Source organism: Chiroxiphia lanceolata, chromosome 3 (genome assembly GCF_009829145.1).
Source record: "Chiroxiphia lanceolata isolate bChiLan1 chromosome 3, bChiLan1.pri, whole genome shotgun sequence".
In the NCBI taxonomy this organism is placed as follows: Eukaryota; Metazoa; Chordata; class Aves; order Passeriformes; family Pipridae; genus Chiroxiphia; species Chiroxiphia lanceolata.
In genome coordinates this window covers 43,765,613-44,053,970 of record NC_045639.1, presented here as the reverse complement: position 1 = coordinate 44,053,970, position 288,358 = coordinate 43,765,613, and the positions used below count along the sequence as shown (strand labels likewise).

General features: G+C 38.2%; 3 protein-coding genes across 7 annotated transcripts; all 3 read left to right on the top strand.

Annotated features, from left to right (window-relative positions):
- Positions 1–30,332: 30,332 nt before the first annotated feature.
- On the top strand, positions 30,333–39,118 carry LOC116784641 (sulfotransferase 6B1-like). The gene is made up of 7 exons (XM_032683436.1): positions 30,333–30,602; positions 31,762–31,898; positions 32,569–32,658; positions 33,295–33,421; positions 34,211–34,305; positions 34,814–34,970; positions 35,877–39,118. The coding sequence occupies exons 1-7, from the start codon at positions 30,401–30,403 to the stop codon at positions 36,005–36,007; spliced, it is 939 nt and encodes a 312-aa protein (XP_032539327.1). The 5' UTR covers positions 30,333–30,400; the 3' UTR covers positions 36,008–39,118.
- A 2,394-nt stretch (positions 39,119–41,512) lies between these two features.
- Positions 41,513–49,080, top strand: LOC116784640 (sulfotransferase 6B1-like). The gene is made up of 7 exons (XM_032683435.1): positions 41,513–41,800; positions 43,020–43,159; positions 43,606–43,695; positions 46,418–46,544; positions 46,970–47,064; positions 47,488–47,644; positions 48,728–49,080. Exons 1-7 carry the CDS (start codon positions 41,599–41,601, stop codon positions 48,856–48,858), a joined length of 942 nt encoding a protein of 313 aa, XP_032539326.1. The 5' UTR covers positions 41,513–41,598; the 3' UTR covers positions 48,859–49,080.
- A 38,056-nt stretch (positions 49,081–87,136) lies between these two features.
- SMOC2 (SPARC related modular calcium binding 2) lies at positions 87,137–224,813 on the top strand. 5 transcript variants are annotated; one of them, XM_032684178.1, is made up of 14 exons: positions 87,137–87,153; positions 87,856–87,960; positions 130,367–130,538; positions 143,169–143,275; positions 144,359–144,458; positions 151,861–151,908; positions 155,907–155,990; positions 156,776–156,850; positions 180,885–181,071; positions 188,200–188,282; positions 217,032–217,134; positions 218,030–218,304; positions 220,426–220,469; positions 223,195–224,813. In XM_032684178.1, the coding sequence occupies exons 2-14, from the start codon at positions 87,883–87,885 to the stop codon at positions 223,216–223,218; spliced, it is 1,380 nt and encodes a 459-aa protein (XP_032540069.1). In that variant the 5' UTR covers positions 87,137–87,153; positions 87,856–87,882; the 3' UTR covers positions 223,219–224,813. The 5 variants fall into 5 exon arrangements, with proteins under 5 accessions (XP_032540069.1, XP_032540071.1, XP_032540072.1 ...); XM_032684180.1 differs by lacking the exon at positions 87,137–87,153 and having other exon boundaries at positions 87,320–87,960; positions 218,030–218,277; XM_032684181.1 differs by lacking the exon at positions 87,137–87,153 and having other exon boundaries at positions 87,324–87,960; positions 218,030–218,277; positions 223,198–224,813.
- The last annotated feature ends 63,545 nt before the right edge of the window (positions 224,814–288,358 follow it).

Here is a 288,358-nt window from a genome sequence, read left to right as displayed (position 1 = left end):
GCACTGCTAGAAAATTTCATGTGGTAACGACTCTACTCCCTACATATAAATTATCTGTCTACTAAAGTTATTGAGACAGGTCCTCTTTGAGCATACCTGAATCCAGCTTGAAAAATTAAGTTTGGTCTGAGCTTGACCTACTGGATGTAAAACAGTCTCCTGATGTGCTGGTTTGACCCTGTCTGGGTGCCACGTGCCCACCAAAGCCCTTCTTAAATATGTTATTACAGAGGTGTTAACTACAATCTCTAATTTACTCAGCCTTCAGCAACGGTGTGTCTGTCTTAGAGGTTGGCATTGGCTGTGTCAAATATAGGGGAATCATAGAATCCGAGTTGGAAAAGACCTCCAAGATCATCAAGTCCAACCCTTGATCCAACACCGCCATGGTTAATAGACAGTGGCAGTAAGTGCCACATCCAGCCTCATCTTAAAAACCTCCAGGGATGGTGAATCCACCACCTCCCTGGGCAGCCCATTCCAATGTCTGATTACTCTCTCTGTAAAAAATTTCTTCCTGATGTCCAACCTAAACCTCCGCTGGCAGAGCTTAAGACCATGCCCTCTTGTCCTACTGCTGATTGCCTGGGAGCTTCAAGCTTCTCAGAGAAGCCACCCTATAGGCCCCCCAGCCTCCAAAAGGTTGCCACATAAACCCAAACCCCTGATAATAGGTTTTCTGGTCAACAGACGTGCTGCCATTGGGAGTGGGTGCAGCACAACTGTGGGAATTGCTGCTTCTCTTGTTCCACTGGCTGTGGTAATTGTGCTTTGGTGTTGTGGGCATGTGTTCTCTCAAGTACCAGTGGCAAAGGAATTTCAGAGGAGCATTTACTCCTCCCATAGGGGCTTTTGTGATTGTTACATTTATAAAACACTGTAGGCCATGATGTGCTGGTACACAGTTACTGCCAAATGTATTGATGTGAGAACCACTACCACAATTATGACTTTTAGGTCAGCGAGGGACAGGCATTTCTAGATCTCAGTCAAAACTTTGCCTGACTGTCTGCCCCACTATATAAATTTAACCTGGAGCTTGGAGAAGGAGTTTGAAGTTACAGTGTCTCTTTGAAAGTATTTCCACAGCTAGATATTTAAGAACAATTATTGAAAAAAAAATCAGTAACACTATCAGGAATCCAGAACGACCTGGAGAGAAACAGAAGAGATTAAGTGAAGAGATTAAGTGAACTGAAGAGATTAAGTGAACCTCCAAAAATTATTCAGCTCAAGTTTGGATTTGGTAATTTGTCCTTCTCCTATCTGCACATTTATTCTTCATCTCTCAGATCTGAGATTCCTCACTCTCAGGAGAGACTACTGTATTTCTGTTCTCACTAACCATGGAAGCACTGCTGTTTTGGAGATCTGGAGCCAGCTGCTACATTAGCGCAGTATGTGTCTACAGATACCTTTTCAGGTCCTAGCAGGACTGTGTGAGTTTTCTTTGTGTTGGAGTCCCTGAGCTCCTTTGTGCCCTAGCACTGCTCTGGCACAGCCAGTTTGTAGTTGCAGTGCTAGCTCATGGCCCCATGCCACGGCTTGAGCGTCCCCCGAGAGCATTGTGCAACCCTGCCCGAGAGACGCCATAGTTCTCTCACATCCATGCCTTCTGAAGCAGCTTGAGTAAAGCAGAATCAGTATGGACTCTTTTCTTCCCTTTCACTGAGCTGAAATTATCCATGAGATTGTTTCCATTCCTGCTTCCCAGGTTCCTCTTCCCTTCTGTATGTAGTTTTTCATTAGCTATTTCTTAATAGAGTAGATACACGGCAGAAATCCTTACCCAGAATTTGCTTTGCAAAGGTGGAGAAGTTAGTGCCCAGACCCACGTTAGCAGCAAGGTAGATACTTTTTTCCATCTTCTTCTGACCTTAAGTGAGATACTAGTGTTTTTTTTTTAAACTTGGAAGGTATGCCAGAAGCCCTAAGATCAACTCTCTCCAAACACTAGGGTGGATCAAGTTCTTCATTCTCTCTTCCAAAACAGAGGCAGCTGCTATCCTCATTGCTACCATGAAGAACATCTGCTATCTGTTATCAAGAGTGTGAAACCTTAACTAACAACTACCCTGCTGAATGTTTTTAAAGCTGTAAAATAACACTGATGCACCAGCTGGAGTAGAATTTAAGGACAAACACAGAAGCACTTGCAAGAAACCAAAGCATCTCCACATGTGTGGACACCCAAAGAAATATTTCATCTTCATGGAACAGGATGTTTTAAATTAGATGCTCAAATATCTTTTCCTGCAAGCAAATTCTTGTGAAAATACTGTAAAGCTGTTCCTAGAGAAAATTCAGAAAGCAAGATTTTGTATTTGCTAATTTGCATATTTTGTTGCAGATGTATCCTGGCTAGAAGACAGTAATCCAACCCTCTCAGGACATCAAAATAAGATAGCAAAAGGAAGTCTTTGTCTTTTTAGTCTTCTGGAGGCAATGTTGAAATGAACAGCATTGTCTCTTCTCTCCACCATATAAGGTGAAATGCAGAGGAGATGGCAAGCTTTACTATCTACTGCTTTACTATCCTATGATGGAGATTCGGGATATGTTTCTGTTTGTCCCTTGATGAATGTGGAAAAATGAGAAAAGTTGAGACTAAGGAGGGTGTAATCAGGGAGAAAATGCTCACTTTCTTTCCTCATGATGCTGAAGGGAATGAGGGTGAGACAAAAGATGTGCTTGCTGTCTTGCAGGCTGAGAAGCAACTGTCTCAGACAAACCGTCAGAGCCTTCAAGAACACCATGGGAATCCTGCAGGAGGTTTTCAGGAGAACAATTGTGTTGTAAAATTAGCAATTCTTTTTTCCAGAATTCAGAGCAGCAGCTTGCCCCTTGTAATGGTGAAGGTGATGGTGACAGTCAAAAGTTGAAAGGTTTTGGTTTCCTGCCACTTCAGTTTGAAATGCCTCAGTTTGAAATGCTTTACTCCTACCTAAAGAACACTCCTCACCTGATGCTGATATCAGGTCAACATTTACACACCAGGCTGGACTTGGAACACTGGTAATTTTTGCAGCACTCTTGCATCCTTGGTGTTTGTGCTCAGGCTTGTCACTTTGTCTGTCTTAGTCATACTGGGAACCCTCTAAAACAGCATAGCCATGTGATATGACCTCATCTCTGGAGGAGGAATAAGAATTGTTGGTTTCTGGGCTAAGTTCTCCAATGAAGGCTGTAATTTCTGATGTATGAGCTCTCAGTCTGACAGTCCTGTGCTTCTCACTTGATTCAAAGTGAATTTTGCATACATGGCTGTCAGAACTTATATCCACAACCCCTGTTCTTTTGGCTTTCCGCTGGTGTGTGTGTATGCAGCATGGTTTCTAGGACAGTATAATGCTTCTGCCATTGGAAAGCAGAACCTTTAATAACCTGTGGGGTTTTATAATCCTTTCTTTAATTTCCTTTTAAATTAATCCAGCCCTGTCTTGCTGTGACATATGAGGTGCTCTGCTTAAAAAGACATAAATATGATTAGATTACAAGGTACTTCAAAGATGCCCCACCTTTGGCTGTTTATGAGCTGCTTAGAATTAGTGGAATGATGTGGCAATGGGCAAAAGTCTTGTCCCAAGCAGTACTTTTGCCTTTGGCTGAAATTCCAGGATGCACCCAAAACTCCACAGCTGTTGTCAGCAATACAGTCATGTCAACAGGAACTCTGGGGACTTTTAAAATTTGTCCTGTTTTGACATGGCAGCTCTGCTCCTTGCAGTTTATGTATAAAATGCAAGGAGCAGAGCTGTTTGTTACATTCCCAACCTCCCATACCCTAGCCTGGGAGGTTGGGAATGTAAAAAACACCATAAGTGCAGTTAGACTGTGATCCTGCTGCTACAAGAAGTCAATATGTAGGGGTTTTTTCCCCTCAGGATTTCAGCATCTGCAGAATCCACCTGACAAATGTAGGAGTGCCTTGCCACTGCTATTGCTTCCCCAGAGATTAAAGTTACTATCAGTCACCCCTGAGGGAGCTGCAACAAACTGATGAAATTCTTCACTGAGAACAACTCAGTCAGGATAAAACTGCAAACTAACCAAGCAACCAAGCAACCAACCCACTCACCAACCAACCAACCAAAAAGACTAAAGGAAGTAGAGCCCGTAAGAAACAGTGCAGCAATAGAGTGGTTAGTCAGTTGGCTTCAGGTCCAACCCACCAGATATCTCATTTTTACTACCTTACTTAAGCTCAGACAGCATACTCATCATTGCCCTTTGGCCCTCTCAGAGGCACTGCACAGCTGTGCTTCTTCATGGTTCTGCGGACCTTGGAAATTGTTCCTTCCTGAAATGAAAGGAGGATGAGACTGAGTTTTTGCTCTATGGTGCCTGACTTGCTTTCCAGTGTGTGCTGTTGTGTCAGCACAGCCAGCAGCCACAGAGGAACGTAGTGGTGGAGGCCAGGGTGTACATACTGGAGAGGGCAGATGGGTAAGATGCAGTCTTGGAAGAGGTATCTCCTTGTTTTGAAACTGGGGTTATTGTTTGCAGATGGGAAGATGCTAGTTCATGCTTTGATCTTCTTTTGTATGGTCCAGAGTGACATCTAATGGCACAGCACCAGACTGCACCATGTCTGGGGAGTGCTAAGTGGACAAAAAGCTGGAGTTGCCAACCATTTATCAAGTGACAGGACAAGGTAAATTCTGTCAGGAGTGAAAAACCAAATAGACTGTATTAAACTAAACTACAACACCATCTATAGCCATAATTTGATATATATTACCTGAATAAAGCTGGAAAATTAAACAGTCTAAAGGTAGGTAGTGGTAGAGTTAAGCTTCTTCTTAAAATGTAAAATATTTCACATGATATGTTAGGTTATGTTAGGTTAATCAGTAAGTTTAAATGATATTAAAGGAGGAAGTCAGAACAATATTCCAAAAAGGATTCAATCCCAAATATTCTATTTTGAGTTTAATGTGATGTGCATCTTTCATATATAACTGCTTTTATTAAAAAATTACAGTATCCTACAAGACTGTTTTGCCAGAAATAGCATACTCTAATAAAATATGTTCCATCAAATATTTTCCACCACTAGTGTGTTAGGACATTATTTTTTTGAACTGTGCAAATTGTAGATCAGAAATCTGTCCAGTCTCTTTTAGGCACCAGTAAAGGCAATTTTGCACCATTAGTTAATGTTGCAAAAAAATACTTTCTGTGTTGTGTTCAAGTGTAAGACACCAGCATTTAAAATATGTAATCCCAAATAATGGATAAAAATAGCAAGAAAAACTTTGGAGTTATTCAAGACAACTTTTTAGGAAAATAGCAGTTTCCCTGTTTACCTTAAGTTGATTGACTTTCATTTGTAGTAATGGACATTGAATGTTCTTCCATTTAAATTAATTTCAGAATTTCCAAATTAAAAGGAAAAAATGTAACTGTTATAATTGTATGCATATATGTGTGTGTGTTGGTGTATAAAATGCAGTTAGTAGGTTGTGCATAGTACACTTAAAGAGTGCCAATGTCTAAAATGCATTAGAGCACATACAATTTTAAGGTAAGGTTTTCATCTCTGCTGTGAATTCATAAAATGAACCCACATCTACTTGCACTTAAGACATGTGAATTGGTTCTCACCTTGAGGCTGAGCAGCATGTGGTGAACGCAGGGAGAAAGGGACTTTGTTGTGTTTTATGTCTATTCAGTCATGACCTCCTGATACCGTGTTCCTCCTGTGATCCTTTAGATTTGCAAATTCATGATAAATATAATTTATGAGGGAAAATGGAATGAGTTTTTCCCTTTTAAAAAAGAGGTTTCTAAAAGGCATATATACTATTTTTAAAGGTTTATTTTCTTTATGGTTTTACATTAAGAAATTGAGTTTCTAGTTACCTTTTGCCTCAAAGTCTTTATAGGATGATAACGTTATGATTATAGGGGGAAATATCATGCTTGTGATAGGGCAGAAGCAGTACAAGAAAAATCCTTTTTGCACCACACTAAGTTCAGTTGAGGAAGTTATTGCTACAGGATGCTGTGGAGACTAAAGTTCACATAGCTAGACAAAAGAAGATTAGGAAAAATCATGAAGGATTGGTCCACTGGTGGCTGTTAAATGTATTTGGAGTACGTCCATCAGCTCAGGAACTCACAGCTGCTGATTGTTGAAGAATGGGTGGATAAACAGGGGAAACGAATACTCTCTGACTCTGCCCCATTACATATATTATTTCTCTTAGCATCCAGTATTAGTTACTGTCAGAAATGTATTTCAGCTAGCTGCACTTTTGGTCTCTCCCCTATGGCTGTGCTAATGGCTGATTTTCGTTACATGAAACTCCAGTAACAGCTTTCTCTTTTTTTTTTCCTCTTCCATCAGAAGCAACAAGCTGAACATAAGCTAGTGGTTTTTTTGTTGTATTGACTATATGAATTCAGATTGGAAAAGCTTTTGCTTATCTTGATAAGTGGGCTGTATTTTAAAGGTAAATTTGTTACTGTTGTGGCCATGTCATCTTAACCTAATATCCAATATCTTAGATAGTTATTAAGCTGGCATATCTGGAAAAGGAATGGTTTTGGTAACCTAAAGCTTCCTTTTGCTGATTATTGATTGTGCTCAGAAGAAGCTTTCAGCTGAACATCTCCAGCCTTCAGGCAAAGAACCTTTCTCTCACAAAGTATTTGGTATCCAGCAGCTGGAGGTGACATTTTTAGACACTGGTCCTTTCTTTGGCTCTGAGGAAGGTGTTTAGTTATATATTGTTTCACATCCAGGAAGTAGCCTGGGAATGCATGAACTATTCTGTAAGCTCTCTTTGTGTAAAGACAAAGAATGTTATGTTTTCATTGTGCTGGCTTCTTAAAAGACTCCTTTCCATCTCAGAGGAAAAACCATACCTTATTTGGGGATAAAAGTTATTAGAAACAGGGCATCTTTTTGAAGCTGAGGTAATTAAGTATTGGAACATTTTAAAACCAAAAGAAGATGACTTATTAAAGGGTTGGAAATAGTTTGGAGAAATCCTGAATAGACTGTGACCTGTTGGAGGTCAGTCTGACTGTGATAATAGGAAAAAGGTGAGTTGGGATTCTGAGCAAATATCATCTCCAAGGGACAAGACAATACAATTATAATCAGTGTTTCTATAAAAACATCTAATCAGTACTCTGTGTGATTAAAAAAAAGTGTGATTTGACTACTAAGATCTGTGGAAGACAGTAGATGGCGCAAAGATGTCAGGCAACCTCCTGGCTTTTCAGGTTCGGGTTAGTGATCAGATTCCAGAAGGTTTTAGGGTAAGTGTGCCAAGAGGAATAGTATCTGAATGTGTGGGAGGAAATTAAAGAATGCAGTCTATATGGGTGCCACATATAGCAGCTTTAAAGTGAATTGTCTGCAAATGCTACTGCTAAAATTTTTCAATTACAGTGTTTTACAAACATTACACCCCCACCTACACCTTTGTAGCTTTTCCCAATGTGTTTATTTTTAGCTGTTGTGTCCTTCAAATCTGAACCTTTCCACTCCACCTTGAGAGAAAACAAAGCCCTCAGAGCTTTCCAAAATAATTAATACATTGCCATGCAGTGCTCCCTCACACCTAGATTATAGGAGAGGCATGTTAAACTCCTTTCTTTCTGATCTCCCTGATATCCTTATTCCAGGCTCTATACCTTGGCTAGTTATATTCTGTTTAGGGTGGGATAGTCTCTTTCTTCCCATTAAAAGTTTCATTCTGAAGCTGGGAAACTTTACCCAAAAAAAATTATGTGTGGATATTTTGGTCGAGGAAGTGAATTCTCATGAAAAGTGATGATGATGCAACATTTCCTGACAAAACCTCCCCTACAGCTTTCAGAGCACTGTGGTATTCCCCTACTTTTGTGGGACATAGGAGTCAACACTCCAGCCCTGCTCCTATTATGATTGTGGAACTGGGGGTAAGCAGAAGTCACACAGGGTCTACTCATGTCTCAAGTACATGGAGCTGGTGAGTTTGCCAGCTATTATTAGCATCTCTGTACCTCTCCATACAGCTGTTGCCATCTCACAGCCTTACACATGTCAGTCTGAAGGATTCACCAGCCTCCCCAAATGATCTCTCACCACTGTGTACCTGGGAGAAGAAAACAGCTCAAATGAAGGGTATTAAAAATTTTCTGCTCTAGGTCAAAACACAGTCCCCAAATTTATCCTAGCTCTTCTTAATTCTCTGAAATCACTTAGCATCCTCTACTGTGTTTGAGGGGTTGGCAACAGCTCTGAGGTAGGAGACTTGCAGTGAAGTGCAAGGGAATAGCAGGTGTACTATGTAAAGGGCTTTTCTGGAGTGCAGGAAGGAAGGTAGGAATGGGCAGATATGGCGATAGTGACTGGTGGAAATCAGGAACAAAGCCGTATCTATATATAAGGCTAGCTTGACGGGACAAGGAGGAGAGAAAAACTTTGGTAAATTGCCTACTTTAGAAAGTCAAGAGTAGGCATTGCCTCTGGGATAGATAGAAGTGCTTCCAGAAAAGGCAACTGCAGAGATTGTGGAGCGCTCAAAATGGAGCCAAAGTAGGGATCAGTTGTAAATATGGTTGTAAAGAACTGAAGAGGCATGTTTCCTGCAGAGGAAGATGGGATCTTGGCAGTTAATAGTAGTTACGGAAGGATGACTAGGCATGCTAGGGATGTTGCTTGCACACAGAACAGTGGGTACCTTTTAAGGTGGTGGCACCTTAAGAAGAGAGGTCAGGCATTACAAAGACTCTAGCTGGGAGTAAGAAAATCAGCTTTGAGGATATCAAATACCCTGGGCTGCAGACAGGCATGGAAAGGAGAGGGGCTTGAAGAAGCAGGTATCTGGGCAGTACTTTGACAGAGGAGCTGGTAACTGTCAAGCAATCAGAGAATGTTTGTTGAAACAAATTTAATTTAAAAACCAACCACTTTTCCAATAGAAACGTTTTCTGGTAATGTGTTAGTTTCAACAAGCTTCTGGTAAGATGCAGGTAGTTTCTTTTTAGCCCACCTGGAGGAAAACTTATGGCTGTTGGACAGCTCTGCTATCCATATGTTTCCAGAGCTTTTAGGCTTCTTGTTATATTCATAATATGCCATAGTTTGATTCCAGCCTCATTTACATTGAGCAAAGGAGATCTGTGGAAAGAAACTGCAAGTAGTTCTAACCCAAGCTAGGGCATCCATCTGATGGTGTGGTGTTGTGCAGAGACAACAGACTGTGGCCCAAGGCATTAGTACAGGGTCATATCTGAGGTGATAAATTTACCCTTTGGTTCTCCTGGTTGCACAACTGGTTGGGAAGTCACTGCACCATTAAGTGGGATAGATATCTTCCTCAGCATTTGCTGACACCTCCTTGCATGGCCACATGCAAACAGTGCAATGGTACAATGTGCCATTGCCAACACTTCTGATACAGGGGTAAAAATCACATTAATTTGTTGCACGTCATCATTTTATTAATTAGTGTTATCTTTATAAACATGTAATACAAGCTTTCTATGTAATTACTGAGAAACAAATAACCTAACTGCCTCCTTATATCTCTGCTTGCACAGATTTACGTAGCCATAGGAAAAAAAAAAGGCCAACAAGAAGTTCAGTGGTCAAGGTTATAACTTTCCCTGCTAATCTGTCCCCAGAGAAGCTGATGTTCTCCTTTCAGAGAGTTTTGTACCCTGCTGTGATAAGCAGCCAGAAATTTTTAAAGCTCTTAAATCCTTTGAAGTCAGGAATGATGATGAGTTATTAGCAGAATATCCTAAATCTGGTGAATAATTTTTCTCAACTTCAAGTGAAAGTATTATAAGATGATCAGGAAGTATTTTAAATGAATTTGAATGGAAAGGAGTGAAATAAAAATGAAATTAAATGAAATTAAAAAAAAATCTTAATCTGCTGCTAAGTGACCACTAATAAGAAGTAAGTGCATTGAACTTGTGTATGTGTGTTTGGATAATATATTTTCTTTAATTCATAATTAAGATATTGGAAATTAAAAAATAAACAATAGAAAGTTACTGTGCCCAAAGCAGTCTTAGCAGACCTAGTATGCCCTAAGCATACTTAGTCATAGTATGGGTGGTACTCAGTAACTTCTTCAAAAGTTAGTATGGCCCAAATCCACCTCCAGTGAAAGGGAAGAGCTTTGGAGTTGGAAGGGGTATGGGAAGCATGACCATCGAGGAGCTCAATTCTTCTTTTCCACTACACCCATCACGCGCCAGGGCTATGTCAGGAAGAGTTTTCACTGACTGCTGAACCTGTTCATCTTTCCTTCATGTCAGATTCCTGGGCAGGGAGAGCTGGAACAGTGACGGACTGGGTCAAGTAACATTGTTGTGGGCTGCAAATGGAAGACACTGAGATGTCGTCACTATTCTTGAAACAGTTATTTCCCCATGGTTTGTGTGAGAGATCTGTACTGAGATTTTGTTATTAATTAGTGGTTGGGGTGAATAAGTTTATCTACAAAATGTAGATCCAAATGAGAAATATAGAAGCTTCTTCAGCACATTTCTTTCAATAAAGGATTTTACTTTCAGTTGTAATATTTTTCATTGCAATTGCATGGTTTTGTTTTAAACAGAACTTGCACTTTGTTTTTCTGAAGCATTTAGAAGGAAATGTGAATAATGTAGCTGCTTATAATCAATAGTTTTCTATATGCTATACTTGAAAACTGAGAAGCAGGAAGAATTACATGCACTTTAATTGCAAGTACATCCATCCTCAGGTAATGTTAATGCTACCTCTCAAGCACTGGTACAGAACTGCCAAATAAGGGAGGAGAGTAACTAAAGTCCAGTGCAGTGAAGTCCAGAAATAGATCTTGAAAACTGAACTTTGGTGAAATTAAGTTAAAAGAAGGCAACCACTGCTGGTAGTTCAGTTCAAAGTGAATTGTCTTAACACAGGAAACTGGAAAATGTCACATTCTCCCAGTGTGGTCAAACCAGATAATTAATTGTTCCTTTTGGACTTAAATCTGTATTTTGGGTACCGATGGAACTAGATTAATTGTGGAAATGCTTTCTGCAGAAGATGGGTAGGTAGCAGGGAGTCTTCACACAAATAAATAGACTTACTAGGAACAAGGGACAATAAAGCATACCCAAAACAGTGGAAAGTTTGAGATGAAACTGAGGGCAAGGCAGTGCTAAATGCAGGCAGGGAGATGATTTTCATTGAATGGCAGAGTTATCCTGCCTATGTACCCTTGCTTGCAGACCTACACGCTACTGAATTTAGTACTATGGACTTAAAAGCTTAATCTCCATGGATGTGGGGTCGTCTGCCCTGTCCTTCATTGCACCCCTTGATCTACTGCATATGTATGCTTGAAGAATTTCCTAGCATTTCTCTCCTCAGTGATCACTGCTGCTGGTTGAAAAAAGGTGTTGATTAAGAACTTTTTTTGCTCATTTGTTGAATACAATTCAGTAGTAATTAGGAATGAGAGGCCAGAATTCTCCCCCTTAAAAGCAGTTGTTAGGACAAGTGCACAGAAATGTAGAAGACTGCAATTTGGTTTCAGAATGGTTGTGTGACTGAAGAGCATTCTTCACACCTTGAAATACTTGTAGAAATGGAGTCTTGAGATTTCATGAAACAAAGGCAAGTTTTCAAATATTACTGCTTGCTTAATGCAAATTTAAAATCAATATTAAACACTAACTTGCACAGATTTTTAGGTAACAGCACAAACATTAATGATCCTCTTTCTCCTTAAGAAAACAAAATCAAGATGTCAGGTGTTAACAATTGTCAAAATATGGATTATCCAGTGTGACATAAAACTGAAAGAGCAGTGAGTTCTAAAACAAAACACAGAGAAAGGTAGTATAATGCTGTGATTAGGAACCTGTACGCCTAAGAGGTTTAAGAAAAGAACAGACGAATCCAGTATGAAAAATAATATAAAGTGACTCTCATTATACAACATTTGCACAAGTAGTGAAAATTATATCGTCCGTAAAACGGGAGATACACTTTTCTTGGATTTATTTTACAGGAGTTTTTCACTGTCTTTCTTTGGGCTTTTCAAAAATATTTCTTTTGGGGTTTGACATCTAAAAACTTAAGTTGTCAGCAGGAGAAGGGCTGTTCTTTGGGTCTCATGCTATGCTTCTTGGCATGATAGCTGAGTGTCTTTCAAAATGAGCAGTAAATGAGGTAACTAATAACAGTTGGTTTAGGGTTTTTCACATTACCATATGGAGAGGAAATGTTTGGGTGTGTGCTGATTATAAAGAAAATCTGTCTGCTAAACAGCACAATGCACATCTGAACATCAAAATAACAGCCCCCAGATATTTGGCTGGTGTCCATATGTGAAATTAAAAAAGCAAAATAAAACCTATCTTTGTATTCCAGGCTTAAATACAATGAGAGCTCCAAAATATGAAGGATGGAAATGGGGGGTTGATGCAATTGTAATAGTCAGCCCTAGAGCTGTCTGTTTTGTGTGACACCATGGGAAAGTGAACATGTCGCTGTGTTAATTTTTGGTTTGATTGTTTTTGAAAATAATTATTCTTGCATTTGAAGGTCCTGCTCATCAGGAGTTTCAAAACATTGCATCTGAACCTGCTTAAAGGTTAAGCAAGACTTGTCCTGAGGGGGAAAAACCAGAAACAGTTCTTCACTGGAGGCAGCAGCAGCAGATACAGAAATGTAATGTTAGCCAGAGCACTGTGTCATCGTGGTGCAAGAAATTCAGAAAAATGGAGGACACTAAATAGAAATAATAATGCAAAAATTGGTAACTTTAATGGATGACATTGTCCTTGAAGGCATTCTACATTTGACAAAAGAGCCAGCTTATATTTGAAATAGTCTGCAGAGTCATGTCCTCCTTTATTACATAGAGCCATCACTGTCAATAATGCAAAATTCAGCCTCCCTCTGTGCTTAGTACAGTGTGAAAAGTTCACTCATAGGAAGTTCATTAATTCCAAAGAAAGGCAAGTGCTCTCGTGAGCTTACTTACTACAGTTCTGCACAGCAGGAAGAGACCTCTTCTCAGCAGATGAAAGCATTATTGCAAAGACTCAAAATCTGTTCCAGTGTTGTCCACATTTGTTTTTCCTTCTTTTGTTGTTTTCTCCTAATTCATCAATCTTTCAAACTTTGCAACTACTTTTGAGACAGATGAGATTATACTCTCCAGGTAGCAACAGCCAAGATTATTCTTCTTTCCACCATTTTTATACTTCTTTCATAGTTTCTCATTTTTTTTATAATGCATTTATATAGAAAAATTGACAGATATTTTTCTCTTTCCTGTGGAGACTGTTTAAAAAGTTTAGCACAAGGTGATGCAGTTGCTCAATGGTGTTTTTCTAAAGCCGTTTCTTACCTATTTCATTGCACATTCCAAATATTGTGGGATATACCTGCAACAGATGCAAAGAAAAACAAAGAGGTGGCAGGTGAAAAATGAAATATGATGAAGAAAAAATGGATTATTCATATCTTGAACTGGGAAACTCAGGTAAGTCCCACATTATTACAAGCATTCTGCCTTTCTTTGAACCTCCTCACCCACTATACCACCAAGAACAAGAGCTGCTTCAGCACTCCTTGAGCACAAATGAAAGCAACTGTGCCCCTTTGCCAGCCCTGAGACAGGCTGGTAGTGGTGGCTGAAAGCTCTTCAACTGGAGAGATGCTCTTGAGTGGGTAATGGCTATTCTGTTCCATAAGTGTGCCAAGAGACATTGGTACTTCAGGGAGGCAATTCATGACTCATTTTAGTTATCTGTTTAGGATGAGAAGAATGATGCCCTGACAGGGATTACATCTCTTCACTGACTGTAATGGAGTCCGTGGGGAACTAACTCACATACAGAGCTGTGGCTGTGCTGCAGCTATTCATAAAGACATCAGCTGAAATGCCTTGCTTTTTAAAGCTGGAATAAATAGCAACTTATACAGTACAGAGAAAGCCTCAAGTTTCATGGGTCCAACTTACTATGGAGGGAAAACTTGCGCTTTTGTGGCAGCTCTGGCCATTTATTCATAGACTACCAGACACAACAGTATTAACGAATTGATAATTCCCACAGATCAACATAGCCATTTTTGCTGATAGCAAAATCTTTATTAAGAAGTTGTTTCACTGCTCCTGTTCCATTTCTTCCTTCCTGCAGTCACCAGTCTCGGTGTTTGTTCTGTAGTATCTGTGGTTTCCCAAACTGATCTTGAAAGCTCACCATCTCTGTCTCCATTACTACTCTCAGCTATTCTCTTCCTTGCTTCAGTTCTTGAGTTCGGTTTCACAGATGCAGTTATTCTCTGCACCCTCTTAACTCTCAAGACAAATCCAGGCTGCTACAGAGGGATTATCTTTTCCACTTCCAACTTAGATGACACCAGAAAATTAAAAAAAAACAAGGCAGCCATTCATTTAATTATTGGAAGAAAGAGGAGACTGAAGTTTCTCTGGATGTCCAAAACCCTTGGTTTTTTTCCTGAAGAAGTTGGGTTAAAATGGAATAAGCTTTGAAAGTTCCTGAAAGACACATGAGAAATTTCATGAGAAAAGAGGAGACTGAAGTTTCTCTGGATGTCCAAAACCCTTGTTTTTTTTTTCCTGAAGAAGTTGGGTTAAAATGGGATAAGCTTTGAAAGTTCCTGAAAGACACATGAGAAATTTCATGAGAACTGTGCTGGCACTCTGTGATTTCCAGTGAGCAAACAAACACTCTGAGAGCTCCACAGTTCTGAGCTGCAGTCTGGTTAATATCTTGGAGCTTCTGTTTGCACAGTTAGGAAAGCAGGGAGTAAAATAAGAACATTCAAACTACTGGAAAATGTTTTGGGAAGTCTAACTGAACTTCCCATAACTCTGTTAAATATATTTCCAGCATCAAGCCTGTCCAAAGACCAAGAAAAAATATGTTCAATGCCAGTAACTTGCAGTGTATCACCTATTATTTTTCAGAACCAGATTCTGGGCATAAAAAAAATTACTTTTTTTTTTTTTCTAGATCTAAGTAACAGGAAAGGGTGTTCAAACAATTGTTGAAAATAGTAAATTCTGGTCTTGGGAAAAAATGCCAAGAAAAGTCATGGAGAATGAGAATGTTCTCTCTTCTGCAAAGACATGTTACCAAAAATACAAAGGACAGCAGGTAGATTTGCCTGTCAGAATACAAGATTCATGTAAAGTGTTATCCGTAATCTGCTTTTCCCTTTTAGGTATCAGCAGTACAGCTGATGAGAACTTTTCTCATGAAACAAAGTTTGATCAGAAAATATTCTGAAAGGCTCTGGAGCAGTTTTATAAGAATACTATTTCCTTTATCTTTACATACAAATTCACCAATACCATGTCATTAGTTTTATTCCGAATTCTTTCTGTTTTCCAAACTGGATTCTCAGAAGTTATATGTATATACATTCTATATTGTCTATAAATATTAAGTAATTCTTCAGTGCCCCATGCCAGTAAGACTACATAAGCATCAAGGTAGTGTTCATCCTGTGATATTTCAAGTATGCTTTATATGTATCAAATAGTGAAGATCTGATCTGGGAAATCTCTGTCCTTGGCGATATTCGAAAGCCATCTGTGCACAATCTGGCTCAACCTGGTGCCAAAGTCACCAAATGTAACTGCTTTGGCAGTGGAATTGGACTAAATGATCTCCATGGGCCTTCTCCAATCTCAGGCATGCTGTGTTTGTGTGATACGATGTGGGCAAAGCTGGCTAAACAAAATCTCTATTGAATGGGCTCAAATATCTGTCATAAAAAAAACCAGGCTGGATCACTGCTTCCAAATTGCTGCTACTTGGCTATTTCAGCAGCTGAACTGTTGAAAAAATGTTTCCTTTTTGATGCTAAGAACCAAGGATGTGACAAGAGGTTTTACTTCTGATTGGATTGCAACTCTGCCCAACATTATCAGGAGACGGGACTCAGCTCTTCTGTGCCTTACTGCTCTCATGATCTGGGCTTTTATGCAGGGCCCTGTGTTGAATGACAAGTATCAAAGTCAAATTTCTGCTCCTTACCCTCAGCTACCTATTTAAATAAGGCAACAGTGGGCTGGTGGTAGCTGTAGTTTCCATTCTGCTAAATTTGTGTCCTTTATATAATAATTAATGATAACATTTTATGTAGAGGAAAATATTTATGTTATTTTACTGTTAAGCATGGAGAAGAAAATAAAACTGGATAAAATTCACATGATTTATACTATGCTTATTAAAGCTCTAACTAGGGTAAGGCTTGAAAATTTTTGTTATCTTAATCTTTTGAACATGCAGAAGAAAACAAACTGGATAAAACTCATATGAATTATACCATGCCTATTAAAATTCTAACTAAGGCAAGGCTTCAGTCATGATTTCAGTAATTAAGTACTACTCATAGTAGCCATAAAAAGAAGAAAACCATTTTTTCACATACTTAAAAATGGCAAGATCATTTTTGCTCAAATTCTCATAAAAATATAGCCTTTGGCAAAAAGTCAAGTTCTTGGTCTTAAAGGCTTTGGAATGATTGACAGAATTGACATGATCCATTCTTCATAAAATAATATGAAACAGTACTCACAGACCCTACAAGTACATCCACCTAGAGCAGGCTAAACCCCTCTATTTTTAAGTATAATTGTCAGCTAAGCAAACAGAACAGTGAAATAAAATCCTGAAAACCGATCCTTTCACCAACTGTAATCTGAGAATGAGATTAATTGTGTACTTTAAACAAACATTGCATAATATAACATATTGAAGCTCAAGCCATATTTTAGATCAGATATTTTATTTATGCATTACAGGATAAATATTGATTCTGGCTAGACTCCTGTGACATGAGGCCAAGTTAAAATGAGTCTTTAAGGAATATGGGACCCTAATATCAGTCATAGAATGGAGTAAAGTAGCATTTAGCCATGTGTCCTAGGTACAAGTGTGGACAACAGAATATCCAGCCTATAATAATAATTCCTCAGAATTGCTTCCCAGTCTCCAACAATGTGTCACCTAAAGACAGTTTAAATCTTGAAGTCCTTGTATTTAACAACCCTCTGAGAATTTCTCTTCCATAAGGTTGTTGCTGCCCTTTGAAATCTTCTTGGCTTTCAGTAACACAGTGTCCTGCGGCAGGGTTTTCTTTAATTGGTTGCATACTTCTATGATGAATCGAGCTATGGCTACTCTTACTTCTAGCATGGAAGCTCTTCATTTATGTAATACTTGAAATTATAAAATTCTAGTCTAGATTGTAGCTCACCATTTAAAACACATATGGACCATTGGTTACAGAACATAAACATCTTAGTTTACCTTTTAGAATAAAATATTGCTGATACACTTACCCCATCCTTGTGTATCAGACCTGCTATCACCTTTCTATTGCCTAAAATGACAATAAAATAACGACTGGTTCTTAGGATGGTTTGGGTTAGAAGGGACCATTAAAGATCATCTAGTTCAACTCCCACGTTCTTCAAGCTGATCATACTTTTTAGGGAAAGGCAGATGCCTGAAAAAGCACAGTGAACACTTTTCTTAGAACCTGTTGCTCTGCTGCCTTTATCACACTGAGCCCATTGATCTGACCCTCAGTGACACTGCAATGAGTGTCCAGTCTGTCAGCCATCAAATCTCTTTTCAGGGCCCTGTCATCATGCTGATATTCCTGCTGGCTTCCCCCTTCTTCTGGACCCTCTATACCTTGATCTACATACCCAGGTCAAAGCTCTGGTGTTACTGAAGTAAACTGAAAATGGACCATCACAGATAGTCTTGCATTGTTTCCAAATTTGTGTGTTCTAAATCTCCTCCCTCAGAATATTTGAAAAACAAACAAAACAAAACCACATTCTTCTGTGAATGTTGTCGTATTCATTTATAGGCCAAGTATAAAGCCTAATTTCTCTTAATTATCTCATGTCCAATGAAAATATGCCAGAGGCCAGGTTAACAATGATGAAATTGGAATAAATACCTGATGATATATGTTGCATGTTAGCTGTCCTTTGAGTCATCATTAAAAACAGATAGATTCCTTTATATTTCCTGTGGAGTCTATGGATTTCTCAGTGAGGTCAGTGAGACAGTTTTGAGTGACTGAGCTGCAGCTCATTTGGATCTTTTTCTCTGTGAAGGGCTGTAAAGGGCTGTTCTTTACCTTACCTGGGAAGGCCCTTTTAATTAGGAAGCGCTCACGGATACAAATAATCCATAAATAAGTAACCTGTGTCTTCCTCTGCTGCCCATGATTGTTACACATCAACATGGAATTTTGGAAAGCAAAAGAGAAGAGAAAGGAATAGAGAAGTCTAAACCTGACTAAGCTGATGTGTTGGAAAAATCAGTGATTGCTGCTGACAGACTGGAACATAAAGACCTGTTTTTTACTTACAAGGAGACTGCCTACCCCACTACTCCTTGCACTCTTGAAGTATTTAAAGCTATGATGTCCTCTGAAGCCAGAAGAGATGATGTTATTCTAGCAAGCTTTCCTAAATCAGGTATGTTTTTCTCGCTGCACAAAGAGGGTTGCCATAATAATGCTGATAATCAGAACATATATATCTATAGCAAATAATGACAGTAACAATAACAATAATAATAGTAATTACTACTACTAATGTCATTATGATGTTGCATTTGCAACTATGAAGTATTTATTTCAGGTTTTATTTGAGATGAGTGAGAAAGGACAATGGCCTTCTAATTTGAAAATTAAAAAAGATCCCACCATAAACTTTGTCATAAAGCTGTCTAATTTCTTTTCATGTGTAATACTGTATGTTGTAGACTTCTCCCTTCCAATAAACTATATCCTATGTAGAGGGATGTGAGTAATGTTTCCTGAGAAAGTAAAAAAAAAATTCTTTGCATTAATCTTACAGTGTCAATAAGGGTTCTTTTTAAGTGATGTTAGCTATTGGAGGAAGCTTTTTGAGGGAAAGCATAGTTTGGAAATGGAGAAAGTGTGTAAGGAATGGTTAATAGCAAGTACTCCACATTAAAATATAATGTGTGTTGCAAATCCTGAGAGATAAAAGAGAGCTGTTAAAGCAATCATTTCCTGAACTCTAATCATGAATGCAGTTGCACAATACGCAGGACAAAAGTCGATGCTCCAGATAGGTGTTGTAATATTTGGACTACAGCTGCCTGTTTAGTGGCTGCAGTGTATGTCAGGTGTTAATGCTAAATGTAAGACCTTCGATATACTGAGTAGTTGTTAATTTACTGAACAGTATTATAATTGATCACATACAGAGGAATCTAATAGCTGTGCTTCATGCTATGCCTTCTTAATGGAAGAATATATTTTCTGTTTTATTATTGAAATCCTCAGTCTTTTTAGAGTAGTGAAGTGTATTATATACCTAGAGACCTTTCTAAAGACTAAATTCAGGTAACTTCTTGGCTTACTGGCAAAAAGTTTCTGCCACAGTTAGGCTTTCATCCAGTTGTATTTCAAATAAATGGAAATTTTTCATTGACTTAATTGAAATCTGAATTAAATCTGCATTAAACATTACTAAGAAAGAAGATCATTACACATTAGTAGCTCAATCTGTTTCAAGTATAGTTATCTTTTTGAAGACAGAATATCAACATCTGTCTCCATAGCTTTGGGTAATGCTGATGCATATCTACTTACAAAGGTTGCTTTGTTAATTCTCTGCCAGGCTTTATGCTTCTTTGCAAGTCTGCATCAACCAAAATCTGAATCATATAAAGATGTATCATGGCTGCTTGAGCCTCCTGATTTATTATTTTAGCCTAATAAAAATGGTTGTCATAAGGCAAACAGATGATGTTTATATGTGTCATTCCTAGATGCTGCTTTTGTTGTTGGTTTCATCACTATACAGTAAAGCTACAGTTTAGAGCTGCCTTTGCCTTTGTTTCATGGATTTCTAACACGCCCCCCGACCTGTCTTGCTCTGAGATTCATTCCTGCTCACAGAAGCAGGAGGTGGACCCTTAACCATAATTTCACTGTTGACATCACTCAGTGGTGTCATTTAGTCACCTACAGGTAACATCTTTTTTGATGGGAATATTTGGGATCATCAGTGGTGGCTCTATGCGTTAAGACAGTACTGCAAGGAACAGACATTTACCTGACTGGCATGAATGTGGAAAAGTGATGGGTAGATGTTCCTGCCCTGAACTTGAGTCTTGGCTACTTTTTCCCTCCCCTCAGGTCTGCTCTGAAGTCAAAAGTGAAGCACTAGTCCCAAACTTTGAGACTTTCCCCTGAATGCTGATGGAGCTCAAGGCAACTCACTATGCTGTGTGTATGGTAGATATTTTCTGTGGGAGGGATATGTCTTTTCTCTGACTATGAAAGTCTACTGAGGTCTGCTCAGGGCCTTAGCCTCTTGGGCTTTTATAGAAGCTCAGAAGAAACTTCCCAGCTAACCTTTAGCTACTCTTTCACAAGCACGCCCTGCCTGACCACAAAAGGACTTGTAACAGCCGCTTGTACCATGAGGTCAGTGTGCTGACATAAAGGACACCTCTGTCTTCACCAGAGTCTGTGTGCATGCCTTCCCTGGGGAGTGAAGGACCATCTCTGCAGCCTTATACACCTGGCAGAACTCAGCATGTACAAAGCTCGTGCAGTGACCGAGCAGCAACATTTCCCTCCTTTTTGTTGTCTTGTTGCACTGCCTTCTAGATCCTGGCAACTAGATCCTGGCAATTCTGATAAAGTCAGCAGTTGCAGCTGTTATAAAATTGCTGTATAAAATGGGAAACATAGGTTTCAAGCCATATGGTGAGACAGATTTGAAACTGGACTGGCCTCAGGTGTCTGTGCTGTCTTACCATCATGGAGGACTCCTCCATCACTGGCTGGAGGAGAAAGGCCTGGTGGACTGAACTTCAAAAGCAGTTCCTGAATGGTATCCCTGGTACATCAAGGAAAATGAACATCAGTTTAAGAATACTTTAAAATGGAATGGTAAAAGCTGAGGGTATTTAGGACTTTTGTCATTAACTATCTGTATTTACTCTTCAAAGGCAGCAGCTGTGGAGTTACTGTGATGCAGAACAGCCATAACTATTGGCAGAGAATTACTTAAATGAGATAAATTGCTCACTTACAGTAAAAGGAGACAGAAATTTTACCTTTTCTGAATGATATGTGGAAATATATTTCACGAACAGATTAGTCAGTCTGGTGACCTGTGCTACTGCCGACTATTATAACCTTACCCAGTGAAGCAAATCTTAATACAGGGAATGGACTCGACCTAGGCAATGTGTAAAGAAAGATGAAAGCTGAAAGATCATATTAGGATCAAAAAGGGGAATGGTGAAGATGAGGGAGTCTTGAGACTAAGAAAGAAGTAGGGTAAAATAGAAAGAGGGAGAAGCTTTCATGTTTTTGTATCTCTGTTTTTCCTGACATCAAAGGATACTTGGTATTTTGATTAAGTCTAAGCTATAAAAGTTCCTCTGAAGATTTGAAGAGACAGTTGTCCAGTATCAGGTACATCAAGTAGAATATGAATTCCCCTTTCCCCTCTAGGAATGAATTTGGAGGCATTGAATGGAATCTAATTAGGGAAGATGAGAGCCATGCAGTCCTGATTGAGCTCAAAATAATTAATTTATGAAATGAATCAAACCTGCTGACCATATAAAAGAAGAGAAAATCATGAGAGGATAAAAAAAGTGGGTTTTTAATTAAAGAAAAACAAACCTTTTGATGGACCAGGAGAGTAAGAAAATGGTAGAACATATAAAAAGGACGATGAGGAGGAACTTTATGGTGAGCACTTGACATTTGGGTCATGGTGAATTCACTTGAGTAGAGTCTCTCGGTAGAAAGCAGAGCACTCATGGGAAGCAGGCCAAGAGCTAAGCAGGCACACAAATGTACTCACTGCCTTGTCTCTGGGGTTTACTTCTGTTTATGAAGAATGCATTCTTCAGGAATGCATTCCCCTGGGCATTGCAGGGGAATTTCAGATAGTCTGACATATATCTTTGCAGAAATAATCTTCTGAATTCATTAGCAATGGGTTTCCTCAGGAAGAAAATGCAGCGCAGGAATTTTGTAATTTGTTAATGATGACATGCTGCATGAAGCAGGGAAAGACAGATGGGCAATTTGAGATACCTGTGTTCAGACTTGGGAAGTCTGATTATATGACTACCAGAAGACCTGCTGGGAAGCCAAATACTGTGGCTTTGTTAGCCTGTGTCTTGCAGGGTTTGAATTGCCTGTTTGGCATCAGCTTTGTCCCTGTGGAAGTGTAGATGTCTTTGCATTGGGCTTTCCATGTGCTGCTTCTAGGAAAAATTGTTTGCTAAGGCTCAGTGCTGTGCAAACACTGGAGCAAGGTTGGATACAGCACTCACCCAGAGCACTAGGAAATGCAGTACAGACATCTGGAGAAGCTTTGCATGGAACTATGTCTTGTTTCTCAGGGTTTATTAGAAGCAATGCTACCAAAAAGAGCTATGCTGCGAAGTTTACCCTGGAAGCAGCAGAAAAGCACTTATCACAGAGTTCTGTCTGAACTTTTGACTCTTGTTCCTCTGCTAGCTGTTAATCTTCAGTTTGGCTAAACTGCCCATAGAGAGTGGTGAACTGGGTATTTCAAGGGAAGAGATGCTCAGAGTATTGTTTCCTTCTCTATTTGTTTACATCAACTCATGTTGCTATTCCCTCATCTCCATACCCTATGAGGGTAGGAGGGAATGGACACGAAGCTCTATGTCCTCCCATGTCCCACCTTTGCTTCCAGCCCTTTTCTTTCTCCACAATACACCATGTGGAACTCAGTTAGCTCCCTTGGTCCTTCAGAGGGCAGCAGGAGCTGAAAGAATTACGGGGTCATGGGCAAAGATCATTGGGTGTTATTGATGGTGCCCATCTTGGCCTGGTAGCCAGGTAATCAGCATCTGAATTAGCCCACAGGCCATTAGCCGTCAGTTCTTCTTTGAACTTCCTAAAGGATTAATTTACAGTCATGGACTGGGACTCAACAAAATCCACAGAGAAACACTTTGAAATAAATTAAAGAAAAACACCCTGTAGTTCTTTTGCATGACTTTCTGCTCTTAATACCATGATATTTGAACAAAACTAAATGTCTTTGATAAATTAAATGGAAAAAACCCCAGTTCAAATACGGGTTTCAGAAAAAGAATTAAATTAAATACACAATTTTTACTTCGTGCTTAAGACCAGAGCTGCACACTTCCAGCTCCTGTACCACTATATCCACTGATGTCTCATATACTCTACTGAGCTAGTCACACTGATAATACTGATTTGTGCATTCAAATTCCTATACTGAAAATTAAAATGGCATTTTTTTTTTTTGCATGGAATGCAAAAATGTGACACAACTAATTTTTTAATGCACCTTTCAATTTTCAAATGCCTCTTTAATCAGCTTTATTTAGCATATTTTACATTTGCATTTTATATTCAGCCTCATTTGTATTGCACTCTGTATGACATAATAACTTCTCTCCTAAAGGCTCCAGGGCTTTGATTATTTCAGGGGCATAGACCAGAAGGAGATTAATGACAGGTTTGGAGGAAATAGGACATTTAGTGCATTAGCAAGAATCAGAAAGTCCTCCAAAACACCAGTGAGTGTTTTCTGACATTCTTTGCTCCTTCCTTCCTGTTTCTTCCTCTTCCTCTTCCTCTTTTAATGTCAAGTTGTGTAGATGCACAATGAGGCAACAGAAGACTTCTTGAGGTCACTGGCCTGGCTCCTGACATTTATATAGTAATAAAGTTCTAGTCAGAGAATGTCAACTTTTTACAGTAATTTGACCAGTATAGTTGGGAGACATCACATAAAACAAACAAGCAAGGAAATTTGTTTTGGTGTATTGTGATTTAACCCTAGCCAGCAATTAAGTACCACACAACTACTCTCTCACTTCCCCACCGTCCACTGCCCCTGGTGGGATAGGGAGGACAATCAGAAAGAGATAAAACCTGAGGAACCTGAGGATTGAGAAAAGAACAATTTAATAACAGAAATAAATTATAATAACAGTAACTGTAATAATAATTAATAATAACTAATAATTATTCAAAAAGGAAAAAGAGAATTAAAGCCAGGACCAACAAGTGATGCACAGTACAATTGCTCACCATCTGCTGACCAATGCAACAGCCCATGCCTGAGCAGTGGATGACCCCTCTAGGCTAACTCCTCCCCATTTATATACTAAGCACGATGTTCTGTGGTATGGAATATCCCTTTGACCAGTTTGGATCAGCTGTCCTGGCCATGCTCTCTCCTAACTTCTTGTGCGCCTACCGCCTGGCAGAGCATGGGAAACTGAAAAGTCCCTGACATGGGATAAGCACTAATAGCAACAAGCAAAACAACAGTGTGTTATCAAAATTATTTTCATTCCGAATCAAAAACATAGCTCTGTACCAGCTGCTGGGAAGAAAATTAACTCCATACCCTCTGAAACCAGATGGTTGGGCAGTCTGTTAACACACATCTGACATCTTCAAGTTAGTGTAAGAAGATTATTTCTCCATCATTGTGTGCCGTAACATTCTCTGTGTTTAATGGCTTGTTCTTTCATATTATCTAGTGGAGTATTAACAGGAGGGAGAGGGTAGGTAACCATTGCAACTTTGGGAACTAGCCAGTACATTAATAAAGATGATGAAAGCCGTGGAAAATTGCTTATTTCTTACTTTGTTCCAGAGTGGGGATTACAAGAATGGAAACTCTCCAGAGATAGCAAAGCTGAGGCTGAAAAAAAGCTGTGAGAAGAAAGTTTAGAAGAGATGTGGAAAGTTTTGGGTAGCAGAAAGACCGAGAAGGGTATACTTCTGTAGACAAGGGATAGTGGTCTAATCTGATGTTGTCATGAGCTTCATCCTGGTTAGAGAAGGTGACCATCATGAAAAAGGCTGTGCATTTCAAGAGGGGAAAAAAAAGGAGAATCCAAGAAAATTTTACGACAGATTAGTCTGCAGCCCAAACAGTATTTTAGAGTAGTCAAGAAAATGAACCCTCATGTACTGAGGATTAGTTATATTTTCTCTATTTCAGTACTTCCTATATTGTAAATGCTAATAGTGTCATGCAAGCTGGTAAATAATTTGTTTGCTGGTAGTTGTCTCATACCTGTCATGTAATCCTTACATAGTAAGTCATGTGCAATCATGAAAGGCTCTTACCTGGCATTCTTTCATGTGCCTATACCCTGAGACAGCAGTCTCTGCCAGTCTTCAAAATATTCTCAAGCACTGATCATTTTGATGGGTCACCTTCACACCAGTATGATGGGGCTAAAGCTTACCTGGGATGTAGAAGGGACCTGGACAAGGTGTCCCTTTGTAAAAGTCCTTAACTTGGTCTCTGGCCTACCTGAGCTCCTCTGAGGTTGTGTAGACAGGCCTTTGATGAGCCAATGGCATGGGAGTATCTGGTCAGGGTATTATTTGGGCTCCCTCTCCATTGTTTTGCTGTGCTTCCTTGTGGATGTGCAGACAAGCTTTTATCACATAACCTAAGACACCCTACTACCCTGGGCTCTGTTTGGAGGCTTTGACTCCACTCTGATCGGCCACATACTAAATTATTCAAAGGAGAAAATGCCACATATGGTATTTTCATTATAGAGCCAATTCTGCTTCAAGCCCTACTTTTCATGGGCTCATTCGTAGAAGCCCAGAGAATGTCCTTACTCCTTCAAGCTTTTCTGTTTTTGCAGATGAATGATCAGGGAAGTTTTAAAGTACCTTCTTGAATGGATCAATCTTAATGGATCCATCTTAAAACTTATTAGATTATTTTAGAGGAATAATTTATGGAAGACCCCTCCAGAGTTTTACTGAGATTAATGCACATCATAGGAATCATTATAAAACCCCATCTCTCCTCATTTACCACATGAAAGCACAAGTTTTGAGACTATGCTTTGTTGTTTCATTTAACAGGGAATGGATCTGCATAAGCAGATCAGTCCACTACTCAAGGGCCAGATGGCAGTGTCCTGTAGCTATCACAGAAAAGTCACCATCCTCCTTCTGTAAAGCTCCACAGTCTGGAAAGACCAGGTCTGGTAAGCATGGTGTGGTGGTTTGGAAAAACCTTTCCCCCCTGGGGCTGGTGATAGTCTGCCCTAGGGGGTAGTATTTTTGATACTGGACCAATTAAAATTTGATGCACCCTGCGGAAATTACATACAAAACTGGAAGAGAAGGCATTAATTTTAACTGTGTAGCTGGAAGCAGAAGCAGCCATGCCTTGAAACTCCACGTGTTAGAGGGGGGCCGGGGGACCAGGAGCAGCACAGCCACTGAGTGAAGCCCCCCCTGAAGCTGGTAATCGAGGGGGACCCTGAAAGATCGGGAAGACCCCCTGGGTTGCATCTTCTTCCCCCCCTTGCAGTGTGGGGGAGAGAAAAGCAGCGGCAAAAGCAGCACAACAGAGAGCTGTGGCCGTGAGCCAAGACAGGCTTCTGGCCAAAAGACTGTGCAAAGGAACTCTAGGAGCAAGAGAAAATAGCAGACGAGCAGCAAATATGGCATGGACCAGACTGAGAGACGCAGAGACATCCAACAGAAAGAGAGAGAGAGAGAGAGAGAGAGAGAGAGAGAGTGAGTTGGTTGGAATCAGTTCTAGGGTAAGGACTAAACTAAAAGCCCTTAGAACTCTTTGACTCCAGGGAGAAGGGGTGGAAATCCCCAAAGAAGTCTCCCGAGAGCTCGTCCCCAGGGACCATAACCTTCACGGAGCAAGAGCAGGGGATAAAGACTTTAAACTTCAACTCCTTGCACTTCGTGCTGCAGACGTGGTGACATGGGTGTTCCCCTGAAATCCATGGTAACACCCTTGGACGAGGTGGCCGAGGAGCGAGAAGTAGGGACAGACCCCCCACACCCCTTAGAAGAAAGAAGAATTCTAGCTATGACAAATTGAAACTGCTGCCTTAAAGATAAGAGACTTCCAAGTGCCACAGAAATTAATTTGGAAGAGCTGTGGCCTGAAAGTGAAAAGAAGACTTCTTCTTCTTTCTTTCTGGACTTTTTTTTGAAGGAAAGGAGAGATGGTCTATGTATATATATTGTTTCACCATAGAAGAGATAGTTAAAATTGTTATATATATGTATATATATGTATTATAGTATTTATTGTGTAAGTAATAACTTGTAATATAATTCCCTTCCCCCATACTGAGTTGTGCCTGTCTGAAAACTTCTCTACACACATTAGAACAAATTGTAGAAAACCTTTTGAAATTAGCTTTTTAGAATTGTTTTTCCAAACCTCCACACATGGGAAGCCAGAAACCTTTAGAGGAACTGTGGTGGCTTGAACAACAAATACCATTAATCTGGAGATTATAAAATCTTTTAATCTGTTTTTAATCTCTGTGTTTTTTAAGCTGCTTCTTAGAAACTTTAAATCAACTGATACTTTCCGTCAGTCTCTTGGTTCAATATTAGACAGGATCAGAGAGTCTTGTGTAATGCATACGGGGTGAGGTACACTGCTCCCATCTCCCAGCTCAGCTGTCATGGCAGGTACCTGTATCAAAGGCTCATATTTGTAAATCTTGGTGCTGCTACTTTTTTTGCCAAGAAATTTAACTCTTCTCAATATCACTCCTCATGACTTATGTCTTCTAATTGTTTTTTTCTCCATTAATACATTTCTTGGGTTTTTTTGGTCTTTTGGTTGGTTGGTTGGGTTTTTTTTTGTTTGTCTGTTTGTTTTTGGTTTTGGGTTTTTTTTGTTTGTTTCTTTTTTTTGTTTTGTTTTGGTTTTGGTTTTGGTTTTTTTTGGTTCCTAGGGATAAAACGTGCCTCCAGGGAATAATTGGCCTGACTACCTTCTCTTGCAAAAAGACACAGGAAACCCTCTGCATTTTTGCTATCAAAATTTCGTTAGATTATTCTGTGATAAGTGAAGTTTAGGATTGAAATGAGCTGTCTTTCTGTTATGGAAATCCTACTCCAACGCTATGCTACTGCATGAGATACATTAATAATTTACATACCATTTTCTCTCTTTTTCCATCCTGAGGGAGGACTGTCCCAGCTAATTTTTTTTTTTTTGCTAGCAGGTAAAAATACCAATTAAACACATTTTCTTAGTTTCAGTCCACAACAGTTTAATGCCAAGGGAATGTAAGGCAAAAAAATAAGCAAGCTGTTTTTTGTTTTGCTAGAGTGGCTGGTTATACCTCAAGAATCGCAAAGGTGCTATTTCGTGGTTCAGCAATTCTTAGCTACCATCAGTGCAGTGATGCAGGTGGGGCCAACTGGCTGCCCTTTGGCCCAGATCTCGTTCAGCAGATGGATCCAGGAAGAGCCATGTGTTATCCACTTGTTTCAGATCATACCTGTACATAGGTAGTCTATGTTGATACAGCCGTACAGAGAATAGGAGATGAAGGGAAAAGCAAAAGATTTTGTATGGATTGAACAAAATTGAAGTAAAAATGTAGGGCTACGTCATCCCATGCCTCAGGTGTGAATCCCTCAGAGAGAGCAAATGGCAAAAGTACACAGGTAGGTAGTTGCTGGTCCTCGTGCTTCAAGTGCCTAACAACCAGCATTCAAAAGCTGGAGTTAAGAAAGCATGCTATTTTAGTGCTTGGCATAAATTTTTTGGAGGAGCTATTTTCTTGTTCCTTGTGACCCATCCATCCTTTTGACAGAGACTTGAGTATTAAAACCTAACACCAGTTTTTCTACTGAGGTCAGTGCACTCAGAAGCTCATCACCTTAAGTACATTATAAATGCTAATCATTGTAGCTGAGGTTATATTATTACCAACTGAGGAATGACTGATCAATTGTTAAACAATGATCGAGCTCATTAAGGAAGTGTATAAATAAGTTATTTCCGTGTAACCACCAGAAAAATAGAACTCTGTACCACAGTCTGACCAGTGGCCAAGGACTGCATGTGCCCCTGTGCCCTCCTGGGCACCAGCTGGAGGGAGCAGTCTGCCACCCTCACAGGACTGCCCACAGCTCAGTCTCTAGCACACTGAACATTTCCTCTCCCAGTCTCAACAAGTTTGATCTAACTTTGTTGAGATAATAAAAAAAAAAGAAAATCCCAGCAGACTGAGTACTGGAAAGAGATTAATTGCCTTTAGGATTTTGATTTTGACGTTTAAGTTCCAGTCTGCAATTCATGTAATTCTATTTTGTTATATTTTTTTTACAAACTCTGTGTTGTAATCACGGATTTTTGTTGGAAGTATAAGGTGATAGGTAAGGCCACACAAAAGAAGAAAAAGGCTCCTGATGGTTTCCTGGAAAAACCCATCACCAGGGGAGACATTCCCAGGAACTGATAAAAGGGTTAAAATCAAGAAAGGAGTGATATGGAGATAACACGGCCTTTCTTCCTGAACATCCTGGCCCCCAAACTTGGGAAGTGGACCCTTGGGCCTATTTCATCTGTCTATCACCCCAAAAATTAGTTTATTGAGTATAGCCACTCAAACTGCCTAAAGAAAAACGTATAAAGAGATATTGGACATAAGCAAAAATCAGGGAGAAGTTCCATCAATGCCGCGGAGGTAACCGAAGGGCTACCTTTCCTCCCTCCACCTTCTTGGAATGCTGTGAGGTTAGCGATTGCTTTATACATATGCACTAATTTTACTTTTGTTCCATTCAACTTTAAAATTTTTACTTATTACTTCATTGTAAGTTGCTTTTGCTTCAGCGTGTGGGCCTATGCTTTGTATTATTGTTATTACTAGATACTATGCTTTTTTTGCAGTTGGACCCTATTCCAGGCACAGCAAACCCCATATATCACAGATATGTATTAATAAACATGTTATTTTGTGAACTGTTGGAGTGAGTTCATTTTCAGGTGCCGACAGTTTTGTCGACAGTGAAATAACTCATAGGAGAAACCTGCTGAGGAGTTTTTCTACCGCTATTAAGTGCAGTCCCCATATAAAAGGTATCAAATGTCCTATCCATCTTGGTGAATCTGTTAAGCCAAGGGTCTCATTAGATGAGACGCTAAAAGACTGTTTTGGACGTTAAAAGGCTGTGATCTCCTGGGGGACAGTGATAGCCAAAAAAATAAATTAGTACAGGTTGGACAGAAAATGCTTCTTTTCTGCCCCTTTTCATGTGACAGGCATGGTATTTTGAAATTATCTAAGCCCTTTTTCCTAGAATGCAATTGCATTTGGTTGTTTATCTTGTTTGTTTATGTTCAACTTTTATTGATTTCAAAAGGTTCAAATTACTCTTTGGAGTGGCACATTTCAGAAAGAGTAGTAAATTATTATCATAGGGTCCAAAAAACCTCCAAACAAACAAAGCTCAAAAAAACCCCAACAAAACAAGCACCTATAAAAAGGTAACTTGTGGGTTTCTTTTTCTACATAGCATTTCACACTGTGTCAGAGCCTGTGTGTGTGAGAGGGAAGTAGAATGGATAAGTCAAGGAAACATTTTACTGATCTTATAGATAAAGGAATAGCGGCTGCCAGTTTACTGCCTCGTGATGAACTGCTGTTTTCTTACAATGGAACTCTCTACCCTGTCACTATTTGTAGTCCTGAAACATTCAGAGCCTTGGAGTCCTTTGAATCCAGAAGTGATGATGTAATTTTGGCAGGATACCTTAAATCTGGTGAATATATTTTGCTTTTTTGTTAAATAAGGTCATATAATTGCAAATAGGTGGATTTGTATTAATATATGCAATATATATGATATAATATATATTATATTAAATAATTGTATTTAAAATGTTCACAAAATTTTGTGAAATGTATTTTGTTCTGAAAAAGCACAAGATAGTTAATTATGAGGATTTTATGTAGGAAATTTTCCAAAAGACTGAGAAAAACAATCTGATTTCTTTTCTATAACATGTAAAGGTTTTTGTTATCTGTACTTTTCATAGTTATGAAGTTAAATGCATGAATTGGAGAGAATTAAAATACACTGATTTACACCACACATAATGAGATCTCTTGATATTACAGGATCTGCTGTCACATTTATCTTTGTAAAGTTAACAGCTTTGTAGTTTTACACAGAATTGAGCTTTCCGTACCTTCCCATGCCATGCTGCATTTTCTTTAGTTTGTTTCATATAGATGTCAGGAAATAGCTATCAGAAATATTTTTTAGCACTTGAAATGATCACATTGTTCAATACTTATTAGGAAATCAGGAGGGGATCTTTGCTAGGAATGTAAGTTTACAACCTTTGCTCCTTTGCTCCTTTCTGCCTGAGAGCACCCTGTGCTGCCCCTTATCAGAGCCACAGGTTTGGGTCAAATGTGTCTCATATTCATTTTAATCTAGTAGTTTCTCTCCTCCAGCTGGGTTCGCACTGTCTTAGAACTGAAAGGATTGCAAGATTTTTGATTTTTTATCATATTTTCTTTTTGAAGAAATGCTTGCACCAGACTGCAGTTGTTAAGACTGTAGTGAGAAAGATGTAGGAACCCAGTATCCAGAAGTCAGGAAATGGTAGACTAAAGATGGGAGTTCGCTACAGACTCTTTGGTATGTTTTGAGAAAAATATAATAAGTGTATAGGAAATGTCACTTCAGAGAATTTTTTTCTTATTGGCAAAGCAAATGAGTACATACAGCACAGAGGACTAAAAGTAGGACCCTGACAGGTGATTGTTCAGATAGTCAGCTGTGATTGTATCACATGAGAGGAGACCAGGTAACTCACCTAGTAGTACTACCTTCCTCCTGGCTTTCCTGGAAAATCCATTTCTGTTACTTCTAAAACTTTTACAAGAAATTCTGTATTTTTCCTCTTTCAGGCACAAACTGGCTAAGTCAAATCTTAACTGACCTGATAAACATATCTGAAAAGAAAACACAGAATAGAGAAAGTGGTGTGAATGATGAAGAACTAGAATTCCCCTACCTTGAAGTTGGAGATGCCGAGAAATATGAGGTGGGAACAGAATATGTATAAAATTATTGAAATTATGTGCTTCAAATACTGAATATATGGAGTGTGAAATATTCCACTGTTTGAAAAGAACTCTCCTGCTTTTCTGTATATGGCATCTGGTCAGGATGAATCTTGTCTAGATTGCCAAATGGTGAGGAATAAATGAACACTTCAGTGAGAGTGACAGGAGCACTTACCCATTAGATGCACAAGAACTGGAGAAATTCAACATAGCATCTTCTGTGTTTAAGAAGAGCTTCAAGAAATATCAAATAATGAAATACTAGCTTTTGTGTCTTTTACTAGCTCTTCCTCCTCAACCCTGCATCCTTGAGATCCTTCAGCTTTCACATATACCCAGTTAGAGTCTGTATCTTACCTTCAGATTTGATCCCTCGTCTAACAGAACATGTCAAATTCATTATCACTAAAGAGAATTAACAATGGATAATCTTTCTCTAGTCACTCATTCTCAGAGGTTTTTGAAGATTAGAGCTACTCACAGCAGCCCACTAATATCGCAGGGTAAAACATACAAACACAGAAAAGTACTTTTATTGGCCAATAACTTGATAAGTTTAGCAAGGCAACATTTTAGAATAGGCTGTTGGAAAGAATATTTGTACTAATTGTAGTGAACTGTCCACTCTCCTCCTTCCAATTCCTAAAGCGAATGACCAAATTACCTTCTCCAAGATTTATGGTTACTCATCTCCGTCCTGAAAACCTTCCCAAGTCTATCTTCAAAAATAAAGTCAAGGTGAGTGCTGATTTTAATGTCTTGAAAGCAAACGCTTCAACAGCTTTTTTTTTTTTTTTATACCAACGAAGTACTTTTCTGCCAATTTTCAGAATCACTCTTATACTTAAGTGTTTAGCCTGGCCATTGCTACATGCCTGTTTAAGTACTGCCATTCATCTCACTTCACCTCTGTTCGTCTTTATGGGCACCTTTGTGACAGTCTCCATAAGGGAATTGCAGGGCTTGAACAAATCCTCCAGAGGCAAAATGCATTTTGACACAGTTTCCCATGGGAGACATTTTGTGGTGTTGTCACAAGTGAGGGCTTCAGAGAGAATTTGTATTTTTGTGATTTTTTCTCTGCTACCTAAATGATGAATTATGCTTGTATTGAGCAAAACATATTTAGATTCTGCATAATTAATTTGGTTAATCTGTATAAAGTACTTTAATAATTAAAGGCAATCATCTTCACATGGTTCCAAAGCAAAGTTAAATACTTCATCTTCTTAATTTGGAATGAAATTGCTATGTCTGCAAGTAGCATACAAGATATTAGAAATTCCCCAACTGCAATTATAAAGTATATTATTATTGTTTTCATGCTATAGCTTGTTACATCTTTCTGTACAAATAATTAATTTTTTTTTCTAGATATTGTTATTGATTCGTAACCCAAAAGATGTAGCTACATCTTTTTACCATTTTTCCAAAGGCCTGGCTATTCTTCCCTCCTATGAGACCTGGGATGATTTCTTCACAGATTTCATGACAAAGAAAGGTACAGTATATTATTCTGGCTGTGTCAATTATTCAAGGCTTTGTCTTTGTCTAAAAAAGCTTTACTTCATTAAATCAGCTTCACTAGGAATTTTTGGTTTACAGTACAAAAGCAGAGATTAAAGAAAGAAAGACATTTGCACTAAAGTTTACCATACTTGTCTTACTGCTTGAGGATAAGTCCCTGTCAAAACTGCAGTTCCACAAGCTGCTTTAACTTGTCTAAACTGATATTTTTTCTGGAAGAAGTAGTTCTTCCTTATCTCTGTCTTGGATCCCCTTCACCCCTCCTCTCCAGTGTCCATCATCTTGTGTCCGTACAGGCATATAAACACCTACATGCTAAATAGGATGAAAGGAATTATTTGGACTAAGTCTAATGCATTAAAAAGGAGAGAAAATAGTAACACTAGTTTAAATTGCATAAGTTTAGCATAGCATACAGCCAGCTGAAGGGAGGATTACACAAGGTTTCAAAGTGGATTAAGGGAGTCTGCAAGATGGTTTGAGTACTGATAGCTCTTTGGTGCAGAGTCCCATCTGCCCTGAGATACAAGTTTTACTGTTCCAACTTACGAATTGTATCATATCCTTGAGACTTGTGCATATGCCAGAACAGCCTGGAGCAAAACCTATAATTTCCACAGAAGGGTGTAAACTCTGCCATAGACATGATTAATATTGCCCGTGGCTGAGAGATCAACTTAATGAATAAAATTTAGTTTATTTTTTAAGGAGCTTGTCTAATGTTCATTTATGACATATCTTAGGATTCTTTTGTTCTATTTAGTGGCCTGGGGATCCTACCTCGAATACCTTTCCAAATGGAACAAATATGCTGATGAAGAAAATGTTATGACAATAACTTATGAAGAGCTAAAAGAGGTGAGGATATCAATAATTACAAATATTTTATACTTCAAAGAGCATTTTTTCCTAAACCAAGTCACCATTATATTCATGTAGGGTATGCAAACTGTGTGGGATAGATTCTTGTTTTACGTAAAGAAAAGGTAAAATGCAAACTCAAAAACCTTTTAAAATTTCGCTTGAGAAAATTATTATTGTTTTTTATTTAGCTGTGCTATAAGCCCAAATAATTGTAAATCAAAATTCCCAATAATTTTCTGGGAGGAGCTTTTATATATTCAACAGTGTAGATTTTCTTCAGCTGTAAATCGTGCACAATCTTTTGTAATCTATAGGGAAACAGCTCATATCTCCTCTAAAATAATTATGGAGAAGAGAAACACTATGCATTACTCTAGTCCTACTGAACTCTATGAATATTCCATATATGTAGCTAGCAGAGAGATGTAGGGAATTGTAAACGCCTTGGAAAGCAGTGTAATTTGCTTGAATGTCATGTGGTATGTTACCTTCCTCTTTCCAGAATCCTGTCGTGGGTGTGAAAAACATAGCTGCTTTCTTAGGGATTTCAGTGACTGAGGAGGAGCTTCAGTTTGTGGTAGAGAGGAGCAGCTTTCAGTCAATGAAGAAGAACTCACAGAAGACCCATGGGGCATTAGGCAACATTCTCTTTCGCAAAGGTAGGAAGCTCCAAGTGGTTCAGAGGTAGAAATGTCACATTCTCAAGAACTTGGGCCATTCTTTGCTTCTTTTTTTTGCACACATATTAGCATTGCAAGTTAGTATCAAGCAGGTTATCACTATTTCACTTGAGAAAGCTATTCAAGGAGCACTGGTGAGAAAGATACCCAGCAAGGCTTTGGCAACAGAGCAAATTTTATAGGCTGTCAGATGGCTGTCAGGAAGGAGGAACTGTCATGTGTCTGAACTCCTCTTCACCTCTGTGCCTATGTCACTGATTGTTCAACCATTAGAGGCTTATCCGAGCAGGCAGCACTGGGCCAAACTCAACCCGAGTGGCACGATCACACTTTTTAGGAGGGCCACTGCCAAACCCCTGTTCACTCTTACAGGTTAGGAGGAAGTCAAGCATGCAAGAATCAGGTACACGGAGGAGGGGCAACAAAAGGGAACTATTTTTGCAGCATAGTGTAGGGGACACAGAAATGGGAAGGCCAACTGGCTGTCAATCTATTTATGCACTTTACGTTAAAGAAGTCATTAGATAAAAACTCTATCTGCCAAAGGAGCAGAAACCCAGCTCTGCCTCCTGCGAGGTAATTCTTAACCAATTCTTCATGGTCTTTCGCTTTGTCAGTCATAACTGACTGGAGTAGAGAGCTGTAGGGGACCAGGATTTTGGCTGCCTTTTTGAACACAATCATTGGAAGAGAAGTATTCTCTTTTGCATTACAGCAGTTTCGCAGATATGCAGCTCCATTGATTTCACAAAATTATATTGGTGCAGAAATGAGTAAAGTTTTATCTGGAAAAATAGATCAACAGTATTTAGTGCACAATGGAATAAGAATGGCAGATGTATAGAAAATTTTTCTTGATTTTCAAGTTTCTTTACTTCTCTGAAGGTGCTGTAAGTGACTGGAAGAATCTTTTCAGTGAAGATCAGAATGAGAAAATGGACAAAGCATTTGAAGAATATGTAGGAGGAACTAAACTCGGAACAAAGTTAAAGTATGAAGTGTACTGTAAAGCCTGAAGAGTAATAAAATGTGGTCAGAACAAGAACTTCACAAGGCACACGCTGATAATCTGAATACTATATACTGGAAAATTAGATCAAATTATCAAAGCACCTTAGAATTACTGTAATAAACAGACTGCAGCAGCCTTTATAGTGACAATGATGAATAGTAGGCATTTGTTTTATGGTGAGATCTTTGGCTTGCTTTGACTACACCCATTTGCTGAAAGACATGTCAACTAATCATATTCACAAAAATTCAACAGCCCTGTTCCAGTAGCTGGCACCTGGAAGGAAATGCCCCTTTTCTTTCTAGCCAAACCCCATCTTTCTAGACTATTTTGTAGTTATTTACTATGCAGATAATTTTTTCTTCAAAAACATTTCAAATCAAGCAACATCTTCACAGAAAAGATTACTAGCAAAAATATGGATCTGACACAAACCTAATGACAAAGGATGTCTTCCATGACTTCAGCACAAACCGAATCAGAGCTAGAGAGAGAAGAAAGAAAGGGAATGAGGATCTGCATTCTTAAGGATTTTAATCTCACTGAATGCAAAGTGTCAGGATGGATTTCAGATTATAGGCTGGTGTCAACCAGAAAAATTCACTCAGAGGCACTGCTTTTATAGGAACATAGAACAGCCCAGGATGGAAGAGATCTTGAAAAATGATACAATCCAACCTTTCATGAGAAATGGAGTCTAGATGAAATTATTGCATCTTGAAGACCTCCAGTGATGGAGGACAGACTTTACCACATTTCTGGAGAGGTTGTTCCAGTGAATGATTGTTCTCACTGTAAAAAATTTTTTCTTATATTAAGATGAAACCCCTCCTCACGTGAACCCACTGCCTGTTACCTTCTCCATATGGCTCCTTGTGAATAGAGAACCTCTGTCCTCTTTGTTGCTGCCCTTTAACTACTGAAATACTGTGATGAGGTTGTCCCTGAGCCTTCTCATCTTTGTGGTCCTCCTTTGGAACCCCTCCAGTTTGACAGTGTCTTGAAAATGGTTCTGTTGAGAGAGTGGGAGTGCCAAGAGTGATGGTGTGAGATATTACTATACTCAGCTATATTGTACTGCCATTGCTATTTGGCACTGTGGACACAGTATTTCAGACCTGTCCGGGGACTAATTGCACTTCAGCCACCTGTTCTGGGAAAAGAAGCAAAATTAAGTTCTTTAAGTACAGTTGAATTAAAAACAGGAAAAAGCACACCCAATTTATAGATTCACCACTAAGCAGATAAGAAATAAAAATAAAATATACGCTAGGGAATAATAAAGTATTCTTTGTCTTTATGCTTCACTCTTTTAAAGCTTGTTGGTTCTGCCTGGACATATGTAGACATGTAGAGTTTTGCAAAGAAATAGGAATGCTTAATATTTAGAAAAAATGAATTCAAAAGCAGAGCAGCTGAAAATCCTGATGCAAGTCATCTTTGAACAACTACAAATTATCGGTAAGAACCCAGAAATGTACCAGATGCCTTGGAGAACATATGTAATAGCTGTGTTAAAAACTTGAGAAAGAATCAAAATAGAGCAGTCACCTTAACTTGATACCTGGAAATGCACTAGCAAAAATGACCAAGCAGCCCCCCATGAAACATTTTGAGGATAATAAGGTAGTAAGTATAAATCATGTCAAAGCTGTTTGTGTTCCTCCTTTAAAAGATAACTCACATCTTGAATAAGCCATAGACAAAAGATACAATAGGTGACAGCATCAGAAAGGGTCTGAAATTATATGACAGAAGAGACACAATGTAAATCCAGAAATGTATGGCCTTGTATGTGGAGATGGCAATGTGCAAATGTCGTTATAGAAATGAAACTGAAGTACTGAAAGTAGATTTGTGTTCCAATCAATTCATACAACAGCTGCAAAAGGCATTCAGAAGCAGGGTCACCAGCAGCAATACCTTCAGGAATATCCACTTGTTTACATGGATGTTATGAACTCGGTTGCATGCTCGTGGTCCAACTGCATATACTGGATGACAGCAAAACTGGGAGGTCAATTAAAGCAGTATCCCCTAGTGGTGAGTCCTGGTCATATTCAACATTGTTCTTAGCGCTACTGGACAAACTAATATCACATACTGTGTCATAAATGGTTGACTTTTAAGTCTGGAGATCAGAATAGATGGCTGAAAGTACTTGAGAAAATGGGGAAACAATTTGAAACAACATAGCAAATTGAAAAGACTAGCAAACACAAAGATCAGTAAAAGTAAGTGTAAAACACTACATTTAGAAAAGAGAAAGCAAAGGCACAAGTACTCAATGGGGGAAACCAGTGATGCAGCAGTTGTCATGAAAAGACCTGAGGAATCACACTCAGCAGGAACTAACATGGTGACAGTGCTGGAAAAAAATGGCCAAATCTTATTCAGGTCTACTGTAACAGGAGTACCATACCTAAAACACAGGCAATAATTATTACAACCTCTGTTTGCAGGTCTTAACTGGAGAATGATGCTCTGCACAGACTGCAAAGAAATTTCATCTGTCAGGGAAAAGATAATCATGCTTGATACTTTAGCAGTACAAGGTGAGGACTAGAAATTCACATAAAGTCCCTTCTAGATCTATACTTGTAGGCAATGTGTAATATAGCAGACCAGCTTTCTCTGTTCTTACTGATCCCCTACCTGTGCCCCTTCTTGCATGAATTATATTTTCACCAAACACCTCAGTTTATGGAACAGGCAAAAGTCTATCAAGTCTGACTTCTTATGTGATAATTTCCCCCCGATTAGATCCACACCAGATTTTAGAGTTGCATTCTGGGTTCTCACTGGCTGAATCCCATTGCAGCTTCATGGAAGCTTTTGGGTTTTCAGACACTGATACCACACAAGAGCCTTCCCTTGCAGTGAGGCTTTCCAGGCACAATGGACTTTGAGAAGTAAATCTGCGTATTGCATTTATTTTAGTTAAGAAGGTGAAATCATTAATCTTAAAAAACTGTTACCTTTGTAGCATTTTTGGGTGAGAGATTATGTAGGTAGTTGTTACTGAGTCTGGAAACAATCTTTGCAAACACCGGATGCTACACGGCTTCCAGGGGAAAGACAAGCTCTCTGGGTAATTCCTCAAATAATAATACATCACCATTACTCTACTGAACTAGATTAAAATTAGTTGGACAACACCTAAAATAAAATAAAACATAGACATGTCCTCACTGATCTGGCAGAAAACCAGACCATGACCTGTTTCTGCAGTTTATCCTCTCCTGTGTCATCCCAAGGCTTGGGTTTAGTCTCTTTGTGCCCTTACAGTCTCACTCTGAAGGACTGAGCTATTCAAGCAGTAAGACCTCACGTGCTTTTGGCCTGTTGAAGATGCACTGCATTTAGTGGAGTAAGGAGGTGGGAGAGGGGAGGATAGAGAAGGCAAGCTGCCATGTTAGAAAATTAATGTAGGCAAGGAAACTTGATGGATGACTAACATTATGAGAGAGTGAAACGTCAGCAGAGGTGAAGTCAGTGAGTGTGAGAATCAATTCAGAAAAATTTGGGAATCTCTTTTCAAGGTAAGATATAATTGTCTAACACAATAGGAGTGGCTTTCAAATGTTATTACTGCTAGATCCTTACCAATCTTCAAAATAAAAAAAAAAAAAAATCTTTCTTTTTGGTCTAGTCTTTTTTGTTACTTATGATTCCTGAAATGATATATTTCTACTGAAGGGGATGCTTACATTGTATTTTTTGCTGTTTGCTTTAAGGAGATGAACGAACCAGAAAAATTATATTAACCCATCTCCTACTTCATGTCTTTTCCCCAATCCATTTTTCAAAACAAGGCTAAGGTAAATCTTTGGCTAAGGTGAATTTTCTCTTTATGTTGTACTGCAAATGCTTCTGATACCAGCATTTCTATCCAAGGCAGATTTTCCTGTAGGTAACTGAGCAATTCAGAGTTTTGCCTGGTGACCATATGAGCTGTGCCATATGAGTCAGTCACCTGCTTACCCTGAGACGCTGGCTGTCGGACAGACAGCGCTGGGACTGGGACTCCTGGCATCCTCAGGGCACCTGGTTACCACTAGTCTCTCCAGAGAGACAGGGCTGCTCTGAGCCCTCACCTCTGCAGCTCCAGAGCAGACTGACAGGTGACTGTGACAGCATCGAGCACCCTGCTGATAAGCAGAGATCAGAGTCTAAGGGTTAAAGGGTCTGGAGGCACCTCTGTCCCCAGTAGCTCAGGTTGTTAAATTTCGTGTCGAGGTCTTATCTGGCTCCCTCAGGATTCAGGTGGCTGGCTCCAAAGACAGGAGAAAAAAAGTTTTAATTTCTTGATGCTCTTTAGTATTGGCAAGGGGAAGGAAATTTTCCTTTGCAACTCAGAGTAAACACATGGACAGAAAACTGAAAACAATAACAAAAACAAAGCTGGCAGAGAATATAATGTATGAACACTGTCCCAAACTTTTATGAGTAAAATAGCACTGCTAGAGAAAATATTTCCAATAAAATGGTCCGTTTTGATGGTTCTGCATTTTGAGAGAAAAATAATTTTAAATTATTGTTTGTAAGTGACTTTTATCAATCTTCCAAGTCTTACAGTTATGCTTTTGATTTAACACCTCCTCATGCTTAATTAAGCTTGTGTTTAGATTTACTAAGTGTCTAACAGCCATTTATGACGAAAGAGACGAGTATGTGATGCAAGGGTTTGATATATGGATAGTGAACAGGACTCATACTATATTCAAGGGCATGAAAAGAAGAGTGAAAGGCCCTCCACAGGAGAATTAAGCTTTTCTATATTGTCTGTCTGTTTGGCTGATCTGTGGAGATATCTATTTTTGCACCTCAATACTATTTATCTTCTGAAAAGGTATCAGCTAGAATACAAATAACAGCCACATAAAGAACAATTTCACCCAAAGATTAAATTATGGATGTTAGGAGAGAGAAATGGAACTGAAGTAATACAGGTGGAATTTGATTCACATTAATGCAGAACCTAAGTATTGATCTTCACATGAAAGTGACCCTCCTGTAGGATTCGGTGACGTAAAAGTCTCAAATGTGAGTATTTCATCATGAGAATTCTGGCTTAAATGGTACTTGTCCTTAGCTCTGGAGATACTACCTGAAGTGATGATGTTACAGGGACTGGCTTCAGGACAGAGCCACCATCTGTAAGGAAGCCGTGGTGGATGTGTATCCACCAATGTAGTCAATAAGCCAGGTTGAGATTCACTGTCCACATGTGCACTACATGCCACTTATCCAGTTTGAAAATTGCATTGCAGTGCTCAACAGTTAAAAATATTTCAGGGAATACCTTTTATAGGTCTTTCTTTTGTTTCATTTAACATTTTGAATGTTATTAGTTGTTGCCCCAGTATATCCCCTTCCTAGTATCGGCTGCAGCAAAGGCCCTATGCCTCCATTGTCAGTCTGCAGTCCTGTAATGTACAAAGAGGTTAACAGGGTACAGAGTTAATCAGTGACTTGTACCTTCAACCCTGAGTGAACACCCGGTCTGATTTGCTAAGGTGTTGCATAAAGCTTTCCTGCATTGTGGAAAGACAGTCTGTATTTGTTTTGGAAGAGTTACAGAAGGATACAAACATGACCAGAAATACTGAAAGAAACATTGAATTAATGGAAAAATATTTTTCAGAGGGTGAAAAGATTGCCCCAGAGGACATGCTGTTTTCCTACAGAGATATTTTATTCCCTGCTTCAGTTAGTAGCCCAGAGACTTTGGAAGCTCTGAAATCCTTTGAAGCCAGGAGCGATGATGTGATTCTAGTAGGCTATCCTAAATCAGGTGAGTCTTGTTTTTTTTATCAGTAGTCAAATACAAAGTGCTGCAATCTAGAAGTTTGAACCATCATTTAGCACAGTAGTAATTCCCAAGAAAAGCTTATGGTAACATCAGAGTTCACAGGATCATGAATTGAAGTTGTAAGGCATATCTGGAGGTCAAATAATACAACCTCCTGTTCAAAGCCAGGGAAAGAGCTAACCTTCAAAGTTAGTTTTGGTTGTTCAAGACCTTGTCCAGAAGAGTTTTGAAACATTTGAGGGTGGAGATTCACCACCCGCTGAAATATTTTACAGTGCTTTCCTATGACAGTGGGTTTTTGGGGGGGGAGTGGGGGGTTGGGATTTAGTTTGTTTGCTTGTTTTTACATCAATGCATTCATACATCCTTTTGTTGTGAAAAAGGCACTGTCTTCATTATAAGAGCAATGGAGGTGTACTTCTGCTTCTACTGAGGGATAGGATGTGTTTCTGAAGCAAGCAGGGTGGCACTTCACGGTATCTGCTTGACAGCTCTGTCCCTGTTGGCTTTTGTCATACCCTTGTTGATTATTGCCCAGTGTCGTAATTTAACCTCAGCTGGCAACTCAGCCGCACGGGGGCCACTCACTCATTCACTCCTGACGGGATGGGGGAGAGAAACAGAATGGTAAAAGTGAGAGAAGTCATGAGTTGAAATACAGGCAGTTTAACAGGTCAAACAAGAGCTGTGTGTGCAAGCAAAGCAAAATAAGGAATTATCTCTTAGTGGCAGACAGATGTTCAGCCATCTCCAGGGCTCCATCACATGTGACGGTGACTTGGTAAGACAAGTACCATGACTCTCAACATACCTCTTTGGGGAATATTCTTTAGGTCAGTTGGGGTCAGCTGTCCCAGCAGTGTCCTCTTTTAATTTCTTGTGCACCTTCAAGCTACTCTCTAGTGGCTCATTGTGAGAAGGTCTTGGTGCTGTGTAAGCACTCCCTGGCATAACTAAAATGTCTCTGTGTTATCAACACTGTTTTCAGCACAAATCCAAAACATAGCCCCATACCAGCTACTATGGGAAAAATTAATTCCGTTGTAGCCAAAACCAGCACACATACTTGTTGAAAGGCTAAAGTACAATATAGAACAAAACTGGTTCACATGGAACCAGATTGAAAATATATCCTGTCAGCCAGGTTTACATGGAAAAGTGGAGTTGAATGAATGCACTTCTGGTGTCCCTATCCTTTCAGGAACCAACTGGCTTGAACAAATGGTGCAGGAGTTAGCAGATGTCAAATATACAGAAGAGGAAAGAAAAGAGAGAATAAATACTGAAAAGAAGCTAGAGACATTTCAGCGTCTAGAATTTGGAGATCCTGGAATATATGAGGTAAGCAGGAAATGAAAATATTGGCACTGCTCTACTTACAAGTAGTAATAGCTGAAAGACAATGGCTGATCTCAGAAGTAATGAAGAGCCTAGAGCCTTAACAACAGCTATGTTCTACACAAGTAGCATGTGCTATTGCCCTTGGTGTCTCAATACAAAGGCATTCAGAGGGCACACAGGGTTGAGAAGCCACAGGGTGCTCCTGCCCTGGAACCAGTGGATTTGATAAGTAAGACCTTTCTTTTGAGTGTCCTGTCCTCAGGCCTGTCTCGTGCGAAATGATGTTTGGTGGCAGAGGCTGGCAGAAGCCTACACCACCAGTGCATGCATTCCTGTGAGTTTTCCAAGGGATAAGATCCTTATTCTCTGGACCCACAGTTCCTGAAAAGGCACATCACTGAATAAGCTACTTCTGTCTTGTCACATTTCTCCCTACTTTCTTTAAGAGGATGAAGAAACTGCCTTCCAGAAGAATTATAGTAACCCATCTGACACCTCAGCTCTTGCCTCCATCCATTTTCCAAAACAAGGCCAAGGTGAGTCTTCTCTTTTGCAGCACACTGCAAAAGCTTTTTCACCTCAAATTAACTTCCCTCTGTGTGAGATGGGTTTTCTGTTTTTTCACCTGAGCTGGTCAATACGCAGGTAGATTTCCAAGGTTGGAGGGACAGCTCTGTGAGCTAAGGCTGTGAAAAAACATCCTCTCCCAGCAGCAGCTTTGCTGACTATTATGGCTTGACCCTGGCCAGATACCAGGGGCCTATTAAAACCACTCCACTACCCTTCCTCCTCTCCCTGCAGCTGGACAAGGAGAGAGGAAGAAAAAAACAGCAAAGGAATTTCATGAGTAGAGATAAGGATTGAGAGAAGGCAGTGTTAACAGGCAAAACAAACTCAGAGTGAGGATAAAACTTAAATTTTTTACTAACAGAATAAGAGCTAAAGAGTAAGAAATAAAACAGTCTTAAACACACTTTGCAGCCACCTCTCCTTCCTTCCATGTTCTCCCTCCTCCCCCTGCATCAGTGCAGGAAGAGAAGTCTACCTATATGGCAACAGGTCTTCCAAGTCTGCTGCACCTGTGGGTCACCCTTCCGTGGGCTGCAGGGAGCAGCCTGCTCCACCATGGTCTTCACCACGGACTACGAGGGGGTTAAAGCTCTGAGTCCTTCCCCTGTCCCGTGGGGTCCTTCCCACGAGAGACAGTCCTTGATGAACCTCTCCAGCGTGAGTCCATCCACCCCTCGGGCAACAGTTCTTTACAATCTGTTGTCCTGTGGACTACTTCCCCAAGGGAGTGCAGTTCTTCATGGGTTGAGCTGTACCGACGTGGGTCTCCCATGGGGGCCACAAGTCCTACCCAGAAAAAACTGCTCTGGCGTGGGCTTCCCTCTCCATGGGCCACAGATCTTCAGCAGGACCTTGCTCCATTTTGGGCCTCCCACAGGGGGTCAGAGCCTCCTTCATGTATCTTCCTGCTCCAGCATGGACTCCTCCATAGGCTGCAGGAGGGTTTCTGCACTCCAATGGTTCTTTATGGGCTGCAGGGCCTTCAGCTCTAAGTCTTTGCCCTGCTTCTTGTGGAGGGGGGGGAGACCTCCCCTTCTGGCTGCACTGACCTTGGTGACTGCTCATTCTCCCACACTGGAACTTCTTCTACCCAAGAACCTTTTCCTCCCCGATTCTTAAATATGTTATCACAGAAGTGCATCTCATTGACTCAGCCTTGGCCAGCAGCAGGAAATCCCTCCCAGAACTGACTACCATTGGCTTTTCATAGGACACTGAAAACTTCTAGTAGCTTCTAACAGAAGCCACCCTATACCTCTCCCGCTACTAAAACCCAGCCACAGGTTAAACCTATGACACTGGCTTGAGAGGTTGCTGTTGGTGGGTTTGTCTCTGGGTTAACTGTCCCTTCAAATCTCCTTCAGAAAGGTACTTCCAGGTTTGTGTCAGACAACTGAGCAAGGTGAGGAGTTACTCTGTTTGTTTTAACTTGCTTCCAAGACCAGGGTACTTGTGGAAAAGCCACCACAGGCTGGGACTAAGATAATCTTAAATGGGAGTTGTTGCAGAGTGAAGCCAGGGAACTTCTACAGCCTACTCGTGGCTCTCTTGTTCAGTAGCCCATGAGCTCGTTTTTCTGGAGTGGAACTAGGTCAGAACTGTCTCAAGGGAATCACTGGAAAGCTTCGTTTTCAACCTGAAGCTCACATTAGTGGCAAGTAACCTGCCAAAGCTCTGATTTCTTCTCAAGAAAATGAAATTAGACCAGTATTATATGGTCTGGTGGGCAAGTAAATTTGCAGACGACAGCAATTTGGGTGGGAGTGTTGTTTTACTGGTGGGTAGCAAGTCTCTGTAGAGGGATTTGGACAGATAATGGGCAGAAGCCAATTTCATGGGGTTCATTATGTTAAGTATTGGGTCCTACCCCATAACAACCCCATGAAGCACTACAGGCTTGGTGAAGAGTGGCTAGAAAGTTGCCTGGTGAAAAAGGACCTGGGGGAGCTTGCTGACAGCCAGCTGAACATGAGCCAGCAGTGTGCCCAGGTGGCTAGGAGAGCGAATGGCATCCTGGCTTTTATCAGAAATAGTGTAGCCAACAGGACAAGAGAAGTGATTATCCCTCTGTATTTGGCACTGGTGAGGCTGCACCTTGAATACTGTGTTCAGTTTTGGGCCTCTCACTATCCTATAAGAAGGATATTGAGGCGCTGGAGTGTGTCCAAAGAAGGCAACGGAGCTGGTTAAGGGTCTGGAGCACAAAGCTTATGAGGAGCAGCTGAGGGAGCTGGGTTTGTTTAGCCCGGAGAAAAGGAGTGTCAGGGAAGACCTTATTGCTTTCTACAACTGCCTGAAAGGAGGTTGCAGCCAGGTGTGGGTTAGTCTCTTACAAGTAACAAGTGACAGGACAAAAGGAAATGGTCTCAAGTTGCACCAGGGGAGGATTAGATTGGATATTAGAAAAAATTTATTCATGGAAGGTTGTCGAGCATTGGAACTGGCTGCCAGGGAAGTGCTTGAGTCACCATCCCTGGAGGTATGTAAAAGATGTGTAGATATGGTGCTTAGGGACATGGTTTAGTGGTGAACTTGGCAGTGCTTAGTTAATGGTTGGATTCAATGATCTTAGAGGTCTTTTCCAACCTAAATGATTCTGTGATACTATGACTCTATTTGATGTGTTGAGAAGATGGTGTTTTGGTCAGCCATCAAATCATAACCACATTATGTGTTTTCTTCCTCTAGATCCTTGTGTTAGTTCGGAACCCCAAGGACTCAGCAGTCTCCTATTACCACTTCTACAACAACCTGCCACTTCTGCCATCCTTTGCCTCCTGGGATGAATACTTTCCAGACTTCATGAATGGGAAATGTACTTTGCCCTGCATCCTCTGGCATTCCTCCTTACATGAGGGACATACACAGAGACCTGTGCATGGAAATCCTACTCTAACATACCTTGCCAAGGCACTCCCAGAACAGACAGACAGGCCCATATTATAGCAGAAACAGGGAGTACGAGAGAATCAGAGTTTTGCCTTCAACTCAGAACAGAGATCATGAGAAAGTTTTAACTTAACTTTTCCATTCCCACAACAGAGCTTGTGGTTTGGTGCTACCGAATGGCCATAGGTGGGGCATTCTGCACTGACCTTAGGAGAAAGAACAGACATGTTGAGCTGGTCACTACTTCACCATCCCAGTGCCATGCTTAGAGAGCTGTCTTGACTGACTGATTTGATTTAGGGCCTGTTTTGGGGAGTACTCCACACAGCTATACCTCTTCTTTCTCTGCAGTGGCCTGGGGATCCTACTTTGACCACCTAGTGGAATGGAACAAATACATCGACAATGAGAGGATCATGACAATAAGCTACGAGGAACTCAAAGAGGTGTGACATTTCATCCAACTCTTCCTTGATGAGTGTACTATGCAACCCTTCTGGTATATATGTGTGTGGGGAAGTAGAAACTCTTGAGTCGAGCCTGTCAGCCCGTTTGGAAGGGTGTGCCTTTCTGAGCTACTCTTTTATGTTTGGGGGAGGCCTATGTGGGTTAAAAGGAGGATATTCTTGCCTGTTTGTGAAAGGAGTCATATCTACCAGAGGCACAGCTGCTTTGAGGAAAGAAGAAAAAGCCTTGAAGCTGAGGGCAGTATGTGTGGATTTCCTCTCTGTTAGAGCTCTTAGAATTCCTTGGTGACTTATGTGGGAGACAGCCTCCTCTGCTGCACTTCCCACTGGATTCTGGCTCCATGCCACAGCCACACTGTCAAATCTTTTGTTTTCAACTCTGTGTTATGTGCCTTTGGGCAGGACCAGGTACAGGGGATGAAAAAGATTGCTGCCTTCTTTGGATTCTCTCTCTGTGAGGAAGATTTTTTGAGAATTGCCGAGAAGACCAGTTTCAAAGCTATGAAAGAGAAATCCAGTGAAACTCATGGAAAGTTTGGGGATGCCCTCTTCAGGAAAGGTAAGTCTCTACAAATGGAGAATCTACCTTCTGAAGTATAACTCTAGAAGGAGTTTTGAATATGTTTCCTCACTTAGCCATGAACTCACTGGACTGTGTAAATTCTCTCCTGTGGCATCCTGTACAAGTTTCTACCAGTGATGGGATTTGGGGGCTGTTTGTGAGAAATTTATCAGAGTGCCAGGCTTAGTGTTCTCAATCATTGCTTCCATGTTGCTCTTTTTTTGTGTAGCCCTGGTTAGTTAGGCAAGTGAGGTGCGAAGGTGCAGGTCAACGCTGGTGAGGTTATGCCAACAACTATGCACCAAGTCTGCCTGGGCTCTATGGTTACTCTGTGCAGAGGGGTTGTGATGCGGCCTTTGCCTGTTGATCAGGTGATAAGGCTGCACATGTCACTTCATAGAAGTCCCCTTCGGGAAGAGGTGTGCTAATGGGCCAAGAGTCTCTTGAACCTCAAGGGAATGCATTGCTTACTGCTCTGCTGGCCTCATAGGCATCTTGTTGTTACCTATTCAGTGAGAGCTTAATGTCTCCTCTCAATGGATGTGTCAGTGGTGACCCCAGAGATGGTCCCTCACAGACCTGGGGCCAGTGTCGGAGCTCTGGCAGCCCACCTGCTCCCCATGGCATCAGGAGTCTTTGGCTTCTGAATACTCTGGGTATGGGCTTGCTTTAATCCCTTTCCTTCACCCCTCCTTGGAGGAAGAGGGATTTAGCCACTCTCCTCTCTACCACCTACCACATGAAACTTCCCTCTTCAGAGGAAGCCATTGATGAATGAGCTTTCTGTTGTGACGAAAGCAGATTCTCCTCTCTTCTGTGAAAAGATTCATGAAGCCATCATGGAAACCCCTCTGGAGGGGGAGGGTTGGCATGCAGGCAGCCCACCAGCAGTGCTCCCTGTGATCTGGCTGTAGCCTTTCATTCTGATCTTTGCTACCTTGCTTCTCCCAGGCAATCAGACTTCTCAGGGGAATAAATCAGATCCTGCCTTGTGTAGGTAATGACTCTGTCCTGTTGCTGTGTAGGTATTATCTTCTCTCAGGAGCATCTTCCTTCAGTTTTTGTACTTGTTTTACACAGGGGTTGTTGGGAGCTGGAAAGATCTCTTCTCTAAGGCTCAGAATGAAGAAATGTACCGGAAATTTGAAGATACCCTAGGAGGAACAAAGATGGCAGCAAAGATAAAATATGATGTGTACTGCAAGGCCTGAAAATAAGCAGATGAGTAGCATGACAGCAAGTCATGTTCCAAAGATGTTCCTCCAAACGTGGATAGTCCCCATTTTTCCTTCCCATGAGAGAACAGAAAAACCCCTTTAAGGACTATCTGGTATCTCCAAGAATTTGAGTGGTGATTCTTAGGTGAGTCCTAGCTCTAGGGCATGTGCTTTGCTTGATGCAACCAAATAAAATGTGTGTATACCTTGAGTGAATGCCTGGTGTTCTTCCAGGAGGGATATGGTGCACAAACATCATAGCACCAGTCTAGTGGCCTCCCTGTGTCTGCTTCATGGCCTGAAATGGTTAATAAGGCCCCTGCAGTGCTCAGTGGTGAGGCAGAGGGACCAACACAGAGTCTCTCCTTCTGACACACAGTGGACTTTACATGGATATAAGGTGTGGATCTAAACCCACAAATGTCTGTGTACAGGAGAACATGATAGTCTGGTTTTAGATCTGACATGGCTACTATGGTGTTGACAGGTCAGAAAAGCCTTTGGCACTTTGGCAAACTCCACACATTGATGAAGGGTGGGACTTCTTGAGCTCTTACAGTCACGAACTCTTAAGCAACAAACAGCTGTATGTTTTCTGAAGTGTTTTACTTCCATTGGCCTCTCTGGGAAAGTAAGTGGCAAGCAGGAAGGACCATGACATTCAAATGAGAGGATCAGGAGAAAGAAGCCCCTTGATGATCCTGTAACTAAATTAGCGCGAAGTGGCTTTATTCAACAATAAATACATTTATACTACATAGTTATGTTTTCCACACCCTCCTTGCTCATGTCAGTGTCCTTGCTTACATCTATGAAAAACTTGCTGGATGACCTCTTGTCACAACCATTCTTTTGGGAAACCAGAAAAACTAAGGAAATGTCTGTCTGGCAAAGGGAATTCAGTTCCTTGGAAGAGGGATTTCTCTGACATATTCCCAGACAGATCTATCTGTCAGACACTTACACTGAACTAAGATTAAAAACAGAGCAATCAGCAACCAAAAATATAATTAAAAAAATTGGAAAATTGTTAAGTCCCCGTCCAAGTGGTCCTCAGGACTGCCCCCACCGTGCCCATGACCCAGGATCCCATATCAGCCCCTGGGGCTGCCATCCCCTGCTCCAGTGATGCCTCAGCAGAATCGGACTTCAGCTCCTCACGGTCTATGCTGTCTGGCCACCAGCCCTGCCAAGCTGAACCCATCCACAGACCCATATGCCAGCCAATCCTCAGTCCATCACTTTTTCCCAGGAAAGTGTTCGATGCCTGTGGCTGAGGCTTGCTGCCCTGGTGCTCCCGGCTGCCCTGCACCCAGCTGGAGGATGGGATGGGCACTAAGTGCTGGGCCCTGCCTCATGCCTCCCTGGCAGGAATAATGAGAAGTGCTGTAGATTCATCTTTGATGGGCCACTCACAACCTGCTTCGCAGTCAGATTTTCTAAATGTCTGTGCAAGAGCTGCCCATTTGAAATTGCTTTGCTTGGAGAGGTATGTTTGAACTTGATGATTCTGGGTTTGTAGGTTTTCATTTCCAGAAGAGAAGGAATTCATCTTACTCTGGGCTTCCGTGGATAAAAAGAGACAAGCCACCATGACCCATAATTTTGGAATTAATAACATTTTGACCTAATACTTAGTACATGTCCTTTGCTATTTACTATATGGTGATATCAAGAGCTATCTAGATAACAAAAAGCAGTGTGCAATCTCAATGTCTTCAAGGAGTTGGACAAGGAGTCAAACAAAGGGAAAAGACTGACAAAAAATGGGAAACCATCACTGAAATATTCAAAAGGCTTTTACTAAAATGAAAAGGGGACATCTCGAGATCTATTGGGTTTTTTCCCTGCAAAGACATTTTGCAGCCTGAGGGGCCTTAGCAGCCCAGAAACTTTGGAAGCTCTGAAATGCTTTTAAACCAGGAGTGATGATGTGATTCTCACCAGCTTTCCTAAAATAAATCTTTCTTACTTGATGAAGTGTCCACTGCTGCAGTCCAGAAGTGTGTAACTGCACATGACAGAACAATAATGCCCATGACAGGTTAATGATGACTTCAGGCTGCTGCGAAGGCACAGGATCAGGAGTTGTTCCATGAAGGAGGGCAGAAGGACTTGTGTTTCCCTAGACTTCCTCTTGCAGGATGTAGGTCTTTCCTGGGTGCTGGCTGGAGGTACAGGCACACCTGCCACCCAGACTCTTGGACCCTTTTCCTCTCATTTCCGATGCCTTTCAATCCCAACATTTGGGATTACTGGTTACCTTCATGTTTTCTCCCAGTCACTTAGAGGAAAAACTTAACAGGTCATTTGAAGAAAAAATAAAAAAGAGGAGTTTATGTTTGATCTGCATTGCATCCACTTGATGCTCAACTTGAAATTTTTTTCTCACACAGGAAAGGTATAAAATTGTGAGGTCTTATGTAAATATCAAAAGTGTTTTAAAGATAATTTGATCTCTGAGTTGTAACATCTCAAAGTTTCAACCAATCTTAAAAGAACTGTGTTAGAAAATGCTTTATGTGACTCATTTTAAATGTAACATGGCCAGCATTCAACTCACTTAATTAGATGATGTGATGGTGAATGATGACTAAGCTTAGAGAGATGCAGCCTAACTTTTAGCTCAACAGAGGGAAAGGACTTCTGGCTTCTAAAACAACATTTTTCACAGAAATTATTGCAATATGACTTGGAGAGATGAGGTCAGACTCTCCTGATTGTTAAAAGGCCAGAACTGGTTTTGGTTATTAGGAGATAATGTTTGCACAGAAATACCTCTGAAAAGCAGTAAAAGCTTTGGATGGGACTTGAATTATTTAACCTGTGAAGACTGTCACTTTTAACTGATTCCTCCAATTTTTAAAATATTTTCTTTTCAGAAACTGATAAATTATACTTTCTTTTGACTAAGTTGTCATTCCAGGCTACTATCCATTTGTTTCTAGGCATATAGTAATCAGTCTTTTCTGATTTGTGAGATCTTCTAGTTTCTCAGCTGATGTTACCCGACCCTACTTAAAGGATTTCCTTCTTCTGACCTCTCAGCCTATTTGTGCTTCTGGGTGTACATGCTGGAAACCTTGACTATAATAAAAGTCCCTTCCTGAGACACACAATTCTTAATATTTTTCCTTGCTTGGTTTTTTTAATTTCATTTATAGTTCATGGAACTATCTGTTTCTAGTAAAATGTTTATTTTGTATTTGCTTCCAATCCCATTAAAGAAAAGGAAAAAATTATCTTCCAGAAGATTGATATCAACCTCATGTCCTGCCCCATTTGTACCTTTTCAAACCTAGGCTAAGGGGAAAACTTTTTACTTTAATCTGAAACTAGTTATTTATAGCATTTTCATACAGATTAGTTTTCAGTTTCCTGTGTGTCTTTTCTGAGTCTGTATGTAGGCTTTAGAGTGGTAATTATACATTTCTGAATGTGAAGTGATAATTGCTGTTTATAAGGATTAGGGACGCACATTCTCTTTAGGCACCATAGGTTATTGTTGCCTTCACTCATCTCTACCAAAGACAAATGTTCCCTTAAATTTCCTTGGGGAGCTGCTCCCTGGCCTTTTTCATCCCAAATAATCCAGACTAGGATATCTTTAAGATAACTGTGAAAGGATCTTGAGTTGTTCATAGCTTAGAGGCAAGCCTAACTAGACTGTTTCTTTACAGCTTACGCACCATAATCGCCTAGAGGGCTATAAACTTCTAAAGGCTACATTTACCTTTAGCTAAACTAGGGCAATCAATATTTAAGATACAGAAACTCAGTTTCAACTGAGTGAGAACATAATAATATAACAGACCTTTCTACTCACAGTTCTTTGTCTCAGTCCAGCAACATTTTGTGGCAGTTTGGGTTGCATCAGGCCCCACACAGGCTGAATATTCCTGAAAAATTTGAGCTCATGGCTGCTCCAAAGGCTAGGCTTACTTCCCTTTTCTGACTGCAGTTGTCTGCTCTTTCTTTTGCATGAGCTCTTGTGTTTGTCTGACCCCCCCAGCTTTTTGAAGCAGCACAAAATACACACTTTCAGTGGCAGCAAGCTGTCAGATTGTCCCAGATGTCTTGCACAACCTCACCCTTGGTGTCTCTGAGTCACTAAGAAAGAAATTTTTCTATTACCTCAGAGACTTGGATCTGTCATTTTCTGCTTCTTTCAGGCATCTCCTAATATCTGCCCTCGCCGCAGGCTTCCTCCCCATGCGGTCATGCCCGCATGCTCCAGAAAATTCAGAAGACTTTCCCAGCTCAGGGCTCTCTTTCACCCAGAGCAGGGCAGGCACAGCAAGGCAAACAGGCAACCCCCTGGCTGGCCACTGAAAGGGAACAGGGTAGACACAGCACTCTGTGCATGCACTGACATACAACCTCCCTCTCCCTCATGCCTGGACAGGGGCAGCAGTGGTTGTAGATATCCTGGAAGTCGTAGTATTTTGGCTAGAAGGGAAACTGGACTTGTTTCTCTAAGAGGAACTTTGGACCTAAAATCCAATGGTGATCATTTCATGTTTATTGCATTCCCTTTGTTTTTTTAGCAAGAAACATATTCAATAATTGAAAAATATAGAATTTGTATCTTTGCTGTCATGAAACAGCTTACTAGCAAAGGTGTACATTAATTATTTTTCAAAACAGTATTGACAATTTAAAAAAAATGTTAAAAATATATATTTTCTGAGTATTTAACATATTTTTTCTAGCCACTGAGTTGCATAATTAAGTTTTGTTTTCACATCCAGAACATCAAAGATAAAGCCATTTTTACATCTGCTTTTACTTGTGCTGCTAGGATGAGTACTTCACATCCTTATGTGAGAAGGTACTTCGTGGGAGGGGTACTTTCCATTGTCTGGAAAGATATTCTGATTATTAGTGTGTACAGGTAAAAATTGTTGTAGCTAAAGTGAGCCTAGTTTTTTTTGGCAATTAACAGAAAATTAGGATTTGACCTTCTGTTTGGCAGAAACTCTGTTTTTTGACATGGTGTTATTTATGTCTTTCCAATAGAAAAGTGTGCAAATACTTCATGTATTATTTTTAAGACTCCAAAGGCAGAGAGGTGATGAGGTTCTGCAGCGAACCTCTCCTAGCAAGTGACTGAGCCAGTGTTTAATGACAGGGGCTAGTTTTGTGCATTTGGCTTCTTCACTTCCACTAATGCAGTACATGTTGGCTGCTGCACCTGGAAGCTGATGAAGGGAATTGTGGAGGGAGGCCATGTACCCTCTTCAGTGATTCCTCTGTGCCTCACTACCTCTGTCCAACATTCTGATGGCTGATAAGAAGCAAATCTGGGCTGCCTGAGCAATGTTCATTTATCAGAGAACTGCTCTGCCTGGGACCCAAGGGAAAAGGGAAGGATAGACTGAAACAGGTTGGATGTAGTCCTCAGACTTCTTGTTGGACAGTTGATGAGTAGGACTTATTTTTTGCAGACATGTAACTGTTTACAACCTGTGCAAAGCACAACATCACAGCAATCAGACTGGTGTAATTGCCTGGACATTTGCTTATATTAATAGAAACAAAAACAAACAAACCAACCCCATAAAAAAAATGTTAGTTATGTATGATTCAGTAAAAGTTTATTAAAGTCTTGGGTTCTTAAGAAAAATTTTCACAAGCTAAGACTGGTTTGTGGTATGGACAGTTTCATTCATTCATTTTCATTGCTTGTAATAAAATATCAATTACCTATTTTTGGGGCTTTGTTGTTACTATCTGTAAAAATTCCACGGACAAGACATGTTGAGTACTATAACCTGCATAAAATGGAGCAGTAAAATTCTTGAGTGGCAATTTTTTTAAGAGGAATAAAGTGTAACATGACAGTGAGAAAGACTGTTATCAGGAAAAAACTCGCGCTACATTCAAATATATAGAGATGGAAGGTTCTGAGAGAAAATGTTCTTACAGGTACAGATGATGTTAATTATTTCACAGACATACATGCTAAAATATTTGAAGTATGCTTTTGGAAGGTTCTTCCTGAATTGAAATCTAATAAAGCACCTCCTGAGTATCCTTCTGCTGGAGGAGGAGAAGAAAAAGAAGGAGAAGGAGAAGGAGAAGGAGAAGGAGAAGGAGAAGGAGAAGGAGAAGGAGAAGGAGAAGAGGAAGAAGATTGAACCTTTTCTTTACATAATGCATCTATGCTTTCACTGTTGCTTAATACTTTTTTCTCTTCTACAGTGGCTGTGGATTTGATTTCACTGTGCAATTGAGTGAAACAGTCATTTCAGTAATAAATATCTAAAGTCAATAAGCTATGAGGAATCAAATGTAGTGGGGTTAATTATTTGAACTAAAACATATTTCAAATTTTAATCAGAGTATTACTAAAATCATGTACTGCAGGGTCATAATGACCCATTAAGATCAGTTCAATGATGCTGCAAAATAGAAATAGTCAGGAAATTGTTGTTCCTGCAAGTGACATTAAAAGAATGTATATTTATGCAATATACATGTATACTTATGCTGGCTTTTATTGAAACTTGAAATAATTTGAAATAACAAATTTTGGGGAAAAAAATGAAAAACTTTGCATAAAATTTCTATTCAGTCAAAAAGCCTTTTTCTTCTTGGAAAACATTTTGGCAGGAGCTCTTACCATATACATTGAAATGCATTTTGAAACACTAAAAATTAGGTTTGGATATGACATAATTCTAATGAAATCCTTTGGAAAAAGAGGAATTTTGCCAACAAAAATGTAATAAAGAAGTTAGGCTTTACAAACAAAAGCACTTTATATTACAAGCCATATGTCCAGTGCCCTCTCTGATGATTCTTGGCATCCAAAGTATGCATACCTACACATAGATGTAAATCCCCAGTCTTTTGACAGAATCAGAACAACACTTAGAGGTTCACTTTTATTCCTAAATTGTCTGGAATAGGTTGACCATGTATGAATACAGTCAGTGACCTCATTTTAAAAATTACAGAGCATTTATTTTCCATGGGTATCAGTAGATGGTGATAGCACAGAATAGCTCTTAAAATCACACCCAATAACATCATCATAAAGATACATAAAGATACTTTGGACAGAAATTTTGCCCAGTACAGTGTTATTTTTTTTAAAGTTCCAGTATGTTGTCATGGAATTTAAATTACAGGACTGAATTGAAGAGTTAACTATAAAATACATATCCTATAGATGGAGTTGAAAACTGCATTGCAGTAGCATGAAATATTATACATTTGGCAAAAGTGCTTAGCTACTGCTTGCATGTGTCCTCTCCTATTGGTCTTACTCCAGATGAAAAATGTCTTCTAAGTATTTCTTCAAGAAGTCTGAAATAGATAGACATATAGGGGATGCTACCCTGCCATCAGATAGCCTGCTTCCTGAGAAGTGTGCTTTCAGCTCATACCCTATATCATCCTAGAAAACTCATTGTTACAAAAATGGAGTCATAAGCTGTGTCAATGAGTCTACCAGTTCCCTGGAAGTTAGTAGTAGTACAGTGTTTCCCACTTGCATCATTTTGTATGGACAATATAGCCTTGCATGAGGGGAAACGTCTGCCCACTGCTTCCCTCTATATTTTGCCTCTTAGATTTCCTCAGTGGAGCTGAGAGACCCAAAACCTGTTCACAGCAAGCCCAGGGAAAACTGTGAAGCCTACAGTAACACTGCTGGAACTCTGCCAAATGTAGAGCTAAAATATAATTCTGTATAAATTCTGTATCAGAATAAAATGCTGGGAATCAGAAGGGTAGCTAAATTCCCCGTTTTCCTTGACTAGTGGAGATTGAAGCAGCTGCAAAGAAGATCAATTTCAAAGCTATAAAAGAGAAACCCTCAGAAACCCAAAAAGCATTTGGGAATATTTTTTTTTCAGAAAAGGTGAGCTCACAATTCTTTGTAGGCAGCTGTTCTATTTCTTAGTACTAATATATCTCACAATTGTGTTTATATAACTCATGTTACACAGAAAAATATGTGTATTCATTTACAAAATTATACCAAGTACCATTGAGGTTACCTAGGTTCAGCTACTTAAAAGTTAGATATCTATGCTACTTATTTATGTGTCTTCCTAATGGAAAGAGGGAAATGCTTGCAGCAGAAAGTTCATTACTCTATTGTTAGACATCAGTGTTGGGGTATTGCCTCATGGAGGCACCCACTCTTCCCTGAGACTGTTTTGGTCTCTGAGGAAGTCTCATCCAAAATTACAATAATTTCTGTATCACTTATTTAAGAGCAATCTATTGAAGGATTATGTTATGGAAAAATAGGCCATATTTAAAAATAAAAAGTCAGCTGAGCAATACAGATCAGTTACTGCAGATTCCTAGTGATATTAATTCTAGGTTTTCCTCACCAAGGCTAAGCACCACCTGCTCTATTTGACCTTGGTGCAACAAGCTGGAATCTTACCATTTTGTCTACTGGTAAATATGACATAAAGTTTCTGTGAACTAGAAGAAAAATCACTTGGATTTTTATATCCTGTTGAGAAATTCCATTTACTCCATGAACATTATGTTTACTTTTAGATGAAGCTCAGACACATGGTGTGACTATTGGGGATGGTCCTATGCAGGGCTAAGGGCTGGACTCAATGATCCTTGTGGGTCCTTTCCGACTCAGCATATTCTGTGATTCTGTATGTGCCTTATTGGATGAGAAGAAGTATTTATTATCTTGAATGGAGTCTAAGCAAGAATTAAAGTACACAAGTGTAATATTTTTCATCCTGTAAACCACAGCTCAGGTGCTGCCTAACCCCAGAGGTGATACAACTCCATTTTTGTCTTAAAGGTCTCTAGACACCCAAACTCTTCTTCAAGATGTGCCCCAGAACTCTTCTGTCTTAACAGGCTCTGAGCCCTGGGGTTTCTTGAAATCATATACAACTCATTTGAACTTCACAGTTAGATCTCATCTTTCCCTTATACTCAGCACTTTTGAAATATGAGTGCTCTTTATGAGTCTCCATCTGGACCTCTCCAGATGGAAACAGTTGAAAACGCTAACCATTTTTACAAACCTTTTGCAAAGCATGTAGTGTTGATTCTCCAGAACAGCGTTCAATACAATAAAATGCTTGCTAATTCTAGTCTGCCTACACAAGCCCAGAAGAACAATCTTTATTTTGCTAAAATTGTATATTTAGCCTGTCACTTTTCAAATGCTTTCTTCACCTCGGGATTACTTGGAGGCTGAAAGGCCTCCAACAGCTCTTCTAGTAATTGCAACCTGGCTCAAAGTCCTTGGCACTGGGCTGAGGAGAAATGTGCCAACCTGGGAAGCAGGGTCTTCTGGTGGCCTGAAGGGAAACATTGGGAGAAGGCTAAGGCACTATGGGGAAAACATTTGAAAGCTGATGGCATATGAAACAGTGCTTTATGTGTTGGTTAATATAGCACAGCATAATTTCAGTTTTCTCTGCAAAAATATTCAAGGGGAAAAAAAAAGAAATTCCCATTTTCTTCCCTGAACTTAAGTTTACAGACTTCCCACAGAAACTTAATTTAAAGGCCAGTTATGAAAGCCAGCCTATGTTTTCCACAAAGTTGTGTCTGAGTACAATTTTTCAGCTGCTGCTTGTCTGGCATGCTGAGAAGAGCTGGGCAGTTCTAGACAGGAGTTGCAGTTTCATCTCATTTAAAGATTGTTTGAGTAACATGCACTTGGGGCAGCATCTTAAGCCCTCTCTATAGGTACTGTAAAGCAGTAAATCCCATTGAGTCGCAAAGGGTGAGTCTGAATTTAGAAGCATCGAATCAACTTCTGGCCTCCACTGGCACTACAGCAACTATGTTTCTACTTGACATCCTGCAGATGCAGATGAAGATGGAAATGAATTCTGCCAACTGTGCCCAGTACCAGCACTGGGCTCACCATATCATCATACCACTAGGATTCTGAAGTGAGTGGGTTTAAACTACTGGGATGAAAGGGAAAGCAGTCAGGCTCCACATGTATGAGAAGGCAGATCATTAGGAATTTTGTTGTCAGGAGACCAGAAGTCCAAAGTGTTTCTAGCTGTAAAGGCTACACCCCCTAATACATTTTTTTTCCCATCTTCCTGTGTGCCTTTTAATGCCACTTATCTCCAAAAACACATTGCTTAGAGTAAATCTTATCATTAATTTGCTTATTTTCAACTTTCTGGGCAGTATGGACCTTTCTCCATTAGCACAGACTCACTCTTTCACCAAGATATTTTCAGCTTACCATTAGAAATGTTATTGCCTAGTTTTCTGCTAGTTTGGAAGGAAGAAAGGAGCAGGTGAAACATCCTTCAGGCTTCAGTAGATGGTCAACAATGGCTTCCAGCTGCATGAGGAGTCACAGTTTAACCTGTGTGATATACATATACACAAATGTGGAGTAAAAAGACTGTCAGACAAGTAAACTCAGCCGAAGAATCAGCTGGAACATATTACTTGAAGACTTTTCTTTTGAAATGCACAGGTTTTGCACCACTGCAAAACCATCCCAGTAAATCATCTTTGAAAACACAGAGGGTATATCCAGATGTGTGTACATTGTCAGATTTTGCAGTTTGTTTGTGCTTCATTCTACTTTAGGGGCATTTAATCTGTACATTCTCTGAAAGTCTTCTTGTTGTGCATGCCCACACCTCTAGCTAACAGGGGGCATGAGGACCTTAGAGGCAGTGTATTCTGAGAGGATGACTTGCTCCTTGTCTTAGACACAGAAAATATATGCTGCTATAGCATCACTATGCCATGGGCAAGATAACTTACCCCAGGATGTAGATCTCCCTGGATATCACTGAACAATATTTGACAAGTTGAATTGTGCTGGGGTTTATGCTGGAAGCAGTTTGGTAACTTAATTTTGTGCAGCTGAAGACATCACTTGAGACTCCTAGTGGGAATCAAAAGCTTGGGAAGGGTCTCCTAGCCCCACATGACTGTTTTAACCTGTTCTAGAATCCCACACAAGCAAAGATAGGATAATGGTACTACATAGTCTCTATCCAAAAGGACTGTGATATTAACATTTGCAAACTAGTTTTAAAAATATCTTTGATACCATATCTTTTACATTTTTATGTGGGGGGTTTTTTTTTGTTGGTGCTATAACTAAATTTATCAGATGGGAGTTTTCATGGTATTAATAAATCCATTTTATTAGCAAATATTGATAGAATATTTAGGCAATGCAGCTTTCATTTTATCCCAGTTTTAAAAGATGATAGTATTCACTGAATATGGAAAGTGTTCCTAGAATTTTATAGAGATGAAAATAAAAGAGTTCCATAAAGTAAACAGGAGAGTCATATGAGTTATTGTAAAAACAGAGGGAAATGTATCCTCTCCAGAGTCTTTGACTGTTTTTTAAAAAGTCAGCCCTGTTGAGTTCTGTAATGAGAACAGATATTTCTTGTTAAATATTTGCAGAAAAAAAATATGTAGAACACAGAAAATTAGAAGAATTTTCAGCTGTGCTGTGAATACACAACTTCCACCAGCACTGATGGTAATGAGGGCACTAGCACACTGGGGAAGCAAGCCACTGAAATAGCTAGCCAAGCTCCCAGTCAGGCAATAGCGAATCTAGTGGGTAATGCTCTTGTTTCTACTCTACCAATAGGCAACACCCGTTTGTGTCTCAGGGATCTGCATTAGTTTCAAAAGGGAGAGGCAGAGGCCTTTAGTGTCACTTCCATATCCTTTGATAACCTGCTGGCATTTTGATTTCAATAAAGGCTTGTCTTCTCTGTGCTCTAGCAGTAGCAAAATAACCTGCACATTTGTCAATGCTTTTAAGAGATATCCTGTGCTCCTAAATTGTTCCCTGCGATGTCTCAAAAGGGACACCAGAGGGCAGAAATGATTGACTGCTTTCCAGAGCCAGACTGGCAGGGATGCGGAGCCCAGCGTGCCCCTTTGTCGAGGCGTGAGCTATGTTTGGATGAGGCTGATGTGGCCAGTGGGGTGACTCTGCACGGACAGACCTCTTCCAGGCTGGTACACTGAGCTGCTTCTCTACCGTTGCACTGGAGACAGGTCCTCCCTCACCTCCTCGTGACTAAACTCAAACCAGATGTTACCTCCCAAACTGAACAGACACTTCTTTCTTCATTTAGTGCAAGAGTAATAGATACAAAATCTTAAAACTACAAAATACAACAAGTGGTATGATAAATGTTGTTCTGTGTCAAAGAGTCACTCAAGTATGAAAAGAATTGTTAGATACATCTTGATAAACAATCAGGTAGCTTTAAATAGCCTTACAAGGAAAAAAGAAATTAGTACATTTTCCCTTTGAAGTTTTGACAAGGGTAGCAATCACAGATTGTACTATTTTTACTAACCTCACTAAGTATTTACATGCCTTTTTTCCAAATGTTTACTTTTTTTTTTTCTTTATCCAAGACAGCTATGAGCAGACACTTAGTTACTCGCACTTTTGGGTACTCTGCAAAAAGAGATGTTGGAGAGCCTTTTGGGTATATTCTTGCATTGTCTTCTGCGTCACAGTGCAACATGTGGGCGGGATTTGCTGTGCCAAAAGGACCAAGAAGATTCTTCTGTGCTATTATTGTCACCAAGAATAACTGATTCTGTTGGCAAAGGAAAATGTAGAATTTCAGCCACGATAGGTCTGATTTTTTTAATCTCATATGTACAAGTATGGATGTATGGAGGGTACATGTGAGGAAAAATTGTAGCCACATCTGATTATCTTATGTACCATTAGATAACAGAAAATACAGTGCTTTATAAATCCAAAATACCTAAACCAGAGTTTTTGTAGGGCAAAATGAGTTTTCTCCAAGCCAGACTTGTACCATTGGCAGCTGGTGGCTCTCACTCCGTAGATGAAGCCTGCCATTTGTACAGCCTGTTCAGCCAAGAGCTGAGAAAGTATATCATGGATGTTGTTTCATCTCCAGTTGTTCTGTGTGACAAGTCCTTGCCACAGCTCAGCTGAAACCCTTTGAGGTCAAAGCAAGACAATCTAAAAGAGTGCTGCCAGTTGTATGAAAAATGCTCGACGTATTTTACATAAATTTGAACATCTGTGATGCTCAGGGAAGATTTCATGGAGTTCTGTAAATCATAGAATTGTAAAATCATTTAGGCTGGAACATATAATTAGCTTCACAACATTATTGCATTTTTATCCACGGTTTAAATCTAAGGAGGTTGGCACAGGAAAGATAAGCAATTAGCCCTTGGGAAAAAAATATTTTATGCCCAAGAGGGAAGCAGAACCCAAGCAAGTCAAGCAGTAAACCTGCCTGTATCTTATTTTCTGTAACATCATTTTGTGGAATTACTGTTTCCAATTTTGAAAATTTGCCAACAGTAGTTGGCAAACAACAGTTCAGGGTTACAGAGGTGTTGTGCTTTACAGCAGTAAAATGAGAAGGGAAATACATTTCTTCTCAGATCTCCTTCTTATAGGTGTCTAATAGCAATTGACAATTCCAATAACACAAAGCATAATTTCATGAAATTCATTTTTCAGGCTTCAAAAAGAAGGAGATTGTTTTAAAGACTGTGTTCTTCTTTTTAAAAGGGTATTTACATCTTTCAATTTTTGATCCTGTATGATACACTTAAAACATACTTTTAGCTTTTCTCCACAACCACTAGAATTAGAAGCATCGCTATTGTTGAGAATGAGAGCTGAAATCCCTTTCAGAAAGGAAGTAGGGTTTTCTGGAAAAGGCAATTTCTATGAGGATTGTCACAGCCACCTGGCTCAGTATCATTTTTACTTCCCTAGATTAGTGGAATAAAGTTTTAAAATGTCCCCATCTCTTCATGGGCAACACGGAAACTAAACAGGATCTTCCTGCTGCTTTCAGATCACATAGCTTCTAGCTTGGATGTTCAGTGCAGGTGTCTGGGTTCTAGCTGGATGACTGACCGGGTTGGAGACATCTTCCATATACACGGCAGTCCCTCCTGGCCCTGGCAGACACTGCAATGCTCAGGGGCAGTGGCAACTGGAAGAAAAGCATCCCTCTGATATGGCTTGAGGATCCCATTCAGGATGTCCTAAGTTTTGTAGTACCACAATTTAGGTGTCGTTTACATGACTTTGGTGAAGCAATTGGTGCTGCTCCTTATTAGAAGTTGTGCCTTATCACACCTGTTTCAATCTTTGCTGTTGCCTGGAAATGCACAGAAGCAACTGGGCTCTGAGCAGTAGAGGTTAACACAAAAGCAGCAAGTACCCTGCCAAACATTAAGACAGTTGTCCCAAGCTCAGGGGAATGTGGCTTTGTTTCCAGATCCTAGGCTGAGCTTTGAGGCTGTTAACAAGAAACAGATTTTTTACAAGTGTCGTAATAGTAAAAAGGCTTTCAAATTTGTTTTGAAACTTTTGACACCCACCTGAAACAGCATAAACCACCTAAGAACAGATGTGTAAGTCTTCCTGCGTTAGAAGAAGTGGTCCCAATGAGATGGTTTATCAGTTGAAGGTGAAAGATGTCTGGATTAGCTGTCTGCTTCACACAGCTGTACTCAATTTTACCCTTGCTGCAAGGATGAAAAGTGGTGAGGCAGAGCAGTGGGTATTTCTGTCTGAATTCAGATGCTTCTACACACTTGTGTGGTAGGGGAATGGGTAGTGTGGGTGAGAGGTCCTACAGACAGGACCAGGAGTATCATGATAGTGGTGGATGGGCTCCAGGGCCCTTCTGAGACTCCAGAATTGCCATGATGGGCCAACAGCCCCACACATCATTCTCACTCTCACCAATGGCAAATGGCACCATCTCAACCTAGCTGAAAGAAGGTGATTACAAACTCAGACTAACTTTCTGGAGCCAGTGGTCAAGGAGTGTGGGACAAAAGCCCTCTTGGAAGGTTGAGTCCCATTTTGGATGTGAGGTAGTGTGTACCCTTCTCAGACTGTTTGGGATGTGAGCTAACGATCTGAGCACAGGTGAGTTTTACAAAAAATGTCAGGCAACAGACAAGCATGGTTGCTTCTGTGAAGTTTGTGCAGGTAATGCAAGAGCCCATACTAGGTTCACAATCAATTCACAGTCTATTTGAAAGCATACTACCCAGTTTCAATAGTTGATAACTACTCTGTTATCAAAAATTACTAATGAACTAACAATACTTTGGGGGAATTTTGCGGGAAGGGAGTGATTGTAATTCAAAAAATCCAAAAGAATCAGAAGAAATGGCACCTAACGATTGGAGATAACGTTGCACTGAGATTTTGTTTCTATGGAAGGGAGAGAAGCAGAGCTTAGTGAGGTAAATGCATGCAGTCTCACCAAGAGTTCCTCTGCAGGGTGACTTTCCAGCTCTGTCAGATAGAAGATGCTTTCTATGGGATATCTGTAGTTATATGGTTTTTTTATACAGGATACACTTCTGCCTTCCTCATCTTTAAGATACCAGCCACCTATTAATAGCAGGAAACAGAGGTGAAAAGGTAGAAGTCCTGATTTTGTTTGTGATGTTTTTTTGGAAGAAGAGTAGAAGCCCTGCTGTTTTTTACCTGCTCTGGGCAGATTCCTGGTAACTTACACACCACTGCATGATGGAGATAGACAGAAAAGAAATTGCGGAAATGTATGCACTGGTCTGGAGAGGTGAAAACGTTGGTTTTACAGCACTGAGGACAGTGGTTGCAAACATACAGAGATGCAAGCTAGAAGAGACCAGCTGGTTAGTGGTGTCCTGCTTTTTCTGAGGCTCATTCTGACTAGCTGGTGTCCAATATACACAGTGGCAGCAAAGTCATGACCAAGAACATAATGAATTCCACTGGAGCTACTACTTTGTAGACTACATGATAAATTGAATTAGAGATACTCCAAAATTTTCATTTTTTGTTATTAAAGATTGGATACTCCTTGAGATGTGGCAGCCTTTGGACGTTATAAGCCCTGCATTCAGGGCTTAATTCATAGCCATTTGGAAGGCCAGACCTTGGCAATGCTGTTTGAAAAGCCTCCCTAAGCCAGGAACCCAAGTGTTGCTTTCACGTTCAGATGAGATGTGGGCAAATCCCATCTGCGTGACAAAGATGCTGTTGCCCCTGTCCTTTCTTTGGCCAGTACTGCCTCAACAGAGACTATCATACAAATGTTCACATTAGAGGAACTTCCCAACCCCCCGCAGACCTAAACCACTGTAAGTAAAGTGGTGTGACTGTATTAACGATTTTGACACTGTTGTTTGGCAGTGTGTAATAACGAGAAAACATTTGAAACCTGACAAGCCAAAAGCACAGAATGTTCTTGCCTTAAGGGTGTAAGCGCTAGGTGTCACTGCAGCCCAAGGAAAAGGCAGCATCTCAAGGGTCCCAGAAACTGCCAGGAAAGAAGTAGTTTTTTTACATTTCAGAAAAAGTTGATTTTGATGATGGCAAAGAAATAAAAGAAAAAGAAGACCATGTTATAAATACTAATTTAAGTATAAATATATGATTTTTATGTGAATAGCATCTTTTATTCAGAAGAGAAACAGATGATTTATATAGTAAATTGCTGTCTATTCTGTGATCGTATTTTTTAGCATACAGTGATAGACCCCTCATCTCGTTTCAGCTGAAGACTCCCATCTTGAAAAGGTCTGCTGTACTGAAACTGGTCAGTATTATTTCCCTAATTAGCAGCAATTTTGGATAACTAATATAACACAACTGATACAACTTAAGACAAGTGGAGCACAAATTAAGGAACACCATTATGTAAGTACAGAGCATACTAAACCATAAACAAACCTAAGGGAAAACAGCCATACAACTCCAACACCTCAAATTTCCTTGTTCACTCATATTTCTTAAACTTTTTAACCTTTTTCCCCCTATTACTTTCCCTCTACATCCTAAATATCCTTATTTCTTCTACTGTCACAATCTAAATGTGTTCTGAAATAATTGCAGACATTGTGACTTGCAAAATTGAGAGTGACAAGTAAGCAATACAAATTTATACTCACAACCAGTGAATCTTTGTGTTTCTTTATGTCTGGATTTTATTCTTTGCTGATTTGTAATGTAGAAGAGCAGTGTGAATGAGAAACAAAGTTCTGGCAATGGGTTTGGGGTTTTTTCTGTCTTTTGGTAAACGTTGGCTTCTGTCAAAAGAACCTCCCATAAAACCTTACATAGCTCCCTTTGGAGTCCTTCCTGTGCCAATTAAGTTCAAATGAAATGTCGTGGCTTTTTATTTACTTTTTTAAAAATTTATTAAATGTGTCCAGACAGTCTCTGGCTACCATTAGAAATATAACAGACAGCTTATTGGTCTGTGTCAACTCAGTTCAGAGTCCCCTCCAGGATAAACTAGACATGTTCAGTACCATGTCCTTAGGCAAGGGCCTGAGCTAACAGATGAACCATACATCCTGCCCAAAAAAATCAACAGTCTGGGATACTGGCAGAGCAATGGAGGAAATGATATTCAGAGGTAGACATGTCCTACTGCTGAATAGGTAGGAGGCATTTCCATGCTCAAACGTTCCCGCTAAAAATGACAGGTAAAGGACTATCCCTGCTGATCTTCTGCAAAGAAAGGGAGGGGAATTGTGAGGAAGTTTGGTATCTGTCATGCTTTCTCCCAGCAGTGGGCTCAAAGATGAGTTCTGCATTCACCCACTGATAGGAGTACTTTCCACTGGAATGGGTGGGTAATTATGCATCCACAAAGGTTCCTTGCAGAGGTGAATCACAGGATTGGGGTGTTGATTTTGCAGTTGCAAGGAAAGGATACAGATTTGAGGTGCTGGGTGAGTTGCTCTTGACCCTGCTTTGAGTAGGGGAGCTGAACTACGGACATCTGCAACTCCCTATCTCAGCTATGCTGGGATCCGGAAAGTTTTTCCATTTCTAATTCCTAGGTTCATAGGTTATGTTACAGAGAAAAGACAGAGAAATTGGGATTCTGGTTTAAACCTTTGCAGAGGAGAAAAAACAGTGACTTCAAAGATGCTGTAGTAGGATCAAAGCACTCTAAGAAAAGAATGTGACCTCATGATGGCCTACCAAATTTGCTCTAGTTTAGTTTAGAAACTTTGTCTTTTTTCACCCAGTTACTTCAAGTGTAAAATTATCCTCTTAAGAATGGGTGTTAGCAGGTTGAAGAGCTGCAGATTGATAAATGCAGATGTCCTCAGTCAAGCCTGATGAGAAGCATTTACATGCCACATGGGCTGCCAACAGGACAATCTATCAACTCTGTAGGTGTCCAGACCATAACTGAAGTAAGCTGGCAGATGACAGGCAATTTTTCATAAGCTGTGAATAACAGGATCTGTGACACACAGCTAATACCAGATGATGCATTTTCCTTATTGATGTTGTAAAAAAAAGAAATAAAAATTTAAAAGTGAGTGGAAAGTTTGAGGTAGCTGGAATTTTTTAGGGTTTAACAACTGTGTGCATAATTATTGAGAGAGAAGTTCATATAGTTAACATTAATTTAGCTTAAACCAATGTTTTTCATAATAGGTTGTGGTCTTTTATGTCAAGGACTACAATCAGGGTCCGATTCCCTAAGTAAGATAAATGTTTCACAGACAACTTGAAACAGATTAATTCTCCTTCTGACATTCTTACTATAGAGTAGAGTATAGAGTAGTGTGTTTGATGCCATCCCATCATTCTCCTTTCTTCTCGTTTCTGTCCTGTACTTCCTCTTTTCTCAGCTTATTTTCTTTCCTCTGGTCATGTTCATGTCTTTTCCATAAAATTCATGTTCTTTCCTCATTTTTCTTCTCTCCTTAAACATAAGCTCTCCCTCACCAGACCCAATTCTGTAAGAGTCTGAGTCTTGCTGAATCACTGATTAATATCCCCACAGACTTTTCTTGAACAATCATTTCCAACAGCACATCAGCACATCCTGACTGCCAAAGAAGCCATTTGAATGGAAACAGACTTAACATGCCCAGCATGACACCAAACACATGTGATGTCATTCCACAACCACAGGACTTAGTGTTATTTTATTTTGATTTTCCCCAACCACTGGTACTGGACTAGCAACTTCACAAAGAACAGTTATTTAATGTCAGTTATGTCAGCCAGAGTGTCTTACCTAGTAGCTTGAGAAGTTGTGATTTGATTTCACCCTGGCCAGCCTGAAAGTCAGTGTCAAAGTATCTGACATTACACGTGCCCAGACAAACAGAAAACATAAGACAGTGATTTCATAAGAAACACTGAACTGTTATAATAAGCTTAGGGACCAAAAGATGAACAGCAAAGGTTAAAGAGAGCATGTGGAAAGACACTGTCTACTTCTCTTCCAGGATAAGAGGGAAAATATTTGTCTTTCCTCTAGTTTGGAGTAAAACAGAGCTCTCTCCTTACTAGGTAGGAGGATCATATAATGACTCAAAATATGGAGCTTGATTTTAGCTATAAAGTAGCAATCCAGATGTATAGTCTCTTTCTAGCCCTTGGCCAGCAGTCACTTGAGCACTATCATGTACTGTGTATCATAGAGTATTTAACCTATTCCTTTTCAGTAACATACAGCACAGCAACTGAGAAGATATAGGTCAAAGTGCAGTGAGACAGACATGATTCTGTCTTCTAATGGCTGCATATCTGAAAGAAGGAATTAATAGACCCTACCATGCTAACTTTTCCAAGAAAAATAGACACTGTCATTGAGAATAAGTGGGTGAGCTAAGGTTAAGGAAAATAAAATTGCTATATCAACACATTCTTCTCTGTGAAGAAAACCCAAAAAGAGCAGGCACAAGCACATACATGTACCATCTTTCCATTGACTTCCTGTCAGGACACAACTCCTTCCAGAGTCATCCCCGTTTCTTTTTTGTCTACCCATCAGGTCACCAGGCATACATATTTGTCTTGCTTGCTTAGATCCATTTTAATTAATACATAGAAAGTTTCTTCTGAGGTTCCTAGGTCAATAAAACATCTAATGAAAATATGACAGGAAATGTTTAGCTTCTCTTATTCAGCAAATCGTAGTCCTCTTTAATAAAAGCACAGAAGCTTTATTTGTTGTAAATGCTGTTCCATAAGGCTTCCCCTGCTTTTAGTCACAGAAATTCTATCTGCTGCCTTGTCTTGCTGTGCCAACTCTATGCCTCTGCCATGGCCAAACATGATATTCCCAATATTTATGATAGATTGAAACTACAGTGACAATAAGTTCAGACGTGCTCCAGGCATGCCTATACAAACATCATGGAAAGGCTTTGAGAAAAATTCCTTTTAAATGTTTCCTCTGTCACTCTGTGTTTTAGATCATTGCTAACAAGTCAGGATATAAAGTATTTATTGTTCTGGACATGTTCTCTTATTGTCAGGCCATCCACAGAAATATTGAAGTTTTCACACTGATAATTCCCACTGAATATACTTGCTTCAAAATTTGTATTCCATAAGCTGCCTATCTGCAAAGTTTGAGCCTGATTGTGACAGTCTTCTGGCATCATATGATATCATTGCTGTTATCTGGGTTTGATAAACAGGAAAGCATTTCCTGCAAGAACTGTTGCACAGGCATTTTTCAGAGTAGTCTCATGGGAGAATATTCAACCAGCTTTACTAATTCCTTTTCTCTGGTATTCGTGCCAGTGAAATGCAATCACTTCCATGTTTAAGAAAAGATTGAAATGTCAAAGGGAAATAGAAAATGGCATTGCAGTTATAAAAGATTCTTGGATTATTTTTTCAGTTCTGATTTTCTGGAATTCAAAATAGATTAATGAATTGGTTCATGCCCACAAAGAAAAAAATCTCATTTTAGTTGCTCACAAAACTGTAATATACCCTCACAGATTTAATTGGTGTTTCATATTTCATCTCAGGTTATCAACACTAGAATCTGTAGGACGGAAATAGGAATGCCCTGGGTTTTTTTAAAGACCGATAGGTTTTCTGCTGAGTTCACTAGATGTACAAAGAAATATGCCAAACATCTCTGTATTTAAACCACAGATTTGCATTTTATCATTACCTCATTCCAATTTGCTTGTTTCCCTTTCTTTCTAGAGGCCAAATGAAAATTTTCTCTTGTAAAGAAAACATACTTCTCATCAGAACCTTTTAAAAGCCATCAAAAGAAAGTGCTATAATGACAATTTAAAAATACCTGCTTTGGTTAGGGAATGGACTATAATCTGTAAAAAGGAATTAATTGAATTATGAACCAAAATAAATAATGAATAAAAATACATTTTAAAGGTTCACATGAATTTGACAGCAATTTTCTATCCAGGTCAACATGTAAGACACTTGCAGTGTTGCCAGTTCACATAAATTAAGCTTTAAAGTTTCAAAAGTTGGTGTTCTGCTATGAAGCTTGAAACTGACCTATTTGCAAGCCTTAAGCTGAAATATCACCAACATATTGAGAAGTGTCCACTGAGTGTGCAAGCACAAAGTGTACAAGTTCTTCAGGGACAGAAATCATGCAATTGAGAATAGAAATAGTATCAGATGAATCAGTTTCAAACCAAAGTAACCCAACAGCAAGTATTTACAAATTCCTAAGTGGAGAACATGTAACATATTAACATTGAAAGCAGGAGTGTTAAAATCACTGGGTACAACACTTGCCCCAAAATATGAAAGACTGGTGCATAAAAGAGTTAAAAAACATCAGAAAAGTGTGTGTCTTTCCCTTCTACAAGTCAGAACCAAGGGAGGAGAGAAGTTAGTACAGGGCTATTACCATCCTATAGTATAAAGACACTGATCTCTCTGTCCGATAGAACGTCCATCACTAGAGCATGACAACAGCTAATGCACCTCTACGTTGGAAGTTGTGTTATTAATGGCCCTGCTAATAGCTGGTGACAGTAAGAGAGTGAATTTCCACAGTTCACAGCCCTATGTAAGTCTTCTTCTGGAACATTTCTCTCCACTATCATCACCCAGACTCCCCCTCTGACCTCTTTATCAGTCAGTGAGTGGTACCAGAGGCTTAAGACACATAATCACTGCAGTGTGCCATGTGTGCTCTGCAGAGCAGCAAAACACAGAGGGAAAAATTAGAGGGAAAAAAATCCCAAACAAAACAAAGCCCATTGCTTTTAAAAATGCAAGTTCCTGTTAATACTTTATGAGGTAGTGATAATATTTAGTTTCTCTTTCTCCTTTTGTACTTACTTACTTCACATGAATTTTCATATTTCACCTTCAAGTGAATCTTCTTATTTACAGCTATGCAACCTGATCTGGAATTCACCATGGGCAGTGGAAATGCTGCCATTGACTTCAGTGAACTTCAGACCAAGCCCTTATCTACCTTAGAACTCTGTCTCCCTTGACTCCTAGCCATGAAATCAAAGTCCAAGCCTGGCTTATCTATATAGTAGAAATACAAAAGTAACATTAAAAGAAAACATTATTATGTTTGCTTCCATTTTTCCCTTCCTTTCAAGAGGAAGAGAACTAGTTGCTCATTTCAGCACATCTGCAATTAAAAGCAGTATTGCCAGCGACAGGTTACAGTTTATTTCAAGCATGTGTTGTATTCAGCAAACCTTAGAAAACAAGCTTTCTGCCCCTGCTTTTTGCTTCACAGCCCAAGTGGTTGAATGAACCCCCATTGTTTGGTACAGGTAATGTTATAGAGATGTTGCTAAAGACAGTACTGGCTCTTGGACTGCACTTGGTGTCTGCAGGAGCACCTGTAGCCTTCCAGGGCCTTTGGAGCCTTGCACCTGACTTTTCACAGAAACATATCTAAATACAGTGATGCTGCTGGTGTCTGTAACTGGAAAGGTGGCTGTAATGTTGTAATGTCCTGCTCCATGTGAGACAGCAGAGGCATCAGCTCTCACTACTCCAACTCTTGAAATTGTCAAAGCTTCTTTGAGACATTTTGTTTACCATTTTCACTATTAAAAGTTTCTGTACTTCCACGGAACCCTAAGTTATGAGGTTCACAAAACCATCCTGAGTATCTTCTCTCTAAGAAGAGACAATATGAGAACAATATAAGTACTTGACTATCAATTCCTCGAGTAACATAGACTTTGAGTTTGCATTTGATCTGTTCAAAGAGGTTTAAAACACTTCTCTTTTTTTCTTTTTTCTTTTTTTTTTTTTCAGTAACATGCAGGAATTTGTATTGCATAGAAATTTCTATAATTTCTATAATTAAAAGATCAGTGACGCTATTTTCAAGACTACTTTACTGTAGAAGTAACTTCAGTCTTTCTGTTACTCTTGGTGTTTTTCAGCCTTGAGCACTTGAGTACTTGAATGAAATTTATATATAATTCAAATTCAGAAAAACTGTTCAATTAGCACAATGCAAAGAACTGTCTGCAGAATATTGCTGAGCAGTGGTCAAACAGGAATAATTTATATACTTTCCCCGTCTTTGTTTTGCTTTGATTATTAATCCTAGTGGTTTCTTTCAGCTTTGTTGGGAGCCCTGGGGAATCAAGGAAGTACCTTTTTCTTAGTTTTATTTTCCCCAAGAGTCCCAGGTTTAAGAATCAAGTCAATATATAATGTACTCTAATAAAAGACACACAGTACCTAGAAGTTGTTCTGGAAGTACTAAGACTGGCTGTCTTCCCGAGAACATGTCATATAATCGAAGATGATTTAAATATTTCAGCAGTTGGAGGATCCCTTGGCCCTTTCTCCATCTTAGCATATATTTCTGGCCATCTACTTTTATGAAATTTGGAAGATCTTCATTTTTTCAGTGATTGTTTTTACCCTATCAATTTCATCAATGGATTCAAAGGAGATAGGGCAGGAGGAGTGGTGAGACACAATCAGAGACATGCAGATCATAACAAATGTCTCATTTCTCTAAGACATAGTAGAGAAAGTCATCTATCATGTTATATTTTAAAGGAGTTTAGATTTCTGCAGATTCTGCATGGGTAGGATACAGCTCCTTGGACAGGGCTGGCAGCAAGAAGCCCAAGATAAATGGTGGTTTTCAAGCCCAGTTTCTAAGCAGCTTCATGGGGAGACACAGGCAGCTGCTCTGAACCAGCCCCTCCTTTGCCCGGGACTAGACCTTTCCAGGTGCTGCACATGCTGGCCCCACTCCAGCAAAGCACTTAAGCACATGCTTAACTTTCAACACATCAATTACTCATGGAGAAGTCAAGCCCAGAGAAGCTGCTGCAGAGATAGTGGTGAAAAGGAAATGTGGAGGTGGTGACCTTATTGCCTCTCTTTCCCAGTGGACCTGCCTGCAGACATCATTCAGGGCCTGGGGTAAAATGATCGCAGAGGCTAATAGGTCAATGACCTGCTACTCTGTTGTTAGCCTAGCCCCAGCCTTTACAAAAGAGAGGGGAAGGGAGAGGGGAAGATCTGTACAGTTTGTCAGATGTTATCGCACTTGATAAGACAAAGCTTTCCTTTCAGGAATTTTTTCTTCTCTGGTTTGCTATGAAAAAAGATGGCAACGTGTGGTGGCAAAGAGGAAATTCACAGTCTTTTGTTCTTCCTCTGCCACTCACATCTGTGACAGGTTTCCTTTCTCCCTTAAGCTATTCCAATTTCTGGTTCTGTGTGTGTCAAAATAAGCTTCCAAAACAAATCACGAATGTATGGGGTAATTAAAGCTGTCATTTTGTGTCAGGGGAAGGCACTCCCCTTCCCCAAGAAGAGTACACCTCCTTGACAACAGCATATTGTAGTGAGATTGAAGAATTTCACACTTATTTCTTTGATTAATTATTTTTTTTTTCTTTTCACTTGAGGGATGGGATAAGGAAAAAAGGAGAATTACCTTATGCTGCTGCCATATGAGCCCTTCTCTTTTTAAAAAACTCTTGGAAAATGGTGTTGAGAGGTAGACAACTTTCCATAAGCACTAAAACACACAAAAGTGACCCTAGAGTCACCTCTTCAGGTATGTGATCTACCTGAATTGAAAGAAAATTAAAAAAAAAAAAATATTCAAAAGTAACTTTCAGAAAAATTGAAATACAGAAAATCAAAAGATAAGATTTGTTCCTTAAGATCTCCAACAACATGAAAAAGTTTTTTCAAAAGTTTGGAGGAGTGTCTTTAAAAAGGCACACAGGCCAGATCCTCACTTTTCCTCAGGGACACATCTGAAGCTTCCTTCACAAGACTGACACAGTAATGGCATGCTCACATATTCTCAGCTGTTCTGATAGATTTTTTTTAATGTGAGCATTCTGTAATAATGGCAACATATACAGAGACAAGTATTTCAAAAACTTCATTGTGAGAGTTTAAGTGCACTCAAAAAGAAATTTTTCAATCAAACTGCCCATCCTTTGTTTCATACTGCTGTGCCATACATGACTCGCCAATTTTTGTAAGTCAGTTTTCTCCAGGGCACATGCACACTTCGCTCATGGGAAATTTAAATTAAAATGGAGTCAAAGCTGTGTTTTAGATGCAAAAAGAGCAAAATAGTTGGATAGGTATCTAAAATGTGTACTGCAGCATGAAAATGAGCTTTCTAATCAAGGTACAGGACACCTGCACTCAGATTTGCTCTCTTACTGCTGCCCAATCCACTTTCGGTGAGTGATTTACTTCTAGTCCCTCTAGGTTCCCAGCTCCACAGTGGGAATCACTCTGACTCCTTACTCCCATCTTTCCTGCATATTTTGCAATGTGACATTTTATTATTGTGCTGGGAGTAACTACTGTGGAGCACCAGCCACGGTGGGAGGGCCTCTCTGAGATGCAGTTCAGTGGAGGGATTTGCTGGTGAACTCAGTTTGAGGACTTCTGCCCATTTCGCCTGCTTGTCCCTGCCTGTGTGCTGCATTTCACTGCCCTGCCAGTTGTTCCATGCTGAATTTTTCTAGATGATGCTGAAAGCATATCAGGAAACTTATCTAGTTAAAAATAAGTCTCTCCTCTCCAACATAATTTCTTGTTCACGTCAGTGTACTGATAAGGACAGTGTGGTCCCAACAACAGATCCTAACACAAGTAAGTGGACTGTGAGATGTAGCACAGGGGTGGAAACAAAGACTTTGAGATATCTTAAATTAGTTTAGCCATCATTTCATTTCACTGCAGCCTGAGTACAATTTTTAGACTGGAGAAACATAAAGTGTGGTTATATATGAGTCTCTGCTGCAAGTCCACTGTGAAATTCTGCCCTTCTGCAGGATTTCAATTCAAGTACCACGATAGCTCTTTGCAAACAGTGTGTCCCTACAACACACCTGGCAGGTAAATACAGTATCCTCTTATCAGATGGACAAAATGAGCTGCACGGTGATCATGACTGGCTCAGACATGTAGCATGAGCCAACATGAGAGGCAGCAAGAAGCAGAAAGTCCTAATTGGCTGGACTGGTGTTTGAACTACTGGGCTTCTGCTGGAAACTGATGGCCATTCATGGTAACTGCCAATACAAAGAAGCTTCAAGCAGCAATAGGAATGGGTGAGGAGTAGTAATGATACAACTTGCAGATGGCTTTCATTAAATGAGTTTTTATTGGATTAAAGACACAATTTAGAGACTACAGTAAAACTGCTTGAAATAGTTTAATCTAATCTTGAAGAGGCTTTTTGACCAAATCAAACATTTTGCTGTGAATTTTTCAACTCCACTGAAATTTCCTGGGGTATTCTGGTTTTGAGATGAACAATAAAAAATGTAATTTCAAAACAGTCATGTTTCTTAGTTTTATCACTGAAAATGAGATATATTTTATAGAAACTGTATGTTTATGCTTCTAAGAATAGCTGCTATTTTTGCTAGTTCTTATCAGCAGAAGCCTTGTCATCGACTATCATGAGTGACTGACCGAACTACACATAATGTAAGAAGCAAAATGGTTTTCTGTGTTACAGTAGTCACAAGAAAATACTTATTCCAGTAATGAAACTAGTGGTGATCAACTTTTCCTGAAAGAAAGCTTCTTTCATGCTATATTTGCTCTCTTCAACCTTTAAAAATATTCTTGTTTTCATAGTAAAAATTATTATGCATAATCCAAATAAGATAATATACAAGATTACAGCTCTATTTCCTGCTATATTCTTAGATGTTCACGTAAGTTTTCTGAAGCTTTTCTTTTTGGGGATAAATCCACATAGGTAATCTCATGGATAGACACTGAAGCTATGACTGAACAAGGTAATTAAAAGTTTGCCTTCTTTGAATAGTCAAAAGAAGGAATTGCCTTACTAGGTTTTTGAGCTTGTCTGTGATTGCTTCAAAACCCAAACCAATTGAAATTTTAGTTGCACTTTCCTTCTAAGTTCCAACTGTTCAAAATTAGCTGGGTATCTCAGGCTCCAAAACCCATCTCGAAGGCCAGACAAATACTTTCTGATTATGGTTCATAAAAAAAAAAATTGTTTATAAGCATGGAAAATAATATTCATATTTTAATAAATCATGAAAACAAGTTGTGAGGAAGGTTAATGGAAGGGATGGAGCTTGCAATTCTAAAGCAAAGAACAAAAAGCAAACCAACAACACTACAAAAGATTCAGAAGTCCCATCAGACCAAAACCAAATGTTTTCAAAATCTGCTGAAACCTTCTGGTATAAAATAATTTCAAGTTTCAATGACAGTGTGGTTGGCAATAAACTGTAAATCATTGCACACAGAGGTTTCTAACTGGCAAGTGACAAACACATGAATGCTGTTTCTACATGCTTTTGGCTTATTTGAATACAATTTTTGAAGTTACTCATAAGAAAACAAGATTTATATAATATTACTGTTTTTCTCAGCCCTTTCAATCTCTGTTTTCCACTGGATAACTCCAGCCCAAGCTAACAGAGTGCTAGAGGCTTGAACTGATTGCGGTCCTAAATGGCCTGTGAATGTCACTGCCCAGGTACTGGAGAGAGGCTCAAACAGAGGCACAGAAGAGCTGTGGTGGGAGATTGACTGCATCACCTGCCACTAGGAACATTGGAGAGGTGAGACCTGTGGTGCCTGCAGGGAAAGCTGTGGCTGGAGCTCACAGATGACCAGACATGGGGTGTTTCAGCTGCAGAATTGAGGCCAGAGGCAGAGTCTGCTGCTTACTAAACAAAATCAGTCACTTATTTGGGGAAAGAATGTCTGCTCGCTGTCAGGTCTCCTTTTACTCTGTTGGTTTATTTTTTCACTTTTCCCTCCTTTAGCTTCATCTTGATTGAAAAGTTAAAGAACAGGAGCTAAGCAAATGTACCTGTGGGTACAAGGATGTGGGCAGTCAGATGGTTTTGTAACAGCTGTTGTATTGCTTTCTCCTTCACCTTCCAGGAATTCTTTATTCCTCAGTATTTCTACCAACAAAGTAAAAAATTAAAGTATATTCCCCCTATCTGCAGCAGTCACTGCTCCAGTGTAAGCCCCTAGTGGGGCAGAACCCTCCCAGAGATTCCTCCTGGCGATAAGAAGATGCTTGGCAAAATGTTTTTCATAATCTTCCTCTCTCTTAATCTCCTGTGACAACATTTCAGCCACAGGCAAGAAAAGACTTGTCCTCTAGCAGTGGATCTGTATCTGATAGGGACAGGAATGGAGAAAGGTGAAAACATGAAGGGCAGTAATTACCTGCATTACACAAGCCTCTGAGGACTCTTCCATAAGGGCCCATGAAAGTCAGAGTTCCCCATCATACCTGGTGAATCAATTTTCAGACACAATCTGTACATCTACATCACCAACACTCCAATATAAATGTGTTTTGGTTGCTACCTGCTGTATGGTGCAGAACCATCTGCAGACAGGACAACATTCAGCACTGGCAAGTCATCTGAGTGTTTAACAGCTTCTCAGCAGATTTTGAAAAAATCTGATTCAGGTTCAGCCTGCAGCCAGTGATATTCCTCCTAACTCCTGACTCCAGCTGGTCAGGAGCTTCCTGCAATCTCACTGCCACATGCAATGAGTGTGTGGTCAGGTGTGACTTTGAGGTACTAGTAGTCATGGGCAGGCATGGCAAATACCAGGAGCCTGAACCTTGCTTCAACCCATAGTGAACTCTATGCTCTAACAGGCTGTTCAGAAAGTGTATTTATTGTTTCGGAGTGGGAATAATTATCACAGAGAAAAAAAAAGATGACTGTGTACACTGATGCAGAATTAAATGTAGGCAAAGAGACAAGCAAGAGAGAAGGGATACTCCCCAGGAGCATTCAACTGAAGCTCTACATTAGGGGACAAAAAGAAAGTAGCCAGCTGAGATTGATGTTGGAGAATGAATGTGGTTCGTATTTTATTAATAAAAGAGGTCTCCCCACAAAGGAAATTCCCAACTTGGCCTGGTGATGTAGCACTAAGTGGTAATTGATACATGAAATGACAAAACCCATAGAGCTCTGGTTACACCAGAGTAGACACTCTTTGGGGCTTGTAATTACAGGGAGCTGGCAGACATTCAGATTTCATCTTTGAGTGAGAAAAGGACTTTCTGCTCTCCTGCCAACTGAGTTGACTAAGCTCAGTGCCAGGCTGGACATACCTTCCAGAGTATTTGCAAAGTAGTGTTCAGCTCTACCTCAGATTCTTTCGCTCTCCAGGTTTCTGGAAATGGACAAATAAAATATTTGTAATGGCACCTGCAGCAGTGAGGCATCTTGGAGAGAAAAGCCAAGTCTTGCCTCCCAGCCAGAAGAAGGTACAGTCGAGAAAAAGCAATACCTCAGAGCTGTGTAGGAGGGAAACAGGAAAAATTTCATCATGACTGGGGAACAAATGATGTCTCAAGGACAGAAGATATTCCTGGACACAAGTTTGCTCTCTGGACCCATCCTAATGATGTGGATTAGGCACTGATGTACTAAACCATGGGGCAAACATAGTTTCCCAGACAGAAGGCAAATTGACCATGCTGTCAGGGGACATCTATATAGTCAAGACCTGTTGTTGCAAGACCTGGAAAGCCAGACCTGCCCTCTGTTGCTCTCTTCAGATTATTCCTGTACATTTTCCCTCTGATTTGTTGTACCAGCAGTACTAGGTCTGGCCTTGGAGGCCTGTGCTGACTGCCAAGGTAGCAGATGATGAACTATCTGATATTAAGTTTCTCCACATGAAATATGTAAAACCTGTGGGCAAAAGAGCAGTATCAATACTTCTTGGCCAAATTCTGCTCTCGGTTACACCAGAGGAATGTAAATGATGTCAATATGATTTACAGGAATTAAGGATAGTACATGGCTTGGGGTTTTTTTGAGAAGATACTTAGATTTTCCTTGTATCTAAAAGGACTGACCATAGACAAATCTCAAAGAAAAGTAACACTGTTGTTTGTTTTTCTTCCCTAACTTCAGTGTCAGCCCCAGCCTAACAAAGCACCCTATAATATTTGCTTAGGCACTGAATTTGTTAGCTTAACTTATTTTTACTGTTTATCCCACATTTCTGTAAAAATGTGCTAAAAAAATAATCTGTTAATGCCAAAAGTTCTCAAATACTCTTTTTCACAGGCATAGTGTACACTAGAAGGAGCTTGCAAGGATAGCTGTGCTGGAATTTTTATATCAATAAACCCCGGAGGGGTGGTGCAACTCCTGACGGTGCACTGGTTCCAAGGATGAAATAACACATCCTGGCAATCCGAGCAGTTTTCACCAGTAGAGCTGCAAGGCTTTTTTTTCTTTTTTTTTTTTTTTCTGAGACAGGATACCAGTAAAAACTTCTCCAGAGAAACCAAGCAGTGACTCTACGTTAGCCAGCTTCTTGGGATGCTCACCCGGCACACAGGAGACAAAGGTGTGCATCCCCACTCTGCTCAAATCAGCTACATCAAATTTTAATCCCTCTCCTAGTGAAACATCTTCCCAGCTCTGGGCCTGCTGACTGCCAAAAGATCCTAATGTCCCTCTGCGCTTGTCTGTCAGAGCTGCTCCAGAAAGGTTTGATCCGCTTGTGGTTAGGATGGAAGGTGGGAGATGTGGGTGTCATTCAGGCAACACAGGGTGTCGAAGAGGGGGTGTCCTGTATCTCTGGACATCTCAAGCAGCAGTGTTTTGGCTGGCCTTAGGGGCAGAGTTCTCTGGTTTTCAGCCGAAGTGCTTGCTGGGGGATCAAGGAATCTTTCCTGACAAGGATATCGTTGTGACTGATGTGCCCCCCATGAAAAGCACAGCTTTTTAAAAGTTTGTGTGTACTGACACAAACACATTCACGTTGTGCTTCACTGAAGAACTTCTGATCGACTCTTGTGAGCTCAGGAAAGGCCAAATGACCTAAGGGTTATAAGGTGCCAGTTACAGATACTGTTTCACATTCTTTCTTAGAAAAATAGTTAGGAAACTACTGGATTTTCTTTCCCTACTTTTTTTTTTGTATCTCTTCCAATGCAAAATACTTTACTCTTCCAGTGGAAACCAATCATTTACTAAATATTTAGTATAATTCCTATCTCTGTCTCTCACATAGGCCAGTGTTTACACTTCAAAAGCAAGAATTTTTTTCTCATGCCATAGTCACTCCATAGAAATAAATATAAGCTGCAGAACCTGCACAAATCTCTGCTGAGACACAAAAGTTTAAACACCTTATGGATTAATGTTTATGGAGCCTGTCAGAGATTTAAAACCACAAAGAGAAAGAAAGGTTTTCTTCAGCTCTAAGAAATGAACTTTTTGTCTAACGCCAGCCCTACACTGAAAAAGCCTTGGTAGGTTGTTTGTCTAAGCAGACAGGTCCTTATTAAATTGTTTATGATGTCTTTCCACTTAATTCTTGCTATAAATTTGCCTCTTTGCCACACTCTTTACACTTTAGCTCAGTGTGCCCCAGAGACTTGCAGACCCAGCAGCTTACCACTAACTCAGCCTAAGGAGAAATGCTAGCAACAAAGACCAACCTGCCAAAACGCATAAAACTTGCTGCTTTTTGCCTCACTTTAAAACAAAAAAATAATATTGTCTTTTCTCTAAAGTGGTAAAGCAACACACGTCCAAATGAGTTCTTGACATTACTCTACAGGATTTTTTAAGGGTTTTGAAGAAACCTTGGCACTTACCAACATGTTCTCCAAAATGTATGGTTGTTAATTAGTTTAGTAGTCAGCATAAGGAAAAACAAACTGATGGCAGGAGGTGTAACTAGTGGCTTTTGGTAAGGCAATGGGAATTCTGTGAAAATCACAGCTTCTGAAATAGTGAATAAAGCCTGAAGGAAAGAATTGATTAAAAGATGAGAGGTAGTCATGTCCATTGCCATGTTAACCTACTGTTTTGCTGGCACCGTGACTATGAGAATGTACCTGCACTTACCAGCTGGGCAAAAACAGTTAATGAAAATCAAAACCATGAAGAGAAATGGGCATTTTCCTGACATGTGGTGCTTTTTTTTTTCTTTCTTTAAGGTTTAACTGAGCTTCTTGCATTATTTGTCAATTTTTTACTCTTTCTGAAGGGAGCTCGGTAAGAAAAGATGACTATCAATAGACTAAAGGCCGTTTCTACCCATTGCAAAGCAGAATTTGGCTAGGTCAAGCACAGAAATTTTTGCACGGCTTGCTGTTAGTACCACTTTCCCACCAGAAATGCCTGCTCCTCTGCACACCCTTAGGAACACTCAAAAACCGACTGCAGAAATCTGCTGCAGACTCGCACCCTCCCTAAGGTCAGTTGGGTAGCCGTTCCTGCTTTCCACCAGTTGTGAGGTCCTTTGCACCCTCTTGTTTATATTTCCAGTATTTCACCTCTGCAGATGGGACTGTTGTTCGTAGTCATGAGTTATGTTTTCCCACCTAGAACAGAAGATTGTTCTGGCTTTCCTTGGACAGTCATTGAGAGCAGAAAGGAGAAAATGCACTTTTCTTCCCTGTTTGCCCATTATAAGGAGGGGTAGGAGGGAAGGAACAACTAGAGTATACCTGTTTGTTTTCTACTTCCTCATTTCATGTCATTGCAAGGTGCCACAGTAACAGCCCCAGAGATGGAAGCCCTCTCTTTATGTAGGAGGCAAGAATGGTGTGGGAAGGGACAAGGATGGCTGCCCTGCATGCTCAGGCATCTTCACCTCCATCCTGTCCTGGGTTGATCTCCACCAGTGGCGATGGTGTGCCTCTGGCCCATTTGGGCCTTTGCATCTGGGCTGAGATTGCTCGGTGTGGTGAAGGCTTCACAAACACCTCATGCCCACAGACAGCTGGCTTGGGACCACGGAGCTCTCTTTACATAGGGCTAAGGAAGAGGAATGAGAATGTAATGGGTTTTGGGTTACAACAGGCTTACAAACCTGAAATAGCAAGCTGTTACACAATATCAATGCTAGGGGCTGGAAACAAAAAAATATTCATGAAATTTTGCCTAGTTTTTTATTCCACATTTAGGACTGCATGAAATTTCCACTGGTAAAATACCACACTTTTCCTGTGAAAACATTTCCATTTAACCTCTAAGGATTAGATGAATAGGACCTCTTCCTATTCTTTCGAGAAGCAGTGCATATGGGATGCTGAAGTAGCACATCTCTGAGCGTTGCTCAGGATCTTCCCAGTAAGAAGACGTCCTACATTTTCACATTAAAACTGCTTACTCCTTCTTTTATTTGTGTATATAAAAAACTGCCTCCAAAAGATGATAAGCCATATAGCAAACAGGTAGTGATAGCAAAATAAGTTTGTCTAAGGAAAGGGAATAATAATAATATGAGATAAATACATACTACTTCTGTATCCAATGATTTAGAAGCTATTTTATGACTTAGACCTTCTGGTATTATTTTGTGGTCTTATTTTCTACTGCATCTTATGTCATCTATGTCAGCTACTCCCCTGGCTCTCAGAAAAGCATTTCACAGCCAGTATTTCACTTCATGTAATAGCTCTTCTCCTGTATGATTTTCATGGTTGGTGCAAATCTAGATGAAAGGTAGGGGATGAATTTACCCCTCCCCAGACAGAGCTCCTCCAGCTGACATTCTCCACACTATGGTTTGTTTCCAAGAATCCTGAAGAATTTCTGCTCCAAGAATCATGCAGAATCCCATGGTTGTTTCCAGATAATCAAGTAGTAGACTAGGTTTGTCAGCAACGTTTCCAAAAGGCTATTTTTTTCTCTTTTTCCTTCTTGACTCTGTTGGTGTTCACATCCTTCTTGCCAACCCAGGTGCTCCTTTAACTCAGCAGCCAGATGGCTTTTCAGGGTTTGGTCCTGATCCCAAGCATACCATCCCAGATCACTGCACTTCTGACCACAGAGTTGTGGTGATCTAGGAGGGTGATTTAATGCATGGTAAGTGAGGCAGCAGCAATGCCTTTCTCTACATTGCAACAAGAAGCCTTCTGAGAAGTCTAAAGAGTGTGGTGGCATTGGTTGGTGGGGATGGCATAGAACTGTGTCTCTGGCAGGTGGAAAAGGTACTAGCACTGTTCTCATCACACAAGATGCAGACAGGGTTTTTTTTGCTGTTGTTGTTGCCCTGAAGAGGTTTAAGGCCTCTTCCTCATACTGACTGCTCACTAAGGTGTAATAAAACTCCACAAAGCAAGCTCTAATAATAAAAAATACAGCATGCTGAAACTAGGAAGTCTAACTGAAGGATGATGCTTTTCAAAGCTGTCTGTTTCCCCAAAGAACAAAGTAACACACACTAGTTTGTTCCTTCGCAGTTTTGACTTCTACAGTCTATCTCCTCTCTAAAAGATTGGTTTGCTGACTTTATTTTTAATGATCAAATAATCTGTGGACCTTGGTGTTTTGGGATGAGGGTTTGGCTCACCTGTGCAGCTCTCAAAAAACCAGATTTCAGCCCCCGGTTCCCATAAACATTTAAAAATTTCACTCCAAGTTCCTTGTGACACAGAACACAGCTCAGTCATCAGCTGCTTGCTCATAGCTGTGTTAAAACTTAAAGAGGTTTGCAAAGACCATTTTCTACTTAAAAAATTACTTAAGTTATTGAGCGATTTCTAACTTTTTTAAGAAGTCCCACAAACTCCTATTTATCTCTTAGAGTCCATCTTCCCTACTCCTCACAGCAAACACAAAGTAAGACAGCAGATGATTTTATTATTCCTTTAAACTAAACATATGGTATATGTGGGATATCACCCGTATCAAGTATGAAAAACTATGGATACAGCTTGATGATACCACAAGTACAGTAGGGCTGGAGTTACTCAGGTTTCTATTTGTGAGCTTTTAATTCAGGTTCATTTTAAAGACATGGGACACTTGTCATTGATGTCAGTTGGGTTTGATACAGTATCTTTGTTTAAAGGAAGCTAAGTAATAATGCTTTGCAAGTAAAAAAAATTAATTACTACTATTTTGTTATTATTTACTACAGGTGCAGTCTCTGTCACTGACTGGGATTTCATGGTGCTCAATAACGTAGAAAACTAGAAGAGAAAGGTAGATCCTAGAGACACAATGTATAAATAACTGTTCTGTACTTGTTTGCATGTTTGTAAGTGCCTGTGTATTCTCTAAGTATTGCAACAACTGCTTACTTGAGTTTTAATATAATTTCCCATCATTTTTCCAAACTTTAAAAATTAATCAAGTTTTTGGTACACCTCAAGTGAAACGACAGAATGCATTTGCATCTTGAGAAGTAGCAAACTTGAAAAGCAGGTGAGAGCAGAGAATCTGCTTGGTAATTCTTTGAAGGAGGGTACCAGAAATTCATAAGGGAAAAAGAATCTCTGTCTAAGAATTGCATTATCCTCTACCAAACAACATCTGATCCTGCTATGAAAAGCAGACTCCTGAATGCTTACATACCCCCACTAAGTAACTTGGCTTGGATCTAGTAGTCCATCCCTGTTGTTACAGTACTATATTGAAACCTAAAAGGATATACTTTCTGTAGCCTTAACAGTCAAGAGACTGATAAGTCTTCCTTTCTCACAGTTAGAGTTTCCAAGATTCTTAATGGAACAATCCTGTTGAATTTAATGCAGGATGGTCAACCATACACAGGATTCTAAAGCAGCCTGCACAGTTCTACAGAAGAAAGATGATTTTTGCTTTTTCTGACACAATTAAAAACAAGAAAAGAAAGCATTCATACTTTAGTAAATTCTGCTGAATATTTCCTGTGTGTTTGGATCCACTGCTGTTAAATTATATAGGACTGCTTCATGAGACTCCCTCATCTAAGGAATGAATTGCTTTACTCAGCAACTCTAGAAAGACTCATGTGAAGAGATGAATATGTTGACCTCAATACAAAAGTAGAAGTGTAGGACCTCAGGAAACTTTTGTACAAGGCATAATGTACCACAGATCAAGTCTGGACATGGTCCTGGTGTGAGGTGAGAGGTGGGTCATAACTGACCCCAGTGCATGACTCAGAACGTGTCTCCTATTTTCCTCTAAAAATACCTACTTTAGGCTGAATTATCTTCTGGGATGGGGGGCAAAGAAAAGAAAGAACAGATTTTAAGTGGCATTTTCAAGTTTCTTTTGAAAAAAAAAAGCCAGGAAAATTAGAGTAGAGAAAATAATAGTTATTTTAAACATAATGCCAACAGTTTCTGGGCTCTAGGCTTGCCTTTTTGCAGAATTTTGGCCTTTTGGCTATTACTAACTCTGTGGAAATCCACCCAAATTCAAGCGAGTGATAAACCCTCAAAAACCTGCAGCTTGTTTTTATTAGACATATTTCTTATCAATTCTGAGCATGGATTTTTTCCTACAATGTCAAATCCAAACTGCTGTGTCATTAAGAAGGTCTTGATAGATAAACCAAGTTGAGCATGAATTGCATTTGCCCTGCTGCATGCCAGCAGTGCACAGGAGGACACTGAGCTGAAGGCAAAGGGACTGAGGGGCCAGCAAGCTACTAAGATCATGGCAGAAGGGAGAGCAGTCACGAGCTTCTGATGAGGGGGACCAGACCTGAACTGGGAAAACAAACTGAGATGGACTGGAGGAGGTGGAACAGGACTGGAAAGATGATTCTAGGGATCTGAGACTGACTGCATTGACAAGGCAATGGTAATTAGAGACTTGATGGGGGAAACAGCATTCTCTACATATGGTGAATAACTTTGAGGTAGGAAAGAGGCTAGTCATGGTCACAAGAAAAAAAGCTCCTTCTGCCTCTGACAGAGATGTGAACATTGCCAAGTTTCACCCAGCTGAGAGGAAAGGGCTGTGAAGAACCAGGCTAGCAAAATATACTAGACTGCCTATTACAGCAACTGGCAATCTGCTATCTCTGTGTGAGATGCTGCTAGTTTGAGATCTGGTGCACTGAAGGGCCTCAAACATGCTCTGACCTGGGCAGTACCATATGATAGCTTTATTTTCTTTTTCACATTTAAAAAGCCCTGAAGATATTGCAGGCCATGCACACATAGATGTGTGTGAATACTTCTTTGATAATTGCATCCTATAGAACAAAACCGTTTGAAAAGGGGGCTTTTCAAATTCTTTTGAGTGTGGACACTCACTGAGACCTAGAGGTGTTGCAACTACTTTGTTGACTGCATGCATTGAACATTGTAGAACCTGGAAAAGTCAGCAGTAGGTAGGTCAGTAGGTCAGCAGTAGGTCAGTCTCAAGTAGGGCACTCAACTCTGGCTGTAATCAATACTTGTCTTCACCTTGGTTCACCGTGCATGCAGCTAGTTCTCCAGAGAGCATGCTCTATCCTAAGTCCTGGCTGAGCCACATGTGACCATCAGAATCACAGAATCACAGAATATGCTGAGTTGAAAGAGACCCACAGGGATCGTAAAGTCCAAGGATCATCAACTCCTGGCCCTGAACAGGACCATTTCTAAGCCTACAGGGATGTCAGATCTGAATGCTTGAGGAAATTGCCACTTGTGTGCTGGGAGCATGCTACTTTGCAGCCTCCCTAAAGCCCTTTCGTGCCAGAGTCCTCTCCCGCAAAGACGCATACACGGAGAATAAAGCAAGCCCTGACAGCTTCAGCGTCCCTGGTAGTAGAGACTACTTAACCGTGGGGATCTCTGCAGGCTGGCAGTGAGCCGCGGTTCCCTGAGGAGGAGAGGGAGACTCCAGAGACAGAATTGCAGTTAAAGGGTTTCTTTCGGGCAGCCGGGGAGAGGAGATCCTTCACAGTAAGGGAATACTAACATACCTCTATTTGGCTCCTAAGAGAAGGGCAAAAGGAGCGCAGAACTGTGGGATGGAAGGTTTCGCCTGACACTGACTGCACGTGTAGCGGCAGCCCCGCAGCCACCGGCATCTGACCGGGGTGCCCCAGTGCCAGCAGTGCGCGCTCCCCGCAGTGCCGGAGCGCCTGGCTCAGCCCCCAGCGCTGTCCGGCTGCCCCATGGGGGAGCTGCTGCCTGGCTTTTGCCCCAGCCAGAAACTTGGATGCCGTGGCCCTGGCTCCCGCCCCGTGTGGTGCCCGACGGGTGGCGAGGCGGGGCCAGGGCAGGGGCGCTCCGGGAGGAGCTCGGGGCTCACCAGGAGGGGGGTCGGGACCACCAGGGGCTGCTGGTATTTGTACGTGTTGATTTAGCGTGAGGGGGTGTGCGGGGAACGAACCTTGCAGGGAAAGCAAGCGGCGTCCCCCCGGCAGCATCGGGGAGGGTTAATCAGCGAGGATCTGTGGGTCTGGGAGGAGAAAGGGGAGGCCGGGTTGGGGAGGGGGCAGGATAAGAGGAAAAGGGGCAGAGCGGCTCGATGAGGTCCACACCGTCAGCCTTCTTAGCCGAGGTAGTGCCTTCACGGGTGCTCCCGGTGTTGGTGGTGGGTCCTTCCTTCCCGTCCCAATCGTTTCCTCCCGCTTCCCCTGCCAAAGAGGAGTCGGGGCTGGAAGGGAGAGAAAGGGACCCCCAGGGCTAGACAGCTGCCCACCCGAGGCGGAGGCAGGCGCGGCGCCCCAGGGGAGGCGGCGGCGTCCGGCACATTCCCCGGCAGTCGGAGGGCGCCGGGAGAGGAGAAGCTGGAGAGCATCTCCGAGCCGGGGCTGACTCCCGAGGAGCGAGGGAGGGACACAGAGAGCGGGAGAAACCGCCGCCTCTCAGTTATACACCCATCCCCAAATTTTAAGGACTAGGGCGGGGAAAAAGAAAACTGAGGACCTGAGCTGGGACTTCCCAGCCGGAGCGATTGAAAAGGAGCCAAAGCAGGCATCGGGGGGGGGGGGGGGGGGGCAGTGACATCCCAAGGAGAGTCCCCCTGCTTCGCTCCCCGCAGTCGCTGCGTGCCCGCCGCCGCCTCAGGATGTGGGTGCCGCTGCTGCTGCTGCTGCTGCCGGAGCTGCTCCCCGCCGTGCCGGCACAGAAGCTCTCCGCCCTCACGGTAAGGACGCCCCGCCGCTGGGCTCTGGGCGCCCAGCGCCCGCCGGGTCGGTGCCCGGGGCTCACCTGAGCGGGCTGATGCACCCGCCCGGGCAGCGAGAGGGCATCCCGCGGCTGCCGGGCCCCGCTTCGGGCGGGGGACGGATCCCATCCCTGGCGGGAGTTCTGCCGCGGCTTGTCCGGCAGCGTGGGGAGCAGCCGGCACCGCCGCCCCGCCGGGCGCTGCCAGGGGAGAACTGCCAGAGGCAGCCAAATGGAAGCTTAATGTGGGACCCCGCACTGCTTCGGTGTAGCGTCAGTGCCCGTATTAATGCTTTTGTTTTCCCGAAGAGGAATAATGCTGAAGTGAGGTCTGCTTTTGGACCGTCTTGGGTTGACGGATTTTACTTTATTTTTAATTATAAAGCGACGTGAAACAAACCTCTCTGGCTATTCCAGGCTCCACGATGCTAAACACGGAATTCTGTGTAGAGATGGGTGAGCCAATTCATTAGGCTTGCTAAATAAACCATAACCACTTTTCTAGCCAAGACCTGAGGTTTGCAGCTAATAGCTCAGTTCAATCTTCTTGTAGAGTTTGCAGTGTTTGCAAAGCTATAATTAATGCAATGTGTAGAAATAAAAACATTTTCCTTAAATGTGTTTTTAAACAAGTGCTTGAGTAAACATAACGGGCAGCAAGTACCTCTTTCAAGCTGTTTTTAAGTGTTTTGGTAAAGGCTGTGCCCTTAGAGTTTATTATGCCAAAGTTACAGGCAGTTGCAAAGTGAAATAGACCCTATTTTTGTCTCAGTCTTTCAGAAAATTTCTGTAAAATACTTAGAGTTAGGATTTTATTTGTTTCCCTTTTCTTTTCTTTTTGAATAAGGTGCTATAGGGACAGCTCAAGGAGAGATGGCAGTGAGGGATAGTTGAGCTGTTCATACCTGAAATTCTTCAGAAGAAGTTTTGCCTCTTTGTCTAGTTTTTTTCCTCCTAAATGATTTGTAGATTAGAAGCTGCTAACTGAAAACCTTAAAGTAATGAGTTTACTCCATGAATTTTATTGTGTATAACATCTGAAAGAGTGGGACAGGTAAAGTCAATTAATGTTCCTATTTTATTTTTTTAAGACCCTAATTGAAGCACCCTTAGACTGTCAGGTAATATATACTATTCTAGTTAACAGATTAACATTACAATTTACTTTCAAGTTTGCTTTCACAAATATATAAACAGAATTTACAAGACAGTACGTGTTATATTCTCTTTTCTGTACATAAAAAGAGTTTTAAACAATAGCATAGAAGTAAACTGAAAATGCTACCAAAACTTAGTTTGCCCAAATGTAAAATAAGAATGACTGGCATTGTTGTATCATCTTTAGATGATACATAACCCAAATGTTGTCAAAGTCTTTTAACATATGTATATAAATCAATGCTGAATTAACTGTCATTCAGTGAGGGGTTGTCTGCCTTACAAAAGGGAACAAAAATCTGGCCAAGGGCACTTTGGCAAACTCTTTAAAAATTAAATGTCATAGATTCATGAGGATGTATTTGACTTCACTGTTATCTGAGTGATATCTGAAGTCCCTCTCTTCCTTCTTTCACCCATCCAGAGTGTATAATTATTAATTTCTGTATCTTATGGTAGTGTGCATCTTTATGAACCATGACCAGAAAAGTCAATCCTGTTGAAATCCCCACCCTCTGCTACCAAAAAGGTAATGGTTTTGAAGACTTTAAGCATTCAGACTGAATTAAACTTGGACATTTCAGTAGGCGTAGCTAGTCTTGTCAGTAGAGGACTGTAGTAAGTGAGCCCATGCTAGTTTTTCTGTTGCCTATGCTCTTCTTACAGAAATGGCTCACCCATACAAATACTAGACTACATTAGAAATCCTTCCATAAAACAAGTAATGAACAGGTAGACACTCATAGGAAGAAAACAACACACATGCACACAAATGCACATATACGTTCTACATCTTTCCACAAGACTACACTTTGAATGAGGCAGGTTTATTTCTACTATTTCTGTCCTTACCTATTTAAACAACAACAAAAAAGCAGTGCTATTACAGCCACAAATACCCCTGAATAGTTCTTTACTCCTGTAGCCATTTTGCTTATAGCTCACAGACTGTATAACCCCTGTCCCCATGTACCTTTCTCAAATATCCATGGATATGTGCTTCATAATTATAAGGAACAACAAACCCAGGCTGTGTGGAAAGACCAAGAAAATGTATACTGTTTTTTCACCTGCTGTGCCAGTGCGTGATGACTGAGAATGGCCATTCTTTTCTACACAACGGGTGAAGGTTTTATTTTTATTTGTGGTGTGAAGAATAACAAATAAAGGCTGATATTTTCATAAATAACCAGAGGCCATGGGAACAGACTGTGCTTCACTGTGAACCTGAGTTTCATAAAAACTACGGGATGATTACAGGGAAGGAACGCTCATTCCTAATGATAGCACACTGTCACGGGTGTACTAATCTTTCCTGGTGGTGGCAATATCAAAGGCGCAGTCTCCTTTACTGCAGTGGAAAATCTGACATTAGATGAACCTTAGCAGTGACATGATAATAAAATTAAAGTTCCCTCTAGCAAAGGCAACTTTAAAGTGAACATCATTTTCCAAAAGGTAACTACATGGATGAGACGTTTTTTTCCTTGTCTGGGTGTTGAACAGCTCTGGGCTCTAAGCAACAAACTGCATGATGGTTTGGGAGGGAGGGTATCAGTCTTTATGTTTTTATGTTTTTCATCTGTCTAAACAGATCTCTGGCCTGTTTTAACTTTATGTCCTTGCTAGCTCCAGAAGAAAATCAGGTAGTACTTTCAGAGAAGACTTTCAGTAGTTTAAAGAGCTGTATCTCCATTTAATTAGGAGTAATATTTTTGCATTTTGCTTGGGCAGAAATGGCACAACAACCACCCATGTCTGTAGTCCAGGTGAATATGTAATTTTCAGATGTTGGAAGCTTTACAAAAGTCCAATAGCAAGAAATTACAGAGTTTTCACAAAAATAACAGCTTTGAGAGATTTCTGATTGCCATCTTATCAATGCAGTCTTATTTGACTGCAGGTTTGCAAGGAAAGATGAGCATATGGCTTCCTACAGCCTTGATAATAGCCATCAGGACAATTTCTTGCAGGCAGATGCATCACAGTAGTCAGCAGGTAGTTGAAATGCACCAGCAGTCGAGAGTCTGGTGGTCTTTATGGCTATATCTAAAGTAAATGTGAATGTTGTAACATGTCCATTTCTGCCAAAACTCTGGACCCAGCCAGAACTCACCTGGCTCCCTGTCTGTGTGCCAAGGTAGAGAAGGAACATGAGAAGTGGGTAGATGCACACCTGAGTCTTTACTGGGGAGCCATGATATGCACAAGAGTCTAAAAGTTTCAGAGTTTCTGTCGTTCATTGGGTTTGAGATAGGACACAACTACTTGGAATTTGTACCAATCTTGGCCTCTTGTCATCAAAAATTACTTTGCTGAAGCTGTTTCTGGACTCTCATCTCCTGAGTAGGACCATATTGCAATAATAGACAAATTGAAGGGAAACGTAATATTCCTGTTATGAATTTCTAACTGAGCCATAGGGATGCATGTGAGAGGAGAGCATTATTTAGTGTTATATTTATTGTTATTTCAAATGAACAAATATTGGCAACAGAACAATGGTTTTCATTCCGGAAAGGTAGGCTGGGAGCTGTCTCTTAAGAAACTATGAGATCTGGAGGGACTGTAGCCAATTTGGCTGCTCCTGTTTTTTTCTCCCCTTGTGTCAAATACTAATCTTATGTTCCAGAAACTATCTCAAGCCAGGTAACACTCTGCAATTCTTGTAACACATTGTAGGAACATTTTTGCAATGCTGTATTTTTATTCTGCTCTTTGAGATGCACCCATTCTTTCTGGATGTATGAAACCAATGAGAGCTGAACCTTGTTGACATATTGTATTAGGACAATGGGCATATCAAGGATATAGGTACTTTTGTTTTGAAACACAGTGCTTTGAAGAAAGCTCATTTTGTTCCTTCAGTAAGTATGTTTATGATCACTGCACTTACCAACACACTTACTTTGGCATTGTTAATACTGCATTTTTGAAACCATCAACTTAGCTTTTATCTCAGTTGCAGTGTTGTGTGTGTGGATGTACTTGTATAAACAATAGGACACAAGTGTTTCTTATTTTAAAATCTTGATGACTTATAACATACCACAAACTATTTATTCTTTCAAAGCCTTGCTGAACATGTGTTTCCCTCAATACAATCAATAGATCTTAAAAAGGAAAAAAGTTTGCTTGAAATCACCTCTTGAAATGAACACCTCTGCCTGTTAATAGTTCCTTTCATCAAAACCTGAATATTTCTGGGAACAATTGTTTTCTTTTTCTCCCTTGGCACATGCTTATGAGTATTCAATAGCATTTAATGCACTGGATAGCTTCCACAACACTCATCAATATAAGATGGACCACTAAGGTAGTTCAGTAAAGGGATCACGGCTTTCCAAGTTAAGGACCCATTTGGATGGCGTCTGCAAACCAAAACATTTGGAAAAGTTGTTCTAATTGTGACTGAAAAACCAAGACCATAAATAAAACTGTAAGTGGCTCCAGATCCCAACAACATTGTTACTGCAAACGGGCATTGGTACAACCAAGGATACATCAGCTCTGAAAATAAAACACTTTCAACAATGCTTCCTTGCAGTAAACTCTCAAGACATTTCTCACTAAAGAAACAAAACCAAAACCTGTGGGAGTTGTTATTGAAAAAGTCAGCAAACTTTTGATCAGGGGTCAGAAGTAATTTTTGTGCATGCAGCCAACATAAGCTGCGTCTTATAATGTAGGAGACATTAATGGAGATGGCAAGTTGACTGCACACTCATAAGATTTTAAAACCAGAAGTGGAGAGTAGAAATGAATGTGAGTGGGGAGGGAAGAGCAGGACAGAAGAAACAAAACGAAGTAGATCATGCATATTGTGGCCAGTTTTGATGCTTTCATCCATTCCCTATTACCTACCGAATACCTCGAGGAACATCTGTGTGTATTCCTTGACAGCTGGCAAACCTCAGTGTTTGGTTCCTTTTGAGAAGCCTCCAAAGGTTCAGCTGCTATCCAAAACCTATCTGAACCCTGTTGGTTTGGAAATTGGGCTACGGATCTTTTCAAGATCTGGTTTGTTCAGGACTTTGCTCATGTTTCCATTTCTTCAGCCAGACCAGCTTCACCACTGGCACAGCCATTTTCATGGTATTTTGGTACTTCCATTTCCTGTCAGGCCTGAGACCAGGAAGTGCAGAGGTGCCTGAAAATTAAAAACTGAGTAAGAAAGAGTTGGAATCAAAGACCTGTTTTTGAACAGCAAATGAAGGTCTGAGTTTGGTTCAGGAGTGACATTTTTTATCAGAACAAATTCCAATGTTCTTGGACAATCTGCAGAGGCTACCCTTGCAAAAGACTCAGGGATTTCCAAACATTTTGTGTTTTCTTTAGAATCAAAATTCAACTGTGTCTTAATTTTCTGGTTGATTCAATATTGTTATGTGAGGCAGATTTTTAAAGAGTTGCCATAATAGATTCACAATAAAAACCATTTCACAATGAAAATTTGGAATGCCTTCTTCAGAATTTATGAAGTCAAAATAGATTTGACTGTGTGAATACTGCCCGGGTGATGCCAATCATTTTGGTCTCAATAGCCCTCTGTAGTCTCATGGGATATACTTCTGTTGACATTTCTTTATCCACTTCTGGTTATTAATTGCTAATCACCGCCTTAATATTATCTACAGTGAGAGATAAAGCGCTTTCCAGTGCAACATTGGAGGTGAGCCTGAAAAGAAGAAGTGCTTCAGGAAAAATTTACACTTCACAGTATGCTAATGTTACACAGAATAGTTTATGACAAAAGATTAGGAGGGATAACTTAAGATGTAGCGAGATATTGCCATAAGCAAATAAACTAAGCAGAGAAGAGCAGGTATAGCACAAATACCTGCATTTTGTTCCTTCACTTTTTCAGTCTTTGTCTAGCTACCCCATGTACAGAGCGAATTTGTCTGAATTACAGCTGTTGCTGTAGTGAGGGTGTTCATGGAACACGATGACACAAATTTTGGTTATGGGGAGGTGAAAGCCACCCAAAAGCATATGGACTGTTTTTTGTATCAGTGTGGTAATGCTCAGTATCACAGGGTTTCTTAATATTACTTTACCAAATTATCAGTGGTCACCAAGCAGCAAAGTTAATGTAGTGTCACTTCTTACCACAGAACCTGTGAAGTTGCTTGTGTGTCAGTGTCCCAAATGGAAGTTTTAGCAGTCCTCGCAGAAGAAATCACTTTGATGAGTTAGTAACTGCCCCTCAGTGATTTTTTTCCCCTGTCTAATTTATTACCTTTTAAAAATGACTACTAAGTGTTTCATCAGCTGTTGAAAATCCAGGCTAATAGAGAATGCAACCTAGAATTCTTGTTGGGACGGAAAGACAAACCATTTCCTGAAGGCAGTCCTTTCCAACTCTCTCCCTGGCTTGCTCAGTGTGCTGCTAGAAAACTCACTCAAGAATGTTTACCTCATACTTATCCAAAACCTAGCTTTTTTTTCTTCTTTTACTTTAGGCTGCTTCTTCTGTCATCTTCTGAGTCACTGAGTAAAGATCTTCTTTTCTTTTGCGTTACCTTAAATTTATTCTGAGGATGTAATAATATATTTTCCTGTCTTTTAGGTGTTCATTTTTTAAACTGTATACAAATTAGCTGTCATACATATACTATAAATCTTTTGCTCTGTCCTAGAACACCTAAAGAGTACTTACATGAAAGAAAAATTCCATTGTTCTGGAATGTTCTTTCTTTATTTATGTCATGGCTGCATGCTGTATTTTACAGATTTTTTTAGGATAAAATTGCTGCTATAAAGTACTCACAATTGTTTTATTTGGGCTAGATTTATCATACATTTGTCAATATCCTTTTTTTTTTTTTGAATTAAAGCAAGATGCTGGCAGTGAATAAGCAGTGTAAGAGCTCAGGGGACATCTTTTTGAAGGGGACATCAGGTACATTTTTTGAAATGAAAGTAGTGACAGATAAAGAATAATTTTAATGGTAATCAGGATGGACTCACTATGATCCAAGTAGCAAGCTGCAGTACAGAGAAAACCTGCAGACTGTAGGCACTGTAGATGTCAGGATGGGAAAGCAATTACTCAGTTTCATTATCTTTCTGTTGCTTTTATCTGGAGTAAAGCAGAAGAGTGGTGGAGTTTAGCTTGAGTAAAAGTCTGCCATTGAGTGTCATTACTAATTTGAAGTAGGGTTAGAAGGGATGATGACATTTTGGTGAATACACAGACCGTAACCACACAGACTATATTTTAACTGTAACATGTTTACTTGAACAGAATTGCTGTAAAATCAGATCACATGTTCTGAAGTATCACAGAGCAAAAAGTACGTGATTTGTTTGGGATCTAGATCATGCAAAGTAGAGAATTGCTTCCCAAACCTTTTTCTTTGCTAGGTGCTGCTCTCCGCAGTGGCATCTTTCTGTTAAAGGTAAATATTAGAGTCTGTTTGGAGAACACAAGGTGGACATATGGCATTGACAGCATCTCAGAAAGATGGTGATATTAAAACGTGAGAATCTCTTCTCAGTGAGGCTGATACGTGTATGCCATGCTGATATCAGTGCACTTGACTTCATCCTGACTTTCTATAGGCATCCAAGCACACTGGATTCCTTCTTGGGACTGTGAGGTGAATCTCATGGTCTTAAAAAGAGAGTTATTATTAGAAACAGGAAAACACTTTGAACCCGCCTTACAACTGCTTCAGTTGTCCCAGTTAATGTATTTGTCCTCATGCCCATCTGCGTAGGTGAAGAATTATTTAATGCATTTAGTCTCAGTGTTTTAATCAGTTCTCCTTCACTTTAGAATCCATATTGATGCCACTTAGTGGAGACAAAGGGGTGTCAGTGAAGCTGACCCAAGCACTGTAAGGTTGTATTTGTCAAGTGCTGTGGTTACTATTTGCCACCTTTTTATGCCAATAGTGCTGTGTAATACTGCTCATGTCCATAGAGCTGTCTTCCTGTGTGCCTGCTAGAATGAAAAATCACTGAAGTAAATGTCACTTTTTAAAATAAAAATTTCTACCAAAGAAATGAAATCAAATAAGTGAAACCTGGTCCTGAAATAAGTATGCTACATTGTAGTGGAGAATAACACATATTGAAAGATACCTTGAAGAGAGTACAGGAATAAAAAAATGATTGACAACAAAGAAACTAAATAAGGCTTTGAGTTGATCTTAGACTTATTTGTTTTGTAAATTAACTCTGTTGTGTAGGCTGTTTTTTTGGGGGTAGAGAGCCACCGAAGACTGTAACACGAAATAAAAAGCGATGGTGGAAGAGGGAGGGATCTCTACAGATAATTCTCCATTTCCCCCCCCCTCTACATTCCCTCGCAAATATAAAGGAGTGGTATCACTTGCGCAGCATCTTGGCAAGAAGCTCACCTTGTCTTCTTCCACGGCACTTCAGGGATCCACCACGGGAGGGAGTGCAAGAGCAGCGCGATCTGCACCGTCTTGTCTGGGAAGGGCTGAAAGGAGGGAAAGCCCTTGTTTCCCCGCCCAGCGGCGTTAGAGCGGAGGGGAGGAGGGAGAGAGCTGGGGACCTTGATTTTTCAGCACTTGACATTCAGTTGCCCGTCAGATAGGCACTCAAAAGGGAAAAATCTCAAATGGAAAAATTCTCCATAGAAACTATTGAAAGGTAGAATGCAGTTCTCTAAAAAGAAAGTGTCTTTAATGATATGGCTTGCCTTAACGTTAATTAACCCTTTGCATTTGTAAGAGCTCAGAGCAGGTTGGTGTGGGCAAGAGGGAATATATGGCCTAACATATGAGCTGCTCTTGGCCGTGGAACACCAGGACGGGGGTTCAGTCTGCAGGAAGCATATGGCCTGTAATTCCTTTGCATGCATCCATAGTGTTTCTTTTCACAGCATTCATTACATGGATTCTGGTGAGCAAGACAAAACAAAGTGAACAACTTACTTTTCACACTGTATTTAATGGGATTGTATTTCAGACTGTGTCCTCCTGGGAAGGCATTTTTCAAGTATGCCAAATTTTTGATAGATTTCAGCCTAAGTGGATTTAGTTGCAAATCTGAACTTTAAACAGGAGGTTTTATCTTTCCATCATGTTTCCTCCTTGAAATGTTCCATAAACTCCATTTCTGAGAAAAAGGGAAAGTCTGTTTCTGAGGAAAAGGGAAAGATTTTTTGAAAGAAGGGTCCATTTGGTAAATTGCTCTTCTGTTTTAATTTTCCCTGTTCCAGGTGCTGAATGACTTCAAGAGCTAAAGTTCTGCCATTGCTTTGTGATGGACTTCCATCAATTTGCAATAAAATTACGAGGCAATACTCATGCACAGATAATTGATTTCATTCTGGAGGAAAAATGGCAAAAAGAAGAGCTCAAATCTCTACTTATCTGCAATTAGTGCAGCAATTTTCTCCAGTGCAAAATAGGTATCAAATACTGCTCTTATGATGTATCAGTGTTTACGTTCATTAGATGCAAGACCAGGAGAGATGTATGGCAATAAGAGAGTTGGAGTATTTTTTACTAGATAGCAAAGCCAGATTTGACACCAAGACTCAATGGCTGACAGAGATTGCTTTATGCATCTTTGTGGCTGATGACAAACTCACAGAAGCTCAGTAGACACAACCCTGCTGCTCTAATAGAGTGACTGGTGAGATAATCTCAGATTCACAATACATGTAGTACTGAGGTGAAACCAAAGAAAAGAGCTAGCTGCAACCCTGCTGGTAGGAGAAAGCCCAGAGGACCTGGAAGCTGATGTCCTTTGGAACTTGTAGTTGTGATTGGGCTCCCTCTGGCCTCTGCAGATTTTTCTCCAATATTCTTCTTCTCCATATAGTTGATCTTTCCTTAGTACATCTTTTTCCCCAGTGTTTGCATGCCTTATCTGTGTATAGACTGTAAGCTCTTTAGGTTTGTACAGTGTTTTGGGCAAAAGAACCTCCTTCCTGGTTAGCCTTCTTGGTCTACTATCATTATCAAATTCAGTAATAAACAAGAGTAAATCTTGAATGACGCTTGCAGGCGAGGCTGAACACAAATAATGGATGATATACAAATAGTAGAGTTCATCAGGCAGTTGTGGCTGCAGTCTAGTTTTTTTACATCCTCTACATAGTATCCAAGCTGGCTGTTCTGTATAGATTTTCATATACAAATATATATATATATATATATATATATATATAATCGAAGGAATTAATTCAACACTACAGGAAGCAATTAGCAAAATTGTCTATTCCCTGGCCTTGTCATGCTGCTGGTAAAAGGGCTCTGCACACTGCAGAGGGCCAAGTGTCATCTGGTTGGTATTTCCTGACTTATGAGAGCTTAGTGTTTCAACCTTATCATTGCACTAAAGCTGGGATTGTCAGGCTGTGGTATGTGTTTCCTTTCATACTGCAAAACTCTTTTCTCCTCTAAAGAAAAAAAGAAACCTGAATCAATGCAGCCTGCTCTTTCCTGCAAAGAATAACGGGAATGTTTGGATGCCTCTTCCCAGTTTTTCACATAGGTCAGCATGGAGCTTGAAGCTTCTCTAACCAGTGCCCTTCTCTTCCTTTTCTTGAAGGAGAAAAGAAGGTGGGTCTGGATGCAAGATGCTTCCTTCTTGTGAAAGAACTGAGGGCTGTTCTCACTGTTACATTCACCATCTCTTGAATATACTCTTTTTTTCTATAGCAGCAGCATCAAGGACCCTTTGGGAAACCTGGCCCAAAGGTTCTCTTGACAAACTCGAAGAGGTGCCAAGGATTATCAAGAAGCACAGATCTTCTTCCTGTAGGTTTCCTGGGGCTTCAAAATGTTATCCGTCAGCTGCAATAAATTCCCTAGATTGCCATCTTCTGTCTTAAGACTACTCATGTCAGTCATATATGCCTATGTAGGGGTAGACTCTATGAAAAGCTTTTCTTCCTTTTATTTTCCAACAAAGCCTCCATAAGAGCTTAAAGTTCCTTTGGGCTTTTAATAACCAGAGCATGAGATTTTTTTCCCCTGAAATTTAGGTAAGTTGATCTGATCACTTTTATCTGCTGTTCTTTTATGTGTTTTGCTCTAAAACAGGAAATGATGCATAGGAGTTTCACATTAGTTTTCATTTGACAAGATTTCTAAATTGTTAGGTTTTTACTTAACTTTTTTGTGTTGGAGGTGCTGCAGGACAGCTGTGTTTGTTAGTTGATGAATTTGTGTTATCTCAAGACTGAAAAGAACAAGAAGAACACCATTTCCCTTCAAATCTTAAGTCGCTTCAGGAACTGCCACAGACAATATTTGGTCTTATTTTAGTAGCTCTCTTGATTGTCATCCTAAACAATGAGAAGAGAATAGAGAGAGCTTTTACTGTCCGAATTGCTTATTATGACAGGAGCAATCAAAAAGTCACACAGTATCTCTACTTGTTGCAAAAGCAAATTATTCCTTTAAAACTGCTGTCCTGTCTTCTCAGCACACCTGAGGGTGAGGAAACTTCCAGGTGAGATTCATTTTACAAGCATGTCAGGAAATCACAGTCTTTTCATATAAGTAAGAAGCAACCAGAAATGTCCAATGAAATTAGGTGGTTAGGAATAGGACTAATCACTTGTAAAAACTATTTCCACCTGACAGCAATTAAAGCAGTGTCAGAAACGCAATGAAATTCCCTCCAGGGATCTTCATAAAATTGAGTTAAACACTAGAATGAGTGTTCATGATGGATGGAAAAGTTTGAGAGAAATGACAAGTCTATCAAAGCTGAAGGGGGTCAGAGTTCATGTTCTGCAGCTATTTTGTGGTATGCAGAATGTCTTTCAGGAAGAGCCCCGCAGCTATCTGCTGTCAGCAACAGCAAAGCAGGTGTGCGAGTGTGTCTGAGAGAGGCAGAACTACATGCTTTCTCTTTCTCATACCTGATGTTTCTTGCTTGAATATCGGTCAACATCTTTTAAAACGTTTTGATTATTTTTTAATGTGTCTCATTTTGCTAGAAAACCACTGTTTAATGGAGTGAGATTTAGAAGTTGTTGTCAAAGTATAACTGGAGATGATTACTTAATTTCCTATCAGTTCCTCTGTGACTTTGAAATGGCCTGAGGGCTTCATATGTCATATGTACACATTCTGTGTCCTGCATTGATTAAAAAGGGGTGTGATGCATGCCAGGTGTCTGCAAGGCGAAGTAGCATGGATGAGGGGAAATGAGAGGGTTTGCCCCCCCTAGCACACTGTTTTGAGAAATCAGAAATGATTCTGCCTCACCATGCTTCAGTCCTTCTTGATAAATAGGGTTATCGCAACTGCAGCTTCTGTCTTGGCCCTCTGGAATATCGGTTTGCTTTTATGCACCCTCATGTGACTTGGACAGCAGAAACGCCTGAGACAGAGACTCAACTGAAGGGGAGATTTGTAGTCATGTCATGTGTGTCATGGATATAGGAGGCTGCAGGTTCAGCTGCACGTAGGTGCCAGAGTGTTTGTACAATGGCAATTCTAACATTCCACAGTCTTTATAATGGGTGTGTCAGCTTTCTCCACAACATCCTCCTCAGTGCAGTGGGAGTTTAAACAAGGCGAATTTGGGCATGTCTCTGTCCTCTTGGGTCTGGAACAAGAGAAACTATTTGTTCTCTTGAAAGTAATTAAGAAGAATAAACTTGACTGTGGATCTACTCCATAAGGGCAGGAGTGTGCAGAGAAGCTTGGATATAATGGAAGCACCTGAAACTGATGTTGTCAATGAGCACGTTTGCATATGTAAGCCTTGGAGATGTGATAAAATCTGTTAGTCTGTATGTGTCTGGGTGGTGAGACTGTTCATAACAGAAACATGTTGGCAGCTTTATGTACATATAGATAGAAGTTGATCAGCAGGATACCACTGGGCATATACTGTATAGAGTACATCTCTTCCTAGTCTATGCTGCTACCAGATGCTACTTCACCATTACTTTCTTGAATTAACCCTGTCATCATATTTGTCCTTCTTACATATAATTGGAAAACGCATTGATTACAGAACTCAAAGAACTTAAAGTTCTGCTGAAATAGCCATCAATCTGTGGAATTAAACTTGTTAAAATCCTATCTTTCACTCTGCAGGGCAAATATAGCTCACTTTCTTAATAGGAGGTTGATAAATTGGAGCTAAATCCCAAAGCTACTATTTTAAGACTGCCAGTCCAGTTGGTTTTTTTTTGTTTTTTTTTTTTTTTTTGTTTTTTTTTTTTTGTTTTTTTTGTTTTTTTTTTTTTTTTTGGTGAAAATGATTGTTTCGATCTTGGCTGCAAAGGGAGAATCTCTTCATAGACACAGCCATTCTTAAATGACTTGTTCTATGAAGGCTCCAAAGACTTCTGGGAGCCAAAGATTGGCTGAACATGGTGGAAGCACTGGCTCAGGTGAAATAGAGGTGGAAGAAGTTGGAAAAGACACTAGTCAAAGTCAACAGAATTAGAAGCTGTACTCATGCCAAAAATGAATGAAGAAAAAAGCTCGTGTCTCAATGTTTTTTCTTTTTCTCCCCCCCCCCAAAAACAGTGGATTTGTTTCAAAACAAAATGGGTTATAAATAAAATGGGCTGTAAAAAACATGGACAAATTTTTATTAAATTCTTTTCTTGTAAACAAGCTATAAGGCAATCTCAAAAGGATTCATATTACATCAGTCACATTGACTATCTGCACATACAGCTCTTGCTAAATTAGAGCTATGTATGTGTATGGTTCATCAACACGATCATTAAGAAAAGCTCATAGAACTGGGAGTGCTAAGATATCTGTTATTCATTCTGACTGCATTATATAGGCAAGCCCATTCAGTGTGTGTTGGTTTCACAATACACTTTTTTTTCCAAGCTCATACCTCTCAATCCGTCCTGCTGTCCCCCCATGGCCTGAAATCCTGCCTGAGCTTGATTGCAGTATATTGGGTGAGGCTCCTGCCGCTTACCTGCTGCTACCATAGTTGAGAAACTCCCCTGTTGTCCAGTAATGTTTACTCATTGTGTTAGAACTCCTACAGATGGCATATGAAAGCATGGAATGTGGAAGTTTGTGTTTTCAACAGACAGCCTCTATCTTAGCAGCTATATGATACACAAAACAGGTTAATACTGTATTTCAGTTAAATGTGGCCAGTACTCCCCCATGTCCATTAACCCAAAGCTGTGAATGATGCTATGAGAAGAAGGGCTGGTCTTTCAGTGTGCAGGTCACTTGTATTGTTACAGCACATTGATCAAGGTTTAAGCCTTTTGTAGCTCAGAGATCTCTGCTGCTCACTGTTTTGCTTTCTTAAATAGTTGTTGACTATATGCTGTCTCTCAGATAGGCTTTTTTCTTCATCGTGTTTTGTATGTCAAAGGTAAACACCATTGTATTATTGCTATTTAATTTTCCAGATTGCATTAGGATCTGTGCCATGGGAATCCATTTAACTGTTATGGTATTGTTCAAATACACTATAGCTTGAATTGAACACTTGGCAGGTTCAGTTCGATGGCCTGTGAGTCCAGATGTTATCCTTCTTCTATGCGTCACCTAATAAAATACATATCCAGTACTTGTTACCCTGGGGATAATTTATCAGCAGCACTCAACTTCATTATAGACCCTTGTCTTACCCTGCAGAGAGTGACTGATCTGTCTGGTGAAGTGCAGTCCCACTGTATGTAGTAGGTTGTTTAGGAATTTGTCTGGATATCCCCTCCTCCTAGAAAATATATATTAGGGATTGGGAGCTAGTCCTGAAGTTATGATAAAGGCCAGACTGGTGACAATGTGCCTACAGTATCTCTCAGAACTAGAGGAGACAAGCTGGTTCAAAAAAATTTGAGCAAATATTTCTGCTTTATAATCCTAGGTGACTAGCAAATCACTGCTGTGTTTCTGACTGATGGTTGAGTCTAGGAGCAAGCTCACACAGGAGGCACAGTTACAGTTGCCCAGTTATTGCTGTTTAGTTGCCATTTTCTCTGTAAAGCCTAGTTCGTTAGGAGCCATTGGAAACTGAGTTGGGGAAAAGGATGATTTCCTCACCTAGTCAAAGAGCATTTGTGAAAGGCCAAAAGTGGTATCAGCTGTAAGATGGGTTGAAAAAATAGAAAGAGAAGAGTTACATATATCCAAAGATAGGTAGATATATATTTGAAAGATCAAAAAAGAAAATCACAAAAGAAGAAGGTTTTAGTCGGTATCATGCACAAGATAAGCATCTACCTCCTGGCAGCCTAGAGAAACTGCTCCCCTTTTGCCCCAGTAATGTACCTGCATTTACCGATTCCTCTGTTTATTTGTTTGTTTGTTTTTTTGGTTTGTTTTGTTTTTAACTAATTTCCTTATTTATGAATAGATGGCTTCTCATCTGAGATTTAAAAGAAATTGTTATCAATAACAAAACAAGTGAAATCTTTGGTAGCCAATCTGATTAGCTGAATGACTAAATGTTTTCTATTATGATAAGAATTATGTAAGCAAAGCTACAAGTGATTAAAAATGATGTTAGCATAAAGAGAGAAGCAACAAGAAATGTAGCCATTTTTTTGCAAGTTTTTTAAAGGGCAATTTGCCTACGAAATGTTGCATTTTTTGAGAGAACATTTCTTAACAAACATCTCTTCTTTTTTAAAGTTGTCTGTAAACTTTGTGGATTTTATTGAAATCCTGTGTTTATAATGCTAATGTTTTTAAAGAGATGGAGAAGCAGTCACTGTATTGTGTTCTAGAGATATGTAGTAATGCAAAAGAATTTTGTTTCCTAAAAGAGCTAGCAGAAGACAAAAATGCAGGAAATCTAGCAATTTTTTAGTAGAAGGGGTCTTTAATTGGAAGGAACTTCTAGCAGCTGCAGTATTTCATTTGCAGTGTAACATAAATGCATTTACAGGTTACCATAGTTATAGTTTTGTGGTGTATCAGTAACACGATATCTGCTAAACAGCAGATAAAAGTTTCATGAACTGATTCTACTTCTGTGAACCTTTTCTAACATGAAAGATATTCTGCAAAATTAGCAAACTCTTCAGCTTCTCAGACTGAGCTCCTTGTTAATGATCACACCATCTTATTTCAGTATTGAAGACAACACAGAAGTACTCACTGTTACCTTTTTTCTGTTGAGAATTACCTTTCTTCTCTTGAGAATTTCTTCTATGATTTTTAGTATGAGAATATCTATTTCTGATGAAAGATTTGATGTGCATTGACAATGTGGCTCATTTAAAAAACGGTGTATTAAGCCCACCGTTCATAAAACCATAGCTTTAATAAAAAGTAGCAAAAACAGTCAAGGATTTTGCAGATTTTACAGAATACTTTTCAGCCTTGAAATAGCTTATAAAACCAGGCTCTAGTCAGGAAATACTTGAAGACGTAATGAGTGCTGTTTAATTGTCATGCAAATGAAGGAAAATCTCCTAGGTACATCTGAAATATGGGCAAAATTGATATTTGAATTTTGAATCGTTATTGACAAGAGACTGAGATAAGACAGGTCAAGTTGTTGTTACTTTTGCTAAATTTGTTTCTGACCAGGCATATTAAATTGTTCACAGACAGCTGCAGATTTACCCTTGCAGAAACAGGAAAAAAAAAGCCTTATCCAAACATGCCTTTGAAAAATCTCAAGCTATTTAATTTAAGTATTTTTAAAGATATCTTTGGTGTTATATAGAAAATTGCTTCTTTTTCAGTGGACAAGCACTGTTCCTTTACATTTCTATCACTTGCATGATCTTAGTGTCACAGTGACCTTATCCATATAAAAATCTTTAGTGTCAAAATAGTCCAATAGTCTTCTCCAATTACCCTAATTACCCAATGTCAAAACATCCCTGTAATCCAGTCTAAACATATTTGAATCCAACAAATTAGCACATGTAAGACTTTTTTCTCATATTATTCAATTAAAAATGAACTCCCCTTCCTCAGTCCAAAGCAAATCATTACACATCCCTCCCAGGGGACCAATTCCTTTCTACTGGAACCACTATGAATGCCTCTTAATATGGTAAAAAATGTAATGTAAAAGGCAAGAAGTCTACATTAGAGTGGTCAGGTGCTGCAATGACCAGGGAGTGGGAACAGTGGGGGCTCTCTGTGGGCAGACAGAGCCTGTCAGGAGCATGGCAGGCATGGGAGCCTGGGACTGCCCCAGCCCTAGGCATCAGGCACCTCTCTGGGTATGGGCTGGTCTTAAGGTGGGAAGTCACCTATAATTTGGGGTCTGAGTCTGAATGAGCAGAGCCTATGGTGAAGATGGAATGTGGCAGGAGCTTTGGATTAGGTAGAGGCCAAGCAGCAAGGTTTTAGCTGTAAAGCAGGTCCCATGGGTGGAGAAAACCCCAGCTGGGTTGTCCCCTCTCCAGCGGTGCATAGGGGCCTCTCTGCAGGGACACCAGGGAAGAGGGGCTGCCTATGGACTGTGCTTTCTCTCCACTGATCCTAAACCCAGATATCCAAACCTTTATGAAGGGCATGGTCTCAGAACCTGTACATGGAGATCCAACATTATGTTTAAGTGCTAAAATTCAAAATACATCCTGAAAAAAACTGTATAATCTGTGAAGTGGTACTTCTGGTGGAAAATCCTAGCAACCAGATTTTTGGTCTGGGAAAGGTTACAGAAACCAACTTAACGCAAGCACAGGGCAAGCTTTTGTTTCCAGTTTTGCTGAACAGGAACTGTGTTGGTTGGTGGCTGCATAAGAGCCCTAGTAAACCACCTCTACGTTCTAGTTGATGTTGTGTAGCATTGTCCTTTGTATAGAACAGCTTATACAGCTTTAAATTGCTATGAAATACCAGACAATAGAGACAAGTAACCTCTGATTTGATCACATATGCTATGCTGAAGTTGCTTTGCTATTTGTGAATGAAGACTTTTCCCTTGGAGAAGGAGAATTAAAAAAAGAAGCTAGCCCAATACAAAACCTAAGGGTCTCATCATCCCCTAAGTCGTAAAAAGACTGAATGGAGAATCTGGGGGAAACTAAAGAAAAATGCAGCTCTCTGAATAGAGTACTGTTTCAGACAGACTGTGGAAGCAATGTGTGTCCTGCAGTCTTATAGCTAATCGCTTGGTATGTCTAGGGAACACTAGGCTTTGTAGGTTCCCACATCATATTGACTATTTTTTGCAAGACATCAGTAACCAGACTGTTAGCAACTCATGTTAATATATCTGACATGACAGCCAGCATGTAGACAAAGTTCCCCCATCCACAATCTCCTCAGGTGTGAGGAGCAAGCTATTACAAGAAATTAATAAATTATTTTCCATGTTGCTTTCCCTGCTTTCCATGCCATATAAACCGGGAAGTGTAAGTAAACCTTGTGGGAGCATGGGTAGGCTACCAGAGACAGAAGCTGCAGGGGGATATGTCTGTGTGCATGCCTGTGTGCATGTGTACAAGTGAAGTAAGCAGGATGGGTGTTTTGTAACTATTTCTCCACTGCACAACTAAGTATTGGTCAAACACTCCTGATTGTAGGAGACCACGTAGCTCACTGTAACTATGTTATCATGGCACAGTGCCCAAGCTACTATGGCTTTCAGAGCCATGCAACATTGAGTAAACACACCCACCTGCATCAACACTAATGTGGCAGTACAGTTCTCCACCAGACAGGGTAGGGGTGCCACAGATTACCAAGGTTGTAAGTGTCAGACACATTTTTCACTGTTTTCAAATTTCGGAAGACTAAACTGAATTAGCAAGTTGCAGGTAACTAACAGACATGTGGCTTGCGTTCAAATGTTCAGACCAGAAATGCCTTAATGAAATCATTTTCTATTATATTACGAGGTTTGGTCAAAAATAGCTTTGGACCACAAGAACTGATCTCATGTTGACGAAAGATCAAATTTCATGCCTGGTGTTTGCAGTTATGAAACTAAAGGCACTTGCCAGCATCAGCTTTTCTGAGACAACAAGAAAACTCTGAAAAACATTTTCTCCTTACTGAAGAAAGAAAAAAAAGAAAGAAGTCTTCATTTCTCATTTCTTGCTGTAACAGAAATGATATTTTTACTTTATTGTATCAGGATTTTTTTCTGAACTTTGGGAAAAACCTGTACTCTGAAAGCACTTGCAAAGTAATTTATTTTACTGTTATATCTGATCATAAGGGTGGACACTAAACCAAACTCAGTTACAGGATTTGGAGATGATTTTCCATTCATAGTTAATATCTTTGACTAACTTGAATGAATAAAATGATAGAAAGAATTTTACAGTCTTACAGTTTTCTTGGAAATTTCAATTACTAAGTGCTTGGTTTTGGGGCAGAAGGCTTGTCTGACTTCCTTTGACTTCTTTGTTCAGCATAGGCATTAGCTCATGAAATGATTAAAATTTTATACTGGAACTACTTATTAAGAGTATATGTGGGGGAAAAATGGCATCAGTAAGTCCTATTTGCCATCACAATAAATGTGTTAACTTTGAGTAATCTATCCAGTTACTCACTGAGATTCTCTTTAAGCAGTGGAGATTTTGTCACCTCATTGCAATAGTTTTGTTTTTTGACATAATATAGTTAGAGGTACACATTTTACCAACATAAACTTCAGGGTAGCACATCAAATGGAGTGATGACATGGATTTAATGGGGGAAAGGAAGAATAAAACCTATTTTCCATTTTACACCAGTTGTATTTAATGGAGATGTGTTGCAGCTGGGCATTTAGCTAGCTCTCTCCCTGGCTCTTTTATAGCTGATGGTGTCAGGGAATCTGATATGTTAAACTGGGAAGAGTCTGAGTGAGCTGTTGGTGGAGCTGAGGTGTAGGAAAGGGTGTAGACTATCAATGCCTGTTTGCCTAAATACTGTGTGGGGTATTGGCTCTCAGCTGGTATTTTTCACAGTGCTGCTGCTGACAACAGACTGGGATTTCTCAGGTAGACTTTTAATGAGTTGTTTCTCTGTGAATGATAGGTTACCTCTGCTAAGGGGGCAGCTTCTTATGGTTCCAACAGCAGTGTGTAATGCTTGCTACCTAAACCGTCAAGGCAATATTAGATATGTTCTGGTTTGAACTAAGTGTTTGGGCTAGACATGAAATCTAGTAGAGAGACCATCCCTAATGAGGGCTCTTCTTGAGGTGACTTCAAAGTAATTCTTTGCCTAATGGGAAAGGAGCATGAGCTCTCCCTCTGCTCACCAGAGCTGAAAGCAGCCTCGGTACTACAGTGCTGAATAGGAGTAGTTTCTGTTCCTTCCATACTTATTATGCTTTTTGTAGGTGTGGTCTATAATCTGTTGCACAACACCGATGAACTGTAATTTAGGAAACAGTTTAATTCGTCAGGGAGGGAATCCTGAGGGTCAAAATAGCTTTTGTGTTTTTATAGTGCAGGAGCCTTGAAAATTTACATCGATATCCTGCCTGAGAATTAAACTCTTCTCATGATGCCAGCCAGTGTCTTTCTGTCCCCTTACTGTGCAGAAGTCTCCCTGAGAGGAATGTCCATTCTGTTAGGCTCAGTCTATTCTTTGCTTCTGTTACTACACAAGCATTGAGTAGCTGTTTGAGCAGTGACATCTCAGAGGGAGCAGCTCACTTTGCAGTACCGCTGAAGTAGCCTCCACGCCCAGTCCAGTTCACATCTAGTGTCTTCAGAGTAAAGATCTGTGGGTCTATTTGTGAGGTAGGACTCTCAAATATGAGATTGTGAACTGTGAAACTCCTAGAAGTGCTGCTGTGGAGTGGTTTGTGTACCCCTTTTATGGCAGCAGTGGTGTCAAGGATCCTGGTAAACTGTGTTGTTGATCTATTTTAACCTGGTGGAGGGAGCTGTTGTAATCCTGCTTGTGGGACATGGAGGAGACGTGAATTCATTGGAAAGAAGAACTGAGAAACATCCCATCTTCCCAGGCACTTCCAAACGAACTGCTTCTGTCAAGCTGTTTTTGCCTAGAGGTAGTAGAAACCTGTAGCTGTTTGGCAGGAACAACTGAGGATTTCTCCAGAGGAAATTGAAATCCTTCAACCTTGACTTTTTGGTTTGAATTATTCTGAAGGTAAAGCTCTGCTGCCTATGTAGTCCTCCCTCAGGGGGAAAGTGGGAGGGAGGAGAGGATTTATTAGGCAGGTTGTGTCACTCAATTTGAGCAACCACCAGGAAAATCTTACATGGCGGTGAACTCTTACATGAACTGAATTTTAGGTTGGATTTGATGCCAACTCGCATGCCATAACATAAGCTTGGTGCTCAGAGCTCTGTGGTTGCTCTCAGAAAAAGTAATTTTCCTGCAGTAGCTCTGTATATGATTCATTCCACAAGTTCATGGCTGGAGAACCAAATGTTACCCCCATTTTGGGGGATGGTGGGAAGGGGAGCATGTGAAGAATGTTGAAAAGTTGTTCTCTAAACCACATAAGAGAAACAGTGGAGAAAGGAAGAGTTACTTCTCAAGCCATTATATGCCCTATGTATGTTTCTGTGAGTTCACTCAAAATTGCTGTGGACACACTGCCAATATTCTTAACTTACGGTAGTGCTGTGTATCTAAGTTACACAGTCTTTGTTGAATACTGCAGAATCTTGCATCAGTGAATTTGCAGCACATCTCCCAAAAGGAATTCTGGGGAATTCTGCTGAATGCCAGCCCCACACACCCCTCAAGCCCTCCACCTTCTATTTTACTGTTGTAATAAAAGCTATTGGATATGTACATTTGACAGCATGAGGAAAATTTTTCTTTGCTATAGCAATGAATCCTTATTCAAATGCAAGTTTTTGCAAAGTTGTAACTTGGCAGAGCTTGACCTGTAGTATTTACAGAGGGGAACATAGTGATGGATCAGTGACATCTGCCATTTATTTTGTTTTGTGTGAGATACTGCTGTGTTTAGTGATGATAAACAGCATTCCTCAGGGACTCTTGATGTGCCCATATTATTCAGCTAGTAGTGAAGCTGTTCAGTTACAAGAGTGAATCTAAAATAATTAAACACCTTAGAAGATCCTGTATGAAATGGTGGCTTTCATTATAAGAAAAATTTCAAAATATTCTAAGGTATCTGCAGATGAAGCTCACATCTTTTCCAAAAGGAAAAGACAGATAACACCAGTCTGTGCTCACTTCAGGATGGGAAGAATAAACTCTACTGAAGGTTTTATTACAAATAGGTCCTTGCAAGAGTTCATCAGCTCCTTTTTTTTGTCTCACATCCAACAGGCTTCTGAAACCATGAAGAGCTTACCTGTTTGAGAAGAAAAACACCATAGTTAGCAACACTTTAGTGACTCCTGTAAACTGGATTGAGTTTACTAGTTTAGAAAAACTAAGATTGTAACCTTGGAGCTTTTCAATTAATAGAATCTAAAAGGGATAAAACACAGGATAAAGTAATAAATTGTTTCTTAGCCTGCTGGGAAAATTCCTGAAGCTGAATATTTTCACACAAAGTCGATTACCTGTACTATAACACATCAATTGAAATGCTGTAATAGAGTTTAAGTAATTTTCAGTTTTCCTGGATAGGCTTACAGTTAATGAAAATTCCAGGTGCTGCCTGGATCTTAGAAATAACAAATTGCAAAATAAAGGCAAAGAGGATTTTATTATGAGTTGTTAGAAGTTCAGCCAAAAATATATGAAGATGTCTTTCCGTGCTGAATCTACGGATCAGAGAAGGTTTCAATCTCAGAGTGAAATGATGCATAATTTATTGCGTCCGGGTCTGGTTTTCTGCAAGCGTACTGTGTCTTGCTAGTGCTTTTCCCTTTTAGATACAACAGTTAGCCACTGGCTGGGCCAAAAAACCTTGGACTCTTATCTTACCTGGTAACTTTCAGGTCTTGGTCTCATAAGGAAATGTCCTCAATTTACCATGCCAAAAAAGGGATGTTTGTTTAGTTTTTATTTGTCCCAATTAATATGGCCCGTAAATGTACTGATCAATCTAGCTAATGATTTACTCTTTAGGGAGCCAAATGAGCTTAAAACATAAACTGCAAATCTGTCTAACCTGTAACCTGTAGGTAGGTATATTTCTATTGAGACAATATGTGTGGGGAAGGTTATCAACTTACTAGTGGAAAATAATAATTAGAGGAAAAAATGCTCTGGACTCAAGCATTTTAAGTACAGTTAATCTAAATTGTATAACTTACAAGAAAAAGACATAGCTGTGTATGCTGACGGTAGTTTACAATCACTTCTTACAGAGTCCAAAAACCAAAATTAAAAGACAAGATGAAATTAGTCAGTCACTTGGAAAAATAATTTCAAGTGTATTAAAACATTTTACTTGCACAAGTTATCTTGTTTATTGACAAATAGCCAAAAAAATATTTAGATAGAGTTGGGTCTTCCAAATATAACAGGTAGCTGTGGTGTATAAAACTCTTCTCCGCTCACATGGGTAACACACACGGACTATTCCACTCCTCGGTTGTGTTTTTGCAGATGGCACAATGACAGTGTGGAAAAATTGTTTTGTACCCATCAGACACAGACATAACTGGGACTCCATTTCTCTGGTCCTCTGAGCCACAATAAAAGACCACAGAAATTTTCATTCAATCAGTTACTGTTAGCGTGTGAACTTGTCACTGTAGCTTTATTCACACAAAAGCAGTTGAGTCTCCTGTCTGTGTCAGAGAGAAGAATGTTTGCAGACATGCTTGGGTTTTCATAACGAATGCTTATCACCCTTAAACGTAGAAGGAAAATCTCAAGCAGCCAGAGATCAGAAAAATCAAAATCAACTTCCTGAAACCTGTATTTTGTCTGTGTGTATTCTCTTAAGATATAGCTGGGCTGACAAAGGGACAGCTGGGCTGACAGAGGATCACTTGGTATTTTTGGAAACAGTTGACATTTTCTCACTTATTTCAGTATTGACCTGAAGTTTTTAATTAAGCTATAAGTGTCACTTGCCGCTGTGGACCAAATATAGGTGAATTTTCCCACTCCTGTCTAATGGAGAAAAAGTTGCTTTCTACTTTCTAGTTACAAGATTGAAGAAAAATACTAATAATTCTGTTTACTGAACTTTACCCAGTCTTTGGGTAAAACAATAACTGCCGTCCTTGTTGCCATATGTTCTTTACTGGGACTGAATCTCAGCATACTAAGTCAGTGAAATAATATAATTTGTTTCTATAAATCCAACTTTGTATGTTTTTCTTGTATTTAACATAAGAATTACAGTATGATCAATAGTAAGGTAAATTTCTCATGCACTACATTGGCAATGTGACCTTGACTCAGTTACCCTTTAACTGAAATAGTTTTATTTCTAAATTTTTCCAGGCTTAGAGTTTTTCTGAGATACTCAAAAAGGTGGCTGTAGTGGGGCATATTGTTTGTATAAAGAAAAGAAACAATGCCCAATCCCACAAAGCTACCAACAAACTTCTGATTTCACATGTAAACTAATTCTGAACAGGCAGATAAGAATGAAGATATGTGCATAAACGGACTTGCATCGAAAGTCCCCATTTAACCAAAAACACCAGAAGTTTTCCCCTCTTGTGAAAACATTGAGTTTGTTGCTACAGAAGCTGTGACAGGTGTTGCAATATGGATCACTCCGAGGCAGTGGAGTTAATTTATGGATGTTTGGAAACAAGTACAGCTTTGGTAACTTTCTTTTGATGAATGGTGTCACTGTTGATGTGGAGACTCAAGAAACCACATTTCTGTTTACGCATTTCATGCTTTGTGCTTAGATGACTGTAATAGGTATATCACTACTTGTTTTTAACCAAAATACATAGTTTTGTCTTATCTGATGGTTCAGATGGGGCTGACAAAATCAGCTCATGTTCTTGTAAGTGATTCTGTTTTTCTGGCTGACATATGGCTAGAGATCTGCTTTGAAGGTTGCTGTTGTACCCCCAGACACTTATTGCTTTTGTTATCCAAGCAAAATCTATGGAAACGGTGAAAGCAGTTGAGTGGGAGCAAGTAGGCAGGGTATTCTGACATTGGGAAAAGATAAAATACTGATTAGTTGTGAAAAACTTGTGTTGCGAATAAGGGTGGCATCTAGTAATGATAAGTATTAACATCTGGCATAGAACTTCAGTTTTGGATTTTTGTTCTTCAGTACTGCCTGATAAAGAAGAGAATCTGAAGCTGTCTGACTACAGTACTTTGAAAACTTCAGATTACTGGGTTGTCATAGCTTAGAGTGAAAGGGAAAATGAAGGCTTATTCTGCATATTCCCAATATTTCTGAATTGTCAACTTGGTTGGCAGCATACACCACCTCTGAGAGAAAACATCTGTGGCTGGAGTCAGTAGACCTTTAACTTCATTTGAAAGCACTTTCTCAAACTTGAAATTACTGGCCTAGGCTCTAGGAAAGAAACCTTTTTCCCACAATTGACTCATAGTTAACATATTTTGGCTGGGATACTGATTCTCAAGAGTGGGAAGATTATTTAATTTTATTACTGGGTTAATTACTTCTTATACAACCATTTTCAGTATATACATGTAAAAAATGAATACTTCCAAATTCACAAAAATTAGGCTATTAGGGAAGTAAGCATTAAGCATGAACATATTCATAGATGGGCCACTCCTATTCTCATTCATACTGAAGTGTATGTAAATCCATCTGATAAATAAGATTCAGCTTTTAAAAATAAAAGTAGTTTGTGTTTTCAATTTTCCTAACTTCAGCTTCAAGTTATTGGTTCTTTGCTGGAAGTTAAGGCAGATCTCTTGAATAAGAAAGTTATTTTTTTTGTTTATTACTTCCTGTAAAGTTTTCTTGCCTTGAAATATTTTCATAATGGGTGAGTTCTGCTTTCTAATATATAAGCATTCAATAACTTGTCCTATGGAAGGAAATGGGATTACTGCAGCTAATGACATTAAAAAGAGTTCAATACCCCCCACAAATATCTGAGTAAGGAAACAGCTGAGGCTGATGGGTAATCTTCATAGAAACTTCAAGCAAAAACTGGTTTTGGAACCATAAAAAAATTTTTCATGCTGGAAATTGTTGGGTTGTCTCATAAGTGTCCCTACAGCTTAACTTGGAGTGAGTTCTTCTAATGATCAGGTATTTGTTGATACAGTAAATTAATGTTCACATCTGACTTATGGTCAATGGAATTTACAATTTCAATGGAACATCAAGTTGGCACTTGCCTGTTAATGTTTATTTTCTGTGTTTCTGTTTTAGACCAGTACTCATTACTGTTCATGTTCCACAACTTAATTTACCAGTTGCCACAAAGCCTTTAAAATCCAAAGTAGGTGCCGATGTATTCGGCGTGATCTATTAGCTAAAATTACAGCAAATTATGAATTGCTACAATTTATATAGACAAGAGTCTGAATCAAAATCTTGGATCTAAAACACACCAAACTTGAGGAGGATTTGGATTCAGTTCTAAACTCTGTGGTTTGGGTTTTTCTTTAATCACATGGTGTTACAAACATCTATTTCATGTTTCTAAACTCTCCCAGCTGTGTAGAGTATTTGCTTGAGCACATTGGACTTATTTTTGCACAGATGTAAATCAGGAGTAACTTTGCTAAAGTCAGTGAAACTGGTGCCAGTAGATGATGTGTAACGAAAGGTCTGTGCCGTTCATATGATGTGTCTCTATGCTACTAATATAGAAATTACATGTATTTATTGCATCAACTTTGGGAAGAAACTGTCTGCAAGTCTTTGCATGTGCAAGAGCACAATGCAGATGTGCTAGCAAACACAAAACACAAATGGGTTGGAATGGCAGCTCTCTACAATGGACATTTGAGACCTTTTTTTTTAGGTAGTTCTCAGTGCCATTCCTGCATCCTCCTTGCTGTCTTTCTCCCACCTCACTGGTTTCTTCCAGGCTCTGCTACAACCAATCCATTCTCTTCACATGTTTTATAGCCATGTCCTGCTGCATCCTGTCAGATCACTGGATTTGCCATTGTGCTGTTTGCCTCTCATCTTTAAGGCTATCACTCATCAGCTATTTGGAACCAGCATTACACAAGCATTTGAGGTGAAGAGAATATAAGAGCTGGATCAAGTCTTGATTTTCACTCCAGTTTTTCCTATTGAATTACATAAAGGTTTCAACTGAACTTGAGCTGTAGAGAAACCCAAGCTTTTCTTTAGGTTGGACAGGGCTTGCAAAAGTCCTGTGTTTTTGTGTCTGTCATTCCCTATCCCTCCATCTTCATTATTCTTGCATGCATATCCAATTTCGGATTAAACTGTGGCTGTTCATGTGGTATTTCTTGTCCTGGCCAGAGATAGGAACTAGGGGAAGCATTAGTGAAAAATCCTCTTGTTGAGTGTTCTCCTGTAGATTTCCTGACTTGCTTAATCTAATCTTTGTTTTTAGATTCACATTGCATGAAAATAAATTACCATTCCTTTAACTACAGCTTTATTTGGACGCAATTGCTATTTTTCTGTTTCATCAAAGGAGGGGACGTGACTTACCTGTGCTAGTGAAAGTGGTCTGACTCGTATCATATTATGCCAGCAAGGAAAAGCTGCCTTACAGATTTTTATTTTCCAAAGATGACATGTGGTCTCTCCACAGCTGCAATCCCCCTGGAGGAAGATGGTCAGACTTCTCATTGGGGGTTGTTCATTCTTGCTTCTTCTAGCCAAGAACAATATAAACCAGGGTCAATCAAGGGTAAGATCCATGCAGTTACCAGTTCAGTAATGCTTAGCACGAAAATATAATCCACTAAGGGAGCAAGAGAGAAAACAATGAGTTCCATAAAATGTCGCATTGCATATTCTATCAGATAGAAGAAACTGGTACTTTGGGCAAATAATAAATTAGAGTGCAGGAAGATGATTAGATCTACAAGCTCTTCTTCAGCGAAGTACTGGGTCTTGGCTAAGGAACATACAAATCCTGACACTTTCTTTTAAGTTGCCACTCAAGTTTGTAACTTTGAGGGAGGCAAAGATGAGCAATAATAGACTGCCTCCCCTTGAGAATAGCAGTATTTCAAAGCTTGCAAACTGTGTGAATCCTTGAATGAACAGTGGAGATCTTATTTTTGTGTACAAAAATACGTGATTAGGTAAAGCCTTTTGAGAGCATAGGTGAATTTTGTAACAGTTATTGGTTGTTCTTTCAACCTCTTAAAAGCAGCTCAAACATACATCATAGAAAAACCAAGTCTGTTTTAGCACTGGTTTTTTGATATTCACAATACATCATGAATGATTTATCAGAGGTGGATTGACACCACAATATAAGAAGGATATAAAGGTGTTAGAAAGTGTCCAAAGGAGGGCTGTGAAGATGGTGAAGGGTCTAGAGGGGAAGCCATGCAAGGAGCATCTGAAGTCACTTGGTCTGTTCAAGCCTGGAGAAGAGGAGATTTGAGGAGAGACCTCATAACAGTCTACAACTTCCTCAGGAGGGGAAGAAGAGGGGCAGGTACTGATCTCTTCCCTGTAGTGACTAGTGACAGAACTCGAGGGAATGGCCTGAAATTGTGTTAGGGAGCTTTAGATTGGATATTTGAAAAAGGTTCTTCACCCAGAGGGTGGATGGGACAGGCTTCCCAGGGAAGTGGTCACAGCATCAAGCCTGCTGTGAGTTACAGAAGCGTTTGGACAACACTCTCAGGTACATGATATGACTCTTGGGGATAGTCCTGTACAGGTCCAGGAACTGGACTTGATGATCCTTGTGTGTTTCTTCCAACTCAGGACATTCTAGTGTTCTATGATATTCAAGCTGACAATCCATTTAAGCTGTGCCAGAACACAACTTTATATAAAATGTTCAGCTTACACATTACATGTAAACAAAAGGAGAACAGAACTAGGAAAATCTCAAAGGTAAAAGTCAACCTACATGGTGATTAGGGAAACTTGTACGACCCCAAAACTTTAAAGACAGACACTTTTATAGTTAGAGAACAGTGTATATTCTCTCCCACTGACAACTGAGGCAGACCAAGTTTAAGGGTAAAGGCATAATCTTTGTTACTGAGAATCGAGTTTTCCCCAGACTTCCTACTCACTCTACTACAATTTTATATATGCTTAACAGTAGATAACTTCTGGACTCCATCTCCCTTCTGTTGTCCGCAACAGATCATCTGCTCCTTTTTCTGGAGTTCAAGATTCATCTTAAAACCTGACATTTGTCTGTACTACTTCTGCAGGAATTGTTAGATATAGTCTTAAAATTTACTGGTTAAATTTATTCATACTATTTTTTCTCTTTTTAAATAGTTTCTGTCACTTCCAGTGCTTCTCTTAATATTTTTTGTGTGTGACATTACTATTGCCAAAGAACAAGATCTTTGTTGGATTCTTGTTCAGGGTTATGTCAACTGTGCTGAGAGATCTCAGAATGTCTCTTGGTTGACATGATTTTTAGATTTAGAAATGGGAAGAAAGAAGAATGTTTAGTAATGGGAAGCAACAATTTATGAAGCTATGTATGCAACACATCTACCATATGAAAAAATACTGCATTTGTCTATTGTTTCTTTGGGTGTTCTGTGCACATGAAAACGTGATATTATGTTTCACTTCCAACTGTACAAGGCTATTGTGCTTTTGAGCTAGGGAGAAAGAAATTGTGTGATAAATGGAACTTACTCTTTGGATTTGCCTTTTCTGAAAGGCTAGGACTGGAACATTTTTGCAAGAAGCAAAGCTTTGACTGGACTAACTTAAGCAATAAGAGTGAGCTGTTCTTTATCATATTAATTACAGTTGACTTATGTCATTTCACCTCCCAAAACCAATGATGGTTGGTTAAGATTATATCCAAACCAGTCATAAGTTACCAATGAATCAGTAACAGGGTATTTTGGGCTGGTATACGAAAACATGTCTTGCTCCATATTTAGTTAACTTGGATCCTCTTGTGGTTCAACAATATTTTAGAGAAACAAAACATTTTCAACTTCAAGCAGAGTCCAGTTTCCTTAATAAAACTTTTAGTGCAAGGAGAGCAAAGAATTTAGTCAATTTACAGCTTCATTCCTTTAAGAGCAGCTAACATACATACATCTTATCTACTCTGTGTCAAGACTTTCCACCGTCATTTATTTTGATTATCTAATAACTGTTATGATATTAAAAGCATGGTGTGCAGCAGATGAATCATGATATCAGCTCCTTGTCGTGCTAATCGTTTCTGCTTTTCCAACTGTGAGCAAAAAAGATTGAGGTGTTAAGGTATGGAAACCTTGTTAAGAAACATATCCTTCTTGGTTGGAATATTTTCTATTTTTCTCAAGTAAGTTTGCAACTTGGTTGAAATATTGCTGTGGAGAAACATTACGGTACGGCTTTTAAAAAATTAGTGGTAAGGAAAAATGTTTAGATAAACCTTGAAAAATACACCTCTGCCTTAACAGTGTTGGTTTGCTATAGAAATATTAATGTATCATATCTATTCTGTGTTTTCATGGATATATTAACAGTGATGTCATTGTTTCTATATGTCTGACAGCTACTTAAAGAAGTATCTGGAAACTGAGGTGCTCCTAAAGCTAAATATCCCATAAATAAATAAAATGCTATGCTAAGCTGACATAGAAAATACAAGTAATCAGTGCTCAGCAATAAATAAGCCCAAGTGAACTAAAGTGAAAGTCAAGTTTGTGGCCTCATTTAGAGCCTGATTTTGTGACTTTGGCATTTATTTAATGTTTTACTCTTATTGCATTTATCATTCGTGGTTTAGGAAATGCTTTACAAAGTCTGTGATTCAGTCAGTTCATTGTAGGTAGAAAGTGTCCTGACTACAAATATTGCCTTGATTTTTAGGAAGACATGGCTATTTTGAAAAGGAACATTGCAGTTATATACCTCTTACAACTGAATGTATTATTGTTCTCCTCTGCTCTTCTAGGGTCAGAAGTGGAGGAGAACTGTGTGAGTACCTTGAATTCAGGACTTGCCCTGAAAGAGCTAAAAAATCAATCAGTACCACGCTGTCGGGAGAACTAATAGTGTGCTGAGCCAAGGCAGCTCAACCCATGGTTTTTCCTTGGAACATCATCCTAGATTGCATTAAAAATGACCTTCAGTGAAGATTTTTTTTAAATGGAAACAAAAAAAGGTCATAATTTAGTTTACAAAACATCCTCAAATGTTTTTAACAGGAAAATCCGCATACCAGTTTTGAAGGATTTGTACCGTTTCTCTTGCTGGGTTCTCGCTTTGTTAATGAATTGGGCCTATTTCAGCCATGACTAAATCTTATGTAGGAAAGAACATTTGGAAGGATGACATATGTGGTTAGAAAAACAGGAATGAGTTTCTGGAGTCCTGTGTTTAATTCCCAGCATTGCCACAGACTTCCTCTGTGACTTTGAACAAGCCACCACATCTCTGTGACTAAATTCACTGTCTGTAAATTGATGCTAGTAGAATTTCTCTCTTTTAATGGCAAGTTGTGAGGAGAACATATATTTGGGTAGCAACTGCAGCTACAGAGGACTTAGATTTTTAACTTTCTAAAACATGTGAATCCAAAAGAATTATTTAAAGGTGTAGCCAGTTTCTATGGGTTGTTTTGATAATGGGAAAATGACGCAGAGTATTTGGAGTTGTTTGCATCAGCAGTCTGTGGTACTTTGGCACCTCTTCCTGTCAGACGGCTTCACAGCACAACATACTTTCCTACCTGTGAACCTGAGTCCTAGCCAGTGATAATAAACCTATGACAGAAGTGTCAGTCAGCTAATAATGCTGCTCTGAATACATTGTGGATGGAGCTGTGGTGTAGATTGCAGTAGTGATGGACCTCAGGGAACTTTAATTAACAGAGAGGCCTGGCCCTCAGGTGCTGTAAGAGGTAACTAGGGATACAAGTGTAGTGGATGACATCCAACAGGTCAAGTGACAGACCGTGCAATGACAGAAGGATAACGTAGTCCAGGTATCAAAGGCAATCTGTTCTGGGTCTGACACGGGACAGATTTTTTATGTCCCCAAGCCTACATTTTAAAGAGAAGAAGGCCTCTCCAGTACTAAATATGGGCACACCGAATTTGCATAAAACTTTTGCTCTCCTGTTTTCTGAACAGTTAAACAGTGAGTTACGTTTACCAAGGTGTCTGAAAAATACCCTTGTTTGTCTATTCCAAGCCATATTCATGGCTGAATATATTTGCACTGACATTTGTCATACTTATCCAGATTGTTTTTTAATGTGGTCAAACACTGTCCACAGAGAGCATCAGTAGACTGTGGTGGGCAGCTTGTAATTCTCCTTAGGTTGCTGGCCAGACTCTCCCTACAAAGAGGGGTGGGGAATGACAATTGCCCTCAATCCGGTCACCTAGTGCTCTTTTTCCTCAGGCAACAACACAAAGGGAGATAAAAATGCATCTGCTGTGGAATATATTCTTCTTCCTCTCTGTGAGACAGTGGACAAGGAGAAAAGATTAAACTTTTTGTAAAATAGCTTCACTATTTCTTTTCTTCCTCCCATGTCAGTGAAACTTGGGCTGGGTAATCTTTTAGGACATATTTAAAAGCCAGCTGGTGTGGAAGGCAAAGAACAGCAAAGAACATGTGTTCTGCTACAAAGAAAGAAGAGGCCACTTAAAATGTGACACAGAACTTGGAAAAATTCTGTTTTATTCTTGTAAATTGTCTGGTTTGGATCATGGTTTGTTGACCCCTTCTATCCACTACTAGATAAACACAGAATTTTTTTTCAGATTCAAGGGTTTTTTGTTTTGAAAAAGTCCTCATAATAATTAGAATTAAATGGCTTCCTAATGTCTTTTTTTCCTTGGAAAACAATGGTTTAAATTAAAGGAAAACTGTTTTTGCTCAACATACAAACAAACATACAAGAGTTCCATAAAACCCCAAATTTGGGAGGAAATAGAACTACCAGTGGTTTGAGAAAACCACTTACCAGTTCTTATGTCCCTATGGAAAGTGTTTTTTTCTCATTAGACTAGCTTGTTAAACGCTTATATATTCCAAATATGTACTATTTAACTTTTTGCTTTTAGCATGATTCCTCTTTTTAAAGATGACAGTATTTAAAGCTAGCAACATGTTGTTTTAAGATCAACAGTTTCACAAGAGCAAAATCTGCCTCCCAGACTCAGCTGCCTGCCTTCCTTCCCAAATACTTTGTTCTGAAGGAGTTGATGGCAGTGATAAATGTAAGAGAGTTAGAGCTCTGTAGTTATTGTCAGCAAGTTAGCTTTATGGCTTGGGGATTAGACCTTTGATGTCTTATCGAGTTTCTGCACTGCGTGAATCAGTTGCTTACTTGATTTAAATTCTAAAAAGAAATACTCTGTTGTGATATTGTCTCATACTGTGTCTTCGTTATTTGAGATGCCCTCTGTGTTCTTTAGTTCCCTAGGAAGAGAAGGCAACAAGCCATATGGAGGGTGGCCAGTTGCTTGCCAATCGTGATAGGCATTAAATAGAGTTGCACAGAAACTCAGCCTGTTTAGCTGAACCTTTCTGTCCCCCACAAAGGGAGATTTTACCCTAGAAGTCTGCAACACAACGTCCAGTACTGTTTAACTTTAGCTTTTGAGGGGGTCCCCCTATTCCTTTAATAAACTATTTCCTTTTTACTGAGGTAAGTGGTTCTTATGAAGTTTTCTTTTTGACATCCCCCAGTGCAGCTGGACTGGGGTGGAGAGCTGGTAGCTGCTTCAGCAGGTGGTGGAGGGAGATCAGAGGTGAGCTGGAAAGGAGGTCCCCCTTTCATGATTCCAGGGATAGGAATTTTACCCTGGAGATGACTGTTTCAGACCATCTAGAAGCTCATATTCAGAGTTTTGCATGTCCTATGTGCTGATTGAGGAGGTTTCTGGCCTTTGTTACAGAGGTTCAACCTAATGCTTCTTGTTTTGAGTTATAGATCATTGCCTTTAGTTTTACGGTTTTAAGCTACCTCAGACACTTTAAAGGGTGTGTGCTGATATCCTTTAATCCTAAAATAAACCCCTCAAATATAGAAATGTTGATCTGATTTAGATTTTATTTGCATTTTAAAATAGTTTTTCAACATTTTGGAAGCCAAAATATTTTTCAAATAAGCAGTCTTTGAACTACATTGAAAAGTAAATATGTCTATTTTCCCAAATTGTAGCTGAGGTTATAAAAGACACCAACCAGACAGATTAGCTGTGTGTAAGGAAACTAGCTAACAGGATGGTTGTGCTAGTCCACTTGTATTCTGAAAGATGGGTCAGTACTTATGAAAAACTTAAGTAAACTAGAGGATAATTCAATACATAGACAATGCATCCCACTGTTTCTCTGTTTATTTTCTCCCTGTGTGACTTCTGGCAACCGAGAAGAAACACTATAAATGACAGCAACCCGCCAAAGAAAAGATTATGAATAACAATACCACAAGAATGAAGGGCATAAAGTTACCAGTGACTTGGGAAAAATGCAGAACACTGGACTCATGACACACTTAGCAACTAGTGGATTGCAGTACATGCAGAGCAGAATACCTTCAGATTAGAAACCCTTTCAATTTGAGTTTCAATTTAAATTCATGCAAGTTTGTCTTGTTTCTGGTAACCAAAAGTGTGTATATCTGTAGGTGTTTGACTCTGCTGAACCACTGTACTTTGCTGGTAATACTCCAAAACCAAGAGAAGTAATGTCACTGGACACTGACAAAATAAAATGGCTGAGATCTGTCTAGTTAGCAGTGGTGCGCACCTTGTTGCTTTCAGGACTGTACCAAGACTGTCATGTTTTCCATCCCAATCTACAGTTCAATTTTCAGGCAATGCATAGCCTTAGTTTAGATACCGTTTAACTTTTTTGATGTTGTAAAATGAAAGAAAACAGCTTTTTATGTTAACCTGGAGTTCAAAATTATTATAATAAATATCACATGAAGATTTTTTTTTAATCCCTGAAAAATCAGATAAACTGTTCTTTTGAAAGAAAAAAAAAATTGCAGTCTATTTGCCCTATGGTGCACTTTTATTACTCCTGAATATCTACAATATTAAATATGTTGGCTGTTTTCTTCTACAGTGACTACCCTAGGCTCTGTTTGCAAAAATAAGCGGTTTCATGAAATATGGAGGAGCCCTCATCTTCGAGGGGAATGAATGTAGTCAGATAAAGGGTGTTTTAGTGTCACTGATGGTCTTTGTCAAGGTTTGAAAGTTAAGACTATTACTTTATTTTTAGTTATATAGGGTCAATGACAAGAAGTTATTCATACATTTTTTCCAATGCTCAGACTTTGCAAGCACAAAGTACTCACTTGAAATGAGTCATGCCAGAAGCTGCAAAGACTATATTGTAGAAGCAGTCAAATGAATCAGTGAAAGGTTCTTCTGAAAGGGTAATTCACCAGGGCTGAGTGCTACTAAATAGGACCCAAACCTGCTCCTATTGCTGTCTGTGTATTTACCTCAGTAGGGATGGAACCAGATCCTAGAATTGAGCTACTCAAGGGAATAGCCCTTCAAGAGATAGGGTGCACTACCTTTAAATTTCTTTTTAAGACAAAGGGAGAGAAAAACCAGTAGATTTTGACTGCTTGTTCTTGTAGCATTTTCTGGCATTCACATGTAATAAATTGATGTCCATCCTTTTGTTAGAGCAAGAAAGAACATGTGTCACAGTTTGGTTCGATCTCAGCTCAGTCCTTTCTAGTTTACATGGCTGAGCAACTTAGAAGTTTTGCCTTTTTTAGTAATTTGTGAAGCAGCAGTAAAAAGAAATGATGGATGTGCTGGCATTCATTCCCCTCCATCCCTCCATCAATACAGCAAAGTAGAGGTCACTTAAAAAAACACCTGTTAAAGCAATAAACATTTAAAAAATAACATGCCAAAGTAAAACATATCAATCAAAGCACAACTCTGTTTAACAATTTTCTGTGCTGGTCATAACAAGAGGAGACTGTAGTTTTGGCAGTGAGGCTCCAAAAGCTCTGGAGCACTCTAGGGCACTAAGTAAAGCACAACACTGTTCTAATTGATAGGTAGGTAACTAGAAGCTGACTTTGAGTACTGATCCATGAGTGATTAAAAAAAAATAAAAACCACCACTACATCAGGAACAACAAACTCAAACCCCACCTTCCCACTCAGCGAAACTGCATACTCTAGTTGTTGATTTCAACCATCCTTGTTAAAGTTTATAGGGAAAGAGGTCTGATATCATAAGTTACACATGAAAAGTTACATGAAATATAATGAGGCAAAGGTGGTGGTGGTGGATGTCTGTTCAAAGGTTTAACAGGGTCCTTTTCAATAAAACAGTGTCTCAGAAAGGTATTTAAGGAAGCTTAACCTTAGTGGTGATGTCCTGTATGTTTGTAAAAAGAAGGAAGTCCCAATTTGAAGTAGGCAGGTCTGGGTTTGTCATGAAACAGTCATGAAGGACTGTATTGCTTCAGTGGGACAGTACAAGATGAACTAATCTGTTAAAAATAGGTTAAATACAGCAGTTATACAAAGTTGTCATTTTGAAGGTATCTACTGGTACCGTTGTAAATAACAGCAAGGATAAGGAGAACTTAGGTTTTCCATACCTTTCAGTGCTAGGGTTGAATGCTTTCCCATGGCATTGGGATGAGGGTGGAGTTTGTTCTGTAAACGTACCTTGAAATCAGAATATGCTGGGTTTGAAGGAACTCATCAGGACCACCTTCTGCTTCATTCCTAGGGAGAAGAGTGATGAAATAACTATTGAAAAAATTAGTGGTGTTTTAATGAAGCAGAGTAACCAAGGCAGACTAGCTGATTTGCGTGCTCTCTAAGGCAGACTATAACTTGTGGATATTTAAACATCATTGCCTTTGTTTGAAATACACATGGGAATATGACTTTGCATATTAGAACCTACATGTGTGGATATATATATACACAGTGGTATGTATATATATATATATATATATATATATATATATATATACACACATACATATGTATTATTATTGTCTAACTCATTTTCCCATTGTAGATAAGCCTGGAGGGAACAAAATATTCCTAGCTTGGAGGTTTCTACATCTGCCTTTCAAGCCACTCTCAGACAGAAACAGCATGGCTACATAAATCGTTATAGATCAGCACATTTTTCAACAACAAAAAGCTCTTAGCACAGAGCCACTTCAGAACACACTGCTCCACAGTTTGTTCGCAGACCTCCCATGCCAGCAGCAGGGAAGTCAGACTGTTGTATTCAACAACTCACAGTAACCAGATGCAGAATAAAGAAATTGCCTTTCAAAGCTATAGTCTTAACTAGGCTTTTCAGAGCCAAACAGTGACGTCTAACATCCATCTTTTCTCTTCTGCTTATTTTTCAGGCCTTTTTGGCCTTCAGCACTCCAAGATGAAGTGTTAGTCTCCTGTTTTGCAAGCAGTCTTGAGTTTCATTTTATATTCTGAAAGAGTAGTTTAACTTCATCAGAGGGACACTCTTCATATATAAGGGGTCCACAAAAAGTAACAAATTAAAAACCTGTTGTCACTGTGCTTAAATATCTAGTGTCAGTAGAGGGTATATAGGTTAAGGAAAATTGAAGGAGTCTATGAATTGAAGAAAGGTTGAAAACCTCTGAAGAACTGTCCAAATCCATGAACCTTAAGGTCCGTCTTCTTCCTAGTGTACAGACTTCAAACTGGTCCCACAGAAGAGGATGGAGTTTCTATCCACAGACAGAAAAAGCAGTTTCTTGGTCTTTAGCTTTAGTAAGAGAACTTAGATTAGGGCAAAGAAAAATAGGTTTAGCATAGTTATGAGTTATGCTTTGTGTGCAGCCTGTTTGTATTAAGGATATCTCTAAAGAACTGCAAGAATTAGAGACAAGCTGGCCTGAATTAAAAAAAAAAATATTAAAAAAAAAGAAATTGGGGAACACTGCCCTGCCTTGCTCAGATTAATCAGACAGTAGCTTCTGACCAAAGACAATCCACAGCTGTGCATTGTACTGTGAAATGTAGAATAGAACATTACTGCTTTAAAGGCTTTGAGCCAGATTCAATAACTAATCTCTACCCCCTCAGCCTAAGTGCATCTGTTGTCAGCTTTTCTTCCAATGGAGAGAGACATCAATGCTCCCCATGACCAGACTGTAAGACTGGTCTTGACTCTTCTTTCTCTGACTGGCGGTTTAGCCTGTAGATGTATCCAGTTTTTGGCTCTCTAGCCAAGCACCTTTTTTCTTGCAGTACATTTGATCTGCTTAGGTGGAAGAAGAGTTTCTCTGTGCTACACAGTGTGGGTTCACAGAGTTGTGCATTTCCAATGCACAAAAGTGCATATGTCTCAGGTTTATCTGAAGACCTTTTCTGTCCTAGTAATGATGTAGCTGCAGGATGTAGACCAGAGGGAATGGCACTGAATCCTTGCATAAAAGTGGATAATGTAAGGTAAAGAGGAGATAAGTGTTATGCCATAGCAGTGAATAAACTTATATATGCATATAATCTTGGTAAATAGTTTAATATCACAGTAAGAAAACGATCGAATATCTACTCTTGAGGTATTGGAAAAGCTTTCTCATTAACTGCAACACGTTGTTTGTGGTTGAAGAAATAAGCTGTCCACAGCCCAGATGTGGGACCAGTGACAAAAACAAAGCTGAAAGATAAACCAAGCAGAAAACAGAGCAAAAATGGAGCATAAATGTTTTCGTCCACTTTAAGCAAGGTTTCAGATATCCACTACTTCATATTCTGAACTTCAGTAACAGAGGGATGAAAGATCACTGGGACCATTGGTGGTACAGGGAGGCACAATTCAACCAGTATTGAGTCTTTGGGGAGTGAGACACTGAAGGAAAATACTGACATTCTATGATGCCTGAAACATATGAAAGTAAATAATATTTCATCAATGCTTATACCTGTCAAGTGGGTACACATATCTAATTATTTTGGTTTTATTAATGAGTTAAACTAAATAATCAAAATTTTTTCTGATATGGTCCCATTTTCATTCTTCTCAGAAATACTACATAAGAATATAAAGCACTGTCAAGTAGAGAATAGGAAACCCTTTGGAAGTTGTGTATTGTCAAGTATAGTGCTTGGGAAAGGCTAAAATAAATGTTATTAAAATGTAAAGCAGACGATAAGTTAAAGCAACTGGAGTTAAGGAGTCATTCCTGTTGATCTATGGTATAATTTGTAGTTGAAACCAATTTTTGAAACTGGACTAGGCTGGTTTCTGTGTTATTAGGGCAAAAACACATCTCTGTTAAAGTGGTTTGCTTTTTAATAGGATTTAACCATAATTGTCCAGTTTGAACTTCTAGTTCAAAATAGTTCCACCTCAGGTTGGTAGGCTATTGTTGGCTTAATTTCAGTTGCTAGCAGCATTCAACAGAAATGCTTCTTTAACCTTGTCTTTCAGTGAATCACATGTTTGTACCATAACAGATTTGTTTGTTAAATGAATTCAAAGACAGAATTAGGTGAGCCAATATTGAAGGTGAGTCACTTTCTGGTCTGTACTGAACCATCTTTCTCTCTAAACTGTCCTATTTTGATCTAAGGGAATATTTTCACTGGAAACTACAGTTCTAAGATGTGCATCAGTATGATCCCAGTTTTCGTGTCACTGACTCTGCTTATTCCTGTTTAAACAAATAGCAAATCTCACAAGAAATTTCATAGCCCTTGCTTGTTTCAGCATTAGTTTTGATGTATTTGTTGATTCCTTTGGTTATGTGAGCAAGCAATACTGATTTGCACTTTTATCATCTTATACTGCTGTAGTAAAGATGATAAGAAGTATTTTCCAAGTGTCAATCACATACTTTCTATCTGTTTTTTTTCTAAGTACATTTGCTAGTCTCTCTTGCATGTTAGCATTCCTCACAGTTGCTTGCCTTTTTGTCCTTCCTGCTCTTAAATCCCGCAGTTACATTAGGTTGATGGAAATTGTTTAAATGTATAACCCAAATTCTCCAGTGAGGTTTGGCTAACCAGCAAGTTATTCAAGTGGTTTTGTCTCCCGGGTATGTCTTCATCTTCTGCTTTTCCAGGTTGCTTGAATATCCTTGAACCCATAATTTGCCCTAATCTCCTCTAAGGCTTTGAAATAATAAAATACTTAAATAAAACTCTTTGGATAAATGCCCTTTAAAATATAGCTTTATCTATGAACTATCATACTCTCAAGGGAGTGGACTTTGTTCCTCAGACGATTAAGGGGATTTTCTGTCCAGTGTCTTACTGTGGTTTGTCCATCGTGATCAGACATACCCATCTTAGCTCCTGCAGCAACTCAAAACAGAACAGATGAGGAAACTCTGGGAGAAAAATGCTGCAGAGACTAGACTGTTGTGGTATGTGATTTTTTTTCTGCTGCCTGAGTTTGGTTCCCCGGTCTACTACATGATTTTCTGTGGGTCACAAAGCCTTCCTGTGCTTTTGAAAAAATAATTCTCTGCTCAACAGGGATGTTGCTGAGGATAAATTAAGGGTGACAAAGTGCCTAGCCGCTACAGAGGGGTAGTCGTATACATACAGAAAGGCTCTACTCAGCTCCTGACTTCATAAAACAGAAAGAGAGAGATCACTTGACTTGCCATCACCAAATCCACTGGGGAAATCCAAGGCAAACAGAGGACTGCCAGGGGCCCCATGTGGTCCTTTTTTTGTTGAAAAGTCCTTTTTGTAGTCCTAGCTAGGCCTAAACCTGGAGTCCTGCAGATGCCTCCCAGGCAAGAATGAGAGGGTTGGAGGATCTCACCAGGGCTCCCACACTGCAGCTCATAAGGACACCCACGCAGGCCCTGGAGACCAACATGATTTGTAGGTTGTTGAGAGTCATGGGTGCCTGTCTTTACTGTTGCTCATTTTGTGGGTAAAGGGAAATGACTTTAGTTTTTCTCCCTTCCCGTGCTGCTCAGCTAATTATTAATTTCTGTCAGCAAGAAGGATCTGCAAAATAACACCAAAATGGGGAAAAGGAGCATCTATCCTGCACTTCTGGAACTCTGTAGCTAAATTCCGTGAAGAAAGATTTGGGGTTTGTGTGTAATTTCTGAGTAATTTGCTTCTGAAGCTAATTATTCTTAAAAATGAAAAATTGCTCAAAAACATTGGGAAAAGGAAGCTTCCTTTTTTATCTTAGTATACCACTAAAATATAAAAATTCTGGTAAAAATCCTGAATGACTATTATTTTAAGATGATACCTTTGAGATAATCTCTCCATTTTGAGGCATGCTCTCCAGAAAGACATCTGTATTTTCTCATGTTAAGTGATAGGAAATGCAAATAGACCATGGCTTAAGTATGAAGAGTATGGAGATTTATAACTCTCATTATACATTTTTTGTGTGTAATAAAATTCAGGAAAACTATACATAGCAATTTTTTTTACTATTTTTTTAACCCAGTTACTGCTCTTTGTCCTCTTTTTTTTTTTTCTTGAAATTTTCCACCTACTTGTCTTAGTTTCTTATCTGAAGTTCAAAATATTCTGTGTCTGAGGTTTATGATGATGAAGTAGCACCAATGAAAACAGTGCTTCAACTGGGTGAAGACCTTTTCTTGGGCACCTTTTAAGGCTCAGGAGAATGATTGCCTCCTGGTAGCTATATGCCATGCTTGTTCAGAAAAAGCAAAAGGATAGAGAAATTCATCTGAGGACTTGCTTGAGTTCACCTTTTTTCCTAATCCCTGCTTTTCAAGAGCTCAGAAGATAAAGTACTATCTTTGCTTTTGTCTGTCTTTGCATTTGGCTGGCACATAACGGCATCAGAACCAAATAGTTCTTCTGGCAGCATGTTTCAGGGTGAGGAGCTCCTGCTTTTCACAGTGCCAAGGATGATACCAAATTCACAAGCCTTGTCTGCAGTCTTGGCAGTGGAGAAATGAACAGTTAGGCTGGGTTCAATGTGGCTTATAGGCAGAACTAGAAAGAGGAGCATTGAAATTCGCAATGAGAATATTTATGTTAAATCTTATTTGAGTCTTAGAACAGACTTTTCAGGTTTTTATTGTAGAATAGTTAATACATATCTAATAAAGTAGACAAGTTTCCATTGCTCTCTCATTTTTGTTGTGAAGAATGTTTCTACCATAACCATTTTTGTTGTTGTTTTGAGCTTAATACTGATTGAAGGAGATTCAGAGACTTCCTAATTGTGATACTGCATTTCTTGTATGTTATGGAAATGTTGCAGTAACTGCCATTTCAAAGCAGCAGCTGAACAACCTCAGATATAATGAATCAGCTACTATTTGAATAGACTAAAAAGGCAGAGCTTTCTTTTCAGTTTTGGGTAATATTTGTGTCTTCCCTGGGGAAGGAAGTCACAGAACAGTTTTCACATTGGAATAGCATTCCTACAGCATTAATTTTTTATTTTTCTAGTTTTTGAGAGTGGACCAAGATAAAGACAGAGAATGCAGCCTGGACTGTGCAGGTTCCCCTCAGAAATCACTCTGTGCATCTGATGGAAGAACTTTTCTGTCCCGGTGTGAATTTCAACGAGCAAAATGCAAAGATCCTCAGCTGGAAATAGCCTACCGAGGCAATTGCAAAGGTGAGGAAATCAAAGTTTCTCTTGATCATAATGAAAAATAATAGATGCTAAATTTGTTTTTGGAAATATCTGTGTATTGAAGACTAGGAGTGTTGGACTTGAAGATTTTTCTTAAACAAGTAGGTTGAAATCCATCCTGTTATTTCTATAACACTACTCTATGTAAAGATAAATTAATCTTGAGTCTTCATCAAAATTATGACGCCCACATCCATTTATACTATAGTAAGTCACTATTAAGGAAACTGCGTGGTTAGGTCCTTGTTCTGAAGTACCATATTACCGGCAAACTCAGAGAAACTCTTAAGATTGTTATCTTGCAAGGTGTCGGCACTTCGGTATTTTGTGTTAGAGATAGTCAAATTAAGTCTTGCATTTCCAAACTACAATCTTTTAGAGGGGGGGGTCGTGGTGAGGAGATTTCAATTAAAAGAAGGAGAAAAAAAAGCTTTGTAATGGATAGAGCTCTCACAGGCCATTCCTACATTCCTATCATCCATTCTTTTACTTCTGATCTCTGTTTAGAGAAATTGTATGACACGCAAACCTACAAAATATCCGTTGTCAAATCATTTCACTTTTAGAGTAGCGTGGTGCTAGAGAATGCATTTCCTTACTGAAGTGTAAGGTGATTCCCACCACAATGATCTTCTTTCTAAAATGTAATAATAGCAGTGATCATAAAGATTTACTTTCCCTTTCTCTCCGTCTAAAGAGAGGGGCAGGGTGTGGACGTGGGGGCTGGGGGGAAGAAAACCCCAGAGACCACACCAATTCAACCTGTAGGAGGCAATTTTCCACATCATCTCTCTCCATTAGCTCCAGAAAACCTCTGAAGCATCAAGACTGCTTCAAAGAGACATTCTGTCTCATCTTCTGCCTAGATGAAATAGTATCCTCATTCTTCAGCCCTTTCATAGTAAACCATTGTATTACCTGATGGATCTATTTACTTTGGTGAACAAGGATAACATAATGAAGCTACCTGAGCCAAAGCTTTTATTACACTCATGAATGACAGAGAGAATTATTGTGCACTTTGTATTTGTTCATTTTATACATTAGAGCATTATACATCTTTATGGAAATTAGTTTTGAGAGTTTTTCTTTATTTTTTTTATACTGTATTGAAAATATCATCTGCAAGAATTTTTTTCATAAAGATGTGAATTGCTCTACTAAATGTGTCCTCAGTGGTGCAGTCAAATTTTTCCGCAGTCAGTAACTACAATTTGGAGAACTGCTCTTTTGCTGTTTATTGTTAATGAATAGAGTGCCAGTACAACTGTAGAACTTGAATTAGACACCATAGGCAGTGCATTGTTAATAGCAAATACTCATTGTGTTCTCCTCAATCAAATATTTTTAATCTTACAATTAAATTAATACAAACATCACCCTAATATTTAAATATTTTTCCTTTGTGTGGTAATAGACACATATTTGCCAATAATATACTTGGTCAATATCAGCAAGAGACTGGTTTTCTTTTAATTCTACATTTTCATGGTATTTCTTATTCAGTCAAAGCAGTCTTAAATTTCGAAGTGACCAATATCTTTATTTCTACCCATGGCTGCAATCATCAGAAGTATTTCAAGCTGTAAAAACAAGTTTTAGAGAAGAGAAAGATGATTTGTTGGCCAAGCTGCAGTTTCAGTTTTAGCATTACTAGAGCTACTTCTGATAGTCTCATCAAACATTCTGAAAGAGCTAAATCCTCAGATTAAAACCTCTTTTGAGCCAGTTACTTTTGAGTGGTGAAATTTGTTGTTGCAGGTGATGCTTGATGAAAAAGCAGAGGGCTGTTTTAGTAGAGCTAACCAAAAAGTGATGATTTCATTTCAGAACAACTTTCAAGGTTTCAGAATTTGCTTTCATTCCATGTTGGAATGCAAACAGATTCTACTGGAAGTGTTCATCTGTCCCCCTAAAAAAACAGACACCCACCCTAACTCCCCAATAAAACATTGGTTTTGAAGTAGATTTCGAGGTTACTGGTGCAGGAAAAAGGGAAAGAAACACACCTTTGCATGAGTAAGTTCTGAAGGGAGAAAAGAGATTATTCCTGGTATAGGTTTCATAACTTTAAATGCGTGTCTGATATTCATCCAGTATTGTTCAGAAAAGGCAGAAAAGGCAGTCTTAAATCTGTGTCTGTCTCCTCCTTTCTTCTTTTGAGGTAAAAATCATAATTAAGTTCACAAAAATCTTCCCTGAAAATTAAATATTTCCAGGTTCCATTTTAATTAGTTGAAATATGGTGTCTAGCTCTTTGTTTGGTTCAGTCTATTCAAAAGAAATCTAAAGACCTTGACAGTTTATGTTGACAACCTTTTGGAATAATTTTGAGTCCATCATTTCTTGTTTATATATACAGAACTGTGGTTTGTTTTTATATCCATAAGGAAGTTTGAACAGGCACCAGACTGATGTGTGCTTTCTCTGTTTCTTTTTTGCCTAGAAAGCCAAATTTAGATTGACTTTCTCCTCTTTCTCACCTGTTCTCAACATTTTTCTCATCTGTTTGGTTTTGATCACTTAAACACTAAAATCACAAAGGGATAGTTTGCTTTATGTGTGCTTGCTTTCCCCTTTAATTCAAGTTTCATTCGCAGTAAGAGTGCTCAGCATTGCAAAGGAAACAATTTTAAGATCCTAGATCTTAAAAGATCACAATAAACTAGTAACATTTAAACCATTTTCCCCCTTGCACTTCTGTTTTAGTTCTTGATGTCTATAGCAGAGATCAAAACAGTTTAAACAAACCTGAAAATGCATGAACTGTGAAACCTTCCACTCAGTTCTGAAAAACTCACTTTTGACAAAAAAAACATCAAAATAGACTGTTCTGATAGTGCTTTTTTCTGAAGACATTAGTTTAGTAATTTTTTTTTTGAACTCCACTTCCAGGCAATGCTGGAATCCATTGGTAAGCTTGGAAATGCTATAAGAAGTTAAAATCTTATAAAATTTCTAGCTTGCTTTTGCAGTTTCTAAGGTCTCAAATACTCTGTGTGCGCTGTAGATGAATATACACATTTTTGGATACTTTTCCAAAAAAAATCTTAACTCTGAAGTTCTGGAGTTTTGCCACTTGCTCGACACAGACATTTACTGTGCAACAAGATTATGAATCTAAAAAATAAATGTATGTTGACAGCTGAGAAATACTATTTGTGTTAGGTGGACTGTGAAAATATCACCTGTGTTGGGGATCAACTACATCCACACACAAATGCTTCACAGTCCAAATCTGGACCAGCATAGCCAAGGAAACAAAACATACAAGAAGTGGAAAAGCAATATGATTGCTTTTAAACTGCTCATAAAAACACAGGCACTATGTCTAAGAAATTAATTAAACAGTGCAAGAACACAGTAGAAGCACCCACACATGTAAGAGTACTCACTGTTGCGCTTTGAGACCTGGCCAGGTAGCGCTTTCCTGAGGACTGTATCTGTCTGGCTCAGCAAAAAGATGGGTGAAGGACTGTTACCAGCAGACAGCATGCACAGAAGTGCCTTCTTTCAGGGACTTCAGACTGTTCAACCTGAGAACTGAGCCTAGGTACTCTTACTGGACTGTCCTGATGCATGCCAGGGAGGATTTATTCCTATGAGTAATATAAACTCAGGGAAGAGTCCTTTAGCACTTACCCTTATTCCTACCACTACAGCTGGTGAGGATGGGACTGGAGAGCTCTGAATGTCACAAAAGGAAGGCTTTGTAACCTATAGAATAGATCCTTTGATATTCTTTGTTATTCCTTTGATATTCTTTTGCATTTTTGCATGCAAAAAGTACATCTTTGAGTTCCTTAGTCTTGAAAATAGGACCAACCATGCAGAAGTGTCATGTCTACAAAAAAACCCCAAATGAGGCAGTTGGTCGTTATGAGTAGGAAGTGTTACCCATCAATCTGTTCTTCCATAGGGTCAGTAGCTGGGGGGATTTTACATGATTTGGAACATAGTATGGATTACTCCAAAATACTGTGCTTGTATTGAAACTGGAATGGACAAAGCATCAGCTAAAATTATCTTCCTCAGGGGAAAGGCAGGGGAAAGGCATTGTTAAGTGAAGATCTGCCTCTTTATTTTACAAAGTAAGGCTGAATATGTCACAAATTGCTATAGATAAGACTACTTGAAACAAGTAGTTTGGTCTTTTTCATTGTGCATTTGTACAAGGATTTGGGATTTTTTCCCCTCTTTTTCTTTGTTAACTGTTCAAAATAACTGTAAAAATTGCTTATATCACTGTAAGAATTTTCTATTGTTGTGAAAATTTTGCATTATCTATACAAAAGAAAAAGAGAGAATGCTTCAACTGAAAATGACAATGTAGGAGCTGTACGCAGTGATATTTAATTTCTGAGGGGTTTGGAATTTAGCCTGGCTGACACTCAGAGTATGTATTCAGTATTTGCAGAGGTGGCCCCAACAGTGACTTACTGCTTTGTGAGTACACTAAGGAAAGCCATCATGCAGAGTAGTATCATTGTTATTCCATAACTATGTAGATCCCCTTTCTGTATTGGAAACCCCAGATAGCTCATGTGTAATTTAATTCATTTATAGTATGTTAAAGAGCCTCACTGTTTAAAAATGCTGTACTTTTATGGGCTATCATAAACGTAATGAAAGGTACTATCTACAATCTCACAGTTCACATAAAGAACTGAAACACATCAAAATATGAGTGAGATTTCTCATAAAATAGGTATTTTACTATTTGTTTTCCTAAAAGAAAAAAATGCTCAGCATTTGTTTCTTTAAAGTAGGGCCTTCAGAAATAGGGAGAAGTTTAACCCATTTGAATTATGGGTACAATGATTTGATGAATGGATTAAGAACATGCTCAAACAAATTGAAATTATCTGAATTAGGGTACCTTTCTGTCCTTGGACAAACAAGCTGATACGATTTTCCCTTTGTGAAGAGAAAGGAGGCATTGCTGGGCAGTAGTTGTTTTGAGCTCACAAATTAAGTTTGGTCCCATAATTCATGAATCCAAACATAATTTGGGGAAACATTACTGTTGCCTTTCAGCTAAAGAACTGGTTTGTAAATTCTGGACATAGCTTCTGAGTGCACACCTTATCTAGTATTCCCATGGAGTCTGCCATCCAGCTGAGGTTTACCTGTGAGCCAACCAGGTGTGAGCTTGGCATTTGCTTGCAGTACTTGAGAATGTCCCTTAGCTCAGTGTGTGGGCAGGGACATTGTCTTGGCCAGTGCACTTGCTGCCTGGAAGGCAACCTTATGGGTTGTGTTTAGGAGGCAGAATATGATCCCAGGATGTTTCGTCTGGAGAGAGAAAAATGTTATGATTAGGTTTGGTTCTTTTTCTAGCTGAAATGACAGTTGGACTGAGCCAAGGTGTCATTCTAAAACATAATCCTGAACACACTGAGACCTTGCGCAGTCTGCAGATTGAAAGCAGAACATGTCTTCATATCTTCTCACCTCTCCTTTTTCTCCTCTCCCTTTTCTTTTTGTTCTCATAGTTTATGAGGGAAAAAAAAAAAGAGTCATGCTTTTTTTTTTCATTATTTTGGAAAAAAAAGTATTGAAAAGAGAATATATTGAGAAGTGGTACTGTTTTTTTTTTTTTTTTAAATAAACCATATGGGGGAAAATTGATTATAGGGCAGATTTTTGTCTTAAAATGCTTTTATCTGGGAGCTGTCTCCTCCTTTTTCAGGCATATTTTCTCACTGTAGACACTGTGTTTAGTATACATGAAGACTGCAAGTTTCCAGACTGTGACACTGGCAATCGTGAGAGAAACACTTGTCAGCTCCAACATCATTTTGGTTTTGAGTCTTCATTTAAATCACATGTCAAGCTGTTACATACACATCAAGCTACTCTACTAAAATTGTTGAGAAACAAAATATCCAACAACTCAGTGAATAAAATTAAAATTTATGTTTCTCTGAAAGCAAGTGGAATTTAAAATACTCAGTTTTTCTGGGTAATATTTCACCAAGTACAATTTGCTAAGTAAGGCATATGAGAAGTAAGGACAGAAGTAAGGCATATAAGAACATTCTTAGGCACAAAAAAATGTAGCTTGTTAAAATCAAATATGCACTACTGCAATTGTAAGAAAGTAATCTTTTTGTTTTGTTTTGTGAAATTTTCATTTCTGCTCTTGTATTTTCCATTTAAGTTTCAGATAACATGAAAAGGAACTTAAAAGAAGTGAAGTAGAAAGTGCTAAAAAAGCAGTACTGCGCTGAAGATTAGGAACCACCAACAGTTGCAAGCCTTCTCAGACTTTCAGTAAAAGAATTAGTAAGCTGGCTCATATTAGACTTCTCTAAGCTATTAGCAAATCTCTGCTCTGCTCTGCTCAGAAAGTCTAGTGTAGCCTTTGGTACTCAAAAAATCAGAAAGCTGTAACTTTACTTTCTCTTGCAAGCATTTGATTCAGTTCTAGTCAGACTGTATCTCTCCAAATGTGACTGTCAGAAAACTGAGAGAAATAGTGTGCCAAGAGGAAATCCAGCACAGCATTCCTTATTTTATCTTAGAGCTTAGCTATCTAAATTGCTGTGTGGCTGCAAAATGTGGGGGGAAAGAAAAAAAAGAAAAAAAAAAGAAAACAACAAAGAAACCTCACACTGCTTGGGTCTGTTAGATGCCAACAGAGGAGAGTTTAGGCTAAGATTGCTCTGCTGTTTTGGTCAAATCCAGAAAGCAGCAATAAAAATAAATAGTGAAGGAGTTGGCCAACCCTTGTCACGAAGCAGCAAGTCTTTGTTTTATGGCTCTGTCAGGCTAAATGTCTGTGCTGACATCCTTTCCAACCCAAGAGACTAATATCTCTACATCTTTAAAACTGACACTTTCACCATTTATCTATCACTAGAGGGTACAGCTATTTATCTGCTTTGTTTTTAAACATGATCAGTTCTGCAGAATGTACACTGACCTGGGAAATTATCATGTTGTGAGTAGTGTATGACTTATAAACCAAATGGTGTCTTGTGTTCTGAATTAAACTTCTTTGTGCTAAATTAACTACAAGTTAAGACCATTTGACTTATGTCACATCACTACAAGGGTATAGCAGTGGGAAAGAAGCACAAAAGTAGAAATGAATTCTGTTTCATTGTTAGGACAATTCTGTAAAGTGCTCAGGTGGACAGCTAACTTTAAACAGCTTGTTACACTTCATGTTTCGAAGTGTAAGGACAAGTAAGTGTATAAAGGTGTTCTGGCATAATCGAGGTGCAACAAGGGAAACCTACAGAGAAACAGGGAGAAGGTTTTGGATTATGTTTGTCTATACAAGGTCTGCTTGTTCACGTCAATGTGACTTTAGAAAAGCTTTCTCTTTAGCGTAAGAACTGAGTGCCTGTAGAAAGCTGTCAAGGGAACTTTTTCTTCAAATGAATAAGTTAACCAGTTTATATGTAATTTTTACAAAGTAGTAAATATTTCTTATCTGTTCAGCAGAATATTTAATCTATAATAAAATACTAAACTGTGGAGTGCATTTTATGCATAAATACATAGCAAGGTCATGTCACACACTTTGCTCTTTGAAAGCAAACAAAGTTTGCTCCATGAATTGAGACTGAGAAAGGTACTTTTATTCTTACTGAGATACATAGCAAACCAAGAAATACCAGATGAACTAAACTGAAACTCTTGCAGGAGATTTATCTATTCTTTTGGCAAGCTGTTTACTTTCTCAGAGAGAATCTGGGTTAAATCTCCCTGTAGAGCCCCAAAATTGCTGTAAATTCAATAGTATCGAATGTCACTTTAGAGATGGTGCTTACACCTTTGATGAGTTGGTGTCATTGTTTTAAAGATAAACTTCTACTTTGCAGTAGTAAATTTCTCTCTATATGATATATTATTCAAGGATTAGCCAGCAGAGTTGAATTTGATGGATGTTTTTTCCCCGAAGCTCAGTGTTTTTGGTACTGTACTGTTGGAAATAGTACCAATAAAATGAGATTGGTTCCAAGTCAGTCTGGTGCTATTTGTGAGGTTAATTCTGTTTCCAAAATTTCCTATTGACTTCAGTGCTATCTCGGGAAGATTCTACAGTAATGTACCAGCATTCACTTCATTTCATAAGTGAAAGTCTTCCCTGTTGCATATAGAATCTTAGCACAAAATTAAGATGTCTTTATATTTTATTTGTGCTTTCTCTTCAGTGGTCTCCCCTGGAAGCCAAAATTGTCACCAGGGCAATTCAGAAAGACCTGCCCAAACAGCTATAACTCTGTACTCTCCTCGGCTCTGTGTATTTCTGTCCACTCCCATACAACTATTTTTGTCTTCAGTTATATACTCCAAGATGTGTTTGTCTTATCAAACCTTTGGCTGCCTTTGCAGTCCTGGTGCTAAGTCACAGAGGGTACAGTCAACACATTAACCATCATACTGTGCTTCAGTGCATTGAGCTTTGTACCAACCAGTCTGATAGCTAAAACCATCCCGGAGAGCTGATTTAATTTTTGCTTAATTTCTATGCCATAAGAGGTTTTTTTGTTTGTTTGGTTTGGTTTTCTGTTTGTTTTGTTTTGTTTTTGTTTTTGTTCCCCCCCCCCATTCCTCACAAGGTTCTGGGATGTAAAAACCCATTTACCTGGAGTTTAGAGGATAAAGGCTCACTGAGTTGCCGTAATTCCAAATTACAGCTGGACATACATTATATATCTTCAAAATTAGTTCTTCACATTGTATAACTATAAGCAAATAAGGCCTCATTTCAGCCAGCTTTTAACAGGTCTTAGAACTTAATGGTCTTTTCACAAGGTCACGGACCAGATTCCAGCTTAAGCCTACTAGCTCCCTTATTTAATACTTTAGCTAGGGAGTGAAATAAAGTGGGAATTCTAGTAACAGATTCAAGGCCCTTATTTTTCCACTAGACAGTTCCAAAGATTTAAACAAAAACAGATTTTAAAAAAAATATGTTTATAGCATTGCACAGTGCTTGTCAACCTTCCAACACCTTGCAACGTTGGAGTTCCCTCTACTCACAGGTTCTTACCAGAGGGACATTGCTCACCTCAAAAGAGTTTAGCTTGCTTTGGTCAAGGTCCATGAAGAAAAATCAAAATCTGTGGGCTGATTAATCAGCACAGAGGTACCAGGTAAATCCTACCATTTTTCATTCTCAGTCTTCATTTTAAAATAATCAGGGTCCATCCTGATCTGAATGATTCCTGTTCTAGATAAAGAGTGAAGTTGAATTCATATGTGAGAGAGTTTCCTGGTATCCCCTTAGATGTATATATATATGTTTATTTATTTATTTAGATAAATCCCATTCTGACAAACCATATAGGCCTAGACTCATCCTACTAATTTGAGATTCGTGTGAGTCATCTTCATTAGTTAGACTACTGCAAGGTGCACAGAGGGGCCTGTAGACAAGAATTATCTGGGTGCACTCAAAAGACTTTGCACAAGTCCCAGATTTGGCTTTGCTGAATGATCACAAGCAATGGTCATATGAAAGGTTTGTTTCCCTGTGGATTAGGATCTTGCCCGTGACTTATGTGTGTTAAAAGCTACAAGATTTCCCTACAGCTATCTCTTTTCTGGTATTTTGATGCGAGCTTATGTTTCAGCTTTTCTCCCAGGCATGTCACAAATTTATTTTCTCATCCTTTTTCAGCTCTTATTTGTACAACTGTCTAGTCCTTAAACATCTTGAATTCTTTTTCTTTGGAAAATTTGTCTGTAATTATACAGTAGATTTCGAAGATATTGCAACCAGGACACAGAGGCAGATGCTCAGATGTTGTAATCTTAAAAATTTGTTATAAAAAATATTATAACTTCTTTTGTCTTCAGTGATTTACTTTATTTGGAAGGGATTTAGCCCCTCTGAATTAATAATTTAATTGGTCATTAATATTTTGAGTATCAATGTTTTTATATGTCTTCTTATCTTAATCACCCTATTACTGTTTCCTCTGTCAGGTTTGGGCCTCATTTCTGTGCCATAGTTATTTTCCTGTGGTAATATCTTGGTAAAATAAAAAATGGAACTGGAAATAATATTTTGACTTTACACAGTTTCAGATGGTTAACTTGATAAGAAATTTTCCTCATGGTTTTTTTTCGGTATACTGAAGTATAGTAATGCCCAACAGCTTTAAAACGTTTCCATGGTTATAAAATACAAAGTGAGACTTCAAATGTGAATTTTATATTCCAATAAATTTGGTAATTGTTGATTTTAAAGCATATTAGATCATCCACGAATAGGAGGCCTTTAGAGCATCGGGCTGTTTAGGAACAAGTTTGTAGACAGTTTTGGAGAACTTCTCTTTCTCCTTGGCATGTTTTCATGACAATTCAAATGTTGGAGATAATTTACAACCCTGCTGGTACTGTACCAGAGACCTTATGTGATGGAATTTATATCACTTTTCCTTTTAGACATTTAAACCACATGTCATTCTAGAAAAACGAGGACAGAGGTCCAACAAAGGAGTGATTTATTTTCAGTTAAAATACTAGCTACATTAAAACCACATGTTATTAAGTACTGTATAACCAAACCATACTCAGAAGAAGGCTTACAACACCAAACCTTGCATAAAATATTTCTTTTTTTTTACCCAAAAAACTTCGGCAGTGAACACATTAACAGACTTTACCTGAACCGCACAGTACATTGGCTGTACTTTTCCCCTGATGAAACAAGCTATTAAAGTACCAGAGTACAAGTTAATTCAGTTCCTCATTATTTTTCTTTCTCACATTTCTGGATGCTTGAAGTTTTCTGATCATTTTAGGTATCATTGCATCTCTGTGAGCATCCCTCCTGAAAGAGCATAATACAATTAAGATTGCTAAAACTGAAATATAGTTTTTCACTTTTTCAAAATGAAACAATTTGTATTTTGGATGTATTACCAACATGAACTCTCTAATGCTCCTGTGAGAAGAGTAAAGTAATGCACAGACGTAATGCACATGAATCCGAGACCAGGAGGGAAATATGAAGATTAGAATTAAGGGGCCCCAATTTTGTTTTCAGAATGTAGATGTTGAGGACCAGTTTCTGTCCTCATTATGCTACACTTCCACACCAGATTGCCTATGACTTGAAGGGATTTTTAAATGCTAATGTTACCAGGTGAGTTGTCAAAAGCTAGTAGAGATGACCAGTGAAGGATTTATCCTGTAAAAAACATCTCTGCTGTTCCAACAAGTTTCTGTGCTGGTTCTGTGAATGTATGTCTGGATCATACTGGCACAGAGAGGGTGCTTGGGGGATGGGAATTTAGCTGGCTCAGCTGTGTGCTCCTGGGAATGCCAAAACCCTGTCAAGTGTTGTTGCCTCACTGTTCAGATTCTTTTCAATGTGCATCTTGCATAGACTAGAAAACCTGTCCCTGTGCTTTCAAAGAACTTCATAAGCATTAACGAATCACCCCAATACTCCTGTCTCACAGATATTCACTGGGTAGTTTCTGTCAAACAGTCTTTAAACAAAACAAGAATCAGAAGCAGCAAATTTCTCTGCTTGTATGTTTGAGATCATTCTAATTTGGATGTTACAGTCACATCTTGAAATCATTAATACTACCTTAAGCTCACTTACTATTCTCATTTTTCCTGAAATTGCTTAGCTCAAGCAATTTTGCATCAGCAGTTCTGATTCTGCGTCAGCAACATGCTAAAATTTTTAGTGTCTTTAAACATAAAAAAGGTACAAAAGCTTATGTTATGTGTCTTTTTCAGCCCTTGGCTGCCTAATTGAAATAAAGTACATGTAATAGACAATATAATTTATTAGACAATAGAAACCCCACTGAATTAAATCTGGCTAGTTTGCTAACTTGTCTTGGGTGGACACCAGTACCAGATAATGAAGGAGATGGTGCAAGAAATCACACAGTGGACAAAAAGGACCATGTGTTAGACTTGACTTGAGCCATGCTTAAATCATAAACTGTTACATCAAATTTTAGCATATTATGAATTAATCATGTCCAGAATTATTATTGAATCACCATCCCAAAAAGTCCCTGTGCTGTACAGTATAATTTATTTTTTTTTTTACCACTTTGGTAGGGTCATCTGTAGTCATAGCTGAGGTTGCTGCCTGTTGTATGGCCAGTCTTCACGAACGAAGATTTGGGAAAGGTCTTTACCCTTCGAGCCTGCGCAGTGGATTTTTTAGCAGTGTGTAAATTCTCAGTAGGAAATACAAGGAAGCTATGCTCTTGCTGCCTCCTTTACCTTTCCTGAAGCACCAGAAAGCCAGTACTGCCATCAGCTCTGAAAGAATATTGTGCAATGGGTGCAATGTGGCAGCTATTGATGTGTTAAATTGAGAGGAGAAACCCTGTTTGGGCTTCTGCTCTTTGGCAGCATTTAGAACCGAAAGGTTATATCTCTAGACATCTTTCCATTTTGTTTCCCAGTTATGGATTATTGTCCAGAAATTATTGTCCTTCACTGGTTTTCTTCCCTAAAAACAATGCAAGTGTTGGTACATTTTCACTGATTAAAATTCTGTTTCTCTTTACATGAATCTCTTAGCCCTCTTCCTTTTTCAGAATATAGATGGTCAGCCATCTTTTCTTCATATTGCATCATTCAACTGACTTGTCTTTTTCTTTTCTTTAGATGTTTCCAGATGTGTGGCTGAGAGGAAGTATACCCAGGAACAAGCTCGTAAAGAATTTCAACAAGTGTTTATCCCAGAATGCAATGATGATGGCACATATAGTCAGGTTGAAAATTTTTCATTTAGTATCTTGCATGGCTGTAAAGTCAGAACATGTGTGTTTGAAAAGGGTAAAGAAGAGACAAATGCAATGAAGAGAAAAGTAATTTCAATTTAAATGTAATTTGTGCTAACACTGACATAAAAAAAAATTGAAGGAAAATCCATGTTATGTGCAGAGTCCTTGTTCTTTTTTTCAGAGTTGGCCAGCAAAAGAGCCAAACATTACTATTGTTTGTGTAATACCTTCCCTGTTCTTCTAGGATGAGGCAACTGAGTCATTCTTGCAGCCCCCTGAATACACATTAGATGGGAAAATACTTGGAATTTCTGATCTGTTCCTGATTTGAACCAGAAATCTTGCGACCAGAGTCCATGTCTTAGTGCTAAAGCATGAATCACAAGATTCTTCCCTATTCTCAACTGAATTTCTTTCCAAGCACATGTTCTGAGACTAATTTACTTAGCTTAGATCATGGAATTCAGAAGGGACACAGTTAGAAGCTTAACCTGTGATACATATTCCAGTTAAGATCACCTTCTGCCACCTCTGTACTGCATTTCAGTTGTGGATTTGTGCAGAAGACAGTGAGGGAAGTGATGTTGGCCCTTAGGAAATATAATGCAATTGATTTCTAAGTGGAATTCCAAGAGTTTCCTTTCTGACAGCTTGAGACATGAATAATGCTGGCAGAAGCACTCTGTCGTGCTCCTTCAGTGGGTGGAACAATATGTTCTTTATGCGGAAAAAAACGCAAGATTGCTTGTTTCAGGAACAGTTTTTGTGTCCCTTGAGAAACTTCCTTGTGAGGTCTTTATAACACCTGTACCTCACTGATTTAAGATAGGGTGTAAACAACCACATATTTCAATAGTTTTCTCTTCAATTTGATTCTGAAGGACCTACCACACTTTGCTTGAAATATGTTGTATGCTAAAAAAATCATATGTAGGACTGAGATAAGGTCCAATTTGGTTTCCTGTTTTAGATTTCGTCAACATAGTTTGCTGGATTAGTCTTTTGTACTCACATGTATGATTGCTGTGGGATATCTGATGAGCTGCACATGGTTCATGTTGTTTCTGACAGGTTCAGTGCCATAGTTACACTGGATACTGCTGGTGTGTCACTCCCAATGGTCGTCCTATCAGTGGTACTGCTGTGGCCCACAAAACTCCCCGCTGCCCAGGTAAATCTTGTTTGGCTGGACAGGATATGACAGTGTGTCGTGAATAGCAGAGTTTATCTGTAGTGTCTTACTAGACTTAAAGAAAAGAATTCTTCATTGGAAGAATGGTTAAGCACAGAAACAGGTGCTGGTGAATGGCCCATCTCTAGTGGCAAAATTCAGCTGGATGAGGCTCTGAGAAAGTTGGTCTGGCTTTTCATGTAGACCTGCATGAAATCTAAGGTCACCGTCACCCTAAACCTCGCTATGATTTGTACCATATTTATGTGTCCATATATGAAATCATGCAACTGACTTATGGGTACAGTACTTTACGTTGAAACTCTCTTGCACATAAACTCATTGCAAAAAAATTTCAGAGGAATTTGCCTTTTTCAGATATTTAGAGTACAGGAAAAAAACCCGTGCCAACAAAAAATACAGAGTGGGAATATGTGTTTGTAGCACAGCCCAGTGAAAGAACTCCTACAACAGGTTCCATGAATGACCAAATCCAGAGGAGAAATTAGAACAATAACAAAAAAAGCATTAAGAACATAGTGAAATCACTGTCTTATGAATGCATAATGAAAGCACTGCCTTCGTGCTGCCTTTTGTCTTTCCTCAGGGCAGACAGGTTCAGTCTTTTAGGGATTTGTTTCTGACCCTATTTCATTAAAACTGAAAATAAATATAAATCCCAAGAGTATGAACAGTTGCCAAATTGCTGTTGACCTCTTTTGAGATTGACAGAATTGCACAAAAATAGCTCTACAAATATTTGCTCTCTATCTATTGCATTACTGCTTGTCCTGCAGCACCATTCTCTGTCAGAAGGCCAGAGAAATAGCTTGAAAAAGTCAATCCTGTAATGAGAATGACACTGAAAAAGAGGGTGGATTAGGGCCTTTAAGGGAATTCATTTGGCCTGATCTACTTCAATCATTCATTGAGGTTTTAAATAAATAGATGGAGGAAGGTAGAGACCATTGAGAAAGTTTTAATAAAGTTTATAAAATGTTAGTTTCACTTTTAAGGTCTTTCTTGTTTAAATGACTTGCTGAATCTTCCATGCATTTTGCCTGAAAGAATACTCTTCAGAATATTCCTTTTGATCCAGTCTGAAAAGTCACTGTGGAATGATAGTCAATTGTGAAAAATAATATAAAATATTCAGAAACCTTAAAATAGAGGTAAATGCACATTCATTTTAGTGTAATTATTGCTTATGACTGGTTTGCATCTTCAGAAGACACATGGATATGTCTTCTTTAGTTGTGGGTGCCCCAGTCCTGGAAATGTTCAAGGCCAGGTTGGATGGGGCTCCAAGAAACCTGCTGTAATGGAAGGCATCCCTGCCCATGGCAGGGAGGCTGGAAAGAAATAAGCTTTAAAGTCTCTTCCCAGCTATTCTATAAGTCTTTGATTCTATAGCTAGAGTAATGCTTTTGTGCTTCAATGTAATTTTGAGTAGAGGTGCTTTTACATGCCCATAGCCAGGGCTTTCTGAAAGCAGGCCTTCAGTGCTTTCTCTGCAAAATCCATTTGTAGCTTCCTTCCTTCCTGTCCTTTCACTGACATCAGTGAAAAAAGGTCTATGCTGATGCTGAAAGTTCAATAAATACTTGTTTTTCAGATGTTTCATAACACATGCTGCTATTTTTGGCTCAAAATGTTGTTGAGTTACTATACTTTCACTTTTTCTATTTGTACCTGATATTATTGAGGAGAAGCTGCAGCGTAGTTCCAATCTAATTAATAGATTAATATGAGAATTATTCTATCTCTACATTTTACAGAAATGCTAAGGTGAAGGTCATAGTAGCACTCAAATTGAATTTAGTAACTCAGAGATAAATAAACTGCTTCAGGGCCCAGGTGAGTATGCAGAGTCTGATTTTGCTCCATGGAAGACTGTGGGTAATTTTTCAGTTTTTATGACACCCTGTGGGATTACCTCTGCACATTTCCTCCCCTTCTTGTATCAGTGTTTTACTGTTCACTACTTCTCCTTTGTCCCTCAGGAAAGAAGTCCAGCTACAGCAGAGTTTGGAAGTAAGACTTGAAATGCTAGGGGATTTTGCAGTGGTATTGGCTAAGAAATCAGTTTTGAGAGATCTGGAAAAACCTTCTCATTCAGCAGAGAAGACAGCTACAGATTTTCTCAGAAAGAACCTTATTATGGTATAATAAGGCAAAACTTTGTTCTTATATTGCAGAATGAAAGTTCTGATACACAATTGCACCCTTCTCCCATTTCCCTCTATATATTCAAAATTGCCATCTGTTTAGGATAAGGAATTTTCAGGTTTTTTTCCCCGAAGAATGTTGATGTTTTCCAGATCACCACTGATTCCCATTCCTGTATTTAGTACGACTACGCACAGGAATTACGATCAAAACTTCAGTGGTTCAACTGAAGTTAAGTAGATGTACTCCTGTTTTAACTAGTATTTTAGGAATGCCATTTCTTCTAATACTGTTGTCCCTAGTCAGTCCAACACACTGCATCATTTCTAGCCTTGATGAAGGAATTGCCTTGCTATTTTTGATGGTGCAGGTAGACCTCCTGCAATGATGACATCCTGACACCAGCATGTTTCTGCATTTTCACATGCTTCCATGTATTCTGTAGGCTTGATGCTATAGTTATTTTAAAAACTTTTATGCAAATATTTCAATTTACATGCACCATACCTTTTTCTCCCAGGATCACTTTTACCACCTCTACCCTTAAGAGGAGAATGTGTACAGACATTCAAGAAGTTTTTGTAATTATCTTCTCATTGGTAATGTGCTACCATGGAATGTGGGAAAATTCCTTGTTTTAATGAAAATGTTGAGTTAATTTTCAGTTCTAGGTTAGTTCTTCAGTAACTTCAGATAAGGTTCAAATATACATCCAATCAACTGTGCTATTCCTAAATTATGGGATAATTTTTGCCTTTCATTTTCTCCCAGTGGAACTACCTTTGACTTTGGTGAATACCCAGAAATAAGAAAGAAGATCATGGCAGCCTGTAAGAGTTTGGATTTTAATAGAGGAAATACGCAGCAGAATTTAGGTTGGGCAGTTAAGACTTTGGTTTACTAGTTCCATCTCTTATCCATGCTTCACATTTACGGTGTGATACCAGATATGTGAAGCAGTCTCTACGTTTCTCTAACTGCTAGTATTGGTTAGCTGCATAATGTGATGGTTCCTAAAGTTTGGTGAAGTCTGAAAAGTATCGTATATTTTTTATGAATCAACAATAGCTGTACGAGCCATTTTTTGCTCATTGGTTTGTTTTGGTTACTCTTATTTAAGCTGTCTTTTCTGCTAGAGACAAAATATGTGGAAGGATGAAAGTCGTAAGCAGCATTAAAAAATTCAGGACTCTTCAACTGTTTTATGTGAACCTTTGCTTTAATTACATCTTTACCTGAAAGAGGCTCTTCTTCCATACTTTCCAGTTTTTCCCACAGCAACACTTGGTACTGCTAAGACGCACATGATAAATCCCAGAATGCCATTCTACTCCATGGAAATAATCTTCACTATTGCAGGAGCAATGGGGAGAAGGAGAGTAAATCAAACACATTCCCATGACAGCATTTAAAAGAAAACTCCTTAAAAATGATGAATGTCTCCTAGTACTTTCACTAAAGAACACCAGACATAAAAAAAGACATTTTTACAGCTCTCCATCTCTGTTATCAGCACTTCAGGGAACTACAGAAATTCCATAGTCACTGAGTCCTGGGAAATGGGGCAGAAGTTGAGAAGCAGGTGTTAAATTATCATTGGAAAATACAGTGTTTGCCTATTGTTGGGGTTTTATGCCTTATTAACTATTTTGAGCTTCTACCAGTGAGATTGCAGAGGTATGGAGACATGTTTATTTCCCTGTAAAAAAGTTTTGCTACCTTTTGATTATGACATCATCATGTTTTATGGCCTGAATTTCCCTTTAGAAATTCAGAACTCTTCCAGCTTGTATAGTATTATGATCAGATAATATGATGAAAACAAATATATTTGGGAAGGAAATGAACTTTTAAAATATACATTATATTGTTTTTGTTAGCTGGAGAAAAATATCCATCCTTGGATCATTCTTTCCCCATACACAGTACTTTGTCTATACATACACATTCAGACACACCTATAGGTGAGATAAAGGATAGCATGGGAAGTTTACTTATCTTGATATCTTCATTCAGTTATTACATATCAAATATTCCTTGGTAGGAGATCAGAAATCATTATCTAAACTAGAGAATAATAGACTTTCACCTTCTCTTTTAAAGCCCAGTCTTGTGTGCTCAGAACAACTGAAAATAGATATGCTAAAATCACAAACCACAAAACTCATATCATGTTCCCTGGAAGGGAGTTGTGCCTCAGAAGCTGTTAGAGCGAAACTGCGTGGAACTGTGGGGTTTGCAATAAACTAAGGCATGAATATATCTTCTTTTTAAAAAGGAAATTAAATTAATCATGGTCATAAATGGATAGATGGCTAAGCAAATTACAAGCTGGAATGATACTAAATTCTTCATTAAAGTAATGTTGCTGAATCTAATACCTCTCCTTGCCCTCTCCCACTCCATAGCATATTTATTTATGTGGTAGTTTGGTTGCTTACAATGTACTGAAAACTTGGAAGCCAATTGCATAGCCCAACTTTTAGATAAGTTAGAAATTGCCTTTGTTTCTTGCCTTGCGGCAAATGTGAGGATTTGTCAAGAGTATTGAAGATATAATTTCCCAAAAACTTGCAAATGCAACTTCCTAGAAGCTAGGAAGTATTTCTAGCTAGAAGTATTTCTACCATAAATATATTCAGAAAATGGTTAAAAAAAAGATAAAAATGCAATAGCTCCTCCTTACCTTGATTTTGGAGACAACAAGAACTGTTTATGCTGCATAAATTGAAAATTTCAGGTGAAACTATGTGAAGGGCACATGTTTTCCTTTGTAGGAAATTCTGTGAATATTTTTGTTAACTTCCTAAGACTTAAAAAAATGTTAGCCCAGTAAACCTAATTTACTTAGCATTAGTCTAATTTTTTAATGAAATTAGATTCACTATGATAAAGTTAGTCTTTGTAAATGCCACTCTCTTCCCCATTTATTAATTTTCCATGAAAATTTAGGGTAAAAAATGCAAGCCCAGAAAAAAGAACTTAATTCTCCCTGACTGTACATGAATATTGCATAGTCATTCTCACCATTTCACATAAAGAGGGAGAAACCTGAATGTATCTGGAAAGATTTTTCTCCTTTTGGTTTAAGATGTGGAATATTATGTATGTTTCACCAATGTGTTAAATTACTTAGGCATGAACTGAATTTAGAGTTCAGCTTACACTAGTAGTTCTGAATGTACATAGAGAGACAACACTGGTGCCAAACTGGGGCTTTACTTAACATGCTGTTTTTGGTGCAGGGGGCTATTAGTGGCATTCATCACACATATTCCCCACTGCTGAGACCTCATTTCTAGTCAACAAACTCAAAAGTAGTTTAAATGCTTTAGTGTGGGTGAGAATCAGGCCTAAAATCTCTGGATTTACAAGAAAATTATAATTATAAGCCTGTGAATCAAAACGAAATTCAGATACTACAGAGTCAATTGTAGCTGGATGAAATTTGAGGAAAGATTGGATCACTGGTATTTAGTGTAATTAGAAAAACCTGTAATTTTGTACGTAGTACTTCCGAAAACTGGAACATCTTATTTGAATTCAAGCTGAACCTTTTATCAAATACAAGCCAAGCACCAAAAAACTCAGATCTACTGGCTTCAGCATAAATGGAAAAATCCACCTCTTCTTCAGAGTAAATAATAGGGATTAGTATTGCAATCTCTTCTGAGCAAACTATCCCAAACACCTTTGGATATAATTCCTACAAGACAGCAATTTTATTTTTCCTGCCTGAGTTGATACTGATGCATCCCTAAGTATATTGAATTTCTGGTGACTCAAAGATAATATAATAAAAATACACTATTGACACAAAAGGAAACACATCTAAACAAGAATATTTTTTATATGGTGAATCCTTCAGAAGGTAATATCAACTTGGCTGCATTGCCAATATTCTTTTATAGAGGCTTTAAAATCATCAGAGCAGATTTGTGACTTTAGGCATCTACCCTCTGGCAGATTCCTTGTCTAAATTTCCTGCTGAAGTAACCATTGGTTCAGCATGGTAGGCAAAACCTGTGATTTAGTGGGTTCTCTTGTTTAAATTGTCCTTTTAGAACAGATTTATTGTGCTACAAGGTTTGGGATTTTTTTTTACTTTGTTTTAAACACAGTGAATGTAATTATTTCAAAGGGAATAAATTAGGAAAATTAAGGCAACCAAATTATTTCACATACAAGCATGTGCCAGATGTTTGGGTTTTTTATCGTTTCATTAAAGCAGGTGTATGTAAGAAGAGACTATGTGTTAAGAATTTATAGACTTCACGCTTTTTAAATTTTGATTACTCCACGTGGGCTCTTCAGAGAGAAAAATACCACTTTTAAAGGTGATTTTTAATGTAACAGAGACAAATAAATTGTTAAAAAGTGTCTAGAAGTTAGAATCATAAAAACAGGTGTAATAATGACACATAAGCCAGAAATAAGGAAGTATTTCTGTTTTAAAACCTAAAGCCTCCTGAAAAAAACTACTAAGAAAACTAGTAGATTCTCCATTTTTTGATGACCTGAAAACAAGAATGGATTCTTGGTTGGAGTCCAGGCTGGTAGAATAAGCTGTTAAAACCCATCTCTTCTAATCTTCTTGACTCCCTTCTCACATCTGCTGTCTCTTTTCCTAAGGGCCACAGCTCTGGGGATGTGTCTGAAAACAGCTCAGGTTCAAACTCAGAATAAGGTGCTGTGTTTGTGCTGCCCCAGCAAACACACGTACTTACCCACATCAACACAGGATTTCCACAAGGCTTTGTTTGAGGTGTTTAAGGCAGAAAGGGGCGGTTTTTAATCTGAGCCAGGACCGGGCTAGAGGCTGAAGAAGCCCCTCAGAGCAGCTGAGGTGTGTGATCAAGACTTTGAGGGAGCATGAGGGGGTGGTTCTGGGGTGATGCTTCTTACTGCAGAACCTGTCCTTGCTGGGGCAGTGGGGAAGGGAAATGGTGACTCTGCAGCATGTGAGCACGTTCTGCACTTGTCTATGTAGTGTTTAACGTTATCTCTTTCTCAAGTCCTGTGGTGGCCAAGAAGTAGAGTCTGACAGTGTATGGATCGTACACAAATGTAGAAGTCAGGCAAAGCTAAAACCTCTAGTGTGCAAGGGAAGAATTTGCTGATATTTATTGCTGTAATATACAAAAATGAATCATTAGAACTGAACTGTGTTTCTTAAATAACATATTAAAAGAAAAAGTAATATTTTTCGATTAATTCCCTTTTCCAATTGCAGGTTCAGTGAGTGAGAAACTGCCACAACGAGAAGGTGCAGGCAAAACAGGTAAATATCTTAGTTGGCCGTTAAACAAAAGCTAAAATAGCTTTTGGGTAAACTACTGTGATTTTCCATAGATCTAAATTATCAATACATATTTGTGATGTATTATAACTGCATATATAATATATATATATGCATATATGTTATTCATTTTACTTTTGCATTGTAGAAATTTAGTAAACTTATGAGTATAAACATATATATATGTGTGCATGTATTTATATATATACATAGACACTATATTTTTCTAGTTTCAGTCCTATGGAATTTTCACTTCTCTACTGTTTGGAAGGTAACTTTCCTTCCCATAACTATACTCTGAAATATTTTCCCATACTGTTTTCTTGTTCTGGAGGAGAGATTATTCTGTCTGTTTGATAAAGATAATATTTGCAGTATCAAAATCTTGGGAAATGGAGTCCTCAGTGTATTTCCATATCAATTGGTGCTCGAGTCATCTTGGACCCAGCACTTTTTTCTATATTGTGATTAATTAATCTGATGTCTTGTCTTTATGGCCAGATAATTGTTGTTGTTAGATACAGATCATGGTGTATATCTTGTTGGAAGGACAAAAATCTAATGTGCATCCAACATAGCTGGTAGATTTAAATGAGGGAACTGTCTATGCTTTAAACAAAATTAAAGCTTACACTCTCCAAACACTTGAAACAATTTTAAATACTAAATAGTTCTGTCAGTTACACTGCATAAATTAATTTTAAAGAAGCTACTCATTTTTGTTCTAATGTTAATGTCTATCTGTTTGGCACAGTGTAAATATAATTGCAGTATCTTTTTACAGGAACTTTTGCAGTATTGCAATATACCCAACATTTAAATAAACTATAGTGCTGTTAGGTTAAAAAAATGAGTACTTCTTTAAAGGCTAATAATTACAAAATACGGGAAAATTGTTCCTTCATGTATTTCCAGACACACTGTAGGGTCCACTACCCTTAGGCTACCTATTTACTTTAGGTCAGAACTTTCATTTTCAGCTTTGAACTGAATGAACTATTCCATATATAAAACTTGTCTGGAATCCTTTATTTTTGTTTGTGACCATGACAGCTGAGTTGCTGAACCCTGAATGAACAGTCACAGAACAAGGAAATGAACACAATTTATCAAATCTCCCTTCTCACCACATATTTTTGTGTCTCAAGTGACACGATTGCATTTTACTCATGCCCTGTTTTTATTGTCCAGCACAAGCCTGCAGCACAAAGGGCCTCTGACCGGGTTCCCAGGTGGTCCCTGGTTCTTCTCAAATGCTGCTGTCTTCCTCTCTCCACCCTTCTTCCACTGCCTTATGCTTTAAATAAAGTCATGCTGTCAGAGACATCTCAAACTCTTTAGAGACTGTCACAGAGTAGAGACCAGGATCATCTGTCTACCTGTGCTTCAGCTTCACAATCAGTGTAGTAAAACATATTTTGTAGCTCAGCTTGCAAGGGTATAAATAACCATGAAACTCTCTGCTTGTCTTTCCTCTGCATGTTCCGGTGGACTAACCAGGGGTGCCTATGTGGGAGTACCTGCCCATATTGTAGCCCAGCAAACTTAGGCAGGTTCACAGTGTTCTCACTGCTCCCAAAGACATGCTCCAGACCTCCAAGGTGTGGTCTGGAGAACTCTACTCAAGAGACTGAATAGACTTTACGTGACAGTCTCATGCACCAAGATGTCTCATAGATATGGACCTGGTGAGCCACATCTGTTACAGTTGTGCACCTTACTTTCTCTGGATATTCCAATACTGAAAGAAAATTTCCAGCTACAGATATTAGAGCTCAGGAGCTTTCTTTGCATGTTTGTAAATTTAAACATTAAACTGAACAGAAATGAAACTTAAAAGCTAATTCCTCACGTATCTCCTCTGGCCCCACAATTCTCTCCTCTATCCATGGAAAATATTCAGACTCTGAAAAGCATAGGTGTCAGAGTTGGGATCACATCCCTGTTTTCTGATTCTTTGCTGACTGCAGGACTATGTTCTTGGTAACTGAACACCAACAGCAAACAGAATTTAGTCAGGTTTCTGTTTGAATACATGCATATATGGACTGGTATGCTTGTGCAAGCCAGGAAGGCCTATGCAATTAGTCTGTGAGATCTCTGGTTCATATAAATCATGGAATATCTGTTGAGTTAAAAAAAAATAAAATTGATAAACTGTTTTAAATGCTCCTTGAACAAAGTTCAGGAGGCCAATTTTGATTGGCCTGATAATAGTTGAAGTTGCACATTATGTCTGAATTTCAGGTAATAACATAAGACCAAATGTGTCACAATCTGAAATTGTGTACCAAAAGGTGATTTGAAAAATGTCATTTAAATGCAGGTCTGAGTTTCTGGCTTGGCTCTTGGTAATATCTACCTACCATAAATTACCCTTTGGAATTCTGGGTTTTCTGAATCACATACTGATTGATGATTTAAATATATGTCTTCATTTTCAGTATATTAGGATACTCGATGGCCTCTCTGAAATTAATCAATGGTCTTATTCCACCACCCAGAGGACACCACAAAAATGCCAGCAAAACTACTGAGAAGTGTCAGTCTTTTATGGCATTGGAGCAAAGAACCCTGCCATTGCGTGGACATGAAGAACGAGCACTCTTAAAAGAAATGTTTTTATGCCTTGGTTGAATCATTTTACACTGAAAATAAGTTCTTGTTGCTGCTGCTTTGGTTTTGTGAGAAACATGGAGGTCACTATTCCTTGGATGGAAATTCAGTTTTACCTGCTATCAATATTTACTTGGTATCTATATTTGCTGTGTACTAGGCTGTGACCTCTAGAGGTGAAGGTCAGAGTGCCTCCAAATCCTCTGAATGATTTGTATAAGGACAACACAGACTTAAGAAAACAGAAATGCAGACAGCAAAGAGAACAGTAGGCTCTTCTGAACGGCAGTAGCAAGAAGAAATTGAAAGAGCTAGTGTGTTAGCCTTAAAGCTGCTGCTCTCTTTTACCCTGGTAAGGCTATATGACAGAAGAAGCTTCTCAGTTGCCTTTGATTCTACCTTCTATGAAAATGACAGGAAAATAACCTCATAACTATTTTGGTCCAAGATCCAATTGTGAACTTGCAAGAAATAGTAATAAAATCTTTGCATTTGCTGTTTACCTTAGTCTTGGAGTTAGCTTCATGCTACAGGAAACAGTAATGACTGGAAAATCTGTACTAGCATGGCCTCCAGAGTCATATTGACCCAATATTGTCTATGATTTTAAACAGCAATAACATAATAAGGTAAAGATGGATCTTTGGTACTGTTCTTCCTAGCAAATGTTAATTTAAATAATTTTTTGGTTGATTTTTTCTTTTCCAGCACTATGTCCACTGTGTTTTACTGACCTTAAGATTTCTCACATCTTCTTGTCATTTTTGTAATTTCTCCTCCCTCTTTTCTTGCAGTAATTGTTGGTAGTGGATGGATGGAGAAGGATGACCAGAGGATAACGGTTGTGCAAACAATAGTCGGGTTATATAATCTGTGAACCTTACTTAAAAAATCTGCGAATCCTGCTTATAGAATCTGCTTGACTCTTAAAATAGATCCTTCTGTGCTAAAAAACCCTTTTATTTTAAGGCATCCAGTGGTCTGCAGCCACTCATTCTCCCCAGACTGTTTTTGCTTTCACAGGTTTTACTTCTTCTATACATTTATCTAATTACTTCTTTATAAATGGTGATTTATCACTAAAATCTATAGGTATCAATGTGCAGTATTAGAAATGAAGAATTACTGTCCAGAGAGCAACTTGATCACGTCATGCATCACAAAAGACCCTGCAATAAATTCATCAGCCACAACCTAAAAACCCATCCATTTGTAAAATGTAGTCTATATATGTAATAAATCTATGCTGTGTAGTGCCTATAAAAAATGTTTAAATTATTGTTTATTTACTGGCCGGGGCTATGTGCAAATCATTATTATCAATCATGTATGTACACTTATTTAGCTTACTCTCATAATTGTAGTCTCCTTGCAAATCTTTTCCATTCTGAATTCAGATGATGCCTCAGCTCCTGCACTGGAGACTCAGCCTCAAGGTGATGAAGAAGGTGAGCAAACTTAACAATGTGGTACTAAACTATGTAATTAGGGACTATATTCCACAACACCGAATGCTACCTTAAGAGTATTTACAATTGCTGGGGTCGTTGCAAGAAATTGCAAGCATCTGTACCTTTTTCAGGAACGGTAAAGACAACAAGCACAATAGAATCTTTACTTACAAGCAATGAATTTTGTGAGATTGATTTGAGATGACACTTTAGCTGTGGAGACCAGCATCAGCAAATTTAGTTTTCACTGCTGAGGGCAGATACAGGTTTTAAAATTGAGCCAAAGTGCAGGTTAAAACTGTATGTTCAAATAAAGAAATTAAAGGGTAAATTCTACTCTCAACATATTGCCTAGTAGTATTACTGTTAAGGTTGATGTTTTGTCAGGCTTACTTGCCTCTTCAGAATTTTGGTGCTCAGTAAATGTAAAGCTCAAGGTCTAAATGCAATAATAGTTTTAATGTTATGGCTGCCTTACCACGTTCTGCAAATCTTACAGAATCTGAATTTATTATATATTTTGGTTCCACACTAGGAGATTTTTATTCTAATTAACATAATTTTAGTCTAAAAGTGTTTCTTTCAACCTTTTGTACAAACAGGATAAGGAAGGGACTATTCATGCCTTTGTATGTATGAAAGTTTTGACTGTCCTAATACAAACCAGTGTACCTTTTCTTTTAGACCTATGTATCTATAAAACTAGCCACTTATTCAGTTGCTAGTAACCTTTAAAAAATGTTAACATTTATAAGTTATTTTCTATTACCTTTTTTTTCTAGATATAGCTTCTCGTTATCCTACACTGTGGACTGAACAAGTAAAGAGTAGACAAAACAAAACCAATAAAAGCTCAGGTAAGAAACTTTTGTTGCCCTTACTTTGTAAAGCTCCTGTGAAGACCTGCATGAAGCCATTTTAATAACAATTATGCTTCCACTCTCATTGTAGGACAGTGACTTAATGATTTGCGTGATGATGACTTAGTAAGCATTATAACTTCTTTTTAGAGAGGAGTGTTTTTGTCCGCACTTTATTTGCCTAAAATGATACTAGTCCACTAAAGTCTCTGGCTTACATCTATTTGCACCTGTTAGTGGGTTTGACATTTAATTTTTGCATCCTCTTTAGTTCCCTGCCTCTTTGTTATCTCCTTTTTTTTGGGTGATGTGTAGTAAGAATGTGTTTGTAAAATGACAGTGTGGGTTACATTTGTTTGGCGGTAAATCTTAGGAGGCAAACTGGAAAAAAACAAACTCCATCAGAAACCAGCTACCAGCAAACAGGATTTGGAAGGTCAGTGTTATCAGCTTTTTGCTACATCAGTCACCTGTTATTTACAGATGGATCACCAGCTTAGAGTGAATTACTGATGTTGCTTTTTAAAAATAATTGCTGAATTCTGGTTTTACTTATTTTCACCACTCTTCATAATTGAGCTTTGTAGACCTGGACTAGGAAAGTCAGGTGAACGTCCTAAGACTGAAGTCTCTATAATATTCAGATACATTCAGTACTTTGGTGGATTATAAATTTTGATGCCTTCATCACTGTTTCTTCCTTTCAGTGGGATAAACTTTAGAGAATCTTCCTTGTTTCTTTTTCTCTGGAAAAATATTGAGTTTGAAAAGAAACATTAATGATGCAGGCTAATATTCAATAAATCACCGAAAACCATGCTTGAAATCCAGTAGAAATTGAAGTTATACTTTACACTAAGTACTACACTTAAGTATTTTACTGAATTGAGGCCTAAAAGGATTTAAGAAAAGACAGTCATCATAAGAAAGAAAGCAAGGCAAATCCTTACTAAGACGTTTACGGATTCCTTTATAAACACTATTTTTAACATGAGAGCAATAATTATTAATACTTGTTCCTCTCTTTGATTCTTCAGAAGGTACTTAAAAGAAGGTACTTAAACACAGTAGACAACAGTTTGAAGCAAATACTTTTCATGCTGGAGATTTATTCTGTCATTTCTTTAGCCAGAGTAAAGAAGAATATAATTCTTTTGGGATTTCTGTTGTGTAAAATTCATGCATAGAAATTAGTCACTTTCAGGAGTGTTTACTTTTTACAGTGCTAGATACTTGATCTAAAGCAAGAATTCTTGAGTTTGCACTGCAGCTGCTGGAAGCCAAATCTTCAAAACACACACACATGCACACAAACACACACAAAATAAAAGATGGGTTTATTTCTGGGAACTTGTTACCTCCAGTCCATCTGAAGACATATTCACAAAAGAAGACAAACCAGAAGCATAGTTTATCTGTCTTATGACTGCTAGCCCATGGTGCATTAGCATCAAAAGCATCGTGTTGGACTTGCTAACAGGACTTGCTCACAACTGTAGTGCCATACCTAGATTAGCAGAAGTAAGTAAAGAGACACTATGTAGCCAAACTTGCTGTAATTTGTAGGTGTACCTGATGTGCCAGAAGGGACTACTGCACTCTCTGCTGTATCTTCTCTTGTATATGTAAAATGACATAATCAATCTAGGTGCTAAAAACATTGTTTTCAACAGTTGTGGTAGACAGTATCTCTCTTCCAGACTCCCAGGTATAATGTGTGTCAGTGACCGTATATTTACAAGTAGTTTTTGCTGGCTGAACAGCACTGATATTCAGTAAACATGTTTTTAAGGTCTTCAAAAAACCAAGATTTTTCCTTTATTACCTCTGAGAGTTGTACCAAGGGTTTTGGGTTCACAGGGAATGAACTCCCGACTGTTATGTGTACATAACAGGAAAGACTTTGTCACTGAATCCAGTGGCTTGTAAACTAACTACCTTCCCACTTCCAAGCTTCAATATAAAGGATAAATATAGATGTCTTCTTTATTCAGTTTGCTTAGCAAACTCTGATTCAGGCTTGGTCATACAAACACCAGAAAGTTTATTGGAAAGTATTTGTCTGAGTAAAATGAGCAGAATTTATCTCTGCATAGGAACTGTGTTTATAAGACAAAAAAAATGAAGCCAAATTTAGTTATAATAGACTACATTTTCTTTTGTTGTTTTGTAGTATCCCAAGTGCTTTCAAAGAAATTCTTGATCTGCAAATAACACTATCACCTAGCCCTGACTGTAGAACATAACTTTAACTAAAAAAGCAAACCCTAACAATTTCGAGCAGACTACAAATATCCTTCTTAAAAGCTGTCTCTTTTAGTCTGTATTGCTTTTTTTTTTCTCTAGTTTTTACCTGAATATATTATCTAGTATGTCATGATCAATATACCATGGTTACAAAGAAACTTTTCTTGACCTGAGAAAGTTTTTTGCAAGCTAAATATCACAGATGAATACATTAAATTTATTGTACCCATCCTGAAGTGGTTTGCTTTTGCTACACTACAAATGACCTGCCAGTTACAAGTAGCCAGTAAAATCAGCGTAAGCTTTCAGGCTTTTGAAAACAGAAGGTAATGGTTCAGGAAATTCTAGTTTATATTAGTTATCCAGTGCATTCATTTGATTAAATCAGCCTAAATTAATTTAACATGGAGTAATGGCATTTGCAAGACTTACATATGCAAGTCAAGGAATTAGTGTATTATATATCCATTTTTTATAATGACTTCCTAGTGTGTATTCTTTTTGTTGGTTCAGAGAAATAAACCTTTGCTGCTCACTAAAGGCACTTGTGGAGTGGTATTTAATCTATTAGTTTTTGAGGACAAAATGTCACTCCTGGCAAAAACCCCATCAACTTTGGGTCATGGTACAATAACTCTGTTTAGAGTGGTTTATCTCCATTTTTGCTCTTTTTGTACATTGAAGATGATTTTCAGAATACTTTTTCTTTCCCTAATTAGGAAAAAGTATGCACCTCATTGCTAAAATAATGTAGTTTTTGCTGAGATTGTGTTTTATACATATGCATTAGTGCCTTTGCAAATATTTTGTAAGCATGTCACAAATAGGTGCTTAAGGACTTTAGAGATTCTGGTGATAATGTAATCCAAGATAAAGAAACAAGGTTGAATAATGTATTATTGGCTAAGACAAGGTACAGTTTCGCCTATTTATTAATAAGTTCTATTCTCTTATTGTTAACACTTTAGTATTCTGTTTCCTTAAAAATTTAATAGTATGTCATTCTTAGCACTAATGATTCATATGTTCATTGATCATATAATAAGTGATTGTATATTTAATGAGCATTTTAAAGTGATTGTAAAATTGGTATTTGTTTTGTGGATAATCTAGTATGAGCAGCAAAATAGAAGAGAGGAAGAAATTGTTGAATTTCTTTGTAGTTTACTGTACTTGATTGGATTCATGTGTTAAATTTTAAATACATTAAATGAGTGGGGAGAAATTGAATGTCCATGTCAGTCAAGGGCAGAACTCCCAGATCATGTTTGAACCATTCATACTCTGACTATATGCTACTAGTTCACCTGATAGATCACATTTCATCTGGATCAGGCATAGACACGTGATACAGTGTTTGTGCAAGCTTCATGCTTTCTGCTATCTTTATGCTTATGTGCTTTAAGCATGTGCTAGAGGGCAAGCCATACATGATCCAACACAAAATAAGGTCAACTCAGAGGAAAACCTGGTCTGCCATTAAGATTTCTGAGGCAAGGTCAGGTTGTAAAAATTCTGCACACATCTATGCAAAGAGCAGTGGATTCAGAATTCAATGTCTCCTCAAACTATGGCTTTAGTGACTTCACAGATGTCCAAATTTCAGCCACTGCATCTGGATATTTTGGTAATGTAAAATCATCATCATTTTTACTTCAGCTGTGCACACATGAAAGGAACACTTAGCTTTTTGTTTAATTTTCTGACACAATGGATTGTTTGTTGCTACCTTTTTAATGCAAACTATCAGTTTCAGGGCTTTAAAAATCTGTTACAAGATTTTATCAGTTAGTCCCAGTGAGCTTGATCCAATAGGAGTTTCATTCTCAAAATACCATCTGGGAAAACACTGACATGCACATACATTAATATAGTATGGACTGCCTACAAATGCAAACAAAAACAGTTGGTATAATGTCTATTGAGAATACCTTAATAGACTAAAACTGTGAAATTTAAAGTGATACTGTAAATAACAATTATGTCTATATGTATACCAAATAGCTGCTTGCATTTATCTGTCTGTATAGTCTGAATCTGTTGGCAAAACCTGCAAGTGAGACTGACTAATATTATTCATTACTAGAATGACATTCTGAGAGTTGAATGCTGGTTTTTTGCCTTGTCATCTGACAGCTTTAAAGCATTTGTACATAAGACTTTTTCTCACATGGAAACTATGTTGGTTGTCAATGAGGTTTCTGTCTTGGTATCTTGCTATGTTTTGTTTCTCAGAGGCAATTGTTCCAGTGGGATCCCCGTGCACCGATCATTCCCTGAAAGTTACCTTCTTATAAAGGACCAAGAAAAACCTTGTTCCATACTCCAAACTGAACCTGAACCTGACTAACTTCCTCCTGCTATGCCTATCCTGACAGAAGTCAGTCTTGGAGTTAAAAAAATCTTCATTAAAAAAACCCAAACCAACATTTTCTTTCAAAGGAAATAAATGTAAGAGTTTGTGTGTCTGCCCAATTACATCAATTCTAATAACCATTCCTTTCTGGACATAGGAAAATTAATAACTTAGAGACAGAACACTGAGTAACAGCCCAGTGACTGTATTTATTCTCATTAATTGTTGCATTTTCCAGATGTTGCTTTTAGTATTGACTGAAGATAAACTACATGCAGTTGAAGTTGTGTGAGCTAGCAAGAAAAAAATAAGATCCAATTGTGTGTTTCCACTTAAGTATTTATTACAAAATAGTTAAAGTGTTCTTGAAGTATTTTGAATGAGGCTTATTTTGCAATGTAAAGATTTGAGATATGAAACCAGTTATAACAGAAGGAAATCAAAATGGATATCATAATTAAGTGAGGAAAGAATACAGGCAAGAGGGGGAAGAAAATATTTTAAAAGCTTGTTGCCTCTCTGTTTAGCAGGGTTTCCTAGGAAGTCGTGTGTTGGCCTGCAGAACCCTGGCTAATCTTCCGTCCTCAAATTTGATTATATTCAGCATAAAAGGAGGGACAGACAAGGACAAGTCCTACTTGCTCGTGCATTATGCATATGTTGGACACTCAGAAATTTAGTTAAAATTAATATATAAAATATATTTGCATAGGAGAAGAGCCTGAGTAAAAGTGGTCCATTAGTTGCAAACCACTGATTTACCTAGGAAAACCAGAATTTTTTCCCTGTTATTACCTCATTTTAGCCGTAAAGACAGTGTTTCCTTCCAGCAATTAGTGAGGTGTGAGCCACACTCAAACATGGGATTTGCATTCCCAAACTTGTATTGTAAGGGCAGCTACTAGCTGTAGCTGGAGAAGTAGAAGTATGGTAATAAGCTGTTGAAATATATCCATCTCATGCCTTCGTAGGGCCTAGTGTATCTGATATCATCATGGTCTAAAAGTTACAACAGACTACTGTAAATCTGTGATATTCTGGCATGGAGGTTTAATAATCCAGAGCACCTGAAACGGAATTGACTTGAGCTCTAAAAACCTCAGTTCCAGTCATGAAAGGAAAGAAGTATTGATTTTAAATGTCTTCAAACATATCAAATGGTTAAGTTCACACACGGGTTTTGTCAATGGGAACTCAGTCCATTACAGATGGGCAGTCAATCTCTACCAAATTTTAGATGAGGTCAAGTCCATATATTATTGTTGTGAACTTCATAACTTGGACTCATCTGCAGGTCAACTCTCTACACAAGAAAAGGCACTAGCATTTTTCCATGACATCTACAGCAAGTCTGAATGTTTTGTGATAACCACAGATCTGGCTTTTGGGCCTTGTAAAATCTGCAGGTGCTGAAAGACGTCAGCTGGTGACAGAACATTTGTTTTTTGGCCTGTTGCCTCAGCAACCTGTACATGGAAGTCAAAGAGAAAAGCATTATGAGGGAGTTTAGTAAGAAAAACTGATAAAGAGGAAGACTGGAAGCTTCCAGAACAACAGTCTTATCGCCTTCTCAGACTCTATGGGTTGGCTCTGCTTGCTAATTCACTAGATGTTCACTTTAGAGTTCATGAATGAGCTCAACTATTTGGACTGAATGATAATTTCTGATTTGTATTTTGCTCTTAAACCAGTACTGTTAAGAAACTGTTGGGGAGGGAGATGTGTAAGGCACTGTCACAACTTATATCCGCTACAGTCTTATTTTTAAATATTTTTAAGAGTAGGAGGTAGCTCTCTTTCTTCTCTTTCATTTGTTGTTGTTTTCCTGGCAAGTACCACAATAGTTTCAGAGTAGAATTATTTTTGAATATTGGTGGCAGGATACCCTTTGGCAGCTGAAAAACTCAAGGCTTTGAAACTACTAATTCACACCATTAAGGCCAATCAGTAAATGATTGACTTTGTTCGTAATAGAGAACTTTGTCTTACTTTTCAGCAGCAATTTTTGATAATATCCTATTCTTGATTTAGGTATTACACAAAGACAGAACATTACTCTTCACCCTCTTCACCTTCTTCACCTGTGAACAACGTTACTCGTCATACTCTGGTTCTCTTTCTTTTCCTTGCCTTGCTTTGCTTTGCCTGTCCTGAATTGGTAAAAGAAAATTACTGTTTTCTTTCAGTTCTTTCAGCCTCTTCCAAGAAGGTAAAACTTTCCAGACCTCCTGACCTCCTTGCAGTGCTTGTATATTATGATTCATTCTTAATTTGTAGGTTGCTAGGTCATACTTATTATAGAACTGTCCTATCTTTAATAATCCTTTTCACAAGAATTTCCATTTATCTTCATTTACTTTCACATATTAGTTCAAAACTTTTAGAAAGATCAAGCAGTGACATTTCCAGGTTTTTCCTTCCACTACAGGGGAAGATCCTCCCATCCTAAACCATTAAAAAATAGAGCTCTGTTTTACATCCAATCGATGTTCTTTATGCTCAGGATGTTCCAGGGTTTTATTAGACCCCCACCGTGGGGAAGAAAAAAAATCTGTTTTATGCAAGGTTGATAATTTCTATTTTACTGTGTGTGTTAAAATTTGATGCCAAAAGATAGTAATCTTTCCTAACCATTTTTAATTATATCACATTACTTTCTGCAGCAAGTAAATGACATAAAAGTCCTCCTTGAAGTTCTTCTTTAGTTTTCAGACATTCACTCCCCCACCTACCCTCAGCTTTCTATGGTTTGCCAGACATTAGATTGCATAATCAGAAAAGCATAAATAAGCTCCATAAATCCTAAGAAGGATGTCAGCCTAACTGTCTATATTTTAATGACAGATGCAAAAAAAAATCACATAAATCATGTCAATGCACAGAAATATATTACACTTATATGTCATATATCTAATGCCATAATCTTTCTGGGAAATACATAAAACTTTCAGTCAAGACAGTCTGGATCTGGCTATGGCTATACTATGATTGTTGGGTGGTATATAGAAGATAGATCTTCCAACAAGGTAAACAGTAAGAGCTGCCAGACCTTCTGTCATCATCCCAAAGAACTGATAGTTAGGAGAAAATGTCTGTGTTCCATGCAGAGATGCAGTTTTCTCTTCTATAAGTCAAAAAACTGATTGTGCACCCTTCCAATAATTAAGCAAGTAGTGTTTGAAAAAGAAGCCAAAACCAGTTATGTGAACTGTGGAATTCTACTGCTTGATCTGCACAAAAAATCTCTGACTGCTGTTAATGGAAATTCAGACCATGAGAGGACCAGTAGTTACGTAACATATTGCTTGGTAGATCAGCTTATGGTTAGTCACAGTGGCTTAAATTTGGAGGGAATTTTACTTGAATGATTTATCATGTATGACTTCCAACATTCTTATTTGCCAAATAATGTATCTCTGAACAGAATTCCTGAAGAGACTGACAGCTCATGCTACAGTTCATGCACTGCTTAATTATTTTCAAAAAAATTCTTGTCTTTTTCCTTAAATCTTGAAAAAATTTCCACATCATGCAGAAACTTACAAGGTTTCATCATTAATTTTAGTGTTTTCCACTTGGTACAAAAATAAGAGAAATTCAATTCCTACAGGCACTTACTTTTGTGCAATGAGTGTGCATTGGCCACCTGTCTGCAATGAAGCTATTGCATCAGTCCAACTCTTTACAGCAGTATCTGCTTTTATGAACTGCTAAGGTCCCAGGTTAATGCTGTCTTCCAGGGATCCTTTACCCTTGCCTGCCTTTAATTTAATGCAGTGGGTTTTTTGTTTGTTTCCGGCGTAGAGTCTCCTTTCCATGAAAAGCCACACTAAAAGTCATAATCAGAGCAAGAGAACTCGCTCTAGTCAAATTACATTGCTCAAGTACATAAACCCACTTTGAGATCTTTTCATCTGCAAGGTCTGTCTATACCTCAAGTACTGTACTATTACTGGCTTGCTTTTCATTTTCACCGCACTCTGTCCATCATGCTCTGTCCTGTCTCAAATCGGATTGTTACAGATAAATGCTAGACGCTACCTTTTCCCTGCACTCTGTACTGCCTAGGAATAACTGTTTAGGAGTAACATTGTTGTATTGTTACACTGCATAGTATTGTTGCCATAATTCTATGTTACTGGAGAAGAAGCAGTGATTTAAAAGACATCGCTGTTTTTCATTCAGCTATTTTTAATACCTGTTTTAGTTTAAAAACAGCAGGTCAAGTGTCTGCATTCAGCCACAAATAAAATTATGTTTAAATAAGATTAAGACTTTAAATTAAATTTCAGATCTTAAATTCTCTTGGTGTGTTGAAAACACAAGAAAAAAGGGAGGACTAAGCTTAATATACTGAACTAGTTGAAAATGCAGCCTTCCATGGAACCATGAGATTTAATAGGGAACTTTTTAAAAAAAGTTAAGCATGTTCACTTAAAAAAAAAGTATCTTCAAGACAAAAAATTAAAGAACAAAAGAGTAGTTCCTAAAGCTTAGTGGTTTTGGTTCAAAACTCAAAATCTTGATTGTTCACTGTAATGTCTTATGAGATCAGTAATTTTGAAACCTCATTAGTTCCTTCTTTTTCAAAGGCTGGGGTCCTTAACCTGACAGTACATGCAGGACGTAAAGGGGTCCCCTTTTGTATAATCTCAGAGATACTTCAGTCAATTTGTAGGCATCTTGGATTTTGTGATTCTCTGTGAAGTTCAACACAGAGAAACAGCTTATTGTGGGGGTTTTTTTGTTCTCATTTAAAAAATCACCTTTTTATCAAAACCAAACACTTTGAATGAAAAAAGTCTTTTCATTTAAAGACTTGATTTTCTGGTAAAGATAGTCACAAGGAAATTTTTCGATCAACTATATTATAGTCATAACAAGCAGTGAAAAAATTTGTATTTTTGCCACTTAAACTGTGTTACCTTGTCCCATTGTTTTCCAGTGAGATCTTAGTGTTATTTAAACTTACCACTTCTGTTCTTCAGTGAATAAAGACAACCTATGAAAGGACTTTTATTTCCTCTATTTGAATTAATGCTTAGGTGCAGTTTTTGTTGCACTAAAATGCATTATAAATACATAAATTCCTCAAATGTGAGTGACCTGTACTGCCCTTGACATTTTTCCAGTGCACCCGATTAGACCAGGGCAGCAAACTGGTTGAGGTTAGGTCAGGAAGCAGAGGAGTAAAAAGTCAAATTAATGCCTCTAGTGCCCCCGAAAGTTGAGACACAGTTTTAGCAAGAAAGACAGAAAATAGTTCAGAATTGCATTATCTGTTCAGGTTGAAACTGTAGGAAGGGTTGAGTGTCTTTCTCAGTCACTTGGCCAAATTTTCACATCTGTATTGATGTGAATTCTAAAAGATATAAGAGCTGACAAAGCTGATGGTCATGTTTACTAGTCGTTTAGTTTATTCATCCACATACTCTGTAACCATGGAGACTCTCAACAGAGTCAGGGGTGTGATTAACTGCGGAAGCTCAGGACCAACACACTGTCATGTGCAGTTTACCCTTCTTTCAGGGCAGCACTCTCTGCCCATTTATTCTACCTGGAAAGAAGGTAGGGACCCTTTCTGTTTGTTTACTTGCCTGACTGCTTTGGGAAGCAGACCTGTAAGTAAATTCTGATCTTGTTTCCTCTCTGACTTTCCCAAAACTCCCACCACGTAGCTAAAGTCAAACTATCAGAAGGTAATGAGAAAATTGTTAATCTTGTTGCTCTCCTGTTTGGCTGAATAAAGGTCCTTCAGCTTAAGTGACTTACAAATTTAGTGTTCTAGCAATTTCTAATCAGGTTTAAAAAGCAATCTAAGATCATTTTTAGGTCATGATTTTTAGTTCCTATGAGCTGACACAACAGAGAACCAGCAAAGCCAAAAATAACGGTATAAATGTCAGTGGTTTGAAAGGTCAGTTCTCTCCATTTCCCTACCAACCTGTCTAGTAAAAAACAGTGACTTTTAACATAGTGACACATCCTGTAGTTCATCCCTTTAACTAAACAATCCAATACAGTAATGACTGTAGGAGAAGATGGTTTAGTTTCCGCAGACATGAAACCTCATTTTATTCAGAGCAGTGCAAATAGGATAACTCTGCTGCAGTTAGAAGGCCAGTACCACTGGAAGTCTTATGAGGAGAGATGCAAATCTGGCCTGGAGGGTTTGTTTTAATTTTCATTTAATTTTCCCTTAAATGGGAACATTAGTGGTACAGCACCAATGATTGTGCCATTGCCTCTCTTGGAAGCACACTCATTTCTTAAGGTAGTAGTTATATAGTTAGTACGTAGTTAGTAGGAATCAGTGATAATAGGACAGTCCACATCAATCCAGCTCCTATTGCATAGTTGGAATACTTTGATGAATGTACTGTCAGCACAAGGGCTTCTCTACTCCACTTGTATTGCCAGCTGAAAAGAGGAACAAAGTATTTTCTCTTTATTAGTTTACATACAACTTAATTGTCTCCAGATGATGTGTTTTGCACATTGAAACATATTTATATTCAGAAACATTGAATATTCATGAATACCTTCACACATGTCTGAGAATACGTCAGATAACTAGTCACACTGTTAGCTGTAAGGATGTCAATACACTTGTCAAAATGAGCCTCTTTGACTTCAGTTTGTGACTGTAGAGCATCCCCTGTCCACAGAAAGGCTAGAGGAAAAATGCCTTCAGATCTTTTTATTCCTCATATAATTGAGTAAGAAAGTTTGTGAGTCAGAACTCTATATTTAAACAGTTTACCTTTTTTTAATACGTACTTTTATTGAAGCCTTGTGCTATGTTATTATAGTCTCTGTTATTCATCCTTAATGTTGGTTGCACATACAGTCCATATTCTGTTTCCAGTCCTTTCTTTGCAGTCTTTCTCTTCTGTCAATTGCTGATCTTGACTGCATGTTTCTCAATTTTTTTCCTAGATATCATTTTTCAATCTCAAATGCTGGTGGACTTTTCTTTGTAGTGCCGATTTCTCATCTCTCTTTTCTTACACCTTCTCTTTTTAATTATAGCAGCCAGAGGCATAAAGTGGAAGCTTTATGAGGAGAATAATCAAGGAATAAAGGCTGTAGATCCTGCTATGACTTTGCAGGCTGCACTCTGAAAATACAGTGGCTCCAAACCCCAGCTGAGAGTTCTTAGGAGCACCCAACTGAACAGTGCAATGAATGGGAGAGAGAGTTTGATTCCTAGATTGAGTAAGCTAGGAAAGGTGTCATGTCTTATCTGTGTGGGATTTCAGAGACCATTTCAGGGGTAATTTGTCCAGTTGTGGCATCCATACTGCAGGATACTGAAGGATACCAAAATGCAGGAGCAACTTGCTGTTTGATCCTAAAGATAGTAGAGTACATTTTCAGTATTAATTCAGTGCTTTTCTAACTAAGAAGGTTTCCTTAGTCAAGGCTATAAGTTTTCTTTGTGGAAATTCATTTGAGTTTTTAAAATAAAACTTAATACAAGTGTCATAACACCAATGTTGTTGGTCTGATTGAGCAGTGCTCAGTCTCTTTTTTGGTCTGTATTTTGTGCCAATATTATTTCCTCAAGATGTCATTGTGGAGACTTAAGCAACCTGCACATTATTGTATATGAAAGTGCCTGACGTCAGCTAGTGGAGGGAGACAGCGTGGTTTCATTGCTTGCATTCAGGGAAGCTAGCCAGGAACTCCACGGCTCAAACCCCGGCTCTGCTTCTGGGAGGGCTGTTGCAGTCTGGACAGATCAATGCAAGCAGAACAAAAGGCTTCATCAGAGAGGTAGTTGACATAGTGTCTAGTAGAGGACTATAGAATACAATAATGAGCTTTACAGACTTATATAGTACGGGAGGTGGAACTGAAGAAAAAGGTGTTGCACTAACCACTTGGAATAGTTGCATTTTTCTAAATGAAAAGACACAACCTAAACCCTTTTTATCAGTTTCAATTTTGCATGTAGACTTTTTGTCTTTTGTTTTGTTCATTGGTCTCTGTGTTTTAGTCATGGAAATCCTGACACTGGATTAACACTCCTTTTCCTTGCAACTGATTGACAACTTCAAAGATTCCTCCTCTTCATTCTGCAAACTGTACTTACCATTTTGTGATTGTGAAGTACATATGTAGAACACAAACAAAAAGAGGATACCCATTGGTGCAAGGGAGAACATGTGTCTTCTCTTCTGTGTTATTTTTATCAAAATGAACACACATGTATGAGGCAAAATTATTGGTATTTCAAGGGTACTTGTTATGGGACTGCACTGCAGTTATTCTCAAATGTGACCCAAGGCAAGCAGGTTTGTAAATACAAAGGCTTTCCCACTCTTCTTTAGCCTGCATTTGCTCCTTATGACTGTTGAAAACAAGTACAACTAAAGGCCCTTGTGGACTTCATTAATTATGCCAGTGGTTGATTGGTTTGTCACAGCAGGCTTTATAACAATAGGCAGATTTAATCGACAACAGCTCTGGTTGCAATAGCTTCACAACCTCCTGGGAGCATCATGCACTGAGCTTCCTTTTGCATTATTTTCAAGTCATCAAACAACATTTAATCTTCCCAAATTAAAAAAACCCAAAGCATACAATGTATTATATGTAGAAACAATAACAGAACTGTCTTCACATAAACAATAATAAGAATGTTTCCATATTAGGTGACTGAATGCCAACATTACCCTTTCCTGTGATGCTCATTTTCTGGTGAAGTTAAATACTGAGAATCTGTTTTATTTGAATTGTACTGACAAAAACAATATTTTGAATTTTATCCCTTAGTTGTAGAGAGCTTCAACATAAATAAGACCTGAGGTAGATGTGCATGTCTGTGTGGAGAGACAAGATAGGAGCAGGTCTGAAAGGCAAACAAGCTAAGCAAACACCTTGAAAAATAAAACTTTCTAAAACCTGTTCTTTACTCACACAATAGATTGTTGGGAAGTATTGGTGCAAGGCCTGTTCCATTCATACAGGTCATTTGTGTGACGTTAAACAATTAAAACTAATAATCTTCTAAAAACTTAAAGAAATCATGCCTTGTAAAGGATTAAGGATAGCCAGTCACACTTTAAAACTCTCATTTTACTCATTCAAAAGTCTGAGTTTGCTACCACGCTTCATCTAAGAAGCCTTTACAATTGTTCTGAATATTCTTGGGACTGAGTTTTCTGCTGGTGATCCCTACTGGATCCCTACTTTGATCTGGAATTTTAATGATAGTGGGTCTTCATTCTTCAAAAGCATAGGGATGTTTCACTATCACACCATATTTAGCATTATCTACACTTCAGAGAACTGCTTCTTTTTGAAAACAGAGATGAAAATGGAGTGGAATTGGCATTTTTATTTTTAGTTCAGATTGCACTTGTTTTTCTCCAAAGTTTGAAGGTAAAGCCAAGTCAATGATTTGGCTTTGTTCTTGAAAGCAAAGCATCAACTGAGCTGTTTAACCATGGTCATATGAGAAAAGAGCATCGTAAAGCTATATTAAAAGTTGTTGGAGCCAAAAGAATTAGTATTAGAATATTTTCACTGGTTTTTACTCTTCTTTGGCTCATCCGCTTTATTGAACACTAAACTTTGCCAAAATCAGTAAACACGCTTCTGTCTCATTCCTTTGCCTCTCCTGTTATGAATACTGACATCCTATATGCTTCATAAATAGTGTGCTTTGGATATAATGTACTAGGGAGCAAAGACCTGTACAAAATCAAAGATGAGCCTTTGGATTTGTGCAGGGTTAAGCAGTGCAGTTCTCTTTTGGCTAGGCTTCATGTTCATATAGTTGAATCTCATACTGAGGACAAGAGCTAATGCATTCTGGGAGCAGTGTGACTCAACAGATGATAGTACTTTACCAAATCTGCTTGTTGCTCTGTTAAAAGACTTTTCATTGCATAACAAAATTCTTGTAATTAGAGACAGAAGCAACAATACGCATACTCATTTTACACCTGCTTCTTGCCTTCTCTTTGACAAGAAATACAAGATCAAGCCAGTATAAAAGTGGCCAATTTTGATTCATCTGTAATAAATTAGCTTTTAAGTGTGTAACTATGTTCTTAGTATTACTACAATTTTTAAATGTTGAGATTGTTTAAACCACATAGGTTTTAAGGATGAGAGGCAGTGATGGTAGCATAAACTTTTGCATTATGGCTATCAGAGTAACAGTCCTTGAAACACTGAGGAAAAAAGGAGGATTTCTGTTTCTGCAGCCTGTTAATGTCTGTATTCCTGCTCAGCATCAGAGGGCCAAATCCTTACCATTCTGTAATGCCCATCCAGTCTGCTGTGAACTAGTGAACTAGACAGAGCTGCATACAATACTGACCATTTTGTAAGACACTCTGAGACACGTGAAGGAGAACTACCTAAACGCAAAGTAACATATTCTTATTTTTTTGAACATATCTGCACATTTTTTTAACTGTGCCCCTCAGATCACATTCCCATAAAACAGTCAGAAGTCCTCCTGGCTCCTGCTGTCTTCTGCAGCTGTAGTCAGGGTTCTTTCTGTAAGGTTGTTGGAAAAGAGTTGATACTCAGAAAATCAAGTGTATGTGGAGTACAGTCACCTCACGCAGGAGTTAAGCAATAAGGTTGGAAAACTCATGGTGCCAACATCATTAGCAGTGTGGGCTAGTGGCAGGAACAAGACAGAGGTTGCAGCCAGAGATGCCACTGTAAACCTCTGAAAGGAAAATTAGTTGGGTGCCTAGGGTCAAGTATTCAAAGTCATATCCACGCACTGATGTAAATATTTCAGTTTCCCAAATGGTGAAGAGAGACATCTTCTGTTTTACTTTGGGGAAGTGTCGCATTGATAAACATCCCTGTAAGCTGGCTGGGTTATTTAAGTGTCAAAGCATGAATTTAGGTAGCTGTTGGCCCATTTTGTTGTTTTTTTTTTTTTTTTTAATTTTTAGTAGAGCTATTCAAACAAATACTCTCAGCTAACCTGGCAAAGACTTTCATTTTCACAGCTCTCTGGAAAAAGTGAACCAGCTTTCTTTTCATTTCAAATCTTTCTTTAAAAATGAGAGATTTTTCCACTGGCAGGAGACTAACATTTGCTGGTCAACATACTCATAAAGCAAGAATGGTAGATTTGCGCAATTTTGTTTAATGAATGAGCTTTCAGGTTGCTATAACAAGCTGGCCAACTAGCCACTGTGTTTGGGAAAAGTCAGTGATTTTCATTTGCTGTAATTTTAGGTGGTGGTTTTTTCGTTTGGTTGATTTTGCAGTTTGAACACAATGGTGCTGCTCTGCTCTGGCAGAGTGAAGGCAGCCATATGTGGCAATAATAGGTACCGATATTTCTTCTTATGTAGGAAAATCAGATTTCATCCCGTTTGGCAAATAATTGCTTTCAGATGTATCCTAACAGGAGGGGACAGTCTTTTGCACAGTATCCCTGCTGACTTTAGGGAAGTCAAGTTAACAAAGTCAAGCAAGAGCACTCGCAGGTGATAATCCATGCTCTTACCATTAATTGAACAAAAGGGGGATAAGGGACCTCATCTACTCAGAAGACCAGGTTTTTCACTCTCCTTGTGAAGCCTGATGTCATGTGACTGACCAGTTGTCTTTAAATGATTTTTATTTTGTGTAAAGGTCGTATTTAAAGAGCCATTGTAGAGAGTAGGGTGTAAACAGTCCTTGGATCATGTTTGGCACTTTGCAAAGGCTTGCTGTCACTTTCACACACTGCTGTTAATGATTAACAAAAATATGCTGCTCTCCGTTCACTCCTCTCTCACATTTCATAGATGGTATTATAAAACATTCGACTTGGGATGTTCAGGATACAAATTTTGTCTCTAATGCAAAATTTACCTTTGAAATAACATAGATCTATGACCTAATATATACTAACTTAATGTTTCTCTGTTACTTATCTACAGTAGCATTAAATGCTAATATTGTAACATTTTGAATCAGATTGTATCATATTTGTAAATGAAGACTAATTTTTCTGTGAGTTTTCATCAAGTCAGTGGACAGATCTCACACTACTGTTTTATTCAATTTAAATAAGAATGGCAAAATATGGAATTATATTTTGTTTAAAAGAAGTAGCTAGTTTGATCCCTTAATCTGTTGAATGACCATGTGAGAACTCAGTGAAGAGAAAAAGGATCATAAATGAATAACTGAGTAACTTAAAACAATTATAATTCTGAGAGAAGAGAAATTTGAATACTTGCATAATATTTCTCATCTCTTTAACCAAGAAGTCGGGCTAAAATAAGCAAATATGCAGCAAAGAAACAGCAAAACAATGCTAAAATAGCAATTTTTTTGTGGCAAAACAGTTGGGGTTTTTTTACAGTATTGTGATTACAGCGTTTCTTACAGTATTCCTAGTATTTCAAATTCTAAGAAAATAATTAGAGGTATGTGTAAAACTTTCCCTAAACCAGAAACTTCAAAAAAAATTCCATTAATTGGATTCAGATTAAAGAGCAAGTCATCCCATTCCATTTCAGACCTCTGTCTTACAGTCCCCCAAAATTTCTCCTGTTTTTAGAACCAGAATTTGTTTATTACAGAAATCTTGATTTGACATAGGGCTACTTGGTTACTCAAACCCAGGGTAAAAGTTGAGAAAATCTTGGTATATGCTGGTAGATTAAATTGACTGTGATAATATTCTTTTCAGGTAAAGCTAAATGGGAACTGGTGGTCTCTGTGTTTTGGATCTTTTTTCGACAGGCTGAGTGCATTTCCAGATGGTTTTCCTTGTGTCCTGCAATATCTTTGCATATGAAACCACATAGATAAATGAGAGCATCTGTCTGTGTTTTTTCCTGCTTTGGTCAGTGGAGTAAAGTACATAAATTAATTATTAAGGCTGTGTTGAAATTTTGAGCTTTTTGTTTAGCCACAATCATCTACCCAAGCTCCAAAAGTCCAAAATAGCGTACAGCTATACATCGAGAACTCTCTGAAAATGCACATAAGGGGCCTGCAATATTTGGTTCCCACAAGTTTTTTTCACAAACAAGAAAAAATATGGGTGGGATAGTTGCCAGCTTTCCCCAGTCCTTGAGAACCCTTATGCTGATGCGTATCTGAACCTAATGTAAATCAAAACACATGGCGCCAGATGCATATTAGAACTGTAATTTAGTCCTAGGTTTTGGTTGCCATTTAGATGTTGGGTCTAAGGTTGAGTGTTTATTAATATTACCTATATGCTTACAAGCAGGACTTGGTCCATGAAGAGGTATTAGGTTTAACTGGAAATATATATGCACGTGAATATATTCAGCTGAGACAACGTATTGTCCATTGAATTTAGTGGCTATTTTTCCATGGATTTCTACTGAGGGAGGACTGGGCCACATAAATACTCCTTGTTTGATTCAGGTTAATGAATGGTCTTTATAAGAAGCTAGTAGCATGAGCAAATTACTTCTTGCATTTTTTTTGTAACATTGAGCTGCACTTGATTCCTGTCAGAGTCGAGCTTACTTGAAACTGTCAAGAGGGGGCAGGCAGACAAATTCTTGTAAAAACAAGTCTTAAGAAAGATTGGTGTGAGGTGTCCATACCCTGGCCATAAGGGGTGACAAAATAACTTTGTGTACACAAAGGGTAGGAAGTTAGTATCTTAAGCAGCATTATACCACCTCATCTATCTCTTCAGAGAAGGAATCTGTCATGCTAGAGAACATCTCAAAACCTGGAAAACCTGAAAGAATATGAAGCCATGGAATTACGCCTCTCCTTCAGTAGAACAAAATAGTTTAGGGATTTTTTTGTCATTTTTATTAGCTGTGCTTATAGGAGGAACAGACATGATGGATTCTGGGTGATGAAATTGGTCAGCTGCAGGTAAAGAGCCTTCTAGTTTACCTTGAAGGTGCATGTTTTTTGGAGTTAGGGATAATGGGATCACTTCTCTAATGGACCATTTTGCCATTCAGTCAACATAAACTCCTCTGCAGGGAGAGCATACCTTGAATAGAAATTATCCCTCTTCCCGCTGCCTTTCTAAAGGGAACGTTTTGGTCATATTTGGAAATACAATTTGGCTTAATCTAAGTGGAAATCCATACAATGAAACTTGAAGACTATGAAAACTAGTTAAAAATGTAAAAACATATTGTGATCAGTTTCCTTGGGGCATACTAACTTTACTGGTTCAAGGAGGGTTCATCCTAAGCAAATTAATCAAACTCTCATTCTCATGAGATGTGATTTCTTGGAGGGTTTTATGGCTGTCAATAGGATGACTATTTAGCCATACTAATTATGATGGTATTGAAATTAACTAGCACAAAGCTTCTGTAAATCAGTATTTGAAGTGTTCTAAAGAGGTGCTTAATTTAGGCTTCATTAATTAGGACAGAGAGATAACATTCTGACTAGCAGAAATTGTCATACAATTTAAGTCTCTGTATAGTGAAATTTGGACATGATTATATTCTGTCTGTATATCCTCCTAGAAATGTGGTAGAACTGCAATATTAACTGTCTGTAATGTTACACTCCATTCCTCTAGAACACACTTATCATTTTTTGAAGTATTTTTGTTCACAGGTTTCTTGTTACCTGATTTCTTTAGAAGACACTGAGCTTCAAGCCATAATAAAAGATCCATTTACCCTGAAAAACAGGCTTCCTATATTGTTCTTTCGTGGCCTATTTATCGTAATGAGAAAAAGAGGGAGAAGGAACCAACTGAAAACAGAATTTCTTGGAATGGATTCTGTTTGTCATATACACATTGTAGGGTTAAGGAAATTGGAAGGAAATGTTTGTATAATGGCAGGAAATGTTAAAGTACCATACAGATGCCTTTGTAATTTTCTGCAGATTTGACAAGTTGTTTCTGCAGAACACACTGAAATTTAGACATAAATACAGCGATTTATATTTACACAAAAAACACCAACTCAAATCATTTGTAATCATGAAAGTCCACATTTTGGGAGAAGTTGTGATAAGACACAGCAGAAAAACTGTCAGAATTTCTGAAACAAGGGGCCAAAACATCTCCTGTTACAAGACTAACAAGGTGATTATCATAACGTACATAACACAGTACTTGGTGTTTTAGATGTGCAACAGAAAAATGCAGTTTCATACATTATTCAGGATGACTTTTCCAGAAAAGTCACTGCATTTCTCCTCTAGGATATTCCCTAATAAACATTAATTAACAGTTTAGGTAGTCCATCAAAGATGAATAAATGGAGCCTTTCATAAATAAGGATCTACGGTGTTATTACTACTGAGGTATTTTTCTGTTCGTGTAAATGAACCTGATTCATTGAAAGGCAGACTGTCTTAGGAATAACTGACAAAAAAGAACTGACTGCAGATTTTACACAAAATATGAAACTTTGATCCACAGAGTTTTTCATTAACTGAAGTATGTTTCTCATTGACAGAAGATGCAGCATTTCAGCTGGTTGTTTGTAATGGACTATAAAGGAATCTTGAACCAGAACACCAAAAAAAAAGAATTTAGGAATTAACCTTTAAAGTAAAAAGGGAAGAAACAGAATAGCACTGTGATATAGAAAGAGTAACATACATTATATCTTAAGTAGTTTTTAAAATTCAGTCTTAGCTGTGAGCAAGAGTTTTATTTTTTCATTCAAAAATGGTGGTACAAAGGCTCTTGGTGTAAAACAGGGCAAAAAGATATACTTCATTACATGATCAAAATGTCTGTGTTGAATCACCAATGCTTATGAACTTAAATAAAATGTAGTTTTGGGTAGAAACTGCAGAAATGCTTATTAACCTGAAATAAATTATCCCAACTGAGCTACAGTATGGCTGATTAACATGGTAGGCTATGCAGAAAGGATTTTTCAGCCATTTCTAATTATTTTTTTCACTAAGATGCTTGGAAACCATTTTTTATTTTCCAGCAAGACAAAACCGAAGGAACTAAGTGAAATAACAATAGTGTAAACACATTACTTGAGAAGAAGAAGCTGGAGTCAGTGCTTTTCTGTTCCCAGAGGGAGTGTTATTGTAGTAATACATGCCATAGAAAGTCGATGTATTTTAATAAGTCAGGTACTTATGCTACTTTTATTGTGGCATAGATCTTTTTCCATACTGTTCACTTTATGAACTTCTGGCATCCATCTGTTATGATTCCAGTTCATAGTTGTCATCAGATTGTTTGGACAAACTGTCAGGCGTTTTCTAAGTTAATGACATTTATCACTGGTTCTCCTGGGAAATGAACATTTGTTGACCGTGACTCCTCTGACATTACAAAGACAATTATTTGCAGCGATATGGTAGTTCTTGTGATAAGGGCTCTTAGCATCACAGGACTATAATTGCATCTTTCCACTACTCCTGTTGTAAATAATTGAACAAAAAGTTTGAAAGGGAATGAATGGTTCCCTCAGAAAGGAAATTACACAGAGAACGAATATTCTGGCTCTGGCAGGTAGGATTATAGATAAGCACTTTAGAGTAGTTTTGTTTGAGGTAGGAACAGTGTTCTAGTGGGGAAAACAAACAAAGAAGTAGTAATGGTGACACAAATGGTCATGTGAAAAGTGTACAAAATCATTAGACTTCAGAAATTGCTCTCTTGGGCAGTCACAAGGCACATTGCCTGGTAGCTGATCTGAAGCTAATTAGCCATTGTAGAAGGGAGAAAAATGATAAGCTATTCTGCACTTTTGTTGGATAAAGTGAATGAACTGGGTTCAGCAGATTTGTAATAAGACTTAGCAATTTGGCTCATAGAGAACTGACAAGCATGGTGTCCATCATACTAATTTATTTTTTTCTAATTTTTCAAAAATAATCTAGATTTTATCTGACAACTAATTTAAGCCTAATGAGAAGTTCTTTTTCTTGTTACAATTTCCCATATGTAGGGGAAGGCTAAGAAATTCAAAGTTCCAAGAAGGTGAAAGTCCTTCCTTTTTATCTTTAAACTTTCCTTTGATTACTGTCACTGTCTGCTCTGTTTCCAGTCTCACTTGCAATGTTAAGTTCAACCAGTCTTCTGACTGTCCCTCCTAAAGCCATAAGTCACATTTGCAGCCGTCCTGTGACATGTTTCCCATAGTGCTTCTTTTCTATACTTGTGAGATTTAAAACCAGACATAAGGGAGAAAAAGGACCGGTACAAACCTAACCGAGTGCAAAAGATACAAATTTCTAGCTTGAGCCGCAGCTTGTGGAAAACCTTACCTCAGCAAGTCCATCAGTACAGACCATTTATGTAAGTCTATTACACTAGCTCCTAAATCACCAGAACTCAGGCGACTGGACTGGTCCGTGAGTCAGCATTGCAGTCCTCTGTTGCTTGTTTCAATCAGTAGAAATTAGAACTTTACAGAAATTAGGGAGTGTATCTTATGCTCACAGCTGAAACAGTCCATATCTGCTCCTGAGCAGGGAATTTTCCATCACACCCTCTCCATTCTGCTACATTTTGTCTGCCTGGATGACCTGACTATGTAGTCTTTATACACCAATGTATTTTCTAAACAAAGCTGGAAGCATGAAAACGTATTGCACCTCTGGGTTTGGAAGAGATAATAATACCTGCACATCTGTGAGATTGCGTTGCTGGTTACAAGGATGTAAAACAAAAGAAGGTCATAGTGGCTAATGGCATGGTCCCAAGGTTTATCAGTATGAAAAAGAAATTAATTTAGCAGAGTTTAAAGACAAGTAATGATTTCTTCCCTCTCACTGCAGTTACTTCACCCAGGTTGCTCCTTTTTACTTGATTATATACAAAACGCTAAAAGTGAACAACTAAGTTAAGTGATGTGTTTTCCAGGGTTGTCATACCTTGTTACTGTGTTATCATCACAATCCAGACAGTGAGAGAAAGATTTATTTTGGTTACTCCGAGACGATATTGGTGATGTCCTGTTCAAATACTATGTGAAACAAAAGAGGAAAAGAAGTCAGCCAAACATGTCTATCTGTGCCTTATAATCAAGTTAGCATATGCTAAATATGCTTAGTTTTTAAACCTTTTACATGGATTGGAACAAAACATACTGATTTGTAAACCAGGACATTGTATAGATGGAATTATGTGCCATTTAAAATATGAACATGTCTAACTTCCTGCTACCTTTTCCCCTGCAGCAGAAGTTTTACTGATTCTGGACATCTGAATTTGCAAAAAGCTAGCAAGGAGTAGTAGTATTCTGGACATAACTTGTGAATTTCTGTCAGCTGATGCCTACAATTTGCAAAGCATTTTCTGAACCCTGTGGATAAAAGTAAATGAGATTATACTGAAGCTGAAATTTGTTAAAATGTACTAGAAAATTCACTCAGGATTCATCTTGTTCTTCTGTGGGTTGAACTGTGAAAAGTCAAGAAGCAAATCCTTTAACCGACATGAAAGAAAAGCAGATATTACCCACAGATTGTTTTTATTATTGTAACATTAAAATTACTTTTCTTTATCTGAAGAGAATATTTTATTGATTGCAATTCTAGTAACTTCAGATTTTCCTATGAGCAATTTGTGTGTTTGTAGAGTGCTTAACATTCTTGTTTTTCAAATACTTCAATTTTTTTTCCCCACTGGATAGTTTGGGAATTATACAGAAGCTATATTATTAACCATCTAAATTTCATATGGTAAGAGACTGACTCTAAAATCCCTAGAGAAACAATGGCTTGACTAAATAGCCTGTCTCATTTATTATCTCTACATGGTCACACATACCAGTTAAGTAGTGACCAAAAGTCCTCAGCAGAGGTGTTATTTTACTGATGTTATTTTACCGGTGTAAACTGACAGGTATTCTCAGTTCACTGCTGTCTCATAGTTTCATATAAAGGCTGGGAATGTGTAGATGCATAAGTTTTTTGCACCTTCAGAAAGATCTAGGACATATTGATAGTATGAGATAAAAATGTATTACTTTTTCTTGTGGGTCTTTTCTCTCCAGAGCAAATGATACGCTGCCAGTACCAGAAACACCAGTAAAGAATGTGGAAGAATTTTCACTATGTTAAGAGGTTGTTCTAAAACTGGAAAGAAAGAGCAAAATATAAAAATCTAAATGAATATCTAGATGAACAATCCGATTAAGGAATCCTAAGATGTTGGATTTTTACTGTTCCCTCTGAAAAGAATCAGTAGTTTAGGAACTGTGGAGTGGAGGAGGATTTTTTAAGGTCACAGAGAAAGTATTTGTTTATCCATAGATCAAGTATAGGAAAAGGGGTGTTCAAAATATTATTAGGACTATAATATGGAATAGCTGCATGAAAAGGAAACTAAAGCTTTTAACAGTATACAGCCTAAACCAACATAGCTGGTATTTGAGCTGTAGCACACCTCTTCAAACACAATCCTTATATGCAATCAAAGATATAAAAACTGTTTGATAAATCTAGTAGGCTCTTCCAGTCTAGCTTATTCAGTACTTTTTCTTTTCTGTCCAAAAGCATCGTCATGTGATCAAGAACTTCAGTCAGCCCTGGAGGAAGCTAAACAGCCCCAGAAAGACAATGTGTTCATACCGGAGTGTGCTCAGGGCGGCCTCTACAAACCAGTGCAGTGCCATCCTTCCACAGGCTACTGCTGGTGTGTTCTGGTGGATACGGGACGTCCCATCCCTGGTACATCAACAAGGTAAGAGACTACACATTCATTCTCAAAAGTTGCAATGAGAAGATGCCTTGGTGTCTGTGTACTAACATGTAGATTTCTATTGCTGGTGGAATTATGTCATATAGGTTTTTTCCACTATAAAGTGAAATATTTTAAGAGATATCAAAAGTTAAGGCCAGATGGCCATGGACCCTTTCACTGCAATGTCACAGGCAATTTTCTGTCCTAGTCAACTTCTTTACTTCTATTTTGTGCTGGGAAACCAAGACTTGGAGCAGATAATGAATAATCCCAGAGGAAATCTCACACTTAGCCTGAATATAAAAGAACCAAGTAAGATAGTCTATGACATAAACTACTCCAGCCTCTGAAATGTTCAGTTACTTTTCCAGCAACCTCTTCAACTATTTCATGTGACAGGCTTTGATGGAACAACTGCTCAGGAACCCACAGAGAGGAAATATCATTTTAGTGTGTTATTAATAGAAGCTTGGAGTTCAGTCATCTCAGCTGAGCCAGATACATGATAAAGTGTTGTAAGCCACATAGAGCAGATGTAGGCAAGGCACATATCAGATTCCAGAGGATGTTATTTAGGTTGGTTATTGTGGTTTGGCCCTTGTAGAAATGCTATTGATACTCATACAAAACTAGCAGGCAGTATGGGTATCTTGATGTGATCATCTTTTCAAGCTTAAGCAAAATCATTTTTTATCATTTATATAAGGTTTGTGAAAGAAACACACATTATAAGCCACTTGCTGTAAAATATTATATTACTGGGGAGAGTTTTTTCACATATTCTTCAAGTGCTGGTTTACTGCTACTGTTTATACCACAGTCTAGACCATGACAATTACAATACCATCTGAAGTGGACTCAATGAGCCTAGATGTCTTTTCCAACCTTAAGCATTCTATAACACTGTGACTTGAGTTACTGTTGATCTACTGTTTCTGGCAAGTTGAAGCCCATAAACTGTCAAAACAAAATAGTCCAAATTTGCTCCTGAAACTGCAGGATGAGTACACATATTGTGTTAGGATCTAGAGATGTTCTCTAGAGATTCCAGAGGCTCTCTTTTATGCTCCTGCTCTGTTCTCCATCCCTAGGTTTGTTCGCTGTTTCTTCCTTTTAGTGCTAATCCTTCTTTGAATTATAGTTTAAATAATTTTATTTCCTATTCCCTAATTTGAGTCCAAATCATCTTCTTGTGCTCATCAAGCAATGAGGCTTCCACTTTAGTTTTGGTTTTGTTGAGTTTTGTTAATTGGTGGGCTTTTCTTGTCATTGGTTTTATTTTGTTTTGTTTTTATTTTAATTTTTTTTGTAGTTCTTATTAGTATAATTTTATTATAGAGTCACAGAATAGCTGAGATAGGCAGGGACCCCTGATGATCCTCTGGTCCAACCCTTCTACTCAAGGCAAGGTCATCTGGAGTCGATTGCTCAGGATTATGTCCAGTTAGTTCTGAGTATCTCTAAGTATGGAGAATCCACAGCCTCTCTGGGCAGCCTGTTTTAGTGTTTGATCATCATTATGGTTAAAAAAAAATTTTTTTCTTACAATTACACAAAATTTCCTCTATTTCATTTTATGCCCATTGCCTCGATTCTTGACACTGGACATCACCAAGAAGAGTCTGACTACGTTTTCTTTATTTTCCTCCCTTTTGGGTATTTATAGAAAATAATAAGATCCTCCCTGAGCCTTCTCTTCCCCAGGGTGATCAGTGTCAGTACCCTTTCCTTGTTATGTCAAATGTTTCAGTCCCTTGACCATATTAATGGCCCTTTGCTAGGCTCACTTCCAGTATATGCACATCTCCCTTGTTTGGAGAGCTCAGAGCTGCACACAACATTGCAGATATGTCTCCTTCTCTCGGTGTGAATGAGAGGGGAAGGATCACCTCCCTTGACCTAATGGCAGTACTCTTTCTAATGCAGCCGTGGAGGCTGTTGGCCTTCTTTGCTGCAAGGGCACATTGCTGCCTCATGCACAGGTTAGCGTCCATCAGAAATACCAGGTTCTTGGTTCAAATTTGCTTTCCAGCTGATTTGCCCTGTCCCATACTGATGCAGGGGACTAATCTTCTCCAGGTGCAAGAATTTTGCATTTGCCTTTTTTTGAAGTTCATGAGATTCCTGCCAGCTCATTTCTGCAACCTATTGAAGTCCCTCTAAATGGCAGCACAATTGTCTTACGCATCAGTCACTAGTCCCAATTATGTATCATCTGCAAATTGCTAAAGTTCTTCTGTCTCCCAGCATCCTGGTCATTAATGAAGAGGTTAAAGAATATTGCCTCTATGAGCTTTGGGGAACTCCACTGGTGACTGGCTTCCAGCTGAAATTTTGCTGCTGATCCCAACTATTTGAGGTTGGCTGTTCAGCTAGTTTTCAATACACATCCCTGTTCTTTTATCTAGCACATACTTCATCAGTTTATCTATGAGAATGTGATCAGACACAATGTCAAAAGCCTCGCTAAGATTAAGATAAATAATATCTACCCTTCTCATCTTATCCACTGAGCAAGTTAGAGAATTGTAGAAAGCGGCAGTGCTGGCCAAGTAGTTTCCTCTTCATAGTTCTGTGCTGGCTGATCTCAATCACTACATTCTTCTCCTTCATATGTTTTGAACTACCTTGTAGGAAGATTTGCTTCATCACCTTCTCAGGAACTGACATAAGCCTGGATGGTTTATTATTTGGCTCTTCCTTGCCCTTAAGGAAGGCAGAAGTTACATTTGCTTTCTTCCAGTCTCCTTGTACAGTCAGTACAACTTTTCAGATATAATTGAGGCTGCCCCACAATGACATCAGCTGGCTCCCTCACCAATGGTGGGTGCATCCCATCAAGTCCCGTGTGTATGTCCAGTTTGTTCAAATAACCCCTTCTCGACCCAGGGTAAATCCTCCTTGCTCTAGACTTTACTATTGGTCTCAGTGACATGGAATTCCTGAAGACTGGTCTTAAAAATAAAGACCAAGGAGAAGGTGGCATTAAGTACTTCTCTATGTCCTTTGTTACAAGTTCTCCTGTCCCACCTAGCAGTAGGCCCACACTTCCTTAGTCTTCTTTTTGCTGCTGATACACATGTAAGAAGTCCTTCTCGTCACCCTTCATGCTCCTTACTAGATTTGCCTCCAAAGGGCTGTAGCTTTCCTAACCCCATCCCTGAATACCTGAAGACTGTCTGTATCACCTCTTGCGTCATCTGACCCAATTTCTACCATTTGTATCCTTCCTTTTTAAATCTACATTTTGTTAGGTGTTCTTTGTTCATCTGTGCAGGCTTCCTGTCACATCCTGCACATTGCGATAATCTATTTATGAAACTGGAGGTGGTCATCCTTGAAAATCAAACAGCTCACTTTCCTATTCTTATGCATAGTGTGAATGCACTGTGTGCCATGTGACTCTTCCTGTCATATAGGCTGGAATTCTAGGTCTTCCCAACCCCTTGATGAATCCCCTATGGACCTTGAATCAGTCTCTGTCTTCTCTTTTTTTCCTGTTTGGTCTGCTGACCTCCTGTATTTCTCAACTACACAGTCACTCAGCTGTGGGAGAAGAGGCAGCAGGAGTGTTTTCACTGTGCTGCATGCCTCCAAAGCTGGAAGGCTGGAAAATTGGACTCAATCATTCCCTGCATATGGTTCAGACACAAAAGTGTTCTCCTTGATGACTTATACTAAAAAGATCAGCTGCTGTGGTCTTGACCATTCCTAATTTGTTCATCTTTATTGGACTTATAGGCAGTTTTCAATAAAGCTCTGAGGAAGTAATATTTAATAATATCCCCTGAGAGGACATTTCTGAGCACAGATGGGTAAGTAGAGTACTCAGTTTTAGGAATTTCATACTAAATAAAGAATGACTGGTGTATTTAGGAATCTACAGTCTTGGTAAACAAGCAGGTGGAATTACTGCCGGGAGTTTAAGAGGAATGTCTAGACCTCATTTCTGAGAAAGATTTAGGTGGGCTGGAATCCCATAAATTATTTCTTTTTTATTTTTCTGTATTGATAAAATTAAACTTTTTTTCTCTGGCAGAGGGAAGTAAAGGGGGATCAGAATATGACAAGGATTATACAGTTGTCTTTTTGCAATTCTTTTTTATAGAATGGAAAGAGTGAACATGTAAGTCTTTTCTAGTTTAAAGAACCAGGAGCTTGTGCAAAACTGGGTGTACTATCTTTCAGTTTTCCACTGCAAAATAGAAATTAAAAGGTGTTAAAATGGTACTGCAGGAACTGATAGCATAAACACTCCTGGTAACAATATGGATGCATAGCATACTGGAATCTCTGTTCTGCAACTATCGATTAAATCACTAAGGGACAACAATAAAAGACAAATCTGGGAAGCTATTGCCAGAACAGCTTAGCATTTTGCATGTTGTTTCTTTTGAAAGTATTCATGAGGATATTTGTCAAATCATAAGGCTCTGAATAGCACAATAAATAAAGTTAGTCACATTAAATAAGACCCCCAAAATGAAGAGATGTTATTAATACTCATTCAACTTCTAATACACTGTCATCTGAAAAAAAGACAAATAATTATTTTTCAGAAAAAATAATCTCATCCTAGAGTTAAAATAAAGATATGTCAATGAAGAACCACTCTAGGACATTTAAAACAGTAAAGCTCAAAAGAAATAGGTGAAGTTGTGGTATAAGTCTGGATTTTATGAAAACCTAGGGAAAATATCCATCTAATTAAAAGGAAGTAATGCATTTAAAGGGTAAAAACAACTATCCTCCCAAAAGGCTTATCAGTATGATCCTCACCAGCTGGCTCTGAATGCCTCTTGGGTATCACAGCATGATTCTCAGCCTTTTTTGTTCAGTGGGGGCCATGAGGCTGTGTTCTCATATGGGACTTTTTAGCAATTAGGACCATATGAAAAGTAATCCCCAATCCACTTGCACAAGATTCTCTAAACTTAAAAAAAGATCGTAAATCATCTGTTTTGTGAGGCTACCTACACTGTAGAATCCCTGTGAAAGCCTCCATCCTGTGCTACTTTTACACATCAGTAAATCTCAATGCTTCCCAGCAGACTGATCAGAGGTACAAAACACCCTTCGTAAGTCCTTGCCAATACCAGATATACATTCACTTGTAGGGATTCTTTCCCCTTTAAAATTCAAAAGAGTAACTTGGGATGTCTTTTGACTACATTATTTTTAACCTGACAGTGCTCCATTCTGACATGCTATCCCTTTCCCATTCTTTCTCCATGAAAACTGGGGCAAGTCTGTTTTTCTTATCTGTTTTTACTATGGCTGTTACTGCACGGTAAATTTCTAATGACTCATTTTCTTTCTTCAGTTGCTTTAAAGACTTAAACATAGATCTTTGACATTTAAGTATTTAACACCTATTGGGCTTTAATAAATTTAGTTTGTATATTATGAACTACACTTGTATTTAACAAAAATGTAAGCCAAAAGAGTAGAAGAGTAGAGGCCAAAAAATAAAATGTAGGCACAGAGCAGAAACACTAATGGAAGAGGATGGGGGGAATGTAGTCAGGTATCAGATTAATCGGGGACCAGGCTGTTTGCCAGATACTGCATTAGTGAGTATTGCTCACTAATTTCCCTTTCACTGTTTCCTTGGCTGATTGGTCATCCATCAGGTATCTGAATTCAACCCACGCTATCAAAGCACCTTCTATGCCTACCATTCTTGAGGTAAAAAAAAGAGTCTCTAGCGCTCCCATGACCCTAAAAACAGCACTGTACCTTCTTACAGCAGATAGAATTTGATGAACCAGTGGTCAGTTTCATCAGATGATGTAGAAATATATTAAACCCTCAACGGAAAAATAATATTGTTTTTTTTTTATGCTGCCTGATAATTAAGATCAAAATATTTAGGCATTGCTCTTAGGAGCAGTCTGGCCTGGACCCAGGACATAGCTACCATTTAATGTTTTTAGAAAGAATATTATGTTCTAAAAAGTTTGGATTAGTATATTTTAATTAGACATTTTAGTGTCCCACTCAGTAAATGTCATTTTGATAGACTTAGAACAGTGGAATTTTGGTTATATAAAACATGAAAGAATCTAGAATCAGTGAACAGGCATGTATGTGCACACACATGCACGTGGACGCAATTCATATTAGTAAGTGTGTTTATCTCAGAATTGAAACTTTGTCTGAAATGCTGCATGCTAAATTCTGCAACTTCCAGCCAGAATAGGAGAATATGACAGTAAAATTTTTCAGAAAGGGATTCTGTTGATCTGACTTAAAAACTGCGATGCAATGACAGTGAGACATAAAAAAAAGGTGAGATTCAGCATCAGATGCTCCCATGTCCCCCGGTCTTGCATAAAAGATATTCCAAGTGGTGTTGCATAAGTCAACGTTTATTGGAAGTACAAATAGCACAGTTTCTTGTTACCAATTCAATGAACAAAGTGACTTTAAGTAAACTAAGCGTAGAAGAATCAGAATATTTCAGTAGCAGGTGGAGATTTAGTGTTTTTCACCATTCATTTGAGCAGTTTCAGACCAATTCCCTTCTGGTAGAAATCCTATCAATTCTTCACTCTTGTTCGAAAAGTTAGCTGTTTATGGCTAGTCTTTCTTACTTAATTTTTTTTTTATTTTTTTTGAGAGGATACAGTAGCACATGGTTTTAGAGCTGCAGTAGTATCTAAGTAGAGTACTTGCCTTGCTGTGATTTTGAAATTGCTTTTCTGGTGTTTCCCAGCATGAATACTGTTTGTCATATTGTTTACGTCTTTTTGGTTTTGTAGGTGGGGGAGACAGCCTTACCTTTTTTTGATTTTTTTGTTTTCTTTGGTGTATTTTTCAAAATAATTTTTTATTATAAATTAATTTGTAACAGTTCTTTAGTTTTCTGCCCTGTAGAATGACCTTTGGAATAGATAATATTTTTTTACTTTGACATCAACCCTGGGAGAACAAAGATGTGGTGGTTTCTTTGAGGTAAGTGAAAAATAGGTAGATAAGTTTGCATCACCCTTCTGAGTGAAAAGCAGGATAATTCCCTGAATATAAGAAGGTACGAGTTTTGTTTGGACTACAAATTTGGAAGTAAATTCCTCCTGAATCAAATTAACCTTGGCCGGTTTTATTCTCTCCCTGTTTGTTCTTTAGGTATGAACAACCTAAATGTGATAATGGTGCCAGAGCTCACCCAACAAAAACAAAGGATTTGTACAGAGGACGCCAGCTTCAAGGTCAGTGAAATCGATTTAGGTTTGTGCACTCAATACTTTGTTTATTCACTGTAGCAAATTAAAAAACAATTTCTTATCCTATATCAAAACAGTGTATCTTTTAGATATCACTATATTGATTTGCCACTGACTGAAGTCTTTGACTTTGGAGCAAAGTGTGTCAGTATGGGTCTTGGGATGTTGTCGGAGAAAGTAAGGCTCATTTTTCTCTAGTTTAGTGGCAGTCACATTTACTTTCTGGAATTATTCCTTGCTGTTGTTGTATTAGGGAAATCAGCAAATACATCTAGAATAACCTGGACCACAATTCATAATCCTTGTTCTAGCAAAATTCATGGGAAATTGGCCTCTGTCTTCAAATCAGTCAAAAACATGTATCATTTTCCTTACTTTTTTCTAAGAGTATCCTTGTTAGTTTACCTTGGAATAATATATTTTTATTCTTCTCTGTTGTAAAAGAAAACCTTTTTGTTTATTAGCATTTTTATAAATGTTACACTTTTTATAAGCACGGAGTTCAGCGATATATGTGCCACATAAATCCTCAGACATGTGAAACTTAGTGGCAGATGCATATTTGGTGACAGTCAGAGTGATGATGTTTATCCATCATTTTGCCAGTTGGTACTTGCTTACTGAAGTTACTTACTGCTGTTGTAACTTCATGGAAGTTAGCAGGAGTTTCAGTAATAATTTGAGAAAATATTTTGGACCTTATTGCAGCCTTTCAATACTTAAAGAGGGCTTATAGGTAAGATGAAACCAAACTTCTTAGCAGGGCCTCTTGTGATAGGAAAAGGGGTAACGGTTTTAAACCAAAAGAGAGTGATTCAGATTAGATATAAGGATGAAATATTTTATGATGGGGGTCGTGAAACATTGCCCAGAGAAATGTTGGATGCCCTCTCCCTGGAGACATTCATGATCAGGCTGGAGCATTCTGATCTAGTTGAAGATGACCTGCTTCTTGTAGGGGGGTTGGACAAGATGACCTTCAAGGGTCCTTTCCAACCTAAATTATTTTATGCTATTTTACAATCCTTACTCCATGGAAACCGATGGAAAGTTAACCATCTTTGACAATTTATTTCACACAGCACTTGCATAGTTACAGGCTTGGATAATTACTTTATTTTATGTATTTTTTTCTGAGTGAAAAGAGCTTGACTCAGAAGAGACTATAGCAGAGCAGAAGCTGAAGAAACAAGTTTTGTAGTAAAAGATATCACTTTCTGAACACTCCTACCTTTTGCTAAAAATTTTGAAGAGCATTTGCTAGATGGAATCTTAGAGAGAGGATGGGCAGGTGAAGGTTTTTAAGATTTCACATTTCTATTTCTTATCTAAATTGGTAATGCTTTTGTACAGCACAGTAATAAATATTTATCCAAAATCAAGATACAGTGCCAACTTTTTAGTAGAAATGAACCAGTGTTACTCAAAGTTTCTATTGTAAACAGTCTTGTAAAAGCATATTTGCATCGTCTATATTTAAATATAACATATAATTTCTCAGTGGTGCCAGGACTGAATAAAGAATAAAGTAGGTTAATTGCATGCTTATTTTTAAGGAATTATACATTTTTGAAAGGATGGGTTTGCTTGTTTTGAAGACTATAGCCACAAAAAATGTAGTAGCCCTGGGTGAAACCGCTGTGACTGCCTGCTGTGTAAAACAAGGAAGATTTTAAAATTAATTACTTTACTGCTATGAGTGATCTTAAATGGGATAAACCCCACCAGAAGATCCTCAAGTGGGTTAAATTGGCATAGTTCTCGAACTACACTGGTTTATACCACCTGAAAGTTTGAACCCATTACATATTAAGACAAATGTTTTTAGAAATATTTTGCAAATAAATCAAGATACAATTTTTGGCAAGCACTGATATCTTGTTAAGGCAGAATTGTGGAAGGTAAGGGTACCTTGGAGTCTACAACAAAATTCCCACTGATTTAAACTGAGCTAAGAATATGTCTTCAAATCCTAAGGCTAACCTAATATAAAACATCTGAAACTGAAGGCTAATCTGATGTTTGTAAGGACGATCCAAGCCACCTGTATCTCTTAGTTTGGGCTGGAAATTACACAATAATAATTCTTCCCATTAGATTTCTAGTTGTTTTTTTAAAGCCAAAGCATTTTTCTGAGGTTACTTGTGTTTATGATCCTTCTCAGAAACTAGTTATTGCAAGATAATGAAAATGAACTCAAAAAGGAGTCTAGAGAACGTCACATACTGGGGAAACGGAAGGGTTTTTTACTTTTCTCATAGTCAGAGTTTTCAAACACTCGTATTTTGACCTTTTGTTCTCCTCTGTGTTATACAGTAAAATGGGAGCCCTGTGATGAACTGACATATTCTGTAAAGAGTCTTGAATTTTTTTTCCTCATAGTTTTGGATTACTGGTTTCAGTAATCAGCTTTATACACAAGCTGATCAAGAGCATTTAGAAAGGTATAGCATGAAGGCTACTAAACATATAGTATGATGGAATGAGGTGTAGATGCTGCTGTATTTTCCTAAAATCAGGAGTGGTGATAGGTCAAATTCAACCAAGCTTAAGAAACATCAGTTGCTGAAACTGTAATTTTTCAGGCTGGGTCTGTGGATGAAGGTATTCTCAAGCATTATATGTATTCGCTACTTTTTAATAATCAGTAAAATATTTTTAAACACATGTCCGCAATAAGTGTATATCTATTAGTAAATTATATATATATGTACTACTGTAATAATAAATTAAGTACATTGTAAAACATGTGCAAATACAGAAGTTGAAAAAAGGATGAAATAACCATAACTTTTTTTTTTTAATGTAATCTATTAATAGTGCAAAAAATATTTTCTTCCTGCACTTCAGCTGTGCCTTTCCTGGGGTACATGCACCCCAGTTTGATACAGTGGGTAGGCTACCTGTTCATAAAGCTAGTCTGGCCTCTGCTGTAAGCAATCTGGATAAAGGGACTTTGATATGTAGGAGAGCAAGACATGCTAGCATACTGAGTGCAGACTACTCAGATAATTTGCCTCATGGGCAAATCTTCTTGTTTAAAAAGTATGCATTGAATGCAAGAAGTCTCTGTTTTAGGCTCCTCTATGTGTGAGGGCTGGATAAACTTTGGATAATCCTTTGTATGGTTTAAGATTTTTGTATTCTTATTTAACCTGGGAATTTATCTGTTTTTCCTGTAATATAATTTTCATTACTCAGACCTGAAATTCGAAAAGTAATTGAAAAATTTTTTCAAGTATTATGGGAAAAGTCATTTTGCTCACACAATATTTTTTAATTAGAAGTACCCTTATCTTTTGTGAAGGAAAGAAAACCAAAACCCAATAAAAAATGAGTAAATGGCTCAAAAGTTTCAGTGGGGGACACAATGCCGAGCTGGCATTTCAGACTTTCAGACTTTACTGTGTTGTTATAGTTTTGTGGCTTTGAATAAGATTGCTAATTTTGTTTACATTTCATTTTGGTTTGTTTAAGTTTCTCCTTTTCTTTAACATAATATGTTTTTTTTAAGTCCCTACAGTTGTGATAGTTCCTTTCATATAAAGGGATAATTTGGCAGGGGAAACTATAGTCTGGAAATGACAGTGCCTCATAAACTGTAACAGTAATACAATCTACTGACTTGGTTGTAGATTCATTGTCAATCTACTAAAACCCTGAAAGTCTCCCTTTTCTATTTTCTCTAAATAGCATAGCTCTTCACTGTTGAATATTTAGTTTTCCTTAATGCTGATCTCATTTACCAAGCTGGAATCCAGTAGAATGCATCTGCTGCATTAAAAGTTACTGTAGATTTCTACTGCTGAAATAAAATCAGCATTTCACTCCTATTTTTGTCCTTTCTGGCAATTCCTTATTTCAGATGCTTCTCATTACAATTTTTGATTCTAGAGCATTTCTCAAAACAAGATGTAGTATTTTGGGGTTTTGATAGCACTGAGTTAATAAGCGTCTGAAAGGATTCATTTTTTACTGTCTAGGGTTTAGTCAATGGCACAAGAAGGATCCAAATTAGTTTGCACAGCCTTTATGAGGACAGATTTTGAATCTTATATTTGGACAAGAGTATAGACCATGCCCCTCCTCCCCACGGCACAAACCCAAAACTCAGTGCTTTGCATGAAGGGCCTAAACTCTGCTAATCATTGTGTTGGTACTGTGGTGGTCTACAATTTAGGACAAGCTTAGAACATTAAAAAACATTACTAAGTTGAAATGACTTAATGCAAGTCCCCTGCATAGTGAATCAACTTACTTAACAACAAAAAAACCCAAAAAAACAACTCTTAAACCCCTTCCTTTAATGTGACCTGCAGATTGTTTTCTAATTTCATAGCCTACTAATGAGTCAGCTACTGTTTTGTCCTAGGGGCTTTTGTAAGCTTAGTTTAACCTTGTCATTCAAGCAGTTAATATTTTCTGCTGCAAATCATGCATGAGAGCTGTTTAATTCATCTGTTTATTTCATATTTGTGTTACTTAAGAGAAACAAATGTATTCTAACTGCCCAGTTTTCTTCCTGTTGTAATGGCTTTATTTATTGTTTCTGATTGGGTAATCCTGCACTGACTCTGAACAGTTTATGTTTCGTGGAGCAAAACTCATGATTTAAGGTATGGGTGAATTATGTATGGATAAATACTGTTTACTTTTGGTTGTTGGCAGTGCATCTTCTTTTTCCAAAGTTAAAGACAAATAGTTGGAAACACTCAAACCACGATGATGCAAGACCCACAGTCAAACAACCATCATGTGAAGTATTTCACTTAAAGGCACCTTTAAAAAAAAAGAAAGTGATAGAAGCTTAACTGCTTTTCCTTTTGAGGTACATTCTGTTATATAGTGGTTCCAGTTTTGACCATTAACATGTCAGATTTCATAAGGTGCCAGACTATTTCTCAGCTAAAATGGTAAGGTACCTCTACTGTCCTGCCTCATCTTGCTTTCTCTGTTTCCTCTGTGTAGTCTGGTACCAGTACCAAGTAGAAACTAATCTTACCTACTTCACATTTCTTAAACATTTGAATGACTGAAAACTTTGTGCTTTTTTAAAGGTATCGGTTAAGGTATAATGCAGGTTATATACACATGCCTGCCTTCCCATGAGCTTCAAATTGTTAGGTCAATTGGCATGTAACTGTCTCCGCTGAGCTGTGATTTAAAAGAATTATATTTTTATAATGTAACCAGCTTTTTGGCTGCATGAGTTAATATTCAAAATACCCCTTTCTGCTATTGAATCTTAAAGCTCCAAGTTGTCAACCAATAATTTCAAGTTTGCAGCTGTTTTGAATGAGTCTATAACCATCATCCTGAGCCCTGCGCTGCTTTATGTACCAAAAGGTTCTTGGCAAAAAGACTCTTTATGGAGCAGACTTGCCTAGTGAAGTGCTTAAACTACGACCAAAAAATGGAGCAAAGCTGGTGTGAACTTTCATGGCAGGGATGGCAGAACTGAACAGCTGCATGACAAGTTGGTGGAGGGGACCTGCCTGGAGCATGGTGAGGTCTGCAGAGAGGACATGAGGCTCAACAGCAAGGGGCAACTCCCAGAGCTAGAAGTTAGCAATGGAAGCTGAAGGAAGCCCCTATAATCCACGAGGGATTGGTGACCTGCTTTGCCAATTAGACACCCATAATTCTGTGGGCCCAGAAAGGATGCACCTGACAGTAACGAGAGACCTGGCAAGAGAGCTTGTAAAGTCCTTTTCAATCATTTACTTGCAGTTGTGGTTAACTGGAGAAGTCCCAGTTGAGTGGTAATTTGGAAATGTAACACCCATCTTCAAGAACAGTCGGAAGGATGATCTGGGGAGCTACAGGCCTGTCAGCCTAACTTTTGCAACAGGGAAGGTCATGGAGCAGATTGTCATGAGTGCCATCACACAGCACATGCAGGACAACTAGGAGGCCAGGCCCAGCCAGCTTGTGTTTATGAAAGCACACACTGCTTGAGCAACCTGATCACCTTCTATGAGAAGGTGACCTGCTTAGTAGATGAGGGAAAGGCTATGACTGTTGAGTATTTAGACCTCAATAAAGCCTTTGACACCATCTTCCACAGAATTCTCCTGGATAAATTGAGGCTTTTCATGGCTTGGACAGGTGCAGTCTTCACTAGGTTAAAAGCTCTCTGGATGACTGGGCCCAGAGAGTAGTAGACAATGAAACTAAATCCAGTTGGTGACTGGTCACTAGTGTGTTCTCCAGGGCTCAATACTGGGGTCAGTCCTGTTTAACATCTCTATCTATGATTTGGATGAGAGAATCGAGTACATCCTCAGTAAGTTCCCAGATGCCACCAAATTAGGTGCGAGTGCTGATCTGATGAAGCATAGGAAGGCTCTGCAGAGGGATCTAGACATGCTGGATCCATGGGCTGTGGACAACTGCATGGGATTCAAAAAGGCAAAGTGCCAGGTCCTGCACTTGTGTCGCAACAACCCTGTGCATCGATATAAGCTTGGGGAAGAGTGGCTTGAGACCTGCTCAGCAGAAAGGGACTTGGGGGTGCTGTTTGACAGCTGGCTGGATATAAGTCAGCAGTATACCCAGATGGTCAAGAAGGCCAATGACATCTTGGCCTGTATGAAGAATAATGCGGCCAGCAGGACTAGAGAAATGATAGTCCCATTGTACTCAGCACTAGTGAGACAACACCTCAAGTCCTATGTGCAGTTCTGGTCCCCTCACAACAAGAAAGAGTTTGAGGTGCTGGAGTGTGCCCACTCTGTTCCTCAGAGAAGAGGAACAAAGTTGGTGAAGGGTCTGGAGCACAAGTCTTGTGAGGAGCAGCTGAGGGAGCTGGGGATGTTTAGCCTGAAGAAGAGGAGTCTCAGGGAAGACCTCATTGCTCTCTACAACTACCTGAAAGGAAGCTCTAGTGAGGTGGAGGTCAGTCTCTTCTGTTGTGTCTCAAGCGAGAGGATGAGAGGAAATGGCCTGATGTTGCATCTGGGGAATTTCAGATTAAATATTTGAAAAAAATTTGCACTGAAAGACTGTTTTGGCATTGAAGTAAGCTGCCCAGGGAGGTGGTGGAGTCACTGTCTCTGGAAGTGTTAAGAAATGTCTGGATGTGGCACTTAGGCATACGGTTTGTGGATGGTTAGGTTGGTGATAAATTGATGATTGGACTAGATGGTTTTGAAGGTCTCTTTCGACTTCGATGGTGCTGTGGTTCTGTGCAGAGGGGTGCTGGAGGGCCAGGAATGCTCCTTCTCAGTTCTGTGGTGCTAGAGGAGGAAGGGAAATTGCTACTTCCCCTCCTAAAACAGTTGCTATCTCCTCTAGTGTATGTAGTGGTGGCCTGAGGAGGGGGTAGGGCAGAGGCAGTACTCCTCACCACTACATAGCTCTATGGGTCAAGCCTCCATACAAAGAGGGAGATCTGCAGCAGTAAGTACTGAACCACTAGTATGGCTTCAGAGCAGTTGAAATTCAAAAGAGGACTCTGTCTCTTAAACCTGCAAGAGTTTCCTTGGGCTTTTGCATTTAGTAACTTCAATATTATTACCCTATTGTCTGGCTGTATGAGCATATTTTAGTCTCCTGGTGGGCATTTTGCTCCAGAGGGCCTGCTCCAGTCCTGAAAGTTATTTTTCAAGGCTATGTGGATCATATTTATTTCCTTCACATCCTCTTCTGTCCATCTTCCCATCGTGATTTAACAACTAATGGTCTGGCCACTGTTGCTTTATTTTTGCCTCAGTTTGTAGTAATTTCTTATCAAAATGATTAAGCCCCCCCCAAACCCAAGCAGAAATATTAATATCTGAAACAAGAAAAAATCTCAAGCATACAGCCTAAGAGCTGCTGTATCTTTCAGCTGTGTGTGAATTTGTCTATAAAAATTACAGTAAAAGCATCTGTGCTGCTAGTAAAATGCCAGTGAAAGACACAGCTGTTTCATAGCTAACAAGAGAAAAGCTTGCTAATTAAAGGTGATACTACTGGCTCAGCAGTAGCATTTCATTCATCACTCTAGTTTGTATTAACCAAAAACTTAATGTTTATTTTAAAGGGCTGTATCAGGACTAATAAATACTGACGTAATTTGCTTCTCAGCATTTGACTATGCCAAAGAATATAAATTCTGTTTCTCATGATGCCTTTAGGCATCACTCACCTCACTGGTTACTGTCCTCCTTTTCCAGACAAACGCATTTTTAAAGACAGCAGCCCTACCTGTTGTGCTGCTCTTTTCCATTGGGTCCGTTACTGTCAGCGTGAGCAGTGGGGCACCTCCCAGAGAACATGCCCAGAAAGGGAGAACATTTTCCTGTGTCTGGCTGGCTTCCCAGGAACTTGACACACAAGAGTCATACCATGGCTGTGTCTGCTCCAGCGTTTTTGAATTGAGTTTCTTATTGTGTTTTATGCCTTCTTGGCCAGAGAGTGAATAAGTGAGAGGATGCTTTCCCCCATCTAAGCCTTTCCTAAGTCTGAGTGTATGTCAGAAAGTTCCACTGACCCTCATGAAGGTGTTTTGGTTCACTTGTCAGTGATGCAAACATGCAGAGAAATGCTGCCCTCCACACTTTATGATTTTGCCATTGATTCTGATAAAGATGGACCCTTTTCTTCCATCTTTACCAGGGAAATTATTATTTTAGATGGAATACATACATATATTATATATATATGTAGAAATACATATGCATAAAAATATTTGATTTCCCATCAACAAGAAGCAATAAACTGTGAAAGATTTTTTACCATAAAGCTTTGGTGAAGCTAAAAATTGCATTTCAGAAAGATATTTTATTTCCTACTTTTAATTTCTCTATACATTTAAATTCATACATTTAATCCATAATATTATATTTACTCCCCTTTTATCTTTGATTTTCTTTTAATACCAAAAAAAAAAAGAAGTGAATTTATGTGAAATGTTTCAATGCAGAGATTAACCAAATCAAGAAATCCAAAAAACAGAGCAAAACAGTACATGTTAAATGGCTTTGTTTCTTTTAACAAGAACTCTGCAGAAAATACATGTGACTACTAAGAAAATCAAGATACTTACTCTCCTCCAAAAGAAATCTAAGGTTTACAGTGAAAATACCACAGATTCTTTTAAAAGAGCTCTCATGACTGTAGATACTGAGGTATTCTCTGTGTGCAGCATAAAATCGTAGCATAAGCAGAGTAAAACTTTGATCACATTGAAACCTAAAAGGGATTAAAATATTTGTCCTAACTGAATAAACTTTGATGCTGCATTCTTAAAGTTACTAATCTTCAAGAAATGTTTTTGAAAAATCTTGAAATAATCTCTGGTACAGTGAAGATGTAGGAGAGATATCTCATAATAACTTGAAGCAACTGGATTGCAGCTCTTGGGTGAGCAGTAGAAAAAAAACAGCATGAGAGGGGAAGATTGATATAGAATAACCTCAGTGTTTTCTGCCAGAATGCCTACAATCATTATCGTCTTGCAATCTGAAAGCTGTCAGGGAAAACTCATATGACTGAATGGAAAAGGCAAAAACCTTTTAGTCTGCCAGGGCTGTAATCATAATGAAAAATGACACCTGAACCTTATCATGACAGTGAGTGGGAGTCGCATAATAAGACAGTATTTCCTCAAAGGCACATGGTATAGGGCGTCTCCTTTATAATCTGATATAAAAACATCTGAATAAAAACATGTGGTGGATTTGTAACACTGTTCCCTTCAAAATGAATGTCTTGTTTTGTTGTGTTTTCATACCTGGATACAAGTTCTCCTTTATTATGTGGCAGAAACAGCTCTCATGTTTAATTTCTGGACAGGGAAAAATAAATATTTTCATTTCAGATTGAACATATATCTGCAGCTATATTTTGAGAGGGAACAGCAATGGTTAGGCATTTATTCCTTGTGTTTAGTCACTTGGAGAAGTGTTCCAATTTTCACAGTGAGTTCAATGGGATTTTCTGTTCCCATCAACTTTGAAAATATCCTGTACTTATAATAAACCACCATAGAAATTTTGTGTTTTGTATCAAATAGTGACTTTTTGAAATGCAGTGTTATGAGGGTAGGGCTTGTGAAAAATTAAGCCACTGCAAGACTTCACACTTCCTAATGTTTTGAGTAACTTAATGCGTAATACAGAAATAACATCAATTTTGGCTGATGAGTAGTGACTGAAAGTGTCAAGCAATGAGTCTAGTTCATTTGCCAAGGAAAATTATCAAGGTGTAGTCAAAATTGTTGATTCTCTGATCTCTCATCAGTAGGTATATTTTTCTGAAGAAAATATTTTTATTTTAGCCTATTGCAAAAGGCTAAAAAATTTCTCCCTCATGAGCTCTCAGTTGTGAAGGCCTAGATGTACTATTAAACTAAGGAATAACATCATGTACTTGAAGACCACTGAAAGAGTCTCGCATGCACTGTCATGCAAAATATTTAGCCGTCTGCAAAAAAAAAGAGATTACTTTGTTCATCTCTTTTGAGAAAAAGGCTGTCTCTGACAATCACAGTTTCCATTCAATGCTCACATTTTCTAAATATCAGCACGGCTTACCTAAAAAGACCAGTGGAACTGATCACCAGTCTAAGAGGCAAAGTCAGTGTTGCATGGTCTCACTGAGGTTAGCTTTATTTTACAAAGTAAAATATCATTATTGAACTTAATTTCCAAGTGAGGCTCAAAGATAATGCCCGATTATGTCCCCCTAGTAATACTAGATCAAAAACATGATTAACTTTGCATGCTATGCCTTTGTGAGAAACTGCTGCAGCCTTGGTGCAGCCACAGATAGAGGATGCCATCCCTGCTACTATTAACATGGAGAACCTGGAACCAGAGATGAGCTTGGGAAGTCTCTGTGGTTAATATTGTTAATTTTTTGTATCTTGGTAGTTTATAGTTGTACAGTCTGGGATCCCGGCATTCTGGGCACTGTGCAAACACAAAATAACAAAATGATGCCTGGAAAATTTGCAGCCTAGCTGACTGTAAAGCCACTTGGACAATGGGTGGATAGATGCCATCAACTGGAGAGGCAGTGAAAGTTTCTTCCAATTCCTCAAAGTGCTTCAGTCTGCCAGCATGTGTCACCTCCATTTCATACTGGCTGAGCCTATGCCAGCTGGCTTTCCTCCAGGTCCTTTTTCGCATCAGGTATTTAGACAGCAGAGAATGCATTTTTCTGTACTCAGTGAAGAGATGTAGAACAAATATTGTTGTTCACAACAATGACAGTGTATACTAGACTACCTCAGTGGTTTTTAAATGATGTTATTCCTTGGTTAAATACAAATTCTAGGCCTTCACAACTGAGACCCCCAAGGAGGAAATGAAATTACTCCATACAAACATCTGGGAATTCTTTCAAAGGATTCAGAATGCTTCACAAGGTTCAGAAAGTTTCTTCTCTATAGCTCAGCAGGAGTGCTACTGTTCATAGATTCCTGATGTTAGCATATGGCAAAAATCCATGAGTAATTTCGGGACATGAATTAATCACAAATTTTGCCCTTTACACTTACGATGTTCTTGAATTTCTTTGCTATCTAGAAATGTCTTCTGGTAAAGCCTCTTACTCTGTAAGTCATCCACAAGCAATTCATTGTAAATATTCCTAAAATACAATCCATGACCTGCTGAACCCTGATCCTGCAAACAGTTACTCACATTCTTGTGCTTAGTTCCATTAAAATCAAAGAAACTTTTACATGTGGTTGTAAAGTTAAGCCCAGGCATAACTGTTTGTAGGACGAAGGTTTAGGTTGTTCCATAACCCTTGATATTCTACGTGATATGTAGTCTCTGTTTGTTAAATGAGACTCAGGCACTCAAAACCAGAGCAAAGTCAGGGTTTTTCAGTCCCGGGGTATTACTCCTGTTCCCTAACTGGAGAGTTACAGAATCCATCCTTACGAGTCTGAATTTTGGGTTATTTGAGTACATAATCCAGATTTGCTGGTAGTGATCCAATTTGAAACTAGCATTGGAGCACAGTTAAATACAAAGAAAAGGTTATTGAATCAAGTTCATTTAAGGAACAGAGTGAATATTCATCAGCTTTTTTGATGATTTCTTGATCACTACAGAGCCTTCTGTGTTGTGAACATTATAATGGGGAAAAGTACTGATAAGCAGAGTTTCTAGGCTTTTTAGCCACCAGGAGTTCTAATGGAAAATGTTTACTAGAGCTGGACAGATTTGTTTGCAGAAAATAAACCCGGAGTTTGAAAATTTGCCTAGCTCACTGAAGAGAAAAACAGAGTCTAGGAACAGCTGTTGACTGGCATGTTCAACTATGTAGTTAGCTGTATGTTGTCTACTATACATCCAGTGGTGAAAAGAATATACAGCATTTTGAATTTAACACATAAATTACATTTGGCATTTGTTTCTACAATCTCACTTACTACTATTGCTGTGTCTCTCTTATTTTCACCATTTCAAGCAGGAAGGCATCATAAAAAGTTCCATTGGCTGCGTACCTATTTGTATATATATGAATCTAAATATGATCACCAGTGACTCAAAAGAGTGACTCCTTCATATATGCTGGAGATTTCCATCCTGTGATTTCAGTTCAGAGAAGTGGTATTTAAATGGTCACGAAACAGGATCTCTGAACTACCGAAAATAAAAGATTCCTGATTTTCCATTAGGATATGTAACACATGTTTATACACTATGTTTTTCAATATATATGGTAACTGATCTTTTAGGCCTTAAATGTAGAAAGTCAATTTGAAGTTAATTAGTGAAGGATTTTATTAGTTAGAATTTTTATCTCCTGCTGAAATCTGTATAGCTGAATTCACAGTATCAAAGAAAGAGCTGGAAGGATACAAAAATATTCCTAATAAAAAGTTTACAAACTCTCTAAAATATTTATACAAGAGAGTTTTGGATTCTTTATTCCCCAAATAATGTGTACTTGTACAAGGTTTGTGATGGTATGTTGTAGAATAGTTTCTACTGGTGCTTGCTTGGGGGAAATGTGTGCTTTTAATTTCACCCACAACCCACAATTTTCACACAGGAATAATGTGTGTCTGATTCCTGTAGATTAAAATTGTCTATATGATAGCTAACATAGCCCTAAATTTGAATCTGTGTTTGTACTAACATGCACATATACACACAGAGATCCTCTTATGCCTCTCAACTTACCCTCCTATGAAAGGATCATAAAAAGGTTCTACTTATGAAAATATTCCATATATATTCTCAATAGTTTTCTCAGGTATTGAATTGAACTGAACCCACTCTGCAAGCTGTATCCTATCTATGTTTGTAATGAATTGCTGTGATGTAACTTAGAGAAAGAAATCACAATTTTCCTGAGCCTCTCTCAAGTTTACTGCACTATACAAATTTAAGAAAATAGTGATTTTTCTATGAGAAATTTAAAATTAATTGTGTCATTGTATTAAGGGAAAAAAAAGTAAATACATATTATGTCAATGCTTCCAATAGTTGATATCATCCAGATGATTATATAGATAACTGCTTGAAAGTAGCTTTATAATTGTATGCATGACAGTTACTTGCTCTAAAGATTTTTATTTTACTTCATCTATAAAACTGTATTTCAAATTCTGCTTCTAATTCATTGCTTTGAATTGAAAATAATCTCTCTGTAACCAGGCTTGAATTAGTACAAAGGACACTGATAACTAGGACAGGATGCCTACCAATCCCTACAAAGAGCTCAATACAGAGAACTCTGATATTTTCATTAGTATTTTTATTGCTTTTTATTTTACAGAAGGGAAGAAATAAGTGAGATTCGGTAGCAGGTATTGTTAGAAGGTTTCATGTAGTGTCAGTATTTCAATCTATCGTGAATACTAACTTATCCTGGGGACCTGGAGTGAAGATGTCACATTCTCTGCTCTCAAAACTCCTTTGAGTGGAGATTTGTTCCTTTGCCTCTGCTCTCCTGCTCCAGAGTGAGACAGCTCAGATCCCAGATTCTGGTGGGGTTGCAGGAGTTTGGGATGACACTCTCTGTGTGCACCACTGTGCTGAGATGATTTGAGACTATCAACTCCTTCCACACATGGCAGAGGCTGGCTTGCTCAGGCATGAGTGTGGGCTGGGGCCGAGATGTGATGAATAAGCTCTTTTTATATTTTCCTGTCCGTGAGACCTAGCAGGGGTTTTGAACTATTTCCCCAACAGAAGTGGAATGAACTGCTCTGACCAGCCCACTTTTCGTGTTGGCACATGTATGTGCCTCCATTATTTGCCTAGAGTTTACTGTGTGACACATTCCTCTGCGGGAGTAGAGTTACTCCAGGCTGTGTCGATGAGCTCAACAGCTTCACACCATGCTGGGTTCACTGCACATACCATGTGACTCCTTGAGCATATCCACACTCTCCATTTATCAATGATTTCCATGCATCTTAAAGCTACTGAGTGGTAGATTACCATGTACAGCAGTAGAAATGGCCGTATTTTTCACCTCTTTGTCTCTGCTCTGTGTACTTACCTTTCCGATTTCTCAAGCAGACCCTATTAACAAATTGGAGTGTACTTAAGCGCGAGAGAAAATTTAACTTTACAGCCATTACAACTGTGTCTCAGCATCTTTTGTCTTAGAAAAATGGGAAGATTGCTTCTGAAAAAATGTAATTGATGCATCTTATGCTGTATGTATATCAAAGGACTTCTTTCTGTATACCGTGTGAGGTTTTTTACCCCCTGGCAAGCCAGGACACTTAGTTAATTAGGAACTTTTGGTAAATCTCTCCTTTCCTCCTTAATAGTCGAGCTGGATCCAAGTTTTCCTATCAGGTTTGTGTAAAGCATACTTCAGCATAATTAGAACACCAGCTGGGCTGTAGAGCTTGGGGGTCATCTAAACTGCATAAACAGCACCTACAGGGAGTTCGTGCTCTAGGTGTCATTGATATTGTCATATCAATTTGAACCAAAGTAACGAATAAAATCAATTAATGCTATATATACAATCCTAATGTCAGATTTTAAAAAGAAGCATATTTCTCTGACTGAACTTAGTCTGGTTCCTACTGAATCAGAGGAAGCTAGTCTCTTTTATACAAAAACACTTTGTCCTCTAAATACCTTGAAGTTTTACTAATTTTTCCATGAAACCTTAATGCTTTCCTATTGCAAGTTTTTTTTTTTTCCAAACACTAAAATGCCAGTATGTTATGAGTTATTTGAAATCATGTGTTCTGTTTTGACTGTCCACTTTCTTTGACACAAATGACGATTTCATCCTTTGTCTGCTGTGTGTTTGTTCCTGCTTCTTGATTAAAAAAAATGAAGGCAAACAGAGCCACAGCATCTGTGTCTCACATGTTTACAAGCCCATTTCATTAATTCCATGAGCTGTCCAGGATTATTTGTAGCATTTTGTTCACTACATAGGTGTACATGCAATTAGGTGTGATTGTCAACAGGAAAAGTTTAATCCATAAGGGATTACCAAAAACATAACTTAATTGAAGTTCCGATAAAAAGTTGATTTCTTAAGATGGGTATTTTGACTCCTGCATTAACAGGGTACATGGTTCTGTTGGACCAGCCCACTTTTTGTGTTGGCACATGTGGTTGGCTCGTGGTTCCAGGCATGTGTCACACAACCTTATTACAAACTTGGCAACCAAATTGAGGAAAGAGATTAATGTGTAGTGCAGTGGTGGGACATGTAAGGTCCAGGAATCGGCCTTTAATTTACAGTTCCCTGGATGGCTTGGCAAAAAAAGAAGGTACACTGCTACAGTGCTGGCATTTCTGATGTTTAGAAAAACAGGGCTCACTGTTCATCATGAGTCGTTTTTACTTTTGAAGTTCATTGATTTCCCTGACATAGGCAGGTGGCTTGGTGAAACAAGGATTATTTGGGAAGGCAGGATTCTTCTGGGAGAGTGAAAATTGTATGGTTTATTCTACAGTGAAACCTTGTTTTGTCAAATTCCTTAGCTGCTTGAGCCTTAAGCTTGGAGGCCTAGCTAAGCATTTGGGTGAATGCTTTGTTGTTGCTAGCTCTCATTCATATCTGGCTGTAGGGCATCTTGCAGACAGGCTTCACTTGATAGTCACTTCATGTGGAAGGCAGAGAGGGAAGGAGGAATGTGAACAGATATACACTGCTCTAATTCTTTACAATCTGGCCAAGAAAAGTTGCCCTGGGAAACAGGTCAGAAAACTCTGGTTTAATATGAAAGGAGAGGCATGCATTTCATATCATAAAACAGTTACCTGACTGAGTCTATTAAACCTGGACCCCTCATTTCAAATCAAACCTGGTAGTCTGGAGGGAATGTGAAAAAAAAAAACCCCAACAGATTAGACCCACTGGATCTTACTCTAACTGTAATGATATAGCTGATACACAGAAAGTGAGTTGATTGTGGGGTACAGTGAATGTCTTGCTGCTGAAGTTTTTCCTTCTTCTACATTGAATTTCAGAAGCTGTTCAACTGTGAAGTAAGAAAAGGGTGCCTTGTATGCCTTGTATCTTAGATGGAACTTGTAGGTTGGTCTGTTTTCAGTCCTAACATTGAGGAATACTTTTTTTTTTTGAAGTATTTCTTTACAAATGAATTTTATATCAAAGTAAGGATTGTGCATAGGCTGAAGTTAAGTTTCTCCTCACAGATTTTTTTTCTCTCAGGTGTTTAGCTTCAGCACTTTCCTTTAGTAACATTTTTAATTTGGAGACAGGTAGGAATTAATTGGATTAATTTGCTTGTAACCAACCCAAAATTTGTACTTCTTTCTTCAACAGCAAAAGACTAATTTCCCAAGCCCCAGTTTCCTTTTTAGTGATTTATCTCTGTTTACAGATAAAGCAGAAGGCTGTAAAACAGGACAGATAAAGTGAGGGCGTTCTATGTTCATTATATTTTCATTAGAGTCAACAGAAAAATGCCTGTCATAAAAGAAGAGCAATTTATTCTTAAAATGTGTTTTGATAGGCAGGCATTTATATTCTTTTTTAGTGTTTCTTGATAATAATTTCCAAACACATCAGTGACATTAATGGAATCTCTCAAATATTTGACAGATGAAAAGTGATTCTTTTCATGTAGAAAAACCAGAAAACAAATTAACTAAGGATCACTAAAAAAGGATTTTAAAACTTGAATTTGGAACTCCCATCCTCTCCTCTTTCCTTGATAGATATTTATATCTTTAAATATTCATGAAATTTATAGATCATATTGATTCTGCTCCATCAGAACAACCCAAAATACACTTGATATTACAGACAAACCTAGATGCTTTACTGAGTTGAGTCATTAAGCATAAAGTTTGGGATGTTTCTGAAGGTACTGTGTGAGAAATCTGAGTTTCCTTCCTATTAAAAATTTAGACAACTGAATTAAACCTTTCTCATGAAAATAAAAAGTGACAGAAATTAAGCTTGTGAATGGAAATATAGCTGTCAGATTGAGATAGAACCACTGAAGTACCCTATGCTTTTTGTTGCCCCTATAAATGATCTTTTTTTGTTTTTTTCACTTTGCCATGATGTCTGAACATTTGATTCCCTCCAGCTACCCTATTTTTTCCACTGTGCTCTGAATTCAACATTATTCCACTGGAAGTTGCATTGTCTACCCTTTTTATGTCTCCTAAGTGAAACACTTATATTGAATAACAGAGAAGCTAAAGATTCAGTTTTCAATAGAATGGATTTAAAGTTAGAAAATAAAATCCAACAGACTTAATGAGTTTCTGTATCAAACAACAGGCTTCTCTTGTGTACATGCACTGCTGAAAAAAAATTTAAACAGTGGCTTATAGTATGGCAGAATGATAAAGTGCTGCTTAAACATCAGTTCCCACAACTCTGTTGTTTCATAAGGCAGAAAGCCTCGAGTCCAAAACATGCAAGGCAAAATACCTTTTTAGTGAGAATTCCACTCTTCGGTGTGCAAAGTGCAGTGGCCTTTATCCAGCAAAGCACCGAAGCCCGTGTTTTTCTTTAAGCCTATGAATTCATTTGATCTAGTGAGAGCACTCTGTTGACACACTTGCCAGACTTTTTGGAAGATGTTTTTTGCGTTTCTATATGACATGTGGGATTAAGCCCTGTCCTAAAGAACATGCTGTCCAGTCTGATGCTATTGTTATTCTTCTGAAGAAAAATGTTTTGATGTAGAAACAGAAGTGGTTTCTGACACTCTCTTTGTTCTTAAGAGCTTACTTACAACAAAAGGAACCCTTCTGTGGACACACAATAGTTCGCTGATTAGAGTACTCAGCTGAAGAGGAAAGAACCTGGGTTCAAATCCTTGATCTAAACCAGACAGAGCAGGGAATTGAACCTAAATTCTCTAGTGTGAGAGATTAGGATATTCCACAGAGATAACAGCAAGCCAGGTTTCAACTCCCTGCTCTGTCTGGTTTGGATCAGGGAGTTGAACCTCAGTCTCCTCCATCTCAGCTGCGTGCCCTCATCACCAAGCTATTTGGGTGTTATGTTCCCATCACCAAGATGGGATGGGTGTTGTGTTCTTAAAGAAAACCCCAAACAACAAACCCAACAACAGCAAACAAAAAAAAAACACAAAAAACCCCCCAAAAAACCCAAAAACAACCAAAGAAAAAGCATTAAAAAGCTCATTTTGCACCAGAGTAAAATCTAAACTACCCAATCCTGACTATTTCCACATGACAGAATTGTTGTTTCCTGGCCAGTCCTAGGGAGAGCTACTTCGTGGTCACATACTGAGAGTGCCAGAAGCAATAGGAAGATATAAAACCCCTTTGTCCCTGCAAATGCAGCTAAAGATGAAGAGGTTCAGCCATGTTATCCACATGACTTTGGCAGAAACAGAGAAAACAAAACCACCAGAAGCCAGTTCATGTGAATACCAGAGCTATCTCAGTGAACCACAGCTTTGTTTGGAGGAAAATGGGGGAGGAAGATTAATATTCTGTCAGTGCTGTCAGAGGTGTCTGTGTCAGAGCACAGGCTGTCCCTGTGAGTTTACTTGAAACTTCAAGCAGCTTTCTCCACTGATTTCCATGCCTCTCTTCTCTCCCTTGATTTTCTACCTGCTTCTCTCTAATTTCCATACTTTTCTTCTCCTTTCATTGCCTTTACCATATATTCATGTCCTTCTGCTTTCTACAAAGAAATTGTACCGGCTTAAGCTTTAGTCTTTGCAGTGGCACACATAGTTGAACCTTGCTACAAAATCCTCTGCGAATGTGCTTATATCAGTTGACAGAAACGAATGGGTTTTAGCTGTTTATCTTGTCTTTGTAATCCACACACATATGTTGAATTTCTTAATCTAATCCCAGGCATTTTTAAAGGTTTAAGTGGATTTCTTTGCTCATTACCTTCTCTTTCGCCTCCTGATTTTAGCTAGCAGTAGACCACCTATTGATTTTTGACAATCTAGCATGTGAACCCTTTGTAGAGGGCTTGTTTACTTCAGTCATGTGAAGCTCATGGATTGAAAGTCTGTGTCTGTTGGAATTTGCACTGCTGAGTATCTCCAGGTATGAAGCGTGGACCTCTACTTCAGAATAAGAGTCTTTTACATTCATTCACTTGTAATGGAAAATGACCACTGTTTACTGAATCATTAAAGTCTGCATATTTATACCAAAGAATTATTCACAGTAGAGTTAGAGTGGAAATGTGGGGTGTATGAATTATAATTAGAGTCATTATTTCAGTTCCATTCACCAACATGCAAGCACTGTTGCAAAACGCATGCCTGGAAATCAGGTTATTATACATGCCCAAGATGGACTCAGTTTTGCTGGATATGAGCATTTGGGATGCTGCTGTTGTATACTCAGATTGCATTTTTCCCTGTCCCCTGCAACACCCAGGGCACAAGGATATAATTTGATGCCTTCTTCCCATCTCTCTCCATTCACTCAGCAGCACAGAGTAAGATGCATGAGAACTTCCCTCATGTGTTTGTGTTGCTGTGTTATCAACAAATGAGATTCCATGGCCTGCTCCAGAAATTGTGCTCATGCACATACTCCCATAATTGCATACACGTGCTCAGTCTTGTAGCATGTCATGTCATGTCAGCCTGTGTATAAAATGGGGTCATGTTTTTTTGCATACCATGCCAGACTGCTGGAGAAGTATGATAGGGTGTTTCTCTGTCTCTTTATTTCCTCTCAAGTCCCATGGTCAGTAAGCTTGAGATGGTTTTCATGTTTCAATAGCCTCTCAGCCCTTTCTGATGTCACCTGTTAATACCAAGTGACCGACTCTGCTGAATCTGGTTAGCATTTAACTTCATGATGTCTGCTGAAGTTGACAGGGTGGGCTTCTGCACAAATGCAAGGAAATCCAGACCTCTGCATGGCTGCAGGATGTTCTTATTGGGTCCCTGACCAAATACTGGATGTGCAACACACAAGGGAAACAGAGCACATTGAACACAATGAAACTAGCATACAGTGTAGTGATCCAGTGAGGAAACTGCCCTCATAATCCTTAATGGAGTGCTATCATGGAATTGGATCTCCCTAGTGTAAAACGACCCAAGGTACTTTGTAATCAAACCGCACACTGTAAACTGCATTACAGGAAGTCAGCTGCATTGCATCCTTCCTGGCAGACACTGTGGAACCATAATTACATTAATCTCCATCTTTAATTTGCTCCATTGTTCTTCTGTCATTGCAGGATCTTTGCTACCAAGAGAGATGTGTTCATTTCTTCAGTGTTTACTGTAAATTGCAAATTAAGGGTGACATGATTAACTCCCAATTGCCCTGTTTTTTGTGGGATTAAGTCAAACTCATAATTACTTGAACATTAGTTTATTGTGGTTTAATGAGATACACAGTACTATATTTGGCTTGGGGCATCTGTTCCAAATAGAGGTCTATTTGCAAAGAAAGTTGGTTTGAGAACCTGCTGTAGCTACAGAGATCTCTGTCGACTCTGGGAAAGTGAGCTGGGTAATGGCGAATTAGGAATGGACCTTCATCTTTAATTTAAATGAATAGTATCTAATTATTAAGGCCTGTGCCTTATCAGTCTGTCATAGTATGCTCACCTCCTTCAGCAGGAACTAAGGGCATTTAATTCTTACATAATGTCATATCTTGTAAGAGCAATTGTAAGGCTGTATTTATGTTTTTATATTAGTCATGTTACAGGTTTTTTAATTAGCAGAGGATGAGTCAGTGAGATCTGAAATGCCATTTGCAGAGGAAATCTATCATGTATAGTGGAAAGTGTCCTGGAAGGCAAAACAACTGCAGATCCCAGATTAAATACTGCATAAAGAGAAAGGGAGATTTCTGTGATGCCAGGTTTCCAAGGACTGGTTCATTCCATAGTGTTCAAGTAATGTTTTAGTGGTTCTTTCTGATTCTTGTTTAACTTCAGTTGCTTCCAAGATTTACATTTTATAAACTTTTAATCACTGTTGTAAAAATCCATTCTGAGTTAAAATTCAGTATACAGTTTATGTTCCAAGAAATAGACGTGCCTGCCTGGCATTAATTCTAACTTCCCTCTGTGTTGGAAATCCAATTTCCAAATCATTCACTTGCCAGTTATGAAAGGGAGGAAGAAAAAAAAATCAGATAAAACTGATGAAAATGTGTCTCCTAATTCAAGTTCACTACTTATAGGTATCTGTATAAGCAAAACAAAAGCATGGGTAAAGATTCTGATGCTTCACCTGACTGCTTCCAGTGTAACTAGATCTTCTGCTTCCTTTCTACTCCTTCCTTCTCCCCATCTTTTTTTTCCATCTCATCCTTTACCATCCAACAACATGCTTTGGGCCCTGGTAGCAGTGACTTAGATTTGCAGTTGATGATTCTGCCACTGCTTTTATTCCCAAGATCAAGAGACACCAAGTCACTGTATCTGTAGAATGCTCCATTTTTTGTGCCGCAGTTCGAAGTTGCTCTGTACCATCTATATTTAAACAAAAAAATCAACAAATATGCAGTGTTTCAAAGATGTATTTGAAAAAAATCCATCATGTATATAATGCTCTTTGAGGTACTGAAAGGTGTCTTTAAGGAGTGCTGGTCTTAGATTTCCATCCGTCCTGTGTTATGACTGTGGACTAGCATGAAGGTAACACCCTGTGCACAGGAACTCTTCGAAAACTGCCCTCACATAAATATGTGCTGTTGACCCGACAGCTCTGAATTTCCTTCATCTTTTTGATTTAATGACCATTGGTTCTTCGTGTCTAAATAGAGACTTTTTTTGTGGTTTTAGATGAAGTGGATGCTTTTGGGATTTTCAGTTGATACTTCCATTGGTAAAAGGCTCAGTAAGAGATATCCATAAAGGTTAAAATCAACATCAGTTTGTAGAAGAGGCTGTTTTTCATGAACGTTTCCAAGGACCAGGCTGCTTAGATTAATTAAATAATGTAAAAAACATCCCCACTAAGGCAAGTCCCCACAGTTCAATTTTTCCATCAGGAGACCAGAATTATGCACCTTATTTCTGAGGTCATTTCCATAATTGCAACAACATACATTTTTTTAATAGCTTTTCCTTTTTAATGGATATTTAAATGGAGGTAATTAAATATTTTTTTTTCATGCCCATCTCCTGAGAGGAACCATAACAACATGATGAAAACAAAACTAAATGGGAAGTAATAAATGTCTACTAAAAATAAATGCATTTTTACTCCCTAAGCAGTACTGCTTGCTAATTGTTAAGACTCTCAGAGTGATAATGTGGAGATTCAGATGCCTGTAATACAGTATAAAGCTGGATTTGAAAATATTTCAGTTTAATAAGCTATTGTTGAAAGTGTTACTGCGGTCAGAAGTACCAGCTGTATATCTCAGGGTCAGGCAGTCATGAAATATGATATGTAAAGCAGATGTATAACCTTTTGAAAATCAGACCCAGTTGCTTTTCTCTTCTAGACATTTTTGGGCCCCTTTCTAATTTTGAAACTCTTCTCTCTGTGTCCTAATCAGTCGGATGATTGACTTCTGTCACTGGGCCAACACTTCAGTCAAATATATTGTGTCTCTTTCACTGGAACTGGACCCACATGACTGTATTGTAGGTCATGGTAAACATAAGGCGACAAGCCTCTGAAGGTTAGAAGTTTGCATTGGCACAGACTGAACCTAAATGCTCAGAATTTCAGATCCTTCTCAACATACTGAAATGTCTCTGGCTTCCAAAAGTGGATTAGATATTGTGTAGGTACTGACTGACTAATAAAAACATCAGCTGCCTTGTGTCCATTAGAGAGCAAAGAGGCAAGACCTTATCATCTGAGTTTTTAGACCTTTTTCCTGTTCCCACTCAAAACTAGAATGGTAAAGGTCTACAAGAGAATGTTTAAGAATGACAAGTAAGATCCAAAGACTTTCTCAAGTTCAGTTTTTATTTTTGGATGGCCCCTGAAAGGATTACAGTGTTCTAGCTGGTTCATCCCTGCCTGTTCTCACAATGGCATCTCTGAGCTGTTAGTAGCAAGACTTTCACTTCTCAAAAGCCTTTCAAACTCTCATTGAGGGAAAAGCAAACTAAGTGGTAATCAGAAGTTAGCCATTTCACATTGCCTATCTTATACTTTGATGTTCTGATTTTCCTTCTCTTGTTTAGCAATAATATTACTGGAACTGAAATAAATGTAATGGATTGCTTTTCCTATGAACAAATGTCCTAGTCTAACTTTGTCACTCAGTTGCCAGCAAAAACTATTTGTAGGGTCATGTGTTTCTGCTATGAATATTATCCCTTCTTTCCTCCACATTTACCCAAATAATAAAAGAGTAATTTAAGCCTAAATGTATTTACAGAACGTACACATATAGAATTAATCACAAGTGGGTTTACACCAATTGGGAATATAAATTAGCTATCTGGGCTTCCTTTGTTAATGGGGAAGAAGAGAAACATTTAAAGGGAGATCCTATTCTATTCCCAGAAAAAAGATCTCAGGTAGTTGGGATGAATGCCTTCTGAATGGTTTCCTTTATACTGAGCTTAAATAACTATTATGGGTGAGACATCTCATTTCAGCAGGCTCAAGTTCAACAAATCCCACTCAATGCACTTTGGTATGATATAAATGCCTTGGATTGAAGGGTAGGGCCTGGGGAGAGCACACTTTTGTTAACTCTTTAGTATGTGTATGTGTGTGTGTGTGTGTGTGTGTGTATGTCCTGACATTGGAACAGAAAGATAATTTTAAAACGTTAACAAAAATAAAGTTAAATATATGTTTGGAACTGAAATCTGCTTCCTACCCTTCTCAAGAAATAGTACTTCTTCCCTGTTAGACATAGAGGTCAGGGGCTCAAGGCAATGGATCTGTAGCTCCCCTACAGCTAATATCTGTTCTATTCCATTTCATTATTTCTGCAACTGGGGTAAGGACATATAAAAGAGAATTTGGTTCTGAGCTTATTATATATTTTTTTTAAAAAAGGTAATATCCGAGGAATGAAAACACAGAGAAATGATAATGTCCTCAACCCTTTTAGAATCGAGACTAAGAGGTTTTGTCTGTGAGAGGTTACCAGGAGCTGTAGTGAGGAGAAAATTGCAACGAGCCATAGAACCACAGAATCATAGAATTGTAAAGACTGGAAAAGACCTCTAAGGTCATGGAGTCTAATAATTAAATAAAACTATAAAAGCACTGACTCTGTTGAAACCGTGATTTTTAGTCATCAGCAGTTAAAAATTTCACTTCCCAGGCTCATCTGTTGAGTTTTGTTTGTTTTTTTTTTTTCCTGGAAAGGGAGTCAGGAAAAGCTCAGGAAGTCCTCCAAAAAATGAAGAGACCTCTCAACATGTCTAGACAAACACAAACTTGTGGTTCATATGGATCAACAGAAATAAACTCATGAACTGTACATATATGTGCGTATAGAATAAAAGTCCAAGAAAAAATATTTTCCTTGTATTGTCTATTCTCCCAGGATAACCAGTAGCACTGAAACCCTTCGTTAAATTCTTTTTTTTCTGTGTACCACTATTTTTCAGTGAAGTCAAAGGTACAAAAGAAGCATGAATATGAATAGTTCTGATCATTCGGTTTTTTAGCAAACCAAAGGTTTATTTACAGTTTTCAGAGGTATTTCATGGTCATTGTATTTAAGATCACTGCTAAGCCTCATGTTCATATTAACAAATAGGGAATAAAAAAGAAGCTTTAGATTTGCTAATTGGAAGTTGTCATGTCTTTAGTAACTTGAGTGACTGACTGAAGACAATTTCCTCTCTTGCAGGAAGATTGATGTAAAATCCCTTTTAAAGTGCTTAATCTTATCTATTGTATTCCCATTTTTACAGAAATGAACTAAATGCTCTTCTAGTCATGGCTTCAGATGTGCTGTAAAAGATAATCTTCCAAGACTGACAGTAATAGATTGTTATGGACAAAGCAGGGAGCTCCAAGGCACTTGGGTGCATATTTTAAAAGGTTTATGGAAAGCCTCCCCACAGATTTAACCTTAAAAGTCCATTCTTAGTACTAAAAGTAGTTATATGTATAGTGAGATGTGTATATTTGAGATATATAATGCAAAATGATGATTCTTTGAATTGCTTTATGTTATAGTTTAAATGAGATGTTCGTGTATTCCTGTCATGTGTTGTATGTATTTGTTGGTCTAAGGTTTACTCTGAGTAAAACTATCCTTAGAGCAAACACTCAGCTCTACATCTCTGAAACTGCAGGTTAACTCCATGTGATTTCAACTTCCATTCTTTAACAACAAATTGCTATTTATGTAAACTGTCAAATCCACATAGGACAGGCAGCCGCAGAAGAAACTGAAGTGTATAAACCATAGAGAGAAGCATAAGGCTCCCATAAGAGAGCCATTTTCTGTATTTAGCCCAGCAAGAGTGAATTATTCATTACAATCAAGCTAAAGCTCCTCCAGTCTTACCAGTTCATCCACAGATTTGTTGAAAATTAAAGCTCAGTGTGAAACCTCTGGAGAATTAGTCTGAGTTAATAACACCTGTAAAGAACAGAGATTTCACTGTGAGGTAAATTGCTGTGTGATTGCCCACACATCAGCAAAAATTGTAATTGGGAGAAACTGAATATTTTCTCTGTTTTTAACTGGTGAGGATTTTGTGGGGTGTCATTTTACATTAAGTCGTACAGTTATAATTTAGAATGTTTCACAGCAACTGATTGTGTTTATTTTAACAGCAATTTTTCTTTTCTATGAGAAGATTTCTATTACTGTTAGCTACTATTGCAACTTTATGCAATACACGTTTAGAAACCTTTCTTATTCTTAGGGAAAATTGTCAGAGACAGGCTTTAAACTGTGGAATTTTCTTCCCATGATTTCTTGTGAATTTAGAAGTTGATACTTTCCCCTACCTAACTGTATCTCATAAAGAGTAAGCTAAGTCAGTATTTTGATCTCTACATCTGTACCATATGTACACTCAGGAGCTCCCTGGAGAGCAGTAGAAACTACCTAAAGCATAGGTTTTTCTTTCTTCCAGATGTGTCAGAAATACACTCATAAATAACATGAAAAATTCAGATGGAGCTCCTAAATCAAATAGGATATTAATATTATTATCTATCAAAAAAAAAAAGATAGAGAAAGAAAAACTCAAATTTCCTTTTCTCAATGTTGTGCTACATTGTTACATGCTGAGGTCTTATTTCCTGCATTTTCCATGAATCCTGTATTAATTCACAACTAATGTTTGTGGCAGAATTCAGGCTTCTGACTGATGATGGTAACACAGCTCCAATATGAAATGGCTAAAACTTATGTCATTCAAGATAGGTCTACATGGGAGAGCCTCCGATAGACTTCTTTTTGCCTGTCTTTTGAAGAGAACCAGCTCCGGTCCACAGTGCTATCCTTGGTAGCAAGATGTAGCACTGAGCTCAGTAGGTTGCTCAGAGACTTAGTTGCTTGTTTCATGCAAGCTAACACAACTGAATGTGCCTTCTGTGTTGGAACGTCTTGGCATCTGCCTGCTTGTCTCTGGACAAATGTGCTTTTGTGGCTTGCAAAGCTATACAACCTCATTTAAATCATAATGCACAATTTATTTATACGGTTGCAGTGCCTGAACCTTATTTAACAGCAAACTCTTTGCAGTAGAGAATATGCTTTTAAATTATGCACTGAATGCTGCCAGGAACCTGTTGGTATAGTCTTTTGTCTTTACCTATTAATCTCTTGCCACCTTTCTCATTTTTCTTCCTTACAAAGATCAAGTGCTTGCCTCACTGAACTTGAACTCATAGTCATAGCTGTTGGGTTTTTGTTTTGGTTTGTTTTTTTCCTTTCTTTTTTCTCTTTTTTCCAGTTGTGACAGGAAAAAAACCCACACTAGTTAAAGACAAAGGGAAGAGGAATATATCTAAGAGACGGACAACTAGTTTCGTGTGTGTACTTTTAGTACAGTGAAACTTGCTTCAATAAATTCCATATACCTTTCACAGTTATTGGAATAAAATGTCTCTGGTGTGAAAAGCAAACACATAAGAGACAGGGAACTCATAACTACATGAATGTGCTAGACAATAATATGTAGTGGTTGCTCCTGCTGTACATAACAGCTGAGCTATTCTTACTGCAACACAACTAAGGGCTAATATAAAACAGGTTTATTTCCTTGGATTAACATGGGATATATTAAAAAATAATTTTCTGGCCAAGGAGGCTTTTCAGGCTCATATAGTCCTGCTGCTTGCTCCAGAGGTTTCTGAGAAGTGTAATAAAATAACAAATCCCTACTGGCTGACTAATCTTTATCCACAACACTTCAAAGTATTTCCCTTGTTCACTTTAGAACAGAACTGTGGGTAAGTGGCTGCCAGCATAGAATTTTCTCTGAAAGTCCTACCATGGACTCCAGCTTCAAGTTCCTAATCTCTATGTCACTGATCATGGATCATCCTAGAGTTTAACTCAGCTAATAGAGAGGGCTAGGGGAGGACCTGGTGTTTGGCTCAGGGCTCTAGGGAAGAGGAAACAGGTGTATTGTATAAGCAAACCTCCATGTGCCAACATTCATGCACTTGTCAGAGGAATTTATGTGCTCCAGCTGTGCTGCTTGAAGAGGGGATCTTTCAGTATATATATATCTGATGTATTAGGTATCTGAAACGTGCTGTCAGTTTCTTTCAGAGAAAAACTTTGTAGCATTGGGAATGTAGTCATGAAGATGATCGAGCATCACCATAGGATCCCTTGGTATTAACAAAAGTAGTACAGCTGATTGGGCTAGGTGCCATGTAGTGGTAGTTAACCCTTGTCTAAGAGAAAAGGGAATGAGGCAAGGAGTTGACTGTCATTTTACAGAGAGGGAAAACAATGCACTGAAAGAATGTGTGTTGAGAAAGCCAATGCAAATTCCGAGGAGCAAAAGTAGAAATCTGAAAGAAGTCTTGTGCTGTGAGCTTCTAGACCATGTTTCAAACAGTTTCTAGACCATGTTTCGACAGTCTGTGCTAGGTACAAACTTCTGTTGTTTCAAAGTTTTTATTTTCAAAATATGACATCCGCGTTAAAGATATATCAATAAAAGGAAAAATAATGGCCAAAATTTAAAGAAAGGAACTCCAGCTATGCAAAACAGACTCCCGCTTGCTTGAGTTCAAATGGTTGTTTGTTTATTCCTGCTCTGTTACAGATATATACCTGAATTTAGATGTGTATATTTGAATCATGAACTTGTCCACAATTTATGGAAATTTGTGTACATGGAGTCACATCTATCTCTAAGTTTGAAATATTCTTGGAATATAAATCTTGTAAAAACAGTTAACAAGAAAAGAAAAAAATTCTGGTTTTCTAGGTTGTCCTGGGGCCAAGAAGAATGAGTTCCTGACTAGTGTTTTGGATGCATTGTCCACAGACATGGTGCACGCAGTCTCTGATCCATCCTTGTCTTCTAGCCGGTGGGTTTCAGATCCTTTTTATGAGTCTTTAAAAGGATTCTGGCAGTGGTGAATGAATTGTTGATGGGCTTGAGAAGCCTTCGCAAAGGGTAAATTTCCCGGAACTAGGAGACTTTACTTCAAAGTTATCACTGTAGACTATATCCACTAAACAGAGATGCACTTGATAGATGAATTCTCAGCAGCACAGATTAGAGTTTATCTGTAGCTGCTGGTGCAACTGTCTGTCAGGTTTTTTTCTCCTCTTAGGCTTTATTTGAGGAATGTGTTTTACTTTCCTGATTCGTATTTTGCCTAGTTGTTTGCAAAACAAGCCCATGCTATCAACAGTCACAGGTAGCATTAAAAATGCATTAGTGCTGTCAAAATTTGGGCATCTGCAGGTCAGGTGTTTATCATCTGAAGAGGAGATGGCATTTATTGTAATAACTTATCCTGTAATTCAATACCTTCAGGTGTTTCATCTCTAAGAGCATCCATCATGGGTTGTAATTGGAGTCTAGGTACTTGGCGATGCTGATTGTTGACTTCAGTTGATTACTTTACACATTTAATGCATCTGCTGTCTGTGCAACTGCCTTTTTCTTTTTTTATTTCTCTCTTCATTTTTCTCTTTTTCAGGAAATTAAAGGGGAAAGCACTGTTTGCCAATGTGGTGCTGATCTCAACAGGGTTTCAGAGAGTTAACCAATATTCCAGCCCTTAGTGTAAAATTTAGGGTACAGTTGGCCAAAGAGAAAAAAGAGGGATTTACTACAAGAAGTTAATATCCAAAAGCAGGGAGGTTTGTGTAACAATACATCTGATGGTGATGTAACTATTCTGAAATAAAGGCACAAACTGAGGTTTATGTATCTTAGAATTAAGACTAAACTCTCTTTTTTTCCTGTTTCAGGGTTTCAGAGCCTGATCCAAATCATACTCTGGAAGAGAGAGTGGTCCATTGGTATTTCAAACAGCTAGATAAAAATTCCAGTGGGGATATTGGCAAGAAAGAAATCAAGCCCTTTAAGAGATTCCTGAGAAAGAAATCAAAGCCCAAAAAGTGTGTGAAGAAGTTTGTGGAATACTGTGATCTGAACAACGATAAGTCCCTGTCAGTTCAAGAATTAATGGGCTGCTTGGGAGTAACAAAAGAAGAAGGTAAAACAGAAACAAAGAAACGCCATAGTAAGAAACTTTTCTATATGTCTTTTTCACTAAATGCTTCAAAGCTGATGAATCCTGATATTTATAAGTGCCAGAATCATAAAAAATAAAAGAATACACCCGTCTGTAGCTAATGCAGCTGTTGCTAAGGGCAGATGGCAGGAAAGTTGCTTCTGTGTAGGCGAATCATCACTTTGCTCCAGCAGAATCAAAAACTTCCTGTTGATTCTGACCATTAAATGTATTACAGTAGGAAACCTCAGAGGATATGATAACATTAACAGTCATCAAAAAGCCAGTTTAATGTTATTACAGTACTATGTTCTGAATGAATGGAAGTATCACACCTGTGCTTTTTGGATTCCTGGAAGGAAGCATGTCGTTGAACTTTCTAATGACTTCTCATTTCTCAAATGTGGTTTAGAGATAAAGCAAGGAATGCAGTCATCTGCCAAACAGGTGGAACAACTGCTGATACATAGCCACCTTACCTTGCTACCAAAGTGGTAGAAAGGGGAACAACTAACTACAGAGTATAATAGGCCCTGCAGAGTTCAGTCATGCAATTCCTGAAAACGAAGAAGAATCTAAAAAAAATTTATAAACAACAGCAGTAGATCCTCATACTTTAAGAATTTGTAGAACAATTAATATAGGCAAATTGGTTTGTCTGGTACCTTAAAATGAAGGGAGGACAGTAAAACAAAGATGTCATTGGTTTTATTCAAGTCCAGAAAGGGAATACTGCAGAAAGACAGAAAAGCTCTACATTTTACTACTAAATTGTAAAACAAATCTCTCAAAACAAGTGTCAATCAAATCTGGAATTTTTTTTTTCTGATGCTTTTTTTTTTTGTGGACCTAATAATAATACCTTACAATTTTCACATAGGTGATGGACCTAATAATAATAATAATACCTTGCAATTTTCACTTAGATGATGGAGGTTAAAAAAATGCATATGAAGTGGATGACTGTTGTTATCTTTATGCTAAAAATGTGGAAAGTAAAATGCTTCTGTCCTGCTGCAACAGGCACTCCTTGGGCTTATTTTAAATAAAATTTGGGTCCAAAATCACTACCCAGAAGGTAAAGGAAAGTCATAGCAAGACTGAAGGCAAACCCCAGTCTTTTTGGTGCACATTCCAGAGGAAAAAACCCTCAAAGATTAGGATAAACTGCCTGTTTTAGAAAGGAAAGTTGTAAGATGCATGAAATCATATAAAGATTACACAGAGATTTGGCCAAAGTAAAAGTTATGTTCACTATAACAGGAGTTTTTTAACAGATCTTCTCCAAAAAAATCCATTCAATAATGAGAACATTCAACTTTGGAATGAAAAAAATATCTCAGAACTTTGACATTGAAAAACTAACGGCATTCATGAGAACCATTTGAAGCAATATAAAAACCATACAATTGCAAAGCATGCTTTCTGAGCAGAGTACTAGTTGCTGCAGTATTTCTCAAGGTCCAGTTTTGTTCCCCCTTGTCCCACTACAGCTTGATTGACTCACAAACTGACATGGAAAACCAAAAGTGCGAGCTCCTCCCTAGCCTCACAAATTTGCTTGTGAAGTTGAATGGGCCAACAGATTCATGAAGCTTATTGGTTTTTTTTTTCCCCATTTTGAGTACTGTCTTGGACTTTGACACTAAGAAACTCAAAAAAACCAGTGATAATCTTGTAGTTTTACAGTTTAAATATGAACAATGTCTTTGGCTTATAGAACTGTTTCTTTACACTATCTTTAAGCAAAATGAATGCTTTCCAGACAGTCTGCTTATCCACGCTTCTTTCTCACCAGGGATAATAGACTGTATTTACTACTAAAGATTTAACAAGTTTGTAATGCTCAGCAATGACTAGATGTAATCTCCTAAGCAAATGTCACATATTACCTGGCAAGAAATGTTGTCATTTAACTTTCATATAACTCCATGAAAGAAGCAACACCTTGAAAGAAGCACTCCATGAAAGAAAAAGGTGGACATTTCAATGAAAGATCTGAAATATTTTATTTCGTTTATTGAAAGCTACTCTTAAAAAATACCTTTTCATAATGAGATCTTAAGTTCTTGGGAATGTTGCATACAACTTGCAAACCACACTTATAATGTTTTATTTTCCCTCCTTTAGCAGCCCCTAAAACCAACACTGAGAGCACTTCATCCAGCAGGCAGGTGAGTACTGGGGAAAGATCTCCATTTTTGCCTTGACCAGCTGACTTTTTTGGGGTTTTAGCAGTGAGCATTTCAGCTTCAAACTACATTAATCTGCCATTCTGCAGACTTGCCAGAAAAATGTAGACCAGCATCCCAATTAACAAATTTTGGCTTAAGTTCTATCTGGGGAAGGTTGAATCAGTCAATTCCAGGTGCAAGTAAATGTACATAATGTGCACAGTGGATTAGGCTTGCATTTGAAAGCTCATAGGAAAGTGTAAGTTGACAAATAGGTTATGATAATTTGATGACTGTAACTGAGCCCTCATGAAGCTTCTGCATTCCTGAATGACAGCATTCCAATACACTTTTAAAAGTGCACTGCTTTATCTCCATTTATCTTTTGCTTTAACTGAATTTTGTCAAATTTTCTTTGTGCCACACTGTAGACACAAACTTACATTCACTGAAATTACTATTTGTGAACAAAGCCGTGGATTTCCCATGCCCTGTGAAAATCTGTACATTTCATAAACCCCACTGAATTACTAAATGATGGCTTTAAACACCTTTTAAAATCTTAGGGCAGAGAAAAGAGCTGTCACTTTCAAATGCCTTTGCTACCTGAGCAAAAGAATGCTGAAGAACTAGGATTTTTATCAGTCTGCTAGTGTACATTTAAACTAAAATTGGCTTGGTCTGCAGAATGATTGGAGCAAATAAAATGTCAGATGCCCTGACAACATAATCTGTGATTTGGGTTTGTATCAATTTTCTGCAAATACTTGATTGTGTTTTTTGAAATAACACCAGTGTATGTCATCCATGGAGGTTTGGCTAGTCAAGGCATTCAGAGCTGCAAAAGTCACAGAAGTGGAGTTTTTAAGTGAAGGACAGGTACATTTTGAAAAGTTCAGGAAAATAGGTTAAAAATGGGTTTCTCATTTGTATGTGTCTATTTTTAGAATCATTAATTCTAAAGATTCAATTTTCTGGGCTACATAGGCATACCTTCCTAGTACTTTTGCATGGTTCTGAAGAAAGACTTGTAAGTTATTTGAATGGTCTAGTAAAAGAGTCATCTTCACACTGTTCTTACCTCACCATTGTGTTAGTTAGAGGAATTGAATTATTAATTCCCACGAAAGCATGAGTAAATTATGAACTGGTTTAAAAAACATTCATGTAAACATAAGTACAGCTCAGGCAATCCTGCACCCGTAAAAAGAGGAACTTAGCTAAAAATATAGTTTACCAAAACCGTAGTTGTGGTAAATGTTGTCCCATCTATTGTAAAGCTAGATTAGTTTGTTAGAAATTAAACTCAAGGTGAACCTCCCCACAAACCAAGAGAAATCTTCCTCTCATCGTTGCTCATCACTTTGTTCCATTTTTCATCTCTCATTTGTTTGATGTTAGGTTCACACTTCCTAAGGCAAGCTCAACATTGGTTGTGGGTTTTACCAGAGACCTCCTACAAAACTTTGATGGAATATAAAATATTCTCACAGCTACAAGGATGTGATAAGTTTCTGTTTGTTTAAACAAATATTTGTGGTCTTAATTTTTCCAGCTTTCCCCACAAATTACTTATGCCTTTAAACAAGGCAGCCTGTAAGCTATTATCCTGTCGGAACTCAAAAACATGCAAAGGGGTTATTTTAATTATATTACTGGTACACGTGCATTTCACTTGAAGTATGACAAGCCCTCTCCCCTTTCTTGTAATCTGATCCTGAGTTGCAGAATCTGTAATAAAAGTATCCTTAGAACAGCTATGGTTTTTAATTTTGACCAATAATTTTGCTGACTCAGCATCAATTGTTTTAAGAGCTGTTGCTGACAAATGATAGCCTTAAATTAAGGCTGGCTAAGCAAAGCATCTGTTGGCGGTTTCATACTTGAACAATACATGACTGCAAATGCAGAAGGTAGTTTTTATCACAGAAGTTCTCACTTGAAAAGAGGTTATTGAGCCACTCAAAGGAAACCACCCATCTGAGGGCATGATAAGATTTGCACCGCTCAGGAGACACACACTCAAAAGCTCATTTTCTACTAGCTTATTGCAGCAGTTTAGTTATATATATGCTTATGTGTGCTTAGGGGTGTATTCCTGAATATATTTTTTCGCTATATGCACATCTGTGTGCGTACAGGCACATACAAGCTTACTGAAAGAAAGCAGATAGAGAAACGTATACTAATATGCTAACTGAATATCAGCTGGGGTTGTTCCAAAAGAACAACGTGATGGGTCTGACAGAACTAAGGTGGTGGCCAGGTATGTTTCCCTTGCTCAGCTCTGCCCTGTGCAACAAACATACACATACATGCATACCTGCTGTCAGTGAGACCCAGAGGGTGTTTTGCAGCCTAGCAAACAGTTTACAGGGAAACTATATGTTGTTCATGAGACTTTGGCCAGCAGCCCATTCCTTATACATCACGTGCTATAGAAAGGTATATTGCACCAGGGACTTACCCAGGCAGTTGCTCAAACTCTGTGTTCAACAGTAATAGATTTAAAGGGACCATAGGTAAGAAAGAGTAAAGATGTTGCTCATACCCTTGCTCATAGATGCCACGAAGGGAAGGGACTTTTTTTATTCCCCATATATATTTGTGCAGAACTCGCCTTCTGATAGCGCCATGTGGACACTGTTGAGAAATAGAGATAGATAGTTATACTGTATTAACGAAAAATATCATTAATGACACAAATTTTTCCAACTTCTTTCAGCAAGTTTCTAAGAAGCAAGGGTGAACATCTTACCAATCCAAGGCAGATCTCTTTGACATGTGGGAGATTTCCTCACCAAAAGGCAATAAAAACAACTGTAGTATTTGCACTTTGTACTTAAAATGTAAATTCACTTTGTAGAAATGAAATATTTAAGCAGACTTTTTTTTAATCTGTGAAAATGTAATGACTAGTTTTGAAAAATTATCACATACAATGTATGTGTATTCTTTTGTTGTCTGAAATATGTAAAACATGTTGGAGATGTAAAAGTTTGCATTTAAATCATTTTTTAGAAAATAACTTTTTGGTAAAAAGTAGCACAGAAACCTGATTCTATGTATTTTGGTTTCGATAGTATGCCTCGTTTTTCTTAAAAATGTCATTTAAGTAATGTTATGCTGAAAAGTCTACTGTATTCTCAATTTTTTTCCAAGCAGTGTTGAAAATTTCAGGTTTGTAGGACTGAGAGAATTATGTAAATTGCTGTTTACTTAGTTTTTCAGTTTTTTCGTCGGTGGCAATATTTTATTTCGTTTTGTTTTTATTGTAATTATTAGGCTTTCCAAAGATCATGCAATGAGAATACTACCACTAATGGATTAAAAAAACAGTTATTCTACTTGGGATGTTTATAGAAAAATGTATCCTTTTATCCATTTTTAAAATTCCTTTTATTATAAATTTTAGTAGGATTTTTCTCCTGTTTGCTTTCACTTGGGATATTAGTACAGCAAATCAAAAAGGAGTAAAGTGGGTTGGATTGTAATGTCACTCCTGTCTGGTTCAGCATGGGCCTAAAAGCATGTTTCTGTGGTCAGTGCAAAGCAGCAGCAGAGTTTATATGGGTCAGAATTTAAATCTTGCTATAGAGATGGGGAATGTCAAGCAGATGGTTCAGTCTTTTTTCACCCTACACCCTATCAACTCTTTAGCTTACCTCAGGGTCCACTAGAGGTAAAGCTGAACAGCAGTTACCCTCAGGAGGGGCTACTCACATCACCCCTGCCTGAGACTTTTTCCTTGCTGTCTGAAAGAAGTTTTCGTAAGTTCTCATACCTTCTCTGTCATTTTTTCCCCGTGATGCTTTTTTTTTTTGGTATTTGTGTCTGAGGGGAATAAGAACTTGCAGATATAAATTTAGGGCAGGGTACCCAAGTGAAAAAAAGCACTGCTTTTGAACAATTGTGAGTTACAAGTAGCTGAATTGATCAATGCAGTGGTAAAAGGACTGCTGGTATCTACGAGCTGACGAGGGAAGGTAGGAATGTTGCAACAAGCAGCGATTTCATTCTGGTTTGTTTAAACAATGTATGGGATTTCACATGTGACTAGCTAATCATAATAGCACCCTGGCTTGAACTTGTACCTGGTGAAGCTTTTTTGCTAATAAAAATGTTTCATTTCAATTCTGACATATACTGAAGTGACAGGAAACACTGTAAGAAATGGAATCGTACCCCAGAAATTATGTACTCTAAGCTTTGGCAGCAGGAGAAACCAAGATGCACCTGCGTGTTATCTTGTATTTTTGTTTTAAAAAGTATTTGTTATTCTTTGATACTGTTAAACTTTGAATTTAATCTTCTTTATAGATTAAAGGTCAGTATGCTATCAAACTGTGCTGGTGATTTTTGTTTTGCAACGTAGCGAGCCATGTTGGGAAAAAAATACACACAGTGGTGACTTCGCCACTGCATCGAGTTTACAAGAAACCTCCTGAGTGCACATTGTGTCAATCTTCTTTCTTTGTCCCTTTGTGGAATTCTCTTCATGCCTTATTCATACCACTGCTTTCTCAAAATAGTAATTTTGAGGCCATACCCTTTGATACTACTGCCTCCATATAGCTTCAGTTTAGTCTCTTGCCTTTTCTCAGCAAAGTGAGAGATGACACCTTTTCCCCATGATGACACTGTGAGCTGCTGGGCAACATTCAGCCTGGCTTGAAACACTGAGGAGAGAGAGGCAAACCCTGAGAATTCTCAGTGCCTGGTTAGGTGGTCACAGTATGATTAACAGTAGCATTTTGTAAGAAGAATCTAATTCCACCACTGTGGCCTTTGGAGACAATATAAATGTAGGTTATCAAATATTTTGCCATGTTCATGGTTTGAAAGTGCACCCCATTTAAACTAAGAGGGTGGGTGGGGTGGCAGATTTGGACTAGCCATGTGATTGTATAATGAGTAGCTTCAAACACTGATGGAAACACAAGTGTTTGGATGGAAACACAAGACACTCTTAGGTATTCAAAGACTTCTATAGCATAGAGTCATTTAATAACTCTACAATGACTGAAACATGAGGTGTTCCCTTTTCATACCTATTTCTGTCTCGTCGCTTTTATAGTTTATTTCAATTACCAGCAATTACACCACTTGAATATAAGTAGTACTGATTCTCATAGTTCCAGTTAGAGGCCATATCCCTGATGAGATCACACTTGAAAGCCTGCTAAATTCACTTTGGGTTCCTGTATCTTTCATATATCCACAGGAAAGTTAAACTTGGATCAATTTGGTTTTCTAGTTGTAACCAAGCATGGCCTTGATACGAAAAAGGAATCCATGTGAATAAGCCTTTAGGCTCACACTGCAGTACCAGTGTTTATTTAGTTACACAGTAATTAATTAGTTCTAGTTTTTATCCTATTCCATGTGCAACAGTTTAGTTTCAATTTTAATTATGTTCTTATTGAAAACACAAATTATATTCTGCTTCTCATTGACCAATATTTGTTCTAGTTCCAGCTATTGCTGAGCATATTTGTTTAGAGCTTTTATAAGGTTGTAAATAGAAGACTATAAGGTTTGAAAAATACATATTTATTCAGTGATTTGTCCAGCCTGTTGCAAGGTCCATTTGTCAACAGGCCACACAGCGAGAAATGTTCTGTGTTTTGTCAACACTTTGAAAAACTTTCTCATTTTGTTTCCATCCCCAAATATAGGCCAATTTCATAGTTCAAGTTTTACCAAAACTACTTAATTCTCAGTCTTCTCCCAGTCTAACAAAATGCCTAGCTTTCAGGTACTCGTTTTGTAGAACTGGGACCTAGATGATGGCTCTGAATGAAAATTTTTCTTGCTAATGTCATTTCAGATATTGAAAGAGTGAAAGAGAGAAGACTTTAACAATACTCACTGCATATAAATAGAGGAATACACTGTAGTTTTTTTATTTGAACCAGGCTTTTGCCCTTCATAAATGCCATAAGCTATGGAGAAAGGAGGCATTCCTAGAAAGCTGGAAGGAAAACAAAAATATAGATTAAATCATTAAAAACATTTAACTGTGTCCAAGATTTGATATATTTAACTAATATTTTCCTTTTATAGTAGTAATAAAAGATGGATTAATGGAAGTTAAGAAATCTTTGCTCACAAAGATAACACAGTTGTCCCTTTTAAATATTTACACTAGTGTATTACATAGCTAAGTTACAGAAACTAATGGGAAGACTCTTTAGTACAAAAAGTGAAATGTTTATTACTTTTGTTTCTTTATGATGGCAAATTGATGTAATTCTGGGGTAATTACTTTGACATTAAATCAGAACCAACTAAGTTTATTGATGTCTTAAACATTAGAATGATTGTAATAAATTATTGATACAAACTGTACTCTTTGTCCCATTTAATTGTTCCAGTTCAAGTTTTATAAGTGAAAATATACCCTTTGTTTAAAAGGCATAAATAATACATTTTATTTTTTTCTTTAAGCAAAAACTCATGTAGAAAGCATTCAGAAAAACACATTTCTCTAGAACATCCAATGGGGGGGATAACAGGGAGACAATTCTATTTTTATCTAGGTTAACAATAGAAGTGTATGTATATACATCCACTTTCCCTTTTTCATCATGTACTTTGTCCTCTCACTGCTGGTATACAAAGCTTTTTGGAAGGGAATATAGTGAAATGAGAGTCCATTCTGTGCATGTGTATAATCTTTTCCATAAAATAGAGTCATCTGAGTTGTCCTTTCCCTAGATACTCTCTTTACTCGTTATCAATTCAATGCATAGGATTGCTTGCTTCATATCAAATACAGAACCCTTCTCTGCACAGGCATGTAATCCATTCGTGTCTAAATGGGTAGAAGAAAATCACTCATAAATGATCAGCACAGTCTATGAGATTGCAGGTGGACAGCTCTAAGTTTTTATTAAGCCACAAAAAACAGTTTATAAAGATTTACAAAGCCCACTCAGTATATGAAGTGCATCCATGAAGATGCCTATATTCAATCAGGAAAAAAAAAAAGAAAAAAGTGGTGAATGAAGTTTCCATTGAGAAACATTGTTTCACTTAAACCATGACTGACTAATTTCATGTAATTGAGCTTTTCTACGAAACTTCACTTTTAAAGGATTTTTGATGGCTATTTTTATGTTGAAACTTCTTTTCCGTTGTCTAACAAGCATGAAGTGTCAACACAGAAAAGGCACATTTGAACACCAGTTTTGTCCCAAAATTAGATATTTTGAAAAGCAGCAGCATTCTTGCTCTTCCACAAATTAAAAAAAAAAAAAATCATATTTGTTTAAAAGAAGTCAGATCTCCAAACATTAATTTGCCATGCTTCATCTGAGTTTTTGAGTGCCTTGCTATACCTGTATGAGGCAAAGAAATGCTAAATTTTCATTTAACAGGACTGGTGCTTGATGAACTGATGGATTTAGCACTGTATGCATAAGAAACATGAAGATAACTTCAATATGGATAAGGGTACTTAGTTTGTATCTATACAGCACAGTTGAAGAAGTGTGGATTAGTGACCCTCAAAAATATAAAGGACAAACTTTTTTTCCAACTTGCAAAATAAGCCTGCCATGGGTCTGATTGCAAACACCCTCAAACCTAAAATAATCTAGCATATCTCATTTCACTCAAAGGCTGATGTGAACCACACTCCACTTTCAGCACTACCTAAGGAACATCTCTAGCTCTGTTGGTGTGCAGTTTCCCAGGTAGTCTTCCTGATCCACAGCTCAGGTACAGTCTTCTGAGACCCTCAGACTGTGATACTAGTGGGACCAAGACCCAGAACAGAGGACACAAGAAAAACCATGATGAGAGATACTGTAAAGTACAGTATATTACTCCATAGCTCAGATTTTTTGCCCTGGTTGGCTGTGTTCCACTGAGAACTCCTGCCCTGTGTCATAAACAACAAACTTTAAGAACTTGCTTCTTATTCCATCAAATCCATACTCAGAGTGACAGAACATCATGCTTCAACTGAGTGAGAGTCAATGTCAGTCTCAGCTGAAGGGCATTCGAGAAATACTGTGGCCTCTCAATGGTTTCATGTGCTCAGTTAACTCCCACTGACCAATTCCTCTTTCTGCTCAGCACCATATGATAGAGCAGTGCCTGCACACATCCATTCGTTAGTGCTCTGCAGATGAGAGGTGTGCTTCTCCTTCTGTAGCATATTTCTTTGTGTTGAATGCTCAGCATTGAGGAGGGAAGTTTGTTCTCTATTTGTCTCTTGCTGTTGTCCCAGGAACCTGAATTGCATCATTGCTTCTTTGTAGAGGTTTCAAAAAATGTTTCGCAACACAAAATACGGGACGAAAGAGGTGCTGAAGTGAAAAAAAAAGAATATGCAATTTAAAAAAGGATAATTAAAAAAAAAAGCAGAGAGAAGAAAAAAAATTGAGCAAAGGAAGAGAGAGAAGAGAGAAGTGAAAGGAGGATCAAGGAGACACCACTGAGTGGTGAACCGAGGAAGACGGCCAGAACTCTTTGCTGAATCCAGATGTGGGAATGAAGGAGGAGCAGACAAAGAGAGAGAACAAGTAAGGAAGGAGAAATAGCAGGTAGAAATGGGTGGAATGGAAACAAAGTAAGGATAATAATGGCAAAGATAGAAAGAAATAGAATGTTCAATAAGGCCTCCATGAGGAGGAGAAGTCAGAGAGGTCCAGGGGAGAAAGAGAAGAGAAGGGACACAGATGAAACGGAGACTGCAGATTTCCTCTTCCTGGGCACAGCATCTCTCTCACAGCATCACTTTCTGACCAGTACAAGAGGTCCATATTGCCTTTGGATTGTTTCCTTGTCCATTCACAAGGTCTGAATTTGGTCCTCAGTATCGCAGTGACTCCAGTGCTTTGTTCTAAAAGACATTGTTTTCATGGCCAATCTCAAGGCTTCCTTTAGATCCAGGAAGTCTGAGCAACATTTAATGAAAATGTGAAAGAGGAAACCAGCATATTTCTAAATTAAGAGCAGATTTTAAAAGGATGAGGAAATCTGAACCACAACAAAGATAAATTTCCTTTTGTATTTCTTATTCAGTAAAGATGCAAGCAAAGGGTAATCAGATAATTTTTTTTTTAGCTTTTTATTTCATTCATTGTATCAGTAGATCTTCTACAGGCTTGGATGATACCCTAGAGTTTAACATTTTCTTTAATCAACATATTGGTGGCAAAGGATTACAATAGAGTTCTGGCTTCTCCTCTTTTTTTTTTTTTGTAGTTGCCTTTATGTTCAATCTTGAGGTGGCTAAAAGCTAATTATTTAAATATTTCTCAAAATCTTTACTCTTTAAAGGTTTGAGTCTCTGTGAGAGAGGAAAAGGCAGACAAACAGAGTGCAAGAAAGATGCTCAAGAAAATTCTGGAGCCCACAGAAAATATTACAGGTTCAGATTAGAAGTACTATAAAGGTACCAAATGTTTCCATGACCTGATGACAAGGAGTTTAACTTAATTAGCTTTGAATAGTCATCTGGAAAATTACTTGGAAAATAGTTAATGACACAAAATGTCTCACACTTCAGATTTTCAGCAGTGCAGTGAAGAAGATGGAGGAACAAGTCACACAGTGTCCTAATGCAAATAGCAAATTGGCATAGCCTGGGAGGGCTCTAGAGAGAGGCTGGGAAGGGACTTCACCTGGGTGCAGCTGGGATCGAGGGAGAGAGCCAGCTACATGCCCACAAACAGCTTTGAGGAGGATGGGGAAAAGGGACCAGGTGAACAAGAGGAGGCTCTAAGTATGACCAAAATCCTTACAACCAGCGTCTGCCGGTCCACTTAAAGCCCAGAGTCTTTTAACTGTACAGAACCTGTGACTGAGCAGTAGGTAGCATAGCCAGTCTGTATTGATTTCTGGCTGGAATGCTTACACATTAAGCAGGCAGTACAACTGAAAAATGGAAAACAACAACAATGGGCACAGATTTGATGTTACTTTCAGTGTTCACAGATGGGAAGAGGGTGGAGTGACAGAAAGATTGCTTTAGACTCTAGTACCTCTGCTCCATTTTAACTTTTTAATATAGAAAGTTTCATTCTCTTCTGAAATCCATGAGATGCAACTTCCCAGGATTAAGTGTCGTCTTCACAGTGAGAAACAGGGATCATGACAGCACTATAAGTAAGATGTCTTTGAAAAGAGATGGTCGAAATGCTATGGCTTTCTAGTCAGAAACATTGAACATTGCTTTTAATTAGAAGCTAAATGTATAAATGAATACTAGAGCATAGAGACTCAATCATCATATACCCTGTCCCCTCCCCCCCCTTCTTCCTTTTAATTTTCAGCATCACTTTTGATGGATTTTGCTTAAGAAATTGTTTATCACAGCCTGAACTATAGAAATGAAACAGTAAGTTTCAGATTAATTTTCCCTGATAAGTCTTGTTTTAGTTTGTATTGTTGGTATATAGGCCCTGTCACAGAAAGAAGTCAGTAATGGGTACTTTAGCAACTTTGGTCGATTACAACTGTTAGTGTGTATTTTATTTTATTATTTTATTGTGTTTTTTCCTTTGGGGCTTGAAACAGTCTTTTGCATCATGAAGCACCACATCTGTACCTGTTGATCTCTATACTGTGTAGTGTTGTTAATCTTCTTCTGGACAATAGAAAACACAGTTGAAAGAAAACTAAGAGGACAAATCATGCAACATCAGTATATTGGTGACAATGCTTTGCTGATGGTATTTTCACATTTTGCTCTTCATGAATTTAGATTATAATTATCTTTCAACATAATTTGTTTAATCAATACTTTTTAAATAAGAAACAATGAAAACAGTCAAAAATTCACCTATTTAAGTGATGCCTTAAAATCTAGGTTATATTTTAGGCAACATTAGGAAAAGCAAAATTAAATTCTGCCAGGAAATTCATTGTATCTGAAATTTATTAAAGTTTGTCATCATTTATATACATTTCCATTAGCAAAATTCGGCTCATGTTGATCTACTACTTGGTTTCATCACGCTACAGGATTTCACAGAAGAGTTCTCTGTTGTTTGAGTGTCTGCCATAAATATAAGAGAGTTGACTATTTTTGTCCTAAACCCCCTGTGTTTGTAGTCTATCATAAAATCATGAGATATATATGTGGCTGACAGCCTTTGTTTCAAAGTCAGCAAGAAGTGGAATGAAAATGATTGAAGTGGAAGTGCAAAGGCAAAACTACATGTGGAAATTTGTAAAATGCCTTTTTGGACTACTTGTTAGCTTGCCTTTTAGTGAATTTTTGACTCAGTTTTTGAAAAACAATACTTAATAGGTAGCAAAGTAGGATATGTTTGCTACAGGAAAATGTGTACAGATGTTTCTGCATATAATGTCCTCTGTCTAATAGCCTTTGAGAATTGCCTCCAATAAACAGTCTTGTAGTTAATAGCAAAACTTTTGTTTATTCAGACAACCTAACATTCAGGCAGATTTCTATTCCCACATAAAGAAACCTACCTTTCTCTAAAACACTGTGCAGACCAGCTGTGCTCTGGTTCCCTGGGAACGTTAAAGCAGCATTCAGGATCAGAGTCTGGAACTCTAATGAGCACAGCGTGGATTTAAAGAGTAAGCCAGATTTGAGAGGGTAATGGAAGCATCACTTTATCACATCCTGTTCCTATGAGAGCCAACATACAAATGCTCTCACAAGTAGTGAGTTAAGATATTCTGAAATATGTGTGCCCAGTTCCCTGGAACCAGGAGCTGCCAGTGAAGTGAGTGCAGGCTGGGAGTTAACCTGCTTGCAAAGTGCTGCTGCCATTTCCCTTTCCACCTCAGCCTACAGCATGGTGAGTGTGTTACGTTCTGATACTCCATTCACTGTGCAGTTTCTCATGCTCTTTGCCTTAAAAACCTGTCGGGAGGGTGCTGCTAGATGGACTAAATGCATATCTGGTTAGGTGCTAGGTTTAAGTGTGGTGCTTTCAAAGCAGGACTCCAGCACCAACCCTTCAGCTTTGTGGGCTCAGACACAGAGTGAGACTCCAGACAAGCCCCAGCATGAGCCATCCCTACAAATGGTGCCTGGCTCAGAGCAGCCTTCCCATTAGGCTTAATAAGTACAGGCATAAATAAACAGATGAAACAGATGGGACATACTCTGAATTGCAGAAGTGCTTAAGGGTTGGCTTTCATGAGTGGGGAGGAGAAATGATCGTTTGCCAGGACTAAGTTAGGGCAACCAATAGTTCAAATTTAATTCACAATAAGACCTCAGACAAGGGCATAGTTAGCCCCAAATGCAAAGGAATATATCTGTGCTTGTTGGCTGACTTTCTGAGCAATGAGTAGCATGAATCCAAGATGGGGATTTCAAGAACAAGGCAATGCTGTTTTTATGGACCAGATATATTTTGTTAAGTTTAATTTTATTTTTTCTCATGGGTGAAGCTAGGATCAAAGTACCTAATGTGTAATACAGACATCTGTACTGATGTAATGGTTTAGACCATGATCGGAAGGAAAAAAAAAATGATCCACATATTGAGAAAAGTCAGCAAATTATAAGTTTTACAGTGAGGGAATCTAAAGAAAGTTGAGTTAGGAACAAATGCATAATATAAAATTTAGTAGTTAATCAGGAAATTAGCTTTATGCACTGTTTCTAATAGTGGATAAAATCTGTCCTGCTAAACAGAATCACAGAAGTTAGATGCAATGATTATATGCTAGTTGAGTTTCACCATCCTTGTACAAGTCTTCTGAGAACCTATTTTCGGTAATAGAACAAGTTTGGCAGCCCAGACTATTCACACATCTGCTTCCAGGAGCGTGGCAAATCTGTAGTTTGCATCAGAAACTGGATTGCACATGTTCTAGAAAGTCTTGAGCACTGACTCTGAAAAAAAAAAATGAATATGGATTGTTTTAGAATGATTTACAGGTTTAATTTAGTTAGTTACTCTGAAAACAGAAACTTAATTAAATTCTCAGCAAAAGCGGAGAGACTGAAGTCTTACCATAAAGCTTATTGACTGCATAGAGTGATGGTGAAGTTTGTGGTGAATAGTTCTGTGCAAAAGTTATGGTCAGGTTTGACAAAGCCTGTTGGCCACCGGAAGATAGAAAACAAAAATGGATCACTAACTTAAGTCTCAGTTGACTTGAAGCAAGTCTTGTTGCCTGCCTGACAAGCACATGCATCACACAGAAGATTCATGTTTAGTTATATTCTCTTTTTGTGGTCTGGTAAAAACCGAAATACAAGATGTATAGCAGCAAGTTCTCAGTAACTTTCCAGGTTGCAAACGGGTGTGAAACCTTAGGTGGTGTGCAAAACACTAGAAATTATTTCAAACAGGATTATGAGTGTAGTCAAGACATGTAAAAAGAGAAGTAAAACCAAGTCATTGCAGTGAAAATGCATTTTCTTTGCAGGTTTAGAAGTTACACCTGCATTTCTATTGCTCTGGGAAACATACTGGCACCCTCAGTGTTAATCTATTGTTCTTCTAATTTAAGGCTATAATCTGTATTTCAAAAGTGTATAGAAACTCCCACCTACCGTGGTCACTAGGGCCACCAAGCATGGGAAATAATATAGTTAATTCCAACACTTTCAACATTACACAAGCCATTCACTAGATTGGAGTCAAATGTCTTGGCACCAGCAGGTGTCAAAAAATGTTATAGACTTGTGACTTGATAGCAATTCCGTATGCTTCATCAGGTTGGTAACTTAAATATGGATTCAGGTGGTACCAATTTTCCTGAAAACATAGGGAATGAAATTTAATTTCACTGTAACATTCTTACGACAAATGCTATTTTTTCGTAATCATTTTATGGGACTATTTTTGAAATGTCTTTGTTAGAACAACATCAATTACTCTGTCTTTTTTCTCAGCTTGTCTTCTCTTTTAGAAATCAACTGTCCTATCAATTTGCTAATGCAGGGAACAGGATAAGAGACTCGTAAAGTAATAGTTCCTAACCTTTTTCGGTTTGTAAATCTATTCTTTTCTCAAAGGAGTTGATTTCTCTTGTTGAGTAAATACAAGGTACTATCAGTAGATCTTTCTTGACCATGTTTTGCAGATTTCTTAGAAACAGTCCATGGACCATCAGAAGATACAGTTCACAGTTTGAGACTATCACTGTAGTGAGAGAATATTGATAGTATGTATAATATTACATATGAATCCACTACCACTTAGTTTCATCTGCTAATACTTGTTCTTGCACCTCGGGAAAAAATCAGTTCTGCAATGACGTCAACTGGAAAATCTGATTTCTCCCAGTTTGCAACTGATATTACAGCCTGGCATATTTGCTCATTTGTGTTTTGGTATCTGTAGCAGTGCTGCTGATTGCCTGGATTACACTGTGTTTGTATGTCCTTTTGAATCTGTCTCTGGTCACATGTAATGAATTGAAGAATTCCTCAGAGCTCTAGAGACCAACCGCTTCATCAAATAACATTACTGCAGATCCCAAACACAGAGATGCACAAAGCAAATATCACCAGGTTCCTCAGGTGATTTTTCTCCATGTTCACTAAAAGTTTATCATATCCAAATGTTTAGCTGGTAATTATATAGGTGGGATGTGGGGAAGACTTTCCATGTGCTTCTGTGGGGACAGAATTTCACTTCTTAAATCATGGGTGGTGTATCCCTGAAGATATTCACTGACTCATACAGAATTCTGAGCCTGAAGGAATAGTGACTGAGTGAGGGTCTATGTAGATAGATGCCTGTGACAGAAAGTCAGACTGTGGATCATGTGGCTCTTCTTAGATTTCACAGCTTCTGAATTTCAAAATAGATGTGCAATACAGAGGAAGAAAGTTGAAGTACCTTTAATGCCACTCATTTAAAAGAATTTTTCAACATAACATTTCATTAGAATTGAGATTAACTTGTAGTACTTGAATCTGTCAAACTTTACTGATGCTTGTTTTCCAGGAGAAAACACTGGCTCCAATATCTAATTTCAGACATGCTACTTTAGATTTCAAGTTTGTTCTATCCTCTCTTTAAAGTAAATAAAGATTAAAAATTTTCACAACATTGAGCCATTTGGTTGTTACCAAAGCCCAATGGCACTTTTCTTTCTTGTTCATTAAAAAGTAGAAGTGGGAGAAAAAAGTACTAGCCACTCTTGTCTTGACTGCTACTGTGAATCTTAAGTCTGTTTCTCATTTTATCTGTCTTTGCACAATGAAATGTAACTGTGTTGGGATGAAAGCTTTGAGAGACTGTCCTGGGACCCACTGTCTTACAGAAATTGAGTTGGTCAGGGAAACTTTGCTTGTCCCCTTGCTCCCTGTTCATAAGAAGTCAAACTTCCCCTTGATCCTACCGAGAGTTACCTATCAATGAAACTCAGCAAACCAAACAGAAATTTATTGAAGCACTTTCTATGTGAGACTCTCTTGGGAAAGTCTTGCAGGTTCAAACAGTAGAGAGCCTAGATCTGGACTCACCCAAGCATGTCTAACTGGGAATCTCAGCCCTCATGTTACATTAACTTATTCAAGCATTTTCCAGGAATGCAAAGAAGTCCTGACATTTGATGGAGAAGTTTAAATGAGTTTCATGAAGCTAATATAAATAGACATAGAGAGAAGTAAGTACTGGAAGCAGGCATAAAAAAAATATTTCTATTAGCAGTGGATGGGGATTGATTTCTGATGGTTTGATATGTATGATTTAATTTCCTGTTATCTAATAAGATACAATAGACTTGTGGAAACAATATCTTGAAGATCCTCACTCCTTTGCTCTGAAATTGTCTAGAGAGTTCAAAATTTATTAGAAATACATATAAACACATCACACTTGCTTAGGAGTCCTGGGTAACAACACATAGGAAGGGACAAAAAGTTTCAGACTTAGACACTTTAAAATAACTGTCTAAAAACATGCTCTGATGCTCTAATCATTTGTACATGAAGGCATGATTGAGTACTCTGAATAAAACAGATCTCCTTTTGTGGTGTCTACCACCACAAATATGAAATCTTTGTCCCAAAGCATAACTCACATTCACAGATTGATTTTATAACAAAATATCAAAGCTCAGCTTGCCAGAGAATGCTGATAATAGCATCTTTCAAAGCTTTCCTCCAGATGAAGCATCTGTCCTCCTGCTGCTGTGCCAGTGTCTATAAAATACACTATCACTAGCTCACAAATGATTTTTATTGTGTTAACTGAAACCAGAAGTCTGTTTAGGTTAAGTTATTGTTTCATTTATTAATATTAAGTACAATTTCTCAAACAGACTAATAAATGAGAACTAGCTTGTGCATTATATTTGAGCTTACTGTTAGTGCTGTAGGGGAACAGTAACACAACAGTTCTTCAAAATTCACTCAGTTCAAACTGCTTAGGATCTTTATTAGAGTAAAAAATCAGCATTGCAGAGGTGTTTGTAATGATTACTTAGCAACTCTGGTGGAAGAAATATGTTGTTCTAAAGTAAAACTTTATTATTTTTCTCTGGCTATGAGTAATCATATACTTTTGAAGTGCCTACATATTTTTCCTAACCAATACTAACCTATAATTACACAATTTAGTTGAAAGATATCTTTCAACTAAAAGAGAAAAATAAAATAGAAAACCAGTATCTTTTCTGTGTTTCTCTTTTCCTTCCCCATTTTGACATACAGTGATGAGTTTAGGTTAGTAAAATATGCATTCCTGCTCTGTTCAATGCACCATCTGCAAAATTATTACACGGTTATTTTGGAACATTCATTTTTCTCTTTCTTACCCTAAAAATAGAGAAACTGTCACTAGTATGGGTTTCTTCAGTGTTAAAACTCCAACAATGAATGTGTAAAAGATGTGTACTTTCTATATACATAACCCGAAGGGACATCCTTATATCCAGATGTTTGATGGAATATCGCGTTCTCTTCCCATGACAGCAGTGGAGCCATGGCACAGGACTTTATTGAGAAGCTGTGAAGAACATTGTGAATTACATGAGGAGCATGAGGTGGTTAACTTTCCTAAATTTCATGTAGCCGTGTCTGGCTCATGTCTACAAATTTATGCTGTGTTACACCTAGGAGAGTCAAAATTATTCTCTGTCTGAGGCTTAAGGATTTCAGGACTGACAGGAGGTATATGAACAACTTTGATCTCATGAAAATCCATAAGGGTTTAATGAGGGCTCAAACACAGCTTTTACCTGTCCAAGCAGAGAACTGAGTTTCAACTTGTGTGCTAAATGCCTTGATCTTGGACTATTCATCTTGCTCAGTAGAGAAAAGGTTCACTGCTTTCAGCAGGAGTAAGATCTAGTTTCTAATCCTGCTTGTGTTAACTATGAAATCAAGTAATCAAGGAGTTGGCTGGATGTAGCATTTTTGTGCTTCAGCTACAGCACCTCACAAACAGATTCCATGTTTACATCTGATATACTAATCTGTAAACAGTTCCAGATAACAAATCTCTTCTTAAATCTTGTTAAGCTGGTGGAAATGACTGTTTTCCTACCACCCCACAGGTGTGAAAAATCAGTGAGCATTTAGACTATAAAAGATATATAGAAGATCACTACCACTGATACCTTTCCTAATAGCTTACGAGAAGTTTGTCAAATCAGAGTGAAGGGAATCTGCTCAGCTAAATTATAAGAAACATCACCAATGCCACTATAGTTTTGGTTAAAGGTACTGAGCCAGTGACATGAGAAACTTTTTAACTTGAAATGGTCCATTGTCTTCTACTCTAGAAAACAGCAGAACTCTGCTGTTCAGCTAAGCCTTACCCTAGGTTTAATTTGAATACCTGATCACTCTTCTGTGTCTAATTCAATTTGTGAAGAAAATATCTCAACCCTCCATGACTACTAAGGACAGATCCTATGCCTGGTATCCACTCTAGCAATATGTTTGTTCCAGTGAAGAGAAGCCTCTACATAACAATAAGTAATTTTCTTTAAATGACAGTGTCTGCACTTTATGTATGTCCCTTCAGTAAGGACTATGCAAGAACACAGTCGCTTGAGAAGAAAAGGAAGCTAGACAGAATTAGGAATTTCAAGTCAATTCATAGAATGACTTTCTGGACAAGGAAGTGTCAATTTGGGCTCCAAAGGTGAGTATTTTATAACAATTTGGAACAAACCCACTTTAATGCTTGACTTGGTCAATGAGTGGTTTTCTTGCTACAAATAAATCATACTTGTGATTCTCATTTTCTTTTTCAAGCTTCATTTCATCACTGAACACTAAGGAAAACTTATACCACAAAGCTTCCAGGTTTAAAAGAAAGAGAAGGGGAACAAGACTGACCCAGAGGAAAGGGAGAATGAGGTTTTAGTTCATAGTGAGACATGTTTATCTGTGTTAGATGTGTCTGGCCAGACCTCAAACAAAATTTGATGGCATGGCTCATCAACCCCTAACATGGGAAAGGTGAGTGTATTCTGCATTACAGAATACACAGGTAGGGTGCTGTTCTTATGATTTTGTAATATAATTAGCCAAGTGTACCAAAGGTCTCTACATATCTGACCACATTCAGACATGACATTAACTGGCACAACTTAAATGGAGTCTGCCAAGAGATGGGTCTACCTCACTTCCAGTCTTCGCTCAGCCTTAAGGCACTTGAGAACAAGTTGAAAGCATGTATTTATGTGCACTTCCAAACCAAGTTTAATGCATGCCCTTCTGCAATATCATCAGCAAATCTGAATGCATTTTGAAACAAATTATGCTTTGTAGCACCTCAGCAGAATTAAGTGAAAATCACAGCTATGTTCTGCATGGAAGGAGAGAATAAGTTGTCATGGAATTTGCCCAGTACCATAAAATGGAAGCCTGGCTTTCTTTTGTCCACTTTGACTTCCTCCCTACCTGCACTTAAATAATTAAGTGGAGCTAGAAAACATCATCTTTATTCTTGGATAAATTCTAATTTATAGATTTTGTATGTGGTTTGCTTAATTCCTGTAAATAGATTTGCTTAGGGAGCAGTAAACACATGAAAACTAATTTGAAAGCATAATCAGACTATGGAGAACGCACTACAATTATTCTTTCCCAGACAAAACAAGCTTCAAGAAATTTCATGCTAGCCGCCTTCTGATGGGACAGACTGTTGTTGAACAAAAGGATTCTTTCTAAGATCTTCATATTTTCTTTCATATCTTGTTTTGAACAGTTGCCCTGATTCTTCTGTTGCTGTTCTGTTTGGAATTTTGTAAGATAAATTTTAGAAATGCAATGAATTAACTGCTCAGGAGCCTTTTTTCATTTGTACCATGAGGAGCATAGTATTTTCTCAAATACACTGGTATTATAGTGATAGCAATCTTTTCCTCTTGTGTGTTTGCCTCTAACTACCAGATCTTCTCCCAAGATGCATTTAAAGAAGTATTCCTGCACAGTGTGTTTTTTTTATTACTAATCTGCAAAGAATTTTTATGTTGTTATGGGGATACAATATGCATATATGAGGAACAGAGAGCCAGTCTAATCTGAAACCTGTGGTTCAGATCTAGCACAGAAATTGACAATTTCCACTTCAATCAGACTCGGGTTTGGTACAATAATCACAGAAACCAAATGTGTATGGAGCCGAATACAGACTTGTATGAGACAAATACTGCTTCATGTTTGTTCTCAAAGGAGAAAAGCCTGTCACTTGCAAACAATTCTCTGCTGAAGTTCTGGCAGGTTTATTTTAACTGGGACAATACTGAACTCCAGCTCCACAAACTTTTGTCAGAATAAGTAATTTCATACTTAAACAGGAACAAAACTCCATTGTAATAATAAGATTCTTTAATTCTTGTGTAACAATCAACACATATTATATTTTACTATAACAATTAGGACTAGAGAAATATGCTCTAGCCAAAATAAAAGCCAATTAGGTATTATTGTTATTAATACTATCTGATTATGTGATCTGCAAAAATAATGGGTACATTATAAATGCCTTGGATGAAAATATCGAAACTTGAAGGCATAAAGTTAGAGTCGAAGTTAACGGCCTGATTTTTTTTTTGTAGAATACCAAGCTGTTAAACAAAGCCAAACGCAGTGTCATGCCAGTAAGCTAACAACCTACCACCACAAGAACAACTTCAGAGAGATTTATTGTCCCTCTCTCTGAACCTTTTGTCTTTGAAGACGCATAACTTAACTCTGCACCACGGGTGGCAGGAGCGTGAGAGGGGGTGAAGGCTGCAGTCACTTTCCTGGTCTCTCTTGCAAGGCAATGGCACAAGAGCATCGGTAGCCTATAAGAACTCTCTTCATGTTACGAAGAAGGAGACAAACTGTCTCCTCTTGTTCTAGTCACAGCATTGCTTTCTTAGGGAGTTGTTTTTTCTCAACTTGAAATGTTACAAATAATAAAATGGAGCATTTTTTTTCTAATCTGAAGTTCTTTGGGAGTGGAGGTGATGTAAAAAGTCTTTCTGACTCTAAAGAATTATTCTCTTTTTTTTGTTTTAACTATTAGAACACAAGAAAGGGGGAATCACACTGAAGGAAAAAATAAAGTGCAAGATAGGGAAAAAAACCCTCAAGCATTTTACTGAACAAGTAAACAATAAAAAAAGTCAATCCTACCAAACCAAAACAACTTCTACTTTTGGCGTCTATGTGAGTTAATTCGGTGTTTTGTTTTTCTGCTGGAGACCTTAAAAATATAACGAGGCAATTTTTCATGGTAACTGTTGGACAAAATCCCCTTTACTAGCAGAAAGATCACACTTGAGCTTTTTGACTAGTTCTGCTTCACATTCTGAAGATATAGCCAAGCCCTCCTGCCTATATTTCATACTTGCCAGGAGCACAGGCACTCAAGGAAGAAATATTCTATAGTGTACTCTTTTTCTGGAAGTCATTCAAAACTGGTAGGAGGAAAACAGGCATCCTGCCATGAGCCAACATTGTCCTCTCTCTGCTTTCCACATCTGGCAGAAGTCTCTTCTACCACTCCCACCCCATCCTTTTTTATGTTCCCATAGAACCTATGTGGAGGGTTGTTTTCTTATCATCATTACTGTAATCAGTAATATGAACTTCCTCTCTCTGCCCAGATTTCTCCTCTGAATACGTTTCCTAGTCCAAAGGTGTTTTCTGTGCCCATTCTTTTATACCACTGAGATGATTGCATTTATACTGTCTCGTGGGGGGTCAGAAACATAATAAAGTCATGATTGTACATTGCATTGACACACTGAGAGAAAAATCAATAATAAAAACATGCTGTATTAGCATGTGCATTGTAGTTTATAATATTCCCGAACAGCAAAATTAATGGGATGAACAAGAAATACTGTACTGAATCCATTTAAAGGGGGAAATCCTGGACTTTCTCATAGCTAATATAATTCATTTTTTGCACAGCTGTTCTGTAGTGTTTAGAAATTTGTTTTAGTTAATTCAAACACAGAATAGACAGAGTACCTACAAATCTTCTTTAATTTGCACCACCTGCCTTATTTCCCTTGCCTGTGTCTAGCTCCCCATAAACCTCCAGAAGATGTTTGAAAGTTGAGCTCTGGGTGGTTGACTAGACAATCTCAGTTGTGTGGGATGTCCTTGAATCTCAGTCTGCCTCAGCATGTTCAGGAAAGGTTTTGGGAACTATTTTTTGTCCCCTCTCTTAGGAACTTCATGCAATAAAAATATGTTTCTTGTCGGCATATATGATGTGCTCTGACTCCCCATCTCAAGCTATGGCCCTGGCAAATAATCTGTACTAGTGCCAAAAGGGATTAATCAATTGAATAATCAACAATATTGATAACAAAAATAACGACATGATCACTTCAAACTCTGGTCTCCGTTCAAAAGGATTATTCCTTTTCAGAATAATCAGAGAATTAAAAATACTCTAATTAGACAAAAACCATGGAAGAGGACAAAGTATGGGAAACAATTTCTCTTTGTGGAAAAAAATAGAAATTTTTCAAATACCGTTAGCAGGTTTTTTTAGTAAATAATTCCTTAAAGCTGAACTTAATTTCACTGCAGAAGGAGGCATCTACTAAGAAATACAATTTTTCTTTACAAAAGTTAGATTTATTTGAGTTTCTAAATTGTTTAAAGCAGAAAACTTGTCTCTTTTGAATGATGCCTTAAGGAGTTGAGGAAAAAAAACTCCAGAGCAATTTAAATAGAGGTGAGATAAGAAAAGGATTTAATCGTGCCTCCAAAGCACAGAAGTTACAAAATGCACGTGCCCCTCTGCCTCAGGTGCTTACAATTTATAATACTGTTTGTCCAATCCCAGGTTTTTCCACCCTCTGGCTTTTGCCCTGGTCCACCCTCTATCTGCCCCTTGGTAATTGGGTCTGGGGTCGTTTTCTTCATCATCTTCATCTTCCTTGGAGCACAAAGGGCACATGTTCACCCAGTTCTTGGCTGTATCTTGCGGTTTAGGTCAGAGTACAAGTGTTCTTAAACAGAATAGGCCTATCTGTAACAGCAGACTAAATATTCTAATGGAATTTAGGAGAATTGATATGGAGAATTGGGGTAAAAGGGTTGGGATATGTGTGTAGTTACTGTGTTAAGGGTAAGGGAATAAATTCTGCTGCTTCTAAAACCTGCATTTTCTACATAGCTACTTATAAAACTTATAAAAATTAGAAAAATCAAAAAGACTCTAAGGCATCATGAAGAATAATATGACTTGCTTCTACTTACCTCAGGACAGTCTTTTTTTTTTTTTTTTCCATAAGGTGGTCAGGTGTTTACCTTATATTATAAATCATTCCTTTTACTCCACAAATATTTCTCTAATTCTGTCTTTGGCTATCAGAAAATCATAATCAATCTAACAAGTCAATCTCTTGTCTAACAAGTCAATCGCTTTCAACCATTTCAGTGCCATAAGCTTAAGATAATATGGTGTCCTAGACCTAATTCCCATGATTTCTGTCCTGTTTTATTATTAAATATTAAGTTCCTCTTATTTAGCCAAACTTTTTTAAGAGACTTCATATCCATTGAATTTTTTTTTCTATTAAGGGTAAGCCACCTGTTATATAAACTTCTCTGTCTTCTTGCTTTGTCATATCATTTCTGATTTCTGAGTTCTATATCTTAGGAAGAAACCAAACATAAGTTAGGTCTGTGACTTGAATCTTTTCAGATGTTGAAACTAGCCAATAAATTCCTCTTCACTCAGACCTGCTATATTTGTTATTCTAGAAAAGGATTAGTCACATGTAACTTGTATGTGTGATATTCCGTAGCAGAGTCGTATTTGATAGAATTTACATTTATACTAAACAGTAATACTGAGGAAGTTTCAGATTTATGATTGTTGTTTTATGTACAACCAGAACAGTACAACAGAAACAAGCCATTGTATTGGAATGGTAAAATTTATTATGATTTTTTCATCATGTTTAGATGTTGTAAGTGGTTCCATGGCTGTAGGTAAGGTAATTAGATGAGTATAGTTTTAATGTCACTGTGTGTTGTAGCAGCCTGGAAAACATTTGACTTATATAATGCTTTCATCAATCTTTAAATAAACTTCAGTTTTACTCGGGATATGAGTCAAACCTGACACCCTGATGCACTGATGCAAATGCTCCCATTTTCAGTTGTGCTTCTTCAGTTAATTGGGGTTCTATAGGTGACCTTTCTCTACATCTTGGCAGTTAGTGAGACTGACAAATGAATGTACTTTTTGTACCATTTTTGGCTTAAATATGAAAAATGTATTCCTCAGGACATCACCTCTCACTGTACTCTTCAGTTTCAAGTAAGTGTTTTTTGTTTGGAGCTATTATGAGAACACTACTCCTTCTCAATCCTTCCAAATGAGAACCACATGCTGGTGACTTGGGATCTCTTGGAGAACAGCAACGCAGTTTCTGCTACATGATTTTGGCTGTTTGCATTAAGTATCTCAAGGGAAGTAATGAAAAGCTCAGAATGACAACTGTTCTACTACAAATATTATCAACTTGGGAAACAGGTTGGAGGAGAACATAATGAACAAAAGTAATATTACCTAGCCTTCTATAAAAGGACCCTTTATATCAGGAACAACCTAAATATATTAAGCCAACATAAGCTGTGACAATAATTTATATTCCCAAGTAGACAGAGTATGCAGCTAGAGGTGAGACTTACATTTGTTTCATAAATAGAAAAGGGACAGGATGATTAAGATGCATGTATTTTATTTCCATTCTGACCTGCAGTGGGACTCAGAACTTCTCATTTTTACGTTCCTGAATTTGAATTTGCACACCTGTTGCCAAAATTCTGTCTCCCAAAATTTCTTCCTCCTTCCCACCTTCCCCAAAATCATGCAAAAATGCCTAGCATTGGTATCATGCACAGATTGCCAAAAACGGGAAATACTGTGGTTGAGGTTGGTACTCAACATGTTACTTTGATATCCTCAAACGATGGCCTTCTTATAGCCTTGCTAAACAGGACATTTGTGGGAGTGCCAGAAGGAGAGCACAAGTCATCTAAGTATAAAAGCCATGCTTTAAAATAGAAATATTTATATGCTATATAAAAATATAATTTTATTACGTTCTCCTCTGCCCTATGTCTGCGCAGTGGATAATACCAGTTGTCCAAGAAGCAAATGTGTCTCACTACATTATTGCGCATGTGTGCACACAAGTACATGTTTTGGTCCCACAGTCAAGACATGAGAGCAATTAATTCTAATTTACAATACCCTTCGAGTACCTTTTTTTTTCTTTCCAAATGGATCTCTTGCTTTGTCTTTTTAGTCATTAAAAAATGAGTGGAAAACAGCACTTCCACTTGGGAAAAAATTTGCTGAATCCAACTTGAACAGTATTAGAAGAAAGAATGTAAGACCTTTAAATCCGTAGCATAAACTGGAACCACTTGAACTATTAAGCAGTTGGTAGAAGTGGTGTGTTAATACATATAGCATGGACCACTGCTGGACAGCACAACCTGGGGATTTTGTTAAACAACAGAAGAGTCAAAAAGTAATAATAGTTTCTATTCTCGCCTCTTGAAATGTCTTTCTAGCTCATTCTGTTTTGTTTTGTTTTAGCAGTTTTCTTTTCATAAGTGGGAATAATTTCTATTGAAATGAATTAAAAGAAATTTTAGTAATAATAGTTTAACTACCCAAGATCTAAGATAACTGGAATAATTAATTTAGCTTAATAAAGTCTTGTTAGACCCCCCATTGGAACAATATTATAAGTAGGAATGCAGAATAAAAAATAAGAAAATGAAATGAAAAGAAATAGCACATAAATTTTAACAGACGAAAGGGAATGGGAAAAAATTTATTCACTGTATTTGCCAGAAAAGAGTAAGATTAAGTATTCTTAAAGCTTTTGCAAAATGTAGAGGCTATCTGAAAATGTTCTGTTTGAATTAATTGAGGGGAGAAAAGAAAAGGTGATCTGGAGCAGATGAAGCAAAAGCATCTGTTTTTAACGGAAAAATGAATTTTCTAGTAAAAAAAAATCTTATAAGATTAGATTTGGAGTTGTCGCCATGGAGGTGGTGTGGTTCAGCTACTTCTTATTTTCTGGCCAACATTAGGTCTGCAGCACGAGGGATGGACCCTGTATGAAGCATACCACTTATGTTTTGAGAGATCTAATCTAGCCACTAAAGATGAAAGCAAATGAAATATTGAAAGTAATGCATCAAGATGAAATTTCCCCAAAAAAACCAGTATACAGGTTCATTATGGGTTTTTCACCTAGAATGAACATCAAAGCTTTGAGTAACACTTTTTTTTGTCTCTTTTCACCTACAACATAACACTTGTATCAGAAAGGCCCTAGAAATGAGCACAGACTTGAGGGTCTCTTTTGATACTTTCTCAGTAAAGGCAACGTCAGTGCTTTCAAACTTCTGTCAGAGACTCGAAGACTATAAATGAGATGCTCAGGAAACTCTATATAGGACAAAAGCATGTTCTTGAAACAGTTCAGCTCTTCTTTAAAGGGTGGAAAGGTCATGACCAAGAAAAAAATGACTCTGAGCCTTTCTTTAAACACTATCTACTACAACTGGGATTGGATGTATGTTTCTTGGCTACTTTAAACTGTTCCAGTAATAAACCTCAGTCAACACTGTTTGCAAGTAGGCTGCAAGGTACTTTTAATTGGCAGTCTTGTCCAGGATGCAGAAAAGACAATGTGAATGGAATAGCAAGATGCAACGGACCCAGGGGAAGGCGCAACAGACCCAGGGCACAGGGAAGGTTACAGTTGCCTTGGCATCCACTACGCTGGCTGCTCCTACTGCTGACACTCCAAATATTTTCCCCCATTTTTCCCTCTCTCTTTTATTTTGGAAATATTTCTTTGCAAATCTGAAACAGCTAATGAATAGAGGCACCCACAAATATTTACTAGGGCTGATAAACAATGGAAAACTCAGTGAACAATCTCAGCTTATTTCTACAAAGATGAAAAGCTGTTCATGTTTGCCAGGTCTAGAAGCCTCAGGCCATCACCATTAAAATAGTAACGGCATCATCAGAATAAAAGGGACTCAAAAATTGAGCTCTGGACCTTGTATCCACTGTAAAATTCACCTTTTTAAAGTGAAAATATGGGTTTCAAACCACATTGCTCAAACATACACAAATGCCACAGGGTAGGCTTTCAGTATATCTGTCTAACAGGCAAATATAAGCCTCCGGTTAAAGTCATTTTGAAAATGACCTTTGGCTTCTTTCCTGTGAAGACAAACAGAGAGGTAATACTACCTCTTTTTCTGATATGAACATAGTTTGTAGGAAAGCAGGGCTGTGCACGAGTATTCACAGCTTTGAAAAGATTTTCCAGAACGTGCAGAAAAAGGTTTGAGGTGAGTGCTTACAAAATTACCATGCAAGGACAGAAGTAAACAATACAATATCATAGAATATCACAGAATATGCCAAGTTGGAAGGGGTCCACGCTGACCATGGAGTTCAACTCCTGGCCCTGCACAGGACCATCCTCAAGAGTCACACCATGTGCCTGAGAGTATTGTCCAAATGCTTCTTGAAATTTGTCAGGCTTGGTGAAATCTGTCAGGCCTTCCCTGCATCAGAAACAAATAAAAGATATCTTCTCTTGGTAACAAGTCAGTATGGACAGTTACCTAAGTTCAACTAAATCCAAGTAAATTTTTGTGGATCTATTGGCTTATGTTTGGGCTTTAACCTGAATTTAGGATATTTTCAGATATAGTCTTGTCCATGGTATCAGATCAGAAAACCCTAAATTAACACATAGTGTCTTCTAATACCATTTTTCCTCAAGTGCCAAGTAAAGACATCACCACCTTTGTTTGTGTGCTTCATTTGAACAGCCTCATGAAGGAAATCAAGCAACAGCACTTACCAGCTGCCTGTAGGAGGTCTGGCTCAAAGGGGAATAGGAGTTAGGGAGATTAACAGAGGAGCTTCCTCTTGACCACTGCATTACAAGGTGATCCTGGCCAGGGTATGATACAGCAGAAAAGACTTTTTTCAAATGAATATGATGTCGGGCTCTGACTTGTCATGATGGCAAAATTTGTGTGCGTTTCTGCCCAAGCTTGGATAGAGAAATTATAGGCACTTAATAAAGCAGTATCTTATGAAGCCAAGTATTTTTGAGAGCTGGTAAGCACAATTACTGTACTGCAGCAAGGTCCCTGGCACTTGCCACAAGCTGCTCTTCAACTGACTTCTGTGTTAGCAGACTGCCAACTGGGTTAATGGGACCAGGAGCTGGAGGGTTTGAAAGCTTTCTGGCCAGTCTTTCGGCAGCAATCAGGAAAGTTGGAATTGTCACTGCCTTTTGCACTATGGTAAATTGTTGCGTTACTACAAAACTTCCACTACTGTTAACATCTATTTTGAAATGCTACAATGGCTTCAGAGTTAATTTTGGGAGTTTTTAGGATTTGCATAATCATTTGACAATTTGCAAAATGGTAGATAGATACTTGTGAAAGGTAATAGGAGGAATAGGGCATGCTGTTTAAGGGTTGGACCAGAAAAGCTTTCAAGGTTCTTTCTGTCCTGAGTTGTTCAATAATTGTTTCTAAAAGGAAACAGAAGATTGTTGGCAAAACCCTGCAAAAACCTGGGATTGATGATGTTTGAAATAGAATCATAAAATGGCAAAAAAAGCCACAAACTTACTTGCTCTGCTGTGCTGGTACATATGGACCCTGAGGGAGAAAGTAGGTTTTGAAAAATAGGTTCTTAAAGGCCTGAAATGGAGAATTTTGTAATTCATACGGTACCAGAGTAACGTATGAGACCCAGACAGTTTAAATACCACAGTGGTAGCATATTTTTCCCATGGCCCAGAGACTCTGCCTATCTGCAAAGTTCAAAATTTCATGCTGTTGCCCTGGGCATTTCTAGCTTGAACTGTCAAAGGGGTATGAAAGGACACCTTCATCTGCTGTGCCTGGCAGCAACAAAGCTGCCCATTGCAACACAGTCAGTCTTGGAGGCAACAGGACTACAGCTGTCCAGCCTTGTGCATGAGAGACCTGGGAAGTCACTACTTGAAGCCCACTTTAAACAATTTAATGATGTAAAAGGCTTTTAAGGAGTTTTCCCAGTTTCAACATCTCGACAGTACAGAATGAGTCAACTGAACTTTTTTTTTTTTTGGTGAATAATTAGTTAGTTGCCTCTTTTGTTTGGGTCTGCCAAACTGCAAGGATAGAGGAGTTTGTTATTTTTGTATTATTTTTAATATAGAAAATGTGAATGTAAAACCAGCAGATAAAAACCTGTCACACTGTATCTATGTAGTACCTGAAATTACTTATAGTTCATTAAATGAAAATGAATAGGTTGCACATTGACTGCAAGGTTGTTAGAATTGTGTGTATTTATTGTCTGTGAGACTAGAAAAAAACCTGAAGGGAAACCCTGTAATGATGTTCACATTCTTAAAATGTTACCGTGGAGAAAAATAATGCTTTTGTCTTCTACCAAGGAGAGGAACAGAAATGATGAACTGGATCTGTAGCAGGAAAGATTCAGGCTTGACACCACAAAAGCCTCTCCATTAGCACGGACAGTTAAGTGCTAAAGATTGCAGAAGAGGCTAGTGTATAGGGTCTTAATGAGCAGACTGTACATATTGTAGACAAAGTCAGTCGTGAGTGATTCTCAGCTGGGCAAGAGGATGTAGCAAACATCATCTCACGTTCTCTTTTATCCTCTTTTTCTACCACTTTATGAATCTTTTTTCTTCAAACTTTCAGACTGTTAGACTTTAAATTCTGAGGCCTGCTAAAATTGTTATTTCTCCACCCTATCTCCCAAACAAGCGTATCTAGCTCCAACCACAATCTCTAGGTCCTGGTACTTATTGCTTATTGGTATATCATCTTGTTCCAGAATGGCACTGCTGACTTTGTCTCCTGAATAACAAATAAATGTCATCATTGCAGAACTCACCAAAGGTTTGTGAAAACAAAGGGGGTTTTATGCCAATAATTTTTTCTCTTTCCTATCATAGAGCTTCCATTAGAGTGTTAGTGTAGATGCAGCACAGGCTGGGGTTGGAACTTTAACATCTATATATTTTTTTTTCCTCCAAGTGTACCTAGATAATGTTGCATATAGTGTAACCTGGTATTATATCCTTTCCAGAGCTCCTATCAGAGGAGTTGAACCATCAGTAGTAATGATTTTTTTTTTATAAAGGCATGTGGCAATAGGACAAGGAAAACAGTCTTAAATTGAAGGAGGATAGATTTAGATTAGATGTTAGGAAGAGACTCTTTACTGTGAGGGTGGTGAGACACTGGAACAGGTTGCCCAGAGTAGCTGTGGATGCCCCATCCCTCGAAATGTTCAAGGCCAGGTTGGATGGGGGACTGAGCAACCTGACCTAGTAGAAGGAGTCCCTGCCCATGGCAGAGGGGTTGGAGCTAGACGATCTTTAAGGTCCCTCCCAACATAAAGCATTCTATTATTCTATGATGGGAAAAATGCTGGGAAGACTAAGTTCATTCCAACAACTGTTATAATTAGGGTCATTTTACTTGAGTTGTAGTTGGTGTTATCCGGTCAGCTAAAATATTGCATTCCGTGTTCCCACCCCACCCCACAAATACAAACCAAATCAAAACACAAACTAAACCAAACAGAAAACTCCCCCACAACCTCCTCCCCCCCCCCAAAAAAAAAATAAACCCAGAAAAAAACTAAACCCCAAATTTAACAAACAACACTCTCCCTGCCCAAAAGCTACCCTTGAATATACTTACAATAAAATAGGAATGTCTCATCTCTATTCTCCCTTCCTTTGCCCAATCTTAACTTTTCAGAGGGTAGTTTAATGTGTGACCTCTATGTTTTGGGAACTTGTCCACATCACTGAAATTACCTGGGGAAATTTAATCCAGAATTACAGAAACTATGCCAGCACTGTGGCTTTACACAAAATAGATCTGTCTCTTTTAGCCAACTTAACTCTGGTTTTGAGACAGGAAGAAGCAGAATTTGTCCTTGATTTGTGAACTGTGGCATCTCCATTACAGTCTACCTTTTTATCCCAAAGATTATTGTGAATGAATCAGGTGGATTCATTTCACTCCTCCTCATCATTCACAAGCCTGCCCTCTTTCAGAATATCTACATGTACAGCTTAGTATTTACGCATTGTTAAAGAAACTTATGAAGATAAAGGACTCAGAAAAGTTCTGATGGCATTTTGATGCCTGCAGATGGCATAAACACATAATTATCACAGAATATTCGAAGTTGGGAGGGATTCCACAAGGATCATTGAGTCCAGCTCTTAAGTGAATGGCCCACGTGGGGATTGAACACATGGCTTTGGCATTATTAGCACCAAGTTTTAGCCAACTGAGCTAATCTAAACGCACTCCACTTTGAAAACCGATGGGGTTTGCCACCATTTTTTATGTGGCTCATAAGAATTTCCACCCTCCTCCTCACTTTCTAATCTGGATCCTGAATGACTGCTTATATGGCAAAGCTTGCTTCTGCTTTGGTTGTTTGAAAAAATAACATCTTGGCATTTTTCTACTTTCATATAGATAAATTAGTTAAAACCATGACTACCAGATACCCTAGGTGCTGACTTCTAACACTTTCATTAATAGCTCACTTGAACACTTAAAATTTCTGCCAACCACTTTTTTTTCCATCACCAGCACCTGCTTATCTACTTAGTGTATTGTCAGAAATAATAACTACATATTCCTCTTCCACCTTGTGTTTTCTTCTCCTTACTTGCTTCTAACTCTGTCTCCTCAAAATTTACTTCCCATTTCCTCTCATCTTACCCTCCTTCTACTTTCAGCAAGACTAGAAGTTTTGTAATGAGAAAAGACAGGCTTTTTATTCAAGTATTCCTTACATGCCCACGTGATTTGCACTTTAGAAGAGGGGGAAGAGTGCTTTGGATGAAATGCAAGCCCATAGAAGACAATATGAGTTTTGTTATTACTTTCAATATAGCCAAAATTAGTGTTGTTTGTCCAAAACATGGTCATTTCCCTCTTATTTTTCTAAGTGGTTTCTCTTCTTAGGGATGAATAATCTTAGATGCTGCTCTCTGAGTATTCTTTTTATCATGGCATAGTGAAGAGGGCATAAGATAGGCTCCTCTGTCTCTTCCTTTTGGATTTTTTGCTTTCTGTCATCATCTGGTAGTTTATCAGCACAATATATTCCAGTCTTTTACTAGAACTATATTATTTCATTGCATTTCCCTGGATAGTTCTGGTCCCACTGCAAAAGATATCAGTAGTCTTTTTGACTGTTATTTGTAATTACTTTGAAGTCTTGGGACACAAGGGTGCAGCAAATATTTGTTCCAAAACCTACATGCAAGATATTTGTCCTTCAGGTACAACCTAGACCTTGCAGTTTTAAATTCAGGCTCTGCATTACACAGCATCACTTTTCGGTGAATTCAGCACATTCCTGTCTGCAAAAATATTTTCCTTGACATCTATACACAAAAAAATAAGTGAATGAACAGAAAGGCAGTACCTCTATAAAATGATAGTGGAAAGGTTATCTGACGGGGAAGGACAGGGCGTGTCCTTTTTCTTCTTTCCTCTAATTTCTTGGTGGTTTTTATAATTCAGAACCCATCTCCATAAATACATCAATTACAGGAAACTGTGGATAGAGGTGATGTGAACATGGGTCCCAGTGGTTCACATCGCAGAGACAAACATGTATATGCCCAGTGTTATGTTATAAGGTATTTTAGACCAGGTTAAATTCTTTTCCTCCTCTCCTGCATTTATTATTATCTGGTCTTTGACATGACTTGACCTACAGTCCATTGTCTGTGCCTGGCTTTGTTTATCCCTGGCTCACAGCCTCCTTTGTTTTGTTTCAAGGTAACATTGAAACAGAAATGCTGAGAAAAGCATGGCTAAGAAATTTTTTGCTCCCTCCCAACACCCCTGTGTAATAGTAAGAAGCAATCACAGTACTCTTAGGATATTTGCCTAGGCTATAACTAAGAGAAGATTTTATAATATGGACTACCTTGTCCTATTGCAATATTTTTCCTACAGCAACTTTAAACTACTGCATACAGTTAAGTTCATTCTTATGAAACAGGAGTAGAGATATGAAGTCCAAGGTTGAAGAACAAATCAGCTGAAGCAGCAAGAGCAGAATAGAAACAGTGAGATATTTCCTAACACAGCTGCAACCATTCTTATGCACAGTTTCAGAACTGGTTTAATTCCTTTGGTGGTGTTAGTTTAAGCTGTTCCCTGTTATGGGTGCGCATTCTCTGACTCTTGTCATAATTTTATGTGTTAGAAGGAAAGTAGTTTAGGCTCAGTATTAAAAACTAAGAAGTGCACATTTCCATCTCAATATCAATTCCGTATAGCCACAGCTATTAAAATATAGCATATTTTTAATGACTGTGATACTTTTATACACAATTAGATGTTAACAAGCATATAAAGATTGATGTCTGCAATTTGTCTTGAATCTTCAGCAATAAACCACTCCTCTCCATTCACATCTCTTGCACATTACAAAGCAAGGTTTTTCAGGTGCTTTTTGTCACTGAGGAATGTGAGTAGAATGCTTCATTTCAATAGCATCCAAATGATTGTGGAATAAAGAGGCTTTTATTTCAGAATAGCATTTCTAATGGAAATTATTCCAGAATAGGTTTTCCTACAGTATCTGTTTGATTCACTTTTCTCATACAAACTCTAGCCTGAATGAGTTAAATCAGTATTCAGACTTTATGTATGCCAAATCCCAGACTTCTATTCTGAAAATATAATGTATTCTGGAAAAAAAAATGAACTGACTAGGTTACATTGCCCAGGACATTTTAGTCTTTATGTATTTCTATTTCACCTTTCATTTATTTTAACAGATTGCCTATTTGTAATTAGGACATCACTTAGCCAATTCTGAAAATATTTTTTATTTTAAGAATAAATACAAAATCTCTTAGCAGAAATATATAGCAATTCTCCCTCTTTTTTTTCTTTTTTTTTTTTTTCTTGGTAATCAGTCCTGCATTTGTCTAGCTGATTCAGGAATCCTGTGGGATAACCTTCTTTACAAAGTTTGATCTGTGACTTCTCTTAGCTCCAGAGGTGTGCTTTGGAGAAGAAACAACTCAGCTTTTCCAGACCTCCAAATCTGACTTATTCTGTACTTTGCGTAAGTGGTCATGTAGGCATTTATTTTATTAGACCTTGTTTATCTATTATTAACTGTTAACCATAGATGAGCACAGGACTGTGGTTTTGGTCTGTTGCTTTGTTGTTGTTTTTTAATATAAACAGCCTTTTGAACATCATACTTTGCCTTCCATGGGCTGGGGGTACAGAAGAAAATTAAACAAAACAAAAAATCAAAACAAAGAAACCACACCAATGAACAAAAAATAATGAAACACATGATGTTTTCTGTATGGAACTAACTGCAAACAAGTTCATTAATTAAATCATCCAACATGAAATTTAGTGGATAGTAAAATTCAGGCTACTGGTAGTTTTTCACATTACTTGTCTTTTATTTAAAATATTTAAGCATTCTCAGACTCCCTTTCTTTCAGACTAGTGATATTTTCAATAACACGTTCCAAATGACATGAAGTTAACTTTGGAAAACAAGCCTGGATGAGTCTGGAAAACAAACCTATGAGCCAGACATCCCTCCTAAATCTGACTCCAAGTTAAAAACAGACTTCTGCAAGGCCTTCATCTACCAGAGCACAAAGAGGCATTTAGCAGGGACCAGAATGTCCAGCACCTTACTGGAGTAAAGTTTTATGTCAAATTAAGTATTACTGTCCCTCAGGTACCTCCACATTTCTTGCCATTGAGAGTTAAATACCAACGGCAATGACAACCTATCCTGGAGGCTTGCTCAGGAGCAGTTGGATGTGTAAGATTTCCATACCACTTGCCAACCACAACATGAAGGAAAAAGTGTCCACTTGTATGGTTGAGATAGTGGAGCAGGGGAGAATCTAAAACAGCTTGGAAAAAAAGCAAACAGAAAATAACATTAATCTGAATGAACTGGGCATTGGTGCAGACAAGTTGTGCTTACCAAATGGATGAATGGCTGAAGACAGTGGGAAGTTAGGCTTCATCGGGTAGATAATTTAGGTTGAAATCTGCAGGTTTTTATCCTCTATCCTTACGATTTTTTCCCCAAACCAATATGAGCTACTGAGGTTTGGAGGCATTTGACACATGCAAGAGTACTGTTTTTTGAGGCAACATCATGTTATATGCAGACCTATGGGAAGCAAGAATCCCCAAGAATTTAAAGAAAAAAAAAAAGGTATGATTAGCTTCCCATACCAGTTTTGCAGACACAAAAGTGTTAGACCTTTCAGAAGAGTTTCAGATAGGAATACAGTTCTTCAGATGAATACCGAATCTTGTATTCTCTTCTATAAGGGACTTTCAACAGCTGACTTTTTCCTCATTGTCTTTGGAAACTGATATTTGCTCTAACATAGAAGAAGCCAAAAATTGCTGCTGGCTCTCAGAAATGCATGGAGATAGACACCAGCTGCTGGGCCTCACCGGCTCAGGCTGGTGATTGAGGAACATATTCTTCCTTTGAAACTCTCTGTCCCTCCAGGACATTCCCTCAGTATTTTTGCACCCTTTTTGAGCCCCTTTGTGGCCTCTCAGGGAAGGCAGCACACACACACTCACCGACACACAGGCACACACAAAAAGAGTATTCCAGGGATAGGTCAGCATAACACTCATAGTCTGTACGGGGAGAGGCTTAAACATACCCTCCAGCACATACAGAATCTTGCAGGCCTGAGCATGTTGATCAGGTTAGCATGCCAATAGGGATGCTTGGCAAACTCTCTGCAGCCTGTTTGCAAGAAGGGAGCTCACCATGCTAAAAGGCGCTCTTAATTTTTTTGCCAATGTTGCCACTTTTTTCGCAGCTACCAGACAAAATCCTCGGTGCCAACTGGGACTGAAGTTCAGATGCCTGTGGAGATATTCAGTGTCCAACTGGGTACAAGTTCAGTGGGACTTGTAGGAACTTCCCCCCTTATTCAATGAATCCCTTCAGTCTGGAGCTTTGAATATTGTCTACCCTTCTTTCAAAGGGTCACTGCAAGGTGACACTGGTGTAAAGTCCCTCTAGCTACCTCTAACCTGCAGAGAAGACAGTTGTTCTTTGTATCTTCCCTGCAGCTGATAATATACAGGTAATTTAGGGAGTCAGGTTCAGTTATGCGTCTTTTGTAACAGAGTGCAGAAGTAAGGGTTAACAAAACCACACTAAAATGTTTGCAGTTTTTCAGCAGTTCTACATTTGAATTATTAAGTGCAGAGATTTACAAAACAGCAGTTAGCTTGTCAGTTCTATTTGTGCCCTTACTCTTTCTGAGTCTTTAGACCCTTTCTTTTACTCTCTCTGTATTTTTGTTCTTAATGGTTTCTTCATGTTGTTATTATTGTTACATTGGCTCAAAGGTAATTTTTCCTGGCAACACAACCTTTTATTTGGGGGCTTATACTATTGTTGTCTTTTGAAAGGATTTTCCATTCTGCTTGGTAATTTTAATATCTTTCAATTTTTTCTCCTTTTCATCAAGCAAAGACCATTCTGTTGTGGCTAACTCTCCTGACTATTGTACTGAAAAAAACATTAATATACATATATATATATATATATATAATATATATATATATATAAACACACATGTATATCTTATATATATGATACACACACGTATATATGTGGAAAATACCTACATGTATTCTATGATTCTATGATTCTGTGTAAAGTATATACATTTGAAAAGCACAGACAACCAGGCTAGGGAAGTATAAAGGGAAAGGTGACCTGCAGCTGATTTTGTGCAAACCATAAAAATTACTGCCTCCAGTCCATTATTCCACCATTGTGTCGACAGCATGGTTGTAAATGCTCTGTTCCTTGTTTGAGCCAGGGACTAGCAAAGAACAGCTGTGTACAGAACTGCTCATTTTCCTTGAAAAGGTCACTACTTGTTGAAACAGTTCAAGGGAACAGTTAGATGTAGCAGTAACCTCTAGCTGGGAGTATGTGGTATGGGAAGCACTGAAGGAATGGAGTGAGCTGACATCTGTGAGTGGGATAAGTCGACTCATGTAGCTAATATAGATGCAGCCAGATGTGGAAGGATGACCATCACCAAAATATCCTATCTGTAGTACTGGGCAGAGAAGAGACATGGGATGACTAGATGCTACTGCAAAAGTGCAAGACAAAGCTGACTCCCAGTTTCATGGGAAGTGGGTCAGAGCTAATGCTTTCAAGTCCTAGAAAAGATTACAACTTAAGTACTTTAATAAGAGCTTAGATTTTCCCTGGAGTCTGAGCCACCCAGCTCCCACTGAAAACCCTAGCCAAAGCTAAATGGATTTTTTTTTTTGCCAGACTGATCACTCAGACATTACAACGACAGTTGGAATAAATCCTAATAACATTGGGGTGGGGTGGGGAAGGGTAATGTGGTTTTTCAGAAATCACTATTTAGTACCTCTGAAAAAACAAATCATATCTACACTACTCACACAAAACAACGTAATTGCAATAAATGATTCATGCTCTTCCACCTCATACTCAATCATGGGTGGCTTTTCTGCACTCAAATGGCAGAAAAGCATTTATGAGGACGGCTTTCAAATTCCAGTAGATCTTTCACATCTCACTTTCTGAGTCACTTCAGAAATACTTGAATGCCATTGTAAGCAGAGCTACAAGAATAATATTCCTCATTTACACACTGACTTAGCTTGAAGCATGAAACACCCTAATAAAATCTTTATGACTCCTCGTGTATTAGATTATTCATAATAATCTAAGAATCAGGGCCTAAGAGTAAGGAAAGGCATAACTTGGGTCTCTCCACTTTCAGTGTCTCTGTAACTGTTGTTTTCTTTCACACACAGATTTTGAAAAAACTAAGTAAAACACGTTCACAACTGCTGATTGAAAGCAATTCTGGTGACATAAATGAGTCTCTATGATGCACAGAATGAAATTATTATGAGTGCAATGGGTTTTCTGGTATATTTGAAGGCAGAAACTATGACTCCACACCTGAATAGCTTTGCAAAGCTCCCCCAATGCACTGGAGAAGGGCACATCAGGCTCAGGTTGCCTGGGATTTATTCCTGAATAGACTACTGACTTTTCATTTTGTACTATTACATCTCAGTGTACATTGGTTTCCCACATTGTAAAAAAGGGTGAAGATATGGCTCTCCCTTTTTAAAGCCACTCAAGATGCACTGCTGAAAAGTATGCTTTAAGAATGAGGCCTTATTACTGAGTTCCATTCATGTGGTGGAAATTGCAGGACTGGGATTACAGATTCTTTACCAGGTATTTCAATAACCATAAAAGCCTGAACTGGTCCTGACTGCTCCTGCCCTTATCTACAAACAGCTTCTGACTGTATTTGCAAGGATTAGTATTGCCTGTGTGGGATTGGACCCATTTTCAGCAAGGCCCTCCACTACCCAGGAAATAACTGATTATTAGACATCCGCATGCTCTCTTGCTGTCTTGTGATATATTATTAGAGGCTGGTGCTTAAGGAAGGGGTGCAGTGTACAAAACAACATTTAACCAGCATTTCTGATATTGCCCTGTATATCTACTACGGAGCCAACACTAATAATTTCATCACAGGTCATACCTTTTTATGTATTTCTTATAGCATTGGGGGATGCAGCTCTGTGATTACAGTAAAATTGTTGCTGTCAGCCTTAAAACCAGCAAATTCATTTGCAAATAAAAGCTTACTAATATGAATTTGAAAGATCAGAAGCTGGGAACAACGAACATATCCCACTGCTGAGATTGTTCCATCTGGACTTGGAAAATCTGGGAACTATTCCAAGGTGTCCCAGTAGCTTTCTGTGTGATTCCCAGCCCATCACTCAAGTTTCAGAGATATATAAGAACCTAACAGCCAATGGAATGAGATACCTAATCCAGTTTCAAAATCTGGGCTTTGTTTCTGGGGTGCAATTCCTTTTCTGCAAAGTGAGGATTCCAGGCCATTCATGTTTCATATAGTTTGGGAAAGGTTTAGGTATGAAGCCTAGCAGTGCAGAAATCTTCCGGTAATAGAAATTATATGCAAATTATGGATATTATTTGGAAATTATATCCAAAGGTTATTAACTTAATTGGCAAAAATGCATTCACCAGTATATGCTTGTAAATGTAAAGGTCACTGTCAGTATATGCTGGTAAATATGAAGGTCACTGTCTCCAGGGTGAGGAGCAGTCATGTGAGGAGGCACAGATTCCATGTTTACCAAAGGATGGCATTTTTCTGCAAGTGCTTCTGCATATGAGGAAGTGGGAGATGCCCCAGATCCTGTTCTGTTGGAGGACAAGTCAGGGTCAATTGGATCCAAATCTTGGCCAAATACTGTTCACAAGCATTCTTTCCTCTTACATTTTCATGTGTTTTTCTTTACCAGTTGTATAATAGATCTGAGCCCTCTTTCTGCTGTTCTCATTTTATGGGCAGTGAAAGATCTGGCTCCCCTCCATTTTCAATTCCACAGAACTGTAACCATAACCAAGGACAAGTATGTCTTCCGCTATACTATGATGTATTGTGTATCATATCATTATCTTTTGGGTTTTTCTAGCTAGCAAAATAATAATAATCCTTAGCACTGACATTGCAATTACCTCTCCTAGTCCTTTGTAACCATTGGCTAGTTCAGTGCTTCCCAAACTGCAGCCCACGCCCCGGGAGTGGTCTGCTGAAAGCTGTTGCCTCATACTGTTGAATACCCATGTTTACCACTGGTGCACTGCTGATGACAGCTACATACCTGTTCAATTCAGTGATGCAGAATAGCAGACAGGAACCCCGGTCCATGGAAACCAGCTGGGGCCACCTGCCAAATTGCACTATGTGGATAACTTGACACCTGGACCTGTAACACTTCTTTCTTACACCACAGTAAAGGCATATTGGTTCTCACAAGAACAAGTGTTCTAGTGGCTTCAGTAATGTTGTGTGACCAGGAAAGTGAAGAGAAATGGTCTCTAAGATGGCATGCTGGAGAGTTTTTATTGCTGATGCTATCTTCAGAAGAAATTGGAATAAGAAGAAATGTATTAAATCTAGAAAAGCATTTCATGTAAATGCAAAATTGTTGAATTAAAGTATTATTAGTAATCCATTTTTAAAGGGCTTACACCTGTAAAAATAACTATTTTAGGTTTCTGTATATCCATCTAGAACAAAGACTCCAAACTGGGCCTTCTTAACATCAGTCTGTTCTAACAACCAGAACACAGTTGCTCAGAGTCACCTTGACCTAAACAAGACATCTCAATGCTGTATATAAGTGGAATAGCTTCAACAGCCTGGGATAAAGGCTCTCTACTGTCACGTGACAAACCTGGATTAAAAATTATCACTCTTCTTGATTTACAGAACACAAAAAGATCGACCCGAGTCTTCTTAACTGTGGCTATATAAGGAAGGCATAGACAAGGATGGGCACAAGCTACGAACCTTGATCATCTGTCCTGAGAAATTGTTAGAACAGCTCCTGGGATATAACTAGGCACAATCAGGAGCAAGCACAGGTCAGCAACCACTAGAAACAACCAGGCTGGATGTGGCCAGCCTATTTTGGGAAGTAGGAGTGGGTTAGTCTAGCATAATTACTCTCAGGGCCAAAGAACGGGACCTAGCTGGTTTTAAAATTTTAATGCACATATAGCCACAAGAGTTTTGTGAGTCCAGGAAAGAGGAAGCTCTTCAAATCTCTGTCATCTAGATGTACAAACATCTCAAAGTAGGCTGTGTCAAACCAGGCAGGGCTCTGGACAAAAAGGCTGAGTTATGCCCTCAAGTCCTGTAATGACAATGCTAATCAAGAAATTAAGACCAGAGGAAGAAAAGAAGTGTATGAAAATGAGAACTTAGGTTGTGGATTTCAACATATCTTAGGAAGAGATGTGCTCAGGAAAACTTTTATGCATATGCCCTTGAAATTCATTCTTTTCCACACGGTTCTTGATATTTTCCAACAACTGAGTGCTGCATGGTACAGGCATGACCCAGGGATTAAAAGAAACAATTGGGTCAAATAAGTATTATTGCAGAAAAAGAAGTTCCAAATCTCTTCCAGTCTCAAGGATGAAAAATTTCTGCAGAGTTTATCTTTTAGTAGTAATTCATTTAGGACCCTGTGAAACTTGATCATCTTTTTGCAGTCCTGAATATGTTCTGCAGGCATCTGCTCTCAAATTAAAGTTCTAAGATGTGACCTCTCAGAGTTTTGCCAAATAACAGCCACATTTCCCTTGATACATATGAACATACACATTTGCATTGTTCTTATGCAAAACTGCATTGCTTTACCTTGCAATATGAAGTAATCTTTTGATAGTCTTGTTGTATATCTTCAAGTTGGAAAGAATATAGCATTTTGAAGCTATAAAATTAAGCTGGAAGTCCCAGGAGAAAAGACTGTTTTGTGAGGTTATTAATCCTTCCTGTTTCCACTCTATCCAAAAATACCACAATTTCAGTTTTGATCATGGCATTTCAACACTTCTTTCCCAATCAAAATCTTAAAGTACTCAAATGCAAGTAAAGGAAAATAATCAGGGGTGATCTCAAACTTGTATCCTCTTTTTCCCTCTACCCCCGCCTCAGGTCTTCGTACTGACCCTAGCCCTCTCCAATTTAACAAAAGAATATTTTATTAGTTGCAAATTAAATTGATCCAGTAGTTCTAAACCTTTATAATTCTGAGGGGAGGGGAGGGGAGGGGAGGGGAGGGGAGGGGAGGGGAGGGGAGGGGAGGGGAGGGGAGGGGAGGGGAGGGAAGGGGAGGGGAGGGGAGGGGAGGGGAGGGGAGGGGAGGGGAGGGAGGGAGGGGAGGGGAGGGGAGGGGAGGGGAGGAATAGAATGAATAACTATGCAATCTAGAGGGGACAAACCAAACTGGGGTGCCATGTAAACTGAGTAAACAGCAAAAATTCAAATGTTCTCCTTGCAGAAGAAGGAGGGCATGGCAGTAGCAGTGGAAGTCATCTGCCACCTGCATTGTTTCTCTGTTCTCTTTGTAAGTTGTTCTCTTGTCTGCAGAGACAGCTCAGCAAAGCAGGAAAAGGCTGTTTGGTCCCCTTCTGTTTCCCTAAAACAAACTAAGTTCTTTTAAAAAAAAGAAAAATTTCTCATAAAAGTGGAAGGTCTCAAAGGGATGGGTGTGGGTTATAAACCCATTGCACAGCTGGGTGACCTGCAGTCTGACATTAGTGAGGCTTGGAGACTGATGAACACTGGACTGGGAGAAACCTTTCTGATCAGGTTAAGTCATTAGCTGTGTGTGAAATAAAAGTTGTCTGTATCACTCTTACTGCTGACATTTGTTAATCTCCTTGTTGTTAAGTATAAGACCAAGCTTAAACTCTCAAAGTTAACTTCTTTTCTGATCGCTTCCAGAGACAAAACATGGTAACAGATTTGTGTTTTACAAAACCTCAAGGCGGCAGCAGCAAAAGAGTGAGAATCCAAAAATACTAAATTGAATGGAGAGTACTAAGGAATGGTACAGACTGACAACAGCTGCAAGTGATATATCCACATGACATATTGTGAAGGTATGACCCTAGGGACGGACCAAAAGCAACATGGTCAAGTTAGTAGTATTACTGTGGACATACATGTTACATATTGATTTTAATTGCATGGAAACACATTTATGTGCCTCACATGCAATTAAAAGTGATTAAGTCCTATGAATATGTGTAAATTTTCTTTTTTTCTTGGCTTCCTAGCATTTAACTTTTCAATCTAAGTTGTAAGCTACTAGCAATATTTTTTTTAAAAAATCTAACACAGTATACCTTGGATGTTCCAGTATAGGCATGTGTATGCACTATTTCCCCAAACAACAGACATATAATGAGACCTCTCATCTGCTAAAGCAGTCAGGCTTTTGGGAGTAACCAAACAGGGCATACCACGATATAAATGTAGATTTAAATGACCTGGGTGCATGTTCATTCACTTTAAATATTTGGAACATCTCAAATGTACCAAAGGTTAGACCACCAGATTTTTAAGCATATTTTTAGTGGTGAATTTTAGCTCCTGGATAAAAATTAAGAGATCTCCTGTCAAATCCTCTAGTGTGTTCTAGGGCTTTTGTGCTGATGGATTTCAGTTTTTAAATGGATGATCATTTGTTAAGAACAGACTCCATAAAGTACTAGCTGCAGCAGGATTTGCCTAACTCAAGGCATGTATTTGGCACTCTGTTTTCATTTATACTACAAACATATTACTAGAGGCATCCCAAGGTTAACATTACAGCTATGGGATACTATTCAAGCAGCATAGGAAATTCTGTCATTTGTCAGTATTCCAATCCTGCATTTTCCTTTCATCTCCTTTGCAGCTGTCCATGATTCACAGAAATGTATTATTTCTGTTGTAAAAAAAGATATCATTGGTCTTTTGGATTAATCATTAAATGATATCTCCTGTTCCCAGAGCTACAGCTGACTCAGAAGCCTTTGGGAGTTCTTAAAGAACCAGTGCCTCTAGTCTTTTGGCTTTAAAGCTCTCTGTAACTGAGAAAAGTATCTTTTGGGTATATAATGTCTTATGAGTACACTGATGAGATGAAAGCCGTAAAAATTGATTTCTAAAATTATCAAAAGTCTCAAAAATCCTTTGCACATTGTAAGTGTTTATAAAAATAAGCCTTAAAAATAAACCTTGCATGAGCAGAACATCAAACTGTATATCAATGTGGGATTTTTTCAATACTGGCAGTTTAAAAATCCCTTTACACTAATTTAGTTCACCTTAATGATGAAAGCATGCTGTACATATATAATTATGACAGATTACAGGAAAATCTCAGAAAGTGACTAATGTTTGTGTCTGAAAAAGTTTAGAAAAAAAACACTGCAAGTTCATTTTTGATTCCAAAGAATGTACTTTTCTGCATGACTTATTGTGGTATATTTAAATAAATGGGCTGCACTAATTGTGGTTTCATCAGAGATGGTGTTATTGTTCATTCTTGTCTGGAAGATCCAACAGGCTGAGCAAAAATACCATCTCTATTCATCCGTATAGTTATTTTTTCATGGGTAGGTATGAAATTAGTTCCTGAGGGACCTCAGAAGTCAACTTAAGAGTGATTGGTCACCCTGTATGAGATTGCGCAATACATGTGTTAGTCACATACAAAAACAACAAAACAAAAAAACCCTGTGTTAATTTATTTATGTGAAAAGTAAAAGAGAATCCCAGAAAGCAGGTAAGAATATGTAGCAAAATTAATTGAAAAAAGGGAAGGCCACATGAAGAAAAATGGTGGGAATTAAAGGTTAATTTTAGAGTTTACAGAGACTGAAATCCAGACATTTCTTATTACACATTGTCTAACAAAATATGAAAGTTGACGTAATATAAATGTAATTATTTTTTTAATTTTCCTCACTTTCTTCCAGTTCTCTAAACCAATGAAAAAGTTTCCCCTTAGTATGTAGACACACTATTTACATATTTACATTTTAGATGCTTACACATTTTCATTTTTCCTTCTGCCATTTGCAATCCTTGAAATATGACAAAGCTGTCCAAATAATCATCATCATCATCATCATTGTCATCATCTTGAAATCCCCACTGTATACAGGTGAGGACTTTTTTTAACATTTTGCTCCAGTCAAGTGACTTAGCTATCTCTTTGTAAAAATAAATCTTGAGACTTTAAGAACAAGGCATGCTTCCCCATGTTTTAACCAACCTTGTAATGACCAGAATCAGACTCTCTATTTTTAGAACTGTGTCAAATGCAGGAATTCATTTAACAGAAATAATAACCTCCTTATTTCAGTTCAATATATTCTTATTCATGCAGTTATAGAACATGCCATTCTTTATCCATAGTCTTGCAATATGATCCATTTACCATCATGGCTTGCTGCTAGTCAAAGTCAGGGATTTATGACTTTTGACATATAATTCTGAGATATGTATTTTTGCTTTTAAATATAATATTTTATAGGTTATATCTTTAAAAGATGTTATGGTTTCTTTGTACCCAGCTTATAGTAAATTTCTCTTTCTTATCAGTATTTCCATTATCATTTTGTTATCTTAAAAATTGTCAGAAATAACTTCACATATTTTCCCAGAAAGGTAATACAAATAGAAAAAAATTTAGTGCTAGATATTCCTCTCTGGACCTCCTCAGAAACCTACCCACTCAGAGGTGACCTCCTGTGAACAATTACATTTCAATTACTGCTCATTTAACTAGTTTTCTATTATGGTTTTCTTTTTTTGATGTTGTTTATTTGTTGGGTATTTTTATGAAGTGGAACCATTAGCATGACAAATATTTCACAAAAGTTTGGCAATATTGTATGAATTCTTGCATTTTAATCCACCGAAATGCAAAGTGTTTTGTGACAATACAATTTCCTGTAAAGACCATCTTAATTGACTTCTATCACTTTCTCCTGATCTTTCTTAATGAACTTCTTCATCAGTTGTTTAGATAGGCAGACTAGTGTTTAGGAAGGCAAGGATTATAACCGGTTCATTTTATTTGTCTTTTATGAATATTGGCATGACATTAGGATTTTTCTGTTCTATTCAAACTTCCCTACCCTTTCCAAACTTACTGGAAAATAATATTCACAATTTAAACAGACACTCAACCAGCTCTTTTTAAAATCTTGATGCAAGTTAACCTTTATTCACTGGTTAAAATGTCAAGTTTTAGTAGTTTTTGTTTAGTATCTTCTGTCAAAGTGGAAACTATTTCACCAGACTGAGACCTAATAGAAATCTGCCAAGAACAAATCATGCTTAATCTATTTCTCTAACACAATAACTGAGCAGCAAATACATTGATGACATTGTATATTCTCGTTTTAATGAAGTTTTTGATCTTCTTTTGAGGTTTCTAAGGAAATCTTGTGTGGACTATAAACTACATGCAAAATCAAAAATATATCAGTTCCAGAGAGTTGCTAGCAATGGTCCACAGTCAGTGACCAAACATACCCATTTGCATACTGCCCTGAATCTAGGTGTGTTTAATATTTTCATGATTGACTGACTCTCAGAAGGGAAGAGAGATTGTGTTGATCAAATTTACAGTTGATTGGAGACAAGAAGAGTAGAAAGAGAAATCAAAAGTACCTTAGCCACCTGAAGAAATGATCTGAGAAAAAGTCTGGATAGAATTCAGTAGTTATAAGTTTAAGAAAAATCAGCCACACAGGTACAGGATGGAAAAAAACCGCACCAAATAAAACAAGAAAGTAGCCATTTTTTCGAAGCCTATCTTAGGATTTGACTGAATCATTGTTGAACATAAGTCAGAAATGTTCTGATGTTGTGGAAAGGCTAACATCACAGTGGGATGTATAAACTAGACAAGACATAGGAAATAATCCTGCTCTTCTTAGTACTGCAAAAGCCTCATCTGTTTGTGTCTATAAGATATTGGGTGCTTGGGTTAGCACAACATTTTTAAGTACTGTAATAATTTATTTCTGTTTTTTTATCCAGAACTTTGACCTGAGAATTGTTATAGGTGCTGGTGGAGCATTCTAAAGACACTTTTTTAATAGCTGCATGACCAATTTCACTTGGCTCAAACCAAAGACCTTCCTCCTTCTTTTAATTATACTCTCATTTTAATTACACTCTCATTTTAATTATGATCTCTTTTTCCTACACAGTACATATTTGTCCTTAAAGCATTGGTATCAATAGAAAAGATATTCTTTGGGCAACAGGGACTGCAAATGATTGAAGTAAACAAGTTCCATTGCAAAGTAGAGAACCAGAATCCAGAGTCATACTGTGGAAATGTCATTAGTGAATGTGTGGTGAGAGCAGCATCAAAATGACCCTCAGGTTACACTATATTTTACTGAAGAGAAGAAGGCAAGAACACCGTGGCCAGACAGGAAAACAACAGAAATTGAGGTTGTTCCTCTAATCCAATGCACATGCAACTGCAGAGACTTTAGACATAAAGTCTAGAGGAAGCCACCTGAATGCACTGGTATTGCTTCTTGAAGAAATTCTGACTATACTTCACAATGCACTAATATGTAAGTAATGTCATGTGTGGATCAGAAATTAAATTCAAAGTGGAAAGCCTCTGATAGTCCTGAAAGGAGTTATATATAAATTAAGTGTAAGAATGAGCATAGTTACATACTTTCTCCTCTGCATGCTGGAACATTTGCCCCAATACAGACTGTTCCTACAGATGCTGTCAACTCTTTAATAGTTATTGTAATAGAGTCATGCAAAGATTTTTAAGGCTACCTTGTAGTTGTTGTAATACCCCATTCAGCCATCAAAGCAGTCACAGTACTACAGTTATTGCCAGGATACACATACAATACAGGGAGAATGAACCATGGGTAATTTTTAATTCTATTGTTCAAGGGCTCAGAAGCAGCTAATTATTTCTTTTTTTGCATATTTTTGCAAAATTTTTACTCTGTAGCTATGCAATGCTTGACCTAAACTCCAGTACCAGGCAGAAGGGGTATGACTCAGTCTGAGCCCTCAATGCCAGGAAGGCTGTGGGGGTCTGTGACCCAGAGGGAGCCCACCTGCCCAGTGATATGATTTGGCTCCAATTTTTTTTTAAATATGTTGTATTTGAAAGAACCAAAATTGGAGGGGGGTAGGGGGGAGAAAAGGGAAAGGCCTAATTTGTTTAAAATTCTCCAAGAAAGAGAAAAATTATAAACCAGAATGTCACCAAAACCTGACTGGCCTCATAAAAGTATAGGTATGATTGAATCTCTAATGGAGAGAGAGGTAAGGTGGGCTTGAACTCTAGATTGTGTCTTCCCAGCAAGATGCATTACTTCACTGAAATACTTTGCAACAGAGGGGCCACAACAAACTTAAGACCAATCTAAAGTCCAAAGACAGGAGAAAGAGAGAGATAGTGTGCAGGTCTTCTCTGCACATATGTATAAGTACCAGCTTAAACCCTTCATTCCTCCAGCAAGAAATATATCTGGAAAAAAATAGTGACTGCTGTGCAACAGGTCATGTGAATCAGTGTGTCAGTCTTTTTTGTTCTACATTTGCACATTCTGAAAAAAGATCCCAGCCCTCAAAAAATCTTCTTTCCTAACTACGTAAGAGATACTCCAATTATTTTCTAAATTTCAGTCCTTTGCAAGAAACCCCTCACAAATATCAGTTTTCATACCCTTATGTTTTCAAAACATAATCAAATGTGCCCATTTCCTCCTTGTAATCATTCTGCAGTCGGTTTTTACAGCTGACACAATTTATTTGCACTCAGTCAGAAAAAAACCCAAAACAAACCACCAACAAAAAAGCCTTTCTTTTGGAAATGTATGGCTAAGACATTTAGAGGTGACTGACAATTCTCAGCACTGAATTTATTACATTGCCATACGGCCTTTAACAGTGAATGCTCAGCATTTTCTGAAAATGAGGTATGTGGAAAGTGTCATAAATTAAACTCCCCCAAATAAGTAGTTATTTGATAATGTACTGGTCAATTGCTGAAAGCACTGGAATATATAAGTACATACACACATCCATTCATATGAATAAAATATATAGACAGATTATGATGACATGGGGAAGAAGAAAACTTTTATGAACATTTATTTAGAGTGTTTTATAGACAGCAACTGAGAACTAACATACTGTCACATATCCTATATTAGATACAGCAAGTTAAAAATATCCTAATTAAATGTGTTTTCCATATTTCTTTCCCACAGAATAGAACATCATTATGCTAGAACTATTGCCCTTGGTCTTGCTCTTAGACAGAAGAGAACATTGCTACTCAGCAATTCCAGGAAAATAACCCTGACTGTGATCTAGAGAAAGGAATGAAGTAATTAACTCTCTTTGCATAAAATGGAAATGGAGATGACTGTGTGTTTCGTGGAAGCTGAGCATCAGAGTTGAAGAACCCTATCTACCCATACTTTGTCAAAAAATGAAGCCCATTGACTAAGTATTTTGGTTGCTTACATTTATTTACCTCACAGATTCTGGAGGAGGCTTGTATTACTGTAGGTTCTTTCTACCTATCATGGGAGTAGAGCAGTAGCAAATATCTAGAGCATCAGTGAATTTGCAACTGACACAATATTCCTCTGCACTAATGGAACAGCATACTCTTTCTTTTACATATTTCCAAAGTAAATTAATCACAAGGAAACTCATTGCTTTCCAAACATTAGCATAGGCTTGACACTAACAAAAAAACAAGAGAAAAATTGCGTCTCCCTAATAAAATGTGTTTTGCTATCTCAGTTCAGAGAAAAACCTACTGAATCAACAGGATTTGACAAATATATTTAGTTAACATAATTATGCAAATACTCCATCCTGTACTTCTGTACTGTACTGCAAGGAGCTTGCAGGTCAGGCCAGTGGAATGAAAAATAACTTTAGATCCTCCCTGTGATCCCTGGTTCCTGACCTCTCCCCCAGGCCGACTGAGCTAAAGCATCCTTCTGGGGTTATGTCATCCCACATGTTGCTGAGATTTGCTGTGTATGCCTGGTTTCATGCTTCTCCAGATCATGCTTGCTCTCACCTCCCCAGGTTTGTCATTCAGTGACAGTGCCTGTCTCACATTTTCTTTGGCAAGGGGATCCTCACACAGCCAGAGACAGAGCATTTATACCATCACAGCTCTTTCACAGCATGAAAAAAACTAAAATGTAGTATGTGTTTATTTCTGTCTCAGTACTGTAACCCTTTTAAAGCAAGTAGTCAGTTTCCAGCTTTCCTTCTCCTTCTATGGCTACATCAGGTTTTGTAACCTTTTCTTGGCTTCTTTGTTTCATGAAATCTGATGTGTAGTTTCTTCCCAATTCTTTTCAGCTTTCCAGTCTACCTGAATTGGCTTGGTCATCCAGCTCTTTTTCCTTCACAGCGACAAGATCTTTTTTACAGAATGATATTTTGAACACACACTTAATTGTTTCGACAAAAATGAAGAAACATCCCCTCCCCTCCCAAAATAATAATAAAAAAAATAAAAAAAGAGAGGAACGCACACATTGCTGATTTTATGAAAAGGAATGATGTGACATTATTTGAACAATCAAGTCATATTCATGTTTCCAACCCACCAGTTTTTAGGATGACCCATATGCAAACTCTGTTAGAACTGTCTGATTGAAGGCACTGACCTGAAACACAAAGAAAAAAATGGTTTGAATAAACACGGCACTCATACATGGATGGAAATCTTCCACTCCTTCCATCTTCAGGAGATAGGAGTGCATTTGAAGTAGATCTTCACAATTTCATTTTATTTTGGTTTTTTTTTGTTTCGTTTTCTCTAATAGAAATGGAAGCAAGTAAAGACAGAAATGACAACAGAAACAAACAAACAAACAAATATTTTTCTGCTGAGGTTATAGTAGCTCTTTTCAATTAGAATATTTTCAAAAGGAGTTCATGAAAAATTTCATTAAAACAAAATCCCTGTATAATTGTGTCTCTACCCCATATACCTGAAAAGCAGGATTGCTTTCATTCAAATATGAATATTTGAATATGTCTATTTTAGTTTTATAACCATGAATGCTGTGAATTCTATAATTTCTCTGAGTCTATCTGTCCAATAGATGTCCTTGTTACAGTAATCATCCCACCCCACATACTCTACATTTTTTTAAAAATCATTGACAGAACAGACACAAAAGAACCCTAATGGAGATATTCTCACTTAAAAATGCCTACATAGAAAAAACAGAGGAAAATGAAGTGCTGCATTTTTGGCAGTGGCACAGAAAGACATAATTGCTTCACCGCGTTTTGCAAAAATAAGGAATTAATTTTTGCAAATAATCATAAAACCAGTTTTCTATTCTGTTTCAAGGAAATCTGATCCAAACTTTGCTTTGCCACAGTCTTTTGTGGCAGAAGAACAAAGGTTGTTAAATGCTTAATTACCAGGACAGTACACGTGACTGATGGATTGAGTTGGATCAATGAAGCTGCAATTATTTCTCCAGTGTGTGGCTGACTAAGATTGATACTTGGCCTTCGGTCAATGGTTTTCATCATTCCACCAGAAATAAACAGAGCTCAGACTAATCTCAATGTGTTTGTGCATCGGTAACTTATATTGCATTTGGAAACTGTTAAATTTATGCCAGTTGGTTGTAAAAGAGGGAACAGTTTTGATTTTTTTTTCCCTCTTGTTCTGCAACTTCGAATCAATGTGTGAACAATTTTCATCCTCCTTACAATGCATGCTAATCCTAAGAGTTGAGACCAAGAAATATATGAACATCCTTTCCTTCATCAAAATCCTACTCTATTCTGTCCCTTTTGCAAGGATTAGAAATGGGACATGCAGAAAAATTAAGACATGAGTCCAGGTTTCATTTTCTCTGAACAAATACATTCAGAGACAAGAATTTGGTTAAGACCAAAGCAAGTTACTCTGTCACAAAATTTGGATCTGTATGCTAAACCTCCTACAAAGTCAGTGGAGACACATGCAACCACCAGCCCCAGTGCTGTGACAGTGTCTGACTGCAGGATGGTTCAGAGTAACAGTGTCATAGTGATGAGGCTATATATCTCCCAGTTTAGAAAGGTGCATGTTCAGCCAGCTCAGAGGTCCGGCAAAAGATATGGCCCTTATACCTGAACATCCTTGTCTGCTTTTTAGTTCTCTACCCAATTTAGAAATACAACACTCCCTGCAGAAACAATTGTGGAAATACTGTCAAGAACATAAAAACTGCGACCTTTGTTCCTCCTTCCCGCTGTGTCATCCAGTCTTGTTCCAAGAAGGATGAGACGAAGAGATGATGAAAGTCTAGTTGCCTTTGATATACCAATGTGGCTAATAGCATAGCAGTTGTAGAAGTGCTGTTTCAATGACAAAACTCTTACAGAAGATGCTCATCATGGACATGACTACAGAGATACAGCAAGATGTGAAATAACAAACAGAATTCATTAAACTGTCTTTTTTTTCAGATGTGCACAATATCTTTTGTAAAGAAGGTCATAGAGTTAGAGTCAGAATTAATTAATTTTAGGTCTTCTTAGTGTGGCTTACATGTGTTAATTCAAGCAAGGACAAGCAGAAGTCTTCTGAAGCACATCTCTGACTTCCAGACATAGGAAACCAAATCATCTGTCTTGTGAATAGTCTACATTTTTTATTGACTGATTTTCTATAATCTGAATGAAGCCTAGCATAACTGTCACATCTATTAGCCACTCCATAAAAGGCTGTTGTTTAATGTCACATGACTAAATAATTTCCATATAACGGAATATTTATTTACCGTGTTCCAAAAGACATCTTGTTTATGTGTATTGGGTTAGTTCTGAATCTGCTCTGAGTTAGCAATATCATGTGCTCCATATGTTTTTATGACATTTTTGTTCAGTTTGGGATTTATTTTTTTTTACGATTAAGATTAATTCAAGAAGGGTTTGGTATGCAGGAAGCTAAAGAATACCATCTCAACTGGTTTATACTCTAGCTCTCAGTCATCAGTGGTCTACTCAAACAAGTTCAAACAGGCCTGAAGGCAAAAGAGGACTTTCTGATTTTAGCAATGAAATACTATTTCTTACATACAGAATACAAATCATGGGGCTAAGGATAAGTCAAACTACAGAACAGGGCGAGGCAAGGTAGGAGTGACCTAGGAAAAGAAGGACGATAGATGTGTAAAACCTTAGATATATTGGAACTAATATTTTAAATTTATTCACTACATTCATTCAAGACATTTCTTACAAGGCCAGATTGGATGGGCTTCTGAGCAACCTGGTCAAGTTACTTTTTGAGGAAGATAATGCAGATATTAAACAGCCAAACTTCATTTAGAATGAACTTCCAACATTTTAGATTTGCTCTTCCACATCTTCAAAACTTCTTATAATTTCTGATTTACAATGTGCCTGCCTTCCACATAATCCCCTTCCCAATGACTTTATGTTTCTCAACTACTTGCAATCTCCCTTTATTTCTCATGAGAACTGGTTAGATAACATATTAAGAGATATCAATCTAATGTAAAACAGATGACATGAATGGCCAAAAAAAAAAGGAGGATAGGGGAGACAAAAAGAAAAATTACTATTGAGTTTTCTTCCCCTTAATTTTCCTTTTCTCTCCCTTAATTTTAATTTTCTCTGATAAAAAGAAAGAAATGGGGAAGATATTTTTGTTTAAACATTATTATATTTAGTCAGTCTTTCTCTGCAGATTACTTGTTTGGAAATTGTAATTTATAGTATAAATATAATCTATATTACATGTCCTATATGGGTTATTTTAAAAGTTACTAAAATTAAATTTTCAATGTCTTTCCTCTAGCAATCAACTATTCAATTCTGAAAAACATAAACCTGGAAATGTGAAGAGTAGTATACAAATTAAGTCTCAATTTCTAGACCTTCAGAGCAACTTTCCTGGAAATACTTTGAACATAGTCCCTTATATAAATGTAAAGTAACTTGATTTATGACTGAACCATCTATGTTATTTGCAATATTCTTTATTTCTTTGCTTTTATTTCTATTCATTTCAACCACTGAAAAGAGATAGTCAAATACAAGAAGACTTAATAGATGTCTTTAAATTCATGTTACTTCACTTTACCCTGGCCTTCTATCACTTCAAGATACTCAGAAACTCCTTAGTAAATAACTTTCTATAGTATAAATTTTCTTTCATATCTATTACTATGATAATAGGATGTACATTTCGCATAACTATAGGCGTTTTCTGTGGATTAAAATTTCCCTGTTCAGAAAAAGCAAAGACATCTCCTGCGTTAATATACCATAATATGTTATTATATATATTTCAAAGAATAAATATTTTCAGAGGTATTCTTTCTTATTAGCAAAATTCTATGATCTACACAGATTTGAATTTTACCCTTAAGAAGCAGAATGAAAGCCAAGTAACACTTGAACAAGCAACTGTAGAGACTAAAACAGTCAAATTGAAATTACACTAGATGATTACAGAGCTTTCCTCTGACTTCATCCACCTTTTTGTGCTTACACTGGGCAGCAAGTGAGCCTGGTTGCTACCATCAAGACGAGACAAAGTCAGGCTTCAGTTAAAAGAAGTGTTCAATTACGAGCATGAAGTGGAACAGAATTTGAGAATTTACTCACTGTGGTAGTGTTCAGAACAAGTTGTAACTTCCTTGTCTCAATAAGAGCAGCAATGTAAATCCTAAAACCTTACACAGTGTGCAAGATTGGAAATACCAGGGGGAGATTACTTTGTTGTTTCTTTTTTCTCATTATTTCCTTGCATTATCAGTATGAATCAAATAATCTAGCTCTGAATTTGCCTTTCTAACTCATATAAGGTTGTGTACTGAATTAGCCAAACAACTAATATCATCAAGGTTTTCTTTTAGGATGAGAAGAGTGCAGTACTGAACCTCCATAACTGTTATATTTAGATTACTTATTATTATCTGAATTTTCAATCCCATAATTTCCATTTTGTGTTTTGTGGAAATCCTGCAAGCAGTTTACCTGAGAGTTAGTCGTAGAGATACCATGTACTGTGAGACACTGAAGTGATGCTAAATCCATTGGAGCTTTTCTTTTTTTTTAAATGAGAGGAGTCTTCCTAATAGAGGATATTTGCTGAAAGTGAATAATGTAAAAGTAAAGCTGATATGGAAGATGTTTATTTGTTTCATGGTCTCTTGAACTTCCATATCCTTATTTTGCTACTTGTTGGTATAAGATTTAACCACAGACTAAAGTAGTATTAATTTCCAGGTTATCCAAAGCAGATGCAAAAAAGAGAATGAAGAAGCAGCCATTATCACCTACATGATGCCCAAGACAGCCTGGAATTTTTACAGTGATTGTATCAGTGTACAAACATAATAAGTGCTACAGAACAAACCAGAGGACCATCTAAATTGACCTTCTGTTTTCAACTGTGCTGGTGCCATCCATCTCAAATGTAGACATAAAACCCTCTAATATAAAAAATTGTGCAATGTTCTGTCATAGAGAAAATTGTTTCTGACTCCAGCTGTTGCTCAATTATGTCCTGAAGTGTGAGGATTAATGGTTTTTGTGACTTTTGTCCCAGTATGATTAATTGTAGATGCCATTCTTATTCAGATCAATGGGTAATTCTGCTCTGAAGCTTCTTCAGTACTTTTCCTTGTACTAATCTGTGGCCTTAAATGGCAGAAGGTGTCACACCATTTTAGAAACACATCCTAGACATACCCTACCATGCACCAAAGAAGTAGATTCTATCTTGGTGTGAAACTAAATTTATCTGCAGAGAAATAGTGACTAAGATGATGAGTTATGCAATCATTTGGCTGCTGTTCCTACCTACATTTCACTCAGAATAATGCATTTATTATCTTTATTAATATCCTAGTATCTTTGTTGGTGATCTGAATGAGAAGATTGAGTGCACCCTCAGGAAGTTTGTGGACAACACTTGGGTGGGTTGGAGTGTTGATCTACTGGAGGTTTGGAAGGCTGGGCAGAGGGACCTAGACAGTCTGGATTGGTGGGCCAAGGACAATTGTATGGGGTTCAATAAGGCAGAGCACCAGGTCCTGCACTTCAATCACAACAATTCCATGCAATGCTGAAGACTGAGGGAAGAGTGGCTGGAAAGTGGCCCAGTGGAGAAGGACCTGGGGATACTGGTTGACAGCAGATAAACACAAGCCAGCAGTGTGCCCAGGTGGCCAAGAAGGCCAATGCCATCCTGGCCTGTATCAGAAATAGCGTGGCCAGCAGGACCAGGGCAGTGATTGTCCCCATCTCAACACTGGTGAGGCCACATCTTAAGTATTATATCCAGCTTTTTGGGCTCTTCAGTTCAGAAAGGACATTGAGGTGCTAGAGTGAGTTCAGAGAAGGGCAGCAAAGCTGGTGAAGGTGAGTAAGTCCCCTGAGGAGAAGCTGAGGGAGCTGGGGTTTTTTAGCCTGGAGAAAAGGGGGTTCAGGGGACATCTTTATCGCTCTCTACAACTGCCTGAAAGGAGGTTGTAGCCAGGTGAAGGTCAAACTCTTCTCCCAGGCAACTGTGACAGGATGAAAGGACATATCCTCAAGCTGCACCAAGGGAAGTTCAGGCTGGACATTAGGAAGATATTCTTCATTAAAAGGGTTGTTAAGCATTGGAACAGACTGCCAAGGCAGGTGGTTGACTCACCATCCCTGGAGGTGTTCAAAAAAAGGCTGGACATGGCATGTAATGCCACAGTCTAGTTGACAAGGTGGTGATTGGTCAAAGGTTGACTCGATGAATCTTTCATGCCTTTTCCAAGCTAAATGATTCTGATTCTGCTGTCAGCCACCCTTGTCACGTTCCATTATGGCTGAGGGGTTGAAATAGGGTGAGTGGGAGAAGATGTTGGCCCAGGTAAGCTGTTAGCTCCTGTCTGGAAATTGCATTAGATATCCATAACCTCACAGATACTATCAGCACATTTAACCAGTTAGGTGAGCAGGTAGTTCCAGGAGTGCCGAGATGGTCTTCTGTACATTTGTTGATAAGTCATGCCTAATCAGGATAGACAGCTCTCACCTGAAGAAGCATTCTGCGGCATCTGGTATTTTGTTTCCACTGCTAGTTATTTGCAATATCCATTATAATATTATAAAAGTATCCACTAATAAGCTAAAAATATGTTCATCTGATGATTTAATCTAATGATACGCTCCCTGAAAGGGGAAGGAGAAAAAACCCCTACAAATTACAGGGTGTCTTTGTGTCACCAAGGAAACTTTCAGCAAAGTGTTTACTGAGCCAATTTTTACTAGGAGCACATGACTCCTACCTTGAATAAAATTATTTTGGTTTTAAGCTGAAGCAAAAGAAATGAGCACACTTTGTTCAAGAGTCATTAAAATGACTGGGAGAATTAGCCAAACAGGCACACTAAATGGTCGTGGTAGAAAGAAAAGACGAAGACTTTTTTATGGACAGACAAAAGAAATTAAGGAGCTCTCTGTAAAGGCAACATTTCTCACTACCCGTGAAATTACCATTGCCACCTATTTTCCTACACATGATGCATCAGCAGGTTTCTGGCAGGTACCTTAAGGAAACATTTCTGCATTCTCTATTATTGTTAGAAGTCACTATTCTTCAAACTGCCATTTGGGTTGTATTTGGCAGCCACAGTGATTCACCAGAAAATGAAACACATTTCTGACTGTATAGAATACACTCAGGTCTACACACATGATGATTTGATCAGGAGAAAAATGGTACCAAAGTGAGGCCAGATGTTCTGAACCTCTTCTGGAGGAGCCAGACTTCTGACCTAAAACAAACAAATGAAACCCCCATAGTATAAATGTCACATCAGAGAAAGAAAGCACCTGGGGAAAAAAGTTTACATGCATAGAAAAATCACACTTGTTTTAAAAGTATCATCACATACCTCTATTAGACACATGGAAGAAACCAGCCATCTGAGAGCTAATTGGCAAAACTATCTTATGCAAACACATGAAAATCTGAAGAAGAAACTGCAAGATAGAATAGCTTGTTAATCATTCACCAACAAGTATAGTTGTGACTTCTTCACTCAAAAGTGGATTTTGGCACAGTCTTCATCTAAAAATATAGTCAAAATTGGAAAGCAAAGTGAATGTGTGGAAGGTGCTAGCAAAAATCAGGCATCTTTGCTCTTGGATATAGAAGCTTAATTTAGTCATACACATTGGGCAGAGAAAGGAGTTTTTCTTCTGTTTTGAAATAGGAGGCCAGTATTAACTGTACCTGGAGGACGAAAAAAATATCCAAATGGATTTAAAAAAATTAACTTATTCACTTATTTGTTAAGTGATTTCCCAACAATATTTAAGCTTACTTTCTCCCACGGTCAAAACCTGAACATTTGCTTTATATTCCTTCCAATGCTCGTTTTGAGCAGTTGCTGTTTGTGAGTGGTATTTTCTACATGGGTTGAAAAAGGCTCCAGTCGTGTACAAATACAAAGATGTTAGTTGACAAGCCACACTAGTATGATATGGGCTAAGATAGTTTGTAAGTGACTTTAAAATCCTCTGTCAAAAGTCTTCTGTCTGCTTCCTTGCCAAAAGATAAAATGTTTGAGTAGGATCCTGCTTACATTTTTTCTAATGATTCTCAGCCCAGTGAGCACTTTCTCTTTTCCCATTTGACATCTTTTCAACATCTTTCGAATTTTATGTTTTTAGAAGCCCTCCTCAACTTTGCCATCTTGCATGCTAAATGCTCCCATTACAGATTCCAATGCTAAGACAACCACAACCACAAACACTATCCTTACTTCTCCCTTTCTCCTACCAAGAGTCTTTCAGTAATACTTTAGGCAGGGCTAGAACTGGCACTTAATTTCTATTCCTTAAACAAACTTTAAAGAGATGGTACTCAGTTAAAATACCCAGCATATGGATGTGTAAGTTTTTTATAACCTGACTTCTTTCTGATCTCATGAGTTAACGTTACCTTCTGTCAGTGGAGTTTCAGAGAATAACACTAGTCATAGTTTGCTCAAGCTGGATACATACATCTGGATTTGAAAATTCTTGCACAGACTGAAAGACTAGGTAAAATTTGAGCTACATCAATAGGTGGTAATGGCATAGAAAGGATTATTTACTATCAATAGTTCAAAAATAGCATAATAGCTGAATCTAAATTGCAGATTTCAACTTTCTAAGTACTGTGTAAGTCCAGATATAAATAAATGCAGTTTATACAGAAAACTGTCTTAACCTGATTGTATCAATTTGACATGCATATAATGCAGTTATTGTCAATGGAATTAGTTTTGAGCAGTTCTAATTTTGTTAAAATGGTTTGTAGCAGATATCACCTGGCTAAAGTATAATAACAGGTAGTCCATAAAGAAGATTATATTTGAAAGACAGAAGGGAGGAGATATTATTTAACATGGGCTAGAACACTTTTTTTCCAAATAAGGATTATTTTCTATATAGCAAAAATTAAGCTTTTATCAGGAAAATTATCCTAATTATCATTTGTTCATTTACTTCAGTCAGCATGTATTGGTATAGTCTATATAATAGATACACCGTATACTTCACTGTAGTAAATTGTTCACCTAAGCGTAGACAATGTTGCAGCAAATGGAAGGAAGTTAAAATTTGAGGTTTATAAAGCTAAATGAGAAAAATACTAAAAAGCAATCTGAACTAATTTGCTTAAAGTATCTGCTTACTGTGAAGTGTCATATGAGGTGTCACACCAGCTTGAATGTATTAGCTTCTGTCTGCTCTTGCTGTTCTGATGGAATATTGTGGAGCCCTTGGCACAGCTGAAAGCTTGTAGAACAGCCACTTAAACATTTTAATTCTTTCCTCTGTAAATCGGTAATGGTGGTCATGAACACATGGTAAATCACATTTCTGGAACACTCAAAAATGTGGATGTTTATGAAAAACCTTTTCTGCCTGTTAACGAAGGGCACTGAGATAACACTATAAGGGGAGAAACTCTAGCAACATGCTTAAATCTCATTTTCATGTCCTGCAATATGTTATCTTGAGGGATTCTCAGCAGCATCAACTCCACCAAATAATTGTTCTGTGCCTAACCTAGTTAATTTAGATCATTATGTCAGCAGCCAGCCACAGTCACGTGGGACATTTTATTAGGAAGTTTCATTTGCCTGCTGAAATCTCTGCATGTTCCAACCACTACTAGTATAATGTGGAAAAGAGGAGGAGGGAAAAAATAACCCAGACATATATCTGTCCTGGATACTCGGATGAGGGATGCATGAGAAAGCACAGTTTTCTGCTTACCATAAAGATGGTTCTGCAAATCAAGGTCTCAGTTACGGATGTGTCTTTCAAAGCCTATTTATGGGAAAAAAAATTAAAATAATTGGTAAACCAGCTATTGCTGCGGTTTACATGTGGAACAAGGAGGCCAACTATACGAAAAAGGCCTAAAACATGCAGGAATTGGTCTGCAAGGCCACACAGTCAAAAAACTTAAATGTGTGTGGGTAAACCAAAGTCGAGCTTGTTTACACATGAATAAATTCTAATTAGAGAAATGGAAAAATGTCTGAATCTAAATTTAAAGTGGAGTCTGTTCATGAGAGTCATGGGTGACTAAAAGTAATTAAGGCCATCACTTAACTAAACAGATGTGACTGATTAACCATGTGTTTCTATGTTTGATGTAGATTTTTTGTTTTGGATACACTGTAGTTTAAAGCCCTTTCATGCTGCCTGAGATACATCTGCCATTATTTTGATTTGGTATATTTCTTGTTGCAAATACATTTAGCACCAGTTGACATTTAGTTTGTCTAAACAATCAAAAGTGTTTACAAGAAAAAGTACTTGTTCAAGCTAGCTACAGTACAGAGAAAAATATACAAAATGTAAAACAAAAACGCTCAGAAAATAAAATACATTTTAATTCTTCCATTTGCACTGATTTTTGCTAGAGATGGATTTAGACAAAGTTAAAAAAGGAAGCACGTTTTCATCCAACAACACTCAAAAAAATTTCACTTTTCCTCCAAAATAATACTGTATTTTTTAATGGTTGAGAACTCTTATTTTTGTTATTTCCAGCCCTGTAGAGCTCAGATGTGCTAAGTTCCTATCATCATACTCCACCAATACTCTACCCAAAATGGAAGGAGCTGGAATAAATGTTGTTTAGAATAAATATTGTTTAACACAGTTTGTTCTCCTGAGCTTTACACTCTGATAACACAAAATTGCACATGATAAACAAACTCAGGTAATTACATGTTCAGATGCAGCTCTATGAATTAGATTACGTTTCACACATACATTAAAATTGGAGCATTTATGCAAGGCTGAATTCCCTTCCTATTACAGGAGAGAGGAATTTTATGTATTTAATATCGTGTTGCTCAATTTACAGGCATGTGCACGAGAGACACCCCAGGTACATGCCTCTGTGGGTCTCTGGTTTCACACTTGCTGAGACAATGGCAGACCTACCGTACACACAGTTGTGAAAGAATAAGTTAAAGATGGAGAGTGTCATTCAGAATTGCCCAGTCTCATTTTATGTTAATTGGACTTAAATATTGTGTTGCAAGTTCTCTGCATGCATCAACTGGAAGAAGAAATTGGTGAACTCAGCTTGCTTTTATAGACAGTTATGACTAATGTTGCTGTCTGGCTCCAGGCTGACTAACCTAGCATAGGATACTCCTGATCTGAAACATTAAGTTGCCCATGAGACTGGAGATGACTTAATTCCCTACCTTTCACAGTTTTGTTTAGAAGGGCCTTATTATCAACAACTAGGTTGCACTGTCACAATGGGCCTCAAAATTTCTGAATTTACACCTGCTCATCCAGAAGCTATGTTTAATAAGTTAATCTCTGCATCAGCGTATTTTGGTTTTCATTTCTTTTAAACAATGAACATAACTAACATTTTAATGATTTAAAAGGAAATATATTTTTGGATATTTATGAGGAGTGCAGTTCCTGCATGCTCTTGAAATTTCCATGGGATTTACAGCACTTGTCTGCTAGAGAGTCACTCTCTAACCTTAGGTCATGCAGTCTTCACCCATCTAGAGTCCTTAAATCAGTAGTTTTTTGAAGGCTAGACACCTGCGGTTTTCTTTGGACTGAAATATTCCTGTGAATCACAATAACTGAAAACAACAATTCATTTTAGCCATCAGAGTTGAACTCAATGATCCTTGTGGGTCCCTTCCAACTCAGGATATTCTGATTCTATGAATTCTCACCCTGGGAACCTTTTCTCCCTAGGTTTACTCCCTAAGGGCAGTAAAGTTCCAGAGGACAGCTGTCTACTTCAAATAACCCCCATAGGAGCCTTTCACCTTCTCCATGGACTACTTAGAGAGCCTAAGGATGCAAACTTCAGCTATTGTTAGCTTTTGTGTTTTGTGCACTCATTTATCTCTCAAATGTAGAGAGTCTGGAATTCAGAGACATACAACAAATAATGTTCTAGCACAGCTAGAACAAAAAGGCCTAGGTCGTCTTGTCTATCTTCTGCTTCTGCTTGCATGGGATTGTTTCCCACACAGTGCTTGAATATGTCACCCATAAGGGCAGCTGGTAAGAGCAGCAACTGAGTCTGAATCACACAAACAAGGGGGGAGGGAAACAGTGTAAACTTTGTAGTATAAGAAGAGGACATTTTCCCCAGTGTTTTAAGGACACATCTTCAATATGGTGGTTCCTAGCAACTGTAAATCTTGCAAATTTGACCTCAGTGACCGAGAATTTTCCAGGTAACACTGTAGATTTATGCTCACAGAAGATGGAGTATCTTCAAGGAAAATACAGGTTAGGCAAAATTCCTTATGCTTAGCATAAAGTGAGCATACAGTAACAAAACCAGCCAGCCTACAGAAATGTTAGGTCTGGAATGACTTCTCTCCATTTTGCTGAGATCAAGAATGCCCATTTAAACAGCCTTACACTGTTTGGACAAGAAGCAATAGATTCAAGCATGATGTTGAGTGACAGGCATCAGTAAAGTCAGAATCCTGGAATCAAAGAACTAACTATTTAAAGCCACATCTTGGCTTTCAACTTACACATGACAGGCCAAATGAACTTCAGCAATTTTTGTGATCTTCAAGCCATTCAACACCTATATAACATCTGGGCATCATTATCATTACATAATTCTTATTTTCTGTCTTCTATCTCTCTTTTGGCTATATGAATGGTTCCTTAAATGTTTGTGAAGACATGTGCTTTCATAGAACCTGAGGACTGTATTAGCCTCTGGATAGTCTATAACCTGACAAAATTGATCGAAATCAGCAAGTGGATTTTTCAAGATATGAAGCTATTCTATGTGTTAGAAGCTTTTAAGACTGATGCACTTATACACAGCCATGAAATACTTTTTTTCTAATATGAATTTGAGTTAAAAAGAAGATAGAATGATTATGTTTTGCAATGTATTAATGTTTTAATACTGCAACTGTGTCTAACACACAAGTGTTAGACAAAGTTCTCATTTCTTCTCATTAGAAATGCAGGGCCAAAATTAACTCTAATTTATATGTAAAATTTTCTAGATAAGGGTTGCAGTATTTGAATCTTCTGTCATGATTGATAGCTGCCTTTCTGTCATTTGCTAAATGAGTGGTCAACACTTAATATGATGCAGTGAAGTACATCTTCTGACCATGTCTGAGTCTGGAAATGTAAATGTCAGCCCATTAGGAATGTCAGAACTAATTTTGCATTACCAGGCTTGTCAAAAGAGGCATGAAAGTACAACGCATTTATATGTACATAGTACAAAATGGTGATACAAATGTTAACAGTTTAAAAAAAATTCAGCTAATTGTTTATAATTTTGTTGATCTTAGGTTTCAGTATAGTGACCTATCTGCATAATTTTCAAAAACTGTTGTTTTTAAATAGGTTGATATTCACAAACCCCTAAAGATTTATAAACCCTAATGCTCTTGCTATTTCACCTCCAGTTTCTGATTACAGTAGCTTTTTTTTTCAGGATGGGTGGAAAACATTGGGATCAGGAAAGAAGAAGACCTTTTTTAAATTTTTGTGAAGAAAATTACTTGATAACTTCACCTGAGTTACCTATGGTATAAATGCTTTACTCTTGTCAGACCATCATTCTTTGTCATGTTACAGTTGATATTAGGGAATTTTTCTGCATTTAGTCTTTTTTATCTCTTAGGTTGTAAGTTCTCTGCAGCATAGTCTTTCTGGGGTGTTATGAGATCCTTTCAGCTCTACAAGAACACATCATAATATTAGCAATTAGCAAAATAGTCTTATCTTCTTTCTCCATCTCGCTTAAGAAGTAATTTGGTTTTGAATGATGACCCAGATCTTCTTGTGTCCAGTTCCATTCATTTCTGTGAAAATATTTACTTGTCCTCTAGAAAAGAATGGCCCCCGATATAAAAACAGAGTTGATTTCTGAGCCAAATCTGAGGTCAGCTGTCTCTTTCTCCTGAAATCCATGAGAATTGATCCCAACATTAATCTCAAGCATAAAGAAGTGGAAAGTTTTCTACAAATGACCGTGTGTGCCATGGGGTTTGGGCTTTCCATGTAACACATCACAAATTCTGGTAAAGGACTGTGGCCAAAAATCCAATAATATTCCTTACACTGTTCTGTTTGACGGTTCATCCACTTTTGGGAGATTATATAACATATTACTAGAACTGTCTATCTCTAGTATTTAACCCAAGTATCTGAGATTTTTTTCTTTCCTTGCTAAGAATATAATTAAGATTGCTGAAGAGTTTCCATATTATGAATTTAAAATATAAAACCAAACTACATTAATTTGCCAGGAAATTATCATGCCTGTTTTCTGGCTTTCTGGTCATGAAACTCTCCCATGTTTGTCTTCCACACAAAAGCTGCAATAAAGTGTTCATTTTTGTGTAATGTTTAGAAATTGGTATCTTAGTGGGCAAAAATTAGCTATAGACAAAGCCACTTGCAGGGGCTTCTGCCTCACGTATCCTTGGGTGTTAACAAAGGGAAATCTGGGATTATTATCATGTTAGAGAAGGAAATAGCAAAACATGATTTTGATTTTCTGGAAGAGAAGTTCTGAACAGTAAACTATCTTCTGAAATATCAAAGGACCTTGAAAATAAAGGTATAAGTATAATCTCCATTGACTTCAGTACAGCTGGGCTAAAGAGTATTTTGACTTAACAGGGTTAAATCTTGATGTGTGTCTAATACCACTTTTGCCAACAAAACTAGAAGAGAACGCTTTTGAAACTTACATGGAAAGCACTGGCATGTTGCCTGCACAGTAAAAACAATTCTGCATATGCATTATGTTTTTATGTAAAATGTATTGTTTATGCTTTGTGATGTGATTTAAGTTAGGAGAAGTACAGAAAAAGAACACTGTACATGAAACACTTGTACGTTATTGAAACAGCAATGGAAGAATTTTTTTAATTATTTGTTTCTTTTCTACAACTTACTATGTGTTAGAAAATTTCTTCCATGTTTAAGTGCTTTGTGGGTGTCTGTACATTAATAGAACCAAGTGAAAAACATTCCTTTCAAACAGCAATATAGTGTGATCTGTTTCTAATTATTTCATTATGCATTCATTTGTCTTTGTTTTTAACATGTCTTCTTTACACATTTGTATTTGTGCGTGAAAGCCATTTATGATTGCTCTGTTCTGTAGACATATATTTCATAGCAGCTGAGGAGATGCATAACTAAAACTATGCTGAAAATCTCTATGTAGTGGGAGCTGCTTGCTGTTAGCCAGCTCAGACTATTTGCTCCTTGCAGAGCTATTAAGAAACCCTTCAGTGAAATAACTTTTCAGTGTACCATGTTTATGTGAGATGCAGATACCAATGGTGGGCTTCACCCAAAAGGGGCTTCCAGTTTCCGTTAGTTGTGTAGAATTCCCTTAAAAATTAAGGAGAGACATAAAGATATTGTAAGGACCGTGTATTTTAGCTGTTCAGCTTATTGTGAAACTATTTGCAGAAAGTAAAGTCTTTCCTTTGATGAGAGAAGGGGTTAAGATTGACTAATTTAGACCAGACACCTAAATTTTAGGCTGTCAGATTAAGGAGGGATGGATCCTGTCCCATCTGTTTACAATTAGTTGTGATTTTTGCCCTTTCTTCCTAACACAGTCAATGAGTGTTTCTGGCTAAGGCGCTGTTAGTTGTGCTTTAGCTTCCTAACAGGAGACCTGAAATGGCTGCCCTGAAAATAGATAAATAATAAAAAGAAAAGACCATGTTCCAGTGTAGATCAGCAAGTGCTACAAAAACAAAGAAAAGAAAACTTAGGAAAGTAATGAAAGCTTAAACTCATGCTTAAATTATTGACATACTGGAACTATGTTCTATCCCAGTAAAAAGCAAAGCTGCATGGGGCAGACTCACACTGCTCCGAGGACATGTGCCAAGAGCAAGTCTGTACTTCTCAGCGAGCAGCTGACTGAGATAAACAACTAGCAAGCAGAAGGCTTACTTGTACATATATTTTTTTCCTTTAGAGCACCTGCTACTTTGGCCAGGCACTGTAACAAAGCCAGCTTTTACCTCAGATTTGGAAGGACCAGCCGTGATTTGGGCTGACCTCCCTACCCAGCAGCCCAGGGTGGTGGTGAGCCCAGACAGGCAGTCTGAACATTGTACCCTGTGCCAAAAGGCTACACTGCTGACAGTCCCCTGGGATCCTGCTCCTATGGCAGCGTAAGTGCACTGGAGCTATGGGAGCATCCAGAACTGCAGGCTTGGAGACATTTTTTTACTTGGAAGAAGCTGGGAACTTGAAGGCATTCACTGTGCTGCTGGGATGCTGTGAAGAGCAGAATAAATTTTACTGTAAAGGGGGCCATTTGGGTAAATTCATCTCCTTCCCAAGTAAGTTTTGAAAAGTCCTGTACACCTGCACCACAGTGGATTTTCTGAATATTAAGTAAAGACTTTCTATTTCATATAGACATATGAAAAATGTATAAATATATATTTTAGAAATATTTCTTCTAAAAGCACTTGTTCTTTGAATGGCTAGACCTAAAAAAATAACTTAAGTGTTTTTCTTTAAAACAAGCCAAATATTTTCAAAGCATCTGGTTTTGGTGAGAGCACACTGATCATTTTGTAGAATATTTATATACATCTTGACGCTTATAGATTTTTTTTAAAGAAAATATTTATATTGTGGTTTCTGAATCAAACAACATTAAGTATGTAAATAATGAAAGACTGAACATTTCTCTTTCAGTTTTGTTTTTGTTTTTTTTTTAAACTTAGGTAAATTTCTTTAAGATCTGGACTTAACTGTAAATGGAATGGGTTCATATGTAGGTAGCTGCCTTCAGATATGAAAAAAATAAAGACTCATTTGTTTGAGAGGGATTTCATATACTTTGATTGACATTGAATTATAGGCCTGAATTTCTTTAAAGTAAGCATAACTTAGAAGAATTTCAGCTGAATGTGGAACAAATGCAACAGCTGAACTGTAAAGAGCATACAAATAATTAACCCTTTCTCATATGAATGAATTGTGTACATCTTTTTACGAAGTTCACAGTCATGTGAAATTCCCTTTTTTCTATAGTAACTGGTATGGAGGATAAAGGAGACACAGGAGGGATTACCTGCCTTTATTTTTGAGATGAGTGTGTTTTGAATTGTCTTCATAATCTTCAATTTGTTCCAGATTTGTCAAAAAGATTTTCCAAGTTTTGCTGATCCTTGAAATGAGCTTAGTCTGAATTCATTAAGTATAGACTGACTGTCAAGTTAATCTTGTCTCTGAGCTACACAGAAAGTTTACTGTTTTGTTCCAAACTATAGAAAACTCATGATGATGATAGAGTATTGCTTTGAGTTTTAGGGCTTGCATGAGCCCAGAAACCTAAAGTTAAACTCAGCAAGTGTGTGAACCCCAGTACCTGAAACAAAAAGAAAAAAAGAAAAATATATTGAACCCTGTGGATGTGAAAGTGCCAAAGTTCTCAGAGGTACAGTATATGAAAAAGAATGTTATTGCAGTACCAGAAATATTCATGTCAGGAGAATACCACTATTTTTAAAAGCATTGAACTGTCACATTACTCTTGGAAAAGATTTCATGAATTGGTCACTCTAATCTCTTATTCACATACCGTTCAAATATTTAAACTCAATTAAAAGGAAAAAAAAGAAGAAGACAAAAAATGTATTTTTTCTGATCTATATGGAATCTAAATAAGGTAACTAATGGCACATAATTAAAGGCATGGAAAAATGTTGTACTTGGATACGTTAAAAAGCTGCTTTACACAGACACTTCATCCCTTTTTGATGCATATAACTGAGAATTTTTCAGCTCCAACACTAGTTCCTGAATTCCCACATGAAGTGACAACTATAGTCATTTTCATATCTGCATTATCTTTTACAGGAGAGTGCAGATGAAAATATAAGCCTGATGGGTGGCTTAGTCTCTTGGGGTACTTTAATGGTTTGCCAATTTCTTTTCAGTATTTTGTACCCTTCAACTGTGAAATGAAAATGTCCATCCTCTAGCAATGGTTTGAAAACAAGAAAGTACATTTCAGTCTGAATAAGTCTACTTGGATATCAATACACTTTGAGTTGTTTCCTTCAATTTTCTTATCTCTGAGAATGAAACAGTAATAATAATTAATTAATAATGGAATTTCTAGGGAAAGCAGATGACCATTATATCTGTAAGAGAGTGAAAAGAGTCTGCAAGATAAAAGTAGGGTTATCTTTCTGAAATAATGTTACTTGTATTGAAATAGGTGCCATTTGGATGACTAGCAAACACTTCTGCAGTAGACTGTATGTACCTTTCTGTGAGGCAGCTGACAGACCATAGCTTTTCTTTGATTAGCAAGTTGC

What these genes read in the sequence shown, in the direction of transcription:
- SMOC2 (XM_032684178.1), top strand. Translation starts at nt 87,883, where the DNA reads ATGTGGGTGCCGCTGCTGCTGCTGCTGCTGCCGGAGCTGCTCCCCGCC. An exon ending in GCCTCAAGGTGATGAAGAAG is followed by an intron (nt 155,991 to 156,775) that starts GTGAGCAAACTT and finishes TTTTTTTTCTAG; the next exon opens with ATATAGCTTCTCGTTATCCT. An exon ending in CAAAACCAATAAAAGCTCAG is followed by an intron (nt 156,851 to 180,884) that starts GTAAGAAACTTT and finishes TCTGTCCAAAAG; the next exon opens with CATCGTCATGTGATCAAGAA.
- LOC116784641 (XM_032683436.1), top strand. Translation starts at nt 30,401, where the DNA reads ATGGATAAGTCAAGGAAACATTTTACTGATCTTATAGATAAAGGAATA. An exon ending in GAGATGCCGAGAAATATGAG is followed by an intron (nt 31,899 to 32,568) that starts GTGGGAACAGAA and finishes CAATTCCTAAAG; the next exon opens with CGAATGACCAAATTACCTTC. An exon ending in CAACATTCTCTTTCGCAAAG is followed by an intron (nt 34,971 to 35,876) that starts GTAGGAAGCTCC and finishes ACTTCTCTGAAG; the next exon opens with GTGCTGTAAGTGACTGGAAG.
- LOC116784640 (XM_032683435.1), top strand. Translation starts at nt 41,599, where the DNA reads ATGACCAGAAATACTGAAAGAAACATTGAATTAATGGAAAAATATTTT. An exon ending in AGTAGGCTATCCTAAATCAG is followed by an intron (nt 41,801 to 43,019) that starts GTGAGTCTTGTT and finishes CTATCCTTTCAG; the next exon opens with GAACCAACTGGCTTGAACAA. An exon ending in AGACTTCATGAATGGGAAAT is followed by an intron (nt 46,545 to 46,969) that starts GTACTTTGCCCT and finishes CTTTCTCTGCAG; the next exon opens with TGGCCTGGGGATCCTACTTT.